Source organism: Thalassophryne amazonica, chromosome 3, assembly GCF_902500255.1.
Source record: "Thalassophryne amazonica chromosome 3, fThaAma1.1, whole genome shotgun sequence".
Taxonomy (NCBI): Eukaryota; Metazoa; Chordata; class Actinopteri; order Batrachoidiformes; family Batrachoididae; genus Thalassophryne; species Thalassophryne amazonica.
Window position 1 is genome coordinate 12,487,907 of NC_047105.1, and position 215,522 is coordinate 12,703,428.

Consider the following 215,522-nt stretch of genomic DNA (forward strand, 5'->3'; position numbering starts at 1 on the left):
GGGATTACTGAGTGTGCATACTCACACTCACCTGTGCTGTTTTTGTTCTCTGCCAGCAGTGCCAGGTCTGACAGCTGGAGACGGTGGCCACCTGGGGACTCAGGACTTGGCGGCTCCGGTGTTCTTCAGATCCGTTGGCGGTGAGGGCCGTGTGGGATCCGGCTCTGTTCTGGACGGGCGTCTCCTATCCTCGAGTCTGCCCAAACGTCACCCAACGTGTAATTGACTGTAGTTCCAAACTTGTTATTGTCTGTATTCCGTTGTGCACAATTTACAACATTAAATTGTTACTGTTTGGCTTATCCATTGCCCGTTCATTTACGCCCCCTGTTGTGGGTCCGTGTTCCTACACTTTCACAACAGTATTTCTTGGCCACCGTCATGGATCCCGAGGGGCGTCAACCATCGCTTGAACAGCCAATGGAAGAGCGAGGTGCACAGGCGCCAGCAGGAGGCGTGTTAGGTGAGCTGCAGCACATCTTAACCGCTTTTACTGCTCGGTTGGACTTAGTTACTGAGCAGAGCATTGGTCTCAATCGAAGGATGGAGGCTCTCACCGCCCAGGTGGAAGCGCATGCCCAGGGCGCTGCTGCAGCACCTCCTCCTGCTGACCGAATGCCAGAAACAGACATTCCACTGGTCGTTCAACGAACCCCCCCACCTTCCCCTGAAGCATACATAAGCCCTCCGGAGCCGTACGGAGGCTGTGTTGAGATGTGCGTGGACTTCTCGATGCGGTGCTCGCTCGTCTTTTCACAGCGTCCCATCATGTACACGTCAGACGCTAGCCGGGTGGCTTACATTATAAATTTGCTTCGAGGAGAGGCACGCGCCTGGGCTACGGCGCTCTGGGAGCAGAATTCACGGCTCCTAACGACATACGCTGGGTTTGTGAGGGAGTTCAGACAGGTGTTCGACCACCCACATAGAGGCGAGACCGCTTCAAGCGTGCTGCTGTCGATAAGACAGGAGTGTCGGAGCGCAGCGAAGTATGCAGTCCACTTCCGCATCGCGGCAGTGCGAGCCGGCTGGAATGCTGTTGTGATACGCGCCGCCTTTGTAAACGGACTGTCCCTGGTCCTTAAGGAGCACCTGGTGGCGAAGGACGAGCCGCAGGATTTAGACAGGCTTATCGACCTGGTTATACGGTTAGACAACCGATTAACAGAACACCGACGGGAGAGGGAGCCGACTTCCCCACGCTCCACAGCCAGGGCACTCCACGTGACGACAGCTCCCCCTGCTGACGTTGCTATGGAAACGAGCAGGGCCAAAAGGCGATCAGATCAGAGACAAAGGAGGCTGATCCATGGGGAGTGTTTTCTCTGCAGCTCAACCGAGCACACACAGAAAAAATGCCCCAAACGGTCAATACAGCAGCACTCGTCCTTAGAGACTGGGCTAAGGGTGGGTCACAATACCCACGCGGGGAGACCCCGAAAATCTGCATGCATCCCAGTCACGATCCTGAGTGGGGATCTAACCCTTCACGCCCCAGCACTGGTGGACACGGGGTCAGAGGGGAATCTGCTGGACAGCAGATGGGCAAAGGAGGTTGGGCTCCCTCTAGTGGCCTTACTGTCACCATTGTCGGTGCGGGCACTAGATGGCACCCTTCTTCCACTAATCACACACCAGACACAGCCAGTGACATTGGTTGCGTCTGGAAATCACAGGGAGGAGATTGTGTTTTATGTAACACCTTCTACCTCCCGAGTGATTTTGGGTTTTCCATGGGTGTTAAAACACAATCCCTGGATTGATTGGCCGTCTGGGGTTGTGGTTCAGTGGAGCGAAACCTGCCATCGGGAGTGTTTAGGATCCTCGGTTCCACCCGGTGTGACAGCTAAGGAGGAGGTTTTAGTCCCCCCCAATCTGGCGGCGGTGCCAGCCGAGTACCATGACCTTGCTGACGTCTTCAGCAAGGATCTGGCACTCACGCTGCCCCCGCACCGTCCATACAATTGTGCCATTGATTTGATACCGGGCGCTGAGTACCCGTCCAGCAGGCTGTACAACCTCTCACATCCGGAACGCGAATCAATGGAGACCTATATCCGGGATTCGTTAGCTGCCAGGTTGATCCGGAACTCCACCTCCCCGATGGGTGCTGGTTTTTTTTTTGTGGGCAAGAAGGACGGCGGACTCCGTCCATGCATTGATTACAGAGGGCTGAACGAGATCACGGTTCGCAACCGATACCCGTTACCTCTGTTGGATTCAGTGTTCACGTCCTTGCACGGAGCCCAAATTTTCACTAAATTGGATCTTAGGAATGCTTATTACCTGGTTTGAATCCGGGAGGGAGACGAGTGGACGACGGCATTTAACACCCCGTTAGGTCACTTTGAGTACCTGGTCATGCCGTTCGGCCTCACCAATGCGCCCGCGACATTCCAAGCGTTGGTTAATGACGACTTGCGGGACTTCCTGCATCGGTTTGTCTTCGTATATCTGGACGATATACTCATCTTTTCTCCGGATCCTGAGACCCATGTCAAGCATGTACGTCAGGTCCTGCAGCAGTTGTTGGAGAACCGGCTGTTTGTGAAGGGCGAGAAGTGCGAGTTCCACTGCACTTCTTTGTCCTTCCTGGGGTTCATAATCTCCTCCAACTCCGTCGCCCCAGATCCGGCCAAGGTTGCGGCGGTGAGAGATTGGCCCCAACCAACAAACCGTAGGAAACTGCAACAGTTCCTCGGTTTTGCAAATTTCTACCGGAGGTTCATCAAGGGCTACAGTCAGGTAGTTAGCCCCCTGACAGCCCTGACCTCCACAAAAGTCCCCTTCACCTGGTCGGATCGGTGCGAAGCCGCGTTTAGGGAGTTGAAACGCCGGTTCTCGACTGCACTGCACTGCAGTTCTGGTGCAGCCCGATCCCAATCGCCAGTTTATAGTTGAAGTGGACGCCTCTGACTCAGGGATAGGAGCCGTGCTATCCCAGAGCGGGGAGTCCGACAAGGTTCTCCATCCATGTGCCTACTTTTCCCGCAGGTTGACCCCGGCTGAAAGGAACTATGACGTCGGCAATCGGGAACTTCTTGAGGTGATGGAGGCTCTTGAGGAGTGGAGACACCTGTTGGAGGGAGCATCGGTACCATTTACGGTTTTCACGGACCATCTGAACCTAGAGTACATTCGGACCGCCAGGCGTCTGAACCCCAGGCAAGCCCGCTGGTCACTGTTCTTCGGGCGTTTTGACTTTCGGATCACCTACAGCCCCGGGACGAAGAACCAACGATCTGACGCCCTGTCCCGGGTGCACGAAGAGGAGGTCAAGACTGAGCCATCAGACCCGACCTAAACCATCATCCCCGAGTCCACAGTCGTGGCCACCCTCACCTGGGAAGACCGTCCGGGAGGCCCTGACACAGAGCCTGGACCCGGGGACAGGTCCGAAGGACAAGTTGTATGTCCCACCAGAGGCCAGGGCTGCGGTCCTAGACTTCTGTCACGGTTTCAAGCTCTCCTGTCATCCAGGGGTGCGAAGGACAGTGGCAGTGGTCCGGCAGCACTTCTGGTGGGCGTCTATGGAAGCCGACGTCCGGGAGTATGTCCAGGCCTGCACCACCTGTGCCAGGGGCAAAGCCGACCACCACAAGGCCCAAGGCCTCCTCCAGCCTCTGCCCGTGCCTCATCGCCCCTGGACTCACATCGGCCTGCCAGCTTCACTGCGGATACATCCGGTTTTCCATGTGTCACGTATCAAACCTCACCACGTTTCACCCCTCTGTACCCCAGGACTGGCGCCACCTCTTGCCCGGATTATCGACGGGGAGCCGGCTTGGACCGTGCGCCGGCTCCTGGACATCCGTTGGGAGGGCCGGGGGTTCCAGTATTTGGTGGACTGGGAGGGGTATGGACCCGAAGAACGCTCCTGGGTGAAGAGGAGCTTCATCCTGGACCCGGCCCTCCTGGCCGGCTTCTACCTGCGGCACCCGGACAAGCCTGGTCGGGCACCAGGAGGCGCCCGTTGAGGGGGGGGTCCTGTTGTGTGGGCTGCTGAAGAGGAGGTACTACTGGCCCACCACCACCAGATGGCACCCTGCTTGAAGTGCGGGCTTCAAGCACGAGAGGGCGTCATAGCAACCGGGAGTGACAGATGTCACTCGTCATCAGCACCAGCTGTCACTCATCCACATCACCACCACCATAAAGGCTGGACTGCAACTCCACCTCCCCGCCGAGAAATCAGCTACCTTGGAGGTAATTCTCTGCTGTACTGAAAACTGTGTCATAGTCTGAACTGTTTTTGCAGCCACTTTCCTGTGGTGTGCCTTATCTGCTGGAATGGCATTTGGTGTGATCAGCGACGGCTTCGCTTCACACCCCAACCAGATAAGTGGTTGGACAGGAGCTGCACTAGTGTGTGATTGGAGGTGGAGGTGCTCCCTCCCAAAAGAACACAGACTGTGGGATTACTGAGTGTGCGTACTCACACTCACCTGTGCTGTTTTTGTTCTCTGCCAGCAGTGCCAGGTCTGACAGCTGGAGACGGTGGCCACCTGGGGACTCAGGACTTGGCGGCTCCGGTGTTCTTCAGATCCGTTGGTGGTGAGGGCCGTGTGGGATCCGGCTCGGTTCTGGACGGGCGTCTCCTATCCTCGAGTCTGCCCACACGTCACCCAACGTGTAATTGACTGTAGTTACAAACTTGTTATTGTCTGTATTCCGTTGTGCACAATTTACAACATTAAATTGTTACTGTTTGGCTTATCCATTGCCCGTTCATTCACGCCCCCTGTTGTGGGTCCGTGTTCCTACACTTTCACAACAATAACTCTCATTTAATGCAGTATGGTGTGGAGTGGTGTGGAGTGGTGTGGTGTGGAGTGGTGCCACCTGGGCTGGGCGCCACCCTAAGCATTTACTTAAGAAAAAAAAAGTCTGAAGGACCGAAATGACATGGTGAGATGCTCAAGAGCTTTGCTCGTTCATGTCTGCAACATATACATATTAGAATTGTGCTGTTATGGTTAGGGGTCTGGACCGTTTCAGGCAATGGACCCAAATGCAGGGAGCCGGACATGGGAAGGAGTACAACGGAAAATATATTTATTTATAATACATAATTAAATAAATAAATTGTGCCGCACTGGGGTGCCTGCAGTATGGAGAGATGGTCTGCCTCCTGCGGTGAAAATAGGGAGCTGCAGTATCCTGAGCCAGTCTTAAAGGAGAATGATTACTAAGGTTCAAGGACCAGGAGGAACGCTCGCCTCTGAAACCAGGAACTATGGGGAATAAAGACACACAGGGTGAGTGAATGCACTCGTAACACAGGAGCCTCAAAACAGTCACAGTTCACAAAAGGCTTAATTCAGGTTGCTTTGGAGGTGAGGAAATAATGTTCTAAGAAATAAGGTTTATTGTTCAGGAAATGTTCACAGTTCATAAATTGTATCCAGAGGTTAAGTGCTGCGCATTGTGATGCAGTTCTAATTAAGCAGGACTTGATACAGCTGGGTTCTTAATTGTTTGATATCAGAGTTCATGCAGTTCTTAGGAAGTGTTCTTTATCACAGCACAGTCACAGACAGGAACGACTGAGAATGGGATCCCACTAAGACAAGGAGGAACTTAACTGGCGTATAGCTGAATCGCGCTCTGAGCAGAGAGCCGAAGAGTTCCAAAGTGACGTAGCCAGGATCCAGGAGCCAGCGCAGCATGGCAGCCGCTCAGGAATCATCTGGAACACCAGAAAAGACAGTTTGCTCTAATACAGGAATTAGGGGGGAGGCCAGGTTACATGAAGTTTAGCTATGGGAAGCTCTTGCGTCTTAAGCACACAGCAGGAAGCCGTGAGGTCACAGAGAGGCAATTAGGATTGGTCCTCCTGGTAACAGTCTGGAGCATGGATAGTGGCTCTGGAAGAACCTGGAAGGACTGCAAAAGTCTAGCAATGCTCACAAGTATCTGGCAACTACTGAGCAGAAAGTCAGGGTTTAAACAGTCTGTCAATAATCAATCACTCACCTGATCCAGGTGTGAAAAATAACTGAGGGTACCATCTGGTGGAGAAACTAATATATGACACTGGTTAAAAGACAGAGTTAAAACCAGGATCTGGGGGAAATCCTGACATCTGTGGTTTTATTTTTGCTAAATAGTGAGCTGAGCTCTGCAGTGTGGTTCAGTGAAATCTGGGGCCAATGGGGACAATAAATTGTGATCCTACAGGCTATGAAATGTGTTAGGATATTAAGAGTTAAATTAAGGTTTGTTGACATAACACTGCAGATCTTTGTTGAATGCAGTGTGTGATTCTTATGAGCCATGCAGGCCTCAGTATCGTGGATCTAGTGGGGTATTAGCTCCTTGACACTTGCATAAATTCGATTGCATGGCAATGAGTAAATTTGTCGTAAACTGCTGTAAACTGTGCGAGGCTGCATGCCAGTGTGCAAAGAAAAATTTGAAATGTTCAAAATTTCTGGCACGCATAAATTTCGTGACACTTGCGTGAACTAGTCGTGAACATTGTGCAACCTTTTCGCAAACACAGCATGTTAATACGTGTCATTGCACGCAGGGTAATTTTCAGGTAATTCCTGTAGCTTTTTGGATGTTCCTTGTGAAGTCAGTTTGTCGTATCCACCTGGGGGGTGTTCGGCGGTGAGTCTGGGTCCAGAAGCGCCGAGCTGTTATCCATTTGGGCGCTGGAGAGCGCGCCGTCCTTCACCTCGCCAGACAAACGCACATTTATGTTGTACACCAATTATTGCACAGGAGAAAAATAAAATTGTTTTGTTTTTGGAACCGCTTACTGGTTATTTAGCACTGGGTTCAATCAGACGCAGGTCCGCTCCTCAACCCGCGTCTGCACATAACATTTTCTCCTGCCCTTCAAGAAGTAGTGCTGCAGCTGCAAGATAATATAGAGGCCTTTTCTTGTTTTTAAGAGCTTCTTTTCTGGCAATCAGCATCTTGTAGGGTCGACAACAAATTGAGGAATGAATGGAACAATGTGATGCCTGCTATTTTATATAGCGTGGCGTCAAGCGGGACAAAGCGGGACCAAATAATAACACAACAATGTGTGGCAATGCATGCCTTTACGGGAACAATGTACGTTGCACATACCATGTTGTACAATACTTGAACAGGGCGTAAATCGGGTGTGCAGTAGTGTGCGATAGTGTGCCATTGCGTGCCAATGCACATAGACTCTCATCAATTATTGTTGTGTTGTGTTCTGTATTGTAAACCTTTTTGGTAGAATTGCCTAAGCAGAGGGTCACCCCTTTGAGTCTGGTCTGCTTGATTTGTCTTCCTTAATATCATCAGAGGGAGCTTTACCTTACCACTGTCATCTGTGTACTTGCTGTTGGGGTTGGTGAGGTTAGACCTTACTTGTGTGCATGGGCGCAATTTGGTGGGGGATAGAGGGGACATGTCCCTCCCCACCTTTACAACTGGGGGGGACGGAATATGGTATGTCCCCCCCACCTTCTGACATATATGTGTGTACTTGAAACATGCTATGCCAGTCCTATGTGCAAACCATGTCAGTCTTATGTGCAAAACCATGTCAGAATAGTATCTTTGTTTCTACAAGTTTATATTTTTAGCAGCATTGACTTGTTTACAACACCTGTTTCTTGTTTGTCACATTCGGAATTTTCTGGGACTGCATTTGCCCAGATTTGAAACCAAAAATAGTTGCCTCTAGGGACTAGTGTCTACACATAAGTATCAATGGACCATATGCTAATTTACTAAATTCTGAAAGTTAGAAAAGGAAATCAGAAAAGCTATCTGGGACCTCAGAAAGCCCATCTGCAATTATTGCTTGATCTCCAAAATCAGTCTATGCAAGCGAAATTATGTTCAGTAATTTATCCTAAACTTATGATCTGTTGTTTTTTCAAACTTATGCAAAAACAAATCTTGAGAAAAAAAATACAGTATGCGATAGTTAATAATTATTAAGAGCCTGTTCTTTCATATTTATGAATACATTTTACCACATTGCAGTTGTTTTTTTTTAATGAAAACTCCACCTATCATTCTTTTTGAGTTCTACGCATGTGGTAATATCTTATTTACACCAGGATGTTAATAAAATCAATGCTGGCTATTCTCAGAATAAAGTACTTATATCCACAGTTTCAAATTGCATAAGTCAAATGGTGTCCACTTTATGGTCTTCTCAAAACATTAAAATTACTGTTCTGGATGCTCAGAATGCATCTGAGCTTATCTAGAAACCGTTTGCTTCTGGGGGCCTAAAGCCGCCCCCAGACCCCCGTCTATGGGCTTCGGCCCTGTGGGCCTCGCACTTTGTCCCCCCCAATTTCTAGTTCTAAATTGTGCCTTTGCTTGTGTGAAGTGCATCGAGGCAAACTAAATGAATTGAAATTAAATTGATGCGCACCATTTTCAGTCTCACATTGAGTGAAAGTGTGCAACGTAAGCATGACGTGAACGGTGTGCATACTAGGTTTCACGCTTTCAGTTGCACCATCTAAATGACATGCATTGGCACGAAGATTACACGGGAGTGTGGATGCAAAATTCGTGCAAGTGTCAAGGTGGCTTAAGTAAGATGGCTTCTTTGTGAAGGCATTTCCGTTGTGCAGGTGTGTGGTGTTCTCCTTCTGGAGTCTGTTGTCCTGTAGGTTTGTGCCTGCATTCCAAACCTCTAGATACCCGAGATTAACTTTAATGTTGTTTACTTTTATGGATTGCAAAGACCATCAGGCTGAGCTTCAGTGCAGCAAACAATCTTTAGCGTTGGTTACTTTGTGAATACTTCACTCAGAGCACAATTTTAACTTATTAAAGTTATTTACAGGTCATTTATTTTTTTGGAGTCACACTCCTCCCCCTCCCCCTCTCTCTCTCCTCTGATTGGCTGAAACGTTTCGTAACGGGTTGGCACAAGAGCAATTTTTTTTCCTCCTCTTTGACTCGCAGGTTCTCCCTGCCGTTGTGGACTAACAACTTCACTGAGCATAAATAATGAAATATTTGGATGAAAATGTACGTCCACTTATTAAACTTAAATTTGTTACAATAAGTGTTAGAGTAATGATGATAATTGAACGCCGCTTAGACGGACGCGAATGTGCCTGACAGAAAAACCGAGTGGCGTCAAGATAAGTCCGTACAAAAACAGCAAACCCGGAAATGAGCAAGATTGAGCTAGTTTTATTTTATAACGAAATTGGGTGGAAAACGGGAATTTTATTTATTAGAATTGCCTTCATCGGAGAAAGAAAATATTATATTGCGCTCCTGCTTTTTTGTGAGGAAAACCGTCGTCTTGTTAGGGGACGACATCGGTTAGCTAGCTGTATCGTATCGATCCAGTCTTATTGATTATTGTGATGATTACATAACGATTTCTTCCCGTTCCTGCAAAATGAACCACTTACACTCAGGTAAAGTGTTCGTTTTCTTAATTTGTCTACTTTGGTTAGGCAGACTTGGCTAAAGTTAACTAGGTCATCTAGTTAACCTGGTATGGTTGACCGGTAAGTTAATGTTTGGTGTGTTAAGTTGTGTTAACTGTGTCTGAAGTTTCTTTTGCTCTCAGGCTCCACGTGGACTGGCTCGTGTTTTTGTTTGGTGAACTAATCTGGATCGGTGCCAGTGTGTTCGCTACTAAATGACCTGATTTAGTTAACTGGTTCCAACATCAAGTGACAATGACCAGCATAGCCTGGTATCAAGAGAAGGTATAAGGACTAAGTCAGCTTTCTGTGAATGAAATAAACGATTAAACAGGATTTTTCTGCAGATCGGTGCCTATGATCAGCAAATCTGGGAGAAATCTTTGGAGCAGGCTGATTTAAATGTAAGACAACCATTCCAAACTTCTCTACAACTTGAACTGTATGTCCTTCTGTTTATAAACTTCTACTAAGACCTATTTTTCATCTAGGGCTTGGACAGCAAACCAAAGAAGATGGGCCATATCAAATCAGATCTCATCGATGTGGATTTAGTAAGAGGTGAGGGTAAATGAACACATTAAAATAACTTATTTCAGCTTCTCCTTTATGGATCTGCATATTGATTTGGCACACGTTTTACACCAGATGCCCTTTCTTATGCAACTCCACATATTACATGGAGAATGGGCACAGGTGGTCTTGAACTGTAAACCTTCTGCTTTGGAATTGAGTACTTGTGGTGGAGAAGTGGTCATTGCACTTTCAGTGGTCAGTGCACTTTCATTCCCCAGTAGCAATTGTGATACCTAAACTTAGTGTAACCTAAATCAAATCAAATCAATTTCATTTATATAGCGCCAAATCACAACAAACAGTTGCCCCAAGGCGCTTCATATTGCAAGACAAAGCCATACAATAATTACAGAAAAACCCCAACTGTCAAAACGACCCCCCCGTGAGCAAGCACTTGGTGACAGTGGGAAGGAAAAACCCCCTTTCAACAGGAAGAAACCTCCAGCAGAACCAGGCCCAGGGAGGGGCAGTCCTCTGCTGGGACTGGTTGGGGCTGAGGGAGAGAACCAGGAAAAAGACATGCTGTGCAGGGGAGCAGAGATCAATCACTAATGATTAAATGCAGAGTGGTGCATACAGAGCAAAAAGAGAAAGAAACACTCAGTGCATCATGGGAACCCCCCTGCAGTCTTATTCTATAGCAGCATAACTAAGGGATGGTTCAGGGTCACCTGATCCAGCCCTAAATATAAGCTTTAGCAAAAAGGAAAGTTTTAAGCCTAATCTTAAAAGTAGAGAGGGTGTCTGTCTCTCTGATCCGAATTGGGAGCTGGTTCCAGAGGAGAGGAGCCTGAAAGCTGAAGGCTCTGCCTCCCATTCTACTCTTACAAACCATAGGAACTACAAGTAAGCCTGCAGTCTGAGAGCAAAGCGCTCTATTGGGGTGATATGGTACTATGAGGTCCCTAAGATAAGATGGGACCTGATTATTCAAAACCTTATAAGTAAGAAGAAGAATATTAAATTCTACTCTAGAATTAACAGGAAGCCAATGAAGAGAGGCCAATATGGGTGAGATATGCTCTCTCCTTCTAGTCCCTGTCAGTACTCTAGCTGCAGCATTTTGAATTAACTGAAGGCTTTTCAGGGAACCTTTAGGACAACCTGATAATAATGAATTACAATAGTCCAGCCTAGAGGAAATAAATGCATGAATTAGTTTTTCAGCATCACTCTGAGACAAGACCTTTCTAATTTTAGAGATATTGCGCAAATGCAAAAAAGCAGTCCTACATATTTGTTTAATATGCGCATTGAATGACATCCTGATCAAAAATGACTCCAAGATTTCTCACAGTATTACTAGAGGTCAGGGTAATGCCATCCAGAGTAAGGATCTGGTTAGACTCCATGTTTCTAAGATTTGTGGGGCCAAGTACAAAAAATTCAGTTTTATCTGAGTTTAAAAGCAGGAAATTAGAGGTCATCCATGTCTTTATGTCTGTAAGACAATCCTGCAGTTTAGCTAATTGGTGTGTGTCCTCTGGCTTCATGGATAGATAAAGCTGGGTATCAGCTGCGTAACAATGAAAATTTAAGCAATGCTGTCTAATAATACTGCCTAAAGGAAGCATGTATAAAGTGAATAAAATTGGTCCTAGCACAGAACCTTGTGGAACTCCATAATTAACCTTAGTCTGTGAAGAAGATTCCCATTTACATGAACAAATTGTAATCTATTAGATAAATATGATTCAAACCACCGCAGCGCAGTGCCTTTAATACCTATGGCATGCTCTAATCTCTGTAATTAAATTTTATGGTCAACAGTATCAAAAGCAGCACTGAGGTCTAACAGAACAAGCACAGAGATGAGTCCACTGTCTGAGGCCATAAGAAGATCATTTGTAACCTTCCCTAATGCTGTTTCTGTACTATGATGAATTCTAAACCCTGACTGAAACTCTTCAAATAGACCATTCCTCTGCAGATGATCAGTTAGCTGTTTTACAACTACCCTTTCAAGAATTTTTGAGAGAAAAGGAAGGTTGGAGTAATGGTTTAATTACTGCCACCTTAAAAGCTTGTGGTACATAGCCAACTAATTAAGACAGATTGATCATATTTAAGATCGAAGCATTAATGGTAGGGCTTCCTTGAGCAGCCTGGTAGGAATGGGGTCTAATAGACATGTTGATGGTTTGGAGGAAGTAACTAATGAAAATAACTCAGAACAATCGGAGAGAAAGAGTCTAACCAAATACCGGCATCACTGAAAGCAGCCAAAGAGAACGATATGTCTTTGGGATGGTTCTGAGTAATTTTTTCTCTAATAGTTAAAATTTTATTAGCAAAGAAAGTCATGAAGTCAGTTAAAGGAATACTCGGCTCAATAGAGCTCTGACTCTTTGTCAGCCTGGCTACAGTGCTGAAAAGAAACCTGGGGTTGTTCTTATTTTCTTCAATTAGTGATGAGTAGTAAGATGTCCTAGCTTTACTGAGGGCTTTTTTTATAGAGCAACAGACTCTTTTTCCAGGCTAAGTGAAGATCTAAATTAGTGAGACGCCATTTCCTCTCCAACTTACGGGTTATCTGCTTTAAGCTGCGAGTTTGTGAGTTATACCACGGAGTCAGGCACTTCTGATTTAAAGCTATCTTTTTCAGAGGAGCTACAGCATCCAAAGTTGTCCTCAATGAGGATATAAAACTATTGACGAGATAATCTATCTCACTCACAGAGTTTAGGTAGCTACTCTGCCCTGTGTTGGTATATGGCATTGGAGAACATAAAGAAGGAATCATATCCTTAAACCTAGTTACAGCGCTTTCTGAAAGATTTCTACTGTAATGAAACTTATTCCCCACTACTGGGTAGTCCATCAGAGTAAATGTAAATGTTATTAAGAAATGATCAGACAGAAGGGAGTTTTCAGGGAATACTGTTAAGTCTTCAATTTCCATACCATAAGTCAGAACAAGATCTAAGGTATGATTAAAGTGGTGGGTGGACTCATTTACATTTTGAGCAAAGCCAATCGAGTCTAACAATAGATTAAATGCAGTGTTGAGGCTGTCATTCTCAGCATCTGTGTGGATGTTAAAATCGCCTACTATAATTATCTTATCTGAGCTAAGCACTAAGTCAGACAAAAGGTCCGAAAATTCACAGAGAAAGTCACAGTAACGACCAGGAGGACGATAGATAACAACAAATAAAACTGGTTTTTGGGACTTCCAATTTGGATGGACAAGACTAAGAGACAAGCTTTCAAATTAATCAAAGCTCTGTCTGGGTTTTTGATTAATTAATAAGCTGGAGTGGAAGATTGCTGCTAATCCTCCGCCTCGGCCCGTGCTACGAGCATTCTGGCAGTTAGTGTGACTCGGGGGTGTTGACTCATTTAAACTAACATATTCATCCTGCTGTAACCAGGTTTCTGTAAGGCAGAATAAATCAATATGTTGATCCATTATTATATCATTTACTAACAGGGACTTAGAAGAGAGAGATCTAATGTTTAATAGACCACATTTAACTGTTTTAGTCTGTGGTGCAGTTGAGGGTGCTATATTATTTTTTTTCTTTTTGAATTTTTATGCTTAAATAGATTTTTACTGGTTGTTGGTGGTCTGGGAGCAGGCACCGTCTCTACGGGGATGGGGTAATGACTATTCGAACCTAGTCGAATAGTCCTATAAGATTTTCATCTCTTCTGATAAAATCTTCTCGGAGTTTTACCCGAGGCCAGTGGTGGGCACAGATAACCAGAAAATTAACTTCGATAACAGATAATCAGATAACTGAAAAGTTATCTTCGATAAAGATAAAACAATAAACCACCCAAAAATGTATCAGAAGTTACAGATAACCGATAAATTCCAATATTATCTCTGGCACATTTACAACTACTAGTAAAACAAATTTAATAGCTTCTAGTAATATTAAAAATAACAACAGACCCAAACAATGAGAACACACTTTTTCTTTCAACATTCTGCCCCTGCTGGAAGCTCTTGTTTACTACAGCACTCCCAGCACAGAGACACCCCGAGAGCAGCCATAAAGCCAGCTCTCTACCAATTCCAACGCTCCGGTCAGGCGGAGGTCTTGAAAAATAGTCATGCTGAGTTATGGTTTTGATTTATAAATAACATTAATACCAATAGAATATCTCCATTAATGTCAATTCTGTCATTTGTACAAAGTTAAAATATAACATATATCTTTTAATGTTGAATAATGCACTAATTCTGAGGTTTTGTAACAAACGATCGCAAAGGATTCTGGGTAAAAGTGCCTCTGCTAAACACTGACTGGTTCAGTCATTCATTATGTAAACCAACACGTTAATGTGACATCTGTTGTGTGTTGGTGCTTAAAGATAAATGTGCTTTTGTAAAATATTACATTTTTTTTATTTGTAAAAACAGGCATTTTTACGGAGCCCTGGAAGTGTCATCGCAAAATGTTTTGCATGTGGAGAGAATGTGCACACGTTTTATGATGTAAAAGGTGCTTTACACTGTGCGAGATGATTTTTCATGCAGGAATTTTTTGGACCAAGTTTCAGGTTAATCGTGCGTCCTGCATCGTGTAGTGTACATGGAGTATCAAGCTGCGGTCAACATCTGACGACCACCTCCTGATCGCCGATCGTATGGTCGAATGAGAATCAAACCTGTTTGATATATTATTGTGGTCGGCCGTCGTGAGGGTTTCCTGCTGCTGAAAAGCTATAAGCATCCAAACGCTTGCACTGTGCCTGTGCAAACACTGAAGAGCTGGCTTGTAATGTTATTATTATTATTTTTTTATTTTTATTTTGGTGTTGTTTTGTTTTTAAACTTCATTTGTAAAAAAAAAAAAAAAAAAAGCGCCATTTGCAAAGCCAAAAAGTTGATTTGACAATCATCTGATATAACCAATGTCAAAATAAATAGAACACTGCCATCTACTGGTTCCCAGACACTTAGTACTTAGGGTGAATACTGCCATGAACACTACTGGCCAGTAGATGGCAGTAGAGGCCTTGAAAACAAAATTCCAGATAATCCCTGTCTGCTACGTTTAAAATGTGTGGAATTTAACAAACGCAAATACAAAACCAACGTCTCTAAACGCAGAGAATATATTCAAGAGAGTTTTAGATAACAGATAATTATCGAAGATAATGTTTTCATTATCGGATTATCTTTTTAGATAACTTTAAAAACCATTATCGGACCAATTATCTTCCGATTAATTTTTGTCCGATAACTTTTAAACCGACTTTTAGTTTTAAAGTAATGTGCTAATTTTTAAGGTTTTGTGAGCACATGCTGTGCCCCGCAGTGCATTATGGGTACGATGATGAAATCTCAGTACGTCACGACAGGACAAATGCATTTCAGACACTCTGTTCAGGCTCCACGGACAACAGCAATAAACTCTAGTGCCTAAAACTCTCTTGAATATATTCTCTGCATTTATAGACGTTAGTTTTGTATTTGCGTTTGTTAAATTCCACGCATTTTAAATTTAGCAGACAGGGATTATCTGGAATTTTGTTTTTAAGGCCTCTACTGCCATCTACTGGCCAGTAGTGTTCATGGCAGTATTCGCCCTAAGTACTAAGCGTCTGGGAACCAGTAGATGGCAGTGTTCTATTTATTTTGACCTCGGTTATATCAGATGATTGTCAACTCAACTTTTTTTTTTTTTAACAAATGAAGTTTAAAAACAAAACAACAGCAAAATAATAATAATATTAACATTACAAGCCAGCTCTGCAGTGTTTGCACAGGCACAGTGCAAGCGTTTGAATGCTTGTAGCTTTTCAGCAGCAGGAAACCCTCACGACGGCCGACCACAATAATATATCAAACAGGTTTGATTCTCATTCGACCATATGATTGGCGATCAGGAGGTGGTCGTCAGATGTTGACCGCAGCTTGATACTCCATGTACACTACACGATGCATGACGCACGATTAACCTGAAACTCGGTCCAAAAAATTTCTGCATGAAAAATCATCTCGCACAGTGTAAAGCATGTTTTACAACATCATAAAACGTGCGCACATTCTCTCCACATGCAAAACATTTTGCGATGACACTTCCAGGGCTCCGTAAAAATGCCTGTTTTTACAAATAAAAAAATGGAATATTTTACAAAAGCACATTTATCTTTAAGCACCAACACACAACAGACGTCACATTAACATGTTGGTTTACATAATGAATGACTGAACCAATCAGTGTTTAGCAGAGGCACTTTCACCCAGAATCCTTTGCTATCTGTCTGTTTATTACAAAACCTCAGAATTAGTGCATTATTCAACATTAAAAGATATGTTATATTTTAACTTTGTACAAATGACAGAATTGACATTAATGGAGATATTCTATTGGTATTAATGTTATTTATAAATCAAAACCATAACTCAGCATGACTATTTTTCAAGACCTCCGCCTGACCGGAGCGTTGGAATTGGTAGAGAGCTGGCTTTATGGCTGCTCTCGGGGTGTCTCTGTGCTGGGAGTGCTGTAGTAAACAAGAGCTTCCAGCAGGGGCAGAATGTTGAAAGAAAAAGTGTGTTCTCATTGTTTGGGTCTGTTGTTATTTTTAATATTACTAGAAGCTATTAAATTTGTTTTACTAGTAGTTGTAAATGTGCCAGAGATAATATTGGAATTTATCGGTTATCTGTAACTTCCGATACATTTTTAGGTGGTTTATTGTTTTATCTTTATCGAAGATAACTTTTCAGTTATCTAATTATCTGTTATCGAAGTTAATTTTTTGGTTATCTGTGCCCACCACTGGTTATATGATATATTTAACTGAAATTTCTGATCCAGACGACCAATAATTTATAAAGGAAAATCATGAAAATTATCAGGGGTGCCCAAACTTTTACATACAACTGTAATTTGGGTAATTCAGAGGGACTTCAAAAGTCCAATAGGCCTTTCAGCTCAATGTTCTAAGTAGTCCATGGCAGTGTTTGAGGTCAGCTATTGAGGAGATGATCTCAATTCCTCCCTCAGGATCCACATTCAGCAAAGCCAAACCCGAGAGTCCCTGGACAGCGCTGACTCGTAAAGGCCTGGTCAGAGTGCTTCTGTTCCCTTTTTTCTTTCAGTGGTGGATCCAAGTGACGTCCATGTCCATCTCCTCATGTATCCTTGTGCTCTACTTCATGCAAGGTTGGTTGATCATTCCTGAGTACAGGTCATATTACAGGGCTCTCCCCAGAAATTTAGGCCATAGTGGTGCTTGGTGGGGCCTCTCCTGAGAAGGCTTTTTTAATTCAAACAAGGAGAAGCTGTAGGACTTTGCCTTTTTTAAATACCATTGGAAGCCATTTTCTGCAGCTTCATAGGCAGAAGAGACTAGGAAAAACATAATTTGAAAAATGCTGCTTGGTTGCCCACATATTGAAAAATAAATTAAAAAATAAAAGAAACTTGTATGCAAGTATCAATATTGTATATTTATGGTTGTATTTGTATGATGAGTGCTTTTTTATACTTTAAAAAACTTTTTACACAATAATAAATAAATTTTGAGCCATTTTGTTGGCGATGACGTCTTTATTCACTGCGAGCTTTTGTCTTCTGTCTGCTTGGCCTTTGCTGTCCCCTCTGCGGTTGCTGAGCACAGCATCCTGGAGGTTCCAACGGCTCTGTTTCATGGATAGTGGCTACTGCCAAAGATGGCACAAAAACAACAAAATACTCCTCTGATCTGCAGACTTTGTTTCCCGTTTGCGCTTCCTTACAATTCACACAAACGGAGAGTCAGCTGACAGTGTTTGTGAACACAGAAATTGTGCTCTTAAACCTTTGCGTGATGTCGGCTATTCCACCAATAGTAGCGCTTTATCTTTTATGTGACCGTTAACCAGACCAATGATGTGCGAGTCTTGCATGTTGAATCATCTGGAGATGCCTGCTTTACAAAATCATTAGAGACAAGAGAAGTCACTCCCACGTCACTGCAAACCGAGGAATTTCAATCATTTTAACCAAAATTGTCAGAGAAAACAGAGATTGAACACCCTAAACTTGAAAATCGGCATGACTGTGCTAAGAATGTAACAACCTGCAGCTGCACCACGTTTAAGGGAGAGCCCTGTACTATTACTGATAGCTCTTGCTCAAAGTGGTCATTCATTATGAGAATGTGTAGTGGCTGATCTCATGCGTCTGATCTACCGCCTCTAAACCAAAGCTTTAGTCAGTGTAGTTATGCATTGTGGTGTTCTTCCAATTCTGTAATTTGCCCCCTTTTGTTGTTGGTTAATCTATGGTTGTGCACTGCACGTTCATCAGTGCTATTTCTATTGAAATGTGCTTTAAATTTGTTACTACACTAAAATATTTGGGCATATATTTAAAGTAGTTAACATTAGTGTTTCGATAAAATTAACAAACATGCACTAAATGAAACACATCTCAGCATGCAGCTGACTGCACTTTCTTAACTAACCTCCTGGCATAAGTGTGCAGCCAAGGTGTGCGGAAGTGCTTCATCTGTCCTTCCATTAAAAAAATAATAGTAATAATACAAAATAAATAAATAACACGCACCGAGTGTGTTTTTAAACAGCTGCTAAAAGGCGCAATCTAACCTGTGTCCATTCCACAGAAAAGTGCAGATCTGTTCTTTCATTAAAAGAATTAACTTTCAATCAGCATGGATGTAAACTTGTGTGACAACCTTCAAGTAGAGATCTCAAACGAGCGAACCTGGAAACTTGAGCCTCATGGGGCAAAAGTGTGTTTATTTCACCACAACAACTTTAGGGAGCTGTGCTGAGTTAATTTGTCAAGAGATGTGCTACGAAATTGTAGTATTACAGATACACACATTTTTACTGCTGTGGTATTATGTTGAGATTAATTTTTATGATTTAAGTCATAAAAAGGATTTTCTTCAGCAACTTCCTTTGTTTTCAAATGATGCTCAGAATTCACCTTGCAAGTATTTTGAATCACACGAGTTAAAATACGACGACAGGCCACCATGACTCACGCGCACGCATGCAAAACAGTCACATCTTGCACCTTGAGGCTACAGTTTGTTAGCCACAACAGATTACTGCCAGAATGTATTATTTATATGTCACAATTATGAATGAGTGCTGAGATTTGTGAGATGTAGTTGTAGTACTTAATGCAGACAATAAGCAGTGTAGTGTGCAGGCTCTGTTTCAGTAACACTGTGCAAGACGTCGTATCTTTAAGTGAAGTAAATTATTGTCCGTGTCGTTTGCGTTGGGGGAAAAAATGAAAGAGCCTCACGTCGTCACCTACAGTCTTCCACTGCAGGTGACAAGAATTCTGCTATGACAACCGGTAGGACTGGTTTTGTGCTGTTAATGTGAACACAGCATAAATGCAGGCATCAAACAGCGCAGAGCGCACAGTCTGCAGAAGAGAGGAAGAGAAGAAGTAATCACATCTTGGTCTGTTGTATGCCCTTCAGAGGGCCTGTAATATGTCTGAAAATGATTAATTACTGAGTGGGAACTCTGCTTTTATAGTTTTTGACTCGCCCCGCTTGCACCTGCAATTTTTTTTTTTTTTTTACCAAGTTTACCCGCATCCGCCTGACCACCGAGTTGACCAGCAGGTTCCTGCAAGCTAAGGGTTGACCTGCGCATCTCGACCGGACAAGACAGAAAACATTTGCACAGGTCTGCTGTGCCAAATCTTAATATTAACTTTTGTTATTGTTACAAGATTTTCTTCCTTGGTTTGCAAAAATGACAGTCACGATGCGATTGGTTTTGTGCTTGGGGTCGTCACAGCAGATCCCATGTGGGTCTACATGCTGATTTGGCACAAGAACAGTGTTGAATGCACTTATTGACACAACTCCACATGACATGGACACTGTATTTTCCCTTACTGTAAATCAAAAATTTGGAGTTTACAGTTTTCCACAGTGCGACCTATCTGTATTCGCCATGGAACTTTCCTGAATACATCATTTACCTGCAGTAAATTAGCACAAATTTTGTGATATCACAAAGTCAAGTTATTATAAAATAACATTATTTCAACAGGACAAATTTTCAATTATATGAAAACTCAAAAGGGGCAATCAGGAAATTTATTTTATTTATTCATTTTCAAACTGTGTATTTGGTAAACATCCTACCTGAGCACACAATAAAGACCTAATTAGTAAACATGTATTCTAATTTAAAGTATCTGCTAGAGATGTTTTTTATTTATTTATTGCTGTTGCCAAATGTTTTGCTCTCTCCAGTGGCAGCAATGGTGCTGTACTTGGATGTCCCTGGGGCGAGTGCCAGCGAGGTGTTCATGCCCATGTGTCTGATGCTGCTTTTGGGTACCGTGCACTGCCAGATTGTGTCCACTGAATCCAGCCGGTGGCCGGCGAACAGTCCAGCCGCCAGCAACACTACCAGCCCTGCACGAAGAAGAAGGTGATGTTCTTATCGGTCCGTGTGCGGACCCTCACAGGAATATGAAGAAAGTCCCAAATTATACACAAACGTCCACAAACCCTGTCACAAGAACGTTAAAATCTCTGGCATTCTGAACAGCTTTCTCACTTCTGTGGTTCTATTCTACGATCTCCTTTTTTTCCTCCCTTTTAGGCCGAGGAAGGCCAGAGGACTAAAAAAACCAGAAGGGAGGAATGACAGTGGGGACACAAAGCAGCAGGAGAACTGGCAATCTGACGAAGGCCAGCGACCTTACAGAAAGGAGGAGCAGAGGGTAGTTACTGCGTTCATAGTTGCTCTCAAAGTACATCTGCAAGAAGAAGGGTGTGGAATTCAGTTACATCAGGCAGTTAATGTTGCCATGAAAGTCTTATTCTCAGCAGTAAAAGCTTGGCAAACTTGGCAGGTGAAGAAATAGTCACTGTATTAGAAATGTGGCTGAAATTACAGACTTGTGTGCCTCAGCTGATCGTTGAGCCACATTTTGGCTGTTGGCTAATAACGATGTTACATCCTGAGAGGAAGCGTGCTGTACTTTGATGTCTTTAAATGTAGCAGAGCAACAATAGATTGACATAAAAAGTTATGGTGCCAAAAAAAATTGACTTTCAGCATTGTGAGCCTCGAAAAACCATGGAATATGTAGGAAATTCATTATTAACCAAAAGCATTTTGAGAACAGATACATAGAAGTCAACATGATGATGTGTTGCCGTAGTAGGGAGAACTAAGAACAGTTTATCCAAAAGTGCTACCACAGACTTCTCCCTCTGCATTAATTCTACTATACCTGCATTAATGGAAAATGGCCACTCCATTTCAAGAACCTTGGACACCATGACGACCAACCTGTTGCTGCTACTCGTAGATGCCGTTTTCCAAAAAAAATGATGTGTATAATCAACCCATGTGCCATCTATCAGCTAGTGAACTGCATTGTAAGCAGAGTTGTGATGCCATTAATCCTTCATTTTCAAAGAGAAACGAAGCAAAGTGTAGCAAAAACATAATTTAGATACAAGATCAGGACTGTGGTGCGGTGTTAAAGTAGCTGCTGAAAATATGGTTACATTTTGGAAACATGAAATTATTCCACCAGTTTCTTGAACACTTCCAAATGCCAAAATTGTATCTTCCCCATCCATGAGATAAAAATGTGTAGTTGACCTCAGCCTGTGTGACAACCGAGAGCCGACTGATGTCATTAGACTGTTTATTCTCAGCAACGTTATGATACAATTCCAACTTCATTCAAGATGCAGCGTTGCTACGATTAACTATATATTAACCAACTATTTAATTAATCACAAACATTTGATGCCCAACCCATACTGGGGATCAGAAAGTAGCAGCCATATAAAAAAAAAGGATAGATGACAACCTTAAAATACAATGCTATCCAATTTAATAACAATAGAAACGCTCTTATCAGGATTGGCTTCAAGTGAGAATCACTTTGTATTTTTTGATGTTATAATGTCTATTAGAGTCCCTACAAATGGAGTAGTCATTCTCTGTTTAATACTGCATGTCATTAAAATGTCAAATGCTTTATTTTCTTAATCTTTTCTGAAACATTAATATTATTGAGAGCTGTTCTCACATTTACAGTCTTGTTTCCACAAAAATTTGTTATATTTTGTTTTTTTTAAATTGCATACAAATATAATTCTGGCAATGTAGTGAGTAGATTCAGGAGCTTTAAACATTGTGCTGCAGAAGCTCCCGGTGTGTAGTGAGCGCCTTGTATGGCAGCACCCTGACATCGGGGTGAATGTGAGGCATAATTGTAAAGCGCTTTGAGCATCTGATGCAGATAGAAAAGTGCTATATAAATGCAGTCCATTTACCATTTACCATTTTACTTCCATAGCCAAGGCCGGTACCCATTTGCAGTCTGCTGGACTGAAACAGTGCAGATTAAGTCTCTTATTCAAGGATGCAGATAGATGGCATGAGTGAGATTCAAACCCAGGTCTACACTTTTGCAGGTCAAAATTTAGTGGCCATTCCCACACCCCCAAATTTGATTTTATTCTAATCAAACCTGTGTGAGGAAAACACGATTGATTTCATTAAAGCTTTAAATTGAACATCTCTCTGAAGGTGTGGAAACTGATCAGCAAATGTTTTGTTGAGTGATAGTGTTTAATATTCAATTTATTTATGAAATACACGATGTGGAAATACTGTTTTGTCACTCCCCAGCTGTCACAGAATCAAAGAAAGTCAGGCTTTGGGGCATCTGACGAGCTTTCCAGTGAGGAGGAGGAAGGATTACAATCAGTGGATATCATTCATTCCTTACCTCAAGAAAGAGAGTTGTCTGCAGCCTGGTCGACATCAACAAACATGTCTTCTGTTAGGAAGAGAAATCCAAAGTCTTTCTCCAAACCAGCCCTTAGACCTCAGGTAAACCATTTGTTTTCACTGTATGTTAAGATAACTGCACTTAGATATTTAGATTTTGTTTTATAAAAGAGATTTATTAAAACAGATGGTAATTGAAGTGGAATCAGACTTGAATATAAAGTTATTGTGTTTGCTGTAGGTGACCAGTATAAGGTACTGTTAACACAGTGGAGTGCGGGCAGAATCTTTGATTTCTTCCCGGTGACTTCTGGCATTCCTCAGGGATCAGTTTTGGCTCCTACTCTGTTCAGTACTTGCATGGACTTTGTGTTGGGTTAGGGTTGTGAAGTCCAGCAACGTCCATTTGTATGCAAAGGTTTGGGAACCCCTGATAATTTTCATTATTTTCCTTTTATAAATCATTGGTTGTCTGGATCAGAAATTTCAGTTAAATATATCGTATAGCAGATGAACACACTCATATTTGAGAAGTGAAATGAAGTTTCTAGTATTTACAGAAAGTGTGCAATAATTATTTAAACAAAATTGGGCAGGTGCATAAATTTGGGCACCCTTGTTATTTTATTGTTTTGAATACATTTAGCACTAATTATTGGAACACAAAATTGATTTGGTAAGCTCATTGACCCTTGACCTCCTTACACAGGTGAATCCAATCATGAGAAAGTGTATTTAAGGTGGCCATTTGCAAATGTTTCCGGTCTTTGCATCTCTTCTAAAGAGTGGCAACATGGGAGCCTCTAAGCAACTCTCAAATGACCTGAAAACAAAAACTGTTCAACATTATGGTTTAGGGGAAGGATACAAAAAGCTATCTCAGAGATTTCAGCTGTCGGTTTCCACTGTGAGGAACGTAGTGAGGAAATGGAAGACCACAGGCACAGTACTAGTTAAGACCTGACGTGGCAGGCCAAGAAAAATCTCAGATAAGCTGAAGCGAAGGATGGTGAGAACAGTCATAGTCAACCCACAGACCTGCTCCAAAGACCTACAACATGATCTTGCTGTAGATAGTGTCTTTGTGCATCGTTCAACTATACAGCGCACTTTGCACAAGGAGATGCTGTAATGCATACATGCCACAAACAGAGTAGCTTGAGGTATGCTAAAGCACATTTGGATAAGCCAGCTTTATTTTGGAATAAGGTGCTGTGGAGGGATGAAACTAAAATTGAGGTTATTTGGACATAACAAGGGGAGGTATGCATGGATGAAAAAGAAGACAGCATTCCAAGAAAAACATTTGCTACCCACAGTAAAATTTGGAGGTGGTTCCATCATGCTGTGTGGTCAGTGCAGGTACTGGGAATCTTGTTAAAGTTGAGGGTCACATTCCAGTCAATATCAGCAGATTCTTGAGAACAATGTTCAAGAATCAATGACAAAGTTGAAGTTGTGCCGGGGCTGGGTCTTTCAACAAGACAATGAACCTAAACACTGCTCAAAATTTACTAAGGCATTCATGCAGAGGAACAAGTACAACGTTCTGGAATGGCCATCTCAGTCCCCAGACCTGAATATTATTAAAACTCTGTGGTGTGATTTTAAGCAGGCTGTCCATGCTTGGAAACCAACAAACCCGACTGAACTGGAGATGTTTTGTGAAGAAGAATGGTCCAAAATACCTTCAACCAGAATCCAGACTCTCATTGGAAGCTATAGGAAGTGTTTATAGGCTGTTATTTCTGCAAAAGGAGGATCTACTAAATACTGATGTTTTTTTTTCTGTTGGGCGCCCAAATTTATGCACCTGCCTAATTTTAAGTAATTATTGCACACTTTCCATAAATCCTATGAACTTCATTTCACTTCTCAAATATCATTGTGTTTGTTTGCTATATGATATATTTCACAGAAATTGCTGATCCATACAACCAATGATTTATAAAGGAAAATCATGCAAATCATCAGCGGTTCCCAAACGTTTACATACAACTGTGGGTGCCTTTGTCAGCGAGGAGAGGTTATTGACCTTGATTTCATTAATGATACCAAAGTCTTTGCTGACTCCTCGGATGCCTCTGATTGCAGCACTTGAGAAGCTGAGTGATGAGTTGAAATGTCTGGGTTTGAAATATTCGTGGATCAAGACTCATTTCCAGGCTTTCAATGAATTCTTGGGCTTGGTCATTAGAAGAGTATCTCTGTGGTGTGAAAACTTTGACTTTGTAGAGAGACGTTCACTTAGCATTGACATTAATGTCTCTGTGTTCTTGGTCTCTGAGATCAAGATGCATCTGGGAAGAGCTTCCAAATTCATGAGGTTGCTGACCAGAGTTGCTTGACAATGCTGATACCTTTGCAAGAGAATAATAGTCGTAGTCTTTCAGGTCTTATTGTATGGTTATTATACTTCAATGCTAACCAGTGACATAAGATGTTGACTGTGTCTTTGGGAGGAGCTCTCTTCAGTGGATCCTTGGGTACCGCTGGGCCATTTTTGTCAAGCAAATGGTTTCTTAGAGAAACTCAGATGGAGAAGATAACTTGTATTGCGTGAACACATAAGATACAAAATTTTGCCCATGTGTTTCTTTGTGCATGATCCAGCAAGCAGGTGCCTCACTGTTGAGATCACCAGCAACTAGCAGAGGCCAGAGAGATACCTTTTTTCATGTGGATGTGACAGATAGGTGGTTACTTTGAGGAAGTGGGGATGAACTGGTTATCTGAGTGGGTGGTTGTCATCTTGGACCCATGTTAGTTTCATGATGTGGTGGATGCTGCGACTTGTTCACCAGTGGATGCTGACACAGAGCAGGCGTTTCTTTTGTAATTTAAAAATTATGAAAATTTCTTTTGCGTACAGGATGGAAATGCAGCAACTCTGAGAGAGAGGCCTCCAGCACTGGAGCACCTCTGTGCAAGTGTGGCCTCCCGCCCTGCCTCCGATACAGACGACACAATGTGGGAGGAGCTTCTCCAAGGGCCTGACTCTGCATCCTCAGGGAGCAGTGACAGTGAGGGAAATGGGAGATACAGCGCTAACATGGTCCACCAACAAAACGCCAGTCTGAGCAGCGATGATGAGAGCCTGCAACAGGTACTGACCGGAGTTAGGTGCACCTGGAGTAGACCGCTTAAAGTCTTAAAACCAGTTTCATCCTGGGTTTATTTATCTACAGCAGGTTTGGAAGAACCAGTCATTCATTCAAACTTTAGCTTGTTCATAACTTTCTAAAATTTTAGCTTCTGCCTTTACCCTCACTTGGCTGACATTAGAGACCAAGGGCCTGATTTACTAAGATCTCAAATAACTAGTGCTAAGTTTGTTTGACAATCCAAGTTTTTGCACATTGAGGTAGAGACAATATTATCTGTGATTTACTAAGAATACTTGCACGGTTGATAACTGGCGGTAATGTGACATAGACAGCAGTATGTAAATGAGAGTTCTGCACATCTTAATGGTCATAAGCGCAAAATGAAATTGAATATTGCTGTGTTCATGCACTAGCAAACATTTTAAAGAAATAAGAATAATTTTGCTCTGTTCTGCCGGTGGACCACTCACAGATAACTGTACACACAGTTCTGTGTTTGACCTACACAACGTAGTGTAATTATTCACCAGTTTGATTAAATACTGTGGATTAAACAATAATTGTCTCTAGGTTTTTTTTTTTTTTTGGGGGGGGGGGGGGGGCTAATAGCCAGCTCGTGAGCATGTTCACATGCTGTGCATCCTGTGCACACACAGCCATGATGTCAGATATGTGTGTCTGTGTTTGGTCCATCTGCTACACTTGGCAACATTTATTCTTAAATGAGCATAAAGTAAACTGTTAACTCATTAATAAATATCTCCAATGTTTGCAATGAATGATTTTGTTTGTTTAATTTAAATTCTGTGTACAAGGAGGAGATGGCCTCTGTGCAATATTTTAATGCTATTGTTTCAAACGAGCAAAGTACAGACACCGTCAGCACTCGCTATATTTCCTTCTGACCTTGGTAAGTTGTCGCGTATGCAAACCTTACCTGTTTGCATTCCCTTGCACATTTTCCTCTTGATTGGACAATCCCCAATTGCATATTCATAAATTCAAATGCTGTAAATGGGCAATACACACCATTTTGTGCATTTAAAAGACAGTCATCAGTGCACTCATGATAAATTGCCATGCACTTTTTGTTTTGTTTTTTGTTTTTGCAAGAGCAAGCTGTTTGCGCATGTTTTTACACACACAAATCAGGCCTCAAATGTTGACTGCATGTTTTGTGTTTCATTCCAGAACCAGCTGTCTTGGCTGCAGGCCTGCCACCCATCCAGAGACCGTGTCAGTGCCATCATATGGGAGCAAGGCGAGTGTAAGAAAGCTGACATGTCAGTTCTGGAGATCAGTGGGATCATCCTGTTGCGGGTACGCTTCTTCAATTTGAGTTTGCTATAATTCTCGCAAAGCATGTGCAAACCAGGTTCATAGAAAATGGACGTAGCTGCAAGGAGACAGATCTCTTAGCTGTGTTTCTGGTCTCTTGCTAACAGGTGAAGTTGGTGGAGCAGGGGGTGGGCTACCTCATATTTGGTGGATTGGTGACCGCCACACTAGTGCTGCTTCCCTTAGCCTTCCGCTTGGGCCAGCATCTTAATGTATCAACCGTGAACTCACTGTCACTGACAGAGCTGGTAAAAATGACAGTGGGCCCTCCTGATGTGCAGGCGTACACATTTTATTTCATCACATCGGTGCAAAGAGTCTGCCTCACTGGTCTGTTCTTCTTCATGATGTGTGTGGCTGAGAGAACCTACAAACAGGTCAGTGGCATTCAAGCAGCAGTCATGTCATTACTTTTAATATTAATGTTGATTTGTGGATTTGTTTTAATTACTTTTTCCCCAGTCATGCAAAATGTGTATTAATGCCCTCTAGTGGCAGCTAGGAATTGATGCAATTCACACTTGTGCATACTCAAGTGTGGAGCTGCAAATAACAAAAAAATTCATTATTAATTCACATGCAGATCATTTTTTGGTTGCTAAATTAATTATTTAATCTATAAAATGGTAACAAAAATTTGCGTTACAGTGTTTGATCCCAAAGATGCATTTCTTGTCCAAAATGCAAAGGTTTTCAGTTATTTTTTTGATAACCAGTCAAAATTAGTCAAGATTTTGGCTAGTTAAAATCAGTTTCCGTTGCTTCACAGTGGTTTAAAACCAGTATGAAATAGCCAGTGTCTGGTGTAAATTGGTTTAAAATCCACTTAGTATGATTTACTCCATCAATTCTGTTGAACTATTTACAACCAAAACTTCCTGCCAAGCCCCATAAACTATTTAGTAATTGATTTGTTTGGTTTGAAATCAATTTAAAATGAGCACAACATGTGCATGAGCCCACGGTGTACTGGGCAAATATTGACGTGCTTACCATTAACAAGTGATGCTTTTCTGCAAGAGAATTTTACTAAGTACATTTCAGTCATTTTGACCTTTGGACCCAAAATTAGTGGGCATCTTGGGGGGTCACCATTCCTAACACTCATACAAAGTTTGATGACAATGGGACCGTTAAAAAAAAGACTGACAAGATTTTTATAAAGTGCACTCGGTGACTTTGTCACCCATGACAACTCTGACGAAGATAAGCGTCTGTGGCTGTGATTGTCGAAACTGTGCACGGTGTAACTTTTAACTGTTGCATCACCAGCTATACAGCTTCATAGTGGAGTGGCACACAGGATTTTCTTTAAAAGAAAAAAATGATGTGAAATTTCAGCTACAGTTTGCCAAAAGGTACAAGAGAGATGTAAGCCTAGATTTGACCTCTTTTGTTGTGTGAAAATCTTTCTCTGCTCCGCTTCACTATAAGGCTGTGAGTGGTGGTGCATCAGACAAAAGTAGCACTATGTACAGTTTGTCCAATCACAGCCATAGAAGCTTATCACTTCTTCAGAGTTGTCATGGGTGTCTTGATGGCTTTTCTCACTCGTCTCCTTCTTGCACAGTCCCTTAGTTTTTGAGAACTGTCTGCTCCACACAGATTTACCATACAGTGCCATCTTTCTTCTTCTTTCGGCTGTTCCCATTAGGGGTCGCCACAGCAGATTAATCGTTTCCATCTCACCCTGTCCTCTGTATCTTTCTTTGTCACTTGTATGTCCTCCCCTACCACATCCATAAACCTCCTCTTTGGCCTCCCTCTTCTCCTCTTGCCTGGTGGTTCTGTCCTCAGCATCCTTCTCCCAATATGGGCGCATTTCACAAGGTGGTCCCTCTTAGTAGGGGAAATTATGTGAAAAATCATTACGCGGTGGATAGAAGCGTGAAATTTGGTACATACAGTGAGGGAAAATAAGTATTTGAACACCCTACGATTTTGCAAGTTTGCATGTTCGCAAGTTTTGCATGTCCCTTGAGTGATCCTAAGACATCCTGGAAGGGGTACCCCAAAAAAGTCAGTGAGTTTTTGAAGAAATTCAAAATGGCTGACCATACAATTGGCAGCTAATTCAAAACACACACACATATACTTTGAGTAACCTTAAGGCATCATTGAAAATTAATCCTAAAAATGTCAACCAGGAAGTGATTTTTTTTCACTAAATTCATTATCCCCCCCCCCCCCCCCCCCCCCCCCCCATAGAATTGGCAGCTGATTCAGAAAACACCAAAACCAACCTCATAAAAGCATGAAATGTGGAGTATATACTCTTTTGGTGACCCTAATACCCCATCACACACATCCAAAAAGTGTCGGAGTTCAGTTCCAGAACGTTCTGACAGCCATCTGCGGAAGTCCACACAGTTGGTCAAAATCGTCTGGCAGCCCCGACTGTGATGCACATGTTCAAAACTCCCCATGTACAATCTGCGGACCATCTGACCGCAATTTACATATTCCGATGGCAGAAAAACAGGATCCAAAACGATTTGATCACATACTAGAAGCACTCAGAGTGCAAACCTCCACCAAGGCCATAGGGTCACTGACCCTAAAGAGATTCCCTCCTTGGCACAGTGATCTATTCAACAATTCAGTGTTACAACCAAAACTATGATACATACACTTTTCTTTCCTGTATATTTGACATCCTTGACCATGAAAACATACCACTACAACTTGGAATCACTTTTATGTCTTTATTAGTTCAAAAGTTATTGTATTAAAAACGATTTTTCGGTAATGGCGGTTTTCTCCTGGATCTAGCTCCGTAACATTTGAAGCTACATCAAATCTGAAGACACCTTACTGAATCAGGACAGATTCAGCTACAATTTGGTGTTAGTTGTGCATCTCTAGCTTCATTTGTCACCTCACACTGACACATTTTCTATTTTCCCTATATTTTTGCGTATTCTGGATCACCAGATCCGGAATCCGGATCCGATCATCACCAAACTTTGTTGTTTGATAGAACATTTGACTATGTTACACCCTGATTTTTTTCAAGCCTTTCTGCCTTGTTTTTGTGGAGTTAGAAACTAGAATGTCAAAATTCCCCCTATCCCGCAGTGGTGAAGAATCCTTTAAAAAATTCCTGGATCCAGATCGTGATCCGGATCACCACTAAAATTTAATCACTTGTTCCTCTTGTCATTTCCAACCACTCCACAAAATTTCATCAAAATTCGTTCAAAACGTTTTGAGTTATCCTGCTAACAGACAGACAGACAGGAGGTAACAAGGGAACCTTGAGATAGATCTGGCACAAAAGTCTGCCGGTATGATCTGTGCCACATATAATGATGTCATGTCCATCCATCATGTCCATGCCCCACACACACACGCGCATGTGCATGAGGAACACAACGCTGCCTCCCACTCTGGGACCATGTTTGCCATCCAAACGTTTGGACATCGGGCAGTCTGCATGGCCTTTTATGGCCGTTGACAGCAGTCTGTCATCTACCTGTTGTCTACATGCACTTTGGATGCCATCCTGCAGGTGTGGACGAGGTAATCCAGATGTGTTCTGACACTGTTGACCACACTTTTTTCCTCCCAACTGCGTCCGATTATGGCAATACTTGCTGTGTCAGGCATGGTTCCTGCACATTCTTGCTGTGTGATGGGGGCTTAAGACATCCTGGAAAATGAGTCTCAAACATCTCAGACTGGAAGTACACAAAAATTTTGTACTACAATACCCGTATGCCAGAATTTTGACACGAAGTGTAGAGCCACTTATCAGTTAATTCTGTAACTTTCAAGTAAATAACATAAAAACTCTGTAAGATGTGGAGATATTTCACAGAAAAGTAGAAACGGGAGAAAACCAGCTTTAAAATTTCTGATTTACATTGTATTTTAATGTGTAATTTATTGGTTTTAGACTTAATAAAACAGATTTAATCTTGACACATACTGTTTTGGTAGGTATTGTTAAGGTGAATCACATATTAAACTTTTCAAAAAATGGTAGTTTTGGCCTATGTAACACTTTATGGACCACCTTGTGAAATGTGACCATATACCCTGAGTCCCTCCTCTGCACATGTACAAACCATCTCAGTCTTGCCTCTCTGACTTTGTCTTCAAACCGTCCCACCTGAGCTGTCCCTCTGATATGTTCATTCCTAATCGTCCATTCTCGTCACTCCCAAAGAGAATCTCAACATCTTCAACTCTGCCACCTCCAGCTCTGCCTCCTGTCTTTTTGTTAGTGCCACCGTCTCTAACCTGTACAACATAGCTGGTCTCACTACTGTGATAAACGTGCCTCTTTACTCTTGCAGATATTCTTTGGTCACAAATCACTCCTGCCACCTTTCTCCACCCACTATACCCTGCCTGCACACTCATCTTCACCTCTCTACCAGACTCTCCATTACTTTGGACAGTTGACCCCAAGGTTTTAAACTCATCTACTTTCACCACTTCTACTTCTTGTAACTGCACTATTCCACTGGGCTCCCTCATTCATACACGTACTCAGTCTTGCTCCTACTGCCTTTCATTCCCCTTCTCTCCAGAGCAGATCTCCACCTTTCCAAGCTAGACTCAGCTTGCTCTCTATTCTCACTACGCATCACAAAGTCATCTGCAAACATCATAGTCCATGGAGACTCCTGTCTGATCTCAATAGTCAACCTGTCCTTCACCACTGCAAACAATAAAGGGCTCAGAGCTGATCCTTGGTGTAATCCCACCTCCACCTTGAATGAGTCTGTCATTCCGACTGCACATATCACCGCTGTCACACTGTTCTTGTACATGTCCAGCATTGCCCTCACATACTTCTCTACAACTTCATAATTGGTGTAAATAAAGTTCAAGACAAAATTAGTGACTTGGGAATGTTCATGTATCCACTCACTGAATTGTCTAAAGAAAACTGGCTGTAAAAGTGATGATTTACTGTAAATTCATCAAAGGGTGCCAATAATTGTGTCCAGCATACATTTTAATTCAGGATTTTTTGTTGTTGTTGTTGTTGTTTCACTTTATGAAAAAGTTTTGTTCTTGTTGCCAAATAACTGGACATTTTTAAAGATATTTTGGTTAAGCAAAAATGCTTTTTTGCATTCATTTCCGACCACATATTAAAATGTGTATATAAAATATAGAGGTGCCAGTAGTTCTGACCATGACTGTATACCAGGTTAGGTGACAATTGGTCCAGTGCAACTGATCTCTCACTCACTACTGACATGACTAAATTAATGAACATTTCATGGATGGTTGTAGTGGGGTGGAGCACCCTTCCAGCGTTCTCCTGTTTGAGCAAAACAAAAACAGAAAAAATGTTGACAGCACAATTGTACTTTCAACACTCTTCCTGTTTTTGTGTTGCGTGTTTGAAATGTTTTGTTGTGCTTTTGTTTATTTGGTTTCTGTTTTTGTTAGAATGGTCTCAGCAGTTGGTCACCCCTGTAAGTCTGGTCTGCTTGAGGTTTCTTCTTCAAATAACGCCTGAGGGAGTTTTTCCTTCCCACCGTGGCCCGTGCACTTGCTCAGAGGGTGTTGATAATTTTATAGCTGCTCCTTGGCGCAACTTATGTTGTGATTTGGCACTATATGAATAAATTGAATGATTGAATGAATCCACGTGCATAGTGATGCCTCGCGCCTTGGGGAGCAACAAGCTAATATCTGGTTTAAAGTTGTTTTAAATGATTTTAAACCAGCCCATTCTGAGTGCTTACGTTTTTCAAAACCATTTGTTTTCCCTCAAATGGAGAAGAGAAGGAGCTCATATCTTGAAAAACTGGAATGGTTCAGTTACTTTTTTTTTTAACAATAAGTTACTTAAAATGTTGAATAAATTAGCAGAGAAAGTTATTCTAATGTTACTCAACAACACATTGCTTCGAAACTCATTATGTTCTCTGCTGAATGTCTTTGTGTTTTTCCAACAGAGATTATTATTTGCTAAATTCTTCAGCCATATCACTTCAGCCCGGAAGGCCAAGAAATCTGAGATCCCTCATTTCAGGCTGAAGAAAGTGCAGAACATTAAAATGTGGCTGTCACTGCGCTCTTTCCTCAGGGTTTGTGTTCTCCTGCTGTGTCAATACTGTGATTAATTTAATCAGTAGACTGTTATGGAGTTAAAATTGTCTCATTAATATTTGTAAATGCACACAGGGTGATCTGCAAATAATCATTGATTTGCAAATGTGTTCAGATATCCACAAATGCAGGTTTCATATTTGTAACTTGTAAATTGGTCTTTTCAAATAATGTTGTATTTGCAAATTATAAAACTTAATTTGTAAAAAAAAAAAAAAAAATTACGTTTGTAAAACTGGAAATTGTATTTGTGAATTGAGTTTCAGCATTTGTGGTTCACCAATTACACGCATTCATCACTTTCCTCTGCGACGTCATTTTGAGACATTCTTTTCGCGAACACAGATCCACAAACAAATGCCGACTGATTCACAAATACACACGCACACTGGATATCCACTAGATGGCAGTGTGGTTCCATTCATTGATGTGGTAAGCTGAATTATTATTTAAAATTATGTGTCCGCGGATTTCATCATGGGAAAGGGGGCGGGGGTGTTAGTGTTGTACTCTTTAACGCAGTGGTTCAAATAAGGGTATTAAACAGCATTGCGCCTGTGCGTGCTCCGTGACACAGACATGCTGCAAAATTCTTATTTTAAAAACTTGAAACTTCTAAAAGTTGCTACATTTAGCTAAGCTTCGCACAGGAGCCACACAGTGTCACCGCAGCAACCAACCGGTCCCACTTTACGACAACTGTCGCAACAGCCAGGCTCCGCGGATCCGAGGAAACTGATTTGTATCTGTAACACACAGATCCGTGTCCGCGGACTTATAAAACTTGCATTATGTCGTAAAAAAAAAACCGCTTTGCGATAAGCATTTTAAATGCTCAGTAACGATCACGATTAGAGTCATCCGGGAGCATATAGTTTCAGCTTGCCACATCAGTGAATGGAACCACACTGCCATCTAGTGGATATCCAGTGTGCGTGTGTATTTGTGAATCAGTCGGCATTTGTTTGTGGATCTGTGTTCACGAAAAGAATGTCTCAAAATTACGTCACAGAGGAAAGCGATGAATGCGTGTAATTGGTGATCCACAAATGCTGAAACTCAATTCACAAATACAATTTCCAGTTTTACAAATGTAATTTTTTTTTTTTTTACAAATTAAGTTTTATATTTGCAAATACATTATTTGCAGAGACCAATTTACAAATATGAAATTTGCATTTGTGGATATCTGAACACATTTGCAAATCAATGATTATTTGTAGATCACCCTGTGTGCATTTACAAATATTGAGACAATTTTAACTCCATAGACTGTTGCCGACTTGTCTTTGTAACATTGTCTTTCTGCACTTCTTCATTCCAGAGACGAGGTCCTCAGCGATCTGTTGACGTCATCGTCTCCACAATCTTCCTTTTAGCACTTTCCATTTCATTCATTATTTGTGCACAGGTTAGTCATATGTGCAGTAATGGAACCGATCTGCTTATAAAACATTAATTTCGTTATATGTTGAGAATACAAACATGTTTCATGTCTTTCAAAATCTTAATTATTTGAAGTCCACATGCAGTAAAATCAGAAAATTCACTCAGACCATTGTGAATCGATGTGTCTTGTAACTATTTGGAGGGTCTGTGTTCAGTAAAAAGTGGCAAATCGCTGTGAGCGGTCAGTTCAAGTTACTGTGCACCCTCCGGTCATGGGCACTCGGCACAAAGTAGGTCCACAAGTGCATAACATCACTGCAGGGAGCGGCCTGTCTGGATTTCTCTCTGCCGTTCATCTCGTTATGTGGCTTATATGCAAATAACGGATATTTTGAATCATTAAGATATGTGGAGACTATTTTAGGAGATGGCAAATCACTGTGTTGTTTTGATGCACCAATGTGCCAAAAACTGGAGTTGCTCATCACAAATTTCCTGCAGAGAAGAAGCAAGGAGACAGGATTGCCAGGATTGGCCAATAGGATCCAAAAGAACTAGGATAGTCCCACAAAAAACTCTAGCACTTCACTGATGACCTGCTGTTGCAGACCGAACAGTCCCCCTGAAAATCGGTTCCCCCTGAACACACAGTTCACAGATTAACACCTCGTTTCTGCTCAAACTGCACTCCAGTCATCATCTGTCTCAGCAACACATATCTGAAGCTTTTGTACAACAATCATTTCCACATAAAGTCAGCATTATTTCATCATAAAAGGCGGCGGAAGCAGAGCACCGCAGATAAACAAGCTGCTAGCTGATGCGTTCACTGCGCGTTGGACATGTCAAAGCGTCACGGAATTTCGCCTCGTTTCTGCTTAAAACTGACTTTAGAATAATTTAAGAGGTTTTACCTTTATCATCTGATGGTTAATATTCCCATTATTCTATTTGATTGCTTTGGGTGAAGAGACTCTGTCTCAGACGTGCTGCTGTGGTCCAAAATGACACATGCGCAGATGCAAAAGGTGGACCGATTTTTAGGAGCGGACCGTTCGGTCTGGGACACCAGGACATAAACAAGATGCAGTATGAGGAAGAGGGTGCTAGCTGAGTTCCTGAAGCTGAATACAGACATACACATACTCAGCATTTGCCCCAAAGATACAGGACATGTTCTGATCATGTACACCCGATGTACATATTTAAATCATGTAAATCCGACACTCTTTAGTGTACATGATACATTAAAAGCTTTTAGGGTGCATATTGCAGATTCAGTCTGTCAGGGGCTTCATTTGATCATACGGCTATTTCAACATGAAACTTCAAAGTCCAGTGTGTTAACCATTTAAAGTGTGGTTCAGAAAAACTAACGATTACACAATTGAATTAATGACCAGTGCAGATCTTCTGAGCGCCTGGCATTGGTTGCCGTAGTCCTTCTTTCGGTCTGGTTTTTCATTTGAATCTTCTCCATCTGACCATTCTGGCTTGAATCTTTGAGGCTGTACACCATCTGGCTTCCCCGCTGTCAGGGTTCCGAGCCAGTAAAATGACTTCCCCTTTTTCCATTCAGGGAATCTGAGAAAACTTCCTCAAATCAGGGAATTTTGTTTGGTCAGATTTTCTCGGATTGTGTTGATACCAAACAGCTAATCTATTTCTCTGGATGATTGTATGACTATGGTGGTTTTGGAGTGTACAACCCCGGCAAAAATTATGGAATCACCGGCCTCGGAGGATGTTCATTCAGTTGTTTAATTTTGTAGAAAAAAAGCAGATCACAGACATGACAAAAAACTAAAGTCATTTCAAATGGCAACTTTCTGGCTTTAAGAAACACTATAAGGAAAATCAGGAAAAAAATTGTGGCAGTCAGTAACGGTTACTTTTTTTAGACCAAGCAGAGGGAAAAAAAATATGGAATCACTCAGTTCTGAGGAAAAAATGATGGAATCATGAAAAACAAAAGAATGCTCCAACACATCACTAGTATTTTGTTGCACCACCTCTGGCTTTTATAACAGCTTACTCTTCATCAATCTGGCTCCAACTTTCTCTGATTGCTGTTGCCAGATCAGCTTTGCGAGTTGGAGCCTTGTCATGGATAATTTTCTTCAACATCCTTTCAATTGATGGGATAAGAAAAGTGTCCAAAATATCAACGTAAACTTGTGCATTTATTGATGATATAATGACAGCCATCTCCCCAGTGCATTTTACCTCACATGCAGCCCCATATCATCAATGACTGTGGAAATTTACATGTTCTCTTCAGGCAGTCATCTTTATAAATATCATTGGAACGGCACCAAACAAAAGTTCCAGCATCATCACCTTGCCCAATGTAGATTCGAGATTCATCACTGAATATGACTTTCATCCAGTCATCCACAGTCCATGATTGCTTTTCCTTAACCCATTGTAACCTTGTTTTTTTCTGTTTAGGTGTTAATGATGGCTTTTGTTTAGCTTTTCTGTATGTAAATCCCATTTCCTTTAACACGTTTTCTGTCTTAAGGCCTGCAATTGCTATTTATTGAAGATGTTTTTAAAGAAACAGCAATTGCAGGATCATGATTTTGATCTTGGTTTAAAAATCAAGATCAAAATTATGATCCTGAAATTTTTAACTTCCATCAGGGAAAATCAGGGAATTTTGTTCCTCTAAAATGCTGGGAACCCTGACTGTTTAAAATCTCCCCAGTTTTGTACGTTTAATTGTCATCATTCAGAGAAATGTCAGATGAAAATTTTTCCAAGTTGCTGTTTGTATCCTCCACCATTGTGAATGAAAGCAGTCGATAATAAATTGTGAGAGCAATGTGGACCAAATAAGGAATGCAATAAATTTACACAGACTGATTTAGGGACAAATATACCAGCAATTCTGGCTTTATATAGAACAGCCTTCAAGGAAAATACAGATATCTGGACCTTTGCATGTGGGCTTTAACTGTTGCCCTGAGAGCTACAGATATAAAGCATCTGTTGCTTATTTTCTGCAAAGCTTCTGCACAGCCATAAAACATTCCTGGAGTCACTGACAAACTGGGAGCTGATGGTTTGGGGCTCGTCCCTTCTCCTCTTTCTGCTGCGACTCGCCACACTGGGCTCAGAGACCAACTGCAAATACAGCAACTCCTCAGTACTGCTGACCGAGCAGGTAAAAGTCAACCAGCAACCATTTCAGGACTTTCAGCCCCAATGTCAGCTGATACAATAACATTAAAACCGGTAAATAATGAAGGTTAAACCACTAAATATTTATGTTCATCTTCATTTCAGATTAATCTGTATCTCAAGATGGAGAAAAAGCCCAATAAGAAAGAAGAGCTCAACATCGTGAACAATGTTTTAAAATTGGCGACAAAGCTGATGAAGGTAAAGCTGAGTTTCCTGTTAGTAAATTGTTTTTGGCTTTTATTTGAGTAATTACTTTTGTTGTATTTCAGCTAGAGCCTTTTCCTCATTTGTTTTTGGAAAATATACATTAGACCCACAAATATTGTTTCTAAACACATTTCATACATTTTAATAATAAATTCTTAAACTATAACAAGGAAGAAGTTGTGCACGACATCTTCACCCACATTTTATGATGGTGTGACCCGCTATATCAGTGAAGTGGAAATAAATAGAACTTGAACTTAAATTACACTTAAATCACTTTCTACACCTTCTTATTGTCTCGGAACACTGCCAAATATTTAGCTATACTGAGAAACATAAAACTTTATTGTATTTTAGGGCGACTGCAGTTTAGCTAGAAGTTTCTGATTTCAAACTTGGAATCTGTGGCATCCTCAAGGGAGTGCGCCATATCTCAGAGGAGCTGTTTGAGTTTTTGTCTGCTCAGGTTGTCAAAATTAGAAGCGCATACTTTAAACGGTCATGTACTGGACAGTCGAAAGTAATTAAAAAGATTATTTTCAGTGGCAGATCTTGAGCTGCTAAGCAAAGGTGAGTTAAAATATAGAATGTGATCAAATACAGGGAAATGTCTTGCATTAACAAAGGTCGATTGACCAACGCTGCTGTATACAGAATTGGGAGATTTTCAGTGTTTAAAATAAAAATTGTCCATTAAAAAGAGCGTGGTTAGCATCAGTTCTGGGGACGCTCTGCAGCGTGCGACTCGGGCAGCTCTACCTGGCTTATGTTTGTTGAGTCTAAATGTGAGATTAGAAAGTATATGCTTGAAGGCAGTGGTCACAATGGAATCATTAAGCTTTATTCTTGTGAATCTTGTGCTTCTGATCCTCTGCGTCAGTGTGATCTGTGGATATAATGTTGAAACCTGTGGATGCCCTGCCGGGAGAGTGATTCTCAGTAGAGACTTGCTTCTGTCTTTAAGAGCCACAACCCATGGTTTAATACCACAAAACATCCCTACTGAGATTTTGGCGAGGAAAGCCAATCGAAGGAAAAGGGGAAGACGGGGTGGATTGAAACGCAGATGAAAAAAATGAATCTAAACAACCATAGGAAACTACCGGCTTTACCGACAGTGCTTCTCTCAAACATGCAATCCATGCGCAATAAGCTGGATGAACTGGAAGCATGGATTCAAATGAACAGCGAGGGAAAAGAGACTTGCATTCTTGCTCTAACTGAAACGTGGCTTAGTGACTGATCGAGAGGAGGAGCTGCAACTAGGAGGCTTTGGAAGCCCTTTTCGTCTTGACCGCTCTTCCACGGCGTGGAGGTGGCGTATGCATTTACGTGAACCAGCGCTACTGCAAGACTGTTGTCGTTCGTGAGAAGATTAGCACTCCTGACATTGAGCTACTCACTGTCTCGCTCCGTCCATTCTATCTCCCGAGAGAATTCCAGCAGCTGTTTGTCACTGTTGTGTACATACATCCAAGAGCCAATGCTTCCACAGCAGCTCACGTGATCGCTGACTTCACGCACAAGTTGGATACCATCTCCCCGACGCTCCTAAATTAATTTTTGGGAATTTTAACCACTGTTGCCTTGAGAAAACACTTAGAACATATGAGCAGTACATATCTTGTGCAACTACACTAAAAAACACTAGAACAGACCTCTGTTATGGTTCTGTATCTGGTGCTTATAAGTCTCTGCTCCTGCCCTCCTTTGGTACCTCATATCAAACAGTGTGTGTATCTTATCCCATGTACATGCCCATTTTTAGACGGGTAAAGCAAGAGGACAAAACTGTCAAATGCTGGTCATTGGACAGTATTATTGCACTTCAGGGCTGTTTTGAGTACACTGACTGGGGTTGATTTTCTGAGTGGTGCAGTGATATTAATGAATTATGTGATACTGTCTCTGCTAATGTCAGTTTTTGCGTAAACTCTGTAATTACCACAAAGTCTGTGATGACATTCCCAAACAATAAACCCTGCATAACGAAAAGCCTAAAGGATGTCATAAATAGGAAGAAGAGAACCTTCTATTCTGGAAACCTCATAGAACTGAAAGAAGTGTCTAGGGAAGTTAAGAATACCATCAGGAAGGCAAGGTGGGAATACAAGACAAGAGTGAAGCTCATTTTAGTAGTGGGGATATAAGAGAAGCCTGGAGGGGAATTAAAATTATGGCCTCACTTAATCAGTCCCCATCAGATAAAACAAATTTACAGTAGCAGGGATAAATGACTCAGAGCTGCCTAATGCACTCAATGTGTTCTTTTCTAGATTAGAAAAATCTGACTTTTTATAGGATATTGTTTCTCTCAAACAATCTTTTGCTCCTTCAATGGACATTGACATTAATCAAATCAAATCAATTTTATTTATATAGCGCCAAATCACAACAAACAGTTGCCCCAAGGCGCTTTATATTGTAAGGCAAAGCCATACAATAATTACGGAAAAACCCCAACTGTCAAAGCGACCCCTGTGAGCAAGCACTTGGCGACAGTGGGAAGGAAAAACTCCCTTTTAACAGGAAGAAACCTCCAGCAGAACCAGGCTCAGGGAGGGGCAGTCTTCTGCTGGGACTGGTTGGGGCTGAGGGAGAGAACCAGGAAAAAGACATGCTGTGGAGGGGAGCAGAGATCAATCACTAATGATTAAATGCAAAGTGGTGCATACAGAGCAAAAAGAGAAAGAAACACTCAGTGCATCATGGGAACCCCCCCAGCAGTCTAAGTCTATAGTAGCATAACTAAGGGATGGTTCAGGGTCACCCGATCCAGCCCTAACTATAAGCTTTAGCAAAAAGGAAAGTTTTAGGCCTAATCTTAAAAGTAGAGAGGGTGTCTGTCTCTCTGATCCGAATTGGGAGCTGGTTTCAGAGGAGAGGAGCCTGAAAGCTGAAGGCTCTGCCTTCCATTCTACTCTTACAAACCCTAGGAACTACAAGTAAGCCTGCAGTCTGAGAGCAAAGTGCTCTATTGGGGTGATATGGTACTATGAGGTCCCTAAGATAAGATGGGACCTGATTATTCAAAACCTTATAAGTAAGAAGAAGAATTTTAAATTCTATTCTAGAATTAACAGGAAGCCAATGAAGAGAGGCCAATATGGGTGAGATATGCTCTCTCCTTGTAGTCCCTGTCAGCACTCTAGCTGCAGCATTTTGAATTACTAACTGAAGGCTTTTCAGGGAACTTTTAGGACAACCGATAATAATGAATACAATAGTCCAGCCTAGAGGAAATAAATGCATGAATTCGTTTTTCAGCATCACTCTGAGACAAGACCTTTCTAATTTTAGAGATATTGCACAAATGCAAAAAGGCAGTCCTACATATTTTTTTAATATGCGCATTGAATGACATATCCTGATCAAAAATGACTCCAAGATTTCTCACAGTATTACTAGAGGTCAGGGTAATGCCATCCAGAGTAAGGATCTGGTTAGACACCATGTTTCTAAGATTTGTGGGGCCAAGTACAATAACTTCAGTTTTATCTGAGTTTAAAAGCAGGAAATTAGAGGTCATCCATGTCTTTATGTCTGTAAGACAATCCTGCAGTTTAGCTCATTGGTGTGTCCTCTGGCTTCATGGATAGATAAAGCTGGGTATCATCTGCGTAACAATGAAAATTTAAGCAATGCTGTCTAATAATACTGCCTAAGGGAAGCATGTATAAAATTAATAAAATTGGTCCTAGCACAGAACCTTGTGGAACTCCATAATTAACCTTAGTCTGTGAAGAAGATTCCCCATTTACATGAACAAATTGTAATCTATTAGATAAATATGATTCAAACCACCGCAGCGCAGTGCCGTTAATACCTATGGCATGCTCTAATCTGTAATAAAATTTTCCGGTCAACAGTATCAAACGCAGCACTGAGGTCTAACAGAACAAGCACAGAGATGAGTCCACTGTCTGAGGCCATAAGATCATTTGTAACCTTCACTAATGCTGCTTCTGTACTATGATGAATTCTAAACCCTGACTGAAACTCTTCAAATAGACCATTCCTCTGCAAATGATCAGTTAGCAGTTTTACAACTACCTTTTCAAGAATGTTTGAGAGAAAAGGAAGGTTGGAGATTGGCCTATAATTAGCTAAGATAGCTGGGTCAAGTGATGGCTTTTTAAGTAATGGTTTAATTACTGCCACCTTAAAAGCCTGTGGTACATAGCCAACTAATAAAGACAGATTGATCATATTTAAGATCGAAGCATTAATTAATGGTAGGGCTTCCTTGAGCAGCCTGGTAGGAATGGGGTCTAATAGACATGTTGATGGTTTGGAAGAAGTAACTAATGAAAATAACTCAGAACAATCGGAGAGAAAAAGTCTAACCAAATACCGGCATCACTGAAAGCAGCCAAAGAGAACGATATGTCTTTGGGATGGTTCTGAGTAATTTTTTCTCTAATAGTTAAAATTTTATTAGCAAAGAAAGTCATGAAGTCATTACTAGTTAAAGTTAAAGGAATACTCGGCTCAATAGGGCTCTGACTCTTTGTCAGCCTGGCTACAGTGCTGAAAAGAAACCTAGGGTTGTTCTTATTTTCTTCAATTACTGATGAGTAGTAAGATGTCCTAGCTTTACGGAGGGCTTTTTTATAGAGCAACAGACTCTTTTTCCAGGCTAAGTGAAGATCTTCTAAATTAGTGAGACGCCATTTCCTCTCCAACTTACGGGTTATCTGCTTTAAGCTGCGAGTTTGAGTTATACCACGGAGTCAGGCACTTCTGATTTAAGGCTCTCTTTTTCAGAGGAGCTACAGCATCCAAAGTTGTCCTCAATGAGGATATAAAACTATTGATGAGATAATCTATGTCACTCAGAGTTTAGGTAGCTACTCTGCCCTGTGTTGGTATATGGCATTGGAGAACATAAAGAAGGAATCATATCCTTAAACCTAGTTACAGCACTTTCTGAAAGACTTCTACTGTAATGAAACTTATTCCCCACTGCTGGGTAGTCCATCAGAGTAAATGTAAATGTTATTAAGAAATGATCAGACAGAAGGGGGTTTTCAGGGAATACTGTTAAGTCTTCAGTTTCCATAGCATAAGTCAGAACAAGATCTAAGGTATGATTAAAGTGGTGGGTGGACTCATTTACATTTTGAGCAAAGCCAATCGAGTCTAACAATAGATTAAATGCAGTGTGGAGGCTGTCATTCTCAGCATCTGTGTGGATGTTAAAATCGCCCACTATAATTATCTTATCTGAGCTAAGCACTAAGTCAGACAAAAGGTCCGAAAATTCACAGAGAAACTCACAGTAACGACCAGGTGGACGATAGATAACAACAAATAAAACTGGTTTTTGGGACTTCCAGTTTGGATGGACAATACTAAGAGTCAAGCTTTCAAATGAATTAAAGCTCTGTCAGGGTTTTTGATTCATTAATAAGCTGGAGTGGAAGATTGCTGCTAATCCTCCGCCTCGGCCCGTGCTACGAGCGTTGTGGCAGTTAGTGTGACTTGGGGGTGTTGACTCATTTAAACTAACATATTCATCCTGCTGTAACCAGTTTTCTGTAAGGCAGAATAAATCAGTATGTTGATCAATTATTATATCATTTACTAACAGGGACTTAGAAGAGAGAGATCTAATGTTTAATAGACCACAGTTAACTGTTTTAGTCTGTGGTGCAGTTGAAGGTGCTATATTTTTTCTTTTTGAATTTTTATGCTTAAATAGATTTTTACTGGTTGTTGGTGGTCTGGGAGCAGGCACCATCTCTACAGGGATGGGGTAATGAGGGGATGGCAGGGGGAGAGAAGCTGCAGAGAGGTGTGTAAGACTACAACTCTGCTTCCTGGTTCCAACCCTGGATAGTCACGGTTTTGAGGATTTAAGAAAATTGGCCAGATTTCTAGAAATGAGAGCTGCTCCATCCAAAGTGGGATGGATGCCGTCTCTCCTAACAAGACCAGGTTTTCCCCAGAAGCTTTGCCAATTATCTATGAAGCCCACCTCATTTTTTGGACACCACTCAGACAGCCAGCAATTCAGGGAGAACATGCGGCTAAACATGTCACTCCCGGTCCGATTGGGGAGGGGCCCAGAGAAAACTACAGAGTCCGACATTGCCGGACTCTGTAGTTTTCTCTGGTCAGTAGAAATCAGGTGGAGGTGGGTGCTCTCCTCAGGAAGGTCAGCACTAGGAAAGCGTGTGGACCTGATGGCATCTGTGGGCGCATTTTACATCACTGTGCTGATCAGCTCAGTGGAATCGTGACCCAGCTTTTTCAAATGTCTATAGACCAGGGTCAAGTCCCCCAGTTATGGAAGACCTCAACAATTATTCCCGTCCCAAAGTCCACACGACCGAAAGAGCCTAATGATTTTAGACCTATTGCTCTTACTCCCCTGATGATGAAACTGTTTGAGAAACTTTTAAAAGATGTTATCTTATTTTATACTGCTGACAAAATGGATCCTCTACAATTTGCCTATCAGCCCAGAAAAGGGGTGGAGGATGCAAAAATATTTATTATTGACAAAGTTTTAAATCACCTTGAAAATCCTGGAACTTTTGCACGGCTTTTATTTGCAGACTTCTCATCAGCTTTTAATAAAATGCAACCACATGTTTTAATTGAGAGACTCTCTTCACATTTTAATCTACCTGATCAGCTGCTGGCAATCCTTCTGGACTTCCTCACTAACAGAGTGCAGCGTGTGCGGGTAAATGGGCAGATTTCTGATGCTCTTGTGTCCAATACCGGCTCTCCTCAAGGATGTGTACTATCGTCACTTCTTTTTATTTTGTACACAGACGGGTGTAGGAGCCCAAACAGCAACACACACTTTGTCAAATTCTCTGACACAGTGTTGCTGTCCCTTCTGCGGAGCGATGATCAGGGGCGTGGCTCGGCCCTGTCTTCATTTTTCACATGGTGTGATCAAAACTATCTGGACCTGAACGTTGCAAAAACAAAAAAAATCATTATAGATTTCAGGAAATGAAAGTGTGTTCATACTCCTAGCATCATTCATGATGAAGATGTCCAGATAGTGAAGCAATATAAATATCTGGGAACCATTTTTGATGCTAAATTGAGATTTGATGACAACACAGAGGCCATCTGTAAAAAAGCACAGCAGAGGATTTATCATCATCGCAGAGTCAGAGCTGCGTCAGTCACAGTCAATCAGAGCTGCGTGTCGTCAGAGCGAGCTGCAAAAAGTTTGTACCTGAGTTTTCAGAGGTGGTGTTTGTGGTTGCCATCTGCCACGCCGGTGTTTGCCAACCCGGACAGTGGGAATACCACCTCAACCGGCAACTTAGCCCCGCGACTGGACAGCAACAACGTCCGAGGCCCGCCCAACGTGGTGAATTCACTGAGGCCGCGCGCTGCGTCATTAGAGCCGCGCGTCACGAGTGCCGCTTCCCCGAGGCCTCGTGCAGCCACCGCGGATCCATCAGCGCGGAAACACCGAGGCCGCGCGGCACCAGCGCAGTGCAGATCCATCCCGGTGACAAACAACGCAGGCTGTTAACATCGGCGATCGACAAGCTGCTCATAAGCCGACCATGGGGCCTAAGAAGGTTCTGACAGCGGAGGAAGGTGACGATATTAAAAAATCTCTGGACTTTCTATCAGAGGAGATTTCTGTTGTGAAGCAGCAACAGAAATCAATCATGGATCTGGTGGAGGAGGTGAAGGCATTACGGCTCCAGAATGCCGAGAAAGACCGGCATCTGGTGCAGCTGGAAAATAGAGTGGCTGAATTGGAGCAGTACACCAGAATTAACGACGTCATCATCACAGGTCTTCATATCAAACCACGGTCCTACGCACGGGCGGTAACAGATGAGAGCGGAGGGGAGCCCAGTGAACAGGAGGTCAGCTCTGTGGAAAAACAGGTTGCTGATTTCCTCCTATCTAAAGGTATAGAAATGGATTTAAATAACATTGAAGCGTGCCACCCTCTGCCCCGGAGGAATGACGGTGATAAACGAACCGTCATCATGAGATTCATCAACAGAAAACACAAAACAGCACTGTTAAAACAAGGAAGAAAACTGAAAGGGACAAACGTATTCATCAATGAACATCTCACCAAACGGAATGCCGACATCGCCAGGAAAGCACGCTTCTTGAAGAAACAGGGAAAAATCCAGCACACATGGACTTCAAACTGTAAAATATTCATCAAACTGAATGGATCACCAGAACAAGCAAAAGTCATGGCAATAAGGAACATCGAGGAGCTGGACAAATATGAACAATAGTGTTTCTTAAAGCGAGGATCTGGACAAATATGACCAATAAGGTATGAGGACACAAACACATCACAACACCATGACACAGACCAGAGGAACCTATTCATCTACTACCTATTCATCTACATCTGGAGACAAGAAGGATATAACTCAAAGGATTGCTGATCATGGAAAAGTAGAACTGAGAACATTTAAATACACAGACCACAATGTACTGGACTTGGAGCACGATATAGACCCGGACAATAATTTCTTCTCAAATATCAATGACAGTTGTTGCTATTATACAGATGAACAGTTTAATCGGATCATTAGAACGGATAACAAATTATCAATAATCCATTTCAACAGCAGAAGTCTGTATGCAAACTTTAACAACATTAAAGAATATTTAAGTCAGTTTAAAAAAATATTTAACATAATTGCTATATCAGAAACATGGATCAATGAAGATAAAGGAATGGATTTTGAACTGGATGGATATGAATTTAATTGTGTAAACAGAAAAAATAAGAGTGGAGGAGGAGTGGCTGTGTATGTGGATAAGAACATGGATTATAAAATAGTAGACAATATGACAACTGTGATTGATAACTTATTAGAATGTATAACTATTGAAATATGTGAAGAAAAAAGCAAAAATGTATTAGTCAGCTGTATATATAGAGCACCAGGATCTAGTATTGAAACATTCACTGACTGTATGGGAAAAATGTTCTCAAAAACTAATCAAAAAACTGTGTTCATTTGTGGTGACTTAAATATTGATCTGCTCAATCCAAATAAGCATAAAATAACATGAATTTATCAGTATAATGTACAGTATGAGTTTATATCCAAAAATCACCAGGCCAAGCAGAATTACATCCCATAGTGCCACCTTAATTGATAATATATTCAGCAATGATATTGAGAATAACACTGTGAGTGGATTATTAATCAATGATATTAGTGATCATCTACCAGTTTTCATCGTTTATAATAGAAACCATCGGCGGAATCAGCCAGAGGAGAAAATAAAATACAGGCGAGTGCGGACAGAGGAAAACATGAACACACTAAAGAAGGATTTACAGGAGCAAAACTGGGAAAAGGTATACAGTGAAAGTGATGTTGATAGTGCATATGAAACTTTTTTACAAATATTTACATCATTATATGATAAAAACTGTCCAATTAAACAAGACTACAGAAAACAAAAAATCCAAGCTCGACCATGGATGACGAAAGGGTTACGAAATGCATGTAATAAGAAAAATACACTGTATAGAGAATTCATAAAACTAAAGACTAAAGAGGCAGAAAATAGATATAAAAAATACAAAAATAGATTAACTAATATTATACGGGTATGTAGGAAGGAATATTATAGTAACATATTATATAATAACAAAAACAATATTAAAGGAATATGGGATATATTAAATAGCATTATCAAAAATGGTAATAAAAAACAGAGTTACCCTCAGTATTTCATTGATAATAATGTCAAGAAGGAAAATAAGGATGAGGTAGTCAACGGTTTTAATAATTTTTTTGTAAATATTGGACCAAGCTTGGCAGAAAAAATTCCCGATTCCCAATCTGAGGATTGGGATAATAATCTTATAGAAAGAAATCCCTGTTCAATGTTCCTCACAGCAGTGGATGGAAATGAAATTATAGACATTGTGAATAATTGTAAATATAAAACATCTACCGATTTAAATGAAATTGATATGGTGGTGGTAAAACAGGTCATTGAATGGATTGTAGAACCATTAACATACATCTGTAACTTATCATTTCAAACCGGTAAATTTCCCAATCAAATGAAAATAGCTAAGGTTGTGCCGCTGTATAAGACTGGGGATAGACACCACTTCACAAATTATAGACCTGTTTCTTTGCTTCCACAATTTTCCAAATTATTAGAAAAGTTATTCAATAATAGATTAGACAAATTCATAAATAAACATAAATTACTTACTGATAGTCAATATGGATTCAGAGCACATAGTTCAGCATCACTTGCATTAATAGAATCAGTTGAGGAGATTACAAACGCCATAGACCACAAATTACATTCAGTTGGAATATTTATAGACCTTAAAAAGGCTTTTGATACAATTAATCATGACATATTAATCAATAAACTTGAACAGTATGGGATTAGGGGGTTGGTGTTGCACTGGGTGAGAAGCTACTTAAGTAACAGAAAACAGTTTGTGAAGTTGGGGGAATATACATCATCATGCTTGGACAATGCTTGTGGCGTCCCACAGGGGTCAGTATTGGGTCCAAAACTGTTTCTAATTTATATAAATGATATTGTCAATGTTTCCAAAATATTAAAATTAGTATTATTTGCAGATGACACAAGCATTTTTTGTTCAGGGGGGGATTTGCAGGAGTTACTGAGGAGGATCAGTATAGAAATGGGAAAATTGAAAATATGGTTTGACAGAAACAAATTATCATTAAACTTAAGTAAAACAAAATACATGTTATTTGGCTATTGTAATACAGACATACAGGTTCAGTTACAAGTCGAGGGGGTAGATATTGAAAGGGTACATGAAAATAAGTTTCTGGGGGTGATAATAGATGATAAGATAAACTGGAAGACTCATATAAAACATATACAAAGTAAACTGTCAAGAAGCATTTCAGTTCTAAACAAAGCGAAACATATTCTGGACCACAACTCACTCCGCATTCTTTACTGCTCACTGGTTTTACCATATTTACAGTACTGTGCAGAGGTATGGGGTAATACTTATAAAGGTACAACACAATCACTATCAGTAATGCAGAAAAGAGCTATAAGAATTATTCATAATACTGGCTATAGAGATCATACAAATCCACTATTTTTACAATCCAAATTCTTAAAATTCACAGACTTGGTTCATTTTCAAACAGTACAAATTGTGTATAAAGCAATAAACAATTTACGTCCAGCAAATATTAAAAATATGTTTTTTAACAGATCAGGGGATTACAGTCTGAGGGGGAAATTTAATTTAAAGCATCAGTGGGCACGAACAACATTAAAAGGTTTCTGTATTTCTGTCTGTGGGGTGAGGATGTGGAACAGATTGGGAGTGGGGCTCAAGCAATGTCCAAGCATGAACCAGTTCAAACAGCGGTACAAAAATATGTTTTTTTCTGGGTATAGGGAGGAGGAAGGGTAATGAGGGTTAGGGTGTTTTTGTTTTTTGCTTCGGCTTGTAAATATATAGTATTTTGTATGTAAGTAGGTATGTGTAGGTGTATATTTATGTTTGTGTATATATATGTGTATATATGTATATGTGTATATATGTTGATGTGTGTATGTATATATATATATGTGTATGTATATGTATATATATATATATATATATTGATATCGGTTTAGGTGTGTAGGAATCTATGTGTATATGTGGCAAAGGGTATTACTGGTTGTGGGGAAGAAGGGGTAGGGATAAATAAGCTGATGCTTCACCCTACCCCTTTTCGGTCATGTTGGGTACACAGTAGGAACTTTTTTGTTGTTGTCTTTACTGATCTATCTTGTAATTGTTGTTGTATCAAATGTTCGAAATAAACAGTTTTCATTCATTCATTCATTCATCTGCTGCGCAAACTTTGATCCTTTGAAGTGAGTGAGAGGATCCTCAGAGTCTGTTACTGTTCCTACATAGAGAGCCTGCTCACCTTCTCCTTTGTCTCTTGGTTTGGTTGTCTGTCTATGAAGGACAAGAACAGCCTGAACAATACAGTGAAAGCCTGTTCAAAAATAATTGGTGTCCAGCAGAGAGGCATGGCATCACTGTGGGAGAGTCGTGTCATGACAAAAGCCCAGCAGATCATTGATTTAGATCAGACGCATCTTATCATTAGGCTTTACACTCATGCCCTCTGGGCGGCGCTATCAGATGCCCCAGATGAGAACTAATCGCTATTCAATGTCTTTTATTCCTTCTGCGATTAGACTCCTGAACACTGGCTGAGGATTTTGTCCTTGTTTTTAACCTTGATTCTGTGATTGTTATTTAGCATATACCTATGTAAATGTTATGTCTGTGTTTTTATGGTTGGCCAGGGGGTCTGCAATGAATTGCCCTTTAAGGGACTAATAAAGTATTCTGATTCTGAAAATGATGACTAGTAGAGAGTCAGAATTCATGTTATTCAGATTACCCGTGAATGCAAGAAAAGACTAGATTTTTAAAATTTGACAGCAAGGCATGCCCCTGGACTCCCCTTGTAGTGGTGTTCCCCCTTGCCCCCACCACACCTGAAGTGAGATCTGCCCCCCTCTTTTTTTTAAAATCTGGAATAGCCAAAGTGAAAAACAGGGAAAAACTATAGTGGGGTTGTAGGGTGCATATGTGTGGTCCGAGGGGCCTCTGCCTTTATTAAATGCAAACGTGTGTGTGTGTGTCTTGGGGGGGGGGGGAGAGGTCCTCCAAGAAAAAAGGGATGCTAACCAAATGGCCAATAACTTGGATCTGATTGTGTCTGGGCTGAGTGATGCAGTGTTCCTGACCAAATCGAAGAGTTAGGACGCACTACCTCCTCCAGCCCTGCAGAAGCACGTGATTCAAGAATTACAGAAAGAAGAATTGTGACTCTTGAAGACTCAGGGGAGTGTCATTAAATACTTGTACTAGCATTGATCCACGGTTTAAGTACTCTTGTTGAGAAACTCCCTAATTCAACCCTTGTACAATACTGCTCCCATTTACATGACCATAATAATCTGATAACTGAGAGTAATCAGATCATGGTAATAATCTGATCGGACGCGTTTACATGCACGTAAGGAATGTGATAATAGGAAAACCTGGCTTATGATTTCAGTCCATTCGTCTGATCCCTTTTGAAAGAGAAAGTGTAGCTCCATGTTTTGAAGAAAAGGATCTCTCTCTCTCTCTCTCTCTCTCTTTCTCTTTCTCTTTCTCTCTCTCGTGTTGCTTTTAGACCACATCAAACTCTGCTCAAATCCGTCTTATATGTCTATAGATCTGCAAGAAATTTGCTCTTTAGCACGCACAGATGTAGAAGCACTTACACAGAAAGATGTTTTTATGTTATGGAACTTTATGATCTGATAAAGGCTGTTATGAATCCTGATGAGACAACAGTGCATCATCCTGCTGTACTTCTGGAAATGCAAGTGGCAAATTCTTTTACATGTGCAGATATAAAAGAAAAAAAATTTCAGATTGTGTACATGTACCAAAGAAATCGGATTGTTGGGGAGAAATGTAGGTGTGTTAATCCGATTTCTCATAATTGATTCGTGTCGTATTCTGTCTTTCCTCCACCAGGAGCTGGATGCTCCTTTCCGGCTGCTGGGTCTGACCGTGAACCCTCTGATCTATAACATCACTAAAGTGGTCATCCTGTCCGCTGTGTCTGCTGTGGTCAGCGATCTGTTCGGCTTCAACATTAGAGTGAGTACAAACTTATATTTGTTGTTGTCCTTTTGGCCACTCCCAATTTGTTCGGGGTCACCACAGCAGATACAGCCAGATCAACATTGGTATTTGCACAAGTTTTATGCTGGATGCCCTTCCGAAAAGGTCTCCCATCCAATTACTAACCAGGTCCTGCACTGCTTAGCTTCTGAGATCTGACAGGATCAGGCTTACACAGAGCAGACCAGCTGCCTTATTCACAACAGTACTATTTTTTTTTTTTTTTTTTTAAGTCCATGTGCATTTTTATACAGTGTTCAAAAATGGCTCCAACTGTTCCCAGTGTGGGGTGTAAGGAAATGTTAAGTGAAACCCCAGGAACAAAACATGTTTGGCTGCTCTTTGTCATAAATCTTGTGTCGCTGGGAGCCTGAAAACATGTCTGTTATGGAACAAAAACAACGTAAAATGTGAAGCAGATATTTTCTTGGCATTTGACACTTTTTTTTTTTTTTTATTCTGTGGACATTCTCTCATCTGATTTTTTTTTTTTTTTGCTCTCTCACTTTCATCAGTTACTATGAGGTGGAATCATGCAGCTTGAGTTTTTTTTATTATTATGTGCCTGTGTTTGTGTCAAATTTGTGGACATAATTAAATAGTATTTTTTTTTATTTATTGTGTGACCAATTCTCTTGTGTTTTTAATTTTCAGCTGTGGAAAATCAAGCCATAATGTGAAAACCGCCGAGCACCAGAGACTCTAGTTCCGGCTATCTGCCGCAGTCGGCTGTTCGTCTGCAAAACCTGTGCGAATCTACTGACAGTACATCTGTGCCTTCCAGCTGAAACGTCTTTCTAGGACTTTCACAAGCCTGAGATGCTCTGACTATCGCTCACATCAGCTTTTGTGGTGATTAACATTCCATTAACAGAGTGCCTAATATTTTTGACCTTTGAATGTCCCTCAGTATGCGGTTCAAGATGACTGTCAGCTTTTGTGTTCTGATGTCTGAGGCATTCTGATTTCCACGTGTCTAGTACAGATGTGTAGAAACAAATTCACAAATCAACCAGAAGAAAGCATCATCGGAGAAGAATGCTTCCAAGGAATTACTGGATTTCCACTGGAATGTACTGCACATTGTTACTATGACTACTGATGGGTCGTATCAAAGCAAGCTTTAACTGGTAACTAGTGTTACCCTTGATGATAACTGCTAACCAGTGGTGTTAACATGACTGTATATGATAGCAGTAACTGCTGTTAACGGCCTGTCAGTTATATTAAGTGTCTGTTACAAATAATAGTATGCTCTACATCTGGAAATCCAGCAATTCCTGAAAAACTTTTTTTTTCTTCTTCCCCTGTCAGAGTTTTCTTTATAGTCTCCACAGCTGCATGTCAGTGGTATTTGCATGTGTCTGTTTGTTAGATATTACAGTGTTTATGTGACTGTCTAAAATACAGATTTTAATCCAGATCTAAATTAATGCATTCTGGCTCCGGCTGTTCAGCCCTTGATGTGTACCTTTTTAAACTGTGGATCCAGATCTGGATTTTGTCCCAAATGTACTTTTGCACTTTTTTTTTTTTTTGAGCAGCCAGTTTAATTATTTCCAAATATCTCTTAGGCCTCAATTGCAGATTATAATGTAGACAGTTTGTACTTTTATTTACGGATGTTTCTCATCAGTTTAAATTAATTGTAAAACAATAAGATGTTTTTATGTGAATCTACATGAGTGGCCATATATTCATAGAAGTCACTTGGTTTTAACCTCCTGGGGGAAAATGTTTTTTTTTTTTTTTTTTTTTTTATTCTTTAGGCACTGCCATTCATATTTGACCACAGTGGAATAAAATAACTATGCACAGACATAGTTCAAAAAAATGTTTGATATCTGTGAATAAAGTGTTCCTCTTCCGTGCACGTTTGTTTATTAATTTATTCGTGCTCCCTTTGGCTCCTCCTCCAGGCGCCCCTTGAATAAACGATGCTGTCATTTGATACTGTCCGCGTATTCTCTGCTTTACGGTAAGAACACGTGACGTAGCAGCGCACCTCCAGTTTGGAAGGACACCAAGCGGCTGAAGCGCCTCAGGTCCAAGGACGGAGAGGAGCCTCAAACCGCGCACAGGTGCTCCCAGCTGGCGACGCGCTCCTCCTCACACACAGCGGGTACGAATACACGGTTACTTTAAATATTGCTGCTGCTTATTTATTTTTATTATTATTATTTATTTTTTTTTTTAATGATATGGTCGCCTGTCGGGATGCGTGTTTTTGTCCGGTGCGGAAGATGCGCAGCGCGTTTTCTCTGCAGGCTGTTGCGTTTAGTAGTAAACACTTTCCTGTGTCGCCTGGTGAAAACCTGTTCCTGTTTCACAGATCTGCTTGGACGGTCCAGAATGTCGGGCGTCAAGAGGGCCCCAGCTTGTTCTGACAAGTCTACAGAAAGCAGGAAAACGGAACCGAGGATCAAAGAGAAAAAATGTAAGTAAAGTCATCGAGGGGGGTGGGTTTAGTCGGCCTGAGATCTGCAAACCTCGATAAGGGGAAGGGGAGTAAGTGCAGGGGCGTAGCCTGGAAGTCGGGGGGCGGGGCCCTCCTGTCAGATGTGGAGGTCTGATTTAAACTCAGTCACTTCCTATGTGGCTCACAATATGGTAAACCGTTATATTACACCTGAGGTACTTCATGAATGTGTTTATTAAATAGGGATTGTTTAATAGAAATGTTTGTTATTGTTAACACTAATGTATATATAGTATGCATAATTTGAGTGTATTTCGTTGCTCATAAAATAAAGAAAAATTGAAGTTTAGAAAATCCACTTTTTTCCATCACATAACACGATTGGACATCACTTTTTCAACCAGGTCATATTTTTTTTTTTTCAAACCAACCTCAAGGCAATTGCATTGTGCATTAGTCAATAGAAAACCCATGAAATGAAAAATTAAAAGCAAATAAAAGGCCCTTGAGTCAGTTTTAAGTACAAAAAAATTTAATTAAAAATGACCCTTGCGGCCGTTACGCCGTCTGTCAAAACCAAGTGGGAGAGATAGATGGTTAAGTCGCATAAACTATAGCTAACATTTACACTTAGATGGGCATTCTACTTTGAAATATGTATTCTCCAATATATACTCAACAAAAATATAAATGCAACACTTTTGGTTTTGCTCCCATTTTGTATGTGATGAACTCAAACATCTAAAACTTTTTCCACATACACAATATCACCATTTCCCTCAAATATTGTTCACAAACCAGTCGAAATCTGTGATAGTGAGCACTTCTCCTTTGCTGAGATAATCCATCCCACCTCACAGGTGTGCCATATCAAGATGCTGATTAGACACCATGATTAGTGCACAGGTGTGCCTTAGACTATAATGGAAAAGTGAAATTTTTAAAGTTAATAGTTAATGAGTTATCTTGAGCTTTGTGGTTTATGAAAGAAATATGTGTACTACAATTTCAAACTAGTTTGCAATAAAAACATGTAACTTGAAAAATTGACATTTGTGTTACACTTTTATAACACTTTAGCATATTGTGAGCCTTGTGTCTAAAAGTAGAGTTGTTAGCTATTTTGTATTTTATCCCGTCACTTAAATGGTAGCGGGGCACAGGTTAGATACCCACACCTGAGATGTAAAAATTGGATGGTTCCCATCCAGGACCCAAGGCTGGTGCAGAGAAACGCTGCACCAGCACACATTCTCAGAACTGACCGGATTTGTCTTTGAACCAGTTTATTTTGATGTCATTTCCTTCACGTTTGTAGCCACGATCTTTCAACTGAAAGCATTCATATTATTGTGTTTTCAGGAGTATTTTGCAAGATACAACCCCTGGCAAAAATTATGGAATCACCAGCCTCGTAGGATGTTCATTCAGTTGTTTAATTTTGTAGAAAAAAAAGCAGATCACAGACATGACACACAACTAAAGTCATTTCAAATGGTAACTTTCTGGCTTTAAGAAACTCTGTAAGAAATCAGGAAAAATAATTATGGCAGTCAGTAACAGTTACTTTTTTTAGACCAAGCAGAGGGAAAAAAATATGGAATCACTCAATTCTGTGTAAAAAAAAAAAAAAAAAAATCATGAAAAACAAAAGAATGCTCCAACACATCACTAGTATTTTGTTGCACCACCTCTGGCTTTTATAACAGCTTGCAGTCTCTAAGGCATGGACTTAATGAGTGACAAACTGTACTCTTCATCAATCTGGCTCCAACTTTCTCTGATTGCTGTTGCCAGATCAGCTTTGCAGGTTGGAGCCTTGTCATGGACCATTTTCTTCCATTTCCACCAAAGATTTTCAATTGGATTAAGATCCGGACTATTTGCAGGCCATGACATTGACCCTATGTGTCTTTTTGCAAGGAATGTTTTCACAGTTTTTGCTCTATGGCAAGATGCATTATCATCTTGAAAAATGATTTCATCATCCCCAAACATCCTTTCAATTGATGGGATAAGAAAAGTGTCCAAAATATCAACGTAAACTTGTGCATTTATTGATGATGTAATGACAGCCATCTCCCCAGTGCCTTTACCTGACATGCAGCCCCATATCATCAATGACTGTGGAAATTTACATGTTCTCTTCAGGCAGTCATCTTTATAAATCTCATTGGAACGGCACCAAACAAAAGTTCCAGCATCATCTTCTTGCCCAGTGCAGATTCGAGATTCATCACTGAATATGACTTTCATCCAGTCATCCACAGTCCACGATTGCTTTTCCTTAGCCCATTGTAACCTTGTTTTTTTCTGTTTAGGTGTTAATGATGGCTTTCATTTAGCTTTTCTGTATGTAAATCCCATTTCCTTTAGGCGGTTTCTTACAGTTCGGTCACAGACGTTGACTCCAGTTTCCTCCCATTCGTTCCTCATTTGTTTTGTTGTGCATTTTTGATTTTTGAGACATATTGTTTTAAGTTTTCTGTCTTGACGCTTTGATGTCTTCCTTGGTCTACCAGTATGTTTGCCTTTAACAACCTTCCCATGTTGTTTGTATTTGGTCCAGAGTTTAGACACAGCTGACTGTGAACAACCAACATCTTTTGCAACATTGCGTGATGATTTACCCTCTTTTAAGAGTTTTATAATCCTCTCCTTTGTTTCAATTGACATCTCTCGTGTTGGAGCCATGATTCATGTCAGTCCACTTGGTGCAACAGCTCTCCAAGGTGTGATCACTCCTTTTTAGATGCAGACTAACGAGCAGATCTGATTTGATGCAGGTGTTAGTTTTGGGGATGAAAATTTACAGGGTGATTCCATAATTTATTCCTCAGAATTGAGTGAGTCCATATTTTTTCCCTCTGCTTCGTCTAAAAAAGTAACCGTTACTGGCTGCCACAATTTTTTTTTTTCTTGATTTCTCAGTGTTTCTTAAAGCCAGAAAGTTGCCATTTGAAATGACTTTAGTTTTGTGTCATGTCTGTGATCTGCTTTTTTCTACAAAATTAAACAACTGAATGAACATCCTCCAAGGCCGGTGATTCCATAATTTTTTGCCAGGGGTTGTAGTCACATCTGTCCAGAAACATGTCATGAAAAGGGTTTAAAAAAAAAAAAAAGTGGTCAGGTTTATTTTTGAGATGTTATTTTTTTACTTCATGCAGCGGCAACAATGAGCAAGGTTAATTTACTTGGTGCATTATTTGTTTATAATGCAAACAGTGTGTTGGTAAGCAGAAGCTAACAGGTTAGTAATAACATTATTGAATGAGGCACAAATAACTTGAAATGAAAATGTTTGTTCAGAAACAATCCTGTGCAAGTTTACCTCACTAAATGTAATTAAATGTTTTGCAACTCCTATACATTTTTTTTTTTTTTTTTTTTTTAATTCTATATAGTTAGCATGAGGTTAGCCTAGCTGTCCTGCTTGTGGCTGTTCTGGCTGTCCCACAAAGGTGAAACATGTGGAGTGCCAAGTAATAAAGGTTATATTTCCTCTCTGTATTCAAGGTAACCTCCACATTTCCCCTGGCTGTGGCCGATAGATGGTTATTGTAGAGATCATGGACCAGCTGTTTGCCTAGGTGGGCAATTATTTGTTGCAAAGGGCCAAATGAGAAATAGAAAATATTGTGGATAATAATAATTTCATTCCTATATAAAAAGCAGTAAATAGCATTGTTTTGACTAACTAGATGTTCTGATTAGGCAATGAAAAAGAGGTTACCTTACAAAAATGTAATTTATTCAATCAAATTTTCCAAGACAGTAGTGAATAAAACGTGAAACATTTCTGACTCATTACATTTGCGATCATTTTCAGTCACACTGACCCCAAAACACATTTTGAGTTTAATATACTGTTGAAACTGAAACGTACTGCTGGAATAAGGAGGTTCTTGGCTTTCTGAAGATGTCACAACAATTGTCATCACAAACCAGAAATTAAAGACAAGTCACAATATCATTGTCACGGAACTGTGCAGAAAAAACAAGAAACATGCCCCAGTACACGAGTTCTTATCATGTCTTTGCATGACTACATGCAGAATGAAGGAGAAAGTCAAAAAGTCACAAATCCTCATGAAATGATCCTGCACCTCTCCCATCACCGAAAAGCCTGCGTACCAAGAGTGCATGAGTGTGAAAATGAAACATTCATGATCACGGGACCAAAAGTGGGTATAAAACCAAACAGTCTCCAGCGCTAGATCCATGGCTCCATCCACCATCTCCGTCGCTGTCCTCACGGATAGTTCCCCATGCGATCACGCCGTGCCAGGCTGTGTGGCATGGGGCAATCGCTCTGTGCCGGGCAATCGCTCTGTGCCAGGCTCTGCTATTATGCGATGGTACCATGCCAGGCTGTGTGGTGAACTTGATGGTGCCATGCCAGGCTGTGTGGTACAGGGTGATCGCTCCATGCCAGGCTCTGCTATACCCTGGAGGGCAAGCACACACAGCCACAAACAGCTTGGGAGATGGACGAAGGTAAATATTCTTTAATTTCCAGGTATTTGTAGGCTGGTTTGAGTCAGTCAAAGGGCCGGATATGGTCCGCGGGATGTAAAATGCCATGTATGGGTTGCCATCCAGGACCCAGGGCAGTCCTGTGGTGACATGGATGCAGTGAAGTGTGTCACCAGTGCATGCACCCACACTTCACTTTATTCAACAGTGCAGGCTTTCAGTTTGAGAGCATGATTTATTAATTTCACTTATTTTCTAAGACCAGACCATAGACTGGACGCAGCTTATGTGATGTCACCTGGTGGTTTCTATAGAGACCTGGAAAAAGCCAAAATGATGAACTCATTAATGCGTAAAGGAGCAGAGTCCTGAACATGCCCCGTCCTGATCCTGAAGAGCAAGTCAACAGCTAACGTTTGTTTTTATCAAATCAAATTTTTGGGGACTGCGGTGGTTCTCATAACGGCTTTCTTTGGTGAGAGGGCACCCCTTTGAGTCTGGTCTGCTTGAGGTTTCTTCCTCAGAGGGAGTTTTTCCTTACCACTGTTGCTCTGGGGGTTGGTAAGGTTAGACCTTACCTGTGTGAAGCGCTTTGAGGCAACCCTGTTGTGATTTGGTGCTATATAAATTGAAATTGGTGTGGATGGTAATTGTGCATTAAGTGGACCTACCTACAGCTGCTAAAAGTACTAACACCGTTGGCATGCGACATTAAATATGACTAGAGTTTCACTCAGAATATTGCAACAGAGATGTCTTAGATGATCCATTGGGCGTTTCACTGCATTCTAGGTGTACAAAAATTCACCGCCATACAGTTGTCGTGAAGGCGGAAAGTATCTAGAGAGAGACCAAAATCGTTTTTTGTACCAGGGTGTAAACATGTTTATTTCTGCTCTAAAATTGGATATTTTAACATGTGCTTCTATGGGAATGTGCTCTGTTCTGGAGCCAGCCTCAAGCGGCCAGTCAAGGAAATGCACATCCGGATTGGGGTCAAAATACAACCCCTGGCAAAAATTATGGAATCACCGGCCTTGGAGGATGTTCATTCAGTTGTTTAATTTTGTAGAAAAAAAGCAGATCACAGACATGACACAAAACTAAAGTCATTTCAAATGGCAACTATCTGGCTTTAAGAAACACTATAAGAAATCAGGAAAAAAATTGTGGCAGTCAGTAACGGTTACTTTTTTAGACCAAGCAGAGGGAAAAAAATATGGAATCACTCAATTCTGAGGAATAAATTATGGAATCACCCTGTAAATTTTCATCCCCAAAACTAACACCTGGATCAAATCAGATCTGCTCGTTAGTAAGTAAGTCCCTTCGGCTGCTCCCTTGTTTTCACTCGGGGTCGCCACAGCAAATCCAAGGTGGATCTGCATGTTGATTTGGCACAAGTTTTACGCCGGATGCCCTTCCTGACGCAACTCCACAGTACATAGAGAAACGTGACAGGGGTGGGATTTGAACCGGGAACCTTCTGCACTGAAACCAAGTGGATTAACCACTTGGCCACCATCCCTGCTCTGCTCGTTAGTCTGCATCTAAAAAGGAGTGATCACACCTTGGAGAGCTGTTGCACCAAGTGGACTGACATGAGTCATGGCTCCAACACGAGAGATGTCAGTTGAAACAAAGGAGAGGATTATCAAACTCTTAAAAGAGGGTAAATCATCACGCAATGTTGCAAAAGATGTTGGTTGTTCACAGTCAACTGTGTCTAAACTCTGGACCAAATACAAACATGGGAAGGTTGTTAAAGGCAAACATACTGGTAGAACAAGGAAGACATCAAAGCGTCAAGACAGAAAACTTAAAGCAATACGTCTCAAAAATCGAAAATGCACAACAAAACAAATGAGGAACGAATGGGAGGAAACTGGAGTCAACGTCTGTGACCGAACTGTAAGAAACCACCTAAAGGAAATGGGATTTACATACAGAAAAGCTAAACGAAAGCCATCATTAACACCTAAACAGTAAAAAACAAGGTTACAATGGGCTAAGGAAAAGCAATCGTGGACTGTGGATGACTGGATGAAAGTCATATTCAGTGATGAATCTCGAATCTGCATTGGGCAAGGTGATGATGCTGGAACTTTTGTTTGGTGCCGTTCCAATGAGATTTATAAAGATGACTGCCTGAAGAGAACATGTAAATTTCCACAGTCATTGATGATATGGGGCTGCATGTCAGGTAAAGCACTGGGGAGATGGCTGTCATTACATCATCAATAAATGCACAAGTTTACGTTGATATTTTGGACACTTTTCTTATCCCATCAATTGAAAGGATGTTTGGAGATGATGAAATCATTTTTCAAGATGATAATGCATCTTGCCATAGAGCAAAAACTGTGAAAACATTCCTTGCAAAAAGACACATAGGGTCAATGTCATGGCCTGCAAATAGACCGGATCTTAATCCAACTGAAAATCTTTGGAAGTTGAAGAAAATGGTCTATGACAAGGCTCCAACCTGCAAAGCTGATCTGGCAACAGCAGTCGGAGAAAGTTGGAGCCAGACTGATGAAGAGTACTGTTTGTCACTCATTAAGTCCATGCCTCAGAGACTGCAAGCTGTTATAAAAGCCAGAGGTGGTGCAACAAAATACAAGTGATGTGTTGGAGCGTTCTTTTGTTTTTCATGATTCCATAGTTTTTTCCTCAGAATTGAGTGATTCCATATTTTGTTTCCCCTCTGCTTGGTCTAAAAGAGTAACTGTTACTGACTGCCACAATTTTTTTTCCTGATTTCTTATAGTGTTTCTTAAAGGCATAAAGTTGCCATTTGAAATGACTTTAGTTTTGTGTCATGTCTGTGATCTGCTTTTTTTCTACAAAATGAAACAACTGAATGAACGTCCTCCAAGGCCGATGATTCCATAATTTTTGCCAGGGGTTTTACGAGCTCGGCTTCATTCAGAGCTTCTTCTTGTTTTACAGTGATTAGCATCCAAATTAATGGTGCATTACTGCCACCTAGTGCTACGGAGTGTGAATCACAGTATCTCTTTCAGATCAAGATACAGGAGCAGCTTGTCACTTGTGTAGATGGTGCCGTCTTTGTGGCCATCGGTGATAATGCAGTATTTTTCTAGATATTGTTGCTTTGAAATATGTTGCAGGACCAAGTAGTCTCTCAGAGCATGTTATTGCAAAAGCTAACTGTTTAGCCTAGCTGCCTTCATGGGGTGGGGTGGTGCGTCTAGTTTTGGTGTTCACATCCATTGGTGTTAAAGCTTAATTGGCACAATAAATGGTATGGGGTGAAGGGAAAAATGGCATTGAAAAACACAAATAATTCTCTTGTCTGGGTGGTGACACCAGAGCTGTACACACCTGATCCCGTCAGAACTCAGAAGTTAAGCAGAGTAGTTGATGAGCCGCTGTATAAACCTAGAGCAGTTGGGGTCTGCCGGGGATTGGAAGGAAATGGTAACCACATTGTTGATCTCGGAATCCAATCAACAACATGACAAACAATCATCGATCATGTCGCTAAATGTTGTTCTTATGTGTCCTGTTTAGCATGGGCGTCCTATATGACAAATTCGCCAACAGTGATCGTAATCATCGGCCTGCCTGCTAGAGGAAAGACCTACATGTCGAAGAAACTCACACGATACCTGAACTGGATCGGAGTCCCAACCAAAGGTATTGCATATCTGCAATGTAGTAAAAGCTGATTTGACATGCTGACAGTTTTAAAACTGTCCATGTTGTATTGTGAGGAAAGATACTGTAAATGTTTGCAGCTCATAATGTACATTTACAAATCATCTCCCAGTTTTGTGCATGTCCAGTTTCTTTTTGACGAAATACGTACATATCATATTCGCATGTCGGCGTGCCCAGGGTTTTCCACACGAAATTATACCTGAAGAAGCACACGAACACAGCCAGTGTTACGTTCTTCGGAACACATTTCAATAAAATGTCAGATTTCATCACAAATAATTCACCTATTTGTCTCTGTTTTTGTCCTGTACAAATCTTTTTTTTTTTCTTTTTTCATTCATTAAATGTGTTATGCGGCTGGTCTGCTCTGTGTCAGCCTGATCCCGTCAGATCTCAGAAGCTGAGAAGTGCAGGATCTGGTTAGTACTTGGATGGGAGACCTCTTCGGAACACCAGCGGCTGTGTGTGCTTCTCCAGGTAAAACTGGAGTTGCGTCAGGAAGGGTATCCGGCATAAAACCTGTGCCAAATACAGATGCGGATCTGGTTGTATCCGCTGTGGTGACCCCGAACAATACGGGAGCAGCCAAATGAATGATGACAACAACATTCATTAAATGTGTTACTTGTCAGCTGTTCTCTGGTGAGTCTGTCAGAAAGTTGTGCACATGCTCAAAACTTTGAGCGGACATCAGACGGTGAACTTTCTTGATGGATGTTTTGTCCTGTCCCTGTTCATAGCTTGCCAGTGGACGTCCAGTCAACAGCAGAAAAACCTTCACAAAGCTAGCTGTTGTCCTGAAACACTTCCTTTTTTCTTGCACTTTCTTTCAAAATAAGATCACATTTTAAAAAAGGTGGAGGTGGAGGTGATGGTCTAATGGTTAAGCATTGGGCTTGAGAGCAGAAGATCCTCGGTTCAAATCCCAGCCTGACTGGAAAATCACTAAGGGCCCTTGGGCAAGGTCCTTAATCCCCTAGTTGCTCCCGGTGTGTAGTGGCCACCTTGTATGGCAGCACCCTCACATCGAGGTGAATGCAAGGCATTATTGTAAAGCGCTTTGACCATCGTATGCAGATGGGAAAGTGCTATATAGATGCAGTCCATTTACCATTTAACATAAACTTTGTTTCCACTGCCAACATACACTGATGACATTGTCACAGATAACATGTAAAAGAGGTGTGAAAACTCATTATTTTTTGTTTTTACTGTGTGCTGAGGTCACAAAATTATATAATTTGGGGTGGACATTTAATCAACTTTAATCCAAATTAATTTAATTTACAGTAAGTTTTTACCAACTTTATTAAAAAAAGGGAGAGTGGGCTCATGCTTGGCCCTGGGCACCCCAACATGTGGATATGGTATATTATGACTGGTGTTGCCTGGTTTACCAATATTTATGTTCCATCATTATGAACTGTGTATATTGTATAATGTCTTCATTGGTCTGTTTGTGTATGAATGCAATAAGTCAAGAACACATTAGATATTTTATATTTACAAAACATTTACCTCCTGGTCAGTATATCGGTTAACTTTATATATATATATATATATATATATATATATATATATATATATATATATATATATATATATACTAGCAAAGGTAGCTTTGCCTGGGTGAAGAGTGGTTACCATGTTATAATGGTGGAATCGGGGCATCAGCGGGGTGGTTTTGGGTGATACAATACCGACAACACTCAGAGTGCTCTCGTTCAGTGTGTTCAAATGCTCTATGATTGTGCTAAAACTGTCAAACGTGTGCTGTTTCATAATAGCTTTAAGATATTTATTGTTTTAATTTTCATTTCATTGTTTCACATTCTGTGTTGTATTGACTGATAATAGTTAATGCCATGATTGTACACACTCCAATACAGCAGGTGGTGCTGTACACCTCCAAAGCTGGCTTGCGATCCACCAACAAACACAAAGAAGTTTTTTTATTATTATTATTATTAATTTTGGAATTAATAATCTGTAGAATATATTGATTTCTAAACATGTTACATGTGGTCTGGAAAAAACTATTCTAGTAAGGATCCAAATACATAAGATGAATTTTAAAAAAATTTTATTTTTATTTTTTAGGTTTTAAGGGCCTGTGCTGTGAAAATGATCATCATAAACATATTTCACTTGGATTGTTGACACTCGCCCGTCTCTATAATGTCATGTTCTAAATGTAAATAAAGGTTGTTGGAATGTTTCATATTTTCATTGAGTTTAACGTCACCAGAAATTTGGCAAGTACAAACTTGCATTTCTCAACTGCTGCATTCTCTAGTAAGATAACAGAAAACAGTTTTTTTTTTTTTTTTTTTTTTTTTCAATCTGGGTTTTAACATTTCACCATCTGAAACGTGATGAACTGAGTTTGGCCTAAAATGTCATATGGGATCATTTTTTTATTTGTTAAGCTGTTGCTTGCAGGAGAAAGCGTGCAAGCAGTGTAACTAACAATCAGAAGTATATTCATCAGAAGTACCTAAGCAGGGTTGTTTCAAGCTTTGGACAGACAAAGATGTTGACCCTATTTTTTTTTCTGCTTCTTTTCCAGTGTTTAACTTGGGTGTGTACCGTAGAGAGGCAGTCAAATCGTATAAATCCTATGATTTTTTTCGCCACGATAATGAGGAGGCAATGAAGATAAGGAGGTAAGTTCCATTTAGAAAAGCTGATCATTTCTTTTTGTCATGTGCTTTGTTCGGGCACGATGTGGAATCAGCAATCGCCCTGCTGCTGGAGGATCACATTTCCCTCCACTGACACCCGTGGGTTTACTGTTCCACAGCCTCGACTGCGGAACAGTAAGTCAATATTGATGGTCAGTCTGGTGTTTGTAGTATCGAAAAAAGCAACTGTACCAGATCCAGATAGGCACATGTCAAACTCAGGTCATACCAGATCCAGATAGGCACATGTCAAACTCAGGTCAGTCAGGTGTGGTCTAGAAGCAGGTTAACCTCTCTGCTGCAGCCAGGTGACATGTGGGCCTTCTCCAGCCGCTGGGGTCTTCACCACTGGAACACGTTTATGCTGGATCATGCCTAGAAGTGCACCACGTGGCCAGAATGTTGTAACAGTCATTCCAGCCTTATCCAAGGATCTTCCAGACAGGCCTAGTATCAAAGGTATCTCATCAACACATTGAATCACTGGGTAGCGTCCAAGTCTTGCAATCATAGACTAAAAAAGGAAGCATCAGGACCCAAAAAACCTGGACCACCATTCTCTTGCAAAGTTCTCAGCATGACCCAACACCTTTGTCCAGTGACCTTGTGACTCTATAAGCTCTTCTCTGGCGTCTCTCGATTGAACATTGTTGTCAAGACAAGCGAGACTCTCCACAAGCTTGACACTTTCAACACATGCAGATGCACTTCTGATGACTGAGTCCATGAAGTCATTGAAAGTCCAGATTTTAGTCATGATCCAAGATTATCACGCAAAACCAGACACTCTGATTCCTCGCTCAGCTTCTCAAGTGCTGCAATGAGGGATTCCTTAACAAATGCCACAGTATCAGGCACCAGAGGTGGGACGAAGTCACTGTCAAGTCGTGAATCGGCAAGTCACAAGTCTCAACTCCAGTCTCAAGTCAGCTTGCACCAAGTGGTGGTCATTATGACTTGAGACTTGAGAGTGACTTGCCAAGTCATGACTTGAGAGTGACTTGCTGGTGACTTCATCCCACCTCTGTCAGGTACGAAGTAGAGTTCAGTAAACCTTTCTTCACCAGCAAAGGTACCTGAGCTGTTTTACACAACCTTACCCAACACCTAATCCATGTAAGCACAGAACAGTGTAGGTGCCAGAACACATCCCTGATGAACGCCAATATTCACTGGGATTCTGTTCCTGCTCCACACACCACTCACAGTTCCAATGTACAGGGTAACTATGATGTTGAGGATTCTGAAAATTGTCAGGATGGACCAGAAGGCAAACAAACACTTTATGAAAATCAAGTTAGGCTGCAAAAAAGCACTACAGATATTTGTGCTTGTATTCACTAAGGAATCTGAGCTAAGATGTGGTTGATGGTTGACTACCTGAACATAAAGCCAGACTGTTTAATCCTGTTAATAATCATCCTTGCAACAACTTTCTCGAGTACCAAGAACAGTGTAATACCTCTGTAGCTTTTGCAGTCCAGGCGTTCACCCTTTCTTTTCCAGGAGTGTGATAACGAGCCCTTTCTTCCAGTCTGCAGGGGTAATACCTGCCTTCCAGACAAAGATTGTTTGCCATGCCTGAAAGAGCTTAGCTCCACTTCAGACTTCAGCATTCCAGTTCTGTTCATATATCAATACACACATAGGTATAAAAAAGGGGACTTCGTAGAGCACGTCTCTTGTGAAATTATGACAGGCTCCGTGGTTCTTAACAACATTCCAACACTGAATTCTGACCCAGATATTACAGAAGCTGCTGCTGCTCTCATTCTGCAGCTGTCACAGGCCCTTCAGGGAGGAACACCTGTCCAAATCAGGTCATTCTGTAGCTTCAAATAATTCTTTTTTTCCTCAGTTACCACCCTTGTGAAGTGATGTTTGATTGATAGGACGTTGGCGTTGTTCAGTGGTCGCATCCTCTGGCCTATTGTGACACGAGCAGTCTGGCTTCAAGAAGTCAACTAACAACCACATCCTGACTCTTCTAGTTGGCAATTTTACCCAAACGATGGTTTGCAGTTCTTCTTTGAAGCCTATGTTGATTTTCCTGAAGTGTTTGAATAGTCTGGCCAAATTTTTCTCTGGGATCCCCAATAAGATGTTGGATATGAAAGACAATTTAGCATAAATCGAAATACGATGTTGTAATTCTTGTCTGTTTTCTTACTTTTTCACATATCATTCCCCAAAATGTGGCCGCAGACGGTAAGGTTTTTTTTCTGTCTGCTCCTGCAGGCAGTGTGCCGTGGTGGCGCTGCAGGATGTGAAGACGTACCTGACGCAAGAGGGAGGTCAAATTGCCGTGAGTCATCCATAGTGTTCGCTCATTTCTACAAGCCGTGACACTGAAATACATCAAGAGTTAGACGAGTTTTAACCCAGAATTATATACAAGTGTTTCTCCTTTAGCTTCCCAAATTTTGGGGTGTTTTTTTTTATTTTTTTTTATTTTTTTATCAGGTGTTCGATGCCACAAACACCACAAGAGAGAGGCGGGACATGATTCAAACTTTTGTCAAAGAGAATGCATTCAAGGTAAGAATGATCTGGAATGGACTGTACTTTGGGAGCTAATCTACCACCAGCCAGTGAATGTTTAAACTTAAAAAATAACTAAAAATTGAGGTGTCGATGATACCAATTTCATATTTGGTGACAACCTTTGTTTCAACCTATAATACATTTTCTCAAATATTCAAGTGAATTTAGAAAAAAGTAGCAGAAGCAAGTTCAAAGATTTGTTTACACACTGTAAAATATATTGTTACAAATTAACTTTTTTAATGCTTGATGAAAATTTTGACTTTGGTCTGGAATAGGTGCTTGTGTTCTACACCATCCCGCTGTGTTCAAAGTTTTCAATATTCACGCCTTATGGAATACAACATTTTAAACTGTGTGCAAGTACAAATAAACTTTTATGTTACTGTGTGCAGAATGCTGTTTCTGTTTTCAAAATATACTGCAACTTTAGCATGAAATTTCAAATAATTTGAAAAACATGTTCTCCAATGGGGTGTTTCTAAAAACAAACCCCACTGACGTAATCTTAAATTCAGGTCATGGAATTATTGTTGGGTTACCGGCTGATAGGTCGCTAACTATGTCGTGGTGCGGCGACCCTCGTAGTTGGCAGCGGCATCCATTTATTGCGATATCTCAAATGGTCTTACTTTCTAATTTGACAAGGGTGTAATATGGGTTATTGACATTGTTCCCATCTAAAAATATTTGTAGATTAGTTCATTTGGAAATGGCGGCCATTTTTATACTGAAAATAGCCATTTTGAGCACTTGACAATTTTCTCAAAAACTGGCCAACTTTTTTCTAATTTGTCAATGGCGTAATGTGGGTTGTTTACATACATATTTCACGTCAAAAAATCAGTCATAAATTCGTTTGTTTGGAATGGCGGTCATTTTATGCCAAATAGCCATTTTGAGCAAATAAAGGCAATTTTCTCAAAACTGTCTGATAACTTTTTTCTAATTTGTCAAGGGCATAATGTGGGTCATTGACATATTTCACATCAAAAAAGTATAGTCATAAATCCGTTTGTTTGGAAATGGCAGCCATTTTTATGTTGAAAACAGCCAAGTTGGGTATTTGGACCCAATTTTCACAAAAACTGTCCGATAACTTTTCTTTTAATTTAACAAGAGCACAATATTAGTCATTGACATTGTTCCTGTCCCAAAATTATTTGCATAGATTTGTTCATTTGGAAATGGTGTCCATTTTATGCCAAAAATGGCCAATTTGCTTTGGGCTTTAATTGAGCCGGTAATCCACGGGGCCCTTGGCACTCTAGTTTTTGTAACCAAATGAAAAATTTGTCACCAGACCAGTAGATCCTTGTGTGCAAAATATGTCTGTGGGTAATTTAGAACATGTATGTTCATGTGTGTGTTACTTTGGTAGCACATAGTAAATTGGAACAATACAGAGAACAGTAGGACGGCCCTTAGGTCAGCATGACATGCACATTTGTGAAGGTTTTCTCTCTGTCTCACACACACAAATACATTTTCATATTTGTTGGATTTGGTCATTATGGGGAATGAATTTTTAATTTATTTTTTTTACACATGTAAATGGTAACTTGGTAAATGGTAATTTAATGGAAATGCTCCTCTATAAAGGACCACAAAAACAGGTAAACAAAATGCAAGTGTGCAAATAACCCAAGAGTGCACAACATCCAAAAATACTCAAAATATAGAAGTACAACCCCAATTCCAATAAATTTGGGACATTGTGTAAAATGTAAATAAAAACAGAATACAATGATTTGCAAATCCTCTTCAACCTATATTCAATTGAATACACCACAAAGACAAGATATTTAATGTTCAAACTGATAAACGTTATTGTTTTTGTGCAAATATTTGCTCATTTTGAAATGGATGCCTGCAACACTTTTCAAGAAAAGCTGGGACAGTGATATGTTTACTACTGTGTTACATCACCTTTCCTTCTAACAACACTCAATAAACATTTGGGAACTGAGGACACCAGTTGTTGAAGCTTTGTAGGTGGAATTGTTTCCCATATGCAGTCCATTTATCAGTTTGAACATCTTGTCTTTGTGGTGTATTCAATTGAATATAGGTTGAAGAGGATTTGCAAATCATTGTATTCTGTTTTTATTTACATTTCACACAATGTCCCAACTTCAATGGAATTGGGGTTGTACTAGGTAACAGTATTCATGATCATGAAGACCGTTAGGATTACAGGAATCTGACTGACTCCTTTAATCTTGGCCTCTGGCTGACCTGTTCTTGAATCTACCTTAGTGTGTACCACATTTGGTCCAGATCGGGATGAAACTCAAATTCCTTGACTTTGACCTTTGCCAAAATTATTCTTTAAAGGTTAGTTTCAGATTCAGGTGTTATTGATTTACGAACTTTGGTAACAGCCAGCAAAAGGACCTGGGAGGAGTCAGCTAACGAAGACAAGGAGACATGACCTCAGCCTCAATGATTGACTTTTGGCAAATGAGACCTTGCTGTGCAATCCTTCAACCCACTTCCATCTGTGTGTCATGTTTTGATCCACAATGATTGGCTTTTGGTGAATTTGACTTCCCCTGGGCAGTTCCACAACCAACCTACATACGAGTATATGTGCCAAGTTTGATGGACATAAGAAAATCAAGTCTGTCCTAATTTTGACCTTTGACCCCAATGACCTTTACCTTTGTCAAAACAAATCCTTTAATTCACACACACATGCAAGCACCTACGCAACATTTACAAATTATGACTTAATAGTAAACACACAAGTCAGTTTGTCAGAGTTCAAGTCTAAACCTGAATGAAGGGGTTTTTGTTTTTGTTTTTTGCACATTTCTGTTCATTTGTGTGTGAGTCATGTCAGGGCATTGATTGTGTTGTGTCATACAACTGAGCTGCCAGTTTTCCACCAGGTGTTCTTTGTGGAATCTGTGTGTGACGACCCAGAAGTCATTGCTGCCAACATTCTGGTATGAACCTTTATCACTGGCATGACTTTAAGAATTATATCTAAACTTATAATCATCCAAACTATCCAAAGTGAGGTGTAAGTTCATTACTTGATTTTGTTCTTTGAATTTACAAGGAAGTAAAAGTATCGAGTCCAGATTACCCGGAAAGACACAGAGAAAGAGTGATGGAGGATTTTCTCAAACGAATCGAGTGCTACAAGGTCACTTACCAACCACTAGATCCCGATGACTATGACAAGTAAGAGTTTTAAATTATCTGCATCCCATGTGAAATTTGCCCTTTGGGAAATAATCCCGACACTGTGACCCAAAGTTTGAATTGTTGCCACTTGCAGGGGTTTGTCCTTTATCAAGGTGATTAATGTCGGTCAGCGTTTCCTAGTGAACCGGATCCAGGACTATATTCAGAGTAAGATCGTTTACTACCTCATGAACACCCACGTGCACTCTCACTCCATCTATTTGTGTCGGCACGGAGAAAGCATCCACAATGTAGAAGGTCGCATTGGAGGAGATTCAGAACTTTCTCAGAGGGGGAAACAGGTAGGATTTGTTTCAGAATCTTTATGATGTAAATGAAACATTATGACACGACATTCAGTACCTGTTAGTTTGTTGTGTGTCAAGACTGTGCACGTAGTCCGTCAAGCGTTATCACCTGGTTTTGTTCTGTCCGTGTGTAGACACATTCTGATGAACACCGTAAAGCAATAACAGAGCATATTAATATTAACTGTGGAGTAGGTGAGGTGATTAGATTGTCGACTTATCTTGTGTGTATTAGTGAGGCGGATGTGTGACTGTGGTGTACACTCTTAGAAAAAAGTATGAAACTTCATCCTGGAGGGGGAGGGTTGAGAATGTTAAGGTTGAGAAATTGTGGGAACCATGACCTCATTCCAACATTTTCCACTCAAAATTTGTAAAATTCACAGTGGCTGATGTAAAGTACATTTTTATCAATAACTTTGATATTAGTGCTGCAGTTTTCATGATCTTGTTGTCTTTACATGTGTTTTGAGGGTCTGTGACTCTAATAAAATACACCACAAAGACCACACTGTAGTTTTTGATGATAAAATTGGAATAACAGTGAACATAACGCATGATTTTTCACCTCACGTTTAACTGATACACATTTTCCTTTATGTTCCACATCAACAGATGCATTACATTGTAAGTAGAGTTGCAAAATTGAGGGAATTTGGAAAATTTCCATGGGAATTAATGGGAATATATGGGAATAAACTGGAGATTTGTAACATTACATGTTAACCTATGAGAGGGAATTTATGGAAATATAGGTTAAAAAACATCATGCAGCATAATCTCATATATATATATACATACATACAGTGGTCCCTCGTTTATCGTGGGAGTTACATTCTAAAAATAGCCCGCAATAGGCGAAATCCGCGAAGTAGTCAGCATTATTTTTTACAATTATTATAGACGTTTTAAGGCTGTAAAACCCCTCACTACACACTTTATACACTTTTCTCAAACGGGCATTACATTTTCTCACTTTTCTCTCGTGTGTAAACACTCTCAAAGTTCAAACCTGAGTAGAAAAATAAGACCAACCTGTTTTCAGGCCCAAACATTTGTTTGAGAAATAAAAATAGAACATTTTCTTATAAATAATTATGATGGCTTTTAGAACTAAGGAATTTCATTTTAACTCACCAGTATTTCACAGTTCCTCTGATCGCGCCTATTCGTCCTGGCGTCGCGTCTTTTTCCACTGAGTCACACCTCGGTGCAGGTGTCTTTTTCCGAGTGAAGAACACAGTTATGGGTACTTGTTGGCGCTCTTTTTTCTTCTGGGCGAGAAGATTCTTATAAACAGACACGCAGAATGGTGCTGCAACCAGCCTGCTTGATGAGGACACAGAACACAATGCGCTGTTTAAAAAAAAAAAAAGCATGCAAAATTGGACTTAAAAAAAATCTGCGAAACTGCGAGGCCCTGAAAGGTAAACCGCGTTATAGCAAGAGACCAGTGTGTGTGTGTGTGTGTGTGTGTATATATATATATATATATATATATAATTCCGTTTTATTTCCACCCTCAGCAGCATTCCATACTGCCATACTGAGAAACAATCTGCCCTTACTCAGTTTTAGTGCTGTGAAAACATCTACAAAGTCCACATCAAAGGTGTCATCCTCACAGAATGATGTTCACCTCAATGCCATTTTCATCCATGACACCCATCGATGGCATTAAACAATACCGTGCACCAAACTGCTAAATCTGGCTCTCATTGAATCTTAGATATTCCAGGCATTGATGTTACATTGAAGTGTTGATGGTACTGGACTCATTCACATACTTGATCCCAGGAAAGCTCATTTCAGGATTAGGCACAGCTGCCCCAGATAGTATTTGTGTTGTGAGATGTCTGAGTAAATGAGGTTTGAGATGGTTACAGAGAGGACAACCTCAAAGTACAAATATGTCTGAATCATGGTACTGGGCTTCAGCGTCAAGTAGCCAACAACACAACAACCCCCAGTTAACTGGAAAAAACTTCATGTTGATTAGAACAAACGTGGTTTGTTCAATCTCCTTGCCAATGCTATACAGCAATTCCAGCCCACAAAAGGAAAGCAGATCATATCCACATTAATGGCTAGAAGGCCGTTTCATCTCCCATGTTAGATCTCTCTGGGTTGTTCTGTACTCAGGAAGAAGCTGATATCAGATTCTTCTTTCATGATTCACATGTAGCAGTCATAGCTTATCCAAGGTGACGATACATGCAACAGACACTGATATGATGGTTCCTGCAAATACCTTGCAGGACTGTGAACTATGGCTGGCACATGACCATGATGCTAAAGTACGTTATATCCCATGTCATTTGATTTCTGCATCTGTAGGCAGCAAAGCGTCATTTGGGGTTTTCTGCTAAGCATCATTGGGGTCTTCTGCTAAGCGTGCAGTATCAGGATGTCACAGTTTCTGCATTTCATGGCATTGGAAAGAAAGCCTGGGATGTTTTGTGCACCACTCCTCATTTGGTACCCATCTTTGACCGCTTATCGCGTGCTTCAAATCTAGTTCCAAGAGACAATATTCATGAGCTACATTGACCTTGTGAATCAGAGAACATCAGGCCACTGCTGTGTGTTCTTAAGCAGCACTTTGTGTTTAGAAATGGTAAGATTGAGAAGATCCCTACAACGCTGGCTGCACTGGAGTAATGTGTCAGGAGAGCAGTCGATCAGGTGGGTCATATCTGGGAGCAGTGTCTCGTAGGCCAATTCCTTCAGCTGCTTTATGTGGATGAGAGAAAGTGTGTGATGATACACAATGGAAACCATATTGCACAACTCTATCAGAAACAACCAAAGGGTGCCAGGAGCTGCTTAAGTGTGGATGTAAATAGGACCTCCTCCAGGAGCATTCGCAGAGGTGCAAATGCATGAAGGCTGGTCTGTGCTGCTCACAGTTAACAAGGAACTGGACTGAAAAAGACGTTATGATTTCAACGTGTTAACTGTAATATTTGGTTATTGAGGGTCACACGGCTTTATAATGTGATGTTCTATAATGCAGTCAATGACACTTGTTGCTCTTTTAGGAAGCGTGAAAATATAAATATGCAGTTTAATGTGAGAAATTCATGCGTTATTCTCACTATTTTTCATTTTGACCATGAAGATGTTTACTAAAGTTTTTGTGGTTTATCTTACGAGATGACTTGAGTCCAAAAACACAGCAAAATACATAAAGATCATGAAGATCACAACACTTAGACTGAGGTTACTGACAGAAATGATCTTATCGTGGCCATTTTGAGCTTTTCAAATTTTGAGCAGGAAATGTTGGAGTGACATTGTGGTTCCTACAGTTTTTTGAAATCGGCATACTCAAAAACTCCCAATGGCAAATTTTCATACTTGCCAAAAAATCTCATATCAACTCCACTGTATGTTTTGTATATTGTTGAGGAACAAGTTTGTTTGTTTTTTTTTTCCCCTGCAGGCACCCTAACCCATTAATATACATGATACATACATCACAGGTACCCTCTAGGAGTTAGGTAGAGTAATATGATAATAATGTCTTTATTACTCGTGGGTTTTAAACAGCCCCCTCACTCTAAGGCGAGGTCTTACGTCATATTAATTAGCTCACGTAATTGGAGTACTAATTAACATGAAGGCTGTTAGGTGGAAATACGTTTTAATCCAGCACGCTGGCTGTCATCTATCTTTGAAATTTTCCCTTTTGCAATTTTAGTCACAAATGCATTGGCCCGTACTTACCTTTTCACAAAAAAAAAAAAATCCTTCAAACGACATCAAATCAACAGCTATTTCCTGGTAACTGTTGTTAAATATGTTGAAGTGGTTTAGGATGTTAGTATACTCTAATATCCAGGGAAGTACTGTAATTTAATACTTCCCTGGATATTAGATTCTAAAGATAACCTGCACATTCATGAATATGACTTGGGACAAACACAGAAGTCTTTTTATTTTACATCAGACAAGAAGGGCTTTTATTACAAAACCCTTTTAAAAAATTTAAATAACCTGACAGGTGACTGTCCTTTAATTACAGGAAAGATGTCCTTTATTGCATAGCATCAAGCAAGTAAATGATTGAGCACTAGTCAGCAAGTATTGTATTAAGATAAGCAAAAGTGATTTAAAAATGGTACAAAAAATCAATTAAGTTGATTCAAATGATTAGAAAATCAGTCAAAAAATTGGCATTTACATTTAAGATTATTCAAAATGAATAAAAAAAATTAAAATCAAAGATACAAATGTACGGAAGTGTATTGCATTCACTTGATAAATTTATTTTTTGGTTTGTTTTTCAGAGTAATTATTTGTGGTTTTCTAAGTAACTTATTTTTTTGCCTGTTTTTTTCAGAATAATTCTGTTTTTCTGAGTAATGTATTTTTTGTCTTTTTTTTTTTTTTGGAATAATTATTTCTGTTTTTTGAGTTTTTCTGTTTTTCAGAGTAATTTATTTTTGTGGTTGGTTTTTCAGAGTAGTTTTTCCTGATTTTCTGAATTATTTTTTTTTTCTTTTGTTTTTCAGACCAATTTTTTCTGAGTTTAGAGAGCATTTGACATTCATTCATTGAGAGCTCCCTTTGGTAACAAACATGACATTGTTCGGTTTAATCAAGTTTTACTTTGATCTGGGTTTAAGACACTGGGAGATTGTCCTGTCTTTAAATCATATAGATGGTATTATCATTAGTTTATCGACTCTACGCAAGCACCCGAGGACTTTGCAGCTGTTCAGAAGGAAAGCCCATTCACATCTGCTAGACACAGCAGTTTTTCTCCAGGATCAGTTGGACAGACATGTGATGCTCTATGGATGCAGGATGATGCATTTGAAATGCATTCAGGCTGGCTACGTGGTGACTCAACAAATAGTAAAAAAAAAAAAAAAACTTAAAAATTAATTACCCAGAAAAACAAACCAAAAAAATAAACTACTCAGAAAACATACCAAAAAATAAATTACTCAGAAAAACACAAATAATTACTCTGAAAAATAAATGTATCAAGTGAATGCAATACGCTACCATACAAATGCACAGAAGTGTTAAAATCAAACTATTAAAATGGTAAAACTGTTTAAAATGTTGATTCAGAAACTCGGTAGACTGGTCTAAAATCATGAAACTTAAAATTGCCATTTAATTGATCTGTTAAACTATATTTTAATTAACAAAACAATCAAAATGTTATTAAAAGCTCTGTCTAATTAGCACTGAAGCCGTGTATATTTAGAATTTACATTCAAATACTGTCTAAATACTGGAGAGGTGATTGTCTAGTGGTTAAGGTGTTGGGCTTGAGACCAGAAGGTCCTCGGTTCAAATCCTCGCCTGACTGGAAAATCACTAAGGGCCCTTGGGCAAGGCCTTTAATCCTCTATTGCTCCCGGTGTGTAGTGAGCGCCTTGTATGGCAGCACCCTGACACTGGGGGAGAATTGTAAATCAAGACGCTTTGAGCTTTGAATGACATATCCTGATCAAAAATGACTCCAGGATTTCTCACAGTATTAGTAGAGGTCAGGGTAATGCCATCCAGAGTAAGGATCTGGTTAGACACCATGTTTCTAAGATTTGTGGGGCCAAGTACAATAACTTCAGTTTTATCTGAGTTTAAAAGCAGGAAATTAGAGGTCACCCATGTCTTTATGTCTGTAAGACAATCCTGCAGTTTAGCTAATTGGTGTGTGTCCTCTGGCTTCATGGATAGATAAAGCTGGGTATCATCTGCGTAACAATGAAAATTTAAGCAATACCGTCTAATAATACTGCCTAAGGGAAGCATGTATAAAGTGAATAAAATTGGTCCTAGCACAGAACCTTGTGGAACTCCATAATTAACTTTAGTCTGTGAAGAAGATTCCCCATTTACATGAACAAATTGTAATCTATTAGACAAATATGATTCAAACCACCGCAGCGCAGTGCCTTTAATACCTATGGCATGCTCTAATCTCTGTAATAAAATTTTATGGTCAACAGTATCAAAAGCAGCACTGAGGTCTAACAGAACAAGCACAGAGATGAGTCCACTGTCTGAGGCCATAAGATCATTTGTAACCTTCACTAATGCTGTTTCTGTACTATGATGAATTCTAAAACCTGACTGAAACTCTTCAAATAGACCATTCCTCTGCAGATGATCAGTTAGCTGTTTTACAACTACCCTTTCAAGAATTTTTGAGAGAAAAGGAAGGTTGGAGATTGGCCTATAATTAGCTAAGATAGCTGGGTCAAGTGATGGCTTTTTAAGTAATGGTTTAATTACTGCCACCTTAAAAGCCTGTGGTACATAGCCAACTAACAAAGATAGATTGATCATATTTAAGATCGAAGCATTAAATAATGGTAGGGCTTCCTTGAGCAGCCTGGTAGGAATGGGGTCTAATAAACATGTTGATGGTTTGGATGAAGTAACTAATGAAAATAACTCAGACAGAACAATCGGAGAGAAAGAGTCTAACCAAATACTGGCATCACTGAAACGATACGTCTTTGGGATGGTTATGAGTAATTTTTTCTCTAATAGTTAAAATTTTGTTAGCAAAGAAAGTCATGAAGTCATTACTAGTTAAAGTTAATGGAATACTCAGCTCAATAGAGCTCTGACTCTTTGTCAGCCTGGCTGCAGTGCTGAAAAGAAACCTGGGGTTGTTCTTATTTTCTTCAATTAGTGATGAGTAGAAAGATGTCCTAGCTTTACGGAGGGCTTTTTTTCATAGAGCAACAGACTCTTTTTCCAGGCTAAGTGAAGATCTTCTAAATTAGTGAGACGCCATTTCCTCTCCAACTTACGGGTTATCTGCTTTAAGCTACGAGTTTGTGAGTTATACCACGGAGTCAGGCACTTCTGATTTAAAGCTCTCTTTTTTAGAGGAGCTACAGCATCCAAAGTTGTCTTCAATGAGGATGTAAAACAATTGACGAGATACTCTATCTCACTTACAGAGTTTAGGTAGCTACTCTGCACTGTGTTGGTATATGGCATTAGAGAACATAAAGAAGGAATCATATCCTTAAACCTAGTTACAGTGCTTTCTGAAAGACTTCTAGTGTAATGAAACTTATTCCCCACTGCTGGGTAGTCCATCAGAGTAAATGTAAATGTTATTAAGAAATGATCAGACAGAAGGGAGTTTTCAGGGAATACTGTTAAGTCTTCTATTTCCATACAATAAGTCAGAACAAGATCTAAGATATGATTAAAGTGGTGGGTCGACTCATTTACTTTTTGAGCAAAGCCAATAGAGTCTAATAATATATTAAATGCAGTGTTGAGGCTGTCATTCTCAGCATCTGTGTGGATGTTAAAATCGCCCACTATAATTATCTTATCTGAGCTAAGCACTAAGTCAGACAAAAGGTCTGAAAATTCACAGAGAAACTCACAGTAACGACCAGGTGGACGATAGATAATAACAAATAAAACTGTTTTTTGGGACTTCCAATTTGGATGGACAAGACTAAGAGTCAAGCTTTCAAATGAATTAAAGCTCTGTCTGGGTTTTTGATTAATTAATAAGCTGGAATGGAAGATTGCTGCTAATCCTCCGCCCCGGCCCGTGCTACGAGCATTCTGACAGTTAGTGTGACTCGGGGGTGTTGACTCATTTAAACTAACATATTCATCCTGCTGTAACCAGGTTTCTGTAAGGCAGAATAAATCAATATGTTGATCAATTATTATATCATTTACCAACAGGGACTTAGAAGAGAGAGACCTAATGTTTAATAGACCACATTTAACTGTTTTAGTCTGTGGTGCAGTTGAAGGTGCTATATTATTTTTTCTTTTTGAATTTTTATGCTTAAATAGATTTTTGCTGGTTATTGGTAGTCTGGGAGCAGGCACCGTCTCTACGGGGATGGGGTAATGAGGGGATGGCAGGGGGAGAGAAGCTGCAGAGAGGTGTGTAAGACTACAACACTATATATAGTGGCATATTGCAGCATGACACACCCCAAACTTTAGCCACTTCTAATTTGCAAATATGACGTTACCAAAATTCTAGGATCTCTAAAACTTGGTGGGACATTCTATAATTCAAGTGCCTTTTTCTTTTCTTGTCTGTCCACTAATACTGTCTGTAATGAAGGAGATATGAGATGTAAATTATTAAATTTGGAATGTTGGATAGGTGTGAAATCTCCCTGTTTGTCTCGTGGCAATAGTTTGCTCAAGTCCTGAAGAAGTTCATCGAGGAGCACAAACTGTCCGATTTAAAGGTGTGGACTAGCCAGCTGAGGAGAACCATCCAGACCGCAGAGGAACTTGGTGTCCCTTATGAACAGTGGAAGATTCTCAACGAGATTGATGCTGTCAGTACCCTGCTTATCTAACCTGCTCTTTAATCCTCATGTTGCTCTGGTTTCAGATATTTTCTGATACACGCTGGCTGATGGGGAAGAGAGGCTTCTTGGCAATGATGTCTGTTTTAGTTTGGAACTTTAAATGTCAAAACCAGCTATAACTGAAGTCCAGTTCTCAGTACATGGGCAGGCAATACACACACACTGGACTTCACTAGTGATTATGTGTCAGGTAGATGCATTTCTACTGTTTAAACCCTCAAATGGATGCAGCTTAAAGAAAGAAAAAAGAAAACAAGTGTGTACTTTGAATAGCTTGTTACATGGTATCCAGGATGCATGGAGCTCCAGAGTTTTAGGAGCAAACAAAATATAATAAATGATATTGCCTCCACACAACGTACAAATTGGTCCCGTGCTATGATTAATTCATGCAGGACAGAAATACTTAAATAATTTTGGCTGCGGATGTGGCCATTGGAAGAGGTGTGTGCTGGCTCACATATTCTTTATTTCTGTATTTACTTCCAAATTCTAGATTGTAACTCCTCAGAATGTAACCCTGTATCATGACAAAGGTACTTGTTATCCTTTTGCAGGGAGTGTGTGAAGAGATGTCCTACGAGATGATCCAGAAGACTTTCCCAGAAGAGTTTGCGATGAGGGACCAGGACAAGTACAACTATCGCTACCCTGGAGGAGAGGTGATCCACAGCTCAGTTTATCCACAGCTGTTTTTATTCCAGTAAACACAGGCATCCTGTCCACTGGGCGAGAAGTGGACTTTCATCAGCTTCACGCTACTTAATCCTTATATCGGCTGTAGCACCAACGGGCCTCTAACGGACTTAATTCTGCTTCTTCAGAGGCTCATATGTTCTTGTTTGTGTCTGTAGTCCTACCAGGACCTTGTTCAGCGCTTGGAGCCCGTCATCATGGAGTTAGAGCGGCAGGCCAACGTGTTGGTCATCTGTCACCAAGCAGTGATGCGGTGTTTGCTCGCCTACTTTCTGGACAAGAGCGCAGGTCACAAACTTACAAAAGCACAAGCTTATTTCACCACTAAGAGTCTGTGCACATAGAGCTGGAAACATGTTTCTGACAAACTAGTAAAACAAGAAAAAAGGATTTGAAATGCATAATTACAGTTTCAACATTCTAAAATCAGAATTTAGACAAAAAGTCATTTTTAACTTTCAAAGTTTTTTGATTTTGACCTAAAATCTAAATTTCACCTTGATGTCAAAATCATGATGGTGTAGTTTCTTGGCTGCACCTGATGGGACTGAGCATCACTTCATTCACAGGAGCAGAGGCAATTTCTTTAAGACTGCAAGGGAAGCTCAGCTTTCCCGAAAATGCCAAAAAATTAAATGGTCAGATTTATACAGTTGTGTAACATTTCATTGGCTACAAATGTGTTAGAACATTTGTAGCCAATTCATCTCAAGACGAGTTTGTTGAGAATCTGCTACTTATCACAAATCGACTGACTATTTTATTAACTCTCATATGTTCCCATAGCGTCAATGTCATAGATTTCAAGAAATGTTTTTCTTATACCGTCTGTAGTCGGCACATTTGCCCGTAGAAGCTGATCGTCCGTTCACTTCAGTGGGACTGCATGGAATGTTTATTTTTTTTCAGTCCCTTGAAACTCAAGTCATTGGATAATTGCCATGATTTTGTCCCGCCCCCGGACGCCCAGCATCTCTGGGGTGAATGTTGCTGTGGGCGGGCCTGGACGCTGAGCTTCCGTGTGATGATTGGAGTATCAGTTGAAAAGCTGAATCCCATTTTGATTGACAGCTATTTTGGGATATACTCCGTCGCTTAATCATCGGGAGTTCAGTCCCATCGTGGATTTTGTAAGTGAAGTAAAAACACAAACTGCAACCCATTTCTTATTTGCTTGGTGAAATTACTTGACCATTTCCATTGTTCATTTCTTACACTGTAAATAAAACATAGTATGTCCTTGTTACAGTTTAACATGATTTCAACATTCCTTGTTTGAGTTTAATATTGTTTTGTTAGTTCATTCAATCAGTCATCCTGTTGGCTAGGTTGGAGTGAACTAGCCAGCTAGCAAGGTGCACACACGACGGCAGACGATGCTAATATTGTCAACCTGATTTTGGCAAAGCCATTTGATAGTTTTTCTTATGAGGGAAAACTTAGAATTAAACAGCAGAGCAGATCAACACCTAGATTGGATTTGGTGCAACAACTCTCAGGGATGTCTTCTCTGGTCAAAATTGGGTTTTGGGGATCTGTCTAAAGGCTGGTTTACACACAGACGGTTTTGTCGGCGAGTAGTACATAGACCGAAGTTTGCGTTCCGGCTGTTTTCACGGAGGAAAGGGGCGGAGCTTGCCGGCTCCGGTTGTCAGTCAAAATTAACGACGGACCTTGATCACACGGAGCGAGTTGCTGTGGAAAGCTCCCAATACAGAGAGTATCATTATTATTATTTGCTCCAGGAGCTGTCTGGATGACAGCTGCTTTCAGCGGTCCTTCCGCCTCTGCAGGAGCTAGTTTGAGGATCAACTGTACCGTTCACGCGTGCACATGTAAACAGTTAAAAAAATAAAACATAAACTCCGTTGCTTGCTGCAGCTCACTCTTTCCCCAAAAAAACTGTCATAATTGTGTTTAGAAGGCAGTCACATTTGTTTTATTATACATTTGTGTAGTTAATTAATAAAATATTCTCTAGAGACGATTCGCTCGCGCGCGCACGTAGAAAAAAGAAAGAAAAAAAGAAAGTCCGCTCCCGGCTGCTGTTTGCTGCAGGGCTGCAGCTCGCTCTATCCCCCAAAAAACACTGTCATAATTGTGTTTAGAAGCCAGTCACCATTTCCTTCATTATACAGCTGTGTAGCTAATAAGTAAAATAATCTCCAGGACGATTCGCGCGCGCACGTAAAATAAAATTTAAAAGAACCTCCGCTCCACGCTGCTGTGGTGCTGCTGCTTGCTCCAAAAACTGTCATGATTGTAAAATAAAGGACAAAAGAGACATAGGTCCTGCTCACAGGCTGCTACCAGATACAGGACATGTTCAAATCTTCAAACTCCTGACATCTCCACGTCACTACATATTCAGTCCCTGATCGGTCATCGCGGCGCGACGAGAACTGCGGCACTACAGGAAGCGGCAGGATGAAACGGCGATTATAAAGTATCACACGCCGTTGTTTGTCATCACGGGAGGTCTCCAGGAGCGCTCCCGGAATTATTCGACATGTTGAATAATTCTGGGAGTGATTCCCGGTAAAGCCGGAACTAAACCACGCCCCCTAGTGCCGGCGTTAACAACGGCGTGTGATTCTTAAGACGGCCAAAAACTCTTCCGGGACGCTTCCGGGAGCTCTTACCGTCTGTGTGTAAACGGGGCTTAACTTTAACCGGGCATGTAAAAGGCATGAAAAGAGCAATGAACATGTGAGTCTATGTGCAAGGTTAAGTTGCCTGGACAAGGTCAGGGTTCAACATACAGTTAATGAATGTGCTCATATTCAAGTGACAAAACATAATGAATCAGTCAAACAAAACAAGGCCTTGCGAAACTACCTTAGTGATGGGACGTCCTGGCTTGACCGGCAGGAACTATCATTTAGGGGGCACGATGAGAGGACTGAATCATCCAATAAGAGGAATTACAGGAAGTTCACAGAAACATTGTCTAAATATGACTCTGTCCCGGCCACACAATTCCAGCTGTGTCTTCTGGTATTTCTCATTCTGTCCCAAATGACTTGATCGCTGCTCTTGCAGCCACTGTTTCTGATGAGATCAGAGATTAAATTCAAGCTGCTCCCTTTTTTGGATGGCAGGGGGATGAAACAACTGATATTGCTTGTTATGCCCAACTTTCTATCTTTATTCGCTATGTTGATGGTGCAGGTAAAATTCAATAGCGCTTTATTGATTTTCTTGTCATTTCTGAAGGGCGATATGCTCACTCTGTTTTTGAAGTATGAAATGAAAACATGCAGGACTACAATTTTGGGGATAAACTTATGACCAGTGGTGGGCACACTTCTGATAATCCGATAACAGATAATTATCGAAGATAATGTTTTCATTATCGGATTATCTTTTTAGATAAATTAAAAAACCATCATCGGACTAATTATCTTCCGATGAATTACCGTCCGATAACTTTTAGACCGATAACGTACTAAACTAAGCTGAACAGTGAAAAACATTTTCAAAACTGTTAAAGCTTTTGAGACCTACCTGTTAAAAGTTTCCTAATAGGCATGTTGCTCTACCCTCTGCAAACAGAAACCACTCTGTCGTCTGTAAGCAAAAGAGAACTGGTGACCCCAAAAAAAAGCCATTTCCTTTAACACCATACTAATATAATCGCAATGTCACCAAGTCATCCAGATGCATACATGTTTAACTTATGGTTCAAATTTTAACCACCCATTTTAGACAAGTTATTTAAAATTATTGTCATGTCTGAAGTTTATAAAGTGAAAATATCAGATATATGTTTTTGTTTTAAAGTAATGTGCTAATTTTTAAGGTTTTGTGAGCACATGCTGTGCCAGGCAGGAATGCATTCTGCGTAGCATAAGGTAATCTCAGACGTTCACAACAGGACAAATGCATTTCAGACACTCTGTTCAGGGTCCACAGATCTTCTTTGTCTTTCGGCTGTTCCCGTTAGGGGTCGCCACAGCAGATCAATCATTTCCATCTCACCCTGTCCTCTGTATCTTCCTCTGTCACACCAACCACCTGCATGTCCTCTCTCAGCACATCCATGAACCTCCTGTTTGGTCTCCCTCTTCTCCTCCTGCCTGGTGGCTCCATCCTCAGCATCCTTCTCCCTATATACCCTGGGTCCCTCCTCTGCACATGTCCAAACCATCTCAATCTCGCCTCTCTGACTTTGTCTCCAAACCATCCCACCTGAGCTGTCCCTCTGATATGTTCATTCCTAATCTTGTCCATTCTTGTCACTCCCAAAGAGAATCTCAACATCTTCAGCTCTGCCACCTCCAGCTCTGCCTCCTGTCTTTTTGTTAGTGCCACTGTCTCTAAACCATACAACATAGCTGGTCTCACTACTGTTTTGTAAACTTTCCCCTCCACTCTTGCTGATATTCTTCGGTCACAAATCACTCCTGCCACCTTTCTCCACCCTGTCTGCATTCTCTTCTTCACCGCTGTACCACACTCTCCATTACTTTGAACAGTTGACCCCAAATATTTAAACTCATCTACTTTCACCACTTCTACTCCTTGTAACTGCACTATTCCACTGGGCTCCCTCTCATTCACACACATGTACTCAGTCTTGCTTCTACTGACTTTCATTCCCCTTCTCTCCAAAGCATATCTCCACTTCTCCAGACTAGACTCAGCTTGCTCTCTACTCTCACTACAGATCACAATGTTATCTGCAAACATCATAGTCCATGGGGACTCCTGTCTGATCTCATCTGTCAACTTGTCCATCACCACTGCAAACAAGAAAGGACTCAGAGCTGATCCTTGATGTAATCCCACCTCCACCTTGAATGAGTCTGTCATTCCGACTGCGCATCTCACCGCTGTCACACTATTCTTGTACATGTCCTGCACTACCCTAACATACTTCTCTGCCACTCCAGACTTCCTCATACAATGCCACAACTCTTCTCTTGGCACCCTGTCATAAGCTTTTTGTAAGTCCACAAACACACAATGTAATTCTTTCTGTCCTTCTCTGTACTTTTCCAACAGTATTCTCAGAGCAAACATTGCATCTGTAGTGCTCTTTCTCGGCATGAAACCATATTGCTGCTCACAGATCTTCACCTGTTTTCTAAGCCTAGCTTCTACTACTCTTTCCCATAACTTCATGCTGTGGCTGATCAGCTTTATGCCTCTGTAGTTACTGCAGCTCTGCACATCACCCTTGTTCTTGAAAATAGGAACCAGCACACTTCGTCTCCACTCCTCAGGCATGCTCTCACTTTCCAAGATTTTATTAAACAATCTGGTTAGAAACTCTACTGCCATCTCTCCTAGACATTTCCATGCCTCCATTGGAATGTCATCTGGACCAACTGCCTTTCCACTCTTCATCCTCTTCATAGCAGCCCTCACTTCTTCCTTGCTAATCTCTTTTACTTCCTGATTTACTCTCATCACATCATCCAGCCTTTTCTCTCGCTCATTTTCTTTATTCATCAACTCTTCAAAATATTCCCTCCACCTCCTCACTTGTTAGCACATTACCATGTGCATCTTTTACCACCCTAACCTGCTGCACATCCTTTCCAGCTCTGTCCCTTTGTCTGGCCAATCGGTACAAGTCCTTTTCTCCTTCCTTACTATTCAACTTCTTGTACAGCTCGCAATATGCCTTTTCCTTTGCTTTTGCCACTTCTCACCGTACGCCGCATCTCCTTGTACTCCTGTCTACTTTCTTCGTCTCTCCGACTATCCCAAAACTTTTTCGCCAACCTCTTTCTCCTTATGCTTTCCTGGACCTCTTCATTCCACCACCAAGTCTCCTTATCTTCCTTCCACTGTCCAGATGTCATACCCAGTACTGCCCTAGCTGTCTCCCTCACCACATCTGCAGTACTTTTCCAGTTGTCCAAAATTGCTTCCCCTCCAACTAGTGCTTCTCTCACCTGCTCGCTAAATTTCACACAACAGTCTTCCTCCTTCAGCTTCCACCATCTGATCCTTTGTTGAGCTCTCACTCTCTTCTTATTCTTTACCTCTAAAGTCATCCTACAAACAACCATCCTATGCTGTCTAGTGACACACTCTCCTGCTACCACCTTACAGTCTGTGATTTCTTTTAGCTTGCATCTCCTATAAAGAATGTAGTCCACCTGTGTGCACCTTCCTCCACTCTATGTTACCCTGTGCTCCTCCCTTTTCTTAAAGTAGGTATTCACCACAGCCATTTCCATCCTTTTCACAAAATCAACTACCATCTGTCCTTCCCCATTCCTATCCTTGATACCATATCTACCCATTACTTCCTCATCACCTCTGTTCCCTTCACCAACATGCCCATTGAAGTCTGCTCCTATCACCACTCTTTCATGCTTGGGCACACTCTCCACCACCTCATCTAACACACTCCAGAAATCTTCTTTCTCCTTCATCTCACAACCTACCTGTGGGGCATATGCACTGATGATATTCATCATCACCCCTTCAATTTACAACTTCACACTCATCACCCTGTCAGACACTCACTTAACCTCCAACACACTTTTAACATACTCTTCCTTTAAAATGACCCCAACACCATTTCTCTTCCTGTCCTCACCATGGTACAACAAATTGTACCCACCGCCGACCACCACTTGGTCTCTTGCACACACAATATGTCTACCTTTCTCCTCTCCATCATATCAGCCAGCTCTCTCCCTTTACCAGTCATACTACCAACATTCAAAGTCCCCACTCTCATTTCCACCCTTCTAGTTTTCTTCTTCTCCCGCTGTTAGTGGCAACATTTTCCTCCTCTTCTTCATCGTCTTCGCCCAGCAGTAGCCCAATTTCCACCGGCACCCTGTTGGGCAATAGCACCGGTGGCGGACGTTGTTAACCCGGGCCGCGACCGATCCGGTATGGGAATTCGATTCTGAGTCTGCATAGTTGGGTTGGCTTGTTTTACGCCGGATGCCCTTCCTGACGCAACCCTCCTCATTTATCCGGGCTTGGGACCGGCACTCTGAATGTACTGGCTGCACACCCCATGTGGCTGAGTTTGTTCAGGGTCCACAGATAACAGCATTAAACTCTAGTGCCTAAAACTCTCGTGAATATATTCTCTGGGTTTATAGACGTTAGTGTATTTGCGTTTGTTAAATTCCACGCATCTTAAATGTAGCAGACACAGATTATCTGGAATTTTGACATTTTTTTCAAGGCCGCTACTGCCATCTACTGGCCAGGAATGTTCATGGCAGTATTAAACATCTGGGTACCTGGCTGCTCTCAAAGTGTTGGTATTGTCCATTGTCTAGGCGCTTTTTGTGTGCATATATTTGTTAACTTTGTATTCTAAAACTACGGTTAGAATTAATTCCGACTCCTTATCGGTCCACACGAACGAGGTTGGCGCCATGTTTTAGTTTTTGTGAAGTGACGACAAGAGAATAAGGCTCCTGATTGGATAGAATTTTAATCAGTACCGCCACCCAAAGGTTTGGCAGACTAATTACAACACATTTATACGGTTGGATGTGGATGGATTTTTTTTTTTTAAACGACGTAGTGTGGATGAAGTTTTTTTTTTTTTCCCCAAACTAAAAGGGTAAGATATTCGGTTTTACAAATACCTGACAACGTATGTACATGGCCTTATGTCTGTGAAAGGCACTATATAAATAAATTTACTTACTTACTTACTAATATTGAGTGCACGTTTTACAACATCATAAGTTTTAAAACATGCAATTGCGATGACACTTCCAGGGCTCCGTAAAAATGCCTGTTTTTTACAAATAAAAATGAAATATTTTACAAAAGCACATTTATCTTTAAACCAACACACGTCACATTGTGTTGGTTTACATAATGGATTACTGAACCAATCACTGTTTAGCACTTTTACCCAGAATGCTTTGCGGTCTGTGTTTGTTACAAAACCTCAGAATTAGTGCCTTATTCAACATTAAAAGATATATGTTATATTTTAACTTTGTACAAATGACAGAATTGACATTAATGGAGTTATTCTATCAGTATTTTCAAAAAACCATAAGTTAGTATGACTTTATTTTTCAAGACCTCCGCCTGATTGGAGTGTTGAAATTGATAAGGAGCTGGCCTTCTGGCTGCTCTCGGTGTGTCTCTGTGGTAGGAGTGCTGTGTAAACAAGAGCTTCCAGTAGGAGCAGAATGTTGAGAGAAAAATAATTATGATTAGTAAAGAGTTGATTTCATGGGTGCTCTCAGGATTTGTCTGTGCTGCTTCCTGCAGGGGGCAGCATGGTCAAACATTCTTGGTTATTCTTTAGGTCTTTTACCGCTTTTGAAAGCATCAAAAGTGTTAAAAATCAATTTCAGGTCTTTAGTAACTGCAGATGTCCCATAGACAACACCGGAATTTATCGGTTAGCGATTATCTGTAACTTCCTATACATTTTTGGGTGGTTTATCGGTTTATCTTTATCAAAGATAACTTTTCAGTTATCTTATTATCTGTTATCGAAGTTAATTTTTTGGTTATCTGTGCCCACCACTGCTTATGACACAGACATATGATGGGGCTGTTGTCACGGCCTCAGCCCTCAATGGTCTGCAGGCCAAAGTGAAGGCAGCTGCCCCCAGTGGAATGTTTGCGCATTGCACAGACTTAAGCTGGTGCTGTCACAGGGGGCGAAATGCTTGTCTGAGTGCAGAATATTTTTTGCATCACTCTCTGGGTTTCCTACATTTTTCTCCAAATCCACAAAAAGGGCATCTTCTCTTGAGTCTGCAGGCTGTTCAAGGTTGCCTAAAAACGCTTCTTCTCGATGGAGTATCACATCTCGGATAGTGAGCACTGTGGCAAACAGCTATGACAGCCTCCTGCAGACTTTTTTTTTTAAACATCATTGCAGATAAGACAACAGATGATGACAGACTGGATTGTGCCAAAGGGTTTATAATGAAACTGGAGGATTTTAAGTTTGTGTTCATGTTGTACACATATGAACAAATCTTCTCAGAGACTGATGTGGTCTTTGATATTGTCCAGCAAGGGGCCATGGATGTTCTCTCCTGCAAGAAAAGAATTGAGTGTTTCTGCTTTTGACAAAGAAGTTGCAAGAGTGGGCTTTCCAAGGTGTTTATGCCAAAGCAGCAGGTCTCACATCCGACCCACGTGATGAGCTTATGAGAAAGCGCCATCTCTTTCAGTTCCAGGATCCCCAGGAGTGCTACAGAAATCTGTGCATGGCCATCCTTGATAATCTGATGGAGCAGATTCCTCAGCATCTTTCAAATTTGGAAAATTTCCGCTTCTTAGAATTAGTCCAGGGATGTTTGACATGAGAGACTTGCTTCCAGAGGATGTATTCCAGAGTGTCCTGAAAAGTTATGGCCAATACATAAGATTCAGCGAGGCTGAGGTCTGTATTCTGGATTCATATCAGGATTTACAGGGTAACAGGGGAAAGCCATGTGATTTTGTGGTTTTTCTAAAAGACATGGAGTTGGACAAATACCTGGGCTGTACAAACTGTTATCGTTATTGGCAACAACTAGAGCCACATCTGCAGTTGTAGAAAAGCACTTCTGTTTAAATATGGCGTCAAATCAGCGCCAAAACCACACTCGTGTAAAAAAAAAAAAAAAAAAAAAAGCGTTCAGGAGTATTATATTATTTCACGCGCATAGATATGAACAGAGCTAATTTGTACACGCCTCTTAAACATACTAAATCACATGCAAAACATTACAGCACCACCTGTTGTGTGTTGGGGGGGGTGTGGCTGGACATTTTGGTGTTCTTTTCTTTTGTTTGCTCTCCAGGTGGTATGCAAACTGATTTATTGTCTGTGGAGAAGGTGCTGGCATCAACGTGATATGCAGCACCTGTGGATGATGCTTACGTGCGACTTTAAAGACTTTCAGCTGAAGCAGATAATGAGATGGCGTTCTGCATTTAAGCCATGTGTGATTCAAGCAGAATTGCCGGGAACTCGACCTTGTGATGTTCGTTTGTGAGACGCTGAGGACCGCGCCTGGGTTTGACACATCGTGCCTGTGAAGGAGGAGGGGTGAGGGACACATGCTGTCAGCACACATCAGAGGTGATTTGATTGTCTGAATGATTGTTAACAGTAACTTGGTATTTTGTTACGCAGTATATGTGAATATTGATGAGAATTGTGCAGCTCGCTTCTCACTGCCGTGGCGTGCGGACTGATGATCCTCCACCTGTTGTGAGAAGCTGCTCATTTACATAAAGCTTAAATTCAGACCTGAATGTGTTGCTGATAGTGTGTGCCTTTGAAGGATATTGGTTGTAGCTGCTGACTTACCTCACCTTTTCTATCCTTCGCAGAGTCGGTTTGTCGTGTCCACCTGGGGGGTGTTTGGCGGTGAACGTGGGTCCAGAAGCGCCGGGCTTCGATCCTTTTGGGCGCTGGAGAGCGCGCCGTCATTCACTCCGCCAGACAGACGCATTTTTCATTTGTACACTTTGTTATGCACCAAAGGGGGAAAGTAAATTGTTTTGTTATTGGAACCGCTTTCTGGTTGTTTTGGCGCTGGGTTCCGTCAGACGCAGTTCCGCTCCTCAACCCGCGTCGACACATAACACCACCTCCCTGAAGGAGACAACTGCGTCTTCTTTTTTTTCCTCTTCTTCTTTTTTTTTTTTTTTTTAAGTAAGCAGTTTACTTAATAATTGTCTCACTAATTCGCCCAAAAGAGGTTATGTTCTTAAAGATTTTGGAAAGGAGAAAATACAAATGATTAGATGTAACAATTTAACATTTCCAGTCTCACCAAAGATGAAAGAACTCCAGTTTAGAATTATTAATAAGATTTATCCAACTAAGGAGTTTTAAAACAGAGATTCCAAATGGATGTTGGTAACTGTGGCTTTTGTGAGACTAGAACGGAAGACCTGCTGGGCCATCTTTTCTTTTTGTGTGAAACAGTGCAAAGCTTTTGGTTTGACCTTCAACAATGGATTGTCTCTAAAGGAATTTGGATCGGCGATCTAACCATCACAGACATCCAATTTGGAATATTAACTGTAATGACTTTGGTATTAATATAATTTTACTAAGCAAACATTACATTCACAAATGTCATATTTTTTTTCCAAGACAAAACCAAAATTTACTCATTGGAGAAATGAGTTTAAACTTAATTATGATTGAATCCAGTAATGTTTTAAAACTAGTTTCTTTTATTCAGTGTTTCGCAGTTGTTAATCTCGCGCTGTCTCGCGGTCTGTGACTCGCGCGAGATCGGTTTCACCAGAGTTCCGGTTCAGGACACAGTGTAAACAAATATCATGAAGTATGGACAATAAGTCAACATCATGGCAGAGCAGAAGTCCATCACAGGTGCTACACCTCCTCTAGATAACCCTCTCAACGTGAGAGAACGCGTCATCATCATAATCGCCCGTAAACTCGCTGAATCGGTGCCATCCACATCCTCACTAGCCGTTGTTTACATGCGCTGTGAGACGCCGGAACTCTGCTGCCGCCATGGTGCATTCTGAGAAGTGCAGGGGGATTATGGGAAACATTAAAATATATATATATTTTAAATCTAGATTTTCTTTTCTTTTTTTATTTTGTAAATTATATACAATAAGCCCCTTATGTTGTATTTTTATTTCCATGTATGCAGCTATTTCAAAATTTTGTTTTTTGGGGGGGGGAATTGATTCATAAATAAATAAATTATTTTAAAAAAGGAGAAGCCGTTGTCTTCACAGAGGTAGCGGCATAATGGTTTGCACGTGATTTAAGAGGTTTAACTTAGCCATCTAATTGTGGAATAACCCTGTTGTGTCTGATGTGTCGGACGTTCATGCTGGGATATACGGTCGAATATAGGCTTTACCGGCGATGCATAGCAGAGCTGGTAAAAAGCAGTTTTAAAATGTTACTTCTTGCTGTCCCCAAGTTGAGACTGAAACACCGGAGTGACTGAGCTTTTGCTGTGGTGGCCCCCAAACTATGGAATGAGTTGCCTTTGGATGTTAGCCTGGCTCCTTCGCTAGAGGGTTTAAAGTCTCGCTTAAAAACACATTTTTTTCTCTAAGGTATTTCAAAATTGTTCGTTGTTGTCAGTGTTAGTCTTGTTGGTCACTTTTTTACTGCTTCGTATTTTATTAATGTCTTATTTGGAAAGCACTTTGTCAACTTTGTTGTTCTTCTAAAGTGTTCTATAAATAAAGTTAGATTGGGTTATTATCTACGTGCGTGAAATAATATAATACGCCCGAACGCATTTTTTTTTACACAAGTGTGGTTTTGGTGCTGATCTGACACCATATTTAAAAAAGGCTCAAGTCTTACAGCCGCAGCATAATAGGCCAGGTCCATCTAAGCAGCCTAGCTCTGCTGGCCAGTGGCAGGACGCTGGTCAAGTCCGTGGAAAAGACGCCTACTTGGTACCATCGGGTTACAGGCCATTTTCTTGAAAAAAGAACGGAGGGCAGAATTTACACATAAATAAATTGACAAATTTTATGCTCTAAGCCGACAATGAGCATCCCCTCTTTGAAAGACCAGCAGCCGCCACTGCACAGGAGATATCTCAAAAATTTTGACTGGTAACTTCAGAATTACAATTTTTAATTCAAATTAAATGTGACATATTTCAGTAGTTTTCCTTCAAGTTGTTAACAAAATTTGTGCTTTAGCTTCACTGAAATCCTAGCAAAGACAAAACAAAGTTGTTTTTTGGGTTGATTGCATCAAAGATCACCTGATTTTAATGTGTGTGCCCTGAATTAATTTGAATTAATTTTCTCTTTGCTTCATCCAGGAAACAAATTTTTGATTAGTTTTGATTGTCCAGGGATTGTGTTCGTATGACTATATTTAATGTGGGTATGTCTAATTTGGACAAACTCAGAGCAGGGGAGGAAAAAATGTTATCTTTGGTGCCAAAGATCTGTGGGAACTGCAGAGTTACAAGATGCTTGCCGTTACTGTTTTTGAGTCACAAACTAAAGGGAATGAACTCATTTATCCATGCAGATCACATATACACGCAGATATGGACTTTTGCCCCCTTTCTGTGACTTCCAGACATCAATTTCTATTGAATCACTAGATGGAGGACTGGCGTGAGCTGCTCATTCGCTGGCTGTTGCCAGAGCGCCACCATCTGGTTTAACATCCAACAACCAGGCATAAATAGAAATCAGTGGGCATGATCAATGTTTTCAAGAGTTTCACTATAAATCTGCATTTTCTGCACGATTACTGTCCTGTTACATTTATTCAAACTCAGTCCCACATTTGTACAGCCACTTTTTGTCAAAACAAACACAGAAGAGGATCAGACTAGATTTATATAATATATATATATAATGTAATCTATTTATATAATAGACTTGAATGAATTTGTTAGTCCCAGTCCAGATGTTGTGAAGACTTCACCTGGAGTTATGAATTTTGTTTATACTATCCCTACCACTGAAGTCATTATCTTCATCAAGATAGAAAATAATACCATCAGTTTGTCAAACAGAAATGTATTTAAACACATTGTGTCTGCCATGACACGAGATACTAGTCTTATCCTGAATTAATTTCAGTATGAAGTTAAGATAAAGATGGGAAATAATTTCCAGACCAAGTTGAAAGAAATCTGAAAGCACTACATCATACAGAAATTAATCTCACTCGTGTGTATTCTTATATTAATAGCAAAATATACAATGTCAAATATACAATGACTGACAGCAGGAAAAGACTGCACCTTTCATGGACGGGCCAGTTACCCACTCCACAAGTCCTTGTCAAGATGACTTTGGACAGCCTAACTAACTACGAGCACAAGAAAAGAAAGACAGTCCGAAGGTCCACCGAGAGGCGGGATGGAAGATGGACCAAATTGGACGGACAACATGGTACAAACTGGAACGACAATCACTAATGAGCAAAGAACCCTGAGGAAATGTAGCTGCGGGTGGTCTAAGGTGACAACTCATAGGGGCCTGCGCATCCACCAGGGGAAGGTAAAGTGCGGTGGAGCAAGCCAGATGCAATCTTGCACTTCCCCAGCAGATCAGACAAGCAGGAGACAGAGCCCGGTTGAGCACCACAGTGCTGCTGTTTCCGATATTGCAGATGGCCAGAGGGGAGAAGAGCACCTTTCCCAGCAGCAGGAGCACCAACAACACCTGGAGCCTACCCCCCACAATGAGCATCATGAGGACACCCCCCGCAGCGAACCCCCAACAAGAACAAGGAGGGAGAATCCTATTCAACAGCCCAAAGTGAAGTGGCCCAAAGCCAGTGATAAAGAGGCATGGAGAAGTCTTGACCATGATCTGCATGTCAGCCTGAAGTCACTGCAAGGCAACGTATCCACCAAGCTAAACCTCTTTGGCAACATCATATATGAAGAGGGCAAGGCAAGATTTGGGGAAATGGTGCGGAGGAAGAACACGGTCAGGGAGACGGGAGAAGGAGATACACAATCTCGTGAAGGAGAGGAGGTCCCTTAGGAAGGCTTGGAGGAAGGCTGAAGAAAACAAGAAGGAAGGACTCAAAGCACTGTGGGTCCAAATCAGAGGGAGGCTTGCAACCTTGCAGAGGGCGGAGCGGATCCGAAGATGGAGAAGCAGGAAGGAAAAAGAGAGGGCAAAGTTCTTCCAGGACCCCTTCAAGTTTGCCAGGAGCCTACTCGAAGAGAAGAAGAACGGGAGGCTGGAAGCCACAGCACAGGAGCTTGAAGAACACCTGAAAAGCCAGTTAAGTGATCCTGCGAGGAATATTCCTCTTGGGTCACCAGGATATGTGCCCAGCCCTGCTGAGCCTGAATCTTAGTTCGACACAACACCACCAAGGTGGACCGAGATCAGGCAGGTGGTGGACAAAGCAAGATCTGCGTCAGCTCCAGGCCTGAATGGCGTGCCCTACAGGGTATACAAGAGCTGCCCGATGGTACTGAAGCTCCTTTGGAGGCTGATGAGAGCCGCCTGGAAGACCCAATCTATCCCATCTGAGTGGACCAGGGCAATAACTACCTTCATCCCAAAAGAACCGGATTCCCGTAACATCAACCAGTTCAGAGGAATTGCCCTACTGAACGTGGAAGGGAAGATTTTCTTCTCAGTGGTGGCGAAGAGAGTGACCAGCTATCTCCTAGAAAATAACTACATTGACACCAGCTGTCAAAAGGCAGGCATTCCAGGTTTCCCAGGCTGTGTGGAGCACTCAACCATGATTTGGAACCAGATTCAGTCAGCCAAGCGTGAGAAGTCAGACCTGCATGTTGTCTGGCTGGATCTGGAAAATGCCTATGGTTCGGTCCCTCACCAGCCAGAGGGAAAGATCACTACTAACACCTGGATGCAACTGGAACTTAAGGGTGGATCTTGATCGGCAGCTCAAGTTCCCCCCAGAGATTACCACCACCTCCCTGAGGACAGACGTCATCCTATGGTCCTCTGATGTCAAGACAGTGATCCTGGCAGAGCTAACTCTCCCTTGGGAGGGAGGAATGGAGGCTGCCTGTGAAAGGAAGAGAGACAAATACATCGACCTGGTAGCCGACTGCCGGGAAGCTGGATGGTCCACAACTATCTACCCTGTGGAGGTTGGCTGCAGGTGGTTCATTGGAACATCCATCCAGCGCCTCCTCAGGAAGATTGGAGTGTCTCTTACAAGGCTGAAGAGGGCATCTAGGGACCTGGCAGAAGAGGCGGAAAGAGCCAGCTTCTGGTTGTGGTTGCGTAGGAAGGACAGGTCGTGGGGGAAAGAGGGGTCCTAGGGGTGACTGCAGGGGGCGGCAGGGAGACGTCCCTGCCGTTGCTCCACCACCGTGAGATGTTCCGGGATTAATGGAGCGAAACATCAATGAAGGGTGGTTCCCGGCTGATGACCCTGCAGTTACCCCGTTGGCACCGGCAGAGGTCATATCAAATCAATTTTATTTATATAGCGCCAAATCACAACAAACAGTTGCCCCAAGGCGCCTTATATTGTAAGGCAAGGCCATACAATAATTACGGAAAAACCCCAACAGTCAAAACGACTCCCTGTGAGCAAGCACTTGGCAACAGTGGGAAGGAAAAACTCCCTTTTAACAGGAAGAAACCTCCAGCAGAACCAGGCTCAGGGAGGGGCAGTCTTCTGCTGGGACTGGTTGGGGCTGAGGGAGAGATCCAGGAAAAAGACATGCTGTGGAGGGGAGCAGAGATCAATCACTAATGATTAAATGCAGAGTGGTGCATACAGAGCAAAAAGAGAAAGAAACACTCAGTGCGTCATGGGAACCCCCCCAGCAGTCTAAGTCTATAGCAGCATAGCACCATCGGGCCGGCGTTTCAGAGTCCCCCATTGCAGACTGAATAGATATAGGAACTCTTTTGTTCCTATATCAATCATAGCCCTTAACAAATATCATAATAAACACCGCTAACAATCAGGCACATTAGGAGGTTTTAGTACTTGTATGTTTTTTTTGTTGGTTTTTTTTTTATTTTTTTTTTTATTCTTTATTTATGTATTTATTTATTTATTGTTATGAACTGTTTATGTCTTGTTCTGTATCTTTGTATGGGTCATGATTTTTGAGAAGTCCAAGACAAATTTCCCCATGGGGACATTAAAAGTATATATATATCTATCTATCTGTCTATAACTAAGGGATGGTTCAGGGTCACCTGATCCAGCCCTAACTATAAGCTTTAGCAGAAAGGAAAGTTTTAAGCCTAATCTTAAAAGTAGAGAGGGTGTCTGTCTCCCTGATCTGAATTGGGAGCTGGTTCCACAGGAGAGGAGCCTGAAAGCTGAAGGCTCTGCCTTCCATTCTACTCTTACAAACCCTAGGAACTACAAGTAAGCCTGCAGTCTGAGAGCAAAGCGCTCTATTGGGGTGATATGGTACTATGAGGTCCCTAAGATAAGATGGGACCTGATTATTCAAAACCTTATAAGTAAGAAGAAGAATTTTAAATTCTATTCTAGAATTAACAGGAAGCCAATGAAGAGAGGCCAATATGGGTGAGATATGCTCTCTCCTTCTAGTCCCTGCCAGCACTCTAGCTGCAGCATTTTGAATTAACTGAAGGCTTTTCAGGGAACTTTTAGGACAACCTGATAATAATGAATTACAATAGTCCAGCCTAGAGGAAATAAATGCATGAATTAGTTTTTCAGCATCACTCTGAGACAAGACCTTTCTAATTTTAGAGATATTGCACAAATACAAAAAAGCAGTCCTACATATTTGTTTAATATGCGCATTGAATGACATATCCTGATCAAAAATGACTCCAAGATTTCTCACAGTATTACTAGAGGTCAGGGTAATGCCATCCAGAGTAAGGATCTGGTTAGACACCATGTTTCTAAGATTTGTGGGGCCAAGTACAATAACTTCAGTTTTATCTGAGTTTAAAAGCAGGAAATTACAGGTCATCCATGTCTTTATAATAATAAAGAATAACAATCCTGCAGTTTAGCTAATTGGTGTGTGTCCTCTGGCTTCATGGATAGATAAAGCTGGGTATCATCTGCGTAACAATGAAAATTTAAGCAATGCCGTCTAATAATACTGCCTAAGGGAAACGTGTATAAAGTGAATAAAATTGGTCCTAGCACAGAACCTTGTGGAACTCCATAATTAACCTTAGTCTGTGAAGAAGATTCCCCATTTACATGAACAAATTGTAATCTATTAGATAAATATGATTCAAACCACCGCAGCGCAGTGCCTTTAATACCTATGGCATGCTCTAATCTCTGTAATAAAACTTTATGGTCAACAGTATCAAAAGCAGCACTGAGGTCTAACAGAACAAGCACAGAGATGAGTCCACTGTCTGAGGCCATAAGATCATTTGTAACCTTCACTAATGCTGTTTCTGTACTATGATGAATTCTAAAACCTGACTGAAACTCTTCAAATAGACAATTCCTCTGCAGATGATTAGTTAGCTGTTTTACAACTACCCTTTCAAGAATTTTTGAGAGAAAAGGAAGGTTGGAGATTGGCCTATAATTAGCTAAGATAGCTGGGTCAAGTGATGGCTTTTTAAGTAATGGTTTAATTACTGCCACCTTAAAAGCCTGTGGTACATAGCCAGGTAATAAAGATAGATTGATCATATTTAAGATCGAAGCATTAATTAATGGTAGGGCTTCCTTGAGCAGCCTGGTAGGAATGGGGTCTAATAGACATGTTGATGGTTTGGAGGAAGTAACTAATGAAAATAACTCAGACAGAACAATCAGAGAGAAAGAGTCTAACCAAATACCGGCATCACTGAAAGCAGCCAAAGATAACGATATGTCTTTGGGATGGTTATGAGTAACTTTTTTCTCTAATAGTTAAAATTTTATTAGCAAAGTAAGTCATGAAGTCATTACTAGTTAAAGTTAAAGGAATACTCGGCTCAATAGGGCTCTGACTCTTTGTCAGCCTGGCTACAGTGGTGAAAAGAAACCTGGGGTTGTTCTTATTTTCTTCCTCTGCACGTCTGTCTCAATGTGCTGAAAAAGTGCAGATGTCCACGTCTTTTCACAATTCCTGTGCTAGTCAGACGACGTCCCGGATAAAACACAGCGTCCAGTTTGGAAATGAACAGCACATTCCACTGTTACAGGAGTTTTTGTCATGGAAAGAGGAGTGGAGGCTTCGCGCATCGCGGCGGGGCCGCATGGCGCACAACAATGCCGTGATGAAGCCTCACGGGACATGTTCTGGCATGTCCAGGCACATCCACAAGATGTCCTAGCTTTACGAAAGGCTTTTTTATAGAGCAACAGACTCTTTTTCCAGGCTAAGTGAAGATCTTCTAAATTAGTGAGACGCCATTTCCTCTCCAACTTACGGGTTATCTGCTTTAAGCTGGGGGTTTGTGAGTTATACCACGGAGTCAGGCACTTCTGATTTAAAGCTCTCTTTTTTAGAGGAGCTACAGCATCCAAAGTTGTCTTCAATAAGGATGTAAAACTATTGATGAGATACTCTCTCACTTACAGAGTTTAGGTAGCTACTCTGCACTGTGTTGGTATATGGCTTTAGAGAACATAAAGAAGGAATCATATCCTTAAACCTAGTTACAGCGCTTTCTGAAAGACTTCTAGTGTAATGAAACTTATTCCCCACTGCTGGGTAGTCCATCATAAATGTTATTAAGAAATGATCAGACAGAAGGGAGTTTTCAGGGAATACTGTTAAGTCTTCAATTTCCATACCATAAGTCAGAACAAGATCTAAGATATGATTAAAGTGGTGAGTGGACTCATTTACATTTTGAGCAAAGCCAATTGAGTCTAATAATAGATTAAATGCAGTGTTGAGGCTGTCATTCTCAGCATCTGTGTGGATGTTAAAATCGCCCACTATAATTATCTTATCTGAGCTAAGCACTAAGTCAGACAAAAGGTCTGAAAAGTCACAGAGGAACTCACAGTAACGATCAGGTGGATGATAGATAATAACAAAACTGTTTTTTGGGACTTCCAATTTGGATGGACAAGACTAAGAGTCAAGCTTTCAAATGAATTAAAGCTCTGTCTGGGTTTTTGATTAATTAATAAGCTGGAATGGAAGATTGCTGCTAATCCTCCGCCTCGGCCCATGCTACGAGCATTCTGGCAGTTAGTGTGACTCGGGGTTGTTGACTCATTTAAACTAACATATTCATCCTGCTGTAACCAGGTTTCTGTAAGGCAGAATAAATCAATATGATCAATTATTATATCATTTACTAACAGGGACTTAGAAGAGAGAGACCTAATGTTTAATAGACCACATTTAACTGTTTTAGTCTGTGGTGCAGTTGAAGGTGCTATATTATTTTTTCTTTTGAATTTTTATGCTTAAATAGATTTTTGCTGGTTATTGGTGGTCTGGGAGTAGGCACCGTCTCTACAGGGATGGGGTAATGAGGAGATGGCAGAGGGAGAGAAGCTGCAGAGGGGTGTGTAAGACTGCAACTCTGCTTCCTGGTCCCAACCCTGGATAGTCACGGTTTTGAGGATTTAAGAAAATTGGCCAGATTTCTAGAAATGAGAACTGCTCCATCCAAAGTGGGATGGATGCCGTCTCTCCTAACAAGACCAGGTTTTCCCCAGAAGCTTTGCCAATTATCTATGAAGCCCACCTCATTTTTTGGACACCACTCAGACAGCCAGCAATTCAGGGAGAACATGCTGCTAAACATGTCACTCCCGGTCCGATTGGGGAGGGGCCCAGAGAAAACTACAGAGTCCGACATTGTTTTTGCAAAGTTACACACCGATTCAATGTTAATTTTAGTGACCTCCGATTGGCGTAACCGGGTGTCATTACTGCCGACGTGAATTACAATCTTACCAAATTTACGCTTAGCCTTAGCCAGCAGTTTCAAATTTCCTTCAGTGTCGCCTGCTCTGGCCCCCGGAAGACAATTGACTATGGTTGCTGGTGTCGCTAACTTCACATTTCTCAAAACAGAGTCGCCAATAACCAGAGTTTGATCCTCGGTGGGTGTGTCGCCGAGTGGGGAAACACGGTTAGAAATGTGAACGGGTTGGCGGTGTACACGGGGCTTCTGTTTAGGGCTACGCTTCCTCCTCACAGTCACCCAGTCGGCCTGCTTTCCCGGCTGCTCGGGATCTGCTGGAAGGGAACTAACGGCGGCTAACCTACCTTGGTCCGCACCGACTACAGGGGCCTGGCTAGCTGTAGAATTTTCCATGGTGCAGAGCCGAGTCTCCAATTCGCCCAGCCTGGCCTCCAAAGCTACGAATAAGCTACACTTATTACAAGTACCATTACTGCTAAAGGAGGCCGAGGAATAACTAAACATTTCACACCCATAGCAGAAAAGTGCAGGAGAGACAGGAGAAGCCGCCATGCTAAATCGGCTAAGAGCTAGTAGCTGCACTAAGCTAGCGGATTCCTAAAAACACAAAGTGAATAATGTGTAAATAATTTAGAGGTGATTCAGCAGAGGGATTGCTTTAGTTAAGGCACGTGAAGATTACACTGTAAAACAAATCGTTATCTAGATCAATCTAGATTAAACAGCTAACAGATACAGCAAAACAGTGCTGTGCTCCGGAACAGGAAGTGATACAATACCGCAGTGAAAGCCAACCACCAGTAGAGGCAAGCAAGAGGAGGTGCGTCAGGCGGAAACGCCATGCAGGTAGAGCTTACCTGTGCTTCCATCAAAGATGGTTATCGACTGTCATATCAACCACCAAATTGAGAGGAAAAAGCATTTCCATTCTATGAATTTGCTCATACAGAAAATCTCAGGATGGAAAACCTGATATGAAGAAAAAACCAGAGGCTAATTAAAAGGGATAAAATTGAGACCTATGAAAGTGAGACTTCTAAACGAATGGTGCGATGTTTATCACGACAAAGCATTCAGGCAGTACAATTGAAGTTGCTACTTTACAGAATACAGATGGACACAAAAAATCTAATTTTCTAAAGCTCACTCCACAGTCCTTTTTCAGCTTGTTGCTGCACCTGAACACTGCACAAAATGGCATTTTGAGATCCCTTTAACCCAAGTTTAAGTAAACGCATCATGCCTGACGACACGTAACAACACTAAACAAGATGGTGACTACATCTGCCGTCTAGCATATAAAATACAAATCGATACTTCCACATTACAACTCGTATGCGAGTGCTGACTTGTTTTTTGCATTGTTTCCTTTTTTTTCCTTCACCATACAGATGACCTTCCATACATGAAATGCCCACTCCACACGGTGCTCAAACTCACACCTGTCGCTTACGGTACGTCATATACAACGCTTAATCTTAAACTCTTACGTTAGCTTTTTTTTTTGTTTGTTTGTTTTCCTCCTCATAATTTGCACATTTTCTTTTTTTGGAAATTCTTTACAGGCTGTAAAGTGGAAATGTTTTACCTAAATGTGCCGGCAGTAAACACACATCGGGACAGACCTATTGTAAATCCTCCCGACCGCTGCTTTAATAGCCACCACGCCTTTGCAATGTTGCGCATGTGGCATTGGGCAGAAATAATCTGTTTGTTCGTATGGATGCTGCAGTAATAACAATAATAATTCATAGTTAATCATGCAAAGTCAGTGTCTAATCAGACGTCTTGAGTGCTGGTTTGTTGTCTGCTGGCTGAAATGTAGTCTCCATGCATTCACTGTGTGTGGGAGCGTTGATTCCTCTCCCTGTTTTGTGTTCTTCCTGATGTTTTAAACTCCTTTAACCAGCTTGGGCTGTTATTATAAGTAGTTAATTTGCTGGTGGGGTTTTTTGTTTTGTTTTGTTCTTGGCTGTTCGTCCTGCTGAGCTTGCTTGTTCTGATCATGTTCTGTCAGTAATTAGTGCCGTTTGCTTGTCGACTAAAACCTGTTGTCATGTTCTGGTGTAACAATGTGGTTAACTTGATTTGAAGACTGGAATTGATGTGGTTGGCTACTTTGATTGGCTGTTTAACCACATTGTTTCTGTAACGCTTGCAAGTATTTCCTCATCTCCCACCAGGGTAAAATTCCATGGGGCCATGCTCCCATACTCCGACGGAATAGTTACACTCCTTTGTGTAGTAATGACCAGCTCAAGCGTCCCAGGCTCTACAGCGTCGGCAACCAGCCATGGCTCCCAGCCACTCGCACACCGCCGGCTCTGATGCCCGATGAAGAGCAGTGCCAGGTTAGTGACACCCCGTGTAAAACCAGTCACCTTAATCCATCACCTCCCTTCCCAGTTCTTCCGCGACGAGCGGAATTCCTCTGCACGTCTGTCTCAGTGTGCTGAAAAAGTGCAGATGTCCACGTCTTTTCACAATTCCTGTGCTAGTCAGACGACGTCCCGGATAAAACACAGCGTCCAGTTTGGAAATGAACAACACATTCCACTGTTACAGGAGTTTTTGTCATGGAAAGAGGAGCGGAGGCTTCGCGCATCGCGGCGAGGCCGCATGGCGCACAGCAATGCCGTGATGAAGCCTCACGGGACATGTTCTGGCATGTCCAGGCACATCCACAATTTCTCGGATAATCACTCAATGGAAAAACCACCGACAGCTGTCTGAACACCATCTCAAAGCCGTCCTGTGAGACCAAAATGGAGGTGGTTTTGTCTCGCTCCAGTAGTGAATCCATCATGACGCGCGAAGCCTCCGCTCGACTTTCCATGACAAAATCTCTTGTTAAAAGTGAAATCTGCCAGAAAATGGTTGATGTCCAGCTCTTGTGATAACCAGAGAAATGGCACACGATGGTCACGGATCCAGACAGCCATCTGTTTAGAAATGAAATGGTCGTTCAGCCTGTCGATGGCGGCTTCGGAGCGCGGCGTGCCCCACAGCTGCTGGGGGCCGTCCTTAAAGCGACAGTAACACTCCTTATTCTCTACCAAGCCCGTAACATTTTCACCGAAAGCCAGACAAATTTTTCTAATGGTTTCCAGCTGCCAGTCTCTAACAGTTTCTGAAAAAATTCTGATGGAAAAAAAGCCCAAATCATTCCGCCATTTCCTGACAATGAAAATCCGACGAGGGGGCTGGACCACTCCTCACTCAAAGCCTGCTCACAGGCGAATGACGCAACCGACAGGCGTGGAAAAAATCATGCATGCGCACGAGGGTTCAAGCTTGTCTGACGCAATCACACGTGATTCAAATCCATATAGTTTTTGAAAAAAATAGTAAGGTCGGACACTTTTCTAATAGACCTCGTACATAGATTTCAAATCTGAAAAATGACATGGACAGAAAATATCAGCTATTTTAAAATATTGTTTCCTTCTTGAATGCGGTTAATGTACTGTATGCTAGTAGCGTAACAGATTATTATTAAATCTTAAAACCATTCACAAAAGGAGTAAATAATGTCTTACCTATCTGTTTCAGTGAGATCATATGAAAACTTTACAAAACAATGTCTGAAAATAATTTAATCACAGCGCTGGCTGTAATGCATTATTGAGGCTGATGGACGGAGTCTCTGTTGTTAAGGAGCCGCTTTGCGCTGCAAGTTGAAAGACTCCCAGTTCCTCATCTGCTTATAACGTCTCACACAATGAAATAATCCCATAAAACAAAGTAAAATAATCTGACAATACTCAGTTTTGCCTCCGTGTGGAATGGAGAATCCGCACAACACTGTGCATGCACGCTCATCAATATAAAAGTGTTCCACCTGCCAATCAAAAGGATTCTGAGAGGGAAAATGAACCATTCTGACACTGCAAACACGGTGCAGCTCCGACCTGAACCACTCGGTGGAAACGGGGCTGTCAGTAGCCTGTAAAAATCCAAAAATTAATGGGGCTATTAAGATAATGGTTCCGGAGGTGATTCTATTTCCTCCTTCTTCTCCAGTGGCGGGACCAGCCAAGAACTTCCTGGTTTTTAGAGGCGCGCAGTTCAAAATCTGATTATTTACCTCTTCAGTAACTGCACACCAGGAAAGGATAAATTTCAAACTGTTGTTTAATTGTCTTAAATAATAAAAAAAAATACATGTCACCTACATTTTAAAGGAACTCACATCAGAGGAAACAAGTGCATTCGTATCTGTGTGTCGGTTTTGTCCTATGGATTCAGTGCTTCAGCTCTTCTCCATATTTCTACCTCTCTGTCCCTCTTTGTCGACACTTTCCATCCAGCCTGGGATTGGAAGTGGTTGTCTGTGAGTATTTTGGAGACTTGTGTCAAAAGCCTTTTATTTCTTTTTATAACTCATGTCAGTGTCTCCAAAGCACATGTTTTAGAACTAGTTTACTGTGGAGCAGGGGGGGTGGCATGAATTCTGACTGTCAGGTTTTTCTTTTTTCCTCATCCTTCTTTTTCTGACGACTTCTTCTGTTTTCTTCCTTCTGCTTCAACTTTTCTTCCTCTTTTTGGTCTTCCTCCATATTCTTCAGCATCTTCCCATTTCTTGCTCCTTGTGCTGCTTATTTCTTATCCTCCTACTAATCTTTCATCTTCTTCCTTTTTCCTGTTTCTTTTTCCTTCTTGATTATTACTTCTGGTCATTTTTTCCTCCATCTTTTTCTACATTGCATTTCCCTTATGCTGCTTTTTCCTCATTCTCCAACTTAATCCTTCATCTTCTTCCATTTTTTGTTTTTCCTTCTTCCCCACTTCATCTTTTTCACCATTTCTTTTTAATTATGCTTCTTTTTCCTCATCCTCCTTATTCATCTTCTTCCTGTTTCTTGTTTCTTTTTCTTTCTTCTTGATTAACACTTTTTCCTTCTGCTTCTATTTTCTTATCATCCTTATGAATATTCTTCCTGTTTCTTGTTTCTTCTTCTTGATTATCCCTTCTTCTTTCTGATGTTCCATCTCAGTCTTCATCTTTCCTGTTTCTTCCCTTTTCCTTATTCCTTCATCATTCTTACTTGTTCTTCTGCCTCTTCCTTCTCTTCTTTGTAGTTTTCCTATTTCTTCTTACTTTTCCTGATTCATTCTTCATTAATAACTTCATTATTAACTTCTTCTCATTTGTGTTACCTTCTCCTCCTTCTTGGTTGCTTTTGCCCCTTTCCCCTATATCCACTTTGTATTTCTTCCTGTTTTTGTTATTCCTTCTTGACTATTTTGTTTTCGTACTGCTTCTTCTTTCTTTTCCTCCTTTCACTTTATTCCAATTTAGTGTTCCATTTCCCTTCTTGAGTATTCTTTCTTCATTCTCCTTCCTTCCTTCTTCCTACTCCTCCTATCTTTTCCTGTTTATTTTTCCTTTCATTTTTTTGTTATTCCTAACTGGGTCACCAGAATCATCATCATCTTCAACCGATTGTCCGGGATCAGGTCGTGGAGGCAACAGCTCTAGCAGGGGACCCCAAACTTCCCTTTCCTGGGCCACATTGACCACCTCTGACTGGGGGATCCCGATTCATTCTCAGACCAGCGTGGAGATATAATCTCTCCACCTGGTCCTGGGTCTTTCTTGGGGTCTCTTCCCAGATGGACGTGCCTGGAACACCCTAGAGAGGTGCCCAGGAGGCATCCTTACCAGATGCATGAGCCACCTCAGCTGGCTCCTTTAAACTTGAAGGAGCAGCGACTCTACTCCAAGCTCCCTACAGATGACCGAACTTCTCACCCTATCTCTAAGGGAGACACCAGCCACCCTCCTGAGAAAGCCCATTTCGGCCGCTTGTACCCATGTTCTAGTTCTTTCGGACATGACCCAACCCTCATGACCATAGATGAGAGTAGGAAAGAAGATTGACCAGTAGATCAAGTGCTTCGCCTTTTGGCTCAGCTCCCTTTTTGTCACAACAGTACAGTAGAGCGAATACAACACCGCCCCTGCTGCACCGATTGCCCTGCCAATCTCTCGCTCCATTGTCCCCTCACTCGTGAACAAGACCCCGAGGTACTTCAACTCCTTCACTTGGGGCAAGACCACATTCGCTAACCGGAGTATCCATCGGTTCCTGCTGAGAATCATGGCCTCAGATTAGAGGTGCTGATCTTCATCCCAGCCGCTTCGCACTCAGCTGGGAACCGATCCAGTGAGTGCTGGAGGTCACAGGCTGAAGATGCCAACAGGACCATATCATCTGCAAAAAACAGTGATGAGACCCTGAGCCCACCAAACTGGAAACCCTCCTCCCCCCGACCTAGCCTTGATATCCTGTCCATGAATATCACAGACAGGATTAGTGGACAAAGCGCAGCCCTGATGGAGCGCAACCTCCACCGGAAACGAGCCCGACTTACTGCTGGCACCCGAACACAGCTCTCACCTTGTGAGACAGAGATTGGATGGCCCTGAGAAGGGAACCCCTCACTCCATACTCTCGCAGCACCTCCCACAGTGTCTCCCGGGGTACCCAATCATACGCCTTCTCCGAGTCTACAAAACACATGTAGACTGAATGGGGTTGGTAAGGTTAGACCTTACTTGTGTGAAGCGCCTTGAGGCAACTTTGTTGTGATTTGGCGCTATATAAATGAAATAAATTAAATTAAATGGGCATACTCCCAGGCCGCCTCAAAGATCCTTGTGAGAGTAAAGAGCTGGTCAGTTGTTCCACGACTAGGACGGGACCCGCATTGTTCCTCTTCAATCTGAGGTTCGACTATTGGCTGAACCCTCCTTTCCAGCACCCTGGAGTAGACTTTACCAGGGACGCTGAGTAATGTGATGCCCCTGTAATTGGCACACACTCTCTGGTCCCCCTTTTTAAATATGGGAACCACCACCCCGGTTTTGTTACTTCTTAGGCACTGTCCCAGACCTTAACGCAATGTTGGAAACATGTCATCCAAGACAGTCCCTCCACACCCAGAGCCTTCAGCATTTCTGGACGGATCTCATCAACCCCGGAGCCTTGCCACTGGGAGTTGTTTGACTACCTCAGTGACTTCCACGGGGAAATTGAAGGAAATCCTCCATCAGCTTCCCGCGCTGCCTCTACTATAGAGGGTGCTCCGGTCTGATGCACGATTTCCTCAGTGTTCCTTCCAGCGGCAGATTACATCCTCAGTTGAGGTCAACAGAGTCCCATCCTTACTGTAGACAGCTTGCATGGTTCCCCGTTTTCCCCTCCTGAGGTGCCTCATGGTCCATCAGAAGCACCTTCTGTCTATCTGGCAGTCACCAGATTATAAAGTTTTCAAACATAAAAACAAATGGTTTACTTTCCTTTTTTCATAACAAATCTCATAATATATATAGTACAAAAGTAATTTTCTTGAAAACATTGATATCTTTGTAGACATACTATGTATTACTTGACACCACAGAATTTCTGATGATCAGTCAACAATAAAATTATTATAAAAATGTTATTTCAGTGTAACCCAAATATCTTATAAATTCAGGAGACCACCTCAACAACATTGTGTGTTTTTAAAGTTGAAAAGCACTTATTTTGTATTTGTACAACCACAAATCAGAAAAAAGTTGGGATGATATGGAAAACTTGCATGAGCAGTGAAACGATTCCCAGCTAAACAAGAAGTCCAGTCTTGACAAAACTTTAGGAAGTTTAAGATGTTACGGAAAGTGCAAATGTAAAAAAAAAATTATTCTCTCATTAATAATATGAATTGTGAATTATAATTCTTTCAGAGCTACCCATGGGCATCTTGGTGGTTTCCCGCACTAGTCTCCTTCCAGCAAGGTTACTCAATTTTTGAGAACTGCCTACTTGACACAAATTTACCACACAGTACCATGCTTTTTGTATTTTTTAATAATTGACCCAAATGAAGTTCAAAACCTATTCGTTGACTTGGAAATGTTCATGTATTCATTCTCAAACTTTTCTAAAGACGACTGGCTGTAAAAGTGATTATTTAATCCTTATATTTAAAATAAATTGACCTATCCCAACTTTTTGTAATTTGTTGCAGCACTTAAACACAGGGTTGGATGTATATTGTCAAATGAAATCAAGGTGACCACACAAAGCATGAAATATCTTGTGCTCATGAAAAAAGAAGTCAAAGTAAATGTAAGGATCACTGCATTATTATATTTTCATATCATCCTGGCTTTCTAATTTGGAGTTGTACGTACTTCTTCAAATTATAGGTACATCATGTGAGATTTCTGAAATGTTTATGCAGGATTTTATTTGTCTTTTATGTTTACAAACCCTCCGCCACTTTTGCATTTTTGCATTTGCAAATCGGCACCCTTATGTCACCCCTGCTTTGTCATCAAACTTTGAATCTTTGTCCAGTAAATAAATGACAACACTAATGAAATTTGCTTCAGAATTTTTACACATTTAGATGAATTTCCAGCATATTGCAAGTGTACTTCATAATGATTTACAGCCGTTGTCATAATTTTACAATGTGCAGGTTGGAGAATTAATCACTTTTATTATGTGGCTAAAATGGTAAATGGACTGCATTTATATAGCGCTTTTCCATCTGCTTTACAAATAATGCCTCACATTCACCCCGTTGTGAGGGTGCTGCCATGTAAGGCAGCCACTACACATCAGGAGCAATAGGGGATTAAAGACCTTTCCCTAGGGCCATTAGTGCATTAGTGATTTGCCAGTCAGGCTGGGATTTGAACCGAGGATCTTCTGGTCTCAAGCCCAACGCCTTAACCACTAGACCATCACCTCCCCTAAAGAAGAGTTTCAACCAATTCGGCTGTTACTACTTCAGACAGTAATGTTTCTGTGAAGGCTCTCAGTTGTCCATGTGTTTTCCATAGTAGAGAAGCTTGAATCTTCAACTGGACTGGGTTGCTTGACGCGAGGATGTTTTGCTTCAAATTGCAGAAGTTTCCTCAGCTAAAATTCTTGCTCTGGTAGTCTGACTTCTGTTTATTCTTCTCTACAAGAGTCAAGACAGAAGCCCCAAAAGCTGGAGTTTTAAACCTAACCAGACCCCTCCTACCGAGAGGCAGACTGCTGTAGGCTAGTGACTAAACAATAGCTCTAATTAGTGGGGCCGTCAGGAGAGGTGTCTGTCCCATCATTAGGAGGGACAGCTGCCATGTCATTAGGAGGGTGCTAACTAGAGCACCATAGGTGCTAAATGGAGCTATTGTTTAGTCACTAGTCTGTAGCAGTCTGCCTCTCGGTAGGAGGGGTCTGGTTAGGTTTAAAACTCCAGCTTTTGGGGCTTCTGTTTATTCTTCTCTACAAGAGTCAAGACAGAAGTCAGACTACCAGAGCAAGAATTTTAGCTGAGGAAGCTTCTGTGATTTGATGCGAAACGTCCTCGCGTAAAGCAACCCAGTCCAGTTGAAGATTCAAGCTTCTTCACACAGTAAATTTTTTCACATAGGAAATTGTAGACCACCTTCTTGAATATGACTTCATGCTCTAAGACATTAATTTTTTAAAAATCCTCTGCCCCCTCCCCCCCCCTTTTCCAGGAGTCACTTTGTGAAAAATTCACCTTTGAGAGCACAGAAGAAAGTGATGGCATCCGCTACTGAGTGACAAGACTGAAAGGACTGGGTGGTCGAAGGCACTGCGTGAGCACAACATACAGATACAATTTTTTTTTTAACTTTATAAAATAGTTTTATAATTTTCTTTGTAAATATTAAAATAAGTGTAAATTTCAGTAACAAAGCTGTTGAAAACAAGGTTTTGTTGTGTGTGTGTATGTATGTATATATATATGTGTGTGTGTGTGTATCCTGCATGTTGTGGCCTTATTATTAGTGTCATAACCACTTTGCACGTCTATACCAAAAGAAATCAATGGAAACAAAAGCAACATTTTTCAAAGTTGCACCATCACCATAAATATGACTGCATAATGCCTTTTTTGGAGTACAGTGGTCCCTTGTTTATCACGGGAGTTACGTTCTAAAAATAACCCGCAATAGGCGAAATCCGTGAAGTAGTCAGCGTTATTTTTTACAATTATTATAGACGTTTTAAGGCTGTAAAACCCCTCACTACACACTTTATACACTTTTCTCAAACAGGTAGTAACATTTCTCACTTTTCTCTCGTGTGTAAACACTCTCAAAGTTCAAACCTTAGTAGAAAAATAAGACAACCTGTTTTCAGGCCCAAACATTTGTTTGAGAAATAAAAATAGAATGTTTTCCTATAAATAATTATGATGGCTTTTAGAACTAACAAATTTAATTTTAACTATCAACCTATGAGGTTGGACACATAAGAAATTATTAATAGTGACTGACCAGTGTTTCACAGTTCCTCTGATCGCGCCTCTGCATCCTGGCGCCGCTCCACTGTCGCGTCTTTTTCCACTGAGTGACACCTCGGTGCAGATGTTTTTTTCGGAGTGAAGAACAGAGTTATGGGTAGTTGTTGGCGCTCTTTTTTCTTCTGGGCGAGAAGATTCTTATAAACACACGCAGAACACAATGCGCGTGCTATCCCTTTGCGATGCAGCAACCGGCCTGCTTGATGAGGACACAGAACACAATGCACTGTTTAAAAAAAAATAAAAAGAATGCAAAATTGGACTACAAAAATCCACGAAACTGCGAGGCTGCAAAAGGTGAACCGCGTTATAGCAAGGGACCACTGTATTGATAGTTAGCTGCTCCATGTGCCACCAAATCTACAGCAGACAGATGATTCAAATCAGTTTCACTGCTAAACACAGTGCATAGTAAATTAAATGTAAACTTTTTTAAAATCCAAATGTTCTTGTCTACTCAGCGATCTTGCAGTGTTCATGAATTATATTAGTAAATCCATATTTTTAAATGTTTTGTAATGTAAGCTTGGCCTCACAGTGGTGCTAGTGATTAACACACTTAAGAAAGGGAACCAGTCATGTAGAAGAGTGACTTCTTCCAAAGATTATGTAAATTCAAATTTGATATAAAAATACTATATATAGTTGTTTTAAGATGTTTACATACACTGGTCATGGGCATGAATGCCATAGCATTTAATTTAATTTATTTTTAAGCTGGGTTTTTTTCTAGTGCAAAATGATCTGTAATCAGAAGGCATGGGGGGGTATAAGGAGAATTTGTTGCCGTTTTTTTTTTTTTTGTTTTGTTTTGTTTTACTTGTGTTTTCTGAAGTAACAACGGGGTCAAATTATGCATACACCCATTTAGATTATCAGCAACAACAATTTTTTTTTTTCTGGCATAGACTTTGAGAACCGATTTAGGGTCATTTTGAGGTGCTGAGTCAGGATCTGAGCTCAGATTTCCTCTATCACAGCACAATTTTTTGCAATCTACATGTTCCCTATTGAGGGATTATGCAAACATTGACATTCACTCCTGAGTTTGATGCACAAAAGCAGCTTCAAATGCATAGTTTTTAAGCAGGTTTGTGAAATGTGAACAAGAGCCATAATTTCATGTGAGGCTGCAGCTTTTGCTTCAATGCTTGATATGAGAAATGTTTTCATATCTCAAAAATGTGATGTGATTGGCAAAAACTAACACTAGATTTGGATTCGGCACCCCCAATTACCCAAAATCCGTTGGAAAAACTCCAGGCAAGAAAAATCGTGTTGTCCAGTGATCTGGTAGTGCTTAAAGTTAGAAAATGTCTTATAACTTGCCAAGGCCTCTGAACATCCTCTTAGTGATCATGACTGACTACAGGTAACAGCTTCAATGTGCCACCATAAAGCAGCTTTGTTGGACAGCAAACCCCAGATTAATCAAAACACTGCAGTTGGAAAGCCCAAGGAGCTTGAAGCAAATCTGTGAAAAAGAAACATAGATTTGCACAAGTCAGCAATGTCTCTGGAGACATTTCTAAGTGGCTGCAAATTCCAAGATCCACCAGATCAACCAAACACAAGTAAAAGTAGTGGGATGAAAAGCCAGTTGGACAAGGCCTGAAAAACATCAAAACTGTTGATGCCAGCTGAAAGCAAATTGGTTTAGATGGTCCGGACCAACCCATGAACCACCAAAGCACATGTGGACTGATAGCAGCTGCTGCTGCTGCTGCTGCAACAACACCAGTACTACTGTCTACAGTCAAGCAGTTTTACATTGTCATTGATTGAGGTGCTGCTGCACTCACAGAAATATTTAACCCTAACCTTTAAGATTTATGTATTTTTATTACATGACAATTTCCCATTTACTTTTTTAGATAATTTTAATAAAACCTACCAAATAAACCTTACATGATGCATATTCATTACTGTAATAAATCATATTCATTTGAAATGCATAATCCTCAGCTTTATGTATTTAGTATTAATAAAATATAATTACTCTAAATCAATAATAATGACAGTATTTATTTAAATACATAAAGTACATTGTTTGAATTGCATAATAATTATGTTACCTATATTCACCCCACAACACAATATGTGCTGTTAAGGATGGTTGTGGCACCATCGTGTTCTAGGGCTGTTTTGCTGCCAGTGGAATTGTTGCTTTGTACAAAGTGGATGAAGTAATGGAGGATGAGGACGTCAGAATTTTTCACCAAATCCTCAAACCTTCAGCTACATGAGTGAAACTTGGATTCAGTTGTTTGTTCTAGCAGTACATTGACCCAAGCAGACATCAGAGTTGGTTGTCGCATGGATAAAGTACACCAACATTACATTTTAAAATATCTGGGCTGTGCTTAAACATTGGGTCCTCACCAGGAAACCAACAAGTTTAACCGAAACTTGTCCATTTCTCCCAAGATATGCAGTCAAATAACTAACCAGAAACCAGAATGGTTCATGATGGTTACCACAAGTGTCTGGTCAAGGTGAAAGATGCTAAGGGCCATTCAACAAAGTATTTGGTGTGCTGTATGTACAGGCTGTTTAAGAAAAATTTAGATCCTTTCGTAGTCTAATACCTTCACCAGTTTTCATTGAAATGATCTCAAACTTTAACCGCATGTGTAGAAACAACTTGAAATTCTATGCTTAATGTTTATGTTTTTGTTTTTCTTTGCAGGTATAGAAATGACATTCATGGGAAAAGAAAGGTGTGCTAGACTGTGCTCAAACACAGTTGAACAAGACTACAGAGTGCGTTTGTAAGAGAATTCACTAAAAATGCACAGGACTGTTCACAGGCAGTTGCGCATATTGAAACTTGTGAAATCTTGTGAAATCATTCACAAAATCACATACCTTTTGAATTTATCATTCAAATTTTGATGAATAAATCTGATTGTGCTTATCATTGACTAGTTTCATTTACCTAAAGTATGTAGTTACTCAGATATTTACATCTCAAATGATATCACATTTTTTGAAACACCCTGTATATTGTTGACTGCCTTGACTTCAGAAACCCATAATAATTTAAACTTGCAATGCACATTCTTGTTTTTTTTTTCTTCTTTCTTTCTTTTTCTTTCTTTCTTTCTTTCTGTATTAAACATGTATGTTGTACAGTCATTGTGCCTCATAAAAGATGAGTTCACGTTATAAATCATTGAAAGCTCAATGTTGCTGTGGCATTCATGTTCAAGAAAATTTTCTGTAAACCTTGATCACGACTGTAATGTCTCTGTTAATCTTTTGCTGTTCTTGTTTGTGTGGTCTGCTGAAGATGATATTGTCATAAAACATTTTGAAATTCATTAATTAAATGTTTGCTACATACCTTTTAAATTTCAGCTGTGAATGTATTATTGTCCTCATTTTACTCTGCAGGAACGGGTCATTACTATGGTAATTTTTTTTTAATCAATAATTTTTCAGATGAAGTAATGTTTGAATCTTTGCTGTTTGAAGCTATAAAATAAAACACTTGAATTTTAATGTTAAAATTTTCCCAATATAAAATACCATTAATTTTGCTACATATCATTGTTCTCCAGATAAAATTTTTACTGCATTAATGAGCAAAAGTGATTAAAAAAAATCTTTTTTTTTTTCCTGCAACACAGAAAACCTAACAATTGCTGTCTTTTATTCAATAAAGTGATGAAAAGCTTGTCTATATGTTTACAATTAATTAACACATACTAAAAAAATGGTTATGCAGAGGTTAGTTTACCCACTGGAGTGTGGTAATGGCAGCAAAGAGTTGTTGGGAGACTGTATGCAGATGTTTGGCGTGGCGGAGAAGTATGTGAGGGTGGTGCAGGATATGTGCAAGGACTGTGTGACAGCAGTGAATGCACAGTAGGACAGACATGCAGACAGATGCATTCAAGGTAGATGTGGAATTACATCAAGGATCACTCAAGCCCTTTTGTTGTTTTCAATGCTGATAGGCATACTGACAGACTGATGTTTGTACAGTGCATCTGGAAAGATTAACTTTTCCACATTTTATGTTACAGCTTTATTCCAAAATGGAGTAAATAAATTTTTCCCTCAAAATTCTACTCTCAACACCCCATAATGACAACATGAAAAAAGCTTTTTTGAAACTTCTGCAACTTTATTTAAAAAAAAACAATCACATATACGTAAGTATTCCCACCCTTTGCTCAATACTTTGTTGATGGACCTTCGGCAGCAATTACAGCCTCAAATCTTCTTGAATATGATGCCACAAGCCTGGTGCACCTATCTTTGGGCAGTTTTGTCCATTCCTCTTTGCAGCACCTCTCAAGCGCCATCAGGTTGGATGGGAAGTGTTTGCACAGCCATTTTTAGATCTCTCCAGAGATGTTTAATCAGATTCAGGTGTGGGCTTTGGCTGGGCCATTCAAGGACATTCAGAGTTGTCGTGAAGTCACTCCTTTGATATCTTGGCTGTGTGCTTAGGGTCATTGTCCTGCTGAAAGATGAACGGTCACCCCAGTCTGAAATCAAAAGCACTCTAGAACAGGTTTTCATCCAGGATGTCTCTGTTCATTGCTGCATTCATCTTTCCCTCAATCCTGACTAGTCTCCCAGTTCCTGCTGCTGAAAAACATCCCCACAGCATGATGCTGCCATCACCATGCTTCACTGCAGGGATGGTGCCTGGTTTCCTCCAAACATGACGCCTGGCATTCACACCAAAGAGTTAAATTTTTGTCTCGTCATTTATGGGTGATTCTTAGACTACGGGCACTTATTATGTCCTTTGATCATATTGTATGAAAAACAGAAAAAAGGGGACATTTCACACTTTATAGTTGGGTGATTCTTTAACTATGGGCACTATTGGCCTTGTAAATGTAATTTCCACCACACCATTGCCTTACAATATAAAGCGCCTTGGGGCAACTGTTTGTTGTAATTTGGCGCTATATACATGTGCTCTGATGTCACTGTTTATCTCCATAGAAACTACCCAAACAATCTTTCATACAAACTGTTTAAAGGGACATTACAGTGTTGTGGAAATTACGGCAATAGTGTGGGACAACTACATTTTGTTTAAAAAAAAAATCACAACAGTTGTATGACATTGAATACCCAAATTATGTTTTGATTATTTTACTGATATTTTATTCAGAGATATTTTAAAACATTAGAAAAAACATTTCTTTACCATTCATTTTATCATTGAAGATCAAAAGTGTGGGTGTGGGACAAAACGGCAATATTTGCATATAATAATGCTGAAAAAAGGTGAAAAAGGCATCATAGACTACTAGAACAAAGTTCTTAACACACTTTCATTGTAAAGATAACTATAAAAGTGTGAAATTTCCCCTTTTTTCTATTTTTCATACAATATGATCAAAGGACATAAGTGCCCATAGTCTAAGAATCACCCAGTTATCTTTATCTTTTTTCAGCATCATTATATGCAAATATTGCCGTTTTGTGCTTGTCCCACACCCAGGCTTTTGATCTTCAATGATAAAAATGAATGGTAAAGCAACGTTTTTTTTCTAATGTTTTAACATATCTCTGAGTAAAATATCAGTAAAATAAAACATAATTGGGGTATTCAATGTCATACAACTGTTGTGATTTTTTTTAAACAAAATGTAGTTGTCCCACACTATTGCCGTAATTTCCACCACAACACTGTAATGTCCCTAAACAGTTTGTATGAAAGATTGTTTGGGTAGTTTCTATGGAGATAAACAGTGACATCAGAGCACATGTATATAGCGCCAAATCACAACAAACAGTTGCCCCAAGGCGCTTTATATTGTAAGGCAATGGTGTGGTGGAAATTACATTTACAAGGCCAATAGTGCCCATAGTTAAAGTATCACCCATAGATATTAGGTCATGGAAGACTATTAAATTTTGGAGGTTATCCAGATCCGGATCTGCATTCTGGCTCAAGACTTCACTTTAGAGGCTTTATTACATCAAATCTACTTCACGGATTCTCTCCATATTTGCACCACAGATAGATATTGGGGCATGGAGGATTTCACTGAATTTTGGAGGTGATCCGAATTCGAATTGGTGGACGTCAGAAATCTCCATTTTCTCTTGTTCATTCATTCATTTTCCAAACCTGCTTACTCCTGTTGAGGGTCACGGACACTGGGTGAGAGGTGTGGTTCACCCTGGACAGGCCACTAGTCTGTCGCAGGGCCAACACATACAGACAAGTACATACATACAAACCTATGGTTAATTTAGAGTCACCAATTCACCAAACATGCATGTCTTTGGTAATGGGAGGAAACCGAAGCACATGGAGCGAAACCATGCAAACATGGGGAGAACATGCAGACTCCATCCAGAAAGGACCAGGTCAGAAGCAAGCCAAGTGCCTTCTTGCTGTGAGGCAACAGTGCTAGCTACTAAGTCACTGAGCCACCCCTCAAACTGATGGAACTGGAATAAATTGATCAGTCATCTTTGCTATTATTATTGTTATTATGGCTTTGTTTGCAACATGTTGACTAGGTTTTGGCGGGGGAGGGGGGGGCAGAGTAAATACAACTATCTTCTTAAATTAGAATTATTATTGTGTGTCTACCTTATGACACTTGCCACAGCTTCATTATGGTACAATTTTGATCCCTCTTTGCTCATTCTGTTTACCTACATAAGATGGCGACCGTGTGGGTGACATTTTTTTAAAAAGCTTTATGAACAAATTTTCAAATACAAAGCAAATACAGACACGCCACAAGAGTTGATAAATAAATAAAAATAAAATACATAACAATGCTGTGGCCTTGTGATGGTCTCCCACCTTTGGCGCGCCGGGATCAGCTCCCAGTATAGAAAAGGAATGACTGAATGAATGACAATATGGCAATCAATCAATCAATATATATATATATATATATATATATATATATATATATATATATATATATATATATATATATATAAATCCCTTCGTTCTTTTATACATTAACTACGTTTGAAAGGGCATATTATAATAAATAAAATTATGAACCAAAATCATTATACAGACAAAAAACACATTTAATTTTAGTGGGTTTCATTAAAAATATTCTAAAAGCCGAATGCTTTTATTTATTTATTTGTGACAGACAAACAAGGGGGAGTTCATTTCAATTTAAAAAAATGTGTGTGTATGAAGGGGGATTGTGAACCTAAAAGTTTCTGTTTATTAATTAAAAATAAAATAAAATTCCACACTGGCCAAATTACGTGACATCCTCCGGAAATGACGTAATTCTGGGCAGAAGTCCTTTGTGGGTCTCCTTGTTAAAACAGCAGTCTCATTGTTTTTATTTTTTTTTTAATACATATATGTTAGCCAGAGGGCTGTCGTTTAAGCCAGGTAAGGAAATAAAACAAGGTAATTATCTGGCTATAGATATATATTTTTAGTCATGTTTTAATTTACAGGCTTTGTGGGACACAATAAAAATGTCAACATTTACGAAACACCTTTAAAAGTGGTATTTTTAAGCTAACGGAAAGATTAGCATGCATGCTAACAGTCATAAATTCAAGTTAAAAGGTGCTACTTTTTTTTTTTTAAAGCAGAGTGTTGAGTAATGTTACAGACGATACCGTTTGGTTCGAGTGAACTAGACTTTAGCTTCGCCTGCTTTCTGGCTAGTTTCCTGCTAACTCTGCTAACTGACCGAACAAAGAAGGTAAAACAAAGCAGCTGTTCTGAGATCAGCACTTCTTTATTACAACAGCATTATGTACGATAAGAAAAATACACACTATTCCACTCTAATGAAAAAGGCCTGTGATAAATAACTCATTTATTGAAGCTAATAGATTGTAGTTGTCCCTGACAGTGTCTCAGATGTAAATTCTGTGGTCGTTTTTATAGCGGGTGTCAGAGCTGAATTAATTATTTCATTAATCTCTCACTTCTGTTTAGCATTTAGTGGAAACGGTGTAGATATAAAATTGTCAGTATGAGTGAATGAATTAGTCAATTCCATCCAGCTTGTGCAGGCAGTAACTAAAAGAAAAAAAAGATTGTCATCTTAACAGAGAATATATCAAAGTAAGGTAATATAAAAAAAAAAATCAATTAATTATGGCTCGTATCATGGGAACACGTACATAAAGCTAGAATACCGGCACTCTTCAATACATAAAATATAGTCTGAAGTTTAATATATATAAACTACATCATATTTAGAACCCATTAAATTTTTTGGGGAATTTTTAATTTGTGGGAACATACATAATTTGAGGGAAATCCATAGCGTATTTCGCCCCAGTGAACGTCAAACCCTGCAGATGAATTCAAGCCGGAAGTGCCTCTGTGCTCGCGCAGCTGCACTTAATAACTCTGATAATCAGATAATAACAGACTCAGATAATAACCATAACTGTACACTGTCAGACACCAATCACCAGGCAACTCACCTGTCCAAAAGCAGTGCTGCAAAATCCTCGTGAGGTCGATCACCAGTCTTCTGTCGCAGTTGCTCCCAACAATCTCTCACCGTTGTTGATCTTCTCTTTTTCTCTCACTCCATATGATGTCTTTTCTTCGCACTTTCTGTGTATATCGCTGGTCTTTGTCACTTTCTTCCACTTCTACTGTCTCTCTCCTCCATGTTGCCTTCTACATGCATTCAGCAAGCGGTGAAACCCCCCCGCGACCTGTGACGTCACCCCGATGGTGTCCTGGCTTTCAAATTTTTTGCACGTGCCAATAATTCAGAATTTGTTTCAATACGGATGAATTTTAATCATGTTCAGACTAATATTTTGGGAATCCTTTATATTCACACTATCAAACAAAATTACTTTGGTCCCCATCAAAATTCTAACAATCATCTCAATTTCAATATGCTTCTTGGCACTCCAGCTTTAATACCTGCTCAGTGTGGAGAGACAGCTGAATCAGTTTTCAGATCACCTTGCCATGTGTTTAAAAAAAAAAAAAAAAAAAAAAAAAGCATTTTTGAAGATTCTTGGACCATACTTTGACTAGTCTACTTCCTTAAAACTCATACTCTTTCAACGGCATGTCCATATTTTGGGTCCAATACATGATACACAAACATGACATACACCAAAACGTGATGTACAGCAAGTGAGAGAGATTTGTTGGAACTGTTACCTACTGCTTGAAGTGCTCAAACCAAGATGTATTGTGAGTACCAAACAACAGTGCACCACACAGAACTAGCACTACTCGGTCAGCACAGCAAACTGCAGTGACTTCGTTTTATACGTGACACAAACAGAAACAGTGGCGGACTCTGTGTGTTTGCTGCTCTGTGAGTTGGCATAGTTAGCATGGCATAGTTCTAGGCTGGTTCTGTTACAACTGGAATGTTAGAGAGTGTGACGTACACAACTTGTGACGTACCATATCCGTGTATCATTAATGGACCTGGTATCAAATACATTCAAATAAATAGCTCACTAAATAGTAACTAAATCTTAACTATTGACATTCCATAAACAGCTGCCCTGCATCATTGGTATGTCATCTCTGGGGTGCAAGTTTTGTGACGTACTCTGTAAGAGGAAACAATAAATGAATGTACAATGTTCCCTTGCAACAAGCTTTATAAGTTCAGTCTGAAAATTGTATGTTGAAACCCTAAGATTGTGAGTGTATTATCATTCTTCCATCATTAGCTTGTCATCATTGTGCATGATTTTGGTTCTGAGATAGACTTGGCAGCCTGTCCAGGGTGTACACTACCTCTCACCCAATGACAATGACCCTGAATTGGAATAAGAGGGTATGCAAAATAAAGGAGTGATTGAATGATTTTGGGCCATCTTCTCCGGTCTACGTCACTTGTGTCCTGCTCCACATATTCCGTTGTCTTCCACAACTGCCTTTTCTTGTTGGGTTCCATGCCTGTGATTCTGTGGTGATCTTGTCCTGGCTAATCTGTGACTGTTTGATTCTACTGACTGATTCTACTGACATTTTACAGTTTTTTGGTCCATTAATGCTTATAAGGCTTGGTTCCTGATGGTTTTCACACAGTCAGTGTCAGGATTCTTAGACATTTGTTGATAAATGCTTAGACTGTCTTTCACATGGCCTGCCACCTTTCTCATCCATAAAGCAAGATAGGTTTGATATTTGTGTTAAAGATTCGATTTTAAAAATTTGATCAATGTTGTTGTTAAATGTATGTCCCTGGACTTCAACATCTTTTGTAAGATGTTAAATGCTGCTCTGGCATTTCTAATTTTGACTCTGATTAGTGTTCACAGTAAAAGGTAAGTCCCTTCGGCTGCTCCCTTGTTTGCACTCGGGGTCGCCACAGCAAATCCAAGGTGGATCTGCATGTTGAATTGGCACAGGTTTTATGCCGGATACCCTTCCTGACGCAACTCCACATTACTTGGAGAAATGTGGCAGGGGTGGGATTTGAAAGTGGGCGATTTTAACATCCACACAGATGCTGAGAATGACAGCCTCAACACTGCATTTAATCTATTGTTAGACTCGATTGGCTTTGCTCAAAATGTAAATGAGTCCACCCACCACTTTAATCATACCTTAGATCTTGTTCTGACTTATGGTATGGAAATTGAAGACTTAACAGTATTCCCTGAAAACCCCCTTCTGTCTGATCATTTCTTAATAACATTTACATTTACTTATTCCCCAGTAGTGGGGAATAAGTTTCATTACAGTAGAAGTCTTTCAGAAAGCGCTGTAACTAGGTTTAAGGATATGATTCCTTCTTTATGTTCTCCAATGCCATATACCAACACAGGGCAGAGTAGCTACCTAAACTCTGTGAGTGAGATAGATTATCTCGTCAATAGTTTTATATCCTCATTGAGGACAACTTTGGATGCTGTAGCTCCTCTGAAAAAGAGAGCCTTAAATCAGAAGTGCCTGACTCCGTGGTATAACTCACAAACTCGCAGCTTAAAGCAGATAACCCGTAAGTTGGAGAGGAAATGGCGTCTCACTAATTTAGAAGATCTTCACTTAGCCTGGAAAAAGAGTCTGTTGCTCTATAAAAAAGCCCTCCGTAAAGTTAGGACATCACTAATTGAAGAAAATAAGAACAACCCCAGGTTTCTTTTCAGCACTGTAGCCAGGCTGACAGAGTCAGAGCTCTATTGAGCCGAGTATTCCTTTTAACTTTAACTAGTAATGACTTCATGACTTTCTTTGCTAATAAAATTTTAACTATTAGAGAAAAAATTACTCATAACCATCCCAAAGACATATCGTTCTCTTTGGCTGCTTTCAGTGATGCGGGTATTTGGTTAGACTCTTTCTCTCCGATTGTTCTGTCTGAGTTATTTTCATTAGTTACTTCCTCCAAACCATCAACATGTCTGTTAGACCCCATTCCTACCAGGCTGCTCAAGGAAGCCCTAGAAGGAGAGAGCATATCTCACCCATATTGGCCTCTCTTCATTGGCTTCCTGTTAATTCTAGAATAGAATTTAAAATTCTTCTTCTTACTTATAAGGTTTTGAATAATCAGGTCCCATCTTATCTTAGGGACCTCATAGTACCATATCACCCCAATAGAGCACTTCGCTCTCAGACTGCAGGCTTACTTGTAGTTCCTAGGGTTTGTAAGAGTAGAATGGGAGGCAGAGCCTTCAGCTTTCAGGCTCCTCTCCTGTGGTACCAGCTCCCAATTCAGATCAGGGAGACAGACACCCTCTCTACTTTTAAGATTAGGCTTAAAACTTTCCTTTTTGCTAAAGCTTATAGTTAGGGCTGGATCAGGTGACCCTGAACCATCCCTTAGTTATGCTGCTATAGACTTAGACTGCTGGGGGGTTCCCATGATGCACTGAGTGTTTCTTTCTCTTTTTGCTCTGTATGCACCACTCTGCATTTAATCATTAGTCATTGATCTCTGCTCCCCTCCACAGCATGTCTTTTTCCTGGTTCTCTCCCTCAGCCCCAACCAGTCCCAGCAGAAGACTGCCCCTCCCTGAGCCTGGTTCTGCTGGAGGTTTCTTCCTGTTAAAAGGGAGTTTTTCCTTCCCACTGTTGCCAAGTGCTTACTCACAGGGGGTCGTTTTGACAGTTGGGGTTTTTCTGTAATTATTGTATGGCTTTGCCTTGCAATATGAAGCGCCTTGGGGCAACTGTTTGTTGTGATTTGGCGCTATATAAATGAAATTGATTTGATTTGATTTGAACCCGGAACCTTCTGCACTGAAACCAAGTGCATTAACCACTTGGCCACCACCCTGCTAATTAGTGTTCACAGTACTTGTGTGGAAATGTCACTTCTTAGTTTCAGGATTAGGGCTGTGACTGGAGACGAAGACAAATGATCAAAAATTGCCCCATCTCTTGATGGAACCCTTTTTAAAAGTTCTCATCTTTAAAGCTAGTTCTGGATCTTTAATATTTTGGTGGAGCCAAAATATTAAAGATATTTAATACAAAATATTAAAGATATTTGAAATGTTTTAATGAGGAAATGGCAGTGTTGTGTTTCCGCTTGTGGTTGTCCAGCGTCTTGACATACAGTGAATATGAACATTGTATTATACTCATGAACATCTTAGTTCCAAAATTAATTTTGTGATTTTTAAATGGAATTGCCCAGAATGTCTTTCTATCTGCTGAAATGTTTTGTTAGTGCAATTTTGCATTGCTTTCAAACAGGTTCTCCTGTATTTTAGCTTTGTGATGTGTTAATTATTTCTATTTACAGTGTTGCAGAGGTGTGTCTGCATGTGGCAAAAGTGTTGAACTTGGAGACATTCATGTCTCTGGGGGGCGCCTGGGAGGAGTTTATGGAGTCATGAGGTCATTAGACAGGCGTGTTTGGTGATGCCAGTATCTTTGCGGGAGAGTGAAGGTCCAAGCCATTAGAGTCGTGGAGCTTCATGTAACTTGTGAGACTAGTAATCACTGACCTAAGGTGACGACTGGATGACTTTGGCACTTCTTTGGAGGATCCTTGGGACCTACTGGAATTACTTTATATCAAGCAAGCAGTTACAGTAGTGTTCAGAATAATAGTAGTGCTATGTGACTAAAAAGATTAATCCAGGTTTTGAGTAAAAGTAAAAGGTGGTGTTCACAATAATAGTAGTGTGGCATTCAGTCAGTGAGTTCGTCAGTTTTGTGGAACAAACAGGTGTGAATCAGGTGACCCCTATTTAAGGATGAAGCCAGCACCTGTTGAACATGCTTTTCTGTTTGAAAGCCTGAGGGAAATGGGACATTCAAGACATTGTCCAGAAGAACAAAGTAGTTTGATTAAAAAGTTGGAGAGGGCAAAACTTACACGCAGGTGCAAAAAAATTATAGGCTGTTCATCTACAATGATCTCCAAAGTGTCTGTTTTGTTTTTTGTTTTTTTTTGTTTTGTTTTTTGGTCCATTTTAAAAATGGACAAAAATACCAGAGACGCGTGGAAGAAAATGGAAAACAACCATCAAAATGGATAGAATAACCAGAATGGCAAAGGCTCACCTGTTGATCAGCTCCAGGATGATCAAAGACAGCCTGGAGTTACCTGTAAGTGCGGTGACAGTTAGAAGATGCCTGTGTGAAGCTAATTTATTTGCAAGAATCCCCCGCAAAGTCCCTCTGTTAAATAAAAGACGTGCAGAAGAGGTTACAATTTGCCAAAGAACACATCAACTGGCCTAAAGAGAAATGGAGGAATATTTTGTGGACTGATGAGAGTAAAACTGTTCTTTTTGGGTCCAAAGGCCGCAGACAGTTTGTGAGACGACCCCCTTTTCTACTTTTTTTTTTTTTTTTTTTTTTTTACTAATAGCCCAATTTCATAGCCTTAAGAGTGTGCATATCATGAATGCTTGGTCTTGTTGGATTTGTGAGAATCTACTGGTACCTTGTTTCCCATGTAAACAGTAAGAAATATACTCAAAACCTGGATTAATCTTTTTAGTCACATAGCACTACTATTATTATGAACACTACTGTATTTGGAGAGACTAAGATGAGTGTCACTTGCATTGTGAGGGAGCACCAGCTTCAACATTTTAGCCATGTGGCATGTTTCTTTGTGCATGACCCAATGTGCAGTTGTCTGAGTGTTGAGGACCCTAGTAGGTGTAGAAGGTCAAGGGAACTTGCACGTTTCACCTACCTGCAGCAGATAGATTGCTACTTTTGAGAGGTGGAGATGGACCAGGTGTTTGCCTGAGTGGTCCCCAAACAGGTTCTTTGGTGTCATGAATGCAATGAAGTGCAGCACCAGAGCATGCTCCCACCGTTGACTTGATGTGCTGATTATTTTCTGATATTGCAGGATGTTGAGGCTTCGCTGTAAGACCAAAAACGGAAGCCATATAATGCAAGGGTTGACCCATCAGTCCTGTGTGCAAGAGCTGAAGAATAAGGTGGAGGAGTTGACAGGAATTCCGTGTGATGTGCAGAAAATTATGGTTGGCTATCCTCCCTCCAGCCTTGATCTTCGAAATGGAGATGCTCACCTCAAAGACTACCCCATAAAATCAGGTATGTTATCGAAATATCAAATTTGCACATGCCACAGATCCAGCTCTGATTACTTTTACATAATATTTCATTTTGAAGTCCTTTTTTTTTTTTAAATTATAATGGATGTATTTTTTTCTTTATAAATTAAATTTCATTGATATAAACATATACAAACCATAAACTCAAAAACTAATTTTTTTTTTTTTTTTTTTTTGGTCAGATTAAAATGGACTCTTTTCCCTCTTGGGGTGATTCATGTGGGCAGGTACACAATAATCACATTCGGGTACAGACCAAACAGCCAGACCAAGACCTGTGAGAGGAGGTGGTCTAAGTCAGATAAAAATCTTAATCAGTCCAACAGACCACATAATTGAACCAGTTGTGACTAATTCATATGCATTTTCCATTCTAAAAAGAACAAATGAACACAACTTAGCACACTTTTTGAAAAGCCACACAAATGTAACATGATACCTGAAGTTAAGTACTTACAAGAAACAGTTGAAGAGTTTTCACTAGTTTGTAATAATGCTGTGCCACATGTAAATAAACTAGCAAGCTACCTGTCCTATGGGCGGGAACTTTGCTAGGTAAAGATTTCGAATGCTGAAATCATATATCCTGGAATGGAATTATCATCCTCATTTCGTCATTTACCTGCTATATGATAGTCATGATGAGGACATTTGATCAAAGTGTTTTGCCATTTCACAATCACACTGGTCACTGATATTTATGCAGTGGTGTAAAAGTAAATCTTGATTCAGCTATTTCCTCATCAGAATCACCAGTGGTGGTGGACAGATTGATTTTAGTATAGTTATTGATCAATACCGGTATAATGACATTGATAGTTTAGTTTCAGTTTCTCTCCTGTATGCACTGCTGCATTTAGTAAAGAAATGCACTGAAGGGGAGAAATTTTGTTTTACTTCTTGTATTTTATTTCCTTAACACACATTCTACTTGTTTTATATCATTTGTTGCAGAGTGACAATTTTGTACACTTTGTTTATTTAAGGAAATCCAGAAAAGAAGTACAATGAAGGGCGAAATTTTATTTAATTTTTATATTTTAGTTTTTGATCTCTCTACCTGAAGAAAAAATGTAATTTGTTCTCAAATGATAATTTTATGCACTTTGTTTATTTAAAGAAAAAGATCCAGACATGACAATGTGTGACGAAAATTGTTTTGTTACTGTTCTATTGTTTCTGAACCAAAACTTTTATTGTCACACAGTTTCTGTGTGATCACAGTTACACGCACGCACAGCTGCTGTGAGCAGGTGCTTTTAACTTGACAAAAAAGACAGTGGCTGAAGACATTAAAACCGCTACACATTTCAGTCATGGTACCAATAAGAGACTTAACTCACTCATGGTAAGAGCAACATAATACTTAACTAAACTGACTAAACCAATTGAACTGCAGAAACACAATAAATCAGTAACACTAACAACACTGTTAAACTAACATGAAGCACAATAACATTTAAAATCTCAAACCCCGAAGTCCCATGGTGCATTGCAGCACAACGTCCATTGTTAATTGGTTAGATAAAATTGCTAATTTCTCAAAAAATATTTGCCATATCAACTTTCTGTTTTTGCAGCGTTCATCCTTGACCCAAAATACATAAGCATGCCAAAAGGCAAATGTCAGCTGGCCACAGTTTTTGCATGATGGAAGCCATGCACACGCGCGCACACACAGGCCGCTTGGCTGTTATACTATAGATGGGGTTTTCAGTGTTTCAGTTTTCAATTTCAATTTATTTTCATTTATATAGCGCCAAATCACAACAGAGTTGCCTCAAAGCGCTTCACACAGGTAAGGTCTAACCTTACCAACCCCCAGAGTAACAGTGGTAAGGAAAAACTCCCTCTGAGGAAGAAACCTCAAGCAGACCAGACTCAAAGGGGTGATCCTCTGCTTGGGCCATGATACAAACATAAATTACAGAAACAATTCACTGACGAATGGACGAATATACAAGAAATGCTATTGGCGCACGAGACAGGAGGATCGCCAACATGAATACAACTCCCATCTCTGGATGGAGCTGCACCTTAAACAGAGAGAAAAAACAGAATCAGGCATCAGAAAGACAAAAAAATACTGTATCATTTGCCAGCATTAACCCTTTATCTACGGCGATGGCGCCCACGCCATATTTTCCATATGCGTATTTTTTTTACCATAACTCCGCCATAGTTTGTCCAATCCGAATGATTCAAAGTGCATTGTTAAGCTAACACCAAGGGCTTTCCAATGATATATGGTGTATTACAGTAAACGTAAGCCTGTGACATCATAACGCAGAGGAAAACACGGAAGTTTCACACTAGTGTGCCGCTGATTCTCATTACTGTAAGTTCTCATGTAAGCCCTCAATCTGAAAAATTTCAACACTGACAGCAAGCCGAGAATCCATGCTTTCCAACAGTATGCTATATGTTGCATATATTATGGTAAAGTGCGTTCTATGACTTTTGAAACGAGGGAAAAGTATGAAAAAGAGCGCAAAAGTGACAGAAAAGTACAGAGACAGACAGCAAACATAAATGTAGTAATTTTTGAGGGAAAGGCAGGGTGTTAGTGTCATTTGTGAAGGTGTGTGTGCGTGTTTGTGTGGGTGTGATGGCTCCATCAGCCACAAGCCACTGCCCGGTGCCAACAAGCAGTGGAAACCCAACTTGCCAGCCATCCACAAAGGGGCGGCGTTCTTGCAAGGTTTGCAAGAGGTCAACCTGCTGGATGTGCAAACTTTGTAAAATTGACCTCTGTCTTCAGCCAGACAGAAACTGTTACAAACAGCACCACACTGACTGATGTAGTTTAGATCTAATTTTGATTCTTGGTTATATATTTGTATATAGTTTGACACTTTATTGTTTTATTCATATTGTATAATTTTGCACAAAATGAGTGATCAAATGAGTGATTTATTGCACATTTTAATAATACAGATAATAATTGATATATTTATATATAGTTTTGCACTTTGTTGTTATTCATGTTGTTTGGTTCTGCACTTTAAAATTGGTTACTTTTTGCACATTTTCGCCTTGTAAAATGTTTACTTTTGCACTGTTTCTGAGTTCTAGACACACAAAATTAATTATTTTGATTGTAAACACTTAGAGCTTCCTGTTAAAATGTGAAATCCAAACTTCCTTTACATAACAATCATTTTTCACAAAAAAACTGAAAAAAAATCAAGTTTGTTTTTGTGGTTTTTCTCATTTTAAATGCTAAAACTTACAAATAATGTGTATAAATATTTAATCAGGTGTAATATAATTGAAATTCAGGTATTCTTGGAAAAGGGTACCAAAGCACACAAACATAGAACAGTATTTCTTAATTTTATTGCTATAATAAAAAATTATAACCAATCGTCCATTTATAGCCTCAGTAGGTAAAGGGTTAAACAACAAGAAAAATAGAGAAATACTAAGGTGATCGCCAGCCACTAGCCCTAAACTTCACTAAAAGACCCAGAATTTAGGTAGAGTTGAGGCCGCGGCCCGCTCCAATTACTAATAAATGAATTAAAGGAGTAAAAAGCGTAAAACAAAACTGTACCAGTATGCTAGCCATATGAAAGGGAAAATAAGTGTGTCTTAAGTCTGGACTTGAAAAAATGTTTAATTTAAATTGCCACAAATCTGTAATCCTGATCAGATCCAGACCAAACTTTGTCAGTCCATAAAGGATACCATCTTACATAACGCTGTCAGACATGAAAGAGACTTGATCTTTTTTGACAGTTCTGAATTTTTAAAAATTCGTTCAATGTTAAAACATAGGGATTTTTTCTTACTTAGACCTATGACCTTTAAAATTGAATCAGTTCAATTTTAAAAATAATGACATGAAAAATTGTAGGTTACAGGCTGTTCACAAACACAGAAACAGGAGTGAAAACATAACCTCCATCAAACTTCATTGACAGAAGTAATGAACCTTTCTGGAAACTGGTTGAAGTTAGCAGCAGCTGTGGTATTTGCATCTCCTCAGATGCCTGAAACCCCCCCCCCCCCCCCCCCAAGAGTATTAACAGCAGTTTTGACCAAAGGGGACAGCAAACTCACACGTAGTTTATTCTTTTTCAATAGAGTGTTTATTATAAAACTACTTGGTGTCGAATTATTGTAATTGGTTTAGGCTTTCTTTGTGAAATTGTGTAAACCTCTGGCTAGATAGTTAAGATAATATATTGCTCAATTTGAAGTTCAAATTTACTTTAATATTAGAAGTTTGTTTGTTTTTGTTTTTTCAGTAGTTTGGCAGGTCCTACGATCTTTACTTCGGTACAGTTTACCTAAAAAAAAATGTGTTTGTTATTAATAATTCTAATAACTGTTTATATAGATCTTTCACAACAATCAAAACATTAACCAAAATAAACTCAAATAATAAAAGAATAAATCCCAAATTAAAGTGCTACTAGTGCAGAAAAAGGTGCAACTATGTTGTACTTAAAAAAAATAAATAATAATAATAAAAAAAAAAGCTATTTAGCCACCATTTTTAAAGTATCATGATGGCACCAGTATTGTAAAAACAAACAAAAAACAAATGATACCCAACCACATTGCTAATAGAATCAAATGTTCATTGCAGCCAAAAAAACAAAACAAAAAACAAACATAAATGCTCCTTGTCTCCAGCTTCTTAATGAGAATTTGTCCAGGCTGAACTCCTCCTGTGTCACCCTCTACAGGAGACACACTCATTGTTGAGGAAGAAAAAAATAAGCCAAAGCCTCTGGATCATTCCACTGTGACGAAGGCACCATGCCTAGAATCCTTCCCAGTGCTGACACGGCGAGTGGTCCCAGCTGACAACTCATGCCTCTTCACCAGTGTGTACTATGTTGTGGAAGGCGGTCTATACGACCCCGCGTGCGCTCCTGAGATGCGCGGCCTCATTGCGCAGATTGTTTCGAGTGACCCCACAGCGTACTCCGAGGCGGTGCTGGGTAAGTCCAATGAGGACTACTGCTCCTGGATAAAACGTGATGACACTTGGGGAGGAGCCATCGAGGTGTCCATCCTGTCCAAGTTTTACCAGTGTGAGATCTGCGTGGTGGACACACAAACTGTGCGAGTAGATCGATTTGGGGAGGACGCCGGTTACCGGAAACGTGTCTTGCTCATTTATGATGGCATCCATTATGACCCGCTGCAGAAAGAGACGCCCGGCTCTGATGTGCCACCCCAGACTATCTTCTCCACGTCGGACGATGTCATCCTGGCCCAGGCCCTTGAGCTGGCTGATGAGGCTCGGCGCAAGCGGCAGTTTACAGACGTTAACCGCTTTGCATTGCGCTGCATGGTGTGCCAGACAGGCCTGGTGGGACAAAAGGAAGCCCGCGAGCACGCCAAGGAGACAGGCCACACCAACTTTGGTGAAGTGTGATAGCTCTTTAAACTCTTTTTGTCTCACTACTACAACAACCACCTCCAAACCCGTCGTGGCCCCCGTGTCTATCAACTTGTGTGATCCTCTACCTCACATCCGCTACCTGACATGTACAGAGACTCTGCAGACACTGTTTTCAGTATTATATATCTGCTGTCTGACGCACTCCTGCAACACCACAGTGTCATTAAACCATCACTTTAAGCTGCTGATGGTGATTTCAGCTCTGCTTTACTGAGTCAAGGAAACAACTCTATGGATTCATGTTAGTGACTTATAATTAACTGCCCGCAGAGGAGGTTAGGATTCAAACGACCAGTATGTAGATCGGGGCTCTATTTCATCTCTATGCTTTATGCTGACTGTTTGTGTCCCTGGGGAAAAAAAAATGGTTAAGCTGCATTGTCCCAGTCCACCCAGCTGTAAATTGGTACCAGCCTTGCTTGAGGGAGTAACCTGTGTTGAACTGGTCCAATGGGCCTTTGGCCTGTATAGGAGGATTAGCTCACCTACTGTGGTTCTAAATAAACCAAATACTAAGTCACAGGTAGTCAGCATACAAGAAGACCAAAACACTGGATCTTGTTCTTTGAATCCAGTGTGAATCTACTGGTGTCGCAGGCTAAAGAGTTCCCCCTAAAAATCAGTCTCCCCGCCTTCACTGTGCACGTGTCATTTCGGAGCATCAGCATTCACCGATTATCGCCTCATTTCTACTTAAAACTGACTTTAGAATGGTTTAAGAGGTTTCAGTTTGTCATTTGATGGTTAATAATCACATTATTCCCTTTGATTGCTTTGGGTGCAGAGAGTCAGACTCAGATGTGCTGCTGTGGCGCTCTGATCACGCTCCCGTCTTTTATTATAAAATAATGCTGAATTTATGTGGATATGATTGTTGTACAAAAGCTTCGGATATCTGTCGTTGAGATAGATGATGACTGGAGTGCAGTTTTAAACAGAAACAAGGCGATAATCGGTGAATTGCTACTGACGCTCAGAAATGACACATGCACAGTGAAGGCAGGGGGACCGTTTGGTCGGCGACACCAGGTCTGTAAAGTGGTTGAAATGAATCAGGAGTGGATATCTCAGCAAATAACAGCTGTGATTGTATTGGTTTAAGTCGTTTTGTATATAATCAGTACTTTATTATGCCAATTTAAAGAAAGTTCATTTTAAGGGTATGACTGAAAATGGCCGTGATTTGATGTTAAAACTGTTACAGTTCTTTCATAATTTGGGTAGTCCGGATAATGTTACGGAATCTTCCCATTAAACTATTTTCACCGTCTTATAAAATTTTGTTTTAGGTTTTGGGGAGGGTCTAGTGGTCCTAACCTCTTCATATTATTTGATGGTGTATATTACAACCCCAAACAGATTTTAAAGTTCACAAATAAATGTAATACTTTCAAATAGCCGTCAAACCAGATCCAGTTTTGTTCAGTTTACAAAAATAAAACATATGATTCTGTTGACAAACGCCATTAATCACCTTTAATTGTGCTGTTGTCTATAAATCTGTTGAATTGAAAATCAACAAATAATGGTAATTCACCGTAATTAAGAGGGTTTTTTTTTTCCATTGTCACACTTTTGTAACATTACTTAGCCTATTTTAGTGCAACATATAGCCTATAATAAAAGTCTATAGCCTTTAAAAGTTAAAACAACTTCAACATGCTGTTGTAAATACTAGGACTAGGAGTAGAGTGCACCCTAGAACTGATGGGAAGTTCCCTGGGTTTTTAAGGAATCATGATAAGTAAAGAAGGGAAAAAAGTTTGGTCAGGTGTAACATATTGATTTTAGAATTTGAATGTCTAAATTTTGCTGTTTAGCGTCACTCATATTACTTAAGCGTCTGTGCTATCCACAAGTGTCTAGATCATTTGGAAAACATTCTGAGCACTTATTCTTCTTTTTCGACATCTTTGCCACCTAATAAGGTTCTAAAACAATGTGGCCCAATGTCAGAGTTTAGAGGTTCAGCGGCTTGCTCACAGGTAGTTTGACACTCAGCTGTAGTCTGGGCTTGAACCTACAGACCCTTTGGACGCTGGTCAACCATTGCTTCTGACTGAGCAGTGGTAGCCCTTGTACAGCGATACAAGTACTCAGCCAACAAAGTAACACTTTGTCTTTATTTCACGTCAAGTGGGATGTTGATAAACCACCTGAGCCCATCGGCTCTTAAATATGACTAAATCCAGACATTTCGCAGCATCCTGTTGTACAGCTGGTGGAGGATGAATGCAGCACCTGGCTCCAAAATGAGCCGCCATGATCCTCGTTTCACAGTGATGTCAGAGTAAATAAGGAACAAAGTGAAATCTAACCACTATGCATGATCTGCCATCCTGAGTCTGCCTGATTTTTATACGTGGCTGTATAGAAACTTTAAGATGACCCAAAGAGTTGTTTGCAGCAGTTACAGGACATGCTCCTATTCACTGTTGTCTTAAGCTCAGAGCACCGAGTTTGACTGTTAATCATGGTGATGGTTATGTAGCATGTTTTTATGCCCCCTGGTGGTGGATGCATTTCACAAACTAATACCTAAAGCTGAGAACTTTCACTTCATGTGAGAATGGACAGATAATATGATTATGTCAAACACAAATGCGCGCTAATGCTGGTTGTAATTGTGACAAACATTTATATTATTTAAAATACAACATAATATTGCAAGTTGTCATCCAACCGTGGTCTGCACAAGCATTGTGTGTGACTTGTTTTTTTGTTTTGTTTGTGACATAGCATGGAAGTGGACTTGCTGTAAGTTAGACATTTTTCAAAAGTAATGGTGCTAAAAATAGGCTGTGTGATTTGCTTTATAGATACTTTCTGGAATGTGGGTTTTTTTTCATAATCATGCTACATTTGTTTCTAATATATAGCTTGAAAATGTGAGCATTATACAGAACTGTGCAAAAGTGATGAAAAGCCTAAAAGTGCTAAGCATTGTTACAAAATCTCTTGTGTAACTACTTAGTAATCACTTTTTAAACTCAATTCATTGACTATTATTATATTTGTGGTCCTTGTTGATGCAAGCTTTGGGTCATAAACTGACAACATGTTATATAACATATAACAGGTTTGTATTATTCTGAAAAAGAAGCCTGCCAATATGTAGACCTGGGTTCGAATCCCGCTCGTGGTATCTGTATGCATGGGAGAAGACACCTAATCTGCTTTGTCTCACAGGAAAAGACCACATTTTGTAGTTTTATTTTGGAGACTTAAATTCTCTAGCATAGAGAAGTCCAGAAGTGTCCAGTTTGTGAATTCTCGACACAAACTTGTTGTGGCTTCCCTCCGGATTCAGTTGATCTCTTGAGGACTAGTGCCTGTTCAGTGCCCAATATTAAATAAGTCGAGACTTCAAGATAAGATTGTTTCTGAGGAATTTGTTAACCCACAGCTTGGGTAAACAACTTTCAGACATAAACGCCACTGGTAATCTGAATGGAATGTGGGAGTTTTTCTTACAACCACACCATGAAAGTTGCTGAGGATTGTGTTGGAATCATCAGTGTCCATAGCCGGAAGTGTTTCACATCTGAGGGCACTCTAAATATCATCCAGAGGAGTCGTAGTGCATGGCTTGTTAGACATTTTAGGCTGTACAGAGAGCTATGCGAAAGTGGGCTGTGATGGCCCTGAATGTAGACGAGGAATGTGTGATCAGGTGACACACCATCTGTGGTCTAGTGACCCTCATCCTGTTTACAGAGGATTCATAGCATTTTGCTCCTGCACACCTACACCTCATCCCACTGCAGTTATGGTCTTTGCAGGAGAACTAAAGTCCAATTTCTGATGCTTTCTGTCTTACTCTATGGTTGTGAGACTTGGATGCCAACCAGTGGCAAGGCGTAGAATGGATGTCTTTAGTACCAGGTCTCTTCAGAGGATCCCTCTGTGCTGCTAGAATGACTTTGTCAAACGAGCAGTTACTTAGCGAGACCAAGTTGGGAAATACAACTTGCATTGTGATGAAGCATCAGGTTCAACATTATGGCCATGTCACATGTGTCTTACCTGTTGTCCAGCAGGTGCCTAAGTGTTGAGGACCCCAATGGTTGGAGAAGGCCATGCTTCACCTAACTGTGGAAGATAGATTTTTATTTTTGAGAGGTGGAGATTGACTGCTTGTATGCCTGAGTGATTGCCATGGTGGACCCAAGGTGGTTCCATGTTGTAGATGCGGTGAAACGTGGCACCATCACATGCCCCCATATTTGACTTTTTTGGAGGAGAGTCACATCACATTTGTATGGGAACACGGCTGCTTGATACCTTTGCACAGTACTGTATTTGAGGACAACAAAACAAAATGTTTTTGTTGAGAGTAGGAACCTGAAGGCTGAGTCGCTAAACATTAGACGTGTCTTATGAATGTCACTTCACACATTACATGCGAATCGCAAGTTATTATATTTGTGTTGATGACAGGCTATTAAAACATGAGTGAAGGTACTTCACTGGTAATATATTAACATAGGTATTTCAGTCGTTACCCTTCTGTTGTACTGTATGTTCTCTGTGATCGGTCTGTGTTCTCACATTTTCAGGTAAAGTCAGGAATCGTGTCAACCCGTTACTGCTCACTGTCGCAACGATAAACAGATTTTACTCAAATCTTTCACAGAAGTAGGCAAAACTGATTGTTGTGAGACTTTTAGCTTTAAAAGCCCACTTTTATTTTGGCTACATGTTGTGCAGATTAAAGAAGCAGTATTTCCACATAGTTGCCAAAAATTTGTGTGTCATCAGGGCTTTCTGACAATATTCTTTGGTTCATGAAAAATGAGGAAGATAAGATCATTAAATTTGTTACAGTGTGAACTGATGGGTTTTGTTTTGTTTTTTTTTGTGGGGGGGGGGGGGGTCACATTTCATATATAAGCTACTGTTAGCATTTTTACATTTTCAGGTTGCGTTAAAACAAAATGTTTTTGGTATTGTTCTCAATTTAACAAATTGAATGTTGCACACTTGGGACTAGAATAACTGGATTTACTTGATTGATGTTTTTTCTTGTGTTGTCAGAATTAAAAACTGCTGTGAACGACTGAGTCTCAGGTGTTATCTTTCAGTGCAGATGGATGTTTTTGCATCGATAATTCAACACTCTTCCTCATTTGTGTACATGAGAGTGGCTCAAAATTTAAATTTGTCATGAAAAAGCTTAAATATGTTAACAAATAGAGATGAAACAGTGACTGTGACGTGTGCAGTTCTGCAAAACATGCGGTTAGCAGGTGACGTGTGATTGTAAATATAGTACTGTTGGCCAAGTTTGCTGTTTTCTTTCATGTGGCCTGTCAGTAGTCAAATGAAACATGTCAATGTCACATTTGAAAAACCTATCTCTGAAATAAAATAAAAAAATCTATTAAAAATACAAAATAGTTGACTAGTCAACCCCTCAGTCACTACCCACCCCCTACAAAGATGAGAGCTTTGACACCCTTCTGTGTTTTGGTCTTTCAGGAGATCATCTCGGCAGTAATGTTCATGTTTCTGGGTCCTCGGTTATCAGAATTGGACACTAACCAGTGACGCAAGATGACTGGATATCTTTGGTACCAGGTCCCTTTGGAGCAGGGGGCACCCAATACATCGGTTATAGTGGGTCGATCACATGGCATTAAATCTAGCCCGTAGCTGGGGGGGGGCTCAGGGTTTGCCTTTTAGAATAAATAGTTGTGTGCCTTAAGGGCACCAAAATCTGAAAAGTTTGGTGCCCTTCAGAAAAGTTCGGTACCAAACCTACCACTATGCAGCATAGCGGCAAAGCAACTAGGGGGGTCTGGGGGCATGCCCCCCACAAAATTTTGATATAAAAGGATGCAAATTGTGCATTCTGGTGATATTTGGGGTGAAATTATGGAAGAACAAAAAAACGAAAGAGATCCACACAGCCAGTTAGCTCCCAAACAAGCCTTTAATAACACACCAAAGGTGACGTTTCGGGCCTTGCCCTTCATCAGACAGGATGAAATTATGGAAGGAATCTTTGTGTTTTTGGAGTAATATTTTCTGAAATTTCGAAATTCTAAAGCAGCTCTTCCCTCAAAAACTCTGTCATAATTGTGTTTATAAACCAGTCACCATTTGCTTTTATTATACATCTGTGTAGTTAATAAATAAAATAATCTTCACGGATGATTTGCTCGTGCGCGCACGTAGAGAAATGTAAAAAAAACTCTCCCCTGGCTGCTGTTCGCTCTTCCCTCAAAAACGCTCCATTTGATCTGTGTATAATAAAACGCGGCATTACAAACAGAGGAGATGAACATTTTTTGATGACGTTTTGTGTATGTGTCGGTCTCAGAAAGTCAAATTCTGCGCAGATTTTGTCCAAATTTGATAGATTTCTGTACAGTTATGAAATAAAGGTGGATTCCAGTCGGGAATGCAAGTCTCAAGAGTTGTGTGCCCGCCCCCAAAGTAAGGTGACACAGGTTCCCGGGTAACCGCTAAAATCGAACCCTGGGGGGGCTGTCACTTGTAGTGTGCCTTGATAGAGAGAGCAGGGACACGACAAGTTAAAAAAAAAAAATCGGTCATGTGACTCATGGTGCCATCTTGGGGCCAAAATCACGTTCGCTGTTAATGTGTTTGTATGTAAATCCAGCTATTTTATTTATTTATTGGCTGAAAATGAAGGGTTGTGTGTTTGGGGGCACAAATTGACATAGCAAGAGCTTCAAGATGTACAGATTCCCTTAAGATCTGAACAGAAGAAAAATTTGGGAAAATAAAGTCAGCCATGTGGGATGGAAGCGACTTCATTGTCAAAGCTTTCAAAGGCAAATTTATTGTTCAGTCCCATGTAAAACTCACCTAAAACATCATTGTATAAACAGGATATTCACAGTCACCGGACAAAAAAGTCCCAGTTTTTGTATTGTTTTTCATGTAATAAACACCATATATATAACTCAGCCACATGGGGTGTGCAGCCAGTACATTCTGACTGCCGGTCCCAAGCCCGGATAAATGAGAAGGGTTGCGTCAGGAAGGGCATCCGGCGTAAAACAAGCCAACCGGACTATGCAGACTCAGAATCGAATTCCCATACTGGATCGGTTGCGGCCCGGGTTAACAACGTCCGCCACCAGTGCTATTGCCCAACAGGGTGCCGGTGGAAATTGGGCTACTGCTGGGCGAAGACGACAAAGAAGAGGAAAACGTTGCCACGAACAGCGGGAGAAGAAGAAAACTAGAAGGGTGGAAATGACAGTGGGGACTTTGAATGTTGGTAGTATGACTGGTAAAGGGAGAGAGCTGGCTGATAAGATGGAGAGGAGAAAGGTAGACATATTGTGTGTGCAAGAGACCAAGTGGAAGGGAAGTAAGAGCAGGAGCATCGGTGGTGGGTACAAGTTGTTGTACCATGGTGAGGACAGGAAGAGAAATGGTGTTGGGGTCATTTTAAAGGAAGAGTATGTTAAAAGTGTGTTGGAGGTTAAGCGAGTGTCTGACAGGGTGATGAGTGTGAAGTTGGAAATTGAAGGGGTGATGATGAATATCATCAGTGCATATGCCCCACAGGTAGGTTGTGAGATGAAGGAGAAAGAAGATTTCTGGAGTGTGTTAGATGAGGTGGTGGAGAGTGTGCCCAAGCATGAAAGAGTGGTGATAGGAGCAGACTTCAATGGGTATCTTGGTGAAGGGAACAGAGGTGATGAGGAAGTAATGGGTAGATATGGTATCAAGGATAGGAATGGGGAAGGAAAGCTGGTAGTTGATTTTGCGAAAAGGATGGAAATGGCTGTGGTGAATACTTACTTTAAGAAAAGGGAGGAGCACAGGGTAACATATAAGAGTGGAGGAAGGTGCACATGGGTGGACTACATTCTTTATAGGAGATGCAAGCTAAAAGAAATCAGACTGTAAGGTGGTAGCAGAAGAGAGTGTCACTAGACAGTACAGGATGGTTGTTTGTAGGATGACTTTAGAGGTAAAGAAGAAGAAGGAGAGAGAGCTCAACAAAGGATCAGATGGTGGAAGCTGAAGGAGGAAGACTGTTGTGTGAAATTTAGCGAGCAAGTGAGAGAAGCACTGGTTGGAGGGGAAGCAATTTTGGACAACTGGAAAAGTACTGCAGATGTGGTGAGGGAGACAGCTAGGACAGTACTGGGTATGACATCTGGACAGTGGAAAGAAGACAAGGAGACTTGGTGGTGGAATGAAGAGGTCCAGGAAAGCATAAGGAGAAAGAGGTTGGTGAAAAAGTTTTGGGATAGTCAGAGAGATGAAGAAAGTAGACAGGAGTACAAGGAGATGCGGCGTAAGGCGAAAAGAGAAGTGGCAAAAGCAAAGGAAAAGGCATATTGCGAGCTGTACAAGAAGTTGAATAGTAAGGAAGGAGAAAAGGACTTGTACCGATTGGCCAGACAAAGGGACAGAGCTGGAAAGGATGTGCAGCAGGTTAGGGTGGTAAAAGATGCACATGGTAATGTGCTGACAAGTGAGGAGTGTGTGCTGAGAAGGTGGAGGGAATATTTTGAAGAGTTGATGAATAAAGAAAATGAGCGAGAGAAAATGAATTCATTTCCAGATGAAATGAAAATTGCTAAGGTAGTCCCATTATATAAAAATGGAGACAAACATAATTTTTCTAATTACAGGCCAGTATCATTGCTTCCACAGTTTTCTAAAATTATGGAAAAAGTTTTTGTAACAAGATTGGATAAATTTATTGAGAAACATCATATTTTAAATAATGCTCAGTATGGATTCAGAACAAAACATTCGACAGCTATGGCAATTATGGAACTAATAGAGAAAATATCAACAACAATAGATAATAAGGATTATTTTGTAAGTATTTTTATTGACCTGAAAAAGGCTTTTGATGTTATAGACCACTCAAGATTGCTCCACAAGTTACAACAATATGGAATAAGAGGTGTTGCACATCAGTGGGTAAAAAGCTACTTAGAAAATAGAAAACAGTTTGTTCAGATAAATAATACCAAATCAGAATTGTGTAACATTATTTATGGAGTACCACAAGGATCGGTACTTGGACCCAAACTGTTTATTTTGTATATCAATGATTTTGTGAATGTATCCAATGTGCTTGGCAGCATTTTATTTGCTGATGATACAACGCTGTTTTACTCTGGATCAGATATACAGGAAGTAGCACAAGTGATAAATACAGAGTTGGAAAAAGTTAAACATTGGTTTGATATAAACAGATTGTCACTAAATATTAATAAGACAAATTTCATATTGTTTAATGATAGAGTGAAAGAAAATAATGTGTCATTACAAATAGATGGAATGGATATACAAAGGGTAAAAGAAATGAAATTTTTAGGAGTCATGATTGATGAAGATCTTACATGGAAGTCACACATAAATTACATAAAAGGAAAAATAGCGAAAGCCATTGCTGTTTTGCATAAAGTAAAATATTCATTAAATAGTTATGGCTTATTAACATTGTACAATTCATTGATTGTCCCATATTTAACTTACTGTGTAGAAATCTGGGGATCAACATATACAACCTATATACAACCTTTATTTATTTTGCAGAAAAGAGCTTTAAAAGTGATTAGTAACAGTGGTTTTAGAGATCCATCTAATCCATTGTTTATTAAGTATAGGGTACTTAAATTTCATGATTTAGTTGATTTGAAAATATTACAAACGATGTACCAAGTTAATAAAAATACTTTACCAACAAACATTCAAAATATGTTTGAAAAAAGAGTAAGTAGTTATAAATTGAAAGGAATAGAAGTCTTTAAAAAACCAAGATTTAGAACCAAAGTAAAGGAAAGGAGTATTGCAGTAAATGGTGTCAAATTATGGAACAATCTTAATAAAGAAATTAAAGAATTAAGGTCACTTATTAAATTAGATGTATTAAGTAAGTATGAAATTATGAAGTAAGTCAGTGGGCTGCAAGAAAGTTAAAAAAAAAAAAAAAAAAGTAAACTGTTAATAATGTTTGGAGTGTCTTAAGTTTAAATATAACCTGTCAGTGATGTAATCTATTAATTAATGGTCATAATTATGAAATGGGTCAGTGGTATGTGACAAGTTAAAGAAATGCAATCTGTTAAATAATGTTGACTATGATGCTGTATATTGAAAGATTGTATTGTTAAAAGGGGCAGAAATCATAAGACTTGTTCTTCTTTCTGCTCCTTTTCATTCTGGTATTGTGGTGCTTTTGTTTTTTGCTTTTCTGTTTTTCTTTTAAATGAATGAAATAAATATAAAAAAAAAAAAAGAAAAAAAGGCCGGATGATGTGGTGAGAGTAAATCAGGAAGTACAAGAGATTAGCAAGGAAGAAGTGAGGGCTGCTATGAAGAGGATGAAGAGTGGAAAGGCAGTCGGTCCAGATGACATTCCAGTGGAGGCATGGAAATGTCTAGGAGAGATGGCAGTAGAGTTTATAACCAGATTGTTTAATAAAATCTTGGAAAGTGAGAGCATGCCTGAGGAGTGGAGACGAAGTGTACTGGTTCCTATTTTCAAGAACAAGGGTGATGTGCAGAGCTGCAGTAACTACAGAGGCATAAAGCTGATCAGCCACAGCATGAAGTTATGGGAAAGAGTAGTAGAAGCTAGGCTTAGAAAACAGGTGAAGATCTGTGAGCAGCAATATGGTTTCATGCCGAGAAAGAGCACTACAGATGCAATGTTTGCTCTGAGAATACTGTTGGAAAAGTACAGAGAAGGACAGAAAGAGTTACATTGTGTGTTTGTGGACTTAGAAAAAGCTTATGATAGGGTGCCAAGAGAAGAGTTGTGGTATTGTATGAGGAAGTCTGGAGTGGCAGAGAAGTATGTTAGGGTAGTGCAGGACATGTACAAGAATAGTGTGACAGCGGTGAGATGCGCAGTCGGAATGACAGACTCATTCAAGGTGCAGGTGGGATTACACCAAGGATCAGCTCTGAATCCTTTCTTGTTTGCAGTGGTGATGGACAGGTTGACAGATGAGATCAGACAGGAGTCCCCATGGACTATGATGTTTGCAGATGACATTGTGATCTGTAGTGAGAGTAGAGAGCAAGTTGAGTCTAGTCTGGAGAAGTGGAGATATGCTTTGGAGAGAAGGGGAATGAAAGTCAGTAGAAGCAAGACTGAGTACATGTGTGTGAATGAGAGGGAGCCCAGTGGAATAGTGCAGTTACAAGGAGTAGAAGTGGTGAAAGTAGATGAGTTTAAATATTTGGGGTCAACTGTTCAAAGTAATGGAGAGTGTGGTAGAGAGGTGAAGAAGAGAGTGCAGGCAGGGTGGAGTGGGTGGAGAAAGGTGGCAGGAGTGATTTGTGACCGAAGAATATCAGCAAGAGTGAAGGGGAAAGTTTACAAAACAGTAGTCAATCAATCAATCAACTTTTTTCTTGTATAGCGCCAAATCACAACAAACAGTTGCCCCAAGGCGCTCCACATTGCAAGGCAAGGCCATACAATAATTATGAAACACAGTCTACGTCTAAAGCAACATAACCAAGGGATGGTCCAGGGTCACCCGATCCAGCCCTAACTATAAGCCTTAGCGAAAAGGAAAGTTTTAAGCCTAATCTTAAAAGTAGAGAGGGTATCTGTCTCCCTGATCTGAATTGGGAGCTGGTTCCACAGGAGAGGAGCCTGAAAGCTGAAGGCTCTGCCTCCCATTCTACTCTTACAAACCCTAGGAACTACAAGTAAGCCCGCAGTCTGAGAGCGAAGCGCTCTAATGGGGTAATATGGTACTATGAGGTCCCTAAGATAAGATGGGACCTGATTATTCAAAACCTTATAAGTAAGAAGAAGAATTTTAAATTCTATTCTAGCATTAACAGGAAGCCAATGAAGGGAGGCCAACACGGGTGAGATATGCTCTCTCCTGCTAGTCCCCGTCAGTACTCTAGCTGCAGCATTCTGAACCAACTGAAGGCTTTTTAGGGAACTTTTAGGACAACCTGATAATAATGAATTACAATAGTCCAGCCTAGAGGAAACAAATGCATGAATTAGTTTTTCAGCATCACTCTGAGACAAGACCTTTCTGATTTTAGAGATATTGCGTAAATGCAAAAAGGCAGTCCTACATATTTGTTTAATATGCGCTTTGAATGACATATCCTGATCAAAAATAACTCCAAGATTTCTCACAGTATTACTAGAGATCAGGGAAATGCCATCCAGAGTAACGATCTGGTTAGACACCATGCTTCTAAGATTTGTGGGGCCAAGTACAATAACTTCAGTTTTATCTGAGTTTAAAAGCAGGAAATTAGAGGTCATCCATGTCTTTATGTCTGTAAGACAATCCTGCAGTTTAGCTAATTGGTGCGTATCCTCTGGCTTCATGGATAGATAAAGCTGGGTATCATCTGCGTAACAATGAAAATTTAAGCAATACCGTCTAATAATACTGCCCAAGGGAAGCATGTATAAAGTGAATAAAATTGGTCCTAGCACAGAACCTTGTGGAACTCCATAATTAACTTTAGTCTGTGAAGAAGATTCCCCATTTACATGAACAAACTGTAATCTATTAGACAAATATGATTCAAACCACCGCAGCGCAATGCCTTTAATACCTATGACATGCTCTAATCTCTGTAATAAAATTTTATGGTCAACAGTATCAAAAGCAGCACTGAGGTCCAACAGAACAAGCACAGAGATAAGTCCACTGTCCGAAGCCATAAGAAGATCATTTGTAACCTTCACTAATGCTGTTTCTGTACTATGATGAATTCTAAAACCTGACTGAAACTCTTCAAATAGACCATTCCTCTGCAGGTGATCAGTTAGCTGTTTTACAACTACCCTCTCAAGAATCTTTGAGAGAAAAGGAAGGTTGGAGATTGGCCTATAATTAGCTAAGATAGCTGGGTCAAGTGATGGCTTTTTAAGTAATGGTTTAATTACTGCCACCTTAAAGGCCTGTGGTACATAACCAACTAACAAAGATAGATTGATCATATTTAAGATTGAAGCATTAAATAATGGTAGGACTTCCTTGAGCAGCCTGGCAGGAATGGGGTCTAATAAGCATGTTGATGGTTTGGATGAAGTAACTAATGAAAATAACTCAGACAGAACAATCGGAGAGAAAGAGTCTAACCAAATACCGGCATCACTGAAAGCAGCCAAAGATAACGATACATCTTTGGGATGGTTATGAGTAATTTTTTCTCTAATAGTCAAAATTTTGTTAGCAAAGAAAGTCATGAAGTCATTACTAGTTAAAGTTAATGGAATACTCAGCTCAATAGAGCTCTGACTCTTTGTCAGCCTGGCTACAGTGCTGAAAAGAAACCTGGGGTTGTTCTTATTTTCTTCAATTAGTGATGAGTAGAAAGATGTCCTAGCTTCACGAAGGGCTTTCTTATAGAGCAACAAACTCTTTTTCCAGGCTAAGTGAAGATCTTCTAAATTAGTGAGACGCCATTTCCTCTCCAACTTACGGGTTATCTGCTTTAAGCTATGAGTTTGTGAATTATACCACGGAGTCAGACACTTCTGATTTAAAGCTCTCTTTTTCAGAGGAGCTACAGCATCCAAAGTTGTCTTCAATGAGGATGTAAAACTATTGACAAGATACTCTAACTCCCTTACAGAGTTTAGGTAGCTACTCTGCTCTGTGTTGGTATATGACATTAGAGAACATAAAGAAGGAATCATATCCTTAAACCTAGTTACAGCGCTTTCTGAAAGACTTCTAGTGTAATGAAACTTATTCCCCACTGCAGGGTAGTCCATCAGGGTAAATGTAAATGTTATTAAAAAAATGATCAGACAAAAGGGAGTTTTCAGGGAATACTGTTAAGTCTTCTATTTCCATACCATAAGTCAGAACAAGATCTAAAATATGATTAAAGTGGTGGGTGGACTCATTTACTTTTTGAGCAAAGCCGATAGAGTCTAATAATAGATTAAATGAAGTGTTGAGGCTGTCATTCTCAGCATCTGTGTGGATGTTAAAATCGCCCACTATAATTATCTTATCTGAGCTAAGCACTAAGTCAGACAAAAGGTCTGAAAATTCACAGAGAAACTCACAGTAACGACCAGGTGGACGATAGATAATAACAAATAAAACTGGTTTTTGGGACTTCCAATTTGGATGGACAAGACTAAGATACAAGCTTTCAAATGAATTAGACCACATTTAAATTTAAAGTAGTGAGACCAGCTATGTTGTATGGTTTAGAGACAGTGGCACTAACAAAAAGACAGGAGGCAGAGCTGGAGGTGGCAGAGCTGAAGATGTTGAGATTCTCTTTGGGAGTGACAAGAATGGACAAGATTAGGAATTAACATATCAGAGGGACAGCTCAGGTGGAACGGTTTGGAGACAAAGTCAGAGAGGCAAGATTGAGATGGTTTGGACATGTGCAGAGGAGGGACTCAGGGTATATAGGGAGAAAGATGCTGAGGATGGAGCCACCAGGCAGGAGGAGAAGAGGGAGACCAAAGAGGAGGTTCATGGATGTGCTGAGAGAGGACATGCAGGTGGTTGGTGTGACAGAGGAAGATACAGAGGACAGGGTGAGATGGAAACGATTGATCTGCTGTGGCAACCCCTAACGGGAACAGCCGAAAGACAAAGAAGATAGTGGGGAAAATAAGTATCTGACCCCCTGTCAGTTTTGCAGGTTTTCCCACCTACAAAGAATGTAGAGGTCTGTAATTTATATCGTAGGTACGTTTCAACTGTGAGATACATAATCTAAAAAAAAAATCCAGAAAATCACATTGTATGAATTTTTTTTTTTTTTTTTTTTAAATAACTAATTTGCATTTTATTGCATGAAATAAGTATTTGACCCCCTATCAACCAGAATTCTGGCTCACACAGACCTGTTAATTTTTCTTTAAGTAGCCCTCTTATTCTGCACTCTTTACCTGTATTAATTGCACCTGTTTGAACTTGTTACCTGTATAAAAGACACCTGTTCACACAATCAATCGCACTCCAACCTGTCCACCATAGCCAAGACCAAAGAGCTGTCTAAGGACACCAGGGACAAAACTGTAGACCTGCACAAGACTGGGACTGACTACAGGACAACAGGCAAGCAGCTTTGTAGAAGACAACAACTGTTATGATTATTTATTAGAAAGTGGAAGCAACACAAGATGACTGTCAGTCTCCCTCGGTCAGGGATTCCATGCAAGATCTCACTCTGTGGGGTAAGGATGATTCTGAGAAAGCTCAGAACTACACAGGAGGACCTGGTCAATGACCTGAAGAGAGCTGGGACCACAGTCACAAAGATTACATTAGTAACACATGATGCTGTCATGGTTTAAAATCCTGCAGGGCAGCAAGGTCCCCCTGCTCAAGCCACCACATGTCCGGGCCCGTTTGAAGTTCACCAGTGACCATCTGGATGATCCAGAGGAGGCATGGGAGTAGGTCATGTGGTGAGATGAGACCAAAATAGAGCTTTCTGGAATCAACTCCCCTTACCATGTTTAGAGGATGAGAACAACCCCAAGAAAACCATCCCAACCGTGAAGCATGGGGGTGGGAACATCATACTCTGGGGGTGCTCTTCTGTTAAGGGGACAGGACGACTGCACCGTACTGAAGGGAGGATGGATGGGGTCATGTATTGCGAGATTTTGGCAAACAACCTCCTTCGCTCAGTAAGATCAGTAAGAGCATTGAAGATGGATCATGGCTGGGTCTTCCAGCATGACAATGACCCCAAACACACAGCCAGGGCAACTAAGGAAGGGCTCCGTAAGAAGCATTTCAAGGTCCTGGAGTGGCCTGGCCAGTGTCCAGACCTGAACTCAATAGAAAAACATTGGAGGGAGCTGAAACTCCAAACCTGAAAGATTTGGAGAAGATCTGTATGGAGGAGTGGACCAAAATCCCTGCTGTAGTGTGTGAAAATTTGGTCAAGAACGACAGGAAACATCTGACCTCTGTAATGGCAGACAAATGTTTCTGTACCAATTGTTAAGCTCTGTTTTTCTCGGGGGTCAAATACTTATTTTATGCAATAAAATGCAAATTCATTCTTTAAAAATCATAAAATGTGATTTACTGGATTTTTTTTAGATTCTGTCTCTCACAGTTGAAGTGTACCTACGATATAAATTACAGACCTCTCCATTCTTTGTAAGTGGGAAAACCTGCAAAACTGACAGGGGGTCAAATACTTTATAATAGATTTTGTACAGAGGCTTTTCGCTCACATCAGATAAAATGTCCCATCCGATCGCAATGTACGAGGTCTGTCCATAAAGTATAGGTCCTTTTTATTTTTTTCAAAAACTATATGGATTTCATTCATATGTTTTTACGTCAGACATGCTTGAACCCTCGTGCGCATGCGTGAGTTTTTCCACGCCTGTCGGTGACGTCATTCGCCTGTGAGCACTCCTTGTGGGAGGAGTCGTCCAGCCCCTCGTCGGAATTCCTTTGTCTGAGAAGTTGCTGAGAGACTGGCGCTTTGTTTGATCAAAATTTTTTCTAAACCTGTGAGACACATCGAAGTGGACACGGTTCGAAAAATTAAGCTGGTTTTCAGTGAAAATTTTAACGGCTGATGAGAGATTTTGAGGTGACACTGTCGCTTTAAGGACTTCCCACGGTGCGAGACGTCGCACAGCGCTCTCAGGCGGCGTCATCAGCCTGTTTCAAGCTGAAAACCTCCACATTTCAGGCTGTATTGATCCAGGACGTCGTGAGAGAACAGAGAAGTTTCAGAAGAAGTCGGTTTCAGCATTTTATCCGGATATTCCACTGTTAAAGGAGATTTTTTTAATGAAAGACGTGCGGGCGGATTGCAGCGTCAGCTCGCAGCCGCTGCGATGCTCCGCCACAGGAAAAACACCTCTGTTGGAAGCCTTAAGGACAAGTTGGAACATGTCCAGCTGTTAAACAATTTCTCATATACTCACTCCACTGAAAGCCATCAAAAGCCACCTGGATTTTACAAATGGTTATCAACACGGAGGTGTTTTTCCTGTGCCGCCGCTCCGCGCCGGCTGCGTCCCGACGCGCGGACCCGTCCGCACGTCTTTCATTAAAAAAATCTCCTTTAACAGTGGAATATCCAGATAAAATGCTGAAACCGACTTCTTCTGAAACTTCTCTGTTCTCTCACGACGTCCTGGATCAATAGAGCCTGAAATGTGGAGGTTTTCAGCTTGAAACAGGCTGATGACGCCGCCTGAGAGCGCAGCGCGACGTCTCGCACTGTGGGAAGTCCTTAAAGCGACAGTGTCACCTCAAAATCTCTCATCAGCCGTTACAATTTTCACTGAAAACCAGCTTAATTTTTCGAACCATGTCCACTTCGATGTGTCTCACAGGTTTAGAAAAAATTTTGATCAAACAAAGCGCCAGTCTCTCAGCAACTTCTCAGACAAAGGAATTCCGATGAGGGGCTGGACGACTCCTCCCACAAGGAGTGCTCACAGGCGAATGACGTCACCGACAGGCATGGAAAAACTCAAACATGCGCACGAGGGTTCATGCATGTCTGACGTAAAAACATATGAATGAAATCCATATAGGTTTTGAAAAAAATAAAAAGGACCTATACTTTATGGACAGCCCTCGTATTTCCATTAAAAACCCAGAGCAGTCTGGACGTGCAGAGGTACAAATTAAAGATCAACTCTGACACCTAGCCAATTTGAGGAAAGTGGGACCGGAGTCATTTTCCTGATTAAAAGCCCGACTGTTTTTTTTTTCTTTTTTTTTTTCAAACCGTGTTCAGACTGGGACCTGAAGCCTGACGTGCACCTGTTAAACACCAAAGGCTGTGATTTGATACTTTTCTGCTTTCAATCCTTCGTCTCCCATCATATTATAATAGTTTTTACAGTGCGCAGGCTGAAAAATGTATCAGAAAAGTCTGCACATTTACAGCAAGAAGTCGGTAAAAGAGAAAAAGGTACAGCTTACCTTTGATTTGGAGGTGATGATTGTAGAAAGAAAAGCTTGTCAAGGGTCAGATTAGTCCATAATAAAGCATAATCCAGAGACGGAGAACTTTAAAACTGTCACGCACGTCATTGCATGACACAAAGTTACAGCTGTGCAGCTGCATAAATCAGGCTTTAAATTAATTAAGCAAATCATCATAAATTGTAAATTTATGTAAATTTGATAGCTTAACTATTTTTATATTTATTTTGATAGCACCTGTACCTGGATGTGTTGTTGTATGTGGTTAAATGATTTAAAAAAATGTTGAAAACATTAAAGGTTCATTCAGTAGTTCAGTGCAGTTGGAACCAAAATGGGGCCATGTTCTGAGTTGACGCCACTCTCTCTATCTAGGCACTCTAGTTTGAGCAGATTAACATTGCTGCAGGTGGAGCTTCTTAAGGAGAAGGCTGGTCTCTGATTGGCTGAAGGCTTAAAGCCCAAAGTCCTCCCTGCAGGTATCAGAGTCACAGGCAGCAGGAGGCTGTGGATCACTGAAGACATCGAACCAGGTCAGTTTAAGATCCACTTCTGTGCTATTTAACTATTTCTGCCATGAATGTAGGAGATTATTGTGGTTCATTTTGAGGAGAACTTCAGTGTTTTTGTTTAGTGATATTCAGTGATTAAAAAAAAATACACACCACTTCAAAATCCAATATTCCTGTGATTAAACACGAGCTTTATGAATTTTTGAATTGCACTGTACTATCATAATTTTAATTAAAATGCCTTAAATTACAATTTATTATGGCTGAGTCCAACATCTCCACAAAGGACAGCCTTGAAATACATAATCATTAACAATTAAAACCTGAAATTTCTAATAAAACAGATTTATACATGTGTCTAATTTTCTCAATGTAGAATGTAGTGTATTTTGTGAAACTTAGTTTTTATATTATGTGCACATTAGATTCACACGTGTTTAAACCTGACTCTTGTTTTTTTTCATGCAGTCGGGTCCATGAGTATTTGTATGTTGCAAATGTTGTTTGTTTTGTCAAATGACAACTTTAATTCAAGCAGTTCAACAAAGATAATTTAGTAACTGCAGCAATTTTTATACTTTAAAAGGCCACAAGTAGTGATGCAATAAGGGGTGTCCAAATACTTATGGACCTTTCACCTTTACAATCATTAAGGTATAAGTGGCTGTAAAGATGGAGAGTTGATAATAAAGGTGAAACTGAGCAGCAGCAAGTTCATCTCGCTGAAAAATCCACATCATAAAAATAACACTAAAAGCAATAAAGTGCAGCTGTCTTATTGGACAAGGGACGACAGTCATGAGACTTTGTAATGACTCTTGAAATTAGTCTTTTATGACACCTGAGGTCTCTGTGGTCCACAGCTGCTGCTGTGGTGGACACCGTGTCCTTTTAGCGAATGTAGTTAAAGTGTGTTCATGATTGACAGCGGTCTCATTAGTCTGATGGTTATTAGAGCAAATGAAACACACAACGACCATTGAGTCTGAGCTGAAAAGACAAAAAAAGTTCCAGAGTTTCCAAAGTTCAGATTCTTTGTCTGACTTGCACACAACAGGATGCGGAGAAGTCCGTATCGGGAACAGGGAACAGACGTTCTATTGTTCTTCCTTTGGCCTCTCTGACCTTCACTCTCAGGTGTTGAAACTTTTCCAGAGTTCAGTTTCTTTGCGCATCCCATCAGACAGAGCTGCCTTACTCATGAACTCTTTCTACAGTTCCGGTGGCAGGTGGTTTCGGAAATCATTTACCTCTGGTGCTTACTCAGGTCTGACACTGTTTATTCTGCCACAATCGTAGGCAGACTCAATCCCTACGAGGATGATTTTAGCCAGCGAGATAAATCAAATTTCTAAATCTTAAACCATCTTTATGCTGCCCTGCTGTTTTCCACAGAATGAACTTGTACAGTAGTGTTCAGAATAATAGTAGTGCTATGTGACTAAAAAGATTAATCCAGGTTTTGAGTATATTTCTTATTGTTACATGGGAAACAACGTACCAGTAGATTCAGTAGATTCTCACAAATCCAACAAGACCAAGCATTCATGATATGCACACTCATAAGGCTATGAAATTGGACTATTAGTAAAAAAAAAAGAAAAAAAAAGTAGAAAAGGGGGTGTTCACAATAATAGTAGTGTGGCATTCAATCAGTGAGTTTGTCAATTGTGGAACAAACAGGTGTGAATCAGGTGTCCCCTATTTAAGGATGAAGCCAGCACCTGTTGAACATGCTTTTCTCTTTGAAAGCCTGAGGACAATGGGACATTCAAGACATTGTTCAGAAGAACAGCGTAGTTTGATTAAAAAGTTGATTGGAGAGGGGAAAACTTATATGCAGGTGCAAAAAATTATAGGCTGTTCATCTACAATGTGTACATCTACACAGTGTGCATATCATGAATGCTTGCTCTTGATGGATTTGTGAGAATCTACTGAATCTACTGGTACCTTGTTTCCCATGTAACAATAAGAAATATACTGAAAACCTGGATTAATCTTTTTAGTCACATAGCACTACTATTATTCTGAACACTACTATATGCACACTCTTAAGGCTATAAAATTGGGCTATTAGTAAAAAAAAAAGTAGAAAAGGGGGTGTTCACAATAATAGTAGCATCTGCTGTTGATACTACAAACTCAAAACTATTATGTTCAAACAGCTTTTTAGCAATCCTGTGAATAACCACAGTTTTTCATGATTTCTTCACATCTGCGAGGCATTAATTTTGTTGGTTTGGAACCAAGATTTTGCTCGTTACCTAGTGTGCTTGGGGTCATTGTCTTGTTGAAACACCCATTTCAAGGGCATGTCCTCTTCAGCATAAGGCAACATGACCTCTTCAAGTGATTTGACATATACAAACTGATCCATGATACCTGGTATGCGATATATAGGCCCAACACCATAGTAGGAGAAACATGCCCATATCATGATGCTTGCACCACCATGCTTCACTGTCTTCACTGTGAACTGTGGCTTGAATTCACAGTTTAGGGGTCGTCTCACAAACTGTCTGTGGCCCTTGGACCCAAAAAGAACAATTTTACTCTCATCAGTCCACAAAATATTCCTCCATTTCTCTTTAGGCCAGTTGATGTGTTCTTTGGCAAATTGTAACCTCTTCTGCACATCTTTTATTTAACAGAGGGACTTTACGGGGGATTCTTGCAAATAAATTAGCTTCACACAGGTGTCTTCTAACTGTCACAGCACTTACAGGTAACTTCAGACTGTCTTTGATCATCCTGGAGCTGATCAATGGGTGAGCCTTTGCCATTCTGGTTATTCTTCTATCCATTTTGATGGTTGTTTTTGATTTTCTTCAACACGTCTCTGGTTTTTTTGTCCATTTTAAAGCATTGGAGATCATTGTAGATGAACAGCCTATAATGTTTTGCACCTGCGTATAGGTTTTCCCCTCTCCAATCAACTTTTTAATCAAACTACGCTGTTCTTCTGAACAATGTCTGGAACGCCCCATTTTTCTCAGGCTTTCAAAGAGAAAAGCATGTTCAACAGGTGCTGGCTTCATCCTTAAATAGGGGACACCTGATTCACACCTGTTTGTTCCACAAAATTGACGAACTCACTGACTGAATGCCACACTACTATTGTGAACAGCCCCTTTTCTACTTTTTTTTTTTTACTAATAGCCCAATTTCATAGCCTTAAGAGTGTGCATATCATGAATGCTTGGTCTTGTTGGATTTGTGAGAATCTACTGAATCTACTGAAACCTTGTTTCCCATGTAACAATAAGAAATATACTCAAAACCTGGATTAATCTTTTTAGTCACATAGCACTATTATTCTGAACACTACTGTACATAATTTCAAAATGTCCCAATGAAGTTGTGTTTAAAGCGCACTGGATGCTCTGTGGCGACGTGGCACCACCTTCCTCTCCCTATGAAACTGATCCGGGTGAGAGAGATTAGGAGTAACATATGCTGTAATCTGAGTCACATGCAACTGTCAGGGGACTGTCAGATATCAATCAAACACGCTAAAAACAATTACCCATGTAGACCTTGCATATTAAACCTTTTCATTCACCAACAAAGCTATCAACTCCGACCTACGCCGGATTCCAGAGAACTGTCAGGGCGTGACAAAAGCTGCCTCAAGAACAGACGCCTGCTGCCACTACTATAAAAAGAATAGAGAAATATGACACCGAACTTTTAGCACACTTGCCCATGATAATGCAGCATACTACTACTACTACTAAAGTGCTCAATAGCCTGTGTCACTTCCCGTATGTTAAAGTATATGAGTGTGAAGTTGGGCTTAATTCTGCAGCACAAAAGTGTCTCTCGGCTTTGTTACTAGTACTACTACTACTACGACTACTACTACTACTAAAGTGCTCAACAGCCTGTGTCAATCCCCATATGTTAAAGTATGTGTGCCACATTTGGCTCAGTTCTGAGGTGCCGTTTGGACAGGAGAGGGATGTACAGTGGGGAAAATAAGTATTTGACCCCCTGTCAGTTTTGCAGGTTTTCACACCTACAAAGAATGGAGAGGTCTAATTTTTATCGTAGGTGCACTTCAACTGTGAGAGACAGAATCTAAAAAAAAATCCAGTAAATCACATTGTATGATTTTTAAATAATTAATTTGCATTTTATTGCATAAAATAAGTATTTGACCCCCTATAAAAACAGAGCTTAAAAATTGGTACAGAAACATTTGTCTGCCATTACAGAGGTCAGACGTTTCCTGTAGTTCTTGACCAAGTTTTCACACACTGCAACAGGGATTTTGTTCACTCCTCCATACAGATCTTCTTCAAATCTTTCAGGTTTGGAGTTTCAGCTTCTTCCAAAGATTTTCTATTGAGTTCAGGTCTGGAGACTGGCCAGGCCACTCCAGGACCTTGAAATGCTTCTTACGGAGCCCCTCCGTAGTTGCCCTGGCTGTGTGTTTGGGGTCACTGTCATGCTGGAATACCCAGCCATGACCCATCTTCAGTGCTCTTACTGAGGGAAGGAGGTTGTTTGCCAAAATCTCACAATACATGACCCCATCCATCCTCCCTTCAATACGGTGCAGTCGTCCTGTCCCCTTTGCAGAAGAGCACCCCCAAAGTATGATGTTTCCACCCCCATGCTTCACAGTTGGGATGGTTTTCTTGGGGTTGTTCTCATCCTCTAAACATGGTAAGTGGAGTTGATTCCAAAAAGCTCTATTTTGGTCTCATCTGATCACATGACCTTCTCCCATGCCTCCTCTGGATCGTCCAGATGGTCAGTGGTGAACTTGAAACGGGTCTGGACATGGCTTGAGCAGGGGGACCTTGCTGCCCAGCTCTCTTCAGGTCATTGACCAGGTCCTCCTGTGTAGTTCTGAGCGTTCTCAGAATCATCCTTACCCCACAAAGTGAGATCTTGCATGGAATCCCAGACCAAGGGAGATTGACAGTCATCTTGTGTTTCTTCCACTTTCTAATAAATAATCATAACAGTCATTGTCTTCTACCAAGCTGCTTGCCTGTTGTCCCATAGTCCATCCCAGCCTTGTTCAGGTCTACCGTTTTGTCCCTGGTGTCCTTAGACAGCTCTTTGGTCTTGGCTATTTTGGACAGGTTGGAGTGTGATTGAGTGTGTGAACAGGTGTCTTTTATACAGGTAACAAGTTCAAACTGGTGCAATTAATACAGGTAAAGAGTACAGAATAAGAGGGCTTCTTAAAGAAAAATTAACAGGTCTGTGAGAGCCAGAATTCTTGCTGGTTGGTAGGTGATCAAATACTTATTTCATGCAAGAAAATGTAAATTAATTATTTAAAAATCATACAATGTGATTTTTTTTTTTTTAAGATTCTGTCTCTCACAGTTGAAGTGTCCCTACGATAAAAATTACAGACCTCTACATTCTTTGTAGGTGGAAAACCTGCAAAACTGACGGGGGTCAGATACTTATTTTCCTCACTGTATATACAAATACAGTTGTCACTTACATACTTGGCAGGGGTGGTGGACAAGTGGTTAGTGCATTTGGTTTCGGTTCAGAAGGTCCCCAGTTCAACCCCCGCCCCTGCCACATTTCTCCATGTAATGTGAAGTTGCGTCAGGAAGGGCATCCGGCGTAAAACCTGTGCCAAATCAACATGCAGCTCGGATCTGCTGTGGTGATCAGTTGAAAAACTATCGGCCAATAACAAATCTATCATTTTCCTCTAAAATTCTGGAAAAGTTGGTTTCACAGCAACTCATTGACCACCTTACTGAGAATAATCTTTTTGAGCCACTGCAGTCTTCTTTCAAAAATATTATTCTACAGAGACAGCTCTCACTAAAGTAATGAATGATCTTCATCTTCTGTTTGCAATGGATTCAGACACCACTACAGTTACCGTTGATACCGTGGATAATCATATTCTACTTGATAGGCTGGAGAATCATTTTAGGATTACTGGGAATGCCCTTGCATGTTTGACATCATACCTGACCAGTTGTTCTCACTGTGTTTTGTACAATAACACTACCTCTAACCTTAGTGATATGAAATTTGGGGTTCTACATTGCTATGCTGATGATACCCAGTTATACATGCCGATAACAGCTGGTAATCTCACCCACATAAACTCCTTAGAAGATTGCCTTGCATCAGTGAAAAGCTGGATGTATAGCAAATTCCTACTTTTAAACTCTGACAAGACTGAAATGATGGGTTCTTGGTCCAGTGAGACATTGGCATCAATCTGACCAGTTAACGCTTAGCCTAGGCTCATGTGTTATACACCACACTGACAAAGTCGGGAACCTTGTGGTAATTTTTGATCCTACATTGTCCTTTGACCTCCACATTAGAGATATTCCGAGGACTGCTTTCATCCACCTGTGAAATATAGCGAAGATTCGTCCCATCCTGTCTATGGCTGATTCTGAGACCCTGATTTGTGCATTTGCCTCTTCTAGATTGGACTACTGGAATTTTCTATTTTCTGGTTTACGACAGTCCAGCATTAGGGGTCTCCAACTGGTTCAAAATGTTGCAGCCAGACGTTTGACAGAAAGCAGAAAGTTTAACCACATGACATCCATTTTGGCATCTCTTCACTGGCTTCCTGTCCCAGTGAGCTCAGATTTTAAGGTTCTGCTACTAACATAAAATTGTTCACAGACTGGCACCTCCCTACCTAGCTGACCTAATTAAACCCTGCGTACCGGCCCGGGCTTTGCATTCTCAGGGTGCAGGTCTGTGTCCCTAGGGTGAATAAAAAGTCTGTGGGTCAAAGAGCTTTCTCTTATTGTGTCCCTGTGTAGCGGCTGCACTCTGCGTTGTGTTGTTATGGCTCCGCCAATTCGCTCCCCTCGGGATGCAAACTCACGAGCTCTGGCATGGGAGTCAGACTCTCTAACCAGAAGGCTAAAACCCAGGGCTCTGGCCTTGTGACCAAAGAATCCTTTTGAGCTGTTGGGAGTGAGGTTTACTAGCTACATCTGCACAGTGACACCTGCTGGCCTCCGTTACACTCACCCCCCCTAAACTCACTCCCATCCGGGTACACGGCACCAATGTGTAGCGGCTGCACTCTGCGTTGTGTTGTTATGACTCCGCCCATTCGCTCCCATTGGGACACGAACTCACAAGCTCTGGCATGGGAGTCGGACTCTCTAACCAGAAGGCTAAAACCCAGGGCTCTGGCTTTGTGACCAGAGAATCCTTTTGAGCTGTTGGGAGTGAGGTTTACTAACTACATCTGCACAGCGACACTTGCTGGCCTCCGTTACACCTTTTCTGTGGAATGATCTCCCTGCATCAATAAAACAGTCAGATTCTGTAGAGACTTTCAAGTCCAGACTTAAGACACACTTATTTTCCCTTTCGTATCACTAGCATACTGGCATAGTGTGTTACTATGCTTTCTTCCCTTTTAAATTAATTTTATTTGTAAAGAGAGTGTGCCACGGCCTCAACTTTATCTAAATTCTGGGTCTTTTAGTGAAGCTTAGGGCTAGTGGCCGGCAGTCACCTTAGTATTTCTTCTGTTTTTCTTGTTGCTTAAAGCTGACAAATTATAATGTATTTGTTGTCTTTCTGATGCCTGATTCTGTTTTTTTTTCTGTGAGAAAGAGATGGAAGTGGGTGTCTGTAATCTTACCATTAATGCAGGGGGAAAAAAAGATTTGTTGCATCTCGATGGCTCTTCCAGCAAGACAAAAGCACATTCTATTTAACCCTGATCAGCCTGAGCGGGAGCCAACCAGATGCATGTGGTGCTGAGTCCGACCGCTCGTTTTATTCCTCCATATCTGTAAACATCAGTTCTCAAACTTCACCTTTGGCTACCACACTTTTTAAGTCAGCAATCTGTGTGACACTGAGAACCTAATTTGTTACAGTTTAATTTCTATTTGAGCGATGGTCTCCGATAAAGGCCATCACAAACCTTCAGGTCGCACTTCTAGAACACTTTCCATCTGGAGCATGATGTTTCAGCATCTCTAAAGTCTAGATATTCTCTCCTGTGGTTCCCAGTCGCCATTATTTATTCATGTTTTTTCTTTTCACACAGAAGGCCTGTAACACTAACCTGGGATTATTAGGGTAGTAAGATGCCCAAAAGTGATACGTGACCAGGTGACAGTGGATTGGAAATGATGACCGTTACGGACCGTGCGCATAGATCTGGCAGCTGTGACGGTGTCGTCAATGCTAATCCTGGTTTTGTAAGTAAAAATCCTTTTTCAAGGTTTATATTAACACTTAAAAATGATGTAGAGTAGTAGTCAAGTTTGGACACACTTTCCCATTCAACTGAATGGGAGTTGTTACATCCCCACCAATTTAATATGTAAGTAAATGCAAGTTAAACACTCATCTGTAAATAGAAACACAATTTATGCATTTTACTTTTGGGTTCTGTCCTTATGGGTGGAAAATAAAATCACTTTCAAATGTTTTCCAACCTAAAGCAGAGTGATGATAGTCTAGAACACCTGTCTGCTGAAGAGAAGGCCTGTCTTGTGTTTCTGGAGGAGACGATTGAGTCATTGGACAATGAGGACGACAGTGGACTGTCCAATGATGAACCTGACCAGTTGCCCAGCCCTGGGAATGTTGCTACCAAAATGGCTGACCTGTCAGCTTCCATGACCAAGAGCAAGCTCAGTGGTGAGCTGATCTCCTGGCACAAATATAGAGTTAGCAACACAGTCAACGAAATGCTTTTGTAATGACAAATGTGCTTGGTACCTTTCAGATTCACTGAAACATGCTTCTGCAAAACCACTGAGGGAAAATGTTGACACCACATATGTGCAGAGATACATGGTCCCTACACCTCTTGTTGTGGCAAGCAGTGCAGGAAGTGTAGGAACCTCTGTGCCCAGTGCAAAACCAAGAATCCCTCCTGACAGGGACTTCAGCTCTAAAACTCAAGACACTGCTTCAAGCAACAAAACTTCTTTCCAGGACAGTCAGAAACATGTTTCTGGAAGTGTGAACAATGTCATCAATGTGGGACCATCTTCCACCAAACACAAGGATTACGCTGGTACATCTGAAGCTCCTTTATCTAGAGGACCTTTGTCCTATGATGCACTTGTCCATCTGCGAAGGAGTGCTTCCACAAAAAAGACCCCATTATGTCCCACAGTTGATCATACTATAGACTTTGATAAGCAGCCACCTCTTACAATGGAAGGTCCAAACCATGACAGTGTGTTGAAAACACCCATAGGGGTTTCAAAATCTAAGCCTAGTCCTCCTGTTGTGGCCCCCAAACCAAAACGTATTCCTCCCAATATATCTCTGAAGGCATACCAAGAACCATCCAAAACACCAGATTGTTCAAACGTTGTTGCACATGTAGCAGATCCTCAGGTAGTGAGAGTGGAAGCATTGCAGAAGCTGGGCCTGCTGGAAGATGAAGATACAGAAAAGGCAGCAGTAGCTCCACTGTCACCCTCTAAGTCTTTGTCTTTGGAACAAACATGTAACAGATTGGGAAGACGTCCAGTTTATGCTAATCCAACAAGAAGTCCTTCCTTTTCTGATTCACAAGTGCTCAGAGAGCCCAACAACAAGTCTCTGCAGAGTACTGCCAGTTTCCACCACTATTCAAGATGTGAGCAAATGTCTGTCAAATGTCTTGCACAACCAAATGGATTGAAGGCAGCCCGACTACAAAGGTCATCTACCCAGGATAGACAGCGAAATGACAGAAAACCTCCAGAAGCACAACACAGCAGAGTTGCTGAACCAGCAACAGACGCCTCTGAAGCGCTTTTTGTCCCCCAAAAGCCCTCAAATTCTGTGGGCTACAGTGTGATGATGGTGCCGGGAATGGGAGCTGATCGTAAAGAAGCACTCCGGAAGCTGGGACTGCTGAAAGAATGAGCTGACTAAAGCTTAAGCTTTTCTGCAAATATACAGTTCTCAGAGTTCAAGAATACCTTTTGCTTAAAGACATTTGAGGTTTTGGGCAGGAATTTGCCACTCAGCACTTTTGCAGACTGAAGAAAAGGATGATGATGGTGAAAGTAATTCTGTCTACTTAACCGGCTCAATGAATCGTTCACTTAAGAGAGTGGTTCTATTTCTGTCTGATGCCCAATCACTTTTTGTGCCTAAAAAAAAAAAAAAAAAAAAATCCTAAAACCAGCTCCAAAACCATAGGATCCTTCAACCAGCTTCATTGCTGCTTGGAACCTAAAAACCCCAGAGGACACCCATACTTTAAAGCGTTGAACTTGAAGATTTGTTTATTCACAAGAGATGATCATCGTTGCTAAAAAATTAAGACAAAGATGAAAAACTTATATTGTAATACAGCAATTTTAAGGAAAGTATTGTTAGTCTAGTTTTCTTCAACTCTTGTTGTGCTACAAGCAACAGTGGTCTCTGAATGCCACCATGACACTCTCCATAAGTTTAAAACCCATCACAAACCTTATTTGACCATTGGAGCTAATTATTGGAACTATAAGCACAGATCAGATTTTTGTAAAATTTTGGAATGTTTCGAACCCTTAAAATCAGGAGGTAAGGTTGTTCCATGGCACTAGCTCGTGCTCCCAGACCTGAACTGACCCAACCCCCGCCCTGACTGAGATCTAAAGCAGTCCTAAATAACATTCTTCTTACTGATTCATATTGTTGAGATGCTTTCAACATGTTGTTGATGAAAATGCCATTTTTACTGCCTCCGTGAATATTGTATAAATGGTTAATTAAATGGATTCAATATAAGATCTGCTGTGACACCTTCATATTCAAGAACACACTGGTGCATCTCTTTCAAGTGCTAATACAGCCAACATTATAAACTGCAGTTATATCCATACAGACTAATTAAAAAATAAAACTTATTTATTTCTTTTTTATTTAATCCTTTATTTAGACAGGAAAATCTCTTGAGACTCAAAATAATAACAGTTAACAATGTAAAAATAATGTTACAGTACACACAATAAAAAATTCAGAATACATACATTAGTAAAAGTGCTTATAAATGTATTTTCCAAACTTTTCAGTAAAACTTTAAACTCCCCAAGTGTGACCAGACTAGACGACCTCAAATCCTGCTGAAGCATGTTCCAGGTGGATGGACCAGAGTAGCAGAATGCTTTTTTGCTGAACTCAGTACGTATAGAAGGAGCACTGAAAATGATCAAATCATTGGAGCGAAGACTGTAATGTTGCTGTTTGCATGAAAAGTAACATGACAAATATGGTGGTACTAAGTGAAGGATGGATTTGTAAATGAATGTGTACCAATGTAGGAGTCTGCGTGTGCGTAAAGAGGGCCGCTTAACTAAGGAGTAGAGGGTGCAGTGATGAGTGAGAGCTTTGCTATCTGTGATGAACTTGAGAGCTCCATGATACACAGCATCCAACATACGTAATAAGCTGGCAGAGGCGTTCATATACACAATATCACCATAATCTAACAGACTCATAAAGGTGGCAGAAACCAGCTGTTTCCTGGCATTATAAGAGAAACAATGTTTATTTCGAAAAAAGAAGCCTAGTTTTATCTTAAGCTTTTTTAGTAGATTTTCAATGTGTGGCTTAAAGGTTAAATTTTCATCTATAATAATGCCAAGGTATTTATATGATGATACAAAGTCAATCTGTAATCCCTGTGCTGTGGTGATAATAGGGAGAGGTGAGGGCACTTTCTTTTTGTTCAAAAATAACATTATTTTTGTCTTACTTGCATTTAACATTAACTGAAGTTGTGAAAACTGAGACTGAATGATATTAAAAGCGGACTGCAGGTGCTCAAAAACAAGGGCAACTGATTTTGCCTGACAATAAATTATGGAATCATCAGCGTAAAAATGCACAGCCGCATCTGAGAGACCATGGGCCAAGTTGTTAATGTATATAGTAAAAAGAATAGGCCCTAAAATTGACACTTGTGGGACCCCCCGAGTAATGTCTGACGTCTGATCCCTATACTGTACACACTGCTTATGACCAGTTAGATAATTTAAAAACCAACCCATAGCCTGGTCAGTGAACCCTATGTCCAAAAGCCTTTGACATAAAATCCTATGATTAACCGTGTCAAAGGCTTTGGACAGATCTATAAAGAGGGCGGCACAATAGTCCTTGGCTTCAAGAGCTTGAACTACATCATTAAGAACTTTCAGAAAGGCCCTAACTGTTCCATGTTGCTTTCTAAAAGCAGACTGATGAGGTAATAAAATGTTCTTGGAATACAAATAATGTTTAATCTGTTCATTTGTTATCTTTTCTAAAATTTTTACTAAGAGACACAGTTTTGAAATGGATCTGTAATTATTTAATATTGTAGGATCTCCACCTTTTAATAGCGGTAAAACAAATGCAGTTTTCCAAATGTCGGGTATAGAATTTTGTTGAATGGATAGATTAAAAATATGTGTCACAGGTTCAGCTATAATGTCAGCAGCTAAGCGTAGAAAGTAGGGGGGAAGCTTATCAGGGCCAGCTGATTTTTTTATATCTAAAGATTTGAGTTCTTTACAAACCTCATGGACAGAGTTTAGAAAAAGCAAAGATCTTACCAGAAACTGGATTACTGGATGCATAGCTGGTAGACACTGATGTTAAAGAAGTGTCACAGGACAAGGAGTTTGAGGTCACAAAGTGTTTGTTAAAACAATTAAGCATCTCCACCTTGTCTGACACTGGATTTAAGTCAACCACTAACTGAGAGGGAAGATCTCCTGAGTGGGAATTACCAGAAATAGATTTAATCGTTTTCCAAAACTTACGAGGGTCATTTAAATTACACTCAACAAAAATATAAACGCAACACTTTTGGTTTTGCTCCCATATAGTATGAGATGAACTCAAAGATCTAAAACTTTTTCCACATACACAATATCACCATTTCCCTCAAATATTGTTCACAAACCAGTCTAAATCTGTGATAGTGAGCACTTCTCCTTTGATGAGATAATCCATCCCACGTCACAGGTGTGCCATATCAAGATGCTGATTAGACACCATGATTAGTGCACAGGTGTGCCTTAGACTGCCCACAATAAAAGGCCACTCTGAAAGGTGCAGTTTTATCACACAGCACAATACCACAGATGTCGCAAGATTTGAGGGAGCGTGCAATTGGCATGCTGACAGCAGGAATGTCAACCAGAGCTGTTGCTCGTGTATTGAATGTTCATTTCTCTACCATAAGCCATCTCCAAAGGCGTTTCAGAGAATTTGGCAGTACATCCAACCAGCCTCACAACCGCAGACCACGTGTAACCACACCAGCCCAGGACCTCCACATCCAGCATGTTCACCTCCAAGATCGTCTGAGACCAGCCACTTGGACAGCTGCTGAAACAATCGGTTTGCATAACCAAAGAATTTCTGCACAAACTGTCAGAAACCGTCTCAGGGAAGCTCATCTGCATGCTCGTCGTCCTCATCGGGGTCTCGACCTGACTCCAGTTCGTCGTCATAACCGACTTGAGTGGGCAAATGCTCACATTCGCTGGTGTTTGGCACGTTGGAGAGGTGTTCTCTTCACGGATGAATCCCGGTTCACACTGTCCAGGGCAGATGGCAGACAGCGTCTGTGGCATCGTGTGGATGAGCAGTTTTCTGATGTCAGTGTTGTGGATCCAGTGGCCCATGGTAGTGGTGGGGTTATGGTATGGGCAGGTGTCTGTTATGGACGAAGAACACAGGTGCATTTTATTGATGGCATTTTGAATGCACAGAGATACCGTGACGAGATCCTGAGGCCCATTGTTGTGCCATACATCCAAGAACATCACCTCATGTTGCAGCAGGATAATGCATGGCCCCATGTTGCAAGGATCTGTACACAACTCTTGGAAGCTGAAAATGTCCCAGTTCTTGCATGGCCGGCATACTCACCGGACATGTCACCCATTGAGCATGTTTGGGATGCTCTGGACCGGCGTATACGACAGTGTGTACCAGTTCCTGCCTATATCCAGCAACTTCGCTCAGCCATTGAAGAGGAGTGGACCAACATTCCACAGGCCACAATTGACAACCTGATCAACTCTATGCGAAGGAGATGTGTTGCACTGCATGAAGCAAATGGTGGTCACACCAGATACTGACTGGTATCCCCCCAATAAAACAAAACTGCACCTTTCAGAGTGGCCTTTTATTGTGGGCAGTCTAAGGCACACTTGTGCACTAATCATGGTGTCTAATCAGCATCTTGGTATGGCACACCTGTGAGGTGGGATGGATTATCTCAACAAAGGAGAAGTGCTTACTATCACAGATTTAGACTGGTTTGTGAACAATATTTGAGGGAAATGGTGATATTGTGTATGTGGAAAAAGTTTTAGATCTTTGAGTTCATCTCATACAAAATGGGAGCAAAACCAAAAGTGTTGCATTTATATTTTTGTTGAGTGTATTTGTTGTTTCAGATAGATAATAGGTACTCTTTGCTTTTTTAATCAAGGCAGTACATTTATTTCGTAATTGACAAAAATGTAGCCAGTCACCATCTAATCCAGACTTTTTTGCTTTTGTCCATAGCTGGTCCCTTTTATATAAAAGGGTTTTCAGCTCAGGAGTGAACCACGAACTGACTCGACTTTTAACCCTAAACACTTTAAAAGGGGCATGTTTATCAATAAAATCTTTAAAATTGTCAAAGTAAAGCCAAGCACAATTTACATTATCAATTAAAAGGATATGTTCCCAGTTAAAATGATAGAGATCCCACAGAAATGCCTGTTCACTAAAATTTTTAAGATTTCTTTTTATGACATTGGCCTTAGATTTTGGTAATTTTGTATCTCTAACTGCTCCAACTACACAATGATCACTCAAGTCATTAGCAAATACCCCTGTGGCAGTATATTTACATGGCATATTTGTGATTACCAGATCTAGAAGAGTTGATTTATCTAAATTTTTAGAATTTGGGCATGTAGCAGCATTTATAATTTGAGTCAGATTCAAGGATAAACAAAGGGCTTTGAAATCATCTGACACAGGTGTCAACCAGTCCCAGTTTAAATCACCTAGTAACAAGATTTCCTTAAAATTCAATGTAGATAAAGTCTGAATTAATGAGTCCAGGGTGTCACTGATGGCCGATGGCGGCCTGTAACGTCCGACCACAGTTAAAGACTGACCCCTTGGCAAACTGAGGTTTAATGCTAGAATCTCAAACTGTCTGGGCAATGACTTGGTTACCAAGACTTGGGTCACAAAGTGAGATTTTACATATATTGCCACTCCACTGCCTTTTTTGGGCGGTCTGTACGAAAATCTTTGTAATAGACAAAAAGCGATAGTTATTCCAATGCATATTGTCTTGGCCACAGCTGCAAATCTCTAGAACCCAAAAGCAATACAAATAACATTTACAGCTTGTGAGAACAACATTTGCATGATGTACCAAACTATCATATTGATGTATTGGTGCTGATGTTGCACAGTTTGGAGTTATTAACTGAGAGTTAATATTGTTATTGCAAACAGTATAACTACTAAAGCACCAAGTCAGAATAAAGCAGAAAAACAAGGAGAAAGACACAGCTGAATGAGTAAATGCCCACTTGACCAACATATTTAGTCAGTAATCTCGTCCAATACTCAGAATCAAGCAAATACTTGCGTATACCAGATCTGCACACAGCTTAGGTGGCGCTGGTGGAGGCTAGCAGTTTGCTGAGTTGGTGGAGGCTAGCAGCTGCTGGGCTAATGGAGGCTAGCTGTAAAGCTGGTAGAGACTAGCTGCTGCAGTGCTGTTAGAAGCTAGCAGCTGGTTGCGCTGGTGGAAGCCAGCTGCCGCAGGGCTGGTAGAGACTAGTTACTGCTGAGCTGGTGGAGGCCAGCTGCTGCTAAGCTGGTGAAGGCTAGCAAATGCAGAGCTGGTTAAGGCCAGCAGACGCAGAGCCGGTGGAGGCCAGCAGACGCAGAGCCGATGGAAGCCAGCAGATGCAAAGCTGATGGAGGTCAGCAGCCAAGCTGGTAAGCTGGATGCTAGCTGGATTCTTGATGATTATTATAAAATTTTCCAATATCGAGAGTAACGGGGCCCCTCAATCCACCGGCGTGGCTGAAGACAGCGGCAGCTAGCCAAAGCGGAGCACTGGCGCCGCTACGGTGCAAAGTTTCATGGCGGGCTAGCTACCTTAACGAGCTAACAATGGAGAGTGGTCCTCGTCGAGACGAACCGTAAACCAAAAAGCCGCCGCCAAGTTATTTCTTGCTACAATATCGCCGTCTGGCGTCAGAAAGGGTCACCAGAAAAAACAAATGGTCACCAGAAAAAACGGTAATAAAACTTAAATAAAACTATAATAAAACTTATTATAGTCTTCTATCAGCATTTTGACGTTGAAAGCATTTAAGAAGTTGATTTTTATTTTAGACCATCATCTTAATTTGGTAGTAATGAATTCCACATTTGGTGAAAAGTGGCATAAAAAATACCAGTGACTGATGTCTCTGTCATACGGAAGCACATTGCATTCACTAGATTAAAAACAAAAAGTTAGACACCTTATCTTGCAATTATGGATGAGATTTATTGTCATTGTCATTACAAGTGCAACAACGAGACTACGAGAAATTATGAGATCAGGAAAGGTACCATATTGACCACTGGTTTGCTCAGAACCACATACTACACATGCATTTCAAATGCACGAATTTGTATCCAGGAAGCAACCTGTATTGGGCCAACTGCTCCTGCAGAAAGAGAGCGACATCCAGTACATCAGACCAGGCTTTCCACCTGAACAATCCCAACAATTTGACATGCCTGCGCAGTGTTGACATACAAGGTCTGTGAGAAAAGTATTGGACCTTTTTATTTTTTTCAAAAACTATATGGATTTGAATCACGTGTGATTACATCAGACAAGCTTGAACCCTCGTGGGCATGCAAGAGTTTTTTCACGCCTGTCGGTTACGTCATTCGCCTGTGGGCAGGCTTTGAGTGAGGAGTGGTCCAGCCCTCTCGTCGGAATTCCTTTGTCTAACAACTTGCTGAGAGACTGGCGCTTTGCTTTATCAAAATTTTTTCAGAACCTGTGAGGCAGATTGAAGTGGACACCATTCGAGAAATTCAGCTGGTTTTTGGTGAAAATTTTAACGGCTGATGAGAGATTATGGGGTGTTACTGTTGCTTTAAGGACTTCCCACGGAGCGGGACGTCGCGCAACGCTCTGAGGCGCCGTCGTCAGCCTGTTTCGAGCTGAAAACCTCCAAATTTAAGCCTCTGTTGACCCAGGGCGTCGTGAGAGAACAGAGAAGTTTCTGTTGTGAAAGTGTCGTGACACGGACCCACAACAGGGGGCGTTAATGAACGGACAATGGATAAGCCAAAAGTAACAATTTAATGTTGTGAATCGCACAACGACGTACAGACAATAACAATATGGTGGACTGTCAATTATACACAAAGTGACGTGTGGGCAGGCTCGACGACAGAAGACGCCTGGCGAGAGAAGAGCCGGATCCCACACAGCTTCCACCACCGACGGAGCTGAAGAACACCGGAGCCGCCAAGCCCTGTGCCCCAGGTGGCCGCTGTCTTCAGCAGTCAGACCCGGTACTGCTGGCAGAGAACAGAGACAGTCCTGATGAGTGTGAGTTCGCACACTCAGTAATCCCACAGTCTGTATACAGTTAGGAGGGAAAACCTCCACCTCCAATCACACACTCATGCAGCTCCTGTCTAACCACATAACCCTCCCAGTCCACCAGATACTGGAACCCCCGCCCCTTTCGATGGACATCCAGGAGCCGGCGTACCGTCCACGCGGGCTCCCCGTCGATGATCCGGGCAGGAGGCGGCGCTGGTGCCAGGGCACACAGTGGTGAGGTATGGCAGGGCTTGAGTCTTGACACATGAAAAACGGGGTGTATCCGCAGTGAAGCTGGCAGCTTCAGCTTCACTGCGGCTGGACTGAGGACTTTGAGTATGGGAAATGGTCCGATGTACCTGTCCTTTAGCTTGTGGGATTCCACCTGCAGGGGGATGTCCTTAGTGGATAGCCAGACCTCCTGCCCAGGCTGGTATGCAGGGGCCAGCGAACGCCGGCGGTCTGCATGGGCCTTAGCCCTCGTCCAGGCTCTGAGCAGGGCAGAGCGGGCGGTACGCCACACCCGACGGCACTTCCTCAGATGGGCCTGGACCGAGGGCACCCCGACCTCTCCCTCCACTAGCGGAAACAATGGGGGCTGGTACCCCAAACACACCTCAAACGGGGAGAGGCCGGTGGCAGATGAGACTTGGCTATTATGAGCGTACTCGATCCAGGCCAGATGGTCACTCCAGGCCGTCGGGTGCGCGGAGGTCACGCAGTGGAGGGCCTGCTCCAGTTCCTGGTTCGTCCGCTCTGCCTGCCCGTTCGTCTAGGGGTGGTACCCAGACGAGAGACTGACGGTGGCCCCCAGTTCCCTGCAGAAACTCCTCCAGACCTGGGAGGAGAACTGAGGACCATGATCTGAGACAATGTCTGATGGAATCCCATGCAGACACACGAGGTGGTGGACCTGGAGGTCTGCAGTCTCCTGGGCCGTCGGGAGCTTCGGGAGGGCCATGAAGTGGGCCGCCTTGGAGAACCGGTCCACTATCGTGAGGATGGAAGTCATGCCCTGGGACGGCGGGAGGCCCGTGACAAAGTCCAGGCCAATATGAGACCAGGGGCGACGAGGCACGGGCAGAGGCTGGAGGAGGCCTTGGGCCTTGCGGTGGTCGGCTTTGCCCCTGGCACAGGTGGTGCAGGCCTGGACATACTCCCGGACGTCGGCTTCCATAGACGCCCACCAGAAGCGCTGCCGGACCACTGCCACGGTCCTTCGCACCCCTGGATGACAGGAGAGCTTGGAACCGTGACAGAAGTCAAGGACCACAGCCCTGGCCTCTGGTGGGACGTACAACTTGTCCTTCGGACCTGTCCCCAGGTCCGGGCTCTGTGTCAGGGCCTCCCGGACGGTCTTCTCCACGTCCCAGGTTAGGGTGGCCACGACAGTGGACTCGGGGATGATGGTGTCAGGGGGGTCTAACGGCTCGGTCTTGACCTCCTCTTCATACACCCGGGACAGGGCGTCAGATCGTTGTTTTTTTGTCCCGGGGCGGTAGGTGATCCGGAAGTCAAAACGCCCGAAGAACAGCGACCAGCGGGCTTGCCTGGGGTTCAGACGCCTGGCGGTCCGAATGTACTCCAGGTTCCGATGGTCCGTGAAAACCGTAAATGGTACCGATGCTCCCTCCAACAGATTTCTCCACTCCTCAAGAGCCTCCTTCACCGCAAGAAGTTCCCGATTGCCGACGTCATAGTTCCTTTCAGCCGGGGTCAACCTGCGGGAAAAGTAGGCACATGGATGGAGAACCTTGTCGGACTCCCCGCTCTGGGATAGCACGGCTCCTATCCCTGAGTCAGAGGCATCCACTTCAACTACGAACTGGCGATTAGGATCGGGCTGCACCAGAACTGGTGCAGTCGAGAACCGGCGTTTCAACTCCCTAAACGCGGCTTCGCACCGATCCGACCAGGTGAAGGGGACTTTTGTGGAGGTCAGGGCTGTCAGGGGGCTAACTACCTGACTGTAGCCCTTGATGAACCTCCGGTAGAAATTTGCAAAACCGAGGAACTGTTGCAGTTTCCTAGGGTTTGTTGGTTGGGGCCAATCTCTCACCGCCGCAACCTTGGCCGGATCAGGGGCGAAGGAGTTGGAGGAGATTATGAACCCCAGGAAGGACAAAGAAGTGCGGTGGAACTCGCACTTCTCGCCCTTCATAAACAGCCGGTTCTCCAACAACCGCTGTAGGACCTGACGTACATGCTTGACATGGGTCTCAGGATCCGGAGAAAAGATGAGTATATCGTCTAGATATACGAAGACAAACCGATGCAGGAAGTCCCGCAAGACGTCATTAACCAATGCTTGGAACGTCGCGGGCACATTGGTGAGGCCGAACGGCATGACAAGGTACTCAAAGTGACCTAACGGGGTGTTAAATGCCGTCTTCCACTCGTCTCCCTCCCGGATCCGAACCAGGTGATAAGCATTCCTAAGGTCCAATTTCGTGAATATTTGGGCTCCATGCAGGGGCGTGAACACTGAATCCAACAGGGGTAACGGGTATCGGTTGCGAACCGTGATCTCGTTCAGCCCTCTGTAATCAATGCATGGACGGAGTCCGCCGTCCTTCTTGCCCACAAAAAAGAAACCAGCACCCATCGGGGAGGTGGAGTTCCGGATCAACCCGACAGCTAACGAGTCCCGGATGTAGGTCTCCATTGATTCGCATTCCGGACATGAGAGGTTGTACAGCCTGCTGGACGGGTACTCAGCGCCCGGTATCAAATCAATGGCACAATCGTACGGACGGTGTGGGGGCAGCGTGAGTGCCAGATCCTTGCTGAAGACGTCAGCAAGGTCATGGTACTCGGCTGGCACCGCCGCCAGATTGGGGGGGACTAAAACCCCCTCCTTAGCTGTCACACCGGGTGGAACCGAGGATCCTAAACACTCCCGGTGGCAGGTTTCGCTCCACTGAACCACAACCCCAGACGGCCAATCAATCCGGGGATTGTGCTTCAACACCCATGGAAAACCCAAAATCACTCGGGAGGTAGAAGGTGTTACATAAAACACAATCTCCTCCCTGTGATTCCCAGACACCACCAACGTCACTGGCTGTGTCTGGTGTGTGATTAGTGGAAGAAGGGTGCCATCTAGTGCCCGCACCGACAATGGTGACGGTAAGACCACTAGAGGGAGCCCAACCTCCTTTGCCCATCTGCTATCCAGCAGATTCCCCTCCGACCCCATGTCCACCAGTGCTGGGGTGTGAAGGGTTAGATCCCCGCTCAGGATCGTGACTGGGATTCGTGCAGATCTTCGGGGTTTCCCCACGTGGGTGTTGTGACCCACCCTTAGCCCAGTCTCTAAGGACGAGTGCTGCTGTTTTGACCGTTTGGGGCATTCTCTCTGTGTGTGCTCAGTTGAGCTGCAGAGAAAACACTCTCCACGGATCAGCCTCCTTTGTCTCTGATCTGATCGCTTTTTGGCCCTGCTCGTTTCCATAGCAACGTCAGCAGGGGGAACTGTTGTCACGTGGAGAGCCCTGGCAGTGGAGCGTGGGGAAGTCGGCTCCCTTTTGGACCCGGGAGGAAGAGGGACGGCTTGTGCCTGACCACGCCCTTCGTCTCGCTCCCGTCGGTGTTCTGTTAATCGGTTGTCTAACCGTATAACCAGGTTGATAAGCCCATCTAAATCCCGCGGCTCGTCCTTCGTCACCAGGTGCTCCTTAAGGACCAGAGACAGTCCGTTTACAAAGGCGGCGCGGAGCGCAACAGCATTCCAGCCGGCTCGCGCTGCCGCGATGCGGAAGTCGACTGCATACTTCGCTGCGCTCCGACGCCCCTGCCGTATCGACAGCAGCACGCTTGAAGCGGTCTCGCCTCTGAGGGTGGTCGAACACCTGTCGGAACTCCCTCACAAACTCAGTGTAAACCGTTAGCAGCCGTGAATTCTGCTCCCAGAGCGCCGTAGCCCAGGCGCGTGCCTCTCCTCGAAGCAAATTTATAACGTAAGCCACCCGGCTAGCGTCTGACGCGTACATGACGGGACGCTGTGAAAAGACGAGCGAGCACTGCATCAAGAAGTCCGCGCACGTCTCCACACAGCCTCCGTACGGCTCCGGAGGGCTTATGTATGCTTCAGGGGAAGGTGGGGGGGTTCGTTGAACGACCAGCGGAATGTCTGTCAATGGCACATGGTCAGCAGGAGGAGGTGCTGCAGCAGCGCCCTGAGCATGCGCTTCCACCTGGGCGGTGAGAGCCTCCATCCTACGATTGAGAATAATGCTCTGCTTGGTAACTAAGTCCAACCGAGCGGTAAAGGCGGTTAAGATGTGCTGCAGCTCACCTAGCACGCCTCTTGCTGGCGCCTGTGCACCTCGCTCTTCCATTGGCTGTTCAAGCGATGGTTGACGCCCCTCGGGATCCATGACGCTGGCCGAGAAATCCTGTTGTGAAAGTGTCGTGACACGGACCCACAACAGGCAATGGATAAGCCAAAAGTAACAATTTAATGTTGTGAATCGCACAACAACGTACAGACAATAACAATATGGTGGACTGTCAATTATACACAAAGTGACGTGTGGGCAGGCTCGACGATAGAAGACGCCACCACCAACGGAGCTGAAGAACACCAGAGCCGCCAAGCTCTGCGCCCCAGGTGGCCGCTGTCTTCAGCAGTCAGACCCGGTACTGCTGGCAGAGAACAGAGACAGTCCTGATGAGTGTGAGTTCGCACACTCAGTAATCTCACAGTCTGTATACAGTTAGGAGGGAAAACCTCCACCTCCAATCACACACTCGTGCAGCTCCTGTCTAACCACTTATCTGGTTGGGGTGTGAAGCGAAGCCGTCGCTGATCACACCAAACGCCAATCCCACAGATAAGGCAACACCCACAGGAAAACGGCTGCAAAGAAGTTCAGACTATTAGTCAGTGTTAAGTACAGCAGAGAATGTTACCTGAATGGTAGCTGATTTCTCGGCGGGGAGGTGCAGTTGCAGTCCGGCCTTTATGGTGGTGGTGATGAGTAGTGGATGAGTGACAGCTGGTACGGATGATGAGTGACAGCTGTCACTCCCGGTCGCTCCGACGCCCTCTCGTGCTTGAAGCCCGCACTTCAAGCAGGGCGCCATCTTGTGGTGGTGGGCCAGCAGTATCTCCTCTTCAGCGGCCCACACAACAGTTTCAGAAGAGCTCGGGATCAGCAGTTTATCCGGACATTCCACTGTTAAAGGAGATTTTGTAATGAAAGACGTGCGGACGGATTGGCGCGTTGGCAGGCAGCCGGCACGGCGGGCCGCCACAGGAAAAACACCTCTGTTGGAAGCCTTAAAGACAAGTTGGAACATGTCCAGCTGTTAAACAATTTCTCAGATACTCACTCTACTGAAAGCCATCAAAAGCCGCCTGGTTTTTACAAATGGTTATCAACACAGAGGTGTTTTTCCTGTGGCGCCGCGCCACGCCGGCTCCCTGCCAACGCGCCAATCCGTCCGCACGTCTTTCATTACAAAATCTCCTTTAACAGTGGAATGTCCGGATAAACTGCTGATCCCGAGCTCTTCTGAAACTTCTCTGTTCTCTCACGACGTCCTTTGGAGGTTTTCAGCTCGAAACAGGCTGACAACGGCGCCTCAGAGCGCTACGCGACGTCCCGCTCCGTGGGAAGTCCTTAAAGCGACAGTAACACCCCATAATCTCTCATCAGCCGTTAAAATTTTCACCGATAACCAGCTGAATTTCTCGAATGGTGTCCACTTCGATCTGCCTCACAGGTTCTGAAAAAATTTTGATCAAGCAAAGCGCCAGTCTCTCAGCAAGTTGTTAGACAAAGGAATTCCGACGAGAGGGCTGGACCACTCCTCACTCAAAGCCTGCCCACAGGCGAATGACGTAACCGACAGGCGTGACAAAACTCACGCATGCGCACGAGGGTTCAAGGTTGGCTGATGTAATCACATGTGATTCAAATCCATATAGTTTTTGAAAAAAAAAAAAAGTATGTTATTTTTCTCGCAGACCTCGTACTAATATTAACACCATCAGAAACATCAGAATTTCCCAGTGTCTCAAACCGAGACAGTAGTCATAGCAGATTACCTGCGATAATGTCATCATTGCCCACTGCTTAGCGAGGAGTTACATGCAATTTGTTTTTCTTCATCTTATCTTGTAATTATGAGATCCTGATTTCATGATTACGAGATCTTTTCTCATAATTACGAAATCCTAATCTCATGATTATGGGATAATTTTCTCGAAGACATCTTATTTCATAATTACGAAATAAGGTGTATGAGAAAATTATCCTATAATCATGATTATGGGATTACGACATCGTAATTACGAGATCTTTTCTCGTAGTTATTTTTCTCATGATTATGAAATAAGGTGTCAAATTTTTTTCGCTTCTGTACCTTCATGCAGTCACGTTTTTTTTAGGACAATCCCCCCCCCCCTTTAATAACTGATTTAAATGAACAGGAAATATGAAATGAACTGTTATTGATGTTTTATCTGCTGACTTGTGGCTGAAACGAGGTTCTAAGGCCTCAAATGGAAGCTGATAATCTGCACGTAGCATCAGACATTTATGAATGGGCATCAGCCGAGATGTGAACAAATCTTAATTTGCATCTTCACACTAAGCCGTTGAGCTTTTCTGTTGCATAACAAACTTTTTCACATCCCTGGCACAAAACAGAAAAGCACTTTTAATTCAGTCAAATATGTACCATGTCTTCACCCTGGAGCTTCATTCAGCATGTCACTTACAGAGTTCAGCTCAGCTGTAATTCCATTATCAGATTATCACCAGGCTCACCTGCGTGTTTGTCGGTCTGTGTTCGTTCAGTATCCACAGCATGAGAGTTTCTTCCTCTCTGACTGATGGTTTTATTTTATACCATGACCTTAAATCACTGCACTGTGTGGACGAGATAAATGTGATCGCTCAGTGACTTTATTTTTAAATCGTGAAAAGGGCTCTGTAACAGTGTTTCCACAGTTACTTTGAAAAAGTAATCCAATTACTGATTACTCCTTGAAAAAGTAACTTAGTTACTTTACTGATTACTCAATTGTAAAAGTAACTATGTTAGATTACTAGTTACTTTTTTACTTTCCCCAGCTGCCGACAACAACCCTCTGCCACCTCAACATGACAATACCTGTTTTGCCAAAACTCACTTTATAGTCACCCTTTCTTGACTTCAATGAAAATAAATACTTGTTTTATAAAAGGTAAAATAAAGACTTCTTTTTCTTGACCTCATATTTAACTGTTGACAGCATTGTAACAGTAAAACTTGCAATTTCTAACCTACATTGTTTATAAATGTAACTATTAAATTCTTTCTAACATTTTTCTAACATTTAAATTCTCTCTAAACATTTTACTTGTCGAAATAATAATTATTATTATAAGTAGTATTAGTAGTTGTAGTAAAAAAAGGCTTCAAAACTGGACCTTTAATCTAGGGGTGTTGTGGGGGGGGGGCACATCCCTGCCCCACGCCCCCATTCCATCTGGATTCGCCCCTGCTTTGGCGTTTGAGCACAAAGAATGACCAGATTTACAAGTAAGAAAGTTTTATTGAGTTTTCACATCATGTGGTCCTCAGAAAAAGAGTTTAGGTGCATTTGAGTGGAAAATAGTGTTAGTTGTTGACGCGTCGCGGAGGATCAGCTGTTTTTAACAGCAGATACGGAGCGGCTCAGCTCAGAATTCTAAATAAAGGAGGAAAAAAAAAGCATAAAAATATCTTTGTAAAGCTCAGTGCAGGTGTGCTGTTGTCACCGCGCTTTAAGAGGTTTGGACGGGTCGTAGCTGCTGCAGAAAACCGCGGATGAAAAGCTCACAGCTCACTTAAAGTGGGCAGTTCAGTTGAATCCCGACCCCCTGCCCACGGACCAAGTTTAATGCTGCTATCGACCCACAATGCAAAAATAAGAGTAATGCACAGTGACTTGGAGAAGTAACTTTAATCTGATTACTGATTTGGAAAGATTAATGCGTTAGATTATTCTTTACTAAAAAAAAAGTGGTCAGATTAGAGTAAGGCGTTATCGGCATCACTGATCTGTAATGAGTCTGTGTGTGCGTGTGCATATGTTGAAACTGACACGGGTCTCTACAGGTAGAGTTAACGTTAAACATTTAGAAATGTGATACCCAGACTGGAAAGTGAGCTGAAGAAATAATGTATTTGATGAGTTCATCAGCAGAAACACACGTAAGGAGATGAGCATTCAGTCGATTTAGTTTGTCAGACAACGCAAAAAAAAAGGCATCAGCTGACAAAGTTAAAGCAGCAGAGGGGAAGAACACATCCTGGATCCAGATCATTCCCAAAACCAGTTCCAAAGCCAAAATACTAGGCCATTATCTGGATCCACAACAAACTGTCTGCCCATCAGTGTGTTGGTCACATAAATAACCCATCACAGCCTCCAGGTACAGACAGTTGCCCATTTCCGGATCACCTTTTTTAAAGTCCCGCTATACGGAGCCATAATGCAACTGAATGTCCTTTATTGTGTATTGTTGTACTGGGTATTTGGATGTTATCTCGCTGAAAAAGTCAGGATGGTGTAGCCCTTCTACTTAAAGTGTGAAGCCACATTATGTGTGGTGCAAATATTTGCCGGAAATGGATCACTTTGCCGGTTCCGGATCACGACACTCTGTGTCACTTTGGGGGCATTCCTGGCATCTGGCTGGAGCCCTTCTAATGCAGAATGATACACACTGTGCCCGAGAATGTGCTTTGAACACAAAATGATAGAAATTATACTTATTTAAATGAGAATTTACTTAGTTTTGAAAGGCGCCATTATACGTTTTTACAAGCAAAAAATGAAGTGTGGAGGTGAGGTTGGCTGGATCCAGTCGACCTTGTGGTCGTTTGTAGACAAAACATCAGTCTTTCCAATGGTACCAAGTATTAGCTTATTTGCGCTGATTACAAGAAACAGCGGTGCAAAAACGACAGCAGTGATCCGGAACTGGCAATGATCCGGAACTGGGCATGTGACTGTACTGATGTCATATTGTGCACTCTGACTCTGTACGTAAAAGTATAAGTCAAGGTACATAAGTCATATATATATACATAAGTACATAAGTCATACTCAACAAAAATATAAACGCAACACTTTTGGTTTTGCTCCCATTTTGTATGAGATGAACTCAAAGATCTAAAACTTTTTCCACATACACAATATCACCATTTCCCTCAAATATTGTTCACAAACCAGTCTAAATCTATGATACTGAGCACTTCTCCTTTGCTGAGATAATCCATCCCACCTCACAGGTGTGCCATATCAAGATACTGATTAGACATCATGATTAGTGCACAGGTGTGCCTTAGACTGCCCACAATAAAAGGCCACTCTGAAAGGTGCAGTTTTGTTTTATTGGGGGGGGATACCAGTCAGTATCTGGTGTGACCACCATTTGCCTCATGCAGTGCAACACATCTCCTTCGCATAGAGTTGAAGAGAACACCTCTCCAACATGCCAAATGCCAGCGAATGTGAGCATTTGCCCACTCAAGTCGGTTACGACGACAAACTGGAGTCAGGTCGAGACCCCGATGAGGACGACAAGCATGCAGATGAGCTTCCCTGAGACGGTTTCTGACAGTTTGTGCAGAAATTCTTTGGTTATGCAAACCGATTGTTTCAGCAGCTGTCCGAGTGGCTGGTCTCAGACGATCTTGGAGGTGAAGATGCTGGATGTGGAGGTCCTGGGCTGGTGTGGTTACACGTGGTCTGCGGTTATGAGGCTGGTTGGATGTACTGCCAAATTCTCTGAAACGCCTTTGGAGACGGCTTATGGTAGAGACATGAACATTCAATACACGAGCAACAGCTCTGGTTGACATTCCTGCTGTTAGCATGCCAATTGCACGCTCCCTCAAATCTTGCGACATCTGTGGCATTGTGGTGTGTGATAAAACTGCACCTTTCAGAGTGGCCTTTTATTGTGGGCAGTCTAAGGCACACCTGTGCACTAATCATGGTGTCTAATCAGCATCTTGATATGGCACACCTGTGAGGTGGGATGGATTATCTCAGCAAAGGAGAAGTGCTCACTATCACAGATTTAAACTGGTTTATGAACATTATTTGAGGGAAATGGTGATATTGTGTATGTGGAAAAAGTTTTAGATCTTTGAGTTCATCTCATACAAAATGGGAGCAAAACCAAAAGTGTTGCGTTTATATTTTTGTTGAGTATATATATATATACACACACACAGTGGTGGGCACAGTTACGCTAATCTGCTAATTATCAAAGATAGCATTTTCATTAGCAGATTAGCTTTCCAGATAACTTTGAAAACCATCAGCGGACCAATTAGCTTCTGATAAATTTAACTTTTAGACTGCTAACATATTTTTGCAGGCATAGTGAATGAAGCTTAACAGTTAAAAACAATTGTAAAGTGGTTCTCAACCGGAAAAAGGTGCTTTGCCCTCTTCAGGTCGGTGGAGTGTCCTTGCCTCAAGTGGAGGAGTTTAAGTATCTCGGGGTCTTGTTCACGAGTGAGGGACGGATGGAGTGTGAGATCGATAGACGGATCGGTGTAGCATCTGCAGTGATGCGGTCGCTGTATCGGACCGTCGTGGTGAAGCGAGAGCTGAGTAGGGGGGCAAAGCTCTCGATTTACCGATCAATCTACGTTCCGATCCTCACGTATGGTCATGAGATTTGGCTCCTGACCGAAAGAACGAGATCGCAAGTACAAGCGGCCGAGATGAGTTTCCTCCGCAGGGTGGCTGGGCGCTCCCTTAGAGATAGGGTGAGGAGCTTGGTCATTCGGGAGGAGCTCGGAGTCGAGCCGCTGCTCCTCCACGTCGAAAGGAGTCAGTTGAGGTGGCTCGGGCATCTTTTCCGGATGCCCCCTGGACGCCTCACTGGGGAGGTGTTCCAGGCACGTCCCATTGGGAGGAGGCCCCGGGGAAGACCCAGGACACGCTGGAGGGACTACATCTCTAGGCTGGCTTGGGAATGCCTTGGGGTTCCCCCGGAGGAGCTGGGGGAGGTGTGTGTGGATCAGGAGGTCTGGGCGGCTTTGCTTGAGCTGCTGCCCCCGCAACCCGACTCTGGATAAAGCGGAAGAAAATGGATGGATGGATGTAAAGTCTGAAATCAGAGATTTTAGTGCCTGTCTGTTACATGTTTTGTAGCAGACAGACAGCCATGAATGGTAGAGCTCTATCCTCTGCAGTCAAAGCTGATTACCAGAGACAAAAGAAGAGGGAGGGAAGGAAAAAAAAAAAGATAATTTCTCTTCACACCATACAGACCTGCTGGTCATTTCACTGGAGACTTGCACAGGCAGACAGTTTTAACTTATGGTTATAATTTTAAATAAACAAATTCCTGACAAGTTATTGAAATTAATATCACGTCTGTCGTTTTACAAAGTGAAAACATCAGCTATATGTTTTTGTTTTAAAGTAATGCACTAATTTTGAAGGTTTTAGCGGTTAGACACACATGCCGCATTACATTATGGGTACATTAGTTTCCTTATGTCAGTGGTTGGCTGGTCGGTATAACACACAGTTACTGAAACGTGTGGTGGGTTTTACAAATAAATCTGTATTTGTAAATATGTCATTTTTTTCATTTGTAAAAAAAAAAGGCAATTTGAAAACTGAAAATTCTGTTTAAATCCAACACTTTTAGCAAATGTGTGGCTGCTCACACTGCCATGAACACTGCCATCTACTGCCAGATGGCAGTGTTCATGGCAATGTGTGTGCTTTTATACCTTCACGTATTAATATTTCAGGCAAGAGGACACGAGCATGCCACACCAACACAAAAATCATAGGAATCAAAGATTTCAACCAGAAAATAAACACGCCGATGCACAAACAATATAAAATGAGACTTTTATGTAGCAACCAAGGTAGAGTGACTGACACTGGTGGTCAAAATCTTGCATAATGTCATTCATAACTGTAATAGAATCCAGATTAAATAGGTGGGAGTTACTTAAATGAATTTAATTTACCTACTTACTTGCAGAATTGCAAAGACAATGAAAAGAACATAATGTGTTTTAAAGGGTTTATCATCTGTAAGAGCAAAATACAGAATACGAGGTCTGCGAGAAAAATAACGTACTTTTTTTATTTCAAAAACTATATGGATTTGAATCATGTGCGAGTACATCAGCCAACCTTGAACCCTCGTGCGCATGTGTGAGTTTTTTCACGCCTGTCGGTTACGTCATTCGCCTGTGGGCAGGCTTTGAATGAGGAGTGGTCCACCCCCCTCGTCGGAATTCCTTTGTCTGACTTCCTCCTGAGAGACTGGCGCTTTGCTTGATCAAAATTTTTTCAGAACCTGTGAGGCAGATCGAAGTGGACACCATTCGAGAAATTCAGCTGGTTTTCGGTGAAAATTTTAACGGCTGATGAGAGATTATGGAGTGTTACTGTCGGTTTAAGGACTTCCCACGGAGCAGGACGTTGCGGAGCGCTCCGAGGCGCCGTCGTCAGCCAGTTTCGAGCTGAAAACCGCCAAAATTAAGCCTCTGTTGACCCAGGACGTCGTGAGAGAACAGAGAAGTTTCAGAAGAGCTCGGGATCAGCAGTTTATCCGGACATTCCACTGTTAAAGGAGATTTTGTAATGAAAGACGTGCGGACGGATTGGCGTGTCGGCAGGCAGCCGGCGCGCCGCCACAGGAAAAACACCTCTGTGTTGATAACCATTTGTAAAAAACCAGGTGGCTTTTGATGGCTTTCAGTAGAGTGAGTATCTGAGAAATTGTTTAACAGCTGGACATGTTCCAACTTGTAAGGCTTCCAACGGACGTGTTTTTCCTGTGGTGGCGTGCTGCGCCGGCTGTCCGCACGTCTTTCATTACAAAATCTCCTTTAACAGTGGAATGTCCGGACTTCCGCTTCCGGTCGTATGGAGTAAGCAGCGCGAAAGACCAGCTCCTTGCACGTACAACTAAATTAAAAAATTTCAGACCAGTAATTACAACCAAAGGTGCTGTAACTTCACTGGAGCAAACATGAACTCCAAAAGAAACAAACTCTATACCCAGACGACGCTAGAAGCCGACACCCGCACTGCTGCCGGAGGAAAAGACGGACCGGCTAAAGCTAACACCAAGGAGCTAACAGATGAAACGCCGATATCTCGGGGCACTTTACGGGCGGAATTGAGAGCTGAGTTCGGTGGATACAGAGACAGCATGCAGACGATCATCAAAACAGCGATGGAAGGTCTCCGCAAAGAAATACGTGATGATATTTCTGCCCTGCGGGAAACCACCAAAGTGGACATCAATGCTATACGTGACAAGCTAACCGAGAAAGTTGATAAACTATTCTCACAGCAAGCAGAAGTGGCTCATACACAGACCACCATGGAACAGTCCCTTAATGACACCTCAGATAAACTCATGACTCTCCAGAAATCATACCAGTGTTTCGCCACTGAGCATAAAAAAAATGCAGGATAAACTACTTGATCTGGAGAACAGAAGCCGCCGCCAGAATATAAGAATTTTAAATATCCCGAGGGGGCTGAGTCCAACAAGCCGACCGAGTTTACATCCAGATTCCTTTCTGAAGTGCTTGGTGAGGAAAACTTCTCCACTCCTATTGTTATCGACCGAGCTCACAGGAGCCCTGCCCCGAAACCGCGCAGTGGCGAACGTCCCCGACCCATAATCACCCGCCTCCACTATTACTCGGATATAAGTAAAATCATGTCTCTGTCCCAGGCCAAAGGCAAGCTGTCATACGAAGGATCCCAGGTCCACATCTTCCCCGATATGAGCCCAGAGGTGGGAAAACAACGAGCCGCCTTCAACCAAGTTAAAGCCAAACTTCGCAACGCCGGAATCCAGTACCGAATGCTTTTCCCAGCAAAGCTCGTGATCACGCAGGACGGCTCCAAAACAACTTTCACTGACCCAGATGCAGCGGAAAAATACCTGGCATCTCATCGAGAAGGGAATTGAAAAATTGTATCAAAATGGCACTCAATGCAATGGCCCAAGCAGACTGAAATAAACAATTTACCAGGTACCTCGCATATAATATGAAACAAGAATATTATAATATTATCTGGTGTCTATTACATTTGTAATGGCCTAATCATAAGTAATATGGTCTGAAAAACCAACAACAACAACAACAAAAAGGAAAATAGGAGCTTAGTGGTAAGTCTAATGTTTACACTCAAGCACTCCTCTGAGTTTAGACATTTTTTGACTCGGTTCAAGCTTTTACTCTGTCATAGTTCTTACAGAGTAGTTAGTTCAGGGGAGCACAGGGAGGGATTGGGGTTTGTGGGGTTCAAGAGTTTTTGTTTATATGTTTTTGCCTGCATCTGTATACAATTAAACCTTAGTCTTAATCGGAGGCTGTCCAAAAACACAAAAATGAGTAGCTATATTTTTCCAATTAAATAACCATGGCTAAGCGCTTAAAAAGTATTGGACACCAAATCTTGGTTAAAATGATTTTCTTGGAACTGTAAAGGTCTCAATGGTACCATCAAGCGTGGAAATGTGTTGTCTCATCTTAAAAATCTAGAAATGGATATTGGATTTCACTTAAAAGATCAAGACCATAAGCGATTACATGCTAAATGGATAGGTCAAGTATATCATTCAAAGTTTTCTGGAAAAAATAGAGGGGCAGCCATTATTATTAAAAAGACAGGTCCCTTCATAGCATCAAAAGTGATATGTGACCCTCGTGGAAGATATATAATTGTTGCTGGAAAATTATATAATAACCCGGTTATTCTAGCTTGTATATATGCTCCCAATATTGATGATGAAACTTTTATTTCTAATTTTTTCACTGCAATCCCTAACATGGACTCTCATCGTTTGATTATTGGTGGAGATTTTAATCAAGTATTAGACCCTACAATTGATAGATCCTCCCAAAAAGCACTTAACATATCAAATTCAACCAAAACTATTCAAAGATTTAAAAACACCTTCAAAATGATTGACCCATTCAGAACTTTAGCTCCAAACACAAGAAAATATTCCTATTTCTCCCCAGTACACCATTCGTTCTCTAGAATAGATTTTTTTCTGGTTGACTACTCCTTTCTAACAAATATCAAACATTGTGATTATGAAGCAATTGTTATATCTGACCATAGTCCAGTATCATTCCATTTAGAGATAGGATACAGTTTACCAACTAAAAAATGGCGATTTAACAACACGTTCCTATCAAACAAAAAAACAGTAGATGAACTGCAAATGCAAATTAAATTATTCCTCCAAATAAATGATGAACCTGAGATTAAAAGATCCACCCTATGGGAAACATTAAAGGCATACCTAAGAGGCCAAATTATTTCAATGAATAGTCTGATAAACAAACAGCGTAGGGAAGAGGAAACAAAACTAACCCAAGAAATTGTTGAAATTGATCAAATCTATGCCACTTCCCCATCACCAGACTTGTATAAGAAAAGACAATCAATACAGACAAAACTCAACCTTTTATACACAAATGAAACGATGAAACAACTGACACAACTAAGACACAAACAATATGAATATGGAGAAAAAACAGGCAAACTATTAGCTCAGCAAATTAAAGAAGTAGCAACGTCCTGGGCTAATTCCAGAAATTAGAACAGATACAGGACAAATAACAAAAGATCCAGACATAATAAATAATACATTCAAGAATTTCTATTCTAAATTGTATTCCTCAGAATCCCAAAATGATGTCAAATTAATAGAAAACTTCTTCTCAAATCTTCAAATACCCACTATAAGCCTAGAAAATAAGAAAAAATTAGACCGACCCATATCGAAAGAGGAGGTAAAACAAGCCATCCTGAATATGCAAAATGGTAAATGCCCTGGCCCCGATGGTTACAGTGCTGAATTTTACAAAACATTTTTAGATCAGACTACCCCTCTGCTTTTAGATGTTTATAATGAAGCACTAACAACAGGTTCTCTACCTCCAACACTATATGAGGCATGTATTTCCCTGATTCACAAAAGTAACAAAGACTCACTTAATCCAGGTTCATATAGACCCATAAGTCTATTAAATGTGGATAATAAAATACTGGCCAAAATATTGGCCCTCCGTTTAGAATCAGTCTTACCTACAATTGTGTCACCTGACCAAACAGGGTTTATCAAAGACAGTTATTTTTCAATACCAGACGACTATTCAATATTATTTACACCCAAAACCCAAACAATAAAGAATTAGAAATACTAGTATCATTGGATGCAGAGAAAGCCTTTGACAGGGTCGAGTGGGATTTCCTGTTCTCGGCCCTGTCAAGGTTTGGATTCGGCCCCAATTACATTGCTTTTGTAAAATTATTGTATGCTCACCCAAGAGCTACTGTGCGCACCAACAATAAAGACTCAAGTCCCTTTTCTTTCCACCATTCCACACGCCAAGGATGTCCCTTATCTCCTCTCTTATTCGCTTTGGCCATAGAACCACTTGCTATTTCATTACGCTCCACAAAAGAATATAAAGGGATTACTCGAGGAAACTCAGAACACAACGTTTCTTTGTATGCAGATGACTTATTGTTGTATATTTCAGATCCATCTCAATCTTTGCCCAAGATAATGACCATACTAAAAAATTTTGGAGATGTGTCAGGATACAAAATAAATTCATCAAAAAGCATATTGTTTCCCATCAGTACTGAGGCAAAAAGACAAGTTAATACACTGACTGCTTACCCTTTTGCTGTCTCCAACTGTTTTAAATATCTTGGCATAAATATCACACAAGAAATTTCTGGTCTCTTCAGTAAAAACTTTATGACCCTATACCAGAAAACTAAAAAACAGATTGAGAAATGGTCCAACCTGCCCATATCTCTTGCGGGCCAAATTAATATAATCAGAATGAACATTCTGCCAAAATACTTATTTTTATTTCAATGTACCCCAATTCTGATAAGTAAAAGTTTTTTCACAATGTTAGATTCTTTATTTACCTCCTTCATTTGGAACAAAAAGACCCCGAGAATTAAAAAAACTTTTTTACAAAGGCCAAAATCAATGGGAGGAATGGATCTACCCAATCTTCGTCTTTATTACTGGTCTTGCAATATTCATTGTATATCATTTTGGAATGGAAATCACAAATCTGACTGGGAACGGATGGAAAACCAAGCTTTCTCCCCTAATGCATTAAAATCACTACTATTTCACACCTCCAAAAATGTTTCAATCATGGGACCGCAAAGAGGTGCACTCCATTAAAGATCTTTTTACGGATAATATTTTCTCAACATTTGAACAGCTAAAGTATAAATTTAACATTGATAACAGAGACTTATCTGCAGATTCGTAGCTTCACAAAGACAAATTTTCCCTCCTTTCCCAATCAACCCTCCGAATATCCCTTGAATAATGTACTTTTAAACAACCCACTAAAAAAGGGATCGATAACTAAGGTATACAACAACCTTTCATAGTTTGAACGTACATCACTTGATCACATAAAGGGTGCTTGGAGCAAAGACTTGGGAATAAACATCACAGAAGACCAATGGACTGAAGCTCAAGAACGGGTTCATTCCTCCTCAGTTTGTGTGAGACATGGACTACTACAGTTCAAGATCCTTCATCGCTTACACTTGTCTAAACAAAAACTGTCTAAGATGTTTCCAGGAGTAAATGCTGCCTGTGAACGTTGTGGGTTCTCTCCAGCTTCACTGTCACATACATTTTGGAACTGTCCCATCATCAACCCATATTGGACCAAAACTATCGACACTTTGTCTGAAATTTTCAAGAAGAAACTCCCTATTGATCCAATAATGTCATTATTTGGTGTTGTTCCTACTGGGGTAAGCCTAAATCATTTTCAAACCAATGCGCTATGTTTTGTGCTACTTCTGGCAAGACGCTTAATTTTGCTTAATTGTAAAAATAAGAACCCTCCTACTCATCAAAACCTTTTAAGAGAAATTATGCAATACTTGCAATTGGAAAAACTAAAATTCTCTCTGAGAAAAAAAGAACAGCTGTTTTACTCAATTTGGCAACCTTTTATTAACTACTATGAAAAAAGTTAAACACCGTTTATAAATCAATTAATTAAACCACCTTGGATTTGGACAGCTCTCCTCCTAATGGCCATCGCAAGCATTTCATTGTACTATATGTCACATATTTATACATTCGCAGGTCTTTTCTTTTATTGGTTCTGTTATCTGTTCTTGTTATTTTTCTATAATTGCATATATGTATATCGCATTGAGTACGATCATGCATATATGTACACCATGAAGTCAATAAGTTCTGCCTACACCCCAGTGAAGTGTACCTCTGTTAAAATTCTGCTGTATGAAAAACTTTAATAAAAATAATTGGGAAAAAAACAAACAAATAAAATTTACACTGACACATGTGGAAACCCAAAAAAAAACAAAAACAGTGGAATGTCCGGATAAACTGCTGATCCCGAGCTCTTCTGAAACTTCACTGTTCTCTCACAACATCCTGGGTCAACAGAGGCTTAAATTTGGAGGTTTTCAGCTCCAAACAGGCTGACGACAGCGCCTCAGAGCGCTGCGCGACGTCCCGCTCCGTGGGAAGTCCTTAAACTGACAGTAACACTCCATAATCTCTCATCAGCCGTTAAAATTTTCACCGAAAACCAGCTGAATTTCTCGAATGGTGTCCACTTCGATCTGCCTCACAGGTTCTGAAAAAATTTTGATCAAGCAAAGCGCCAGTCTCTCAGGAAGAAGTCAAAGGAATTTCCGATGAGGGGGGTGGACCACTCCTCACTCAAAGCCTGCCCACAGGCGAATGACATAACCGACAGGCGTGAAAAAACTCTCGCATGCCCGCGAGGGTTCAAGCTTGTCTGATGTAATCACACGTGATTCAAATCCATATAGTTTTTGAAAAAAATAAAAAGGTCCGATACTTTTCTCACAGACCTCGTATATTATGAGCTAGCTCTACCAAGTCACTTTTTTTGTGCAAATGTTAAAGTTTAACATCATACTGGGACTTTGTAGAGTAACCTCAATCAGAAACAAGAAAAAACAAACAAACCCTACAATTTACATTTCAAGTGCATCTTACTGATTATTTTTTTATCTAAATATGTTTTGCGTTTGAGTTGGCGACGTCCCTTCAGCTGTTTTCATGATGGATGTAGGTTTGTTTTTCTTACGCTTCACTTTACTAGTAGACACTGGCACAGCCAATGATTCAAGGCGGTACGGACACGGCAGGACCGAGTCTGTGCTGAAAGACGTGTTCATGCCGGAGCCACTGACAGCGCTGTTAACCAGCGGAGGAGTGTGCACAGCTGTGGGAGAACAAAGCCTTCAGTCAGCACAAGAGAGAAAATACCAAACTACTTTATTAAGCATTTTAGAAGGTCCTCTTTCATTTAGACATATTTTGTGTCCCTGTATAAAATGGAAACACATAATTCTAAAGAACAACAAGAAGTCCAAGTCCAACTGCTGTATCTTCTAGATATATCCTACCTGGACAATATTCAACATACAAGTAAGATGAATTAAGGCATCTACTGTGTTTAGTGCATTTTAAAATATGGAAGTTATTTTACATTTTATACTTTTAATTTTCTCAAACCTAAAAATTCTTGCAGATCTGTTTTAACTTTGTAGGATCTTTACTTGATGTTCATCTTCAAAAGATCAGCCTGCACACTTATGGACGACAAGCCACGCATGGGTGCTGATGCTTGTTCATCCGTTACAGGTAGATGCATCAAAATAATGTTTTGCAAACTGAGAAAACACATACAAGCCAATAACAAAACTATAATGTACAACAATTTAATTTGGTAGCACATGCAGAAAACACAAATGTGCATACACTCACAATGGAAGAACTACTAACACAAAAAGAGGTTTCTGCCCAGAAGACTTTTGATTGCCCACTGCATGCCTCACAGCACTCTACTATCTTTACCTGGTTGGCAGAGATGAGTGAGTTTATTCATTTACTTTTGATGATGATTTCACTCTTAAGACAACTAGTTTTTTTTAATTGTGTTTTTGTAGCTCAGTGTTGCTCGTACCATAAGTGACTTTTGTTTCATGTTGGTACCATGAGTGAAATGCTTAGTGGTTTTAATGTCTTCAGCCACTGTCTGTTTGTCAAATTAAAACCACCTGCTGACAGCAGCCATGCAGCCGTGCGTGTGTGTGTGCGAGCAAGACATGTGCTGTTTGGTGTGTGTACGTATTTTGGGTCAAGGATTAACGGCACCAAAACGGAACACTGATAGGACTAGTAGTTTTGGAGAAGCAACAAATACTAGCTAACATTGCTTATTACATTTTGGACTCTCACGCCTTTCCAGCAGGGGGCAGTAAATCATATTTATATTAAAAGTGTGAGTGTAAGTGCATAAATACATTCAAAATGCATAGATGACACAAGAAAGTGAAAATACTTATTTCCATTGTGGTCCATTTAAAAATCAAATGACAAAAAATAAGTAACAATAATAAAAATAATAATAGTGTATATGATAACAACCTAAACGATTTATTAATTAATTAAGACAGTAAATTAACATTAAAAATGAGATAATTAACAGGAAATAAAAGGGTTGAGTTCCTCTTCTAAAAATTGAGGTCTAAGGTTCTAAACGCATTCTGGACTCACACACTGTTCCAACTCATTGCTTAATTTATTACCACCCTTGAAAAATGTCAGCTACCTATTTTATAAACACTACCCAATCTGGAGTCCATGGACCCCCACAGGCAACACACTAGCAACATATAACCTCTGTACTGTTGTGTTGATGCTGTGGAGGCTCTGATCTCACCGTGTCCTCTGGAAGCATCACCTCCCAGCAGCTGGCTCACTCTCTTTGATTTGAAATAGTTGTTGGCGAGATTCTCACTGTCACTGCGGTCCAGCAGTTCCTTGTACCTGTCCTCCTCCTCTTCCTCCTGCTCAAAGCAGATGATGGTCAGCCTCTGTGTCAAAGGTCACTGTGTGAATCATGTGCATGAAGTATAAAAATCAAACATGAACCACAAATGACTCTCCAACATCAGCAGCTGAACTCTTCTGTGCTGAAAGATTTAGAGCCAAGGCTGTGAGAAAGAGAAAACAATGTAAAGATTATTTTCGATGTTTCTTGTGCTGGTTCCTCAAATGTGCACGACTGTTTCCTGTTCACACCTTGAGGCAGTGAGGTTTTCTGCACTGTGACATCCGGCACCCTCCATGTGCTGCCGTCCTCGTCCCACACAGATTCTTTTTTCAGGTGGTCCAGGTTGCTGTAGTTGCAGTCTCGGCGCACTAGGGGCGTCATGCGCTCCAGCAGACTGTGCAGCAGCTGGCTGTCTCTCTGCAGGCGGCGAATGGTTCCCAGGTAGTCCTTCCTCTCTTCTTCAAACTCGGCCTGCAGGTCACGAATCTCCAGTTTGGCTGCTTGCAGCTGTCACACAAACATAGATGGTTTTAATAAACGATGATCGATGTTACAACACATCAATAGATGAAGAATTTTCCAACATTTTGATCTGTTTCTATAAAACTAATCATCACAAATATAAATTAGAGCAATGTGCTTGTCGAGTGCAAACCTCCGCCAACACTAGTTTCCAATTCCACAAAATTTTACCTTGCAAAAAATTTTCAAGGTCAAAGTCCTGTTATAAGTAACTTTTCATAAATTAAATTAGATGTTATCAAATGTCAGGAGTATGTATTTAGTTCATGCACTTGAATCAAAGTTCTTTTGTGGTGTCAGGTTTTTTTTTAACTTTATCAGTTTCTGAATTCTTTTTCAGATCATTTTCACAGAACGCTGGCTTTCTCTGCTATACAACATTTGTCGTTGCTTTTTGACACTTTGTTTTCGACTGATAACTGGAAGACAAACAGGAATAAAATTGGAACCTCCATCCAGTGTTGGTGGTGTAGGTAAATCCATAACAGAAAAATGAGTGACTGAGGCACTTTTGATCGAGATATAATGCAAAATGTACACCAAATGGGCTTTTTCAATATTAAACTCAAATGTCCACAAAATCCACAAGCCGGATCAGATCCGGATCAAACTTTGTCAGGTGATAGTCAGTGCCCGTCAGCACCTCACTTTCAAATATGAGAGTGATTGTAGCAAGTTTGATTAAGATATAATGTAAAATATGCATTAAATGGGGTTTTCAATGTTAAATTTAAATGGCCACAAAATCTGTAATCTGGATCAGATCCAGATCAAACTTTGTCAGCTGATAAAGAATACCGTCCTACATAACACTCTCAATTATGAAAGAAATTTGAGTTATGAAGTTTTGAAATTTGTTCAATGTTAAAGAGAAGGATTTTTCCAATTGGGCCACACAGTCTCTTTTGAGGGCGGACACAAAAGGGCTAAAATCTGATGCATATGATGTAATTTCTCTACTTCCGAGGACAGAAACACGGCACTTTCTCTGAGTTTTTTGGCAAATTATACACAAACACAGTGAAAATGTATGGAAGAAGTGATGATGCGATGGAAAGTAGACGTATATACACTCAACAAAAATATAAACGCAACACTTTTGGTTTTGCTCCCATTTTGTATGAGATGAACTCAAAGATAATCCATCCCACCTCACAGGTGTGCCATACCAAGATGCTGATTAGACACCATGATTAGTGCGCAGATGTGCCTTAGACTGGCCACAATAAAAGGCCACTCTGAAAGGTGCAGTTTTGTTTTATTGGGGGGGGGATACCAGTCAGTATCTGGTGTGACCACCATTTGCCTCATGCAGTGCAACACATCTCCTTCGCATAGAGTTGATCAGGTTGTCAGTTGTGGCCTGTGGAATGTTGGTCCACTCCTCTTCAATGGCTGTGCGAAGTTGCTGGATATTGACAGGAACTGGTACACGCTGTCGTATACACCGGTCCAGAGCATCCCAAACATGCTCAATGGGTGACATATCCGGTGAGTATACTGGCCATGCAAGAACTGGGACATTTTCAGCTTCCAAGAATTGTGTACAGATCCTTGCAACATGGGGCCGTGCATTATCCTGCTGCAACATGAGGTGATGTTCTTGGATGTATGGCACAACAATGGGCCTCAGGATCTCGGCACGGTATCTGTGTGCATTCAAAATGCCATCAATAAAATGCACCTGTGTTCTTCGTCCATAACAGACGCCTGCCCATACCATAACCCTACCGCCACCATGGGCCACTCGATCCACAACATTGACATCAGAAAACCACTCACCCACATGACGCCACACACGCTGTCTGCCATCTGCCCTGAACAGTGTGAACCGAGATTCATCCGTGAAGAGAACACCTCTCCAATGTGCCAAACGCCAGCAAATGTGAGCATTTGCCCACTCAAGTCGGTTACGACAACGAACTGGAGTCAGGTCGAGACCCTGATGAGGACGACGAGCATGCAGATGAGCTTCCCTGCGACGGTTTCTGACAGTTTGTGCAGAAATTCTTTGGTTATGCAAACCGATTGTTTCAGCAGCTGTCCGAGTGGCTGGTCTCAGACGATCTTGGAGGTGAACATGCTGGATGTGGAGGTCCTGGGCTGGTGTGGTTACACGTGGTCTGCGGTTGTGAGGCTGGTTGGATGTACTGCCAAATTCTCTGAAACGTTTTTGGAGACGGCTTATGGTAGAGAAATGAACATTCAATACACGAGCAACAGCTCTGGTTGACATTCCTGCTGTCAGCATGCCAATTGCACGCTCCCTCAAATCTTGCGACATCTGTGGCATTGTGCTGTGTGATAAAACTGCACCTTTCAGAGTGGCCTTTTATTGTGGGCAGTCTAAGGCACACCTGTGCACTAATCATGGTGTCTAATCAGCATCTTGATATGGCACACCTGTGAGGTGGGATAGATTATCTCAGCAAAGGAGAAGTGCTCACTATCACAGATTTAGACTGGTTTGTGAACAATATTTGAGGGAAATGGTGATATTGTGTATGTGGAAAAAGTTTTAGATCTTTGAGTTCATCTCATACAAAATGGGAGCAAAACCAAAAGTGTTGCGTTTATATTTTTGTTGAGTATATATATATATATATATATATATATATATATATATATATATTCTATTTCTACCTCATTTTCTTATTTTATTGTATTGTTACAAATATTATTGCGTATCTCTGCACATGCTGTTTGATGCACATTTTCCTCTACTCGCACTCATCTTGTGTGTTTTTTAAGAGCTGATGTAACGTGAATTTCTCCACTGTGAGATCAATAAAGTCTTATCTTATGTGTTGCGGTTTGTTTATGACCTGGAGCTCAAACGTTTTGAGGCGACTGTGCAGGCGAGAGAATGGAGCTACTCTGGATAGATGTGTAGGCTAACACTTACCGATACGACCTCTCACATTTGCGTCTTCCCTTCTCCACTGGGAACCGAAAAAAATTGCACTTTTTGTGACTGCTTCAATGACTGCAGCCAAAAACAAAACAGTGCACCATTTTCCTGTGTGAAATGATCAATCAATCAATCAATCAATTTTTTTTTATATAGCGCCAAATCACAACAAACAGTTGCCCCAAGGCGCTTTATATTGTAAGGCAAGGCCATACAATAATTATGTAAAACCCCAACGGTCAAAACGACCCCCTGTGAGCAAGCACTTGGCTACAGTGGGAAGGAAAAACTCCCTTTTAACAGGAAGAAACCTCCAGCAGAACCAGGCTCAGGGAGGGGCAGTCTTCTGCTGGGACTGGTTGGGGCTGAGGGAGAGAACCAGGAAAAAGACATGCTGTGGAGGGGAGCAGAGATCGATCACTAATGATTAAATGCAGAGTGGTGCATACAGAGCAAAAAGAGAAAGAAACAGTGCATCATGGGAACCCCCCAGCAGTCTACGTCTATAGCAGCATAACTAAGGGATGGTTCAGGGTCACCTGATCCAGCCCTAACTATAAGCTTTAGCAAAAAGGAAAGTTTTAAGCCTAATCTTAAAAGTAGAGAGGGTGTCTGTCTCCCTGATCTGACTTGGGAGCTGGTTCCACAGGAGAGGAGCCTGAAAGCTGAAGGCTCTGCCTCCCATTCTACTCTTACAAACCCTAGGAACTACAAGTAAGCCTGCAGTCTGAGAGCGAAGCGCTCTATTGGGGTGATATGGTACTACGAGGTCCCTAAGATAAGATGGGACCTGATTATTCAAAACCTTATAAGTAAGAAGAATTTTAAATTCTATTCTAGAATTAACAGGAAGCCAATGAAGAGAGGCCAATATGGGTGAGATATGCTCTCTCCTTCTAGTCCCCGTCAGTACTCTAGCTGCAGCATTTTGAATTAACTGAAGGCTTTTTAGGGAACTTTTAGGACAACCTGATAATAATGAATTACAATAGTCCAGCCTAGAGGAAATAAATGCATGAATTAGTTTTTCAGCATCACTCTGAGACAAGACCTTTCTGATTTTAGAGATATTGCGTAAATGCAAAAAAGCAGTCCTACATATTTGTTTAATATGCGCTTTGAATGACATATCCTGATCAAAAATGACTCCAAGATTTCTCACAGTATTACTAGAGGTCAGGGTAATGCCATCCAGAGTAAGGATCTGGTTAGACACCATGTTTCTAAGATTTGTGGGGCCAAGTACAATAACTTCAGTTTTATCTGAGTTTAAAAGCAGGAAATTAGAGGTCATCCATGTCTTTATGTCTGTAAGACAATCCTGCAGTTTAGCTAATTGGTGTGTGTCCTCTGGCTTCATGGATAGATAAAGCTGGGTATCATCTGCGTAACAATGAAAATTTAAGCAATACCGTCTAATAATACTGCCTAAGGGAAGCATATATAAAGTGAATAAAATTGGTCCTAGCACAGAACCTTGTGGAACTCCATAATTAACTTTAGTCTGTGAAGAAGATTCCCCATTTACATGAACAAATTGTAATCTATTAGACAAATATGATTCAAACCACCGCAGCGCAGTGCCTTTAATACCTATGGCATGCTCTAATCTCTGTAATAAAATTTTATGGTCAACAGTATCAAAAGCACCACTGAGGTCTAACAGAACAAGCACAGAGATGAGTCCACTGTCCGAGGCCATAAGAAGATCATTTGTAACCTTCACTAATGCTGTTTCTGTACTATGATGAATTCTAAAACCTGACTGAAACTCTTCAAATAGACCATTCCTCTGCAGATGATCAGTTAGCTGTTTTACAACTACCCTTTCAAGAATTTTTGAATTATGCTGTGTATATATTGCACAACGGGAGTGGCTGTCCCCATAAGTGGTCAAATCCCGTGATATCGCGCAGGGTTCAAACGACACTGTGCTGCCCTATATTCAAAACTTTTCCTGACTCTGACCTTGAAAATGGAATCAGTTCTTGTCTATCAAGATATGAATCTTCAGTAAAAATTTTATAATAATATATAGAAAAATTGTGGGCTTCAGGCTGTTCACAAACAAACAGGCAAACAAACAGACAAACAAACAAGCAGACAAAATAACCCCCTCCAACTTCGTCAGTAGAACAAGGCTGCTTTGGTGGAGGTCCAAAGGAAGCTCTGTGACCCACCTTGCTCTTGATCTTGACCAGCATTTTGTTCTTGGCGTGGACCTCTTCCTGAATCGAGTTGTAGACATTTAACAGCATACTGTCGCTCTCCTCACTGTCGTCTGACAGAGCCTGGATTAACTGAACTTTCCTCTGATCGGCGTGGTTCTTCCGAAGCTGGTGTCTCTGCTGGAACTCCTTGTTCCTGGCCTGCTCCCCTCCCACCACCTCCTGCTCCAGCTGCTGCAGTCTGAGGAGAAGAAGAATTAATCTGATGCTCATCTTTGAAGTGATCGTTCTCAGTGCAGGATGTCATGAGGATGCAGTTTGTCCTATTTAGTGTCGGTGTTCCAACATGCATAATAATGCATTCTTGCATGCTTAGAACAATAAAATGGTCACAACAAGGAATCCTTTTGTAATCTTTATAAATCAATAAACAGCCATCTTTTCCCTGCACTATTACGAGGGTAGGCTGAAAAGTTCTAAGGCTCACTATAATGCAGTTAATGCATTACTCCTTCATGGGGAGCCTTAGAACTTTTCAGTCTACCCTCGTAAGAGCATTGTGACTGCGCAGCAAAAATGTCGATGAGTGAGTGGGTGGGTTAGTTTGTCCCAACCAACATGTGTTGGCAATAACTAAAAACAATAAATGGTATCATCTTGTAACTCTTCACATTAAAAGAGCACTTAAGGAGGATGAAATCCTTAAGGTGATGGTGAACTTTGATGCACCACATCTATCAAAAAAGCAACTTTGTTTTGCCAATGCTGTATCCCACAGACGCGTCGCCACATGCTGGATGTGGTGCTGCCTTCACGTGACCATCAGCTAAGCTAGCAACTGCAGGTAGAAACATGATGCCCTCTATGTGGTGAAATACAGCACAAAATACACAACAGAAAGCAAAGTAAAACCACAATCAATGAATCGATATTGTGGTTGGGGATTATCCGAAATGTTTTTACTGGTACTGCAAATTAGTGATAACCCCAAAACACTGGTCCACAAAGTTTCCAAACCTTTGCAACACCCATGTTTGGGAACTTTGTTCCAGAGGAAGACTGTACGTGCACAAGCAGGTATTGCTTGTGTTAACTGGGTCAGTAAAAAATAATTAGGTTTAGACAGACAATGCTTTACTGGATCTTATATAACGGCTGAGTGGATCCTTGTCATTTGATTGGTGCTTTGTATGTCACATGACAAGGATTAATTCATCCCATTTGTGTTGCATTGCATTTAGAGTGCGGCTTGGTTCCATTTAGAGTGCAAATTTGGTTCCATATGTTTGGTACCATTGCACTCTGCACACACACGCACGAAATGCTCACGCAAGCACATGTACACACACAGGTGATCACATTTGCGCACGTGCATGTGCGCACACATGTTCATGCACATGCACCCACATGTACTCGTGCACATGCATGTATGCGCGCCCACACATGCGCACGCACACACAACACGCGTGCACATGCACACACAAAACAAAAACCACTGTGCTGTCTGGAGGCTGTTGGTAGGAAGTTATAATGAAAAGCTGGACGAATTTCTGATGTGATTTTTTTTTTCGCTGCACTGAGGATGTACACAGTCAACTGACCTGGTTGACTGTGTGCGCACGCACGCAGGGGACAACGACATGATGTGACTGAGCTAACTCACGCTGGTAATTCTTGTAACATATACAAATACACAGACAAAATCCACTCCGCTGTAAGCCGTCTGGATGCATGAAGACCTGTTCACATGAAACGCTGACGTGATTTTTGGCTGGACTGAGGAACTACACAAAGTCTTTTTTTTATAGAAGTTCGATGTCAGTGCACAGCATCACTGGACTACACATCACAATTTAGACTTTAGCAGCAGTGGAACACCAAAATGTAAGTCCCTTTGTTGTTGTTTATGAATTAATAAAATATCAAATGACAAGGATCTATTTTAGCCATTATATAAAACAAATAGTGAATGTTTTTACATTCTTTCAATGGAACAAATATTTAATTCGGTGAAAGCTAGAACATACCATTCAACTCGGCTTTGCCTCGTTGAATGGTATGTTCCAGCTTTCACCTCATGAAATATTCGTACCATTGAACTCATAAACATTCATTATTTCTATAATATAACACCAAAATAGTTCCTTGTCATTTAATTGGTGGATTGTATATCAAGTGGCATTGATGATTTGTCCCACTGTATAGAAAAAAAATAGTCCTTATATTTAGTTTGTCCGATTACTTATGGCCTCTGAAAATGGAAGGGCTATGTATACAAACAGCTGTAACGTGTAAATGGTTCATGTTTTCTTTAAATTCTTTTGTAAATCCTTTGGAGTAAAGCTGAAAGTCTACACTATGAGCTACGTTGTGATGGTGTACAAAGGCAACATCACAAACATTGTGTCACTGTCCAAATACTAATGGAGCAGACTGCACGATGTGTATCTTGTGTCCAATTCATTTTATAAAGGACAAGCTGTGTGTGTTGATGAGAGATGTACACAGACCTTTGGAGTGCATGTTTCTGGTCCAGAGGTCCTGCTTTGATGGAACCTTGAGAGTCGCCTTCTTGACAGAGTTCCACCTGCTGGATCATCAACGTGGAGAAAACGTTACGGGAACATCAACACCATTCTTTGTACCCATCATTTATCAAGTTTGGAAGAAGAATTCAAGCTGATGAGTGATTTGCTGGTTCTATGCACTACCTTGATCAGAGATGTGTCATCAGCTGAGGTGGAGTCAGATGGATCCGCATTGAAGCCGAGCTCATCTTGAACCACCTGTGTCATGCAGCTGGAGCTGACCGAAGCTGTGAAGGACAACAGTTTTGTATGAACATCACAAAATGTGGCACCTGAACAGAGTCACTGCCACACATTTACCTTCACTGGTTGTGTTTAGTGACTCAAACAGTGACATGGTTTTGTTGTCTGGAGGTCAGAGACCACCAGATGTTTCCTGCTCACCATTCTTTGGGACGCAACTCCTCCTGCTGGCTTTTGTGGCCTCCAGATCAGATACTTTGCTTTCGTAGGAGCAGCGCAGGGCAGCGATGTCCTCCTGCAGCTTGGCCTTGGATTTCTGCTCGGCGTCGTAGTTGGCCTGCAGCTTGGCCAGACGCTCTTCGTACGCCTGCTCTCAAGGCAGAAAACACACCTTCAGACCTCCAGCTTCCCACAGAAAACACCAAAAAATGTCACACGTCGGTGCAGAAACAGTGTGCAGTTGCCTGTGAAATCTCATCTTTCTCTGCGTCCGCGGCTTCTGACTGTGGTGGTGACTGGACAGTATGGGGCGTGGCACACTGGTGAGCTGCCACACAAGCAAGAAACAACAACAAAAAAATGTGAACATGCAAATTAAAATAGACAACATGCTTTAAATTGACGTATTGTTTATATTTTCCAGCTGGGAAGTGGGTGAATGAGTCCTGAGGAGGCTTACAGGAGGCTTCAGCTGAATCGTGTTGGACAGTGATGAGCTCACGCAGCTTCTTGATCTCCTCCCGATACTGTCGCAGCAGAGCGTCTTTAGGGTCCTCATTGATACGAGGTCTGTTCTGGATGCTCTTGGCCCGGTTAGCGTAACGCAGAGTGCTTAAAGTTTCCTCATAGTTGCTGTCAGCAGGTGACAGACAGGCAATCATCAACGTACGCGTGTTACCTCCCAGAGAGTCCTGCAGCAGTCTGGTCAGCTTGGAGTCCCGGTACGGGATGTATTTCAACCGACCGTCGACCAGAGCTGAGATGACATTTCCCAGAGCCGACAGTGATAGGTTGATCTTGGCGGCCTCGCGGAGTCGCTGGCCGCTGGTTCCAGTTTTAGATTGACGCTCACTGCCTGCCAGGTCAACAAGGTTGAGTTTACCTGCTCGCAGATGGTCTTTACCAGATTCATCTGAGAACATGTGAAAACAGACTTTACACTCAATAACAGAATTAAACCTACAAGTCTTACAGTTAAGGTATTGATTTGAATAACTGATCAATATTCAAACTGTGATGCCCCATGAAAGCAATGAGTTTACAGTGAAGGAAAGTTCTGAAGTAGTCAAAGACGAGTCAGGTGGAGTCCTACATTGTAGAGTCCCTTATTGAGAGAGAAGCGACATGGCAAGTCGGGAAAAAAAATGGTCACACGACTCGTGGTAGCATCTTGGGGCCAAAATAGCGTTCGCTGTTAATCTGTCTGCATGTAAATCCAGCTAGTTTATTTATTTATTCTCTAAAATGCCAGGTTGTTGTGCGTTTGAATGCACAAACAGACACAACAAGGGCTTCAAGATGTACAGATTCCCTTCAGATCTGTACAGAAGAAAAATTTGGGAAAATAAAGTCAGCTGTGTGGGATGGAAGCAACTTCATCATCAAAGCTTTGAGAGGTAAATTTATTGTTCAGTCCCATGTACAGTAAAACTCACCTAAAACATCACTGCATGAACTGGATATTCCTTGTCACCACACAAAAAAAGTCCCAATGTTTTTGCATTGTTTTCCATGTGATGGAAAACAATGGAGGAGCAGTGATGGTCTAGTTTTAAGCGCTGGGCTTGAGACCAGAGGATCCTCGGTTCAAATCCCAGCCTGACCGGAAAATCACTAAGGACCCTTGAGCAAGGTCCTTAATTCCCTAGTTGTTCCCATTGTGTATTGAGCACTTTGTATAGCAGCACCCTGACATCGGGGTGAATGCGATCGAGGCATTATTTTAAAGCACTTTGAGCATCTGATGCAGATGGAAAGAGCGCTATATAAATGCAGTCCATTTACCATGTAATAAACACAGTATATAACGGATTTTGTATAACAGATTTTTTCACATCAAATAAAATGTCCCGTCCAATCGCAATGTATTTCCATTAAAAACCCCTCACATGTGGGACCGGAGTCATTTCTGTGATTAAAAAAACGTTTATTTTTGTCAGACAGCGCTCAGACTCTGAGCCGCAGCCTGATGTGCACCTGTTAAATCAGAGACCGCAAAAGGCTGTGATTTGACACTTTTCTGCTTTCACTCTTTCCTCTCATATTTTAATAGTTTTTGCAGTACACACACTGATTACATTTCAGGATCACATACATTTGGCAGAAAAGTCCACAAATTTACAGCACGGAGTCACAAAAAAGAGGAAATTGTACAGTTTACCTTTGAATTGGAGGTGATGATTGTAGAAAGAAACGCTTGTTGAGGGACAAATTAATCCAGAATAAAGTATAATTAAGAGAGGGAGAACTTTAAAACTGTCAAGCATGTCATTGCATGACACGGACTTGCAGCTGCAGAAGCATAAATCAGGCTAAATTCATTAAATAAATCATCATAAATTGTAAACTTATGTAAATTTGATAGCTTAATTATTTTTATATTTATTTTGATAGCACCTGTACCTTGATGTGTTGCTGTATGTGGTTAACTGATTAAAAAAAAGTTGAAAACATAAAAGGTTCATTCAGTGGTTCAGCGCAATTGGCCCCAAATTGGCGCCATGTTCTAAGTTGATGCTACTCCCTGAATAAAGGGACCCTACTACAGTTGGGTCCATATGTATTTGGCCAGTAACAGTTTTTGCTGTACTTGTGGAAATTTTCATCTTTAATTCAACAAGATTAACATAAACATTGCATCAGCCATGTAGGAATTACGGCCATTTGTATGCTCAGTCTATCCATTTTCAGAGGCCACAAGTACACTCAACAAAAATATAACGCAACACTTTTGGTTTTGCTCCATTTTGTATGAGATGAACTCAAAGATCTAAAACTTTTTCCACATACACAATATCACCATTTCCCTCAAATATTGTTCACAAACCAGTCTAAATCTGTGATAGTGAGCACTTCTCCTTTGCTGAGATAATCCATCCCACCTCACAGGTGTGCCATATCAAGATGCTGATTAGACACCATGATTAGTACACAGGTGTGCCTTAGACTGCCCACAATAAAAGGCCACTCTGAAAGGTGCAGTTTTATCACACAGCACAATGCCACAGATGTCGCAAGATTTGAGGGAGCGTGCAATTGGCATGCTGACAGCAGGAATGTCAACCAGAGCTGTTGCTCGTGTACTGAATGTTCATTTCTCTACCATACGCCGTCTCCAAAGGCGTTTCAGAGAATTTGGCAGTACATCCAACCAGCCTCACAACCACAGACCATGTGTAACCACACCAGCCCAGGACCTCCACATCCAGCATGTTCACCTCCAAGATCGTCTGAGACCAGCCACTCGGACAGCTGCTGAAACAATCGGTTTGCATAACCAAAGAATTTCTGCACAAACTGTCAGAAACCGTCTCAGGGAAGCTCATCTGCATGCTCGTCGTCCTCATCGGGGTCTCGACCTGACTCCAGTTCGTCGTCGTAACCGACTTGAGTGGGCAAATGCTCACATTCACTGGCGTTTGGCATGTTGGAGAGGTGTTCTCTTCACGGATGAATCCCGGTTCACACTGTTCAGGGCAGATGGCAGACAGCGTGTGTGGCATCGTGTGGGTGAGCGGTTTTCTGATGTCAATGTTGTGGATCGAGTGGCCCATGGTGGCGGTGGGGTTATGGTATGGGCAGGCGTCTGTTATGGATGAAGAACACAGGTGCATTTTATTGATGGCATTTTGAATGCACAGAGATACCGTGACGAGATCCTGAGGCCCATTGTTGTGCCATACATCCAAGAACATCACCTCATGTTGGAGCAGGATAATGCAGGGCCCCATGTTGCAAGGATCTGTACACAATTCTTGGAAGCTGAAAATGCCCCAGTTCTTGCATGGCCGGCATACTCACCGGACATGTCACCCATTGACCATGTTTGGGATGCTCTGGACCGGCGTATACGACAGCGTGTACCAGTTCCTGCCAATATCCAGCAACTTCGCACAGCCATTGAAGAGGAGTGGACCAACATTCCACAGGCCACAATTGACAACCTGATCAACTCTATGCGAAGGAGATGTGTTGCACTGCATGAGGCAAATGGTGGTCACACCAGATACTGACTGGTATCCCCCCCCAATAAAACAAAACTGCACTTTTCAGAGTGGCCTTTTATTGTGGATAGTCTAAGGCACACCTGTGCACTAATCATGGTGTCTAATCAGCATCTTGATATGGCACACCTGTGAGGTGGGATGGATTATCTCAGCAAAGGAGAAGTGCTCACTATCACAGATTTAGACTGGTTTGTGAACAATATTTGAGGGAAATGGTGATATTGTGTATGTGGAAAAAGTTTTAGATCTTTGAGTTCATCTCATACAAAATGGGAGCAAAACCAAAAGTGTTGCGTTTATATTTTTGTTGAGTGTAATTGGACAAACTAAATACAAGTGTTACTGTTAATATAATCCCAAATCAGAAAAAAAATTGGAATGATATGGAAAATATAAACAAACAAACAAAAACAGTGATCCTAATAGCGATGCGCAATCCACAATTTTTCACTTCCGTTCTGATCCCGATACCTGAATTTGGACATCTGCCGATGCCGATACCTTTCCAATCCGATACCAGAGCTCTGTTTGCTTTAATATTATCATCATTAATGTTGATTTTATATGAGGATTTTCTTAAAAAGGAGACCTGAAAGTTCAGCTACAATTTGCCAGAAGGTGTATCTAAAGATGAAAGCCTAGATTGGATGTTCTGGTGAAAGAATTAAGTACTTTTATTTTTATAGACTTTTATAGCCTTATTTTTATAGATTTAAAGAGAAAAGACAGCACACTCTCTCTCTCTCTCTGTCAGTCTCTCCTTCTCAATTTTCAGTTTCAGTGGAGGTTTACTGATATGGGAGACATATGTTTGCATAGTCAAAGTAAGTGTTACAGAGTAAAAATTAAGTCCTCTGTCAGTTTGTCTCCCTCTCTGTCTCTCTCTGCCTGTCTGTCCCTCTCTCTCTGTCTGTCCCTTTCTCTCTGACTGTCTCCCTCTCTGTCTCTCTCCCTCTCTCTCTTGCTTGCTTTCTCTCTCCCTCTGTCTCTCTTTTTCTTTCTCTCTCACCTTTTTCGTGCTGCGTGAACTTTTTCAAAACACGAAGCCTTTCAACTGTAAAATAAATGTATCACCGACGCTCACGCACAGGATTTTAATGGAGACTTTGTTCCCTTTCAGCAGACAGAATCTCTGTTCAGCTCCTCCTCGGCTGCATGCTGAGCTGACTTTTCATAGCGTTTGACAGACTCGGGACAGTGAAGCGGCTAACTTTTTAGCACACATTTTCAGCAACAATTCAGTTAATTTTTCAGAAAATCCATGCTTGATAGTCAATTTGAACCCGAGTGCCAGGCAGAAATTTGCCGCTAACCACAGCTAGAACTCTGCGGAAGAGAGCTCTTTCAAAAAGCCCGGCTTCAGAAAACCTCCCCTCCTCCTGTTTGGCAGCAAACAAAGCAGAGAGCAAACAACAGCAGTTGAGAGGATTCACAGTGGCTCTTGTCCGGTATCGGAAAATGTCGCGGGTTGGATCGGTATTTTCCGATACATGAATTATGTCTGTATCGGAACCTGATACCAATCTGGGATCGGATCGGTCCCATCCCTATCCTTTTACTTCTGTTTCACTGCAGACAGACAGAATGAAGCCAAGATATTTCATGATTTGTGTGCTCAACTTCATCCAATCCTCCATTTAAAGTCTGCAACACATTCCAAAAAAAGCTGGGATGGAGGCAGTTTATTCTAAAAATATATGCAGCTGTATTAGCTGTATGCAGCTAGTGATGCAACAATACAAGAGTTAAACTATTCACAGTTTCTCCAACCAAAGTCATCACAGAAGCATATAACGCCGGCAGAGTTGTCTGGGTGCCTTGGTGGCAGCGTCTCTCACTCGACTCCTTCCAGCACGGCCACTCAATTTTTGAGATCTGCCTACTTGACACACAGTAACATACTGTTTGTATTTCTACATGAAGTTCTAGAAGATATTCAGTGACTGGGAAATGTTCATGTATCCATCTCTTGATTTGTCTCAAGAAAAATGGCTGTAAAAGTGATTATTGAATCCTGTATTTTGAATAACGCATCCCCTATCCCAACTTTTTTTAATGTACTGCATGCCATAAATGTAGTTAAATAAGTTATTTCAGCCTCCCGAACTCAGGGTCAGCACAGCAGATCAAAGATGGACCTGCATGCTGATTTGGCACACGTTTTACACCAGATGACCTTCCTAAGTGTAACTCTGCCTTAAATGGAGGATGGGTAGGGGTGGTCTTGAATCACGAACCTCCTAATCTGGAAGCCAGCGCACTTGTTTCTTTTTGCATGCCGTTTTAAGCGTGTTGTGTTTGTTCACCGGTGTTGCAGATCTCCAGGTGGATGGTGAAGATGGAGTGTGAGCGGGAGGAATCTTTGTTCATCAGCGTGGAGCCCACCGCCCGGGTTCGCCCGCCTTGATCCATGAGTCTCTCACACTCTGTCACACTGTGCACAGTGTGCATGGAGAGGTCACGCACGTACACACCATGCTCTGGGTGCTCCTTCAGCTGGACACCAATCAAATACACAACAGTCTGAACGCCCTGACTGTGGACATAACACCTCTGCGTGTAAATCATTATGATAACAAGGTGAAACATGTTTCATAATCATCACGCTGTCTTCTCATGTGACACAGTTAAACAGGAGCCAGTTAATAAAACAGTGTAACTGGAGACGCACCTCCAATCTCTGTTTGGTGTCCTTCCCCAAAAGGTCTCTGATCTCTTCATTGTAAATTTCCAAGTATGACACCCTCACCAGGAACTTTGTATTTTCTGCACACTGTTTTAAAAACAAAATGATCTCTGAGAACAAAAAACTGCTGCTGCTACTACTACTACTACTACTACTACTACTACTACTACTACTACTACTACTACTACTACTACTAGTACGAGCTACCAGGATCAAGGACACAAAGTGCAAAATAAAAATAAAAATGTGGCTGCACCCAGGACCGGGGACAATCTCATGTTTGCACCTCCAACAATCATTCACGTGTTTGAAGACTGAATGCCATTTGAAGGATAAAATTATTTTAAATATGATGGAAAGATTGCAAACCAGATTACAGTTTATTAATCTAGATTATGTTACTTTGAACTAGTTTTTAAAAGCTTTAAGCAGTTGTAACATGCTTTAACGTTGTTGTTGTCCATTTGGCTGCTCCCGTTCTGTTCGGGGTCACCACAGCGGATACAGCCAGGTCCGCATTGGTATTTGGCACAAGTTTTACGCCAGATGACTTTCCTGACGCAACTCCAGAAAAGTGCTTTAATATGGGTTTAAAATACTTCAGATGTAATTTAGGTCGATTTAGATTCAGGTTACTATACTTCAAACTGAAGCGACAGAAGTACTGGATTTTCCAGAATATTGTATAAATCACATCTCTCAAAAAGATGCATCATGGAGAGGAAAAAAAAAACATGTTAAGTTGCACCAAATTCAAGAAAAATGTTTTTGTCACAATCTGGAAAGACAATTCAGTCGCACACTAACCTAAAAAAAAAAAAAAAGGGCTAAAAATCTTTAATGTTGTATTTGTTGTTTCCACTGTACTGAAAATGTCCCGAACTTTGACTTTTGCGTACCGTCACATCCATATTTAGCCACCGGCAGCCAGTGGATGTTACTATATGCAGCTAGTCAGTCAGTCAGTCATGCAACCGTACAGTTGTGAGACTATTTCAGGTGTACTGGTCTGATTGTTATCAGACTTGGAATGTGCATTAGGCGTGGTGACCCCAAGAGGCCTACTGATTTTAGGTGCAAAAGGTCAAGGTCACTGGAACATGCTTTGCAAAAATGTTGCAAGCACAATAACATCTTTTCTAAATGAATCACCAAACTTGATGTGACTGTGTTAGGCATCCTTACCTCAAGAACCCGACTGATTTTAGGTTGAAAAGGACAAAGGTCATAGTCACTGTTGCATACTTTGTAAAAGCCTTCTGCAGAACGTGTCACCTGTCAATGGTAATTTTATCAATGTTTACACAAGATGCTGTGGATTAATACAGAATATGTGCTTGTTTGATATTTAAGTTGTAGGACTTCCCCAACTAGTAAAATAATAAACTAGCATGTTAGATTAGAGTAGGAGGTTCGTGATTCAAGACCACCCCTACCCATCCTCCATCCTCCATAGTATCCATAGTTTCTCCAAAAATATTTGTGTGTTCATCCTTATCCCAAAATACATAAGCATACCAAAGGGCAAATGTCAGCTATGTTACACACACGCATGCATACACGTACACAGAAACCACATGGATTTTAATATACAGATCATTACTTACAGTCCAGAAAATAAACACTTTTAAATCTGTATAGATCCAGATGATCCTATTTTGAAGTGGATCTATGAATCTTTAAGCAACTGGATTTGTAAAGTTTTCAAAACTGTATTTAAAAGACAGTGGGCTCATTTTAAACCCATCTAAAGATATATTAGGCATACTCTGAACTCATTTTAGACATTTCTCATCAGTTCTAAAGTGTTGTACTCTGGATTTTTTTAAAACTTCAGACATGTTTTGAGTGGCTGTCAAACTAACTAATTATCTTGAATTTGGTCAGTAATGTGAAGATGTCTCTGGATTGGACTCTGAAACTGATGTGCATGTTTGAAAAAACAGTTGTGATAACTGGACGATGAATCACACAATGACAATTTACTGCAGGCTTAGAACTAATCACTTAAGTTGTAACGTGTATATATTTTGGTGTCATTGTGCCTGAATGCTCTCAAAGATGTGCTCAAAGCCTCGTGGAATGACTCCCTTCTGGTCAGCAGGATCAGACGACCCCTGCATGGTGAAAGACTTTCCACTTCCAGTTTGTCCATAGGCGAAAATCGTACCATTGTAACCCTCGGTGACTCCCTGGAAACACAGGAAAGGAGGCGTCAGTGACCTTTGACACAGCGTTGACCTTTGCAGGCTACTAGCAGACTGTTCTGTAAATAGAAACTGTTAGAAATTAAACATACACTCCTGGCTGTGGGGTACAGCAGGGACGTACCTCAACCAGAGGATAGGCGATCTCATTGTAGAGCTCCTCGGTGGTTTGGTGGGTGAAGTAGGTCCCGTCAAAGGTGAACTGTTTAGAAGGTTCATCTGGTGCTCCTGGCTTGTCTATGAAGCACTGGCATCGGTCCAGGTCCATGGAGAGAACCATTTTGGCACAGAGAGCCTTCTCCCGGTCATTCATGGGCCTGCAGCGGACCACCACCTTCACCGACTCCATCAGAAGTACACAAGGGAAGGCCAAAAAGATTCTGATCTACCTCACAGATAGAGCTCCTTCAATCAGAATCCAGCTCACACTGCTCCAAAAGCACCCCAGCTGTGCGCCAAAAAGATAAACAACTTTTTAAGGGGGAAAATACCCCTCCTGCCCTCTCAAAATAAAGAAATAAACCCCGCCAGATAAGTTTCCAGACAGCAGCGTTTGTATCGCTGAATGTCTCCTACCCAGTCGTTGCCTAGCAACCACAGACAACACTGCAGGCACGACACCGCTTCCTCGGCAGACATTTTGGTAGGGACAGTGAGGGGCGATAACCAACTATTTCCATGCATAATGCATTTATGCATTTCTTCTTTATCATTGCATACAACACTAATTATGTTACTAACACGTTGCCCGCGGGGATCCACGGGCTGTAGATTGGGTAGTGTTTATGTAGCTGACAATTTTCAAGGGAGGTAATAAATTATGCAAAGTTTCTGTAATGAGTTGGAAGGTGTGTGAGTCCAGAATGATTTTAGAACCTTAGACGTCAACAGTTAGACAAAGAACTCAGCCCTTTTACTTCCTGTTAATTGCGTAATTTTTTAAATGTTAATATGCTGTCTTAATGTACGTATGTATGTATCAGGTTTGACAGGTAAGACAGGCTGGACACAAATGCAGGACGCAGGTACACAGCTCAGCGGAGTGAAAGTGTTTACTCAGTTAACAAGCTGGAGTCGGTACACAGAAAGGCAGTCCAAAAAGAGCAACAGTAACAAAAACATCAGGCGTGGTCAGAAACGCGATGAGGCAAACGAAGCAAGGCAAGGAAATACAATGAGCTGGAAAGAGGCAAAAGGCGCTACAATCTGGCAAGAGAGTAAGGCACAATGGGGAGCTTAAATACACCCAGGTGATGAGGTGCAGATAGAGAACAGGTGTGCGTGGAACGCACCAGAAGGAGGGTGAGGTCAGAGAGAGGGAAACACCCACCACCAAGAGCCAGCAGAGACAGACAGGACAGAAAGTGACAGATAGACCCAAACAGAAAAACCCCAACAAGACAATACACAAAACGTAACTGAAAAACACAAAGCCAAGAAATAAAAGCCAGCAAAACCCAAATCCTGACAGTATGTAAAAGTTTGGATACCCCAATGATTTCCATGATTTTCCTTTATAAATCATAGATTGTTTGGATCAACAATTTCAGTTAAATATGTCATATAGGAGACAAATACAGCGATATTTGAGAACTGAAATGAAGTTTATAGGATTTACAGAAAGTGTGCAATAATTCTTTAAACAAAATTAGGCAGGTGCATAAACATGGGCACCCCAACAGAAAAAAAAAATACATATTTAGTAGATTCTCCTTTTGTAGAAATAACAGCCTCTAAACGCTTCCTATAGCTTCCAATGAGAGTCTGGATTGTGGGTTGGGCCATTCTTCTTTACAAAACATCTCCATTTCAGTCAGGTTTGTTGGTTTCCGAGCATGGACACCCCACTTAAAATCACACCACAAATTTTCAATAATATTCAGGTCTGGGGACTGAGACGGCCATTCCAGAATGTTGGACTTGTTCCTCTGCATGAATGTCTTAGTAGATTTTGAGCAGTATTTAGGGTCATTGTCTTGTTGAAAGATCCAGCCCCGGCGCACCTTCAACTTTGTCACTGATTCACGAACATTGTTCTCAAGAATCTGCTGATATTGACTGGAATCCATGCGACCCTCAACTTCAGGGGCGTAGGTTTGCATATGGACCATAGGGTCAAGTCACAACCAATATTTTGGGATGGCAAAATAGTCCCTACCAATATTTAGCATTTTTTATATAACAAAATCATTCACTATTTTTTTGCGAACTCGATACTATAATTTTAGTCGTCACGTTTTGTGTTTTCGACGTGCCAGAGTGACAGGGTTACCCATGTTGCAATTTCATTGGTTCACGTTCTTCTCACATGGACGTAAACAAAGCGCATCTCGTGGCAGGCAGTGCTTCATTTGTAAAGTGGGAGGTCCCGGAGCGCAGAGGATGGGTGGCTCCGGTGCAGTGTTGCCAGATGTACGATAATTATCGTATTTGTACAATAGTTTTGCCATCTGTACGATGTACGATCAATAATGGGAAAAAATCCAATATGTACGATAATTTCAGTTGGTTGCCCAAACACGCATCTCTCTCTGACACCCAAGAATCATTTTGCAGGCGTTGCACTCAGGCAGCATCAAAGACACACCACACACAGGGCTGCTGCTGGCTTTGGGCGACCGGGACAAAGTCATTTGAAAGCCCGCCCCCTCTCATACAAAGTAATGAGTTCCATCCAATCTGTGCCGTGACAGGAAGATTCCCCAACCAACATTTTTTTTTTTTTTGAAACTTTATTTCAACAAATGCAATAACAAACGAACAAAACACAAGAGCAAAGAGATAGACAAGAAAAATAAAAAAAAGTTCAAGTTCCTTATGGAGGTGTCAACATTTTTCTCTGTTCAACAAAATCTGCACAAGTGGCAGATGACGACAGCGACCTCGAGGTTGAATTCGACTCTTTCTAGTCTTGTAATTAACACGTTTGTGTCCCTTCACAGAAAAAAAAAATCTTTCTAGTCTGGTAATTAACACGTGTCCCTTCACAGAAAAAAAAAATCTTTCTAGTCTTGTAATTAACACATGTTTGTGTCCCTTCACAGAAAAAAAAAAATCTTTCTAGTCTGGTAGTGCATTTGCGTTCTTTTTGTGTCATAGTTTCCCCCATTACTATAATTACTGTTTAAAATGTGACATAAAATTCTTTGTAAATTAAAAAAAAAAACGCTAAAATAGCTACGTTGTATGCGTTTTGTTTGTGTACGATAATTTCTCCCAAAATACGATAGTTTTGACGTTTTGGTACGATAGTTTCATATTTCATATCTGGCAACACTGCTCCGGTGCAGAAAAACAAGAAGGGCGGGGGAGGGGCTTGCGAACAATGCTGTGCGCCACACTTAAACTGCACAGCCACACAAACACGCACACACACCTTCACAAATGACACTAACACCCTCCCTTTTCCTCAAAAATCACTACATTTATGTTTGCTGTCTGTCTCTGTACTTTTCTCTCACTTTTGCGCTCTTTTTCATACTTTTCCCTCGTTTCAAAAGTCACCGAACGCACTTTACCGTAAGATATGCAACATATAGCATACTGTTGGAAAGCACGGGTTCTTGGCTTGCTGTCAGTGTTGAAATTTTTCAGAGTGAGGGTTTACATGAGAACTTACAGTAATGAGAATCAGCGGCGCACTAGTGTGATACTTCCGTGTTTTTCCTCTGCGTTATGACATCACAGGCTTACGTTTAATGTAATACACCATATATCATTGGAAAGCCCTTTTTTTTGGCATATTAGGTTGCCAGATACCTACAACTGCATTATTGATGAAGAGAATAGATTATACATCTTGGTTGCAAAAACTTCTTTTTTTTTTGTTAGCTCCACAAGTTTTTTTTTTTTGTTGTCTTGTTCTCTCGGGTGTAGGCCTATAGAATAGATTCGTGATTTTGGGTGCAATTTTGTTATTTAAGCTATTTGTTTGTTTGCCTACACACTTAATATTGTAAATAAAGTGTTAAATTATTCAGCATTATGTCGTCATATGTTATGTATTATGCAGTACTTGTGCGTCTAACGGTATGAGTGGGTTAGGGGGTGGTGGGCAGGGGGGCCGGGGGGGTGGTGGTGGTGGTATTGTCCCTACCAAAGCTGAGACCAAACCTACGCCCTTGCTCAACTTTAATAAGATTTCCAGTACCTGCACTGGCCACACGGCCCCACAGCATGATGGAACCACCTCCAAATTTTATTGTATGTACAAGTGTTTTTCTTGGAATGCTTCTTTTTCAGCCATGCATATCGCCCTTTGTTATGTCCAAATAACTCAATTTTAGTTACATCAGTCAACAGCATCTTATTCCAAAATGAAGCTGGCTTGTCCAAATGTGCTTTAGCATACCTCAAGCTACTCTGGTTGTGGCATGTATGCAGAAAAGGATTCCTCTGCATTACAGCATCATACAGCATCTCCTTGTGTAAAGTGTAGTTGAATGATGCACAGAGACACCATCTGCAGCAAGATCGTGTTAGGAGCAGGTCTGTGGGTTGACTATGACTGTTTTCACCATCCTTTGCTTCAGCTTATGCGAGATTTTTCTTGGCCTACCACTTTGGGCCTTAACTAGTACTGTCCTCACAGTGGAAAATGACAGCTGAAATCTCTGAGATAGCTTTTCGCATCCTACCCCTAAACCATGATGTTGAACAATCTTTGTTTTTAGGTCATTTGAGAGTTGTTTAGAGGCTCCCATGTTGCCACTCATTAGAAGAGATGCAAAGAGGAAAATCATTCGCAAATGGCCACCTTAAATACCCTTTCTCATGATTGGATTCACTTGTGTAAGGAGATCAAGGGTCATTGAGCTTACCAAACCAATTTTGTGTTCCAATAATTAGTGCTAAATGTATTCAAATCAATAAAATGACAAGGGTGCCCAAATTTATGTACCTGCCCAATTTTGTTTAAATAATTATTGCACACTTTCTGTAAATACTAGAAACTTCATTTCACTTCTCAAATATCAGTGTGTTCGTCTGCTATATATTTCAATGAAATGTCTGATCCAGACAACCAATGATTTATAAAGGAAAATCATGAAAATTATCAGGGGTGCCCAGATTTTTGCATACAGCTAGCTGTATGTATTATAATTTTTATCATTATTATCTTATTATTCTATTTTGTCATTTGATTTTTAAATGGACCACAATGGAAATAAGTGTCTTGCTCAACAGCACATTGCCGGTCGCCAGGAGCCTTTCTCCAAAGCTTTACATGGGCGCTCTGCAACCTGAGCCTCAACACGTGCCCCCAACATGAGCCTCCACAGTATTTACAGTTATTTTATGTACTTACATTGAACTTACTAAATAAAATCACGCATGCACACTTTTATATAGATGTTTTGCCACCCTCTGCTAGAATGGCATGTGAGTCCAGAATGTAAATGTCAATGTCCATTGTTGAGTGTTGTTAGCTAATATCTGTAGTTTCTCTACAAATATTAGTCCAATCATTGTTCAGTTTTAGCGGCATTCATCCCTTTTTTTATTAGGTTTTAACATAAAAACAAACAGAACAGTACAGACCTAACATGACAGCAACACAACTCCAAGTGTACATTAAAACCAAAATACAAGTTTGCAAAATTAAACAGAAATACAACAAAATGTGTCTAACTCCTAAGATCTAAATACTTCCCAGACTTGCAAGTATGATTCTGCAGCTTGGCAACCAAAAGTTCATATGAAACTATATCACTCATCTTCAACCGCTTTTCCGGGTTCGGGTCGCAGGGGCAACAGCTCCAGCAGAGAACCCCAGAATTCCAGAGACTTCCCTTTCCCGTGCCATATTGACCACCTCTGACTGGGGGATCCTGAGTTGTTCCCAGTCCAGTGTGGAGATATAATCTCTTCACCTAGTCCTGGGTCTTTCCCGGGGTCCCCTCCCAAATGGACATACCTGGAACACCTCCCTAAGGAGGAGACCAGGAGGCATCCTTACCAGATGTCCGAACCACCTCAGCTTTCTCATTCCAACGCAAAGGAGCAGCGACTCTACTCCAAGCTCCCCACGGATGATCGAATTTCTCACCCTATCTCTCTAAGGGAGACACCAGGCACCCTCCTAAAGAAGCCCATTTTGGCCGCTTGTACCCGTGATCAGGTTTTTTTGGTCATGATCCAACCCTCATGACCATAGGTGTGAGTAGGAACAAAGATTGACCAGTGAATCGAGAGCTTCGCCTTTTGGCACAGCTCCCTCTTCATCACAGCAGTATGGTAGAGCCAAGGGCATAGGTTTGGTCTCAGCTTTGGTAGGGACAATACCACCACCACCACCCCCCCCCCCCCCGGCCCCCATGCCCACCACCACCTAACCCACTCATACCGTTAGACGCACAAGTACTGCATAATACATAACATATGACGACATAATGCTGAATAATTTAACACTTTATTTACAATATTAAGTGTGTAGGCAAACAAACAAATAGCTTAAATAACAAAATTGCACCCAAAATCACAAATCTATTCTATAGGCCTACACCCGAGAGAACAAGACAACAAAAAAAAAAAATACTTGTGGAGCTAACAAAAAAAAAAAGTTTTTGCAACCAAGATGTATAATCTATTCTCTTCATCAATAATGCAGTTGTAGGTATCTGGCAACCTAATATGCCAAAAAAAGGGCTTTCCAATGATATATGGTGTATTACATTAAACGTAAGCCTGTGATGTCATAACGCAGAGGAAAAACACGGAAGTTTCACACTAGTGCGCCGCTGATTCTCATTACCGTAAGTTCTCATGTAAACCCTCACTCTGAAAAATTTCAACACTGACAGCAAGCCAAGAACCCGTGCTTTCCAACAGTATGCTATATGTTAGCATACTGTTTGTTCTGTTGGACCTCAGTGCTGCTTTTGATACTGTTGACCATAAATTTTTATTACAGAGGTTAGAGCATGTCATAGGTATTAAAGGCACTGCGCTGCGGTGGTTTGAATCATATTTGTCTAATAGATTACAGTTTGTTCATGTAAATGGGGAATCTTCTTCACAGACTAAAGTTAATTATGGAGTTCCACAAGGTTCTGTGCTAGGACCAATTTTATTCACTTTATACATGCTTCCCTTAGGCAGTATTATTAGACGGTATTGCTTAAATTTTCATTGTTACGCAGATGATACCCAGCTTTATCTATCCATGAAGCCAGAGGATACACACCAATTAGCTAAACTGCAGGATTGTCTTACAGACATAAAGACATGGATGACCTCTAATTTCCTGCTTTTAAACTCAGATAAAACTGAAGTTATTGTACTTGGCCCCACAAATCTTAGAAGCATGGTGTCTAACCAGATCGTTACTCTGGATGGCATTTCCCTGATCTCTAGTAATACTGTGAGAAATCTTGGAGTCATTTTTGATCAGGATATGTCATTCAAAGCGCATATTAAACAAATATGTAGGACTGCCTTTTTGCATTTACGCAATATCTCTAAAATCAGAAAGGTCTTAGAGTGATGCTGAAAAACTAATTCATGCATTTATTTCCTCTAGGCTGGACTATTGTAATTCATTATTATCAGGTTGTCCTAAAAGTTCCCTAAAAAGCCTTCAGTTGGTTCAGAATGCTGCAGCTAGAGTACTGACGGGGACTAGCAGGAGAGAGCATATCTCACCCGTGTTGGCCTCTCTTCATTGGCTTCCTGTTAATTCTAGAATAGAATTTAAAATTCTTCTTCTTACTTATAAGGTTTTGAATAATCAGGTCCCATCTTATCTTAGGGACCTCGTAGTACCATATTACCCCATTAGAGCGCTTCGTTCTCAGACTGCGGGCTTACTTGTAGTTCCTAGGGTTTGTAAGAGTAGAATGGGAGGCAGAGCCTTCAGCTTTCAGGCTCCTCTCCTGTGGAACCAGCTCCCAATTCAGATCAGGGAGACAGATACCCTCTCTACTTTTAAGATTAGGCTTAAAACTTTCTTTTTCGCTAAGGCTTATAGTTAGGGCTGGATCGGGTGACCCTGGACCATCCCTTGGTTATGCTGCTTTAGACGTAGATTGTGGGGGGGTTCCCATGATGCACTGTTTCTTTCTCTTTTTGCTCCGTATGCATCACTCTGCATTTAATCATTAGTGATTGATCTCTGCCCCCCTTCACGGCATGTCTTTTTCCTGTTTTTTTCCCTCAGCCCCAACCAGTCTCAGCAGAAGACTGCCCCTCCCTGAGCCTGGTTCTGCTGGAGGTTTCTTCCTGTTAAAAGGGAGTTTTTCCTTCCCACTGTTGCCAAGTGCTTGCTCATAGGGGGTCGTTTTGACCGTTGGGGTTTTTCATAATTATTGTATGGCCTTGCCTTGCAATATGGAGCGCCTTGGGGCAACTGTTTGTTGTGATTTGGCGCTATATAAGAAAAAAGTTGATTGATTGAGTTGATGTTGCATATCTTACGGTAAAGTGCGTTCGGTGACTTTTGAAACGAGGGAAAAGTATGAAAAAGAGCGCAAAAGTGAGAGAAAAGTACAGAGGCAGACAGCAAACATAAATGTAGTAATTTTTGCGGAAAAGGGAGGGTGTTAGTGTCATTTGTGAAGGTGTGTGTGCGTGTTTGTGTGGCTGTGCAGTTTAAGTGTGGCGCACAGCATTGTTCGCAACCCCTCCCCCCCGCCCTTCTTGTTTTTCTGCACCGGAGCAGTGTTGCCAGATATGAAATATGAAATTATCGTACCAAAACGTCAAAACTGTCGTATTTTGGGAGAAATTATCGTACACAAACAAAACGCATACAACGTAGCTATTTTAGCGTTTTTTTTTTAATTTACAAAGAATTTTATGTCACATTTTAAACAGTAATTATAGTAATGGGGGAAACTATGGCACAAAAAGAACGCAAATGCACTACCAGACTAGAAAGATTTTTTTTTTCTGTGAAGGGACACAAACATGTGTTAATTACAAGACTAGAAAGAGTCAAATTCAACCTCGAGGTCACTGTCGTCATCTGATGCCACTTGTGCAGATTTTGTTGAACACAAAAAAATGTTGACACCTCCATAAGGAACTTTAACTTTTTTTTATTCTTCTTTCATATCTGTTTGCTGTTGTGTTTTGTTCGTTTGTTATTGCATTTGTTGAAATAAAGTTTCAAAAAAAAAAAAAGATGTTGGTTGGGGAATCTTCCTGTCCTGCAGAGATTGAATGGAACTCATTACTTTGTATGAGAGGGGGTGTGTCTTTGATGCCGCCTGAGTGCAACACCTGCAAAATGATTCTTGGGTGTCAGAGAGAGATGCGTGTTTGGGCAACCAACTGAAATTATCGCACATATTGGATTTTTTCCCATTATTGATCGTACATCGTACAGAGGGCAAAACTATCGTACAAATACGATAATTATTGTACATCTGGCAACACTGCACCGGAGCCACCCATCCTCTGCGCTCCGGGACCTCCCACTTTACAAATTAAGCACTGCCTGCCACGAGATGCGCTTTGTTTACGTCCATGTGAGAAGAACGTGAGCCAATAAAATTGCAATATGGGTAACCCTGTCACTCTGGCACGTCGAAAACACAAAACGTGACGACTAAAATTATAGTATCGAGTTTGCAAAAAAATAGTGAATGATTTTGTTATATAAAAAATGCTAAATATTGGTAGGGACTATTTTGCCATCCCAAAATATTGGTTGTGACTTGTCCCTATGGTCCATATGCAAACCTACGCCCCTGGGTAGAGCGAAAGCAATACCGCCCCTGCTGCACCGATTCTCCAGCTAATCTCATACTCCGTCGTCCCCTCACTCATAAAGAAGACCCCGAGGTACTTGAACTCCTTCACTTAGGCCAAGACTGCATTCCCTACCCGGAGTAGGCAATCCATCGGTTTCCTGCTGAGACCCATGGCCTAAGATTTAGAGGTGCTGATTCTCATCCCAGCCACTTCACACTCGGCTGTGAACCGATCCAGTGAGTGTTCGAGGTCACCGGATGATGAAGCCAACAGGACTACATAATCTGCAAAAAGCAGTGATGAGACCCTGAGCCCACCAAATTGGAAACCCTCCTCCCCCTGACTACACCTCGATATCCTGTCCATGAATATCACAAACAGGATTGGTGACAAGGCGCAGCCCTGGCGGAGGCCAACCTCCACCAGAAACCAGTCCGACTTACTGCTGAGCACCCGAGCACAGTTCTCACTTTGCATGTACTGACATTGCATGGCCCTGAGGAGGGACCCCCCCTCACTCCATACTCCTGCAGCACCTCCCACAGTATCTCTCAGGGTACCCGATCATACGCCTTCTCCAAGTCCACAAAACAAATGTAGACTGGGTGGGCATGCTCCCAGGCACCCTCCAGGAGCCTTGTGAGCCTTGTGAGAGTAAAGAGCTGGTTGGTTGTTCCACGACCAGGACGGAACCTGCATTTTAAATTCAGATAAAACTGAAGTTATTGTACTTGGCCCCACAAATCTTAGAAACATGGTGTCTAACCAGATCTTTACTCTGGATGGTATTACTCTGACCTCTAGTAATACTGTGAGAAATCTTGGAGTCATTTTTGATCAGGATATGTCCTTCAATGCGCATATTAAGCAAATATGTAGGACTGCTTTTTTGCATTTGCGCAATATCTCTAAAATTAGAAAGGTCTTGTCTCAGAGTGATGCTGAAAAACTAATTCATGCATTTA

The 215,522-nt window shown here is 41.2% G+C and overlaps 4 protein-coding genes, 1 long non-coding RNA gene and 1 other non-coding gene across 13 annotated transcripts; 4 read left to right on the top strand and 2 right to left on the bottom strand.

Annotated features, from left to right (window-relative positions):
- Positions 1-8,965: 8,965 nt before the first annotated feature.
- phtf1 (putative homeodomain transcription factor 1) lies at positions 8,966-53,555 on the top strand. Of its 3 annotated transcripts, none has more exons than XM_034165843.1 (17): positions 8,966-8,985; positions 9,542-9,683; positions 9,746-9,802; positions 9,890-9,959; positions 16,946-17,104; positions 20,178-20,358; positions 20,533-20,653; positions 22,588-22,791; positions 25,562-25,795; positions 26,988-27,116; positions 27,242-27,511; positions 33,059-33,190; positions 34,537-34,623; positions 37,615-37,770; positions 37,893-37,988; positions 51,535-51,660; positions 52,339-53,555. In XM_034165843.1, exons 2-17 carry the CDS (start codon positions 9,654-9,656, stop codon positions 52,357-52,359), a joined length of 2,073 nt encoding a protein of 690 aa, XP_034021734.1. In that variant the 5' UTR covers positions 8,966-8,985; positions 9,542-9,653; the 3' UTR covers positions 52,360-53,555. The 3 variants fall into 3 exon arrangements, with proteins under 3 accessions (XP_034021734.1, XP_034021735.1, XP_034021733.1); XM_034165844.1 differs by lacking the exon at positions 8,966-8,985 and adding an exon at positions 9,056-9,386 and having other exon boundaries at positions 22,597-22,791; XM_034165842.1 differs by lacking the exon at positions 8,966-8,985 and adding an exon at positions 9,057-9,386.
- Positions 53,556-53,650: 95 nt separating this feature from the next.
- On the top strand, positions 53,651-113,920 carry LOC117506350 (6-phosphofructo-2-kinase/fructose-2,6-bisphosphatase 2-like). Its single transcript, XM_034165845.1, has 17 exons — positions 53,651-53,806; positions 54,017-54,121; positions 62,120-62,245; positions 64,839-64,935; positions 67,192-67,258; positions 67,417-67,491; positions 70,392-70,448; positions 70,565-70,689; positions 70,787-70,994; positions 79,163-79,309; positions 79,900-80,004; positions 80,197-80,326; positions 101,662-101,724; positions 101,836-101,900; positions 102,454-102,621; positions 109,782-109,883; positions 113,283-113,920. Exons 2-16 carry the CDS (start codon positions 54,037-54,039, stop codon positions 109,842-109,844), a joined length of 1,581 nt encoding a protein of 526 aa, XP_034021736.1. The 5' UTR covers positions 53,651-53,806; positions 54,017-54,036; the 3' UTR covers positions 109,845-109,883; positions 113,283-113,920.
- LOC117508058 lies at positions 68,866-68,966 on the top strand. The gene has a single exon (XR_004559967.1). It is a non-coding gene; the product is annotated as a U6 spliceosomal RNA (small nuclear RNA).
- LOC117506353 lies at positions 101,296-113,276 on the bottom strand. The gene is made up of 3 exons (XR_004559441.1): positions 112,679-113,276; positions 106,113-106,118; positions 101,296-101,306 (listed from the first exon to the last, which is right to left on the bottom strand). It is a non-coding gene; the product is annotated as an uncharacterized LOC117506353 (long non-coding RNA).
- A 3,892-nt stretch (positions 113,921-117,812) lies between the features above and the next one.
- LOC117506351 (ubiquitin thioesterase OTU1) lies at positions 117,813-159,055 on the top strand. 6 transcript variants are annotated; one of them, XM_034165846.1, is made up of 4 exons: positions 124,939-125,048; positions 156,938-157,091; positions 157,338-157,536; positions 157,625-159,055. In XM_034165846.1, exons 2-4 carry the CDS (start codon positions 157,020-157,022, stop codon positions 158,761-158,763), a joined length of 1,410 nt encoding a protein of 469 aa, XP_034021737.1. In that variant the 5' UTR covers positions 124,939-125,048; positions 156,938-157,019; the 3' UTR covers positions 158,764-159,055. The 6 variants fall into 6 exon arrangements, with proteins under 6 accessions (XP_034021741.1, XP_034021742.1, XP_034021737.1 ...); XM_034165849.1 differs by having other exon boundaries at positions 157,341-157,536; XM_034165847.1 differs by lacking the exon at positions 124,939-125,048 and adding an exon at positions 148,780-148,923.
- Positions 159,056-185,520: 26,465 nt separating this feature from the next.
- On the bottom strand, positions 185,521-205,291 carry kif17 (kinesin family member 17). Its single transcript, XM_034167526.1, has 14 exons — positions 204,986-205,291; positions 204,700-204,846; positions 202,640-202,741; positions 202,275-202,464; positions 196,422-196,874; positions 196,207-196,289; positions 195,944-196,109; positions 195,683-195,786; positions 195,482-195,558; positions 192,984-193,212; positions 187,619-187,877; positions 187,469-187,530; positions 187,257-187,383; positions 185,521-185,753 (listed from the first exon to the last, which is right to left on the bottom strand). The coding sequence occupies exons 1-14, from the start codon at positions 205,208-205,210 to the stop codon at positions 185,536-185,538; spliced, it is 2,442 nt and encodes an 813-aa protein (XP_034023417.1). The 5' UTR covers positions 205,211-205,291; the 3' UTR covers positions 185,521-185,535.
- Positions 205,292-215,522: the final 10,231 nt, after the last annotated feature.

Bases quoted from the DNA above. Each gene is read 5' to 3' on its own strand.
- phtf1 (XM_034165843.1), top strand. From the start codon at position 9,654: ATGACCAGCATAGCCTGGTATCAAGAGAAG. The intron at 9,960-16,945 runs GTGAGGGTAAAT...TTCCTCCCTCAG, and splicing joins CGATGTGGATTTAGTAAGAG to GATCCACATTCAGCAAAGCC. The intron at 27,512-33,058 runs GTCAGTGGCATT...TTTTTCCAACAG, and splicing joins CTGAGAGAACCTACAAACAG to AGATTATTATTTGCTAAATT.
- LOC117506350 (XM_034165845.1), top strand. From the start codon at position 54,037: ATGTCGGGCGTCAAGAGGGCCCCAGCTTGTTCTGACAAGTCTACAGAA. The intron at 80,327-101,661 runs GTCACAAACTTA...TTCACCATACAG, and splicing joins CTTTCTGGACAAGAGCGCAG to ATGACCTTCCATACATGAAA. The intron at 101,901-102,453 runs GTAAATCCTCCC...ATCTCCCACCAG, and splicing joins CACATCGGGACAGACCTATT to GGTAAAATTCCATGGGGCCA.
- LOC117506351 (XM_034165846.1), top strand. From the start codon at position 157,020: ATGATGACCGTTACGGACCGTGCGCATAGATCTGGCAGCTGTGACGGT. The intron at 157,092-157,337 runs GTAAGTAAAAAT...TCCAACCTAAAG, and splicing joins TCAATGCTAATCCTGGTTTT to CAGAGTGATGATAGTCTAGA. The intron at 157,537-157,624 runs GTGAGCTGATCT...GGTACCTTTCAG, and splicing joins GACCAAGAGCAAGCTCAGTG to ATTCACTGAAACATGCTTCT.
- kif17 (XM_034167526.1), bottom strand. From the start codon at position 205,210: ATGGAGTCGGTGAAGGTGGTGGTCCGCTGCAGGCCCATGAATGACCGG. The intron at 202,742-204,699 runs GCACAATGACAC...TTTTTAAAACAG, and splicing joins ACATCTTTGAGAGCATTCAG to TGTGCAGAAAATACAAAGTT. The intron at 195,559-195,682 runs GTAGTGCATAGA...ATGATCCAGCAG, and splicing joins ATGACACATCTCTGATCAAG to GTGGAACTCTGTCAAGAAGG.